The 288358-nt window shown below is 41.3% G+C and overlaps 19 protein-coding genes and 1 long non-coding RNA gene across 29 annotated transcripts in view; 13 read left to right on the forward strand and 7 right to left on the reverse strand.

Moving 5' to 3' along the window:
• cmc1 (C-x(9)-C motif containing 1) overlaps positions 1–4036 on the reverse strand; it is a 7504-nt gene extending 3468 nt beyond the window's left edge. Inside the window, exons 1-2 of the mRNA XM_062538399.1 lie at positions 3926–4036; positions 3103–3195 (exon numbers count right to left, since the gene is read on the reverse strand). Of these exons, the coding sequence (XP_062394383.1) occupies positions 3103–3195; positions 3926–3944 (112 nt within the window). The 5' untranslated portion in view covers positions 3945–4036. The remainder of the gene's footprint in view (positions 1–3102; positions 3196–3925) is intronic.
• A 14929-nt stretch (positions 4037–18965) lies between these two features.
• On the forward strand, positions 18966–24085 carry eomesb (eomesodermin homolog b). The gene is made up of 7 exons (XM_062538400.1): positions 18966–19145; positions 20595–21309; positions 21653–21807; positions 21970–22091; positions 22369–22527; positions 22614–22675; positions 22903–24085. The coding sequence occupies exons 2-7, from the start codon at positions 20615–20617 to the stop codon at positions 23660–23662; spliced, it is 1953 nt and encodes a 650-aa protein (XP_062394384.1). The 5' UTR covers positions 18966–19145; positions 20595–20614; the 3' UTR covers positions 23663–24085.
• A 4372-nt stretch (positions 24086–28457) lies between these two features.
• On the forward strand, positions 28458–33126 carry LOC134082304 (membrane-spanning 4-domains subfamily A member 5-like). Its single transcript, XM_062537953.1, has 7 exons — positions 28458–28682; positions 30191–30301; positions 30505–30564; positions 30667–30774; positions 32148–32261; positions 32369–32452; positions 32543–33126. Exons 1-7 carry the CDS (start codon positions 28458–28460, stop codon positions 32618–32620), a joined length of 780 nt encoding a protein of 259 aa, XP_062393937.1. The 3' UTR covers positions 32621–33126.
• A 5195-nt stretch (positions 33127–38321) lies between these two features.
• On the forward strand, positions 38322–48930 carry LOC134082306 (membrane-spanning 4-domains subfamily A member 4A-like). Its single transcript, XM_062537954.1, has 5 exons — positions 38322–38472; positions 38784–38897; positions 39020–39076; positions 48726–48869; positions 48925–48930. The coding sequence occupies exons 1-5, from the start codon at positions 38335–38337 to the stop codon at positions 48928–48930; spliced, it is 459 nt and encodes a 152-aa protein (XP_062393938.1). The 5' UTR covers positions 38322–38334.
• A 9060-nt stretch (positions 48931–57990) lies between these two features.
• On the forward strand, positions 57991–66017 carry LOC134082307 (membrane-spanning 4-domains subfamily A member 4A-like). Its single transcript, XM_062537955.1, has 7 exons — positions 57991–58149; positions 58477–58587; positions 58718–58774; positions 59813–59971; positions 60079–60198; positions 60286–60354; positions 65275–66017. The coding sequence occupies exons 1-7, from the start codon at positions 57991–57993 to the stop codon at positions 65386–65388; spliced, it is 789 nt and encodes a 262-aa protein (XP_062393939.1). The 3' UTR covers positions 65389–66017.
• A 1978-nt stretch (positions 66018–67995) lies between these two features.
• Positions 67996–76465, forward strand: LOC134082592 (membrane-spanning 4-domains subfamily A member 4A-like). Its single transcript, XM_062538415.1, has 8 exons — positions 67996–68197; positions 72589–72752; positions 72980–73090; positions 73213–73269; positions 75086–75277; positions 75381–75500; positions 75602–75670; positions 75987–76465. The coding sequence occupies exons 2-8, from the start codon at positions 72594–72596 to the stop codon at positions 76095–76097; spliced, it is 819 nt and encodes a 272-aa protein (XP_062394399.1). The 5' UTR covers positions 67996–68197; positions 72589–72593; the 3' UTR covers positions 76098–76465.
• A 4394-nt stretch (positions 76466–80859) lies between these two features.
• On the reverse strand, positions 80860–84423 carry LOC134082585 (membrane-spanning 4-domains subfamily A member 4A-like). Of its 2 annotated transcripts, none has more exons than XM_062538401.1 (8): positions 84310–84423; positions 83607–83758; positions 83293–83412; positions 83118–83174; positions 82141–82290; positions 81916–82035; positions 81748–81813; positions 80860–81412 (listed from the first exon to the last, which is right to left on the reverse strand). In XM_062538401.1, exons 1-8 carry the CDS (start codon positions 84347–84349, stop codon positions 81332–81334), a joined length of 786 nt encoding a protein of 261 aa, XP_062394385.1. In that variant the 5' UTR covers positions 84350–84423; the 3' UTR covers positions 80860–81331. The 2 variants fall into 2 exon arrangements, with proteins under 2 accessions (XP_062394385.1, XP_062394386.1); XM_062538402.1 differs by lacking the exon at positions 84310–84423 and adding an exon at positions 83867–84071 and having other exon boundaries at positions 80861–81412.
• Positions 84424–89448: 5025 nt separating this feature from the next.
• On the forward strand, positions 89449–95373 carry LOC134082594 (membrane-spanning 4-domains subfamily A member 4A-like). 4 transcript variants are annotated; one of them, XM_062538421.1, is made up of 8 exons: positions 89449–89566; positions 91956–92107; positions 92287–92397; positions 92519–92575; positions 93506–93655; positions 93761–93880; positions 93985–94053; positions 94928–95373. In XM_062538421.1, the coding sequence occupies exons 2-8, from the start codon at positions 91961–91963 to the stop codon at positions 95033–95035; spliced, it is 762 nt and encodes a 253-aa protein (XP_062394405.1). In that variant the 5' UTR covers positions 89449–89566; positions 91956–91960; the 3' UTR covers positions 95036–95373. The 4 variants fall into 4 exon arrangements, with proteins under 4 accessions (XP_062394405.1, XP_062394404.1, XP_062394403.1 ...); XM_062538420.1 differs by having other exon boundaries at positions 89500–89570; XM_062538419.1 differs by lacking the exon at positions 89449–89566 and adding an exon at positions 90644–90772.
• Positions 95374–106602: 11229 nt separating this feature from the next.
• Positions 106603–111786, forward strand: LOC134082596 (uncharacterized). The gene is made up of 3 exons (XR_009939638.1): positions 106603–106651; positions 106783–106839; positions 111659–111786. It is a non-coding gene; the product is annotated as an uncharacterized LOC134082596 (long non-coding RNA).
• Positions 111787–111916: 130 nt separating this feature from the next.
• On the forward strand, positions 111917–113139 carry LOC134082308 (uncharacterized). The gene is made up of 4 exons (XM_062537956.1): positions 111917–111921; positions 111966–112065; positions 112171–112215; positions 112460–113139. The coding sequence occupies exons 1-4, from the start codon at positions 111917–111919 to the stop codon at positions 112658–112660; spliced, it is 351 nt and encodes a 116-aa protein (XP_062393940.1). The 3' UTR covers positions 112661–113139.
• Positions 113140–115986: 2847 nt separating this feature from the next.
• On the forward strand, positions 115987–140471 carry LOC134082309 (membrane-spanning 4-domains subfamily A member 4A-like). Its single transcript, XM_062537958.1, has 6 exons — positions 115987–116086; positions 117738–117883; positions 119355–119465; positions 119627–119683; positions 140043–140207; positions 140313–140471. The coding sequence occupies exons 2-6, from the start codon at positions 117743–117745 to the stop codon at positions 140469–140471; spliced, it is 633 nt and encodes a 210-aa protein (XP_062393942.1). The 5' UTR covers positions 115987–116086; positions 117738–117742.
• Positions 140472–157705: 17234 nt separating this feature from the next.
• LOC134082593 (membrane-spanning 4-domains subfamily A member 4D-like) lies at positions 157706–162899 on the forward strand. 2 transcript variants are annotated; one of them, XM_062538417.1, is made up of 8 exons: positions 157706–157809; positions 158222–158385; positions 159956–160066; positions 160233–160289; positions 161534–161689; positions 161787–161900; positions 162003–162080; positions 162182–162899. In XM_062538417.1, the coding sequence occupies exons 2-8, from the start codon at positions 158227–158229 to the stop codon at positions 162293–162295; spliced, it is 789 nt and encodes a 262-aa protein (XP_062394401.1). In that variant the 5' UTR covers positions 157706–157809; positions 158222–158226; the 3' UTR covers positions 162296–162899. The 2 variants fall into 2 exon arrangements, with proteins under 2 accessions (XP_062394401.1, XP_062394400.1); XM_062538416.1 differs by having other exon boundaries at positions 157711–157809; positions 162000–162080.
• A 6179-nt stretch (positions 162900–169078) lies between these two features.
• Positions 169079–186704, forward strand: LOC134082310 (membrane-spanning 4-domains subfamily A member 4A-like). Its single transcript, XM_062537959.1, has 6 exons — positions 169079–169156; positions 173587–173750; positions 175215–175319; positions 176576–176632; positions 186475–186588; positions 186699–186704. Exons 2-6 carry the CDS (start codon positions 173595–173597, stop codon positions 186702–186704), a joined length of 438 nt encoding a protein of 145 aa, XP_062393943.1. The 5' UTR covers positions 169079–169156; positions 173587–173594.
• Positions 186705–188679: 1975 nt separating this feature from the next.
• On the forward strand, positions 188680–200841 carry LOC134082587 (membrane-spanning 4-domains subfamily A member 4A-like). Of its 4 annotated transcripts, none has more exons than XM_062538405.1 (8): positions 188680–188770; positions 189801–189991; positions 190884–190991; positions 191234–191290; positions 197124–197294; positions 199031–199141; positions 199239–199319; positions 199434–200841. In XM_062538405.1, the coding sequence occupies exons 2-8, from the start codon at positions 189818–189820 to the stop codon at positions 199545–199547; spliced, it is 816 nt and encodes a 271-aa protein (XP_062394389.1). In that variant the 5' UTR covers positions 188680–188770; positions 189801–189817; the 3' UTR covers positions 199548–200841. The 4 variants fall into 4 exon arrangements, with proteins under 4 accessions (XP_062394389.1, XP_062394390.1, XP_062394392.1 ...); XM_062538406.1 differs by having other exon boundaries at positions 197124–197279; XM_062538408.1 differs by having other exon boundaries at positions 189801–189896.
• Positions 200842–206302: 5461 nt separating this feature from the next.
• On the reverse strand, positions 206303–214186 carry LOC134082586 (ankyrin repeat domain-containing protein 34A). Its single transcript, XM_062538404.1, has 2 exons — positions 214138–214186; positions 206303–208249 (listed from the first exon to the last, which is right to left on the reverse strand). Exon 2 carries the CDS (start codon positions 208145–208147, stop codon positions 206567–206569), a length of 1581 nt encoding a protein of 526 aa, XP_062394388.1. The 5' UTR covers positions 208148–208249; positions 214138–214186; the 3' UTR covers positions 206303–206566.
• Positions 214187–216595: 2409 nt separating this feature from the next.
• On the forward strand, positions 216596–224495 carry polr3glb (RNA polymerase III subunit GL b). Its single transcript, XM_062538409.1, has 8 exons — positions 216596–216805; positions 217412–217539; positions 217853–217982; positions 221686–221754; positions 222288–222344; positions 223096–223166; positions 223532–223648; positions 223755–224495. Exons 2-8 carry the CDS (start codon positions 217420–217422, stop codon positions 223839–223841), a joined length of 651 nt encoding a protein of 216 aa, XP_062394393.1. The 5' UTR covers positions 216596–216805; positions 217412–217419; the 3' UTR covers positions 223842–224495.
• Positions 224496–235931: 11436 nt separating this feature from the next.
• On the reverse strand, positions 235932–238699 carry txnipb (thioredoxin interacting protein b). The gene is made up of 6 exons (XM_062538410.1): positions 238254–238699; positions 238028–238103; positions 237773–237920; positions 237291–237650; positions 236879–237160; positions 235932–236742 (listed from the first exon to the last, which is right to left on the reverse strand). Exons 1-6 carry the CDS (start codon positions 238507–238509, stop codon positions 236710–236712), a joined length of 1155 nt encoding a protein of 384 aa, XP_062394394.1. The 5' UTR covers positions 238510–238699; the 3' UTR covers positions 235932–236709.
• A 4584-nt stretch (positions 238700–243283) lies between these two features.
• Positions 243284–249316, reverse strand: hjv (hemojuvelin BMP co-receptor). Of its 2 annotated transcripts, XM_062538411.1 has the most exons (5): positions 249110–249316; positions 246904–247016; positions 246281–246435; positions 245543–246036; positions 243284–244887 (listed from the first exon to the last, which is right to left on the reverse strand). In XM_062538411.1, the coding sequence occupies exons 3-5, from the start codon at positions 246372–246374 to the stop codon at positions 244276–244278; spliced, it is 1200 nt and encodes a 399-aa protein (XP_062394395.1). In that variant the 5' UTR covers positions 246375–246435; positions 246904–247016; positions 249110–249316; the 3' UTR covers positions 243284–244275. The 2 variants fall into 2 exon arrangements, with proteins under 2 accessions (XP_062394395.1, XP_062394397.1); XM_062538413.1 differs by lacking the exon at positions 246904–247016.
• Positions 249317–251579: 2263 nt separating this feature from the next.
• Positions 251580–271953, reverse strand: thbs3a (thrombospondin 3a). Its single transcript, XM_062538414.1, has 23 exons — positions 271331–271953; positions 269476–269682; positions 268861–269114; positions 268510–268612; positions 268272–268298; positions 268090–268172; positions 267883–267934; positions 267607–267755; positions 267071–267211; positions 266796–266870; positions 266404–266556; positions 265374–265484; positions 264924–265031; positions 258682–258841; positions 258468–258586; positions 258053–258105; positions 255854–256053; positions 255459–255637; positions 254813–254861; positions 254508–254704; positions 253948–254120; positions 252185–252324; positions 251580–252042 (listed from the first exon to the last, which is right to left on the reverse strand). Exons 1-23 carry the CDS (start codon positions 271419–271421, stop codon positions 251981–251983), a joined length of 2886 nt encoding a protein of 961 aa, XP_062394398.1. The 5' UTR covers positions 271422–271953; the 3' UTR covers positions 251580–251980.
• A 5501-nt stretch (positions 271954–277454) lies between these two features.
• The window catches only part of mtx1a (metaxin 1a), an 18380-nt gene continuing 7476 nt past the window's right edge, over positions 277455–288358 (reverse strand). Inside the window, exons 3-8 of the mRNA XM_062538422.1 lie at positions 288074–288153; positions 285726–285818; positions 283561–283743; positions 280747–280823; positions 280308–280465; positions 277455–279763 (exon numbers count right to left, since the gene is read on the reverse strand). Coding sequence (XP_062394406.1) covers positions 279540–279763; positions 280308–280465; positions 280747–280823; positions 283561–283743; positions 285726–285818; positions 288074–288153 — 815 coding nt within the window. The 3' untranslated portion in view covers positions 277455–279539. The remainder of the gene's footprint in view (positions 279764–280307; positions 280466–280746; positions 280824–283560; positions 283744–285725; positions 285819–288073; positions 288154–288358) is intronic.

The raw sequence follows: 288358 nt of genomic DNA on the forward strand, positions 1-288358 counted from the left end.
AGCTTGCACAACCATAGTCAATTAATTCTCACCTGATTATGCGCATGCAGCTATTCAAACTCAATCATGTCTTCGCTGGAGCAGAAACTCATGTTTCAAATGTGATTCGCAGATTAAGTAAGCCTGACGGCTCACAACAAAGACCAAAAACTAAGAGGAAGACTGACTACAGAGGAGTCATTGTCAGAATAAAAGCTGCAGTAAAGCCGAAAGATGCCTCACATGGGACTATAGGGGTGAAAGGTTTACCGGCACCCACACTTAGCTAAAAGCAACACACATTAGCTGTGGTTGAAATGACAATATAAAAAAAGGCAGGAATGATAAAACAGTGCCATACAGTCCTTTATAAACAAACAAACTTGACCACATACCAGGGCCATACTTCAAAGAAACGATACTATAGGCTAAGCTAGTGAAATGACGGGTGAAACCATTACTTCCTTGACAGAGGCAGTAGGAAATACCTCCAATAAAACAATGCTTGTGGTAACGTTCATACCAAACGGTCTCTGCCTTTACGCAAGTCGATTCTTGTTCCGAGCAATAGGGAACAATCAACCACTGAGCTCAGCATCTGCAGAGGCTGAGGTGTGAAAACGAGGGGGCCGCTTTGCCTGATGAGTGAAGAGGGGGTGGGGGTGTTTCCATCCACAAGCCCCTACCTCCACCACACCACTCCCCCCTGCACAATGTGAGCTCTTGGCTGTCATGTTCAGGTGTGGTGTCTGACAGCACGGACAAGATAAACAGCACTCAAAGATTGTGACCACAACCTTCACACAATGGCAACAGCAGAAAAACAAATGCACGGTGTATCTGCTACACAAAGCAGAACACATACAGCAGGACTTCTGCAACTGCAACAATAGACAGTAGGGCTATGCAATTAATAAAAATATGATGACTTCCAACAATTATGAAAAAATATCATTGAAGAACCGGAACCAATAAGCAGAACCGACTAATACTGTAACTAAATATCCATTCAAAGATTCTAAAATGATTCCGCAATTCATGGACAGAATAGTCTCTTTATTATTGCAAATAAGAGCTGAACCATTTAATCAATTAACTGATTTGTCAACTAAATAATTAATCTTCAACCATTTTGATTTTGACAAAAAATCCTGGATTTACTCCTTTGCTCCTTTAATTTGAGTGTCTAGGGTGTGAACAAAACAAGGGATTTGAGGATGTCATCTTGGGCTTTTGAAAAAACTGACAATGTTTTGACATTTTAGAGATCAACCAATAGATTAATAAAAAAAAATAATTACTAGATTGACTGAAAACAATAGTAAGTTGTAGCCCTACTTGAAACTCATTCTTCTACTTACTCTCCCAGACAGAAGCAAAATAGCATATAGTTTGTCTTCTTAGAATATCATCTATATAATAAAACTGAATGACTCGCATGAATGACTTTCATATGAAACACAATAATCACCACCTCAGTGCACCACCTATTTGGAATCATGTGAAAATCCCAAAAACTATTGATTGAATGAAGAGCATCACTAAGAATCACTAAGTAAAGAGTCTTGACTGTGACCTCTACTGTCGATGGCCGACATTGCAGACACTCATCAGAGCTCAGATAATGCAGCGGTGAATGTCATGGTCCAAATCAAGCAAAACTGGTGACTGTGCAGAGGCTTTAGCTACTGCTTGGGATCTGGTAGGTTGTTCTGAGATAATAAATTGCCTAACCACCACTTTCTAAAGAAACTTTGACAAGAAGGGGAAAAGGGAGACCAGTCTATAGTTCTTCATTAGGGTGGTCCTTATATGGGGTCATTTTTCCGAAATGTTCAACTCTCACCCCCTAAATGTGTTTGGATCAATAAAAATAAAAAAAAACACACAGTGAATTGATTTTTAAATGCTCCTACAATATCTAGAGGAGAGCAAATGAGTTCTGGCGCATCCTACTTCTATCAGTGGTCCTTGAGATGCTTCTACAACTTGATTGGAGTCTACTGGTGCCTAAATTAAATTCACTGGACATTGTTAGGAGGGGCACACATCTCTTTATATAAAGTCTCACAGTTAATGGTGTATGCCAGAGTGGAAACAAAGCCACAAGGTTGAGAGATAAGGTTGAGTGAAGACACAGATCTGGGGAAGGATACAAAAACAAATTCTGCAGCATTGAAAGTGCCCGAGAGCACAGTAGCCTCCATCATTCTCAAATGGAAAAGTTTGGAACAGCAAACAGTCTTCCTAGATCTGGCTGCTCAGCCAAACTGAGTAATCCACGACGAAGGGCCTTGGTCTTGGCCAGAAAGGTTGCACTGTATATTTCTGTATGAATTAACACTGTACTTGTTAAAAGGGTACAATGTTTTCCAAATACTAAATCCTGGGTGACCGACCCCTGAACTGAAAGGATTTCTTAATCAGAGGAAGAGGACTTTTAGATCTGGGGACAAAGACAAGTTGAGGAGATGTGAAGAGGGAAATAGGAAGGGGGAAGGACACCTACAGGAGAAAATTGGAGCAGTGCCTTCAGACTAACAATGCCGGAGAGATCTGGAGGGGTTTAAAAGCTATTTCAGGCCAGAGTAAAGTAGGAGGGAATGGACCTGAATCCGGTGACAAGGAGAGGGCAAATAATTTAAATCTATTTTTTATGTAGCTGTATATAATGAGACCAAAATGAAAGTCTACTGTCATCAGTTTAAGCTAAAACCTGAGCACATGTCTGAGGAGTAGACAGAATGCTCCACTGAGAAACTGACACTTCTCTGGAGCTATGTTTTTATCTGTCATTGTGTAAAGTACAGAGCTGTTTGCGTTTAACAAAGTGCAAAAAAGCAGAAAAGTGCAGGTGGTGCATAAACTTTAGAAGATATATAGTGCAGTGAAGACAATAGTATACAGCTAAGAAGGGAATGGTTTACAGTAATATAAATTAACTTTAAATATGTGCAGTGTATTAGCAGTGACATTATGAGAGTAGCAAAAAATAATGCACATATATGCAGTGCATTGCCAGTGATATTATAAGAAAAACTGAATAAATATGGATATTCAGTATCACCTACAGATATTGACACTGATGTGCAGTGTAGCAACAGTAACAAATGTAGGACATACCAGCAACATTTTCTGCACAACGCTCCTTTGCCTTCTCCCTCATCATCTTGGGTATCAAAACATCTTTCTCCACATGGCGCAACACAGGCTCTTCTGTAATGAGGCAATTATTGATGTAACATGGTAGAAAAACTATATTAAGGCAAATAAACTTCGAAAATAGCATGGCGAAAAGTGAGGATGCAGAGGTTAATGAAGTTAACATTGGAGAATAATGTCTATGGCTCTTATTGTAGGCTATTTCCTTACAATACTGTTCAGATTGCATTTCACTGAGCCATTTAACAGTGGTGTGCCACACTGTTGAACGAGAGTGTAACGTCCACCTGTACACATGTAAAATGTCAACAACACGTAAGTTCCAAACACATCTCAACTCAAAACGTGGGTATTGGGTATTATTTGAACGAGCTGGCACTATTAGGACATGCGAACTATAACGTTATCTGTAGGCCTTTAGAGCTTCATCAACACACATGACAAGGACGTGTTAGCAAGGCTGAATGAATGTTGCAATACCATTAAGTACACCAACAATGCATTCATTAAAGTTATGTTTTTTACACGAGTAATTGGTACAGGAGTTATTGGTTTTCGCTGAGACACATTACATTCAAAGAGCTCCTTGTAGCAAGGTGGATGTTCACTTGACGTTAGCTGTTTGCTAATGATAATACTAGCAAGGTCTGCCAGGCAGCTCACGCTAACGTTAACAACTTCCAAATTTAAGTGGACTGATTATGCATGCACTGTAATTACAACTATACAGCTTCAGATCGCAAAATTGCCGAGCATGTGTCGGTTTTAAGACCTTTGAAAATACCTGATTGGGAAGCTTCCATTGTGAAAGTCGGTTACATGAGTTTCGAAAGCACTACACAGCGTTCGTCCTTCCCTCACACTTGACCTATCAAAATCATGGAAGACCCGCCCTAACATTACGTACTTCCGCCGACAAGCGCAAAGGGCAAAACAGAGAGAAGACACTGGAGAAAAAAACATAGGCATGTGCGCACTGAAGTTCTTTTCGATCAGTGACCACTAGAAAGCTCAGGTTGTCCGGTTTGATATTTGTGATTAGAAAGAGTGGGTGTGATTTGCGCTTGTCCGTTTCATAGGGTTTGGATGAGGTAGCTTTCTGGTCATTTTTCTAATGCAACTTTTTTCCAGCATTTCAACTTCTAGACAAATATTAAAATAGCATCAATGAAAGCTTCTGGGATACAAGCGTCGGGGTTCTGTTCATCCTGTCGGGAATTATTTTCCGATAATGACCGGCGTTCTATACATTATCCCTTACTTAAATCAGGCATGCAGGTTTACAGTAGGTAAATCACTCAATACGCACTGATGATGGTGATGGACCTAAATGAGCTCAGAGCAGACAACTGCATCCAAGGATTAGCATATCCCTCTGTTGTATAACAACAAAAACTGATTTGATAGCTTTCAAATATTGTATTCCTACCCCAGCAATGTATATATGTATTCCACTAAACTTTCAAAACTCATGCACACACACTCATGCATGCGCAGTGTTGGGAAGGTTACTTTAGAAATGTAATGTGTTACAGTTACAAGTTACCCTTTTTAAAATGTAATAGTAGTGTAACTATTTTAATTACTTTATCTGAGTGATGTAACTAATTACTTTTAGATTACTTTTCTGATTACTTTTCTGATTTTTTAATGATATATATAGTCCCCAAATCCATGCGGATTTCGGCCTTGGTCTCCAGACTGTCCAGCAGTTCTGTACAAGCGCACAAGGCAGCATGGGCATTCCCAGGCTATATTGAGCCCCTTTTGATACATGAATTAGCATCACATTTTTTATGAGGATAATATAATGATAATCACCACAAGGTCAGACCTCAAGCCAAATTTTACTGTAAAATCAATCTGAGTTGACACACAGATAGGTCACAGCCTTTTTTCCCTTTATCCTTAACACATTTGCAGGCAGGCATGTAGGCCTACGCTGATGGCGCTGTAGACGTGATAGAGCCTATCAGAAGGTCCCGTATAAAACTATGGCTGTGAAGGGAAACAGTTCTTTTTACATACAATATTCTTTGCACGTTTTTGCTGACAATATTGAGATGAAATTCAAATTGTAATTTTTAAAAATTTCAAAATACCTGTAATTGATTTTTTCACATTTTTCTCCAGTAACTGTAATATATGACTGTTACATTTGTTTTGTAATTAAATTACATAATGCAATTACATGTAATGCGTTACTCCCCAACACTGTGCATGCGCGCACGCACACACAAACTCACACAGAGAGAGCGAGAGTTATGTTAAGTGAGTTAAGGGATGAAGAGAAAACCCAGAGTTATTTTCTGCAGACTTCACAATCACAGCATCTAGATAATAATAATAATAATAATATGATTATTATTATCAACAACAACAACAACAACAATAATAATAATAATAATAATAATGCAAGTTAAAGCCCACTGCAGCATGAAGCCGAATTCAAAGAAACATCTTAACAACGTTTTAAATACCTGCCATTCAAAGCACTTTTGCTGACTCAGTTGCATGTCATAACTGAGCCCAAGGCACAGTTGATCTGTGCATACTGTGACCAACTTTTGAATCTTTTGGAGAGCAAACTATTTTGGGGTGCTATTACATTAGAATGCTGAATGTAACTGCATGTATTGTTATGGCAGTGAGACCACACAGGCCTACCACAGTGGCAACAACTGAACAGCTAAACACAAATGAGCAAGTGGAGCAAATGAAATTTCAAAGAGACCAAGAAGCTGAAGAGCAGTAGCAGTATGTCAGGCCTATAAGGCAAAGTTGCATGAGAGAGAGAAAGAGAGAAAGAGAGAGAGAGGGATAACGACAGAGAAGGAGAAGTGTTATTGTGTCTGTCAGTCGCCTTACCACCTTCATGCCTGCACTTTAACCAGAGTGCAAGACATCACAGCACCATGAACTTTAACTTCAACCACCAAAGCACATAGGATGTGCTTGATGTTGACGTTAATCACCAAGGAACACAAGCACCACGAACTAACATCAATGAGCGAACAGCTGCATGTCACTGTCTACCTGTAGCTCGGCCGTCTGTCACTAGGCCGGGCGTATCTTTGTTTTTCTCACTCTCCCCTGATGAGACAGTAGGCCTAGCTGTCACTTTCGATAGCCGGGGAGTGGCTGTGGTGTGTCAGTTTTCCACTACCAAAGGGTTTAACCACAGGATGATTTATTCTAACTTTACTCTACTTTGTGTCTCGTAGGCTTTCTGTATTGATTGCACTGTGCATTTGGAGTAGAGGAGGTGATACATTCTTTAAAGTAACACTGTAAGAACTCTCCTTTCTGGCCATTTTCAACATATGGACCCGTTTAGCTGTAAGGGACTAAATTCATGTAAAATCGACAAAAAGGCTCTTGCTTACCCACAATAATAACAATGCTGCATAGTGTAATACAGAATGAGGTTGAAGCCATAATTTTAAGATAAAACAGCTGCATTGTGTTGTTGTAAGTGATACATTAATCAGCCCTTTGTCTAGGCAAGCAGTCCAACAACAATGTCAACAATGTCAATGTCAGTGTGTGTGTGTGTGTGTGTGTGTGTGTGTGTGTGTGTGTGTGTGTGTGTGTGTGTGTGTGTGTGTGTGTGTGTGTGTGTGTGTGTGTGTGTGTGAGTGTAGAACGTGTCCTCAACTTGCCTTGTGGGATCCACGATCCTCAGAGGGCACCAGGCAAGTCAAGCGAGCGCCCATCTCTGCGGGTGTCTCCATGGTAGCACCTGCCAGAAGCTGTGCACCTATGCGTTCACTTTCTCCATCTGACACCGTGGCAGGAGGGGGCGACGCACAGGAGAATTTAATAACAGCGCATCACCCTCTTGTCAGGGGTTTTGCCAAAGCCTGGACTCTGACCCAGAGAGTCCAATATACCCTAACAGCAGGCTACCATGAACCTGGCAGAGGGAAGGTTAACAAAGTTAAACCCTCTTATTGCATGCTTCACTGATCAGGCCAACTGTGCTCCCCCCCCTCTCCCTCCACACACACACACACACACACACACACACACACCCCTCCAACTGTCTAGGGGTGAAGGATGGCTTGGCTCCCATGGCCAAATGTTACCAGGAGCAGCACCTTGTGCCGCTTGGGTTAAGTGTTCACAGTGAAGTCACTGATTCCATAATCAGGAAGGTGAGGAAGGCCAGATGGTCTGAGGGGAAGAAACTGCTGTTTCTTTATTTCTCTCTTTTAACGATTATTATTTTTTATCATACATACATTAACATTGACAATGTTATTTTCCATTTGTACAGACAAATGAAATGCAGAAGCTGTATGAGTGAGTCAAATGGAAATTGCACTACAGCACTAGGTAAAGCCTTTTGGCACAATATAGCCCTGTAAGGTGTAAACAGATGGGCCTTTAGATCCAATATTTTATGGTGAAAATGCCCCAGTAGCAGGGCTACCACCCTCAGAGCACAAATCCTGTACAAGGGCAGCTACAGTTTGACGATTTAGAAGGAAAATTAAACATTTTCTTCAGTACATTTACATCAGTGGCAACATTCATGGTGGAGTGGATAACTTCTGGAAAAGCACTAACCACAAATTACAAGGTGACGACTCAAGATACTCGAAAAGAGTATTGCACCTTTCAGCAATTCATTAGATTCCGATGGAATGAGTTGCTATAGCATTCCTCACATTTCCTGTTGAAATTCAAACACATGATGCATGATCAAAAGAAAAGTCATTGCAATTAATCAGAAATCCTGTTAATTGTTTGTCTCCTGAATAAGGATTTAATGTTGAAACATTTCTTGAGATGTGGTGATGCATGTGACAGTTGTATTTGATATCAATTCAAAGGAGTGTAAGGGGTGTGTAAACTAATACGTTTTTATTGACATTGATGTTGAAATCTTTAGATCTACTTTGTGTTTCTTTCGACCACAAAAAAACATATAAAAAAACACTTTTACAAACGAAGTGCAATTAAAACACAAGTTGTTGTTTTAAAAAATAAATAAAAGAATCAGTTGATGCACACCCGGTATAACAGATTCACAGACTCTTCTCACTTTCATACATTTCTCCACCCGCAAAGTGCAAGTGAAGGTACAGTACATGTTTTTTCCCCCTCATATTTGAGTTTAGTGAGCTTGATGAAACCTCTTGTGACAGGAGAGGTGAGACACGTATGACGAGTGCTCTGTCAGAGACGCTCTCCATTATTCCTCTCCAGACGTCTCGCGCACCAGGTACCCCCTCATCTCACCGCATCCTGCTGCCAGTTGATCTCGCTTTAATTAATCCTCTTAGAATGTATTACACAGAAATGCACTGTTGTCCAGCCCAGCAGTCGGACAGCAATCATTATTGCTGCCATAGAACACAAAAACTCACCCAGTTCTACAGTGAGCATCAACATGCAGCCACATGGCCAGTGTATGGTAAAGCTTGTAATGTAAATAAATGAAGCAAGCACTCAACAGTTGAGGCGATTATAAAAAGCAAAAGAGACTGTTGAGTGCTTGCTTCATTTATTTCATTTAAGTCTTTGATTTATCATCAAGAAAGTTTAAGCACCCAGTTGAAGCACTAAGGTGTTGAGCACACTTCTTTACTTTTTCAAAGCTTGTAATGTAATCATGCAATTAGAATGTCCCGTACAATTACAATAAAATATAATTCTGTATAATTCCAGACTCTAACGACCAGCTCTGATGATGTTGTTTCTTTCATGAAATGCAGTATGTAAAATCATAAAGATTCTCAATCTCAATCCCACCCAGATCCACCTGCGGAGGTCTGCAGGTAGCACCCTGAGTCCGATCACAGTGACCCTCTTCTTGACCATCCCCACCACGCGAACATGCCCTCTGAAGAGCGGCAGCTTTTGTTTATCTTGGCTCCTCGCTGGTCCTGGCGCCCCGGCGGTGTCAGGAAGCATTTCCTCTGAACTAAGTGAGGGGCTGCCACAGCGCCGCAATCTGGACCCGCTTCTCAGGCGAGCAGAACCCTTTGACACCGCGGTTTTTAATTAAAATTACATTATGAGTAATCAGCCGGAAGAGCGCAAGGGTGGGGTGGAGCAACAAGGAGGAGGCAACAACGGGTGGATGGTAGAACACTGTTGTCTGTGAGTGTGTGTGTGTGTGTGTGTGTGTGTGTGTGTGTGTGTGTGTTTATTGGTGGGGAGGGGGGGATGAGATGGGGGGGCAAACTTTTTTATTATTATTAACCAAAATGGGTGTAGACAATGCCAGTGTGCTCAGGATGGTAAAAATCTGTGTAGCTGGTTCATGGTTCTTGGATTGCATTTCAGTGGTGTGTACTATAGAATTGCAGAAGTGTGGTCCCTATAAATGATTATGATTTGTGTCCAGTGGTGTAGTCCACTGAAGTGTAGTGGGTATACTGTTATCAACCCCAAATGTTAATACCTAAGTTGGGTGTACTGAGATGGCGATGCTTGGGTATAGTCATGTGTATCATGTAGACTTCACCACTGTTTGTGTCACAGCTTTGTGTCTACAATTATGTGAATAATATTTAAATCTTTAAAGTTATCAAGCTCTCTGTTTGCATTAAGCAAGACAAGACCTAAAGCTCATTTAAAAAAAATAATGAGGACATTATTCATCCCTAGCATGTCAATCATAAAAATCATAATTACAGAGAGAAGTTTCACAGGATGTTCTGCATGTTTTAACAAAGGGTAAACTGCCTCTCTGTGGAGATGAAAAGAGACATAAAATCATGAACAGAAGAACAGAGGAGGTGTGTGCTCCTGGCTGGAGTGTCACTGCCTTTTTGCTTTTGTGCCATTCCTCGGCCACCCTTGGAATATATAATACTGTGAGTAATAATTAATTAATCAATTAATGAAATTGTGTCAAATAATTTAAATGAATGATAACATTTGAAACATTGTGAGCTGAAGCTGAAGAGCTGTGAGTGTGAGAAAAAAAAGTGTTGCACTTGAATGCTCCATATATTATAAGTCTATGGTTTCCACATCACATGAAGATGGCCTTCACTGCACCATAAAGGCATGTTGCACCATACCATAGCATACACCATAACATACTGTAAAAGGAAAGATCAGTTGAAAACAAATAAATACATATATTCTGTATTTTTATATCATAGAAGGTCTATGTGACACTGACATGTGTGTGGATCTTGAGAGAGAGTAAAAAGAGAAGCAGGAACTGACATAAGGTTTGCAGCAAAGTTGAAAACTTGGATGGGCTGTATCTGTGATATTGAGGACAAAATGTTAATATGACTCTTGTCTGGGACAAAAAACCTCCCCAAAAAAGACCATACAAAGACCCCTTGGTTCCTACTCAAGTGCACTCACCAACATAATTATAGGCTTTATAAAGGCTCTTCCTCCCGAAAAAAGTCAGAAGAAGCAACCCAAAAGAATGGCTGGAAGTAAATTACTTCTGTGGCCTGGCTTTATGCTCCTTTAATAGGAGGAAGAGGAGAACGGTCTTCAGGAGACTGCACAGGCCTCGGCTTGCAAAAGGGAGGCAGAACAAGGGCTGTCCATTCAGTGTCCTCGGTGGGTTTTGGGTGTTCATTAAGCCTCCATCCTATATACTGGCCGAGTGGTTGTTCATTACGCAACGCCGCACTGATGTGCTAAAATGGAGGAGAGCCTTAAAAAGATGAAGATGAGGATGAGGAAGAGGGAGATGAAGATGAAGCCTCGAGCGCTCTGAATGGGAGCCCACAAGCTCAAACACCATCACAGAGAGCATCTTATCAATTGTTCGTGTTTTTTCACACTCTCTGTCTTCCCTGCTGTAATATACCTTTTGGGCTCCTGCTTGTTTTTTTGTTTTTTTCCCATCTTTTTTAGACTCTGAATGCTTGAATTGGGCTAATTACCAAAGAGAAAAGTTTGTACCTGTTGAAAAGGTATCTTTTTGGAACTCCAACTTGTTATGAACAACAAATGCATGGAACTGAGGAATAGGCCAGTATGAGAGAGCGAGAGAGAGAGAGATCGAGAGAGATCGAGGAAAATGGATGCTTCTAATGCATCTTTAATGAGAGAGCTTCGATAAGGGGTAGCTTGAAAGCTGGCAAAGAGGAGCAAAACATCTATTAGTATTTTATCCGTCCAGAATTTTATTATATGAGGGTTAGAAAACACTGGGCTTTGGCAGTGTCCCATTGAAAGTAAACCTTATAATGGTCAGACTGGCCATGTATCTCTTTCAAAAGCTCTTTCTTTCTGGTTGGCTTTCAGACCTGTGAGTCTCATTGTATCTCTCTGTGTATAGTGCTTGCCTCTGTATGTGTGTACATTTGTGTTTGTGTGTGTGTGCGTGTATGAGAGAGATAGTCTGCCTCTATTTGTGCGTGTCTATTTTTTTGTGTGTGTGTGTGTGTGTGTGTGTGTGTGTGTGTGTGTGTGTGTGTGTGTGTGCGTGTGTGTGTGCGTGCGTGCGTGCGTGCATGTGTGTTGACTGTTACAGAGACAGAGCAGAAGCACTTTGACATGGACCAACAAGAGACCCAAAAATATGCGCCCAAACCAAACTGCCCATCACCCCTCTCTCAGCATGTTAACGTGTGAAAACATCTACAGCCATTTACAGTTTAGGACAACACATCAGATTTTGTTCCATGTTTTTGCCTTTAAGCAAGTCCGTTGGCAGGCAAGAGGTCACCAAAATCACTGCCCCCACCCCTTCCTCTGCCACTTTGGCCATCTGTTAAATGGATGGACACTGTCAGATACCCTAAAAGGAAAATGGCACTTGGACACAAACTCGCACAGTCAGACACATATAGCCCAGATGACGGTGAGATACATAAAAAGTGAAGCATTCATACCAGTTAAATACCTTATTTAATCTATTTCAATACAACATCGCTCCATTCCACAATGCCTACATAATCAACTCACGATTTACTAATTCAGAACAAAGTTATATAAAAAAAAGAAATAGCTACATTTATAATATAGACACTAAACACAGTTTCAGACTATATTAGTACATTTTAATAAACAACAGCAAATACAGTCCCATCTGATAAGATCTGAACAATAGAGAGTGTCGCTAGCATCTGTACCATATGGGCTTCCATACCCAAAAATTCAAATAAAAAAGATATCAATGTTTTTCTTGAAAAGGTAAGTGTTTCAGTGCAAACTGACTGTAATTTCATCATAATGTCGTTTGATGGTTTCCAACAGTCCAAAATGAAATCCTGTGAATTATTTCAAGCTCTCAGGGAATGTCATATAGAGACTGGCAACTACAGAGCTAATGTAATGGATGGATGAACATGGTCATTCATCTGGACAAATCTATACAGTCCAGCATGCGTTTATCATCAAACAATATAATTGCTTTAAAATGGATGTACAGTTATGAAGAAATGTCATGAAAACATCATGGCTGCTTTTGTGGATGCATAAAACACTAACACCATAAAATCATAACCAGCCACTTTGCTCATTCCCATACAAATCTATCTATCTTCTGATCGATCTTCACCATCTTCCTGCTATCTTGAGGAGATGGACACCTACTCCTGACTCCTTGGTGACCTCTCTCTGCCCATCGTGCACCCCCATGCCTCGCCCGCCTTCACCCCCAGACATCTCCCACCTCTCCCACACTCGTGTCAAAGAAGTGAGAAGTAAGATGGTATCGGATCTATTAACACTTTTGAGGCGAGGGTGTGACAGAGGAGCCACCACAGATGTATCGTGCGTGAACGCGTCCATCGTCACCAGGGACCAGGCTGCTGCCAGAGATGATACATTTGTGTATGGGGGGGGGGGGTAGTAGCTTCATATGTCTGAGGCGCTAGAAGGAGTGGAGGGTTAGATTGGGGCAATTATGTTGCCACTTGCCACAAGCAGCGCCAATAAACTTGCTATAAGTTATATAAACTAGCCATGCCACACTGTTCACTCTGTACAGTATGTAGCATGTATAGTGTCTGTTTCTCTCTCTCTCTCTGTTTGTGTGTCCATTTTAGAAAATCAGTAACATATCAGTGTAAATATAGTACCAGCAAGTAAAAATGATCTAATTTATTTTCTGCCTGTCCACCCATAATGGAAGAAACATTGCCCAAGGTTTCTTTGTAAATACAGTACATTCTTAAAAAGCCTCAATAGCATTTGAGATCCAAAGGAAACGCGTTAAAATATACAGTGAGAATCTTTCTAAAAAAAAAAAAAAGTGACAAAAGAATCAGGAGGTAGATAGAGAGATGCAAGTGGGGGGTTGGACATGTGCTATGTGAGACAATTCCAATCTGTTTCTTGTGGTTGTTAATAATTTAAGTGTTCTAAATAATTTCAAGTGCTTCCCTCTAATTTTTGGCCTGGTTTTGTTATTTAAGATGAATTATTTTCATTTAATTCTGATGAGCATGCATTTTATGGAATTTTCAGCAAAATAAAAAAAACATTCCCATAAGTCATCAATCGCCTCCAGTGACGGGATGGCCATTCACAATAACCACCTCATGCTGCTCCAGCTTTCATCAAGCAATTGCAATGCAGACAATGCAGACAATGGACATGCATAGCAATTTGAAGAGGCTAGTTATATGAGTAACGTTAGACATTTGATTTGCATTATGAGCTAGAACCGCTTCAATCATCTGCCTGTGATATTCACTATGGTAAGGTTGAGTACATTAAATGGTTAAAGTGATTAGTGATATACAGATGATTAGATGTTTCTATAACTAACACCATACGGCGTAACAATTTGCAACACAATATAAAGCTATACGGTACTGCTTAGAAATGTTCAAGGACAAGGCTTTGGTACCGGTAAGCACTTTTGGCCTTTATGATTTACAAACAGAAATTTTCTCTAACCTCATAAACATGCACTTCATAAATAGACCAATATAAAGGAACTCATTAAGATTGAAATAATAACAAAAGATCACACTGAAATGGGAGAGAGACTGTGAAGTAACATGATAAAAACTGAATCATTTTCAGAGTCTGTTTGACTAAACTAAACTAGGTAGACATGATGAATTTCTAACATAGTTCATTAGGAAAGCAAAGTCTCTGTCACACTCAATAACTGATTCATGGAGCATTTCTGCATTAAAACTTCACATAAAGCCGATTAATTACCTCAGGCTTAGGTTTGTTTGCGTACAATGTGCCTCAGTGACAATAAAGAGCTTACGTATTACCTCTGGGATACTGGTAAGCTGAGAAACCAATAAATCAATCAATTTATGAAATGAACCTTGTCTACATTTGCCACAGTGCATGCACCAGGAACTAAGATTTCAATCATCTGCAGAGAATAGTAATGACAGAGAAAGACAGAGGGAGCTCTAGGCAAATTGTTAATCACAATGTGATAGGAGACTCAGCAGATTTTCAAAGGGAAACGTCTAAATACACTTGCGGGACACATTGGCTCTGGCACCATTTGGCTCTCTCACGTTGGCTCTGCCTGATGCAAGTTGTCTATTCCTCCATGAAGCCTTTGATGAATATTGATAAAGAAATGTCTGGGAATGCTTGCTAATCTAAAGTTGAGGAGTAAATACTGATATCCTACATCTATTAATAAGCAGCAGAAAAGACCACATACAGATTGTGAAAAATAAAAAAATGCAATTTCATGAATTTTCAGCGTTTATGGGTTTGGTGTCTACATTCTGAATTTAAATGAAATATCGAAAATGCAGTTACAGCAAAAACTGAGCAGTACACAGTGTTACATATGAACACACACAACCTCAGGAAGGATCTTTTAAGAATCCTGGTGTGCTGGGTCACATATGCTCCAAGTGCCTCCCTCTGAGTCTGGACACTATAGTCACACCATAGATTTACCTCTAATGTAACAATAGCCTACTCCCGTCAAATCCATATCTTTTATCAATCTGATCACTGGTGTTAAACATGTTGGTGGATGATGACGCAGAATGGATTATGCTTCCTTCCCTTAACTCATCATTGACTTTTGAACTAAATATTAAAACAACATGACATGAAGTAACAACCAAGAAATCGACACAAAACCATGTGTATGTGAGGGAAGGAAGCACCACATTACAGTAGGCTATGAGATGCACCCGGCCTCAGTCATACACCCTGGCACAGGACTGTGTAATGGGGCTCAGATGGGGTGATAATGAGAGTGGTGTCAGACTGGCCCTGGCAGTGACCAAAGGAGTCAACATCCTGTTCGAAGAACTTCCTGTTCGAAGAACTGCCAACTCTTGTGAGAGGAATTGCGACCTACCAGTTTCTTTTTAAAGCTTGTGGTTTATCATACAGTACTTCAGTGGGCCCCCAGGAGCTAAACTGTTAAAACAAGGTGCAAGACTAAACTTCTGATTTAGTCTACACACATGCTGATGAAATATATAAATTACCCATCCATTTGAGTTAGGGTAAGCTCTGACTATTTGAAGAAATGTTTGTTTCAGTCCCTATTGGTCAGCCGATTTCCAGTTAGTAAGTGCCTCCACTCATATGTACAGTACATATCGCTGCCTTATTAAATCTCGAGTCGATGACCACTTTAAACTACTGTGTGCTTTGTATCAAGTGGTTGTCACATTGATTCAGTGGCTCTATGAGGGTGTCACATACAAAACGATGCTAACAGCATCTAATTAGCGAATGCAAATGAGGATGGGTATGCTTTGCCTGGAGAGGCAGAAGAGGCACTCCATGGGGTATCTGGAACGTGACCGTTCACCAACCGCCCCCACGCTGGGGACCAAATGTGATGGTTCACTCCTGCTGCTGCACTTTACAGGAGAATGGACTGAACCATAAAAATACTCATAGGGGGTAAGAAGGGGAGGAGGTCACTAAAGGCCTTGACCTTCTGTTGTCCAAATCCGCTCCAACCTGTACCGGTGACATTTTTATCGGCAGGTGTGTATCGCTCGTACGCTTACACACGAACGTAGCTAAATATGGCAAAGATGCGTGAACTAGCGAGCAAACACCTTTCCCCATTCAACCCTCTCTGTTTTACGAGTCAGTGCTTTTTCTAATTACAAAATTGGATGAGTGGAAGATGGGGGGGTGGTGAGGTCTGAGGGGGTCGGGGGGGGGGGGGGGGGGGGGGCATCAACACTTGAAAATTTTGTGAAATCAGGTGCTCCAAAAAAACTCAGAAAAATGGCAGCAGCCCCAGATTTCCCTGCCATGGTGGAGAGGAGACCGTGGCGAGGCTGGCACGACGGCGCAGCCAAGCCTTCTGCCATGGCAGGACCGGAGCGGCCAGAGAGCGGCGGAGGGCGAGGTCACCAGCACTTTCTCCCTGCCTGAGAGCGCCGCGGGACGGGGTGGCAAGGCATCAGATTGGTACTTTAGACGTGTCAAAAAGAAAGCGCAGGGGAACCACAAAAGCGTAAAGCAAACTAACACCCTCCCACTCCGCCACTCTCTGCCTGACTACCTCTTCCAATAATCAAACCCCCTCTGACACATCAGACCCACACAACTTCAGATAAGAGTCAACACTCTACATGGGACTTGGGATGTTTTTTTTTAATATATATATATAAAAAAACTGTGATGGTTGATAAATAATTCTATGCAGAGAGATGTCATGTAAGAACACAACTACAGAGACTTGAAATGTGCAGAATCTGATTTGGCAGGTTTAACCAAATCCTTACTCTCCAACCACCAACTCTCTCACTAACCAAATCTTTACTCTCTGTGTCACAGTTCCCCCATCACCATCACTGCGGTTATCACAAGTCGGTGTGGTTAGGCATTTCTCCAAACAACAACGTGCAACCGACAAGCTGCGTAAAGTCACATTTTCCAAAAGAAACCAGTTGTCTGGTTTCAAAGCAAGTGATCACAGCCAGTGTGTACAATATTAACAATCATCTCCTAAATCTTAAAACTTCAGATAAGTGTAATGAACATGACTTCAGGGCATGTATGTTCTACTTGAAGAGTCCTTGTTATCACTGATAGCAGACAATGGTTACCCTACCAGGCCTAACATACTATTTACATTACACAATACATCCAAGTGTCCAAATGCCATGAACTGATTGAAGATGAGCTGTATCCATATAAGGATACGGATAAAATGAGTAATAACTAGTCTAGTGTGTGCTTCTGTGAACTGTTCCTGAGCGAGGTTCTGTACAGAGATGTGGAATGCTCTCTGTACAATGCATTCACGGATGAGATTAATTTCCAGTTGCATCATCTGGTGCTTCACTAAATGCAAAAGACCATGCAGCGTGAGCCGCAAACCACACATCCTCCTGTTCATCAGTTTCAACATGAGATGTAAAGTCTGGCACATGCATGCTCTCCCTCTGTCTCTCTCTCTCTCAAAAGGGCTTCTCTCTCTGTCTCTCTCTCTCTCTCTCGCACGTCACAGCATGCTTTTTCACACCTTTAAAAAAAAAAAAAAAAAAAAAAAAAGACAGTCAATGCTCTAGCAACTGCAAACATTACCCTCAATCGCTTGGAGCCCAACTAAAGGAAATGGAGAATAAAACAACGCCAGAGCCGAGCCAACACGTTACGCGATGGCGTTGGGTTAAAAGGCTCATCTCACATACAGTAGATTTCCTATTTGCACCCACACACAGCTCAGTAGAGTGGCCTGTGTGGATGGAAACAGCCCATATTGCTTCATTAGTGGTTGCCAGCCTGCCCTCCTGTCACAGAGAAAGCAGAAACGTGTTAAAATTACACATTCGCACTCCTGACTCGCTGATTTAATCACAGCACAGCAGGACACACGTGGGTGGGGTCATGAATTTGAGTGTATTTGTGTGTGTGTGTGTGTGTGTGTGTGTATTGAGGATACCAACAAAATCATGAAGATTATATGTATTTCTGAGGCAAGTGAGGAATGCTAAGGAGGACACAAACACAGACACACACACACACTGTCAGTGGCAGTAGACTAAATAACACTTTGTTGTTCTTCAGCGCGCCATCAGAGTAATCGTCTGTGTACAACTGTACATACATTGACGACGTGCACGCGATGCTACGGTAAGGACCCAACCGTTGGCTGTGCATTTCAGCCCATCACAGACTCATCAAACAGCAGAGAACTGCAGCCATCCTGGCCCATTAAGCGTTGGACCGCTTCCCTTTTATTTGCTTGGTTGATTATCGACTTTGACAACAATATGGTAAGACTTCCCTTCCCCCGTCGGGCAGGCCCTGGCCCGGGGCCATCCAAGGCCACTTCAGGCCCCCTGTAGGCTGCAGGCCCTGGCTGTGTTCCAATTCACATACTCCTATACTAATACTACCTAATATGACTTGTGCAGTCATATTAGGCATTGTAAGTACATGAAGTACGCAAATTGGGACACAGCCTCTCCCAACAGCAATGCTTCCACATTTTCCTATTTATGACCCAGAAGGCTAAGTAGAATGAGCTGATGATGTACATGGATTAATGTGACGTGAAATGGACTTGGCATGGTCCTCTAAACTTAAAAATACAGATTTAAGTGTGCCAAAGAACTATGTTAACCTAACATATTTTGTTGTCTATTTTAGAATCTGCAGTTAGAAAGTGGGCAAGACTGCACACACCTCTTAGTCAAATTGAGCTATTTTGACTGTGGCCTGTGACAGGTGGCACATATAAAGTCTGAGGATTCCTATTGAGCTGCTTTGACTGTGGCGCGTTACAGCTGGTTAGGGACATCTGAATATAAACAGCAGGATATCAGGTTGTGGGTTAAAGAAACACATTTCACATTATGAGAAAAAACATATTTATTTCCAAATAAATGCATTCATATTTATTTCCGTTACTGTTTATTACTGCATTTGCAAGCTTTTATCAATTATATTCTATTTATTCTATCCCACTCTAGACTCTAACAGCCTCAAACTCTTTCGTTTAAAGAATTAATTCGAAAGGGAAAGCACAAGCTCCAACCACTGACTACGCAGGGAGCGCTATGCGCACTCACTTCACAGGTCCCTCAGGGTGGTAATAAGACGGGGGATTGGAGCTGTTCTCACGCCTTCAGCTTGTGGTAGAGGTAAGCGCTCACAGCGATTGATTCACAATCAGACAGATTGCCATACCTACACAGAAACAGGGTAAGTAGGCTAACTACCTAACAGATCACCTGCTTAGAAAATGATTATGTTGCCAAGCCACTTAGAGGCTGTCGATACGCTTGTTACCGAAAGAAAATATGGATTGTTTTTAGAGTTATAATGAATTCTAAAAAAGTGATATGAGGGCATTTACTGTTAGCCTGTGTTATCTTCACGTTTAACCGCATCATGTCATATTTATTTATAATTTGTCTTAATCTATTTGATAGCAGTGTGAAGTGTAACGCAGGCTAAACAAATATAAAGGTTTCTAATTTAGTGTAGCGATTTTGTACGCTCTCTAACGTTATCCTCAACAGAACACCAGGTATCCTCATATGGAAAAAAATAATAGCGCAATCATTACATGCATGCGCATTTGTTTCCCTATATCGCTATTTGCACATATGACTGACTGGTATAGCACGGATAAGGTGCACTTATAGGATATGTGGCATAATGGATATACTCCTACATGTCTAATTATAATAAGCAGCCACTTATTTTTAGAAGGTCATAACATCAGTTTCCCAACTTTAGTGCTGAAGAGAATGATGCTCAAATTATTTTGCTCCAGTGATGATGATAATAATAATAATAATAATAATAATAATGCATTAGCATAATATTACTATTAAATAGCATAATGATAATAACGATGCTAATCAAAAAAACATGTGTTTAAATTAAAATAGATTATTATTCATTAAGAGAGCCGCACAGCGCTCGCACAAGTGTCTAAAATTTACATAGGTCGGATGTGAACACCTCTTATTAACGCACTTCTACAGTAAAAATGTGTCTGGGGACAATGCAAACACACCAATTAATACAATTAGACCATCGATAAATCTAAGGTTCAAAAGCTGCTAGGTAGACTCCGCGCTCATCGCAAACATTTCCTTCACAGAAGTAGGCTACGATTTTATCTTTAAAATCCACTAATACAACCAGCACTTCAATTGTATTATAATGGGTTGACACCTGAATATTTTGTAAGTAAGCTGTCTTAAGTAGCCTACAGGTGGCCTATTGGGTAACCAGAAGTTGACAACGCCATTTGGAAATGGCTATGAAATGATGTTTTGCATCATCACTGATATGAGATTGGTGTGAAATTGTAGGAGAAACCTGCTAAATAACTGGCCTCACGTGTCTACTTCATTGCCACGGTGATGGCAAGTTGGTTAGCTTTTTCTCTGGCCCCGCCTACGGTTATTGGAGCAAATTGGAATTGGGACCAATCCAATTTAAGGTGGTTACCTGGATTTTGTGTTATTAGATGCACGTGGTGATCTGAGCAGAGTTGAGTTGGAGGTGTGGCCGCTGCGTGTCCACAGGATGGAAAATATCCTTGGCTCATGAGACCGTCTTTCTCTTGTTTCCAGGTGCCGTTGTTATTCCTTATATGATGCAGCTAGGAGAAGGAGATCTGGATGACACTTCTAACCTACCGAAATCCTTTTGCCATTCGTTAACCGAGAATAACAAAAACAGTCCTGGCTCAGTACCGATTGATTTTCACGAGGTTAATCCGCCAGCCTCTCAACCTAAACCAGGAGCGAAAAAGCTTTTATCCAAAACTGAACACGACGAAATGCTTGGAGAGGGGCAGAACGATGCTCTCCCTCTGCCGAAGGCCTCTGTCCAAGATCGAAAAAGTTCTCTGACGGAGGAAGACCCATCCAGTGACCGGCTAGACGGAATTAGCCCCGATCGTTATTTTATATCGGCGTCTTCGCACCAAACGCAAGACATGAATCCCTGTTCTCTGTTTCCTTACCCGGGCCAAGCGGGAACAATTTACGCAGGATCCGATGGAGCCAGGTATCCAGCGTCGTTGCACTATAGTTCCGTCCTCCCCTCCACGGGCTTCTCCTCTCCAGTCTGCACTGGACGAGGACAGTGCGGTTCGGGCTACCAATTCGGACAGGGTCACGGCTGTATCTATCCATCTTATCAAGGAAGTGGACCTGGTATTGGTTCCATGCCACTCTCGGGGACAAGTACTGGTCTGAGGGCTCAGGTTTATCTTTGCAATCGCCCTCTCTGGCTGAAGTTTCACCGACATCAGACGGAGATGATAATTACCAAACAGGGCAGGTTTGTTGAAATTATTTTAAGTTGTGAAGGAAGTCTGTCTTGATTGCACCGGTTATTTTCCCATTGAGAGCTAATTTCAACGTAATTGACAATTACATAATTCAACGCAAATAATGTGATTATATATGATAAACATTATTACCTGTGATATCATAATGTACTCCTATGCACGATACCAAATAGTGGAGGAATTATGGCTAAAAATATGGTTGATGTATAGCTCATGTTTTGCTCATCTCCTATTTTCATATCTGAAAACTTTGCGTGGCAATTAATTATTTGCGTGGCAATTTATTATTAAATTAATATGTGTTCATATATCCAATATGTTCATATTTTGCAGGCGGATGTTTCCCTTTCTGAGCTTTAATATGACAGGTTTAAGACTGAACGCACATTACAATGTTTTCGTGGAGGTCGTTTTGGCTGATCCGAACCATTGGAGATTTCAAGGGGGGAAATGGGTGACCTGCGGAAAGGCAGATAACAACATGCAAGGTACAGTAGGCTAGGCAATAGCCACATATTTACAGCAGGCGCCTCAGTTGACAGTTTTCACTCTTATCATTGCAATTTTCTCTATTGAAAACGAACTCCGTTGAATTATACTGGGTGCTCAATTACTGTGTCATTCTAAACCAGTTTTATTTCGATTGTTAGGAAACAAGGTGTATGTTCATCCGGAATCACCTAATACGGGTGCTCATTGGATGAGACAAGAGATCTCATTTGGCAAACTTAAACTGACTAATAACAAAGGAGCGAACAGCAGCAATTCTCAGGTAATGTAAACGATTTTAACAAAAATATATAAATGCAATAAATAACGTTACAAAATTAATAATGATAATAATAATAATAATAATAATAATAACAATAATAATAATAATAAATGATAATAATAAAAATGATAATAATATGACATTGGCAAAGCAGAGCTCATAGTCTGATGGATAATAACACCCCAGGGTGTATGAGTGTAGCTGTTTGATTTTGATACTGATCGTATACTGATTAAAGCTACAGTTTTTGTGTCTTGCATTTATTTCCATCATGCAGATGATTGTACTTCAGTCCCTTCATAAGTATCAGCCAAGACTCCATATTGTAGAAGTTGGTGAGGATGGAGTGGAAGATGTAAATTGTGATTCAAAGACCCAGACCTTCACCTTTGTTGAGAACCAGTTTATTGCTGTTACTGCATATCAAAACACAGATGTAAGTAACTGTTATGTGTGCTGTCTATCTTGGGAGGGTTGGTGGTGTGTTTCTCAATTCATGAAAAATTTGTTGCCACTTTTTAGATTACACAGTTGAAGATTGACCACAATCCTTTTGCAAAAGGGTTTCGAGATAATTATGATTCGTGAGTATTCCTTTTTTTTCTCTTTGACCAAGGAAATATGTTGGCGTCTTACGTAATTTGCATGTATACATTGTCCTAATACATTTCATCTTCTATTTGCAACATTATAATGAGCTGCTGTAGGAGATTGTACAATAACATATATGCTTTACATGCTCATGTCCAGAGAGTACATGTTTGAATGGGAATATCCACAAGCCTTCATTTCCCCCTCCTCTAATTTCCAGGATGTACACGGCACCAGATGGAGAAAGGTTGACTCCATCCCCCACGGACTCCCCTCGCTCCCACCAGATCGTGCCCGGTGCCCGCTACGCCATGCAGCCCTTCCTCCAGGATCAGCTTGTGACCAACCAGGGCCGCTTCTACAACGGCGAACGGGCAGTGCCACAAACCAACGGTCTGCTCTCGCCGCAGACAGAAGATGTGGCCTCTGCCTCTGCGCAGAGGTGGTTTGTCCCCATGCAGCAGGCAACAGCTAACAAACTGGACCTGGCCTCGTACGAGGGCGACTACTCCAGCGGCCTGCTCCCCTACGGCATCAAACCTTTGCCCCTGCCCACGTCGCACTCTTTCGGCTACTACTCGGACTCCGCCTTCACGTCGGTGGCCGCCGGGTGGGGTCCGCGCAGCGCCTACCAAAGAAAGATGACCACGACAGGCCTGCCCTGGTCCCCCAAGCCGAGCCCCACGGGTTTCACGGACGACCAAATGTGCGAGAAGGACAAAGCGAGAGAGGAGGGGTTGTCAAGTGCACAGCTGCAGACGCCAGCCTGGCTGGAGACGCCCTCGTCTCTGAAGCCGCTGGACGCAGCAGACCCGGGGGTGTACGCCGTAGGGTGCAAGCGCAGGCGGCTCTCTCCAGGGGAGTCCAGTGTGGAGGGCTCTCCGGCGGTGAAGGGTGAGGACTTGGCCGTGCCAGAGAACCTGGCCAGAGAGACTTCTTCCAAAGGCATGAGCTATTATGCCTTCTATACCAGTCCCTAAAAAGCTTTAAAAGTTCCTTTAGTCTTGGGTGAGATTTATTTGGTCTCCATTCCCATATTACTCTCGTGCTACCACAGTGTATTCATATACGTTTTGTAATCGGTGCAGCTGTCTTCAGATTCAACATCTCCAAAAGCTTCTGAAGCTTCTTTCAAACTGACACTCCACTATGTCCAATAGTATTATTAGTTATTCGATCATGTTATTATGGCTCCAGCATGTCCTATGCTATATATTTTTACTGATAGGATTTTTATTTATAACTGTACAATATTTGTGAAGTGTGGGATGAGATGTGTTACATGTGTTCTTACATTGTTTGTGTATCAAAGTGTTGTATGACGGGTAATAAAGTCCCACTGTGCTTTTAAAAACTTCCCCCCCCAAATGACACACTGGATAGTGAATTGGGGTTCAATATAATTCTAAGTCTACTTGTGTATTTCTGAAAATGTAATACGGCATAAATATGGTTGTTTATATCTGTATTTATATTTAAAAGAGTAGCGTGTCTGTGGGGGAATCCAGGGGCGTTATTGGGAGACAGTGGGGACTTGTCATCCTCAACTTTTAAAAGGTGATGTGTCCCTCCCGACAGCCATCTAAAAAATGGACAAATGATCGCCACAGACACAAATAAGTTCTAACTGCTGACCAGTGAATTTCGTGGCAGCCTACGCGCACAAGACAACGAGATAGCACAAAGGAATGCAGGTAGACGTAGTGAAACAACTCTACCACACGCGCGCAGTTTTCATGGGCTCTCAGGTCTTGAGCACAGTGAATCTATGTTCTCGAGATAGCACACCATTAATTAAGGCAAACATTTTACCTATTCAAAATAACAATTTTACCGTATAGCCACATTTACCATAACATATGGCCACTGTGTAACTCACCATATAAAATGCTAACACCAAACTCTCACTGAAGCACACCAGTGTTTGTGATTGTGCCAGTTGAAGAACCACAGTCTCAACGCACTGCCCCAATGCACAGCTGGAAATCTGGTCGGCCTAAATCTCCGTTTTTTGACACTGATATCCACACGAAATGATCTCGTGTTATTCTTAGTTATTCTGGAGTCTGGTTCAGTCAATGTAGCAGGGGATTCAAAACTAAACTATTTTTGTGGAGGCAGACGTAAAACATCAAGAGCAGTTCCCATCCATCGTTATCAATGGTTTTAAAATTATATTTACTAGTACACAAATTACGTTTTTAAAAAAAAAAAAAAAAAAAAAAAAAGATCTTGCGTTCACAAATGCAGGATAGGATAATTACCGGTGTAGGCTATCGGAAAGCTTTACATGCCTATGCCCCAGAAGACTGCACTGCGTCGAATGGTCTTTAAATTACTTTTGTCCCGGGATAAAACACACACACACACACACACACACACACACACACACACACACACACACACACACACACACACATTTGAATGGTCTGTAACTGGTTTTAGGCTATAGCTCTCTCCACGGCACCGCGTCGTTTAGGATATGATCACCACTGATCCGCTGATGTAGGCTATCAGAAACACAATTTTTAACATGTAACCTCAAAAAAGCTAGTCTAACCATTTAATCTAGTCACTGACGACGCAGCTGTCTGTGTCGGGTTATTAGGCGTTGGGGGGTCATTAATCAACTGTATCAGTCAACGTTTGGAAAGTGTGAAGTCGACCATGAGCACCACTAGAGGTCAGTAACTACCCTGTAAACAAAGGGGTTTGTAGAATGATGGGCATTAACATTTAGAACAAGAGATAACCAAAATGGCATGTAGGCAAGAATATGTGAAAAAAATATCGTTACACGATAACAACATATCTGTTCATACATTTTAAAATGGAAACTTGTCTGCAAGACACCTTAGATGTGGCTTGAGAGTTTAACATGTTCCATTATTTCAAAGAAGGTATTTGACAATTTAGCCAATATTATCTCATGGTCTTAATTATCATTAACAGCTATTTTATCACAAATAAAACATCGCAAGGGGGAAATCATTTTACGTTAAAAAGGAGAGAAAGTAGAAATGTGAAATATATGGCTCAGCCATTACTCAAGTGAAATCTCTCCAAGTCAAATTAATTAATGAAAATACTACTTTAGCGCCATTGTTTTAATTCGAGTTTGTCCATATCTTTGCATTAAATGAAAATAGTGCAAACCGAAGAGGTTTGGAAATAATCCAGACCAAGAGGGATTGAAATTAATTTATTTTGAATGCATCTGAATTACAGTGTATGTCTGCCTCTATAGTCTTTGTCTGTATGAGTCCCCATCACATTTATGGTATGGTTAGGGTTATGGTTATGGTGTGTTGCTGTTTGACAGACGCTTAAAGCAACTTGCATAAATTAATTGTTTCAAATAAAATAGAAGCTATATGAGTGAACTTTCACTCAGTGTAAGCATCTGATATGAGGCAGAGTAATTATTATCTAGCTACAGTACTTATCTCTCTGTTGAGTGATAACGTGCAGTAATAACCAAATGTGTTACTGTAAACCCCGCTCTGACATGAGGAAGTCAGTGGTCAGAGAGTGTGAGCTGCACATTTGCTTCTGAGCAATAAGGAAGAAGGTGCACAATGCAGACAAGACCTACTTTCTGCTCTCTGCAATAAGGAATCAACTGGCCAAAAACACTTTGAACATGATGTTCACGTAACAGGAAAACAGTTTGTGTAATAGGCTACTTTGAACCATGGAGCACTGGTTCCCATGGCACCCTATGTTTCTGCACCTTAGAGGAAAGGTGTCATACATGTGGAATAGACTCAAGAACCACCAGCAAACTAACAAAACCTATAATAATTATAGAGGGAAACGGGGGCAGAGGGTGGGGGGCAGTGCATTTAGCCATTCTGTGCTCATCAATATTCTTATAGACTGTAAATTGTTGTAGATGAGACTGGTCCTGACTGAACGGTGTGTTTTCTTCTGACTAGTACTTATTTTTACCACTAGGTGGCAATTGTTTAGCTGTTTCAGAACATCATCACACTTACGGAAATTGTTAACTATGGAAACAATGGAAAATTCAGTACAGACAATATGTACAGACACTAATCAAGGTAACACGGTTACAATCAAAGAAACATTGGCTTCCTTTCAATCAGAATGTGGGTGTTTTTTCCGCTTTTCAGTAATGCAGTCATCTCATTTAAATCAAAGGAGCTCAATAAAATAAGACAGTATATATATATATATACATAAGTTACCATAAGTGGAAGGAACACAAATTGTGCAATTCTACTTAGACAACGCAGACTACTTACATGGCTTCACCACTGTTACTGACAGAGATTTTAATATAAGTAAGGTAGTTATGAGTACAAAAATATAGGCCTTTGACAAGAGGATTGGATTGATAGTGTTTTGGGACCCCGCCATTGATTTCAAGGCAGCGCTGCCTTGAAGTCAGCAGTGGGGGGCCTAAAACACATAGAAGAGAGGATTCATGGAGGAAGGAAGGAAGAAGAAGGCTGTATAAAAGGATCAGTTTCCTGAACCGTAGAGGGACTTTGGCCAACAGGGAATCGAATGGGCACTGTGTTGGATACCAATATTTCTGTAAGGGCCTTTTACAAAGGCCTATTGATGATTGCCTATGCTATATTGTCATTCATTTCAATATAGCATAGGCCCCACAGGTTTACGCTGTAGAGTTATCTGAATTTGTTAACATGTGATCTCAACTTTTTTGGTTATCTGCTTGTAACTGGTCAGCTGACAAAAAAACAGTATGACGTAGGGTGTTTTTTCCACCAGAAGTTGGACATTTCTACTTTGAAAACAGCTCTGACAAACAGCAGAAAAAGAAAAAGTATGCGATCGCATTGAAAACACAGTTTACTCCACTTTAAATGTAATGCAGAATGGACGCTGCAGCTGTGAAAAATCCCCCTAATCTGAACATAGCCTAAGGCTGAATAAAGTCAGGTACAGTAAGCAGCTCCTCAGTTAAAATGTTGACAGGTGTGTTGCATGTTTATGGTGTTATACTTTATAATTCCTTGTGCCTCTCCCATTGATACTGCATCTGGGTCAACATTCCAGTAAATCATCCTGTCCAATCATAAATGTTTATGGAGGAAATGAGGTCCTTAGGTCTAAAGTCTAACTGCATGCAGTCTTACAGGTAAGACTTTGAAAATATCAGCACAGAGAGAGAGACACATCTTGGCCTCAACTATTTTTAAATAATCTAGTGAGAAGCAAAAGGCAGAGGTAAAATTTCCTTGTTTTTGTAGTTGCTTATTTTATACAGTATGGTCAGTTGATGTCACAGAGTAAGTGAAGCTAAAATTGTATGCATTCACGGATATGTAATATGTAGGTAATGTATTCCTAAATGCATATCGAGGGCTAAGAAGCAAGATGGCAAGTGACATTTTGGTCAAAATTGAGTTATATATCACCTGAAAGCTCTTGATGAGCTCTTTCTAACTGACAAAATTATAGAAGTGAAATATTTATAAATATAAAGCTATTGAACAAAAACCAAAGGTCTTTAACTGCGAACATATAGAAGCAGTTCGATTTGTTTTGACTCTCCTGTCAAGTTGGTGAAATGTCACTTATACCCTCTTGCTTCCTCAGCCCGCGATGTGTTGTGTTTTGCAGTAATAGAGTGCAATGCAACTATTGAGCTAACTAAAAAAACACAAAACTACACAGTGCCTGTCCAGGATGGCAGGTAAGAATGCACATGACCTAAAAACAGTTGTTTGTTGTTGTTGTTGTTGTTGTTGTTGTTGTTTCATCGGACTTCAGTTGGTGAGGATGTCCACCAGTGTCGCCTCTGGTAATGGCTTAGTGGTCGTCACGCATGTGTACCGAGAAGATGATGTCTCGAAGGGAGATGCGCCACCAAATGTGGTTGTTCCACCCGTTTCCCCATGGCTGGGAAATGGCGCTCCACGGGCAGTTCAACCAAATAATGTTGCTATTGCACCATTCATCAATGTGTTAGAACCACTTGTGAGAAGAGACCAGACAACTGTGGGGGTACGTTTCTTTAAAATGTATTGGGCTATTAATTAAATAAATAAATAAAACCAGGTATAGCTGTTTTGCCTCAGATACAGGTTTGTTTGAGAACACCACAGCTCCTAGATTTACCATTGTCAAATTAAACAAATTTTCATCACTGACAAGCTCATATATTTCTATGGGAGATTCTTTAAGAGCCGTCTCTCCTCACCAGAAATTCTCTGGTTATGGTGACTCAGCATAGCATCAGGACATTCACTTCCAAACTCTTCATGGAGACATACAGTATATCTCAGTGAGATCAAAATGACCTGAGATATTAGTCACAACTCATGCGGAGCCATGGCTAACTGTGAATATGTCTCAATAAATGTGAATGAAAAATGTTTGTGTTTCTATCTAGGCCCAAAAAAAGTCCCAGAGTTCTCTTTCGGTTGAGTTCACTCAACATGAACAAATAGGAAATCATCTTCAGCTGGATGTCATCGATCTGAACAAGTCCTCAACAGTCCATTTTAGAGATTTTATTTTTTGCATGTTGCAAGAAAGTCATCTCTGCTTCACTTCCTTCTTCAACTTTACAAGAGTTTCTAACCAGCTTTCAAGAACGAAGCGTTGAACCTCCCAAGCGAGCTAACAGCCCAAACCACAGCAGAATTGCACCATCTCCTGCCCAGGTCTCGTCAGCTTTTACTTTCAGTTGCTATCAATCCCCAATAAAACTTTTTTTAGAACTGCTATCAATAATGCAAACATAATGACAGCGGATTACTGTAGTCGCCACATGCCAGCTGGATATGGACGGTCATGACTGGTGCATAGCCTGCCTTGGAGTGCCCAAGCTGCTCTGATCTCCTGAAACCCACTACGAAGGGAGTTTAACCAGAAACTTTAATGAGGAGACACAGCACTCAAAGAATCCTCCATACCGTAATTTCCCGACTATTAGCTACGGCTTATACATCAATTTTGAAAAAATTCTTCAGCTATAAGGTTAAAACAGGGGGCCAGTTAATATGGTGCTAATATGGTTTTGTTTCTTTTAACTTGCATAATACACTGTCCTGCCGCTTATACAAAAAGCGGCTTATATGCGGGAAATTACTGTAGAACTGTATGGGAATAGTTTGTAATGCCAATATGGCAGTAGTCTGCACACATCCTGTCCCTCTGTAATGTAACTAACCACATTTTTGCCTTTTTTATCCTTAATTTGTTTGGGTGGAAAATATTAATATCGTTCAATTCAGATTTCAGACCTCCCTTACTTATGCCTCCCCATTCATTTTAATAGGAAAATAAAAACGCTTTACCAAGATAGCTGCTGAGTAGGTTAGTTTAACCTAGTTAGCTCTCAGAGTCTAATCAAATCGATCAGATAGGTTCAGATCGATGACGACAACTGAAGAAGACTTCCCATTTAGCATCTTGTGTTCTCCTTCAGAGAACAGAGGTTACCTTTCACTTTAACAAGTTCATATTGTGAAAAAATAATATCACTGTTTCTGTTTCATTTTCCACAGACGGTTCAGCTGCTGATTGGCGTGATTGCATTTTTGTTCGGTATTGTGACAGTTATTGATCACATTACTGTATCAGCAACAAGTGGCATCATGTTCTGGGGCTCAATTGTTGTAAGATTCATTCACCTATTCATGTGCCTTTTACTTGTATGATAATTAATTTCATATTATGAATACTTGTGAATGTATGGCTCAACAGTATATGGTTTTGTAAAGCATCATTTCATCTCCAATACCATCTCATTTTTTGTGTGTGTGTGTGTGTGTGTGTGTGTGTGTGTGTGTGTGTGTGTGTGTGTGTGTGCTGCCCTCAGCATGTCATTGCAGGCTATCTCACTGTTTTTAATGCCAAAAACAACTCCAGTCAGAGATGGGTGAGTATCACGCTAACAAAGTTAACTTAATTCTGTCATATCCAGTTTCTATGACATACTTTAATGTGTTAATAATGGTCAGTCTATTTCTTTCTGTGACAGGACACAGCCTTGCTGATGATGAATATCCTCAGCTCCATAACTGCAACAATCGCCATAGTTCTGTACTGCGTGGATTTCAACATTCGTTACTACTACTACTACGATAGGGTATTATAATCTCAAAATCTTTTTTTTTTTTTTAAGCATATATTTTTGGGCTTTTTATGCCTTTAATGACAGTGACAGTGTAGAGTGACAGGAAGAAAATGGGAGAGAGAGCATGGGTGGGATCCAGAAAAGACCATGGGGCAGGAATCGAACCCGAGTCGCCGGCGTACGGAGCAGGTGGCCCAGCAAGAAGCGCCCCAGATGGGGCCATAATCTTAAAATCTATAATCTCAATCTGAAAGTATACTTCACAGTCTGTGGGTGTCTGTGCACAGTGTGAATGGACTACATCTCATCATCCAGGCAGTCCGCATGGGCTGTCCTTGCAGGCAGCACCAACATTTTACGTTGTATGGACTGGGCTTCTGTGCATTGATTGCTCTGAGATCAGTCTGAAACATTAGTTAAGCCAAGCCACATTTTCTATTTGAAGTTAGTGAATGAACACAGGCGTGAAGTATAGCGTAGCACTGCAGTCCAAAGGGCCTTATCACCATTCAATAATAGTGTACCATCATTAAGAGATGGAAAGGGTTGGTGAGGGATTGCTCCATGCATTACGCAACTGTGGTATTCCCCTTATCTTAATTTTCAAGGTACTGGGTATCCAGGGCAACCAGGGCTGTAGTGGAGGCTAAGCACAAGTGAACTCAATTTATCGACCTCTGGAATTTCAGAAATAGAGTTAGTCCACCTCTCATGAAGAGTGTATTCATCAATTGCAACTTTTAACATTAAAAAAAACACACTGTATACACATTCACACTACGGTACTCATCAACACTCTAGGAACCATTTGTACCACTACAAATGTTAAATATTTGTTTTAAACATTGGACCGTAACCTCCACCATCGTCAAACATGTTCTGAATGGCTTTTTAAAAAATCTGATAAAACATGGCCCAGTCCACCTTACCGAGATCACAGAACTTATAGTTTACCCACCTCTTATTTTGCCACTACCCCCCTGTGAGTACCCATTTAGCACTAAAGGGGTACTTAATTAATCTAGAACCGTTAAAACGTAGTGCAATACCAGATGTTCTAGGCGCGCATCACCAATGTCAGAGATTGAATTCTCCTTCTTGTGAGTGTGGTTTAAAGATATGTTTGAAGCGTTCATTTTCAGGTAAAAGTACATTGTGTTTCTTTTAAAAACAAGTAGAATTGCATCAAAGTGTTTTACAGATGTGAAATGAGAAAGAAATTTAATTTCTACCCATACATGTATATATAAGTAATATATACTGTATATGTATATAGTATATATACGTATATATATATATATATATATATATATATATATAGTACCATAAGAAATACTAGTAATATAATAACATACTGTAAGTAATGTTCTTTTTCTTGTTTTCAGACCTCTATCCATGGGATTTCTGGGGTGATGTTAGTGCTGTCTCTGTTGGAGTTAGTTCTCTCGGCTGCAGTATCAATTATTACTTACAAAGCCATTTCATCGTCTACCCCAGGGGTGAGGGTTGTCACTTTATTTTTCACTGTGGATTCTTTTCCCTATTCCTGTGGTGTGTACAGTATGTCCATCAATGAATCTCAGTTAATACTACTGATGTTACACAGATGGTGCACAACACTTCAAGTCAACAGGCCCCGTATTTGCCCCCATCATATGAAACCGTTACTGATACTGTGAACACATCTGAGGTAAGGTATCAGCATTTAGTTGTTATGTTTTTTTCTTGTGGATCAACTGTGGATCATGAAGTTTATTTTTTTTCGGTTTTCCTCTTTTAGACAAGGTTTTTCCCATCTACTGTTTCTTCCTCACGTCATGGCAGCAGTGACAAACCTGAAGATCTACCCTCTACTTAATAGCAGGATCACGTACTGTAACTGAAGCATCTGTGGTTTATGAAGCCGACTTTTCAAAACCCATGCATTTCAATTACGTACACTTTCCATCCAATTTGATCACACAAATCTGATGTCATTTTTGAAGTTGAAGTTATGTTTTTCCTGTATGTTCACTGAACGTGAATAAATTGAATAAGTCTTATAAAAGTCTTTCGCAAATATTACAAGTGGCAGCAGTGGCAACTAATCTGCTTCCTCAATATGTTTGTGTGATTATAACAATGTCATTCTGATTTATTTGTATCTTTGTTGGCTTTACATACCAGGTGCATGAGGAATGCAGTAATGCTAACATGTAAACACAACATCTCCATGAGTGCAGGAGATACATCAGTGTGCATATACATTATCACAAAATCGCTATATGAAGAGTATGAATATCACTATTAAATGGATTCTGCATGCAGGTCTCCCTTAAGGCTTTGCTCAAATCTGTATTTATCTACAGTTATTGCTGTAGCCTATACAGCCCCTGTTGTTCTAATGTCAGAATAAAGCAATATGTATGTTTTATAATTTTATAAGTGACTATTTTGTTTTGTCAAGCCAAGTCAAGTCATTTTATTTGTATAGTGCATTTAAAAACTGTTTGAGTTGACCCAAATAGCTTTACAAATTGTGAGGTTAGACATGACAATAATAAAAACAGCAAGACCAAATATTTTTTTATTAACCTTTGTATAATGCTAAGATTTTTTACATCTACTACAGTGGTGAAGTGCGGCAATGCTATGGTTTACTGTATAATTATATCAATAACTAGATATTCCACCAAAATATGACAGTTAAGAAGCAAGCTAGTTTTTACCTGGCAGCTAAGTTTAAACTACACTTAAAGGTGAATATGAAAGTTTTTTAACTTAATTTGCTGATCATCTTCGGAGTCATTGGAATGGTTATTTGACTTATTTCGGGCTAAATTATGGCTATCTCGCTTGAAGATTTCAAGGAACTTTTCTGTGCCCTATTTTAACTTGGAATACAGTGGCCCACTTCCAGCAGCAGAGGCGTTGTATTTAGACAACACAGTTTAAACACCTGGCTCACAATAACATGCTTTTCAGTTGGGATGAACTTTATTGACAATTTTAACCTTTCCTGGAATCGGAGGGAATATTTCAGACCAAATAGCACAGAGCTGAGTTGGACTGGGGCCAAGATCTTAACTGAAAACGATTGCCTCTCTGTTCTGCACCCAACATTTTTTCTGCCAACCTTGAGCTGAACCTCTGATAAGCGTTCAGTAGCCATACTGTATTTAAACGGAATAGCTGATGACATCAACAGCTCGGCCAAACCAAAGCACACTGCACAAGCTGAAACAGAGATATGCCCAACCCTCTGTTCATCCCCCGCTAGTTTCCACACACATAGATACAGTCTTTCCTGAAGAGCTAGGTGAATTGTCATTTGCATATAGAGTTTGACTGTCATATCAGGGGATCTAAACTGTCATGGAATTAATTTCACTAAACGATACTTTTCCCTAACACAGCATGTACAGGCGCCAACACACTCTCTTGGCCATACCCTCGGGTCACAAAGGGTCTCAATGTCTCTACAAAGGGTCTCAATGTCTCTACAGCTTAAAGATCAGAGAAGTGCTCAACTGTCAACAGCAGCACTGCACCATTACTATTCAAGAAAGTTAAAGACAAACAGAAAGCACAATGGAAGCAAAATCCTAAACTCCTAAAAAGACAGGGAAGACCGAAAGAAAATGGTGTAAATACAAACTTCAGATCCACTATGAAATCCATAAAGAAATCCATTTAACTCTGAATATGCAAAGCAAGACAGTCTTTCTTTTCTAACATCATCAATTGAAGTTCAAATAACACTCAAATAACAATTCCCCACAATTAACGCCTGAACTTCTCTCAACTAATAAATGCAATGAGTTTTCATCTTTCAAATTGGTATTTTGATTACTTTCAGTCTGTTATTTGAGCAAATCACAACACTGAAACAGCTCTCATTAAGGTTTTCAATGACATACAGTATAGGTGTTAAAATGTGATGGCCGTTTCTCTCACGCTTTGAGTGATCCACACACTGCGTGAAATGTATTTCTTGTATTACAACTTACCGCCAAGAGGTGGCAGTAGGCTACAGTCCGCGGTAGTGCCCTATAGTCCGCGGTAGCACTTTAGCGTTTTAGGACTCCTAATTTTTTTCACTAAAAGTAATTCACGAGGCATAGCCTAGGACAGCTTAAAATATGAGAAGACTCCTAACTCACTATTTACAAACCGCTTTTAGTGGCATTTCACGTTGCAATGTAGTGAAATGTAGGCCTACGTGCAGTTACAGCTGTCATGCGAGGGAAGTGTCAGGAGCGCCTAACCAAAAATCACAAGCGCCCAACCAAAAATCACTAAGTTGATGTTTTTCTTGTGACTCAATGATTGCGCTTTACTGCAGGCTAATATAAATTAAAAGACCGACTCCCCTGTTGGGCTCATTCTCGCTACTTGTGTTACTTTACGTTAATTTGCGTGTTGGTTTGAGTTTTGGTGAGCTTCTATTATGGAGTGTAATATACCCACATTTCATTCATACCAGTCCTTAGTGCAGTGGCTAAAGCAGATGACTTGTCAGTTGTCATTGTATCATTGCAGGTTCTAATCCTGAAGCAATCAACATGCTTTTGTTTCTGACTAGCCTACAGTGAAACATGGAGATAACCTTGTAATGCCGTGGAGCTATTATTTAAACTGATGTCGTGTTCCTGGCCACTCGATGTAAAACATGATTCAAGCATTTATCTCCAGCAGGGTTGATTACTGCAATGGATAGTAGAGTTTCACAGGCATTTCAGAAAAGACTATCAAACAGCTTCAGGTGATACAAAATGCAGCAGCTGGGGGTTCTCACAAAACAAAAAAGAACTTATCACATTACTCCAATTCTTAAGTCACAGAATTGACTTTAAAGCACTACTGCTTGTTTATAAATCAGAAAATGGAGCTGGACCTAAATACCCATCAGACATGCTTCAGCAGTACACACCTTCTCGTCCTCTCAGGTCTCAGGAGAAAAAAACAGTTAGTAAAAGAGAAAGAATGGTAAGATAAAGTTGGATGTCATCTGCATATGACCAAAGAGATGGTGGTAGATTTCAGGAGGTCTAAGCCTGCTCTGCTGCCAGTCACCATTGAGGAGTTCAATGTGGAGGTGGTGAACACATACAAGTACCTGGGCATACATCTGGACGATAAACTGGACTGGTCAGTCAACACTGAAGCAATATACAAGCAAGGGCAGAGCAGGCTGTACTTCCTGAGGAGGCTGCGGTCCTTCAATGTCTGCAGCAAGCTCCTCTGGATGTTTTACCAGTCTGTTGTTGCCAGCGTCCTCTTCTATGCTGTGGCAATGTGGCATGCTGGGGAGGAAGCACTAGGAAGAGGGATGCTGGGCGACTAGACAGGCTGGTAAGGAAGGCTGTCTCTGTTGTGGGAGCTGATCTGGAGTGCATCACTTCAGTGTCAGACGAAAGGACCCTGAACAAGCTACACAGCATCCTGGACAATGACTGTCATCCACTCTACAGCACTATCATACAGCAGAAGAGCTTGATCAGCTGGAGACTACGCTGGAGACTGCACAACAGACAGACTGAGGAAGTCATTTGTACCCAGGGCCATACAACTGTACAATGCTTCACTGAAGGGAAAAGGAGAGTTGGACTTCTATGCATAGTATATCTGCACCTCCACCCTCTTATACACTTACATGGCATAGCTTATGTCTACCCTCTTTTTGTCCATATATTTGACCAATGACTAATGTCTGCACCCATATCTAACTATCCTTGCACTGCTGCTATAACTCTTATATTACTATGTTAGGTTTATTCTAATTGTCCATATATTTAAACTAGTACTGTTATTATTATTATTACTATGCTTACATTTTGTACTGCACATATTTATTGCTGGTCACTAGAATTTAATCTTGCACTGTTGCACTGTTGGACTTACTATGCTTACTTTTTGTACTGTACATATTTATTAGTCACTAGATTTAATCTTGCACTATTGCACTGTTGGACTTATTTGCACTACCAACTTGACACACACCTCATACTGGTTCACAGTACCAATCCTCAGTACATTCATGCACATATAGTATTTACTGCTCCTTTAGTCATGTTGATTTGTTGATTTGCTTTGTATTTTCCTGTTTACATTGTATTGCATGTTGTGTGTGGTGTCTTAAGCTGCTGGGACCTTGAATTTCCCCTTGGGGATCAATAAAGTATCTATCTATCTATCTATCTAGCAGTGGAAGTTAAAGGGACACTTCACCGATTAGCATTAAGCTTTGTATCTTTAGAAAACCAGTCATGTTTTTGAATGGTCGTGCATCATTCCCTCAATTTGCCTTGAGATGGGAGAAATACAGATTTCAATGTTGGACTTCCTGCTTTCAATGATGTAAAAATCATAATTTTACATCATTGAAAGCAGGAAGTCCTATTCATGGGTTTCATTGAAATCCGTATTTCTCCCATATTAAGGCAAACTGAGGGAATGATGCACGACCATTCAAAAACATGACCCCCGCGCTGAAATTGTTACCTGATATAGCAAGACCACTTATAGCCTAAGCATTATAGGAAGAGTCGGGAGAATTCCCCGTAGTACGGTGTACATTTTAGGACATCCTCAGACTCAGGTGTCAGACTCAGAAAAACAACTGTCATCTTCAGACAAAACTGTCTCAGCTTCAGAAAAAACTTGTCATCCTCAGACAAAACTATGTCAGCGTCAGAAAAACCTTATCATCCTCAGACTCAGGTGTCAGACTCAGAAAAACAACCGTCATCTTCAGACAAAACTGTCTCAGCGTCAGAAAAAACTTGTCATCCTCAGACAAAACTATGTCAGCGTCAGAAAAACCTTATCATCCTCAGACAAAACTGTGTCAGAGTTTCTTTCCGAGACCTGACTCTGAGAACTTTTCACCCGAGACTTTTTTGTCTGACTCTTTTTTTCCGAGACCTGACTCTGAGAACTTTTCACCCGAGACTTTTTTGTCTGACTCTGACAGAGGTTTTCCTGACTCTGACACAGTTTTGTCTGAGGATGATAAGGTTTTTCTGACGCTGACATAGTTTTGTCTGAGGATGACAAGTTTTTTTCTGACGCTGAGACAGTTTTGTCTGAAGATGACGGTTGTTTTTCTGAGTCTGACACCTGAGTCTGAGGATGTCCTAAAATGTACACCGTACTGTGGAGAGGTGGCGTTTTGAGGCCGAGCTGATAAGGCTAGTGTGAGCTTAAAAAAAAAAAAAAAAGACATGAGTAGCCTAGTCCAACATGCTACACAACCAAAAATAATCGGCAAACGTTTAGTTTAGTATGAGCTCGAAATCTCCCGATAACAGCCTATAGTGTCCCACTCCGCCCCTGTAAACTATTTTAAAAAAAAACCCGCTGTAGCGATATTGTAAAAGATAGTGGTCGGACTTCTTTTATTCAGTTCAGTTCAGTGAAGCCAAAAGTGCGTTTGCGCGTAGCCTTTATAGCTCATTAAGCTCAATACCGGTACAGGAATTAAGACAAGAGAGGATCAACTAACAATCTCACTATTCTGCAACCTTTTAGTAGCTTACTTCAAGTGTGTGTAATATCCAACAGGAACCATGGCCAACTCTGTTTCCTCCAATGGCTTTGTGGTGGTCACTCATGTCATGTGTACCCACAACAAGGGCTCAAAGTTCCACTTCACCCCAGAGCGGAGTTGCATCAACTCCACCCTCTATGCTTGGGAAATTCCTTAAGGGAGAACCAGTTGCCCTGGGGGTGAGTTTATAGTGCTTTTCCAAATAACCCACCCATACATAATATAATATATGTGTATTTCAAATTTCAAATAAATGAATAAATTATATATATCGAAATTGGACCACAGGTATATTTTTGACACTTAAAATATATTTCAATAGGCTATTTCTTCTGTATGGGCAGACGACTAATTACCAGGGGTGAAATTGGCCCGATAATCCAAGTTACATATAACCCACTGGCAGCTTATTGACAGACTCAAATTGAAGTTGCACTTTCAACTTCTGGAATAAGAAGTTAACATAATGTAATTGTTTTTTCCCCCAAAGACAGTTCAAATAATGATTGGTGTAATTATATTCTTGTTTGGAATCGCTTCAACAATTTCCGCCTATGCAATGTCCACTATCTCTGGTAGGCCTATGTTATGGGGAGCCATCATGGTGAGATTTTGTATGCATTATTTCTCCGTTAAAAAGGCATACACTAAAATTAGTTTGTTTTAACCTTCAGTGTAACTGTTTTTCATTATTGGTTTTCCTAATGTATGTGTCTGTGCTTTCAGTACATCACTGCTGGTTCCCTCACTGTTAGAGCCAATAAGGACCTCAATTCCTGTTTGGTGAGTATTTGATGATGGACACTGTTGGGTATTTTTGTATGTTTTGCTGCCAATAAAGACAGGAACCAATGATCCCAAATGACAAACAATTGTACTATCTTTGCAAAGAGAAAGAATGATACCACACAAAATGGTTTGCACCAGACTCTAATGAGTTATGCATGAATGCTTCCTGTTCGATCAAGACCTTGATACTTCCATAGGGCTTCACACATATGGTTATGGTTATGGTTATTGTTATTTAGCAGACGCCTTTGTCCAAAGTGACATACAAATAAATAATAACACAAATTCATTTAACAGTGAACAATTACAAAAAATAGGGAGAATAGCAATATCAATACATCATATAATTTCAAGCAATGACCTAATGAAAAAATAAACAATGAATATAGGAGAATAGCAATTAAACAATAAGTCATTCAATTAATCATATAATGACAATAACTATGTCATGGTAAGGCAAAATTTAAGGAGAATAGCAAAAATATAAACAACAATATAAATTCAATTAATGAACTAATTATAGCAAAAACAATATACAAACCATAACACATAAGGAACGCCAATAGACTAAGTGGGGAATTCTCCCATCCAGTTGTAATCCAGTTATAATCACCCACTTTGGAGATTGGAGCTTGCCAACTGTGCATCTTCAGTTTTAATTTGACGTGAAGTCATACTACTTCATTTGAATCTGTCCGTATCTTTCTAAGTCATCCATTTGCACAGACATCTGCACTATTGCCGTGCAGTATAGTTTATATTCTCCTGTCTCTTGATTAGTTTGTAATGGAGATTGATGTTGTTATGCTTGTCTACAAAAGGTGTCAGTCTACAAAATCGTTAGATAAATTGATATTATTAGAAGCAGCTGCCAGCGAAACTTTCTGTCAACAGTGAGTTTTTGAATTATGAATCTACACACTTCAAGCACGTCTTGACTCTATATAAACAAACTTTAAAGCAACACTGGAGAGTTTTTCATACGTTAAAATAATGTTTCCAAAATCATTTCATCAATGATCAATCAGTTCATCAACTCGTAACAGGGTGAACGGCACTTCTGCTTTCACGTTGCGGCCCTCTATTGGCTATAACCGCACTATGTAACTCCACGAGGTGGGGTAGTGTAGCCTATCTGTAGTTCGATGAAATCAGAAATCAGAAACTACAAATTTGACTTGCTTCGATGTCGCAATACATCATACTTTCATAAAATCATGCAACATATTCTACCTTGTCTGTTATTTGCTGGATAAACAAATAGCGTGTGTGCGACAGAGGAAAAGTGCTTTAGTGTTGCTTTAAAGCAAAAGTTACATTTCGTGAAGTCATTTCTTTGTTCAGCTATATGATGACACCATTTTACTGTAGGCCGTTCTTTCTTCAGTTCACCTTGCTTATGTTTTCAAAATCAAAGACTGGTTGGTGTTCTTTCTGGATTCAAATGGCATTCAAGGTCAATGAGAAAGTCCATGTTCCAAGTTTTCATATCAACCTAAATTAAGGAGGTGGTGGATCAGCCTGGTTCTTTTTAAAATAAATCACGCCTCTTTCATAAGGCTGCCTTGATTTTGAACTTGCGCAATGTGGGTGTGTCAGAAGCTGGGACGGCCGAATATGCGAAAAACTGAAATGTGTAACTGAAATTGTAATTGTGTAACTACTGTATGCTTAAGGGGAGAGTCCCCCCCTAAGTTAGTTGTTAGCCTTTTTCATTGCTAGGCTCCTAGCATAGTCCGTGTCTATAGCTAGCCTACACCCAACAGTCTCTTACTCTGTTCCGTACTTCATGTAGGAACAGGAAGGGGCCATCCCCGAGCTGGGCTTAGATAGATACAGTAGATAGATAGATAGATACTTTATTGATCCCCAAGGGGAAATTCAAGAGTCCTAACCTCAACCCAATAGAACACCTTTGGGATGATTAAAGCAGAGACTGAGAGCCAGTCTCTTCGTTCAACATCAGTGTGTGACTTCACAAATGTGCTTCTGAAAGAATGGTCAAAAATGTCCATAAACACACTCCTAAACCTTGTGGAAAGCCTTCCCATAGGAGTTGAAGCTGTTATAGCTGCAAAGGGTGCCAATGTCATACTAAGCCCTATGGATTAAGAATAGGATGTGACTGAAGTTCATGGTTCATGTGGGGGTCAAGGCAGGTGACCCAATACTTTTAGCAATATAGTGTGTGTGTGTGTGTGTGTGTGTGTGTGTGTGTGTGTGTGTGTGTGTGTGTGTGTGTGTGTGTGTGTGTGTGTGTGTGTGTGATAATTAGTTTGCCAGGTAAGCCCAATCAAAGGAAAACTACTTAAAAAGGATGTCCCACATTTTTAAGCATGCCACAGGTTTCAAGCGATATGGGAAACCAGACCCTGGAATCTTTCAGATAAAGGGTGTGGCCACGAATAATGAGAATGGACTAACTCGAGGGGCGGCACCAAGCATGCATTTGAAAATCTCACGGCACGCAATTGGATAACACTACGACCAATGTTTACTCTGACGGATTCTGGACTTTGACGCAATTGGATAACACTACGACCAAAAACGAAAGTTGTAGCACTGTCATCATCAGTTTAGCTCGCCCACTCCTTTTTTGGTCTCCCCCTATGCCTGCGGTAAAGGTAACATGCATCATTGCTCATTGCCAGTGTATCTTGCGGACACAATTAAAATTGTGCTCTCGAGAGAACTCTGGATTTCCAGGGTAGTATTGCCTTGGATAAGGTATAAAATCATTGGATATTTCCTGAAAATGCATGCGTGATCATCGTACTGTGAAGAAATGTGTTGCTGATTCCAGTGGCGTAACTAGGCAAGTGCGGGCCCTGGTGCGAGATAACTCTTCGGGCCCTTGCGCTGAGATACATCAATGTTGTATCCCAGGAAGTATTAACTCTGATACATGCAATACACATTAAGGGTGACTATGCAAAGGACCTGAGGCACCGAAGTAGTTTAGTAGTTAAAGATACAATTTCAAATAAAAATCACACGACTACATGATCCATTCTGAAAACATAAAAAAAATACTTTATTAATAGTCTGCAGGCCAGTGTAATCTAATATTAGCCTAGCCTACTGCATTAACATCAACTCGCATGGAATTATGGGAACACCCAATGCGCTGAAACTTTTTCAACCCTCTGCTGAAACTGTAAGCGTAGATTGCTTGCTTATAAACTCGCACTGCGCAGTAACGAAACTTAATTTAGCCTAACTTATTTAACCGTGCAGAAACCAAATAATAATTAATATGCATACAATCCCCAATATGCATGAATTAGGCCGTGAGACCTTTGGTTGTGCAAAGTCGTCAACGATGTTCCCAATATTTAATGCTCTGGCTCTCGTATTTTCAATGGACAGGATAGCTAACCCACTGAGCCTCTAGCTCCCCATGCTGATCCTCAGGTAAGTCTTAATAAGACGGAGTTTGGAAAAAGATCGCTCAGCTGTTGTCACAGTCACACGCAATGTCAGAAACATGAGAGCAATTAGCTACACACTTCCCCGAATGTGGATGTTACACTGTCGTAAATAATCTACCACCAGCATCTTGGCAAGTTGAAAAATAGATGTTAGTAGTAGTTTGCCCACCCTTCCCCTTGCTCTTTACGCTCCTGCCGCTTCTTGCAGCCGCTCGATGACTGAACGATGACTGAAATGTGCAGCCGCACTATCCATTCAAAAAAACGCAACAAATCGCCAAGCCTACTGTAGCTACCCAGATATCCTTGCTGTATCTCAGTAGAGAGAAAGATAAGCTGGCGAAACAGTATGACGACAAGGAAAGATGGTACATTTGATTTAACCGTTTCTATTTGATAGTTTGATTCTTAATGGCGAAGTTCTAAAAGAAAAAAAAAAGGCAGGGCGACGGGCCCTGGGAGGTCACGGGCCCTGGTGCGACTGCACCGGCTGCACCTACTATAGTTACGCCACTGGCTGATTCATAGCACAGGCAGGTTTGTGCAGACAAAGGCATAGGATTAAGAGCACAATTGCCAAAAAATGTAATTGCAAAGCAGCAAACAGGTATTTGATGCCGCTGGTGCTTCTGGAGTCCCGCGAACCTCAAGGTGTAGGATCCTGAAGAAGTTTGCAAGCGTGCATAAACCTACTACCGGCCACTCCTAAACAATGCTCACAAGCAGAAACAGTTGCAGTGGGCTCAGGAATATACTAGCCTGACTCTCGCCAGACCCTTGTAGTTCCGCCACGCTCCACCAGAGGAGTTTTGCTGAGCTCCACACAAGGGTCTGGGCTCGAGGGCAATCCAAACTCCTTCCAGGGAGCAACAAATTATGAACCAATCAGGAGCGCCAAAGCGAGTGTTTGATTCAAACAACATTGGCGGCACACAGCGAGGAGTCTTGTGCTGACATTGGTTCTGCTATTTCAACCGTTTTGTCTAATCTATCGAGTATTCATTCTTTAAAAGATGAACAGAGAATGGTTTTGAAGACATTCATTGGTGGCAAGGATGTCTTCACTCTTCCTCCGACCGGGTTTGGCAAGAGCTTGAAGTAGCCTAGCATGTCATTCAAGATAACGGACAAGTGCTGAGACGACAGCAACGAGGTGGCGGAGTCATGTTTTTGGCCAGAATCATGGGGAGAGAGCTGGAAGGCCCCTTTAGGGTCCCTGATGGTGTGAAAAGGAGAATAGAGTTTCTGACTAACCACTTTCTTCCGTGGTATAAAAGCTTCCAATTTAAATTTCAATGGAATTTCACTTATAGAGTGCCAAAACATTACACATGTCTCATGGCGCTTTACAGAGTGTTAAAAGAGGGCCCATGAGTAACAGGGGCAAGGAAAAACTCCCTAGAATTGGAGATACATATAGGAAGAAACCTCGGACAGCTCCACAAGGGTCATTTGGTAAAGTCATTTGTGGTATCAGAGAGTTCAATTAGTCCAGTGTAGGGAATAAATTGTCCATTAGGAATTTTGGAAAGCGATGGGTCGCCAGGATGCGTGGGCCAGGAATCCGGGCAGGGAACCACAGCAGGCGATGATAGGGCAGTCATAGGGATGGCGATGGCAATGGTAGGGCAGTCATAGGGATGGCGATGGCGATGGCGATGATAGGGCAGTCATAGGGATGGGACTTCAGGTATGATGAGGGCCAGGCACAAAGATGGCTGATGATTGGTAATGTTTTACCTCACAGGTGAGGTATAGGGGAAAGGGAAGAGAAATAAAGTGGGTTAGTAGTATTACTATACATGTAAGTCATGATAGTTAGTATTAATAAGCATATCAATGGTGATATAAAATATTAAACTATAGAGGGAAAAGGCAGAGGGGGAGAGGGAAGTAGAGGGAGTTGAATGACAGGACAGGGAGAGTTGGGAGAGACAGAGGGAGAGGGGAGTAGAGGAGTTGTACGGCGTGACACATGAAAAGTCCATGACAGCGCTATGCTAAAGCAGCATAGCTAAGGCATGGTGGAGGGTAGTCAGCACCGTCACAGGTGTGGTCAGTAGCCACCATGGGACGCATGACTGGGGCACCAGCCACACAAGCCCACAGCAGAGGTGGTCCGTTCTTATAAGACCCTGAGGTGGTTGAAGTTCCACACTGCACCATCCCTAACTATGGGAAGTACTAAAGAGGTATGTTTTAAGTCTAGACTTAAAAATAGGGAGGGTATCTGCTAATCGAATTGAGGCAGGAAGATTATTCCAGAGTAGCGAGAGAAGTCCAGTATTTTGTGATCGTAAGGGTCTAGGTGGATTATATGGGACTAGAAGATCTTTAATATATTTGGGTGCCCTGCCATTTATGGCTATGTTAGAAGTAGAATTTTGAAGTCAATGCGACTTTTAACAGGTAACCAGTGTAGAGATGCTAGGATGGGAGAAATATGTTCATATTTTTTGGTCCTAGTGAGTGTGCGAGCAGCTGCGTTTTGTATAAGCTGTAAGCTTTTTAGACAGGTATTATTGCAGCCGGCATATAGCGCATTACAATAGTCTAACCTAGAAGTGACAAAAACGTGGATTAATTTGTCAGCGTCTGGTAAGGATAAGGAAGTTTTTGTGATCTGCTGTATGTGATTATTACAGTAAGTAAAAGCTCTTGATCAATTATAAGTCCTAGATTTTTGACACATGTGGATGAGGTCAGTGAGAGATCACTATATGTAACCTCTGATGTGGATAGAATGTCCCTAATCTTTTTACTCCATATTTTACCATAGTCTGAGTGGATGGTTCATTATGGACCTGTACAAATTGTTGGCGGTTAGTAAGGTATGATCTAAACCAAGCGAGTGCAGAGTCTTTGATGCCTATGGAATGTTGAAGCCTGTGAAGTAGTATGTCATGATCTCAAAAGCTTTGCTGCTTTTGTGCTGCAGTGCTGCTTTTGGTGTCAAAAGCAGCACTGAGGTCAAGGAGGACTAGTATTGATGCATATCCGTTATCAGCAGCAATGAGGAGGTCATTAAACACTTTAACTAAGGCTGATTCGGTACTACAGTTCTTGAATTTTGTTCATTTGTAAGGTGCCAATTTGTTTGGATACTACTTTATATGGTTGGTGGATTTGGAGCATTTTATAATCCTTGCTGCAGAATTCTGGATGAGTTGGAGCCGGTGGAGTAGCTTATTTGGGATTCCAGACAAGATTGAATTACAGTAGTCTAGGCAGGAAGTCACATGCGCATTGACTAGGACTTCTGCACTCTGCTGAGTGAGCACTGGGCGGAGCTGTGCAATGTTCCTTAGATGGAAAAAGGCATTTCTTGATAAATTGTTTATGTGTGCTCTGAATGAGATGGTATTGTAGGGTGACCAGATTTGAGTTTGCAAAAAAGAGGACACTTCATCGGCGGGGGGGGGGGGGGATTTGGGTCACAGGCTATGCACCTATGAACACGTGCATTCATACAATTGTGTCAACATACATGGTGATATATGATAAAAAGTTGAAAAGTTGTCCATTGGCTGATAGTTTTCAGTCCTCTGCCTGCTTTGCATTGATCTCGACCGAGACGAAAACGTGGAAATTACGTTTCAATTCGTCAGTGAACTTGCGCTTGCGTTTCGGCATGGCTGAAGATGCCGGATAGTTTTGCGCGTTGCCAGTGGTAAACAAGGAAGTGTGCGCTGATGAGGTGAATAACCAATTAAATGTTTAGGCCGAGAATATCGACCAATGACGGTAGCTCTAAGGTCAGGCTCTACACTTCAACTCAATGCAAAGCGAACTGTAGGGGGAGGGCGTGATTAGCCTACTATGTGAATGAAAGAGAGAGCATGCAAATTCGGTGAAAACACGTTAGGCTAGAATAACAAAATCCCGGACGATTCTGAAATTCCGCCCGGACACATTTTTAGGTTTCAAAAAGAGGACATGTCCGGGCAAAAGAGGACGTCTGGTCACCCTAGGTATTGTCCAGTATGACACCAAGGCTCTTGACCTGTTTGGAGCAAGGGATGGTGCAGCCATCTACACAAATGGTGAAAGGTTCCATCTTAGCTATAGCTGATTTGGAGCCAATAGCAGCTCAGTCTTAATTATTTATAACAGGGTTTTCACTTTTTAACAATGTAGCTTAATGGTAATGTCGCGAAATATGCCACCCAGTAACACTGTAATGCGGAAAACATGAGCCGTATCAGCTTATCAAGCACCACATTTGATACTGTCATGTCATTGTAACGTTCCGTGTTGCCGAACTAGGCCTACTGCCGACATGAGCAATATGCTGTTTCACCTTGTAGTGACGTTCGACCTTAATACAGCCCTCGGACTGCAGACGGTGGTGTTGAGCGAAGGGTTGCCGGTAGAGGATCATGAGGAGAGGAGCTATGAGGCAGGACTGTCTCTCTCTCTCTCTCACACACACACACACACACACACACACACACACACACACTCTCTCTCTCTCACTCACACACAGACACACACGCACACATACTCTAGCCTAGAACGCCCTCCCAGTGACGTAGCCTAACACCTTCGGCGTTGTCGCTGGTCTGCTAATCGGGCAGGATTTCTGAATTCCCCAAAACTGCGGAACTGCCCCCTTTGGTCAAGAACCAATCAACTTTGAGCAGCTCCAACGGCTCTGGGTAGAGGCGTGTTCAAGGCAGAGGAAAGAGTGTTGTGATTGGTTTAAACTCGGCAAACCCCTTTCTGACATCGACCAGTAGCAAATCGAGGCACTTAAAGGAGGCGGGTCAACCAAGCGCTTGGAGAAACCGTTGAGCACAGGCTCTTGGTCAGACCAAAGTCTTGCAGAGCTTTGAAAGTCGATGGCAATCAGGCTACACACACACACATTTACATGCACAGACTGACAAAGAAATTTATATATTTATCATTATGAACTTCACTTGTGTGCGTCAAAGTTATAATCCACACTTTCACATGTGTTCAGAGTTGTTATTCACAGAGTTGTTATTCATAACTTGTTATTCACAGTTTCACTTGGGAGACTCACAGGAAAGCTATGCACCTGGTAAAGATAAGACATTTTAGGGAGTTAGGATGGAGCTCTCACTGAAGGTCATTCTCATGTGTTTGAACTGCTTGTTAAATAAAAGCACTGTCTTGTGTCCAAGAGCCCCAGAGACTGTTTTGGAGAGGGGAGACTTCTCCTCTCTGGTCACTCTCTCCTCTTGGCGCCAGAGTAGTTAATGAAAATTATGCTACTTGTCTGTGGTTCTTGTGTCTTTAATATTGGGAAGATTTTCCTGACACAGACAGACACGCATGCACAGGTGCACACACACACACACAACACATCCACAAGACAAGTACATCCACTGGCCTATAAAAGCTCTCCAAAGCTAAAATATTTCAGACACATGTCTCAGAACCAGAAGAAACGTATATATTTAGTGATTAAGACATAAAGAATCATAACTTCCTCATGGTTGATGTAGGTTATTAGGATTGTTTTTAATTTGCTCATTATTATGATTATTATTATTATCAAATGTAATGACTTGTGTACAACCAAAGTATGTTTAGCTTATGAGTGCGTTACAGGAGATACTGCAGACACCAATTCCTGTCTGAGCATGTGTCTGTGCTAGAAATTATAGTACGCAAATGTTAGACATGTCATGTTAGATGTCAGCTTCTTAGATTCTTAGATTTTAAAAGCAAACTTTACGTAAAACTGGAGACAAGTGACAGATCAAAACCAGGGGTTTAAATACAAAGGACAAATGAGATATAAGTCCGACACTTATTATTTGCTGTATAGCTTCAGTGAAAACAATGTCTCATGCCTGTTTCTACCGTAATTTCCCAACTATTAGCCGCAGCTCATTGATTTTGCAAAATGTCTTCAACTATGAGGTTAATACAGGGGGGTGGGGCAGTTAATATGGTTTTAATGTGGTTTTATTTCTTTTAACTTGATAATACACTGTCCTGCGGCTTATATGCGGGAAATTACTGTATATGATTTTTGTGACACTGAGTAGTTATTATAAATGAAAAATAATTGCATTACCTTGATGATGATGATGATGATGATGATGATGATGATGATGATGATGATGATGATGATGCAATGTGAAGCATGTTCTAATGGGCGTCCTTCAAATGAAATAGCTGTCATGGTTATAGAATTGTGATTTTTTTTATTTTTTTTATCTCTTTCCATTTTTTAGGTCAAGGCCTCTATGGTGATGAACCTCTTCAGCTCAATAACTGCAGTGATTGGCATAATTATGGAAATTCTTTATATAGCTTCGACAGAATATCCTTACAGCTGTTACTATCTCCCTTGCAATATGGAGGAAGAAATGTTATGGGTAGGTATCCTAATTATACATTTTACACAGCACATTCTGCTGTCCATGGAAATAGCCTTGATCTATCGTACAGTCACGATGTCGATGTGTAATATTGGCTTCCCTACAATAGAGCAGGTCAATGGGGATTGCTGGAGTGATGATAGTGTTGTCAGTGCTGGAGTTCATTGTATCCATCTGTGTATTTGCATTTGCCGGGAAAGCCACCTGCTCCACTACGACTAATGCTCTGGTGAGTTTATATGTGATAAGTCTTCATAGTCCAGTAATACTTTTTTTTGTACAGTTACTGGATATTAATACCTTTTTACATGCTTTGTATTTGATTTTGTTGCAGGTGATAGGCCTATATGAGGTGCCACCCTCTGTCTCCATCTCCCATTTGTCTGCACCTCCAGTGAACACCTCTCTGGTACAGAGTCCTGATCATTTAAATGGGAAAGATAATTATGACTAGTCCGAAAGACTAGACCTTTACCTGCCCACAACATTTTGGTCTGGAGTCACTCCATAGAGCGTGGTAGACAGGATCTTTGCATGTTTCGGTTTGGGGAATCATAACAAATTATGCCCTCGCAAGTCCCTGCGTTCGCTTCCTTTTAATAAAATCAGCGTGTATGTTGTCTTAATGAGGACTTTAATTCTGCTACAGTCCACGAGCCAGGGCCTCAAATTTGGGCCAGCGGTATCAACAGGGGGGACAAATGCTTTCATTGTTTTTTGGCAAGGTATACGATTTTCGCCTAAAACGGTATGCTTTCTTTTATCCCTCTGGCATGAAAAACACCAGGGACACAAAATTCAACAACCTCAATACTCAAGGCACTCTGTTGCTTCAGAAAATGTACAATATGCCCATACAATCTATTTGTGAGAGCCTTAAAATTAGACAGTAAACTCGTGAACTTGATCAAAATCAATTCAATGCAGAACTATAGCCTATGCATGCACACACCTTTTGTTATAATATGCACACAGGCATACTCTGCTATTTATATTTGCTGGTTATTAGCACAAAATGTTAAGCCAATTCACTAACTCAAGACTCATCATGGATATAACACATTTTTTAAAACAACAAAAACAGAAACTATAGGAAGGCAGCAAAGCTAGGGGTTATTTCAGATGCATGGGCAAGCACAAGGTAGGTGTTGGGGTCAGATGATGTCTGTGTTGTGCACCTGTAAATGGGTGACGTGGTGTTGGTGGCGGTAATAATCGTAATATCACCTGCGCACTTGTTTTGTGAATGAACGGAGAGGGGGTGATGGGGGAAACCTTACCTTTTGCTGTTTGCGTTCAATATGGAATTATTGCTGTTGTGGAATACATGAAACTTGTGGATTTTATCATTGGATTTATTGCTGTTTATGAATTGATACAAGAGACTTTGAACTGCCTTGAATATCCTGAAAGATGACTGTTTTAACCCAATAAAAAACTTCATGAGTTATTGGAATTATTGAGCAGCGCATTGAGCAAGTTAGTCTCCTCTACTCAGCTTCTTGGCGACTTGAGGACTTGAACTGAGGACAATCGCTTACAGTATAGTAAGTAGACAACGTTAAGCTTAAGTTTAGCTTAACTTTAGCCTTTATGCTGTATAAAGTTGTCCAAATGAATATGTCATTGTCAGGCATTAGTACTATGGTTACTTTTTAGAAGATCAATGCACAGGGCAACAGTGAAGCAGTTATCCATGTTAACAACAAAATTGCTGCCACTGGAGACGCTAGATGTTTACACACACACGCACACACACACACTCACACGTACGCACACACGCACTCACAAATACAGACAAGCACAGACAAATGCACACACACACACAGACAAGCACAGACACACGCACACACACACAGGCATATGCACACACACACACACATAAAACATACATAAACGCATGCACAAACACGCCCACACGCATGCACACACACATCCTCCCACACACAAACATGTGCACACACACCCTCACACACACAAACATGCCCACACACACACACACACACACACCATCACCCCCACCACACAAGCGAAAACTCAGACAGAGAGGCACACATACACAAAAGCAATCGCACATTCACAGACTCATTTACATACATAAAAGTTGCAGTAGGGGGTGGAAACAAATTAACAAGCGTGATTTATGTTTGCGGAGAGAATGTGCTGGACTGAGCGCCGGTCATATTTTGCACCGCTTTGCGGTACATCTAGTTTTCCTGATATTTTTCTGATAATGACGTTCCACGGCGTTCCACATGTTATCATTATGATAGGCTGCTTGCTATTTTCTTTCCAGCGATAGAAGGTGTTGTAGTTAACTTTACTAGCCCATAAACTGCTTTACACTCTTCCATACAATATCCCTCATGTATACAGTACATATTGACAGCACCATAGCCTTAAAAGGTGGACAGAAAACAGTGATTAAGGCTTTTGACATCCTCAAATTTTGTGGGCAGGGTACATGTGGACTGGTCTCCAGGCAAGGTTGAAACACGCCTCACAATCAAAACCAAATGCCGTGTTCCCAAACTTCAAATCCGGTTATCCATTAGAACTTATCTCATGATACAGTAATAGATTCCTCAGCTAATATATCACATATTGCTTTTCCAGATGCCTCCCTTCCAAACCAGTGTGATGCCTCCTGCTCATCACAGTGGTGTTGATGGCCCGAAGCTTGACACACCTGAAGATCTGCCTCCAATGTACATCACTGTCCTATAATGAGACAAGGAACATCTACAGGGAGGCATTATGTTTCAAGCAAATTGTAATCTTGCAAATCTCTTTAGTGTCTTCATTATGTTCACAGTTATTATGTTCACAGTTTAAGTGTGTGTATGTAGACACTATATCTGTATACTCACTATCATCTATTACATTTCAACTGCATGGTCCAAGTGACTTTGCAATCAATCAACATTTTTCAAAGCACCCTGTCCAGTCCATGGAATAAACTTAAAATCATGAATGGGTGTTGGAGCAAATGAACACAAAAGCATAGCGTATATGTGAAAGTCTTGCTCAATTACATATTGTCAATTGTATACTTAATAAGTTAGATATTTGATTAAATATCTGATTCAAATATAAGGTGTCTTTTCTGTTCTTTTAATCATTTTATTCAGATTGACAAACTACGCAGTTTCATCCAGTTGTCTAACCATCATCTTTACATTACAAGTCAAAAGATGTCCTGATTTGGTATAGTAGAATACCTTGAGGTTCATATTTGGGGAATTGGTGCTGTTACATTCCTGTGTAGATGTATGTTGTTCTGTACTAGCCTACGATCTGCTTGCTGTTCTTGTGACAAAAATATTTGGATCATTGTGGTAATTCAGCAGCAGCATTTCTTTTACCAGTTCATCTGGTAACTGTGTGCACTGCTAGAAACACTGTAGGCTACAAAATGCAAATTTCATGTGCAGATACCTGTATCAGTGACATATAGGCCAGGGCTCAAAATTAGCACCAGCCACCAGCCAAATGCTGGTTAATTTTGAAGTTGGCTGATAGATTTCAGACAGAAAATACGTACAGTATTTCCTATTGAATGGCTGGTGGATTTCACCAGTTCATCCGTCTCTGGCTCAGGCATATTGGTCAATACCAGAACTGGTGAACCATTAAAGTTTATGGAGGATATGAGAGCAGTCAAAGGCCAAGCTGACGTATTTGCACTTGTATCGATAAGACTAGAAATCCGGACACTTGATAACACCTATTCATCATGCAAGTATGTCACATGACATGATTCTTATGTTTTAATAGATATTTTCCATCTGGGCAGTGAAAAACATGAAGTGCATAACAAGCTTTTGTCATCACATCTCAACTCAAGCACATATTTTTATTTTCAAGCTTCACTCAGTTTAAGAGTGATCCGTGTTACCTTTTTGTTGTGCTCTTTGATTTAGTCTACAATATCCACATCTGACAGTCCTAATGGCTACACCACACACATTATGCATGTTTTCAACACCACGGTGATGGTAATTTCAGTAGAGCTCACATTTGCATTTGGGAAGAAAAAAATATATACAACAGAAATGCACTACCTAGTAGGCCTTCTTGATCATGCTGAATACAAGCACTGTACTGTATGATACAAGTAAACAAAGATGACCATATATGGGCTGTTAACTCAGAGATCCTGCGTAGGCCTATTACCATCACCATTGGTAGCCTAGGTGAAGTGCATCACTCATGCACTCTTACATAATTTATCTTGTTTGTGTGTGTGTGTGTTGTTGTTGTTGGTTTTTTTTAATTACTATTATTATTATTATTATTATTACTTTTATTACTGTATTATTATTATTACTGTCTGATTTTCTGCAATGTATTGTGTTGAATTGTTCAATAAAGCATAACAAACATAAATATAGCTGCAAGCAGCAATGTGGGGGCCAAGCAGGCAGGTCAAAAGGCCAGAGTTCCCATCAGGTATGTAAAGGCCTGAAGGCCAAAACAGGCCTACAGGCCAAAAGGCATGTTTCTGAATTACAGGTAGGTTCAAGCATAGCAGAGATATTTGCATTAATATTGTTGCTTGGCCCCCAATAAACTCTTTGAGTGTGATTTACCCACAATGCTCAGCTCTCAATCGTCCACACACCGTCGCAGAGACAACTCTGGTAAGAGTGGGCTATATATAGAGAATGAACTAGCAGGATGTTTAACAGTGAGTAAGTCCACTTCATCCTTTCAAAGGGTTGTGGCATTGCTAAGATTAACATGGCCTCGGGCTGAGGCACAGCAGCGGACAATCCCAGGTGTCTCACCACCCGGTAGGTGGACAGACGTAGTGGTCATCCAGGAAGTCCATGGGAAAATGTGGGAAAGTCACCCCCCAGCCCCCCCAACCCCCCTCCCCCCCCCCCCCAAAACAGGCCAAAAGGCATGTTTCTGAATTACAGCGCCCCCTAGAGGTCAAAGGTCACCCAATTTCTTGAGTGTCCTTCTGATGGAGTCACAAGTCCACGTACCAAGTTTGGTGTTGATGCGAGAAAGTTTTGCTAATTATAGCGCCCCTAGTGGTCAAACGTCACCAAATTTAGTGCAGGTCCTCAGGATGTGCTCACAAGTCCACGTACCAAGTTTGGTGTTGATGCGAGAAAGTTTTGCTAATTATAGCGCCCCTAGTGGTCAAACGTCACCAAATTTAGTGTAGGTCCTCAGGATGTGCTCACAAGTCCACGTACCAAGTTTGGTGTCGATACGAGAAAGTTCTGCCAATTATAGCGCCCCTAGTGGTCAGAGTACATCAAATGTATTGTGCGTCCTCAGGGTGGGGTCCCAAGTCCATATACCAAGTTTGGTTTCGATACGTGAAAGCATTGCTGAGATATGAGCCTACTTCCTGTTACTCTAGCGCCCCCACAGTTGTCAAAGGGCACCAAAGTTTTTGAGGCTTCTCTTAATTGGGTTCTGAGCCCAGGTTCTAAGTTTGGTCTTGATATGTGAAAGCCTTGCAGAGATATAGGTTCACTTCCTGTGTGGCGGCTTCGCCTCCAATTTGGATTGGCTGTTACAGGCGAGCACTTCCGTTAATTGTTCCATAAAGCAAGGCAATAATAAATCATGGTCTAAAGATGGTGTGTGCAAATTTTGGTGAGAATCGGATGAAATTTGTGACCTGTGAAACTTTTTAACCGTTTTTGACCTTGTCCTGCTGGTGGCGCTACAGCGTTTGTGAAAAAGTCTTGTTAATTGGTGGGTGGGGCTATACCTTTTGCGTTAATACACTGAGCAAGTTTCAGCTTGATAGGTCTAAGCATTTTAGAGTTATTTGCATTAATGTTGTTGAGAAATTGATGAATTTTGACCTGTTGGTGGCGCTAGAGGTTTAAGGTTAAGAGTCTGTAAATTGGGGAAAGTGGTCATTGGCCATAGAGGAATATGTGTATTAAATTTCAGAAGTTTTTACTGTATGGTTCTAAGGCTTCCATAGAGATATGGGTTTAATGTCTGTGTGGCGGCTTCGCCGCCAATTTTGATTGGCTGTTACGCGCAAATTGTTTTGTCAATTCTTCCAAAAAGCAATTCGGTAAGAAGGCATGGTCTGAAGATGGGGTGTACAAATTTTGGTGAGAATCGGATGAAATTTGTGACCTGTGAAACTTTTTGAAAGTTCTGATCTTGGTCTGTTGGTGGCGCTACAGCGTTAATGGAAAAGTCTTGTTAATTGGTGGGTGGGGCCATACCTTTTGCCTTAATACACTGAGCAAGTTTCAGCTTGATAGGTCAAAACATTTCAGAGATATTTGCATTAATGATGTTGACAAATTGATGCATTTTGACCTGTTGGTGGCGCTAGAGATTTGAGGTCTGGAGTCTGTAAATTGGTGAAAGTGCTTAGAGTTGTGACCCGAATAGGTGTGCCAAATTTCACAACTTTTGACCAGTCGGTTCTATGGGCTGCCATTGACTTCAATGGCAGAAGAATTATAGTCATTTATAATAATAATAATAAGAAAACAGAGCATCACTATGGGTTGCCTCGCAGCTTCGCTGCTTGGCCCCCAATAATAATTCATGTCTGCATAGGGAAAAAATGCATCACTCAAGCATTTCTGAGCATATTGTTAAACTAATTTACGTTCATATCTAGTAGCCGGTGTGAAAGCACAAGACAAATGCCATTGTGTTGGGGAATTAAAGCGATTTTCACCATTCACCGTTTCACCGTTGGACAACAGCCAGTGGGCAGTGCTAATTCCGATCAGTGACGCTCAGACGTTGTGAAGAACTATCAATCACTGACAGTTATTGCCGTTGATCATCATAGCCACACGGGAATTTTTGTTTCCATTCTACTTTCAATAGAAATAATCAAAAGTAAGTCAGTGATACTGTTTGTTTTCTTGTTCAACTAGTGAACGCTGAATTGCACTACCGTGTGAGTTTTTCCTGTATAACAGAATCAAGTGATTACTAACATCTTTGTATACTTTGTAGGAGTAGGCTACAGTGTCTAGATACTTTTGAACATTGTCCCTTGTTACAAGAAACGACTTTTAGTCAGGCATTGTCTGCTGATAAGGGTCCCTGTGGCGTTTTGAGGCCGAGCTATGTGAGCTTTAAAAAATCATGACAGCCCGACTGTTTTAATATTGTTTTTGCTGTGCCCTCTGACATCTGCTTTAACCTACCAAATTACACGAATGAGCCAATTTCACAGTGTCCAGGTGCCTGGCCTAGTTGATGTTAATGATGCCTTAATTGGCAGGGTAAAACATCGTCCTGTTTCTGTCTTTCCTATAGACTGAGCTGTTCCAGAGGAAGTTAGTTTACACAGTGGCGACATCTTGTGAAATAGGCTCATAGTATAAAATGCCACACAACCGAAACAAACTTTATAAGCAAACGTTTATGGAAATAGGCTAGCCAATTTGAGCCTGAATCACCAGTTATGTCCCACTCCGCTCAGGTCACTATTTTACACAAAGACGCTAGCACCCATTCATCAACCGAGCGTAGAAACCTTTAGGCTATGGTAGCCTAGAAACCATACTGTGGAGGAGCTCAAAAACCAACTTATGACGGGGATCACGTGTGATTCATGAAATTTTCATATCACTCCAATTGCAGCTTTAGAATAAACGTGTGTTGATAAATGTGGCAATTAAGCGTAATTCAAATATCACACCCATAGCCTATAGCCTACCTATGTTCATTTTATTGTCCTCGCCCCTAGAATTTACGACAGGGAGGGTCATTATACGACCAAAATAGAAACGTTTGTGACTTCGAGATAGCCACACTAGCACTAACACATGAACGTTGCAAGCCCAGCTGAACTTTGTTAATTTTGACAGTCAAAGAGGGGTCCAAGCAGTCGCGCGCTTCCCGTCTTTTGCTTCTTTAGCCTCTGTGAGCCTGCCCTTCCACTTTTGCCTTCTACTCGCCTAAGGTGGGCCTGCGAAGGGGGGAGCCGGAAACTATAGCGATTTAAGTGTAAAAGATTATATTTTCGCAAAGAGAAATTATAAATCGCCGACATGAATTACAAAACCATACGCCACTGCTGTCTGCCCTTTGAAAATACCAAAACAATAATGTACGACTGTTGCGCTTTCCAAAGAGAAAGTATTCTCTCCAAGATATCTTAAGCCATAAAACGCGTAGGCCTAGTCTACGTATAGCCTAAATGTGCAGGAAAAGTCTTGTCCAAGATATTCCAATAAGAGAGAGAGAGTGTGTGTCTGTGTGTGTGTGCGTGCGTCCGTGTGTGCGTGCGTGCGTGCGTGTGTGTGTGCGTGCGTGTGTGTGTGTATTATTTACTTTTTATTTCATTTATTTTATTATTTATTACCCTCTTCCTCCTCACTTACACACACACACACACACACACACACACACACACACACACACTGCCCCCCCCCCACAACATAGCATCTTATTAAGCCACATACACAACACACTGCCCCCTCCTCTGAATCACCAGTATGCCACTGCTCCCACACACACACAGCACACTGCCCCCCCCACCCGTCACCCCCCCAACACACACATACACACACACACACACACACACACACACTGCCCCTTACCAGCATCTTTATGCCACATACATACAACACACTGCCCCCCCCCCCCCCCCCACACACACACACACAAATGCACACTTCCCCTACACATATACACTGCCCCTTAACCCTCCAACCCCTACATACTGTACATACAGTACACCACTATTACCACCCCCCTCCCTTTACCCACCACTCCACCCAAGACATCACACATGCCTGCCCTTAGGATTCCCTTGCCCTCACACACACACACACACACACACACACACACACACGCACACACGTACTGTACATGCTCCCTCTACTAGCACGACCCCAGGCAGTTGGGTTGGCCCCTTGAGCCGTGGATCTGCCCAAGGTTTCTTCCTGAACAAGGGAGTTTTTCCATGCCCCTGTTGCACCTAGGTGTCCCTTGGTGCTCCCCAACCCCTCTCTTGTATAGCACAATGCCGGTAGCTATATTTGAGAATGAAGACATAAAAAAGAGAATCAGAGTTTTTCCAGAACGTATTATTATCCCACTGTTCTGCAGCCGTTCAGTAGCTTATTTCAAGTGTGTGCAACTTCCAACAGGAGCCATGGCCAACTCTGTTCCCTCCACCAATGGCTTTGTGGTGGTCACTCATTTGTACCCACAACAAGGAGCCCAAAGTTCCACTTCACCCCAGAGTGGAGCTGTTTCAACTCCACCCTCTTTGCTTGGGCAATTCCTTAAGGGAGAACCAGTTGCTTTGGGGGTGAGTTTATGATTACTACATTTCCAAATAACCCACCCATACACAAAATAAATTGATATATAATTGAAATATATGTAATTATTCGAAATTGGCCCACAAATATATTTTTCACACTTAAAATATATTTCAATAGGCCTATATATATATTTCTTCTGTGGGCAGACGACTAATAACCAGGGGTGAATGGCTCAATAAGTTAGTTACATATAATCCACTGGCAGCCTTATTATTAGACAGACTGAAGTTGAAGTTGCACTTTCACTTCTGGAATAAGAAGTTAACATATGTGATTGTTTTTTTGTTCCCCCCCCCCCCCCCCCCCCACAGACGGTTCAAATAATGATTGGCGTAGTTATATTCATGTTCGGAATCGTGACAACAATTTCCACCTCTGCATTATCCGTTTACTCTGGTTACATGTTCTGGGGAGTCATCTTTGTGAGATTTTTTTTATACATTATTTCTCCTTTTAAAAGGCATACACACTTAGTTTGTTTTAAACCTTCAGTCTTACTGTTTTTCATTAGCATTGGCTTTCCTAATGTATTATATGTGTCTGTGCTTTCAGTACATCACTGCTGGTTCCCTCACTGTTAGAGCCAATAAGGACCTCAATTCCTGTTTGGTGAGTATTTGATGATAGACACTGACAGCAGTCCTTTACCTTATGCAACGTCAGTAATCTCATTCACATAAAGTGTTTTGTCATTGAGGTGTACAAGTAACAAACCAGACCTTCCTTCTCCCAACACCTTAAGAGACATGTAAGCGATAAATGCAAAAAACGCTAGGTTGAATTCAAGACTCTTCTCCTCAGTGGTTCCTGGAATGAGTTGCCCAGTGTTCTCCATTCCTGTAATAGTTTTGGGTCTTTCAAAAATGGTTAATCATTAACACATAATAAAGAATCATAACTTTCTCACGGTGATTTATGTTGTTATTGTTTTTCACTTTTAATTTGCTCATTATTATTCATGTATAATCAAATGCAATGACATGTGTATTCATCCTAAGTATGTTTAGCCTCATTAGTGCCTTATAGGAAACAGTGCAGGCCCAAAGTCCGCAGAGCCTAGACGTTTTCTCAGTCTATATTTCCTCTCTGCTCATGTGTCAGTGCTAGCAGTGGTGGGACCCAAATGTAGGACAAATGCCAGCTACTTAGATTTAAAAGCAAACTTTACTAACAACTCGAGACAAGGGACAGAACAAAACCAGGGGTTTAAATACACCGGATGTAACAAAACTAACAAGGGTTAGTTAGATTGAGAGATGACCGCAGGATTAGAACCTAGGTCCCCATGGGCACTCAGGCCCTTGTATGGTATGAGCACAAGCCTGTTGCGCCACAGCATGCCCCATAGAATGTGAGACTATTTACCTGCTGTAGCATCAGTGAAAATAGTCTCCGATCTCGCGCCCATTTCTATGATTCTTGTGATACTGAGTATTTATTATAAATGAAAACAAAAACTGATTGCTCCAGCCTTTGATTGTGATTAACTGAAGCATGCGCATAGCCACGGTAAAACTGTAAACATACCCCTGCGATTGCATTGCATCAGTGCGATGATGCTGCAATATGAAGCATGTTCTAATGGGCGACCATCAAATGAAGTAGCTGTCATGGTTATAGTAATGTGGTTTTATTTTTATTTTTTAGGTCAAAGCCTCAATGGTGATGAACATCTTCAGTACAATAACTGCAACGCTTGCTATAATTTTGCATTCTCTTGATATTGGTCTGCCAATGCATCCTTATTACGGCAACGGCTGTAACCACGGCGATTACCAATGTCATCAGATCGAAAACCTGCTTTGGGTAGGTATCTTAAACTTAAAACATTTTACACAGCACATTCTACTGTCCATGGAAATAACCTTGTTCAGTCTTACAGTCATAATGTGTGATATTGCTCCCTACAATAGAGCAAGTCAATGGGGACTAGTGGAGTGATGCTAGTGCTGTCAGTGCTGGAGTTCATTGTTTCCATCTGTGTATCTGCGTTTGCCTGCAAAGCCACCTGCTCCACTACGACTAATGCTCAGGTAAGTCTTTATAGTCCAGTAATATTTTTTCTGTAAAGTTACTGGGTATTAATACATTGTCACATGTTCTATTTGATTTTGTTGCAGGTGATATACCAGGTGCCACCCTCTTTTCCCACCTCCCATCTGTCTGCACCTCCAGTGAACACCTATTCGGTACAAAGTCCTGATCATTTGAATGGAAAAGATTATTACAACTAATCTGAAAGACAGCCCGAATTCATACCTGCCTACAAACATTTTGGTCTGGAGTTACTCCATAAAGTGTGGTAGACACCACCGTCATTATTTCTTTATGTTACATTTTTGCATGTTCCAGTTCGTACGAAAAAATCTGTATGAGCGAATGAATGGGGTTTCGGGAATCATATAACATAAGATCCCCCGATAGCTAATCAGCTTTGTCTCTGTGAGGACTTTACAGTAAGTCTGCCATATACTTCAAATAGTTGTCTGACTGCTATCAGCGAAAAATATTAAACAAAAAATGATTTACCAAGTGAGGATAACACATTTTCTCATAATGATCACACAGCTAAACTAGAAAGGTAGAGAGCACAGACCTCCGCCTGTATTGTTCTTCCTAGGTTGTCATAGCCTGGCTAACGCCTCCCACTTCTCAAATGAGACGTGGTCTGGCAACCAGACGTTCATTTTCTCGTATTTGAAAAAATGCCCAGATCCGTTCATTGGGCGCCACGGATGTCAATCAAATGCGTCTCTGCATAGCTCATCATGGTCTTGCTTTCTCCCCTGTTCTGTGATTGGCCACCAACATCAGGCGAAAATGGGGGCATTAGTTTCCAGACTGCCTTGGCAGCGTGAAAGAAATCACCGTGCAAGGCAGTATGGGAAACCCAGGCTAAGGTTGTCATACATTTGAACCTAAACTATCAGATCGTCACCACGTGACCATACCATGCCATTACACCGCTAAGCGAAAAACATTAATGGCTCCGGAATCCGACGGTGATATGGATCACTCCCAAAATGTAATCGTTTCCTTCCCTGAACATTTCATCAAAATCCATCCATTAGTTTTTTTTGCAACCAATTGCAACCAATTAATGAAAAGTTTGACACAAAAATGAAAAGTTTTAGTGGCCTCTAGAACAAACAATCCAGGAAAAACACTATCCAATCATACTGAACGGACTGTTACAGTTACAATGATTGGATTCTGATGCATCTATCAAACTACAATCTGCTCCTCCCTCCCGCTCATGAACAAGCATTGCGCGTTCCTGTACTCTGGAGGCGTGGCTTCGGAAGAAGTCTGAAGAAAGGGGTTGGGACTTTTGACCTATGTATTTTCAAAATGCAGCTTTGCTGGAATCGTTTTCCAGGATCTTATACCTTACTGTACCTTTAATGTAAGTTTACATGAGAAGTCGAGGGGAGTGAGTAAAGAGTTATCGCAACTGTCCTACGTGCTGCTGCAGGCAGGCAACGTGCTGCAGTTAGCTTATTTTATTGCTGTAGCATTTTGGTAGCAACATCTTGATTTTTACGAGCAAAAGACTACAGTTTTAGCCTAGAAATCTAGACGCACCCTAGCGGCAACAAATATTTTTTGCCTAGTGGGATGGTCTAGGGTCGCACCGTTAAGGCCAAGCCTGCGTTCGGCACCAAGTCAGCCTGTCCAATCAGAACGCTCTATCTGTGTACGGAGTCCTTGAGCCCGCCTTAGCTTACCTTCAGCTTCCGATATTGATGCCAGGGGGCTTGACCATGCGTCCTCGTTCGACGATTTGGGTGTGAGACCGTGTTGCAACAACCATAGAAAACAACGAAAGATGGATGAGGATAACGAAGCGCGCTCGTTTGAATCGGCTTTGGAAGAGTTAGACTTGGGCTTTTTTATTTGAAGGTTGAGCAGAAAGAAGCATTCGTTTTAAAGAAGGATGTATTTGCCGTTTTGCCGACCGGCTATGATTGGTCACAAGTGCTGGCCTATTACGTGCAGAGTAGTTTGAAAGACACCGGTTCATCCCACCCACAGGCTTCAGCTCTGTGAATGGTCCGACCCCAGACTATACATTTCCGTATAGTTTGGCTTGCCAGGCTACTACAGTTTGTCATAAAATACTGAATAGTCATTACATTTTAACTCACCAGACTGAAGGTTTTCAACAACCATTGTTTGGCTCAGACCTTATAATGAGCGTCGCTAAGGATTGTCGGTTTGTTAAGTTTTTAAGATTCTAAGTGTTTTTTTTTCTGTCAGCAATTTCCTTAATTTTTGTTCAGTGATTCCCAGTAAACACCCTGGCACATAAAACTTGGTGGCCATGTAGCCCCACTAGACTTGGAAATAAAACACTCCTCGCAATCAAATCCAAATGCCGTGCTGCCAAATTCAAGAATTCAAGTCTGGCTACACTAAATTACATTATAACTGATCTCATGATGAGTATTGTAGGAGGGCAAGAATGAACCAAAGGCATAAATGCAGTGAAAACCCAACAAAGCGGGTGCATTTCTTTTTCTACAATGGGTGCCTCTCAACCTCTCTTCTCAATCCTCGATGCTCGGTCCTCCAGGCTCGTTCCCACTGATCTATATCTAACACTGCATAGACTATCTCATTGTTGCCGCCCCATCATTCTTTATCTAGATCGGTGGGAATGAGGACTGAGGAAGGAAGGGAGGATGTATAAAAAGACGAATGAGAGGCACCCAATGTGTATCAGATTGGTGTGTGCAAGTGAAGGCCCCCCGTCATGTTCCAGTGCGTAGAGAGAAGGTTCTTAGGGAATCAGCCAGGCAAGGTGAGGATGAGGGGCTCACCACTGTGATAAGGAAGGGAGACTGGAGGTCAATACTGTAGGCAGGCTTTGGCTGGTCAGGGCTCCAGTCGTCCGTGGGGTCGTCGTGGTGGGGCCTTCAGTGAAAAACAGATATTGGAGTCGTGGGTTAGAAAATCCAAAACTCACTTGCCCTCCTTTTGTGTCTGGACAAGCGATGGCGAATGCGGGGCAGGTTTGGGTGGTGATGATGGACTGCCAACTATGCCTAGTTGAAACTGTTTTAGTTGGCCATGTGCTTTTGTTTTAGCTGTGCACGCCTAGCCCAGAAATCTAGACGCACCCTAGCGGCAAAAAATATTGTTGCCTAGCGGGATGGTCTAGGGCAGGGGTCGGCAATTAAGTTTGGCCTCGGGCCAGATATTTTCCGAGCCATTACATAGCGGGCCACAAGTTCACAACCAAAACAATGGCTAATTTAATTAATTAATATCGGAGGAGGTAAAAATGATAGGCGCTCTTGAAATGACAGAGCAGAGGACATTCAAGCAGGCTGATGTAGGTTAAATTTGTCGACTGGTCATTGGGGGCGCTATTATACAGTATGTCTGTGTCTTTAAAAAAAATAATGATAAAAAACACCAGAAAAACATTTCCACGCGTTGCTGTTAGCTGTCAAAAAATGGCACTATGAAAAAATCTGAAGAGAAAAGTTAACAGCGAAAACAGGATCTTTAATGATGAATGGACAGAGAACTATGCCTTCATCCTCCCTAATTGTATTAATGCAAAGCCCACATGCCTGATCTGTAACAACTAGGCCTACTAACGAGGGTTTCTCTGCATGCAAAGAGTACAAGACGGCACCACAAAAGTATGCTAATTTAAAGGTTGCGTTCCTAAATAACACGCACGCTATTAATGTTTGAAACTCGTGTTTTACTTTTCACAGTTCTATGTGCGTAAATTGCCTGTTTGATGTCAGGCCTGTTTAAAAGAAGTCGTGTTTCAATTATCACCATAAGCCTATGTCCGTTGTTTGAATGACAACATGTGTTTTAGGGACTAGCTTGGAATTTGAGAACCAGCGCTGTCCACTGACTTCATTTGATTTTGCATGTTGTGCGTTCACACTGCACCTCGCTGCATGCTTCACTCGTATTCAGATGAAACAAATATCTAAGCATTTACATTGATTGATATTCTTCTGTTCTGGAAAGTTACGTTTCAAAATAAAGAGCATGTTTGAGACTGGCAGTCCGATTTTTAATTTTTTTTTTTATTCTCTGGTTCAAAAGATCTCACGGGCCAGATGTTTTTTGCTTGCGGGCCGCATCTGGCCCGCGGGCCGCCTATTGCCGACCACTGGTCTAGGGTCACACCGTTAAGGCCAAGCCTGCGTTCGACACCAGGCCAGCCTCCTTGAGCCCGCCTTAGCACGGTGATGACAGAGCTGCGAGGCACCTTCGGCTTCCGTTATTGACGCCAAGGGGCTTGACCATGCGTCCTTGTTCGATGAGTTGGGTGCAGGGGGTCAGGATTTGACTGATTAGCTTTGCCGATTAGCAAGGCACTTCCTCGTCGCCATTTCCAGAAATACATCATGTCCGGTGCCATTTCTCCCGATTTCTCCTCATGCTGATTGGTGACTGTTCCACTCTCAGCTCATGCACGAGCTTAGTGTGGGCACGAGCTCTCCTTCTGTACCTTACGTCAGTCAGTAACCTGGCACTTAATTGGCTAAGTAAAACGGCACCGGAAACAAGCCCCTTGAAACGCCATGTTGAAGCCTGAAAAAATCGTTCAATTTTGGCACTTTTCACTAGCCTAGCATTCCCATTGAAATGAATGGGGGCGGGACTTGTTCACTTTCTCCAGTTCTTATAATACCTCCATGGTTGGGTGTGAGACCGTGTTGCAACAACCATAGAGAACAACAAAAGATGGATGAGGCTAACGAAGCAAGCTTGTTTGAATCGGCTTTGGAAGAGTTAGACTTGGGCTTTTCTTTGAAGGTTGACCTGAAAGAAGCACTCAAGTCATTAGTTTTAAAGAAGGATGTATTTGCCGTTTTGCCGACCGGCTACGATTGGTCACAAGTGCTGGCCTATTACGTGCAGAGTAGTTTGAAAGACACCGGTTCATCCCACCCACAGGCTTCAGCTCTGTGAATGGTCCGACTCCAGACTATACATTTCTGTATAGTTTGGCTTGCCAGGCTAGTGCACGCCCTCCAGGGGGTGCTGAAGAGACTTTTGGCGGTGTGAGGGCTGTCTGGCCACAATGTGTATAGATCCTTCAGCTAACATCTCATGTGTTGCTTTTCCAGATGCCTCCCTTCCAAACCAGTGTGATGCCTCCTGCTCATCACAGTGGTGTTGATGGCCTGATGTTTGACACACCTGAAAATCTGCCCCCAGTATACACTGCTGTCGAAAAATGAGTCAACGAACATCAGGGAGGCATTATGAAGCAAGTTGTAATTATGTAAATCTCTTTAGTGTCTTCATTATGTTGTCACAGTTTAAGCGTGTACACCTGTATCAGTGATATATTGGCAAATTAGTCAATACCATAAGAAATCTGGTGAACCATTAATTTTCATGGAGGAAATAACAGTAGTTAAAGTCCAAGCTGACGTATTTGCACTTGTATCTGTAAGATTTAGAAGGTCACATTACATGATTTGTATGCTTTAATAGACCTTTTCCATCTCAACTCAAAGCACAGTTTTATTCTCAAGCATTTGAGTGGTCCTTTCTGTTTTGGTCTTTGATTTGGCCCATGAAATCCACATCTGACATACTGTACCCTACACAAGTTATGTACGTTTTCAAACAATCGTGATGGTAATTTCAGTACATTAAGCTGAAGATTTGCATTTGGGGATAAAAGAGACAACAGAAATGCACTACCTAGTCCTACTGACATTGGAGAAAATCTGGTAAGCATTTTTGAGGAAAAGTACTGCATGTGTTTTGTGCAACCCATTTCTGCTGTATAACAAGCTATGACATTTACTGTAATAATAAAAAATGTACTGTAAATAATAAAAAGAAAATTGCTGCCCTAGACTATCTTTTGTCAATTGATGAATTCAAAGTCAAGAAAGAAGCAAGCAAAAAGGTACAGTTAAAATTCAACTTGAGTTGATTAAAAACAATATTCTAATTTACAGGTTCTTCAAACATGGACACGATGGAAAGTATTTATGAATATATCCTCTGTTTTTCAAAGGAGAACATGAGCAGTTATCAGGTCATGTGATGAACTGGACCAATAAAAACATAACCGTTAGAGTATTTTCTCTTTCATGTGAATTCACAAATCTAGCGGCAGCAGTTCTATTTTGCTGCCTGGGTAGTCTAGCAACTCTCCGTTGACTTGAGAGCTTGCCAGTTTCAACGAGGGCCGGGCCAGTCGTGTATAGAGTCACTATAGGCAGACTTAACATAATGACAGCTGACCTGCGACCAGAAGTTGCAACTGTTAAGCATCTGTAACTTGAAAACAAGAGGATGATTCGTTTAGTGCTCTCCTTTTGCGTGCAGGGAATTTGAAGGACAACCGTTTATATCCCCCCCCCCCCCCCCCCCCCCCCCCCCCCCCCCCCGCCGATTGAGCCCTGCCACGATGAGTTTCTAGACCCTACATCTTGATGTGGGTGGCTCGTTAGGCCGATTGAGCCCTGCCACGATGAGTTTCTAGACCCTACATCTTGATGTGGGTGGCTCGATAGGCTAAATGGTAACATGCATAGCCTACATGTTTCTAGAGTCTAGCTGTGGTGGTGGGTGTTCTTGCCGAGAGCCAACAACACAGAGCAGGTAGGGTCCTGTTGAGACTGAGACCAGACTTAACACATCTGCTGGGCACCAGTCATGCACGTTAAGCTGAAAGCACCGAGAGCAGGCTACCAATGCAGGTTATATGTGGGCAATGGTATCGCACAAAGCTCAGCCACTGGCTAAGGGAAAAAATCAATGAAAGGATTATTTGGAAAACCAAGCTTTGTGGCATGCGTGGGGGACCAGTTTGTATGATCCTTAAAAGGTTTGGGGTCATTAGGTCATTTGCCCAAGGAGCATAATAGATTAGTAGCCTTATTTGTGTCATAAAACAATGTGTCATAAAATCTACAGGGCAGGGGCACATGGGACATGCAAAAACACCCCATATATTTGGAGTCTACCACATGAGGGAATTTCACTGGTATGCTCCACAGCCATTTTCGATCATTTTTAATTTTGAATGTTGAAAAATGTTGAATATTAAACTAACTTTACCGCGCCATGTACAATAGCTCTTCCAGGATAAAGCCATTAGGTGGCTCCTTTTTAATATCAGAAAAGGATATCATGAAGGCAACAGTAGTTAAGTTCCAATGTATTAACTATGAGAGGGCACTGCACAGACCATATCATTTATTATAATATGGGCTATATTTGAAAGGACCTGGCAAAAGATCATTATGAGAATGTGTGGACACAATGCTCTTAAAGTGACAATGCACCATTTATAAATCAGTTAAATAGCATCAAATTAGCAGTGTTTCCAATGAAACTAGACAAAATTACACAAGGGGATGCAGTCTGCCGGCTATGGTGTTGGTGGGGCTATTGAGCTGAGTGATAGCAGTTTGAATCCATACAAACACTCATACCAAATGTGAAGCATGTGCGTCAAGCCGCCTGGAGATATAATGCGCACCCTGGCACAGAGAGTGTAGCCACAGCTCCTCTTGTGGGACTCTTGGGTTTGGGCCGTGAGGTTAGCCCTTTCAGTAAGTAAAGATAAGTACCAGTGTGTTGGTAATACAACATCTTTAACCATTATCTTTCTCATTCGTATTGACATGTCAGAGGTAGTCTAAAACTATCTGCAACTACGAGACACATGTCAGTGCGCTGAGGCAAGGTTATGGTTTGGAAAATCAAGTCCCTGGTAATCTTTTAGATAAAATTGTGTTCTCGCGAGAACTGTGGATTTTCAGGGTAGGTCTCGTCGTCAGAATTTTCCACTTGATAAATGAAACGAAAGTTAAAATAGAATGTCGAGAGCGCAGGCGGGGATTGCGGAGGCAGTGACGCTCGTTCCCAGAATCTGGGGGGCAACGCCAACCCCGATCAGTGACGCAGTTTCAGACTATTTTGTGAAGATAATACCATCTCAGACAGTTGGTTATTGCCGTTGATCATCATCATAGCCACACGGAGATCTGTTACCATTCTACTTTCAACCATCAGAATTAAGTCAGTGGTATTTTCATTATTTGTTTGCTTGTTTAATGAGCGATGGACTTTTTCTTTGAAGTTTTAAAGTTGAAAGGTGTTGTGTGGATTCTGCGTTGTTTGTTTTAAACTGAAATGAAAATGCAAAGCAACAGGGCGATTACCACAAACTTCAAGCCTACTGTACCTCTGCTTGCCTGATCTGAATGCACCTATTCTCGGTCGGAAGATTACTTTCGCTTTTGGCCAAACAATCACTTGCTCGATTCGCAAGGACTTGGAGTTTGATTTTTTGGATAATAGGAATACACACAATTAGGCTATACGTGCTTTTTAAACGTAGACGTAAACGTATCACGCAGTTTACAACTACCAATTGAAATCAAAGTAACTTACATCGATTCGATTCCCCTCTCAAAGAAGCACACGCACTTCAAACAACCATGCGTTTCACAGGCAGGCTAAACCGAGTGCGTAATTTAGGCGCTCCGTTCGCTAAAATAGTTTAGAATACTCTATTTTGTTTTCACACGTAGCCTACGCGTTGCTATCACATCTGATGTAGCCAGTTGCACTGATCATGGAAGGTGGTTGATTTGGCCTCCCTGTCAGTCTCACACGCGTGCATTATTGCCGTGTATTATTTCAGTGATGCCAGTAACGCGCTACTTAGTAACCACTAGTGACCACTTTTTTCGGTAACGAGTATCTAACGCGCTACTATTTCCAAACCAGTAATCGGATCAAAGTTACTCATCCAAGTCTCTGTGCGTTACTTTTTTGTTGCTTTTTTCAGCATGAGGACAACTCATGTGTAGGCTCCACGCAGCGACACAAACGTAAAACAACAATGCAGGGAGGAGAGAGGTGCGTTTCCTATATGAAAATACAGTCAGTAGGCATATTTTGAGTTTGAGTCATCTACACATGACAACATTAAGGTACGTTGTACACCCTGTGTTGGCGACAAAGTGATAGGCCTGTAAACATCCCGAGTTCGCTTATAGCGGCTGCCTGACGCACGCAACGGAGAGGGAGAGAGAGGTAGAGAGGGTGCTGTGTGTGCCCCACGCGCATCCAAAACAGAGAGCACCCTGACTGGGCTGTTTCGCTATATCAACCGATACGTTTTCAGTGTAGGCGGGCTTTTATCTCTTTTCTCCCGAACTAGATGAATTAGTTCAATATGGTACAGTAGCGTCAGTCAGTGCCCCCCAAAAAGTAACATTTAAGACCGCATCTAACACCAGACTACACGAAAGTGTACCCTTGTCTCATAAGAGTAAAAAATAATGATAATCTTGCACACTGCAGTGTCAGTAGGCTAATATTGATTTTAGCATCGCCCATGGTGGATTAAATGATTGCAAAAGACTTGTCGAGGTGAGTTTAAGTGTAATTTAATTGGCATATTCTAAATGGCTAAAGTAGAAGGATACACGAAAAGCCCAACATCTTCATATTTTATTAGCCTACCACAGTTTCTATCTATAGGCCTTCCTTATTTAATATACTGACAAAACATTATTGAACAAACATATTCATCTGTAGCCTAAGCTATTTCAGTATCTCAGTACCTCCCTGAAATTACTTTGTGCAGGTTGTGATGTCTATATTGATGGGGGGGGGGGGCTTAGTTTAAAGAGTAACTAAGTAATCTAACTTAGTTACTTTTAAAATCAAGTAATCAGTAAAGTAACTAAGTTACTTTTTAAAGAAGTAGTCAGTAATCGGATTACTTGTTCAAAGTAACTGTGGCAACACTGATTATTATACGCAAAAACTGTATCAGACCTTTTAAACTCTCGCGGGCCACATACTGTATCAAATCCTTTAAGCTCTCGTGGGCCATATGAAATGAGGTGGCGGGCCGCATTTGGCCCGCGGGCCTTGAGTTTGACACCTATGCCATAGACTGTATGGAATGCACGGCACAGAAAATTTATCGAAATTTATCGAAAATCAAGTAGCCTAATCTTTGCGGTACGTCCATCGCAAGCGTTGATATTACTGATACTACTGACACATTGTGCTTTATGTTACAAGCAAAGATTCTAGAACAGAGCTCTGTTCTAGAATCTTTGGTTACAAGACAATATAACTTTTGTAAGCCATTGTCTCTTGCCAGCTATCCACGATATTCCGCAGCCAACAATGGGGGTCGCCATGACACCGAGACGGTTTTCTATTTCCGGCGAAGCTGCATTGTATCTGTTTTAACGTGACGGTTTACGGTGCTTAACATATCATAACGCATATAAAAGTCAAGTTTTCTATTTTATATCGGTTATATGTGATGCAGTATATACATGCTGAGGGCAGAATTGTCAACATTTCGAACGAAATCTAAGTTGAGGCATAATCTAGTTTGCTATGGAGAACGCACATGTTAACAGAATGAACGGAAGTTGAAAACAGTATCGTAACCATCGCAACGATACATATTTCCGGGTTAAGGAAAGAGGTGGATAGCAAGACCAGTTTGTCAGCATTAGGCCTATAGTCCACACCAGGGACAGTCTGGGACTAGCCAGACAGACAGGCCATGGACTTTCTTCCAAATACTGTACATGTAGGTCCACGACTACGCAGTACACACACACACACACACACACACACACACACACACACACACACACACACACACACACACACACACACACACACACCCTTACTCATAGGCTATATGCCAGCCAAGGTATTAAAAAATACAGGTAAACTCGAAAATTTGAATATCGAAAAAGCTCATTTATCTCAGTTATTAAGGTGAAACTAATATATTACACTCATTACTTGCGAGATATTTCAAGCCTTTATTTGTTATAATTTGGATGATTATGGCTTACAGTTTATGAAAACCCCAAACTCAAAATATCAGAAATATTTTATTTGATTTTAATTGACCTTTATTTTACCAGGTGAGTCCCATTGAGACCTTTAGTCTCTTTTGCAAGGGAGCCCTGACATACAGACAGATCATCATCATCATCATCATCAACCATTTTTTTATTCAGGGAAAATTGACTGAGCATCAAGCTCTTTTACAGCAATGCCCTGAGTCACAAAACATATAACAACAATAATCAAAATAATAAAACAAGAATAAGAAAAAAAAATACAAAAAGTAAATAATTAAAATAATACATAAACAATTAATAAAACATACAGAGCACAGGAAGACTGGTCCAACAGAAGATAAAACACAGACAATTAACATACAGAAAACCATACAGACAACACTGACAGATAGGTCAGTTGAGAATTTTGTGAAAAGGTTCAATATTGTAGGCTCAAAGTGTCACACTCTAATCAGCTAATTAATCCAAACCGCCAGCAAAGGGTTCCTAAGCCTTCAGATGGTCTCAGTCTGGTTCAGTATTAGTTATTGTGACTTTTTCACAATATTTTGTTTTTTCGATTTTCACCTGTAGGTGGTCACATTTTACAAAAATACTAATAATGGGTGCTGCTGGAGAATATGGGCCCCATGTAATAAAATAATTGTGGCTTCCCAAATGCTAGGGGGGTTCGGGGGTATGCTCCCGTGATGGACATTTTGAAAAATAACCCCTTAAATGATGACTTCTGGTGAATTTTGTTGAAACTAATTGATACATTGACTTAAAATATATTATTTTATAATCTATTGATAGCATGCTACAATACAGTTTATAAAAACCTACACAGGTTGCAAGTCTATTGGGAGTTTGATCTCATCACATCAGTAAGTCTATCTCCTGAGAACTTTGAGTAATATAAAGGTCACATCTGTTCAACTTACCTTAACATTTACTGAGAGTATAAAAAATGAACCATAGGCCTATCTTATAGCCTAAAACAACATTGTCAGGCCTATGTTTTGTCTCTAGTCTATTGGAAAGGCAAGGGTAGCTCATTGCAAATAACCCTTTATAACATAACAAAATAATCAGAGGACAAACCTTTAAAATTAGGTTTAGGAAAAAATTGAACTGAAGCCAAACACCGGAAGTTGGCATCCCCTACAAATAACCATCATAGCATATCGTGACAGATAGTGGCTACACTTCTAGAATAGAATAGAATATATACTTTTTTGATCCCGTGAGGGAAATTCAGTTCTCTGCATTTAACCCAATTTAACCAAATTAGTGAACACACAGCACACAGTGAACACACAGTGAGGTGAATCACACAACCCAGAGCAGTGAGCTGCCTGCCCAACCAGCGGCGCTCGGGGAGCAGTGAGGGGTTAGGTGCCTTGATCAAGGGCACTTCAGCCGTGGACTGGTCGGAGATCGAATCAGCAACCCTCAGGTTACAAGCCCGAAGCCCTAACCAGTAGGCCACGGCTGCCGCTTGAATGTACTGATGTCTCACTGTTCTGCAATTCCTCAGTTGCTTATATTTGAAGTTTGCGGATCTTCCAACAGCAACCATGGCCAACTCTGTTCCCTCCACCAATGGCATTGTGGTGGTCACTCATGTGTTCCCACAACAAGGAACCGAAAGTTTCACTTCACCCCAGAGCGGAGTTGTTTCAACTCCATCCTCTCTGCTTGGGAAATTCCTTAAAGGAGAACCAGCCATCACTGGGGTGAGTTTGAACAAACCGTCAGCAAAAAAATAAAACATACAGATAAATGGATAAAAGATTAGTCAATTTCCAAATAACCCAGATGACTAATGTGAAATTGCGCCAATAATCCAAGTTGCATACTGTGTATAACCCACTGGTAGCCTAATTCACAAACAGAATCAATTTGTAGTTCTACTTTCAACTTCTGGAGCATGATGTTAACATAATGTTGTTTTTCTCCACAGACGGTTCAAATAATGATTGGTGTGGTTGTATTGTTGTTTGGTATTGTGACTGCATTTTATGGAGCAGCAGTATCCACATACACTGGTATCATGGTCTGGGGAGCCATCATTGTGAGATTTTTTTAGATGTATTATTTTAAAACATACATGCATTACTTTTTTTAAACCTTCATAAACTTATAACTTTTTTTACATTGCTATCTTTCTTATTTTTTATGTGTCTGTGATTTCAGTACATCACTGCTGGTTCTCTCACTGTTAGAGCCAATAAGAAGCTCAATCCTTGTTTGGTGAGTATATCATGTGATGTAATGTAATATATGCATCTAAACAGGGACAGTGGACACAAAAATAATAGATATTGTGTCAGATTGTAGCAAATATAGGGACGGGATAGCGACAACTAAATGTTTAGCTTCATTAGCGACAGGTTTTTTTTGGAAATCAACCAAAGCAAGCTAGGCACCGGTACTTACAATTCTATGGTTTTGGTTTCTCATCAATCCATTAACGTATAAATGCCTGCCAAGCATTGGCGATATAAGATATTTTTAACAAGGGTGGTCCTAGTGGGGCACTGATTTATTCAAGGGTGGCATCTAGATAATCAGAAACAGGCTCACACAAGTTAGCCTACAACGCTTCCTAGAAACGCACCCCAGATCGGTTCTGCGGCCTACCAGTTAAGAAACACTGGCCAACTTCCCACAATGTCAATATTACATTAGGGCAGTAGCCTACTGTATGTACAAAAGCAGTTAACACTTACAGACCTAGCAAATGTTGTGTGAGTAGTTAGAATAGGCAGGTAGAAAAATTAGCCTACATGAAGTGATTCCACTGACTCAATACAGGGTTGTGTGTGTGATTAGATAAATAAGCACTGCCAGATGCGATAGGTAAATAGATATACAGTATTTGTGTTAGCACAAGCAGTAGCCTGTATTGGCCTACTGTATAATGACTGTTAATGGTGAATCGTAGACTAGGATTTTGGGGTGACACCTGGGGTGGCCAATCAAATCTCAAGGGTGGCATGTGCCACCCAGAGTCACCCCTCTGGCTCCGCCCCTGCTGCCTAGATGATTTCCAGCCATTTTTTTGACAGATCTCTCGTTTCCATACTGACAGTACTTGATGACCTCGAGAAGCAGATCTATGTGAAAAATGCCAGGAGTTCTCCTTTAAGAGACATGTTAGCGACAAATACTGGTATTAGCATGTGTGAGTTTTAGCTTCCTGGCGAGCATGCCAATCAGTGGTGCTGCATCTGTACCTTTACATAATGTAAACTAGAAAAGCAAAACAGTCAGAGAGCGCAGACCTCCGCCTGTATTGTTCTTCCTAGGTGGTCATACATTTGAACCTTAACTATTCAGATCGCCACCACGTGGTCATACCATGCCATTACACCGCTAAGCGTAAAACATGAACGACTCCGGAATCCCAGCGGTGATACGGATCACTCCCAAAATCCATCAATTATTTTTTTAGTTATCTTGCTAGCAAACAGACAGACAGACAAACAGACGGACAGATAAACAAACAAACCCACAGGAAAACATAACCTCCTTGGCGGAGGTAATTACATTCACTATGAAATGAGAATTTTACAACTCAAGACAAGGGACAGAACAAAATCAGGGGTTTAAATTCACAGGACTTAAAGGACACAGAGCTCAGTTGATCATTTTCACAGAATACTATAGGTCAGAAAAAACGTGGAAAAAAAATGGTGCTGTCTGACACGAATTAGCCTTCTAGCGGCTAAAGCATCCAAAGTGCCTACAGGCTGTGTTATGAAGGCATGTAGTAAACGTTGTCTTTGTGCTTCGTAACAGACTCAAAATGTCATGACAAGTGTTGTGCAACATGAACAGGGTATTTACATGACACCACAGTGCATGTTGAACCCAAGCTTTTCTCATTTCCACAAACACCAAACGTGAAGTTCATATCCAAAATAATGATGATTCAGCATTGTAATGTTTTTATATTAATATTAATGACTGTAACAAAATGGAAGCTCCAAATGAGAGCTGCACGTCCCTGAATGGAATATGGTGAATGGAAGATTACCTTTTTTTTGTTTTTGTTTTTTTTTAGGTCAAAGCATCACTGGGAATGAACATCTTCAGCACAATAACTGCAGGGATTGGCATAATTATGCATAGCCTTGATTTAGTCATACCAATGCACCCTTATTACTGTGGCTATCGTGGCTATCGTGGTGGGCATGATGGCTATGGTGACTATGGTGGCTATGATGATTGTCAGGCGTACATGAATTTATTCAGGGTAGGAATTACATTGAATATTGTACACAGTATTATACTGTCCATGGGAATAACCTTGATCTGTCTTACAGTCATGATGTGTGATGTTGGCTTTCCTACAATAGAGCAGGTCAATGGGGATTGCTGGAGTGATGCTAGTGTTGTCAGTGCTGGAGTTCATTGTTTCCATCTGTGTATCTGCATTTGCCTGCAAAGCCACCTGCTCCACTACTACTAATGCTCAAGTGAGTGATACGTTTTCATAGTCCAGTAATACTCTTTCTGTCCAGTTATTTGACTGGATATTGATACCTTTTTACACGTTTTATATTTGTATTTGTTGCAGGTGATATACCAGGTGCAACCCTCTTTTCCCACCTCCCAACTGTCTGCACCTCTACTGAACACCTCTCAGGTACGACGGAGTCCTGATCAGAACAGAAAAGATCATTATGACTTATCTTGAAGCCAGCCCAAATTTACCTGCCCACAAAATTTCAGGGCAGGAAATTCGGTCTGGCGTCTAACGCTAGATGTATACCCGACGCGCCCCGACCTGTCGCGCACAGAACATTTTTTATCAACGGCGCGCAACAACCAAAAGGCTTTTGACACCTCTAATTTTGGGGGCGGGGGTACCGGTAATTCTGATCAGAATTTCGTTATGACTGACCCTGATGAACAGATGGATATAGATCCCTCAGCTAACATCTCATGTGTTACTTTTCCAGATGCCTCCCTTCCAAACCTGTGTGATGCCTCCTGCTCATCACAGTGGTGTTGATGGCCTGAAGCTTGACACACCTGAAGATCTGCCCCCAGAATACACTGCTGCCCCATAATGAGACAAGGAACATCTACAGGGAGGCATTATGTTTCAAGCTAATTATAATCTTGCAAATCTCTTTAGTGTCTTCATTATATTGTCAAAGTTTAAGTGTGTGTGTGTATGCACTATATCTGTATACTCACTAGAATCTATTACATTTGAACAGTTTGGTGACTAAGGGTCTTTGCATTCAATTGAAGTATTTCAAAGCATCCTGGCCAGCATGTCACAAAAGGGTGTTGGATCAACGTACAGGAAATAGTCTATCTGTGAAAGTCTCGCTCAATTACAGATCACTTAATTGCCAAGCCAGTTAATTCCAAATGAATACTTATTTTAATCAGAGTAATACATTTGATTAAATATTTGATTGAAATATAAGGTGTCTTTTCTGTTCTTTTAATCCATGAAATGTTTAATTCAGACTGATCAATCATCTTTAGATGACAAAAGTCAAAAGATGTCCTGATTTGGAACAGTTAAACTTCAAAGAGAGAATCCCGCACACTGTCCATTACGCATGCAAACATTTATTCACTTATCCACGACACTGGGCACACGAGCAGCCGCAGCCGCTGGCGCAGGTTACGCACAAACATGGCCACCGTCTCCTTCTCTGCCGCCGCAGTCAACTTAGACCTGCCAGACAGAGAGAGAGAGGGGGGAGAGAGAGAGAAAGAGAGAAGTTGATCTCGCCGCAGTCTCTGTATTAGAATTCAGTGAAGAATTAATATTGCATTGCCAATATTATAAACAAAACTACATTGTGTTCCTTAAACACTGATCAAATCTGGCCAGGTCATTGGACCTGCATTCTTATGATCAACTATGTTTTACAGCATAGTCTACCCACAGTTAGGGAAACATGCTGTATAAAGGACTGACATCCTGTGTTCTTGTGTCTTGTTCATGAGGTGAAGTAGAGTTTTTTAAAATGCTCAAAACGCCATTTTGTGCCCTCAAACAAGGTCTCGCTGATTGTGTAGTTTTGTAAAGAGCTGTTGCCTGACAACCTAGATGGTGTCCGACTCTCGGGCTGGGTGGAAGTCCTAAGCTCCACAGAAGGCACCGATCTAGGGGGCTCAGCTGGCTTAGTTCGCCACCTTCGTACAGTCTTCGCCACCATAGCGTGCCAGAGGAGCTTTCAAGTGATAGTGGACCAGAGTTCACGGAGGACTTCTTCCGCTTGTGACACGTCAGTCATCGTGTGTCCTCTGTCGGTTTCTCTCAGTCGAATGGGAGGACATAATTTGTAGTGAACGCGCAGGTAGGAGACGAAGTATCTGCAAAATATTCACACAAAATTAAGCAGGTTACTAAGCACATGTATTCTAAATTGATGCGAAATTTTTGCATTTGAAAAGGAGCTCCTAACCAATCAAATAATTATTTCACAGGGTTCTGTTGATGTCACAAGCACTTTGAGATCATTTATTTGATGTAAAGCACAATATAAACGTATTATTATTATTATTATTATTATTATTATTATTACAAGTATAGAACGGACAGCGCTGTGTGTGGTGCCGTGCCCCAAGGACTGTGTGCTGAGCACCTGGGGTAGGGTGACCAGAGACGTCCCTGGTTTCAGGGGACAGTCCCCATTTTTGGTTGCCTGTCCCCGGGAAAATACAGAAAAACTACATACAGTATGTCCCTGTTTTTAGAAAGATAAAACGTGTAGGCTATGTATTTCAATCAGATTGATAGTCAAACTGAAAATGTCCCTGTTTTTTGCAAAACTTTTGGGATTATATCCCCGGTTTTGGTCTTGGACATTGGAGCCTCTGCTCACACACCTGCTCCGGCAAGACCACCGAGGGGCGCCAGACCAGAGCACGCTCCATACTGGCCTACAACACAGGAGAGGGTGAGGACACACACACACACACACACACACACACACACACACACACACACACACAGCATATGCCGGGTGGAAGAGAAGGGAACTAATAGAGCAGCGATGGCAGCAATGCACAGCAGTCCAGCAGAAACCTCTTACAAAGCAGCAACAAAGACGAACAGCCAACTATTAAGGTCTTGCTTGTGACGTTTTGGTCACTTGATTCTTTGTTCCATCGCCGACTGGTAGTCTGACTCCTGACTAACCTGACTCACTAAGCCCACAGAAGTACCTAGTAATACTTAATTAATTAGTCATTACCACATATCCCATCTCTCTTAAGGATGATGGCATTGATTAAATTGTATTAAATGGAGTCTAAAATAGCAGTGGGGTTGTGAAGACTGTTCCAGCGGTAGGCAAGAGTCGGGAGAGAGGCCCACTACCAGCCAGTAGTGATGTAGTCAAGACTGCTTAATCCGAGACCAAGTCATTGCCACGACTGGTCCACCAATTCATCAGAACAAGTCAAATTCACAGGAAGTAGGGGAACTAAAAAAGCAGTGCAGATACTTTGATGAAATGGTCAATTTAGAGTAGACATGATTCATTTAGGCTACAACTGAGAATGTTGTCATTTAGCTATTCCATTGCTAAAATCAGGTTTGCAAAAGTAATACGGTTTGATCACTTAACAGTCTCACAAAATCAAAGTGATGAGGACTATTTTTCAGAAGGGGGGGGATGATATTTGGGGGGCTTCAGCACCCCTAAAAATGGCCTAGTGCCGCCTATGAATACATTTCCCCCAATAAACCTGAAAGGGTCTCAGTAAAATTATGTGCAGTGCCAAATGTGTAGTGTAATTTGTCGCATGGACAGAGCTGCTTATGTTTTGGTTGCACCCTGACCAGAAAATCTCCACCCAAAAGCTCCCAAACTAAAGCTGAAAAGTATGTTTATGTAAACATAGGGCAAAGAGTTTTGCCACACATACTCTTTAGGTGTCTATGGAGGGATGCAATTGAACTATGTGATCTTTGTTCAGCGTTCTCATAGCATGAGTGAACATGATGACGGTCACAATTGTGACCGCTGGGAAACAACATAGCCCGATTTTAGGGATTGTGTGGTGTTATTTCCAGTTGGCCTATTAGCCTGTTTGATTTGCTTTGAGCTTAATGAGCATCAAAGGCCAACTGGAAAAAAACACTGTGCCAATCTCTAGCTATGGTGAAGGGTATGTGATGATGTGGTGCTATGATAATGCCAAAGGCCAAGGGAACTTTATCAGGATGCATAATATCCTGAATCCATGAAATAGCTGGCCTTTAAAAATAAAAACATATTAAAAAATCCTCCTGATCCTATGGGATTTTAACATCGGGGTCAATTGATTATGCCCCCTAGCATTTAAGGAAGAACATTTATTTATTTACGATACATTCTTCGATCACAAAGAAAATTGGTGTCCTTAGCAGTTTGATTTTTACTATTTTCTTTCATTAAGACATCAAGATCAATTGTAAAATGATGATTTCATATTCCTCTTTTTAGGCAACTTTAGCATGGTATCAAATATATGTGCCCCACACTGTATGTAGGCCTAGGCTATAGAAGTTTATGTCTGACACATCTTTAGTGCAATAAGCATAGGACAAGAGCTGCGCTCCTCCACTCACATCTGTCATTTCATCCGGCTGCAAAACGAACTGATTGGCTGTTCATTTTGTTGTTATATTATATCGTTTATTCGACAGGACATGGTGTTATTTGACAGGAGAACTTTCTTGAGTGCGTCGGCTGGCTGCGGTGGGTCCACAGAAATTAACGCAAAAAAAGATTTTTCACGGTAGGCTACTGCAGCTAGGGGCATTTAGATTTCTAGGCTTGCCATTGGTCAACACCAAGTAGATTCACATGACAGAGAAAATACTCTAACGGTTATGTACTGTATATATTGGTCCAGTTCATCACATGACCTGATAACTGCTCATGTTCTCCTTTGAAAAACAGAGGATATATTCATAAATACTTTCCATCATTTCCATGTTTGAAGAACTTGTAAATTAAGAATATTGTTTTTAATCAACTTAAGTTGAACATTTAACTGTACCTTTTTGCTTGCTTCTTTTTTTACTTTGAATACATCAATTGATTAAAGATAGGGCAGCCATTTTCTTTTTATAATTTACTGTACACTTTTTTTAATTATTATTAGGCCCTACAGTAACCATCAGCTTGTTGGTTATGGGCCAGAAATGGGTTGCACAAAATGTAGTAGTCTACTTTTCTTCAAAATTGCCTACCACATTTTTTTCCAATGTCAGTCTTTAGAACTAGGTAGTGCATTTCTGTTGTCTCTTTTTTTATCCTCAAATGCAAATCTTAGCTTAATGTGCTGACATTACCATCACAATTGTTTGAAAATGTACATGATTTGTGTAGGGTAGCCATTGTCAGATGTGGATTTCATGGACCAAATCAAAGATCAAAACAGAAAGGACCACTCAAACTTAGTTAAATGCTTGAGAATAAAACTGTGCTTTGAGATGAGATACAGTATGATGAAGTCGGAACAATAGCTTACGCTCTTCATGATTTTCACTGCCCAAATGGAAAAGGTCTATTAAAGCGTAAGAATCATGAAATGTGACCTATTAGATCTTACCAATACAAGTGTAAATATGTCAGCTTGGACTTTAACTGCTGTTATTTCCTCCATGATCATAAATGGTTCACCAAATTGTTCTGGTATTTACCAATTTGCCAATATATCACTGATACAGGCGTCTGCACATGAAATTTGCAATCTCCTCGCCTACAGTGTTTCTAGCAGTGATAGAAAATATGAAACAATTTAATTTCTGCCACAGTGATCCAAATAGGTTTGTCACAAGAACAGCAAGCGGAACATATAAGTACAGAACACTGCTACACAGGAAGTACCATTTCCCCAAATGTAGAAACCTCTACATAAGGTATTCGACCTACAGTATTCTACCAAATCATTCATGGATTAAAAGAACAGAAAAGACACCTTATATTTCAATCAAATATTTAATTAAATGTATTACTCTGATTAAAATAAGTATTCATTTGGAACTAACTGACTTGGCAATAAAGTGATTGAGCGAGACTTTCACAGATAGACTACACTACGCTTTCCTGCACATTTGTTCCAACACCCTTTTGTGACTTGGAAATATTTAAATTGAATGCAGTCCTTTGGACCATAATAGTCACCAAACTGTTGAAATGTAAAATATTCTAGTGAGTATACAGATATAGTGCATACACACACACTTAAGTTTTGACAACATAAGGAATACACTAAAGAGATTTGCAAGATTATAATTTGTTTGAAACATAATGCCTCCCTATAGATGTCCCTTGTCTCATTATGGGGCAGCAGTGTATTCTGGGGGCAGATCAACAGCAGGATGGGCAGGTGGCACCTCACTGCTTTGGAAGGGAGGCATCTGGAAAAGTAACACACAAGGTATTAACTGAGGAATACTGTATCCATCTGTATATCCGCCAGTGGCAGCGATGTTGTTGTAAACAAAAACAACACTCAAGTACACTCAAATAATGTGGATGACTGCTTCACTGTCTCTCATTTGTCAATCATCATATAAAACCCACCCAAATAAATTTGATTGGCCTAAAGCATCCTAACCGTATATAGACTTCTTAATGGAATGACGCCAGATCGAATTTCCTGCCCTAAAACTTTGTGGCCAGCTAAAATTTGGACTGGCTTCCGAATAAGTCAAAATGATCTTTTCCATTTATGATCAGGACTCCGTCGTACCTGAGAGGTGTTCAGTGGAGGGGCAGACACGTGGGAGGGACACGTGGGTTGCACCTGGTGTATCACCTGCAACAAATACAAATATAAAATGTGTAAAAAGGTATCAATATCCTGTCAAATAACTGGACAGAAAAAGTAATACTGGACTACGCAGACTTATAAACTCACCTGAGCATTAGTAGTAGTGGAGCAGGTGGCTTTGCAGGCAAATGCAGATACACAGATGGAAACAATGAACTCCAGCACTGACAACACTAGCATCACTCCAGCAATCCCCATTGACCTGCTCTATTGTAGGGAACAATATCACACATCATGACTGTAAGAAAGGTCAAGGTTATTTCCATGGACAGTAGACAGTTGTGTACAATTTATAATGTTCAGAATACCTACCCAAAACACTTTTTCGAACATATAGCAATTGGAATAGCCATAACAGCTGTAATAAGGGTACAGTCTTGTGATTAAATCAAGGCTATGCATAATTATGCCAATCCCTGCAGTTATTGTGCTGCAGATGTTCATTCCCAGTGAAGCATTGACCTAAAAAAAGAAAAACAAAAAGTAACACGCAACTCTCATTTGGAGCTTCCATCATGTTGTTACAGTCATTAGTATTAATGTATAAACATTGCAGTGCTGAATAATCATTATTTTGGACATGAACTTCACGTTTGGTCTTCGTGGAAATGGGAAAAGCTTGAGTTCAACATGCACTCTGTGGTGTCATGCAAATGTTCATGTTGCACAGCACTTGACACGACATTTTGAATCTGTTACCTAAAAGGCACAAAGGTACCATTTACTACATGCCGGCATAACAGAGCCTAGGCACTTTGGGGTTTTTTCCGACTGATAGTATTCCGTGAACATGATCAACTGAACTCTGTGTTAAAATTAGCAGGAGTACCTCTTTTAAGTCCTGTGAATTTAAACCCCTGATTTTGTTCTGTCCCTTGTCTTGAGTTGTAAAATTCACATTTCATAGTGAATGTACAGTACAGATGCAGCACCACTAGCCAGGAGGCTAAAACCCATGGATGCTGTGCTAATGCAATGTCACAGAGTACTGTCAGTATGAAAACTACAGAGATCTCTGTCAAAAATGGCTCGAATTCTCCCTTTTTTATTCCCTTACTCTGCGTAGGGTAGAATCGAATTGCTTTTTGAGCGTCCTTTGTTTAGGCCTCCTGGAAATGGGAATGAATCTTGTCCACACCCCAAATTGTCTCAAGTTCAACTGAGATAATGTCTGGCCTGTCTGAAAATGTGAGAACTGTGTGAACCAATCAAATCTTCTAGGCAGGTTTTATACGATGATGGATGTCCTTGTGCACTGTCCCAAAAATGCATACATTACATATACTCACCAAACAAGGATTGAGGTTCTTATTGGCTCTCACAGTGAGGGAACCAGCAGTGATGTACTGAAAGCACAGACACATATAATACATTAGGAAACCCAATGCTAATGTAAAAAGTTAGACTGAAGGTTTAAACAAAGTAATGCATGCATGTTTTGGAATAATACATAAAAAATCTCACTATGATGGCTCCCCAGAACATGATACCAGAGTAAGTGGATATTGTTGTTGCATAAAATGCATAAAATGCGGTCACAATACCAAACAACAATACAACCACACCAATCATTATTTGGACCGTCTGTGGAAAAAAACAACATAATGTTAACCTCTTGTTCCAGAAGTTGAAAGTACAAATACAAATCGATTCTGTTTGTGAATTAGGCTACCAGTGGGCTATATGTAACTTGGATTATTGGCCCAATTTCACATTAGTCATCTGTCTAATTTGGAAATTGACTAATCATTTATTTATTGCTGACACTTCAAACTCACCCCAGTGGCAGCTGGTTCACCTTTAAGGAATTTTCCAAGCATAGAGGATGGGGTTGAAACAACTTCGCTCTGGGGTGAGGTGAAACGTTGGGCACCTTGTTGTGGGTATACATGAGTGACCACCACGAAGGGAGCAGAGTTGGCCATGGTTCCTGTTGGAAGATCCACAAACTTCAAATAAGCAACTGAGGGGTTGCATAACACTGAGACATCAGTACATTCTGAAAAACTGTGATTCTCATTGGTTACGTTTTTATTACCAAATGCATGTGGTGCGCAACGCGCAAATACACGTTTGTCTCGACTAAGCTGAATTTGCGTGTCACATCAGTCGAAGTTTTCCAGCCACTAACTGTCGCATATGGCTACGACGGTTATTTGTATAAAATAATGTTCAGGGAGAGAGGAACACTTATTGCCGAGATATGTCAACCTCAAGCTAGGCTCCAGATTTTACGCCAATAAGCATAGATTACTTAGGTTGAGTGGCATTAGGCTACTCTTTATCATTAGTAGGCTAAATCAGCTGATAAACTAAACACTGCTATTTTGTTGACATCAACTCTGAGGAGGAACACCCGAGTTTACCCCTCTGCTGTTCCGCAATTCAGTTTCGCAGTTTTTTCTTTTCTTTTCTTTTCTCATACCCGGATAGTTCTGCTCCATCTTCTAAAAAACAATAGTAAAAGACTCACAAACTTACCAGTAGTGGTATGATGCGTACGATCAAAATAACAGCCCATATGCAGTCATAGGGTAGACTGAGAGGTCGGTCATACGTACAGTTAAAATCTTGCACGTGCAGCAAGTCCTCTTTAATCCTGGAAAACTTGTACGACAGTTTTGCATAATGCACAATTTGCATACTTTTCTATAAACTGAAAACTGAACATTCAATGAAGACAACTTCATCATGTTTAATGTTTATTAAGAATTTTACTTAGACTATCTATTTTTACCCTTCAATAAATCAGAAATTGCTGTCAGTAGTCTTTAAATATTGGTTTTCACCATGTTTAGGGACAGGCCTGTCTGACATGATATTATTCAAATCTCTCTGTGAAAGCCTTCAGAATAGGCTATAAATAAATAAATAAATAAATACAGTTTACCTACATCTAGAGTATTTGATGTGAGTGCTAATGAAGTTTCAGAGTGTGAGAAAAAAAATATTTTAAGGAAGCTGACTTTTAGCTGATCAACAATGTAGGCTACTGTGTGGAGTGGATGATGGCAGAACATTCCAATGGTTATTTGAAGGACCACAAAGGCTTACAGTAGATCCGTTGAGCTTAGATAAAGATGATGAGCTATTCTGGGATTGATTACTTTTCTTTGACAGATGTGGCTACTTGCAGATTTGTCACTTTCTGCCCTGTGGGGCACACCACCATTGAAACCTCACCTCACAGTATAAAGAGAGCGGGTTGATGAATTGTATTGTCCACTGCGTCTGACAACCCCGATGCTAGTAACCTGCCCCATTCAGGTGCCAGGCTCTGAGCTGCTACAGCTGCCCGTTCGCCTGTGACAGGAGTCTCTCCTGAAAGGCAGCTCCCAGGCTTGCTGGGCCAGAAGGGAGCTATCAGCAACAGTTCTCTCCTCTCCTTCACAACCTTGTTCAGCATGTGGAATGAGAGACACTGGTGGGAAGGCATACAGTCCATTTCCTCGATCTGAAAGTGGTTAGCAAATAAACAAGAATTTCTGCTTTGTCTGCGGATTTATTTTTGCATTATTTTGAATGACTGCACGTCTACTTCCTCCATACGCATCTCAGTTCTAAACTTCTCTCACTTTCTTTATCCATCCCTGTGTGTGGGGCTCTCTTAAAGGAGCTGCACCATTTTACAGTAGGTTATAGGCTACCCCAAACATCTACATTTTCATATTTGCAAGTGTAGCCTATGCTTGTAATTAAACAAAGCCTAACTATAGACCATACTTCAGTCATTTTTGGCATATTCGGCTTTAGTTCAGTTGTTGTAACCCCAGTGTCTATTAATTGCATGTCTTAAACTACTGCGATGAATTTAAATTCCTGCAACAGTGATCAATTTGGAAGAATGTAATGTGAATTGGTGTCTGCCGCGGGGTATGGTATAGCGGAGTCAACAGACAGCATCTTTTGAACTGTGCTTTAGGCCAATCAAATTTATTTGGGTGGGCTTTGCATGATGATTGACAAATGAGAAACAGTGATGCACTCATCCACACGATGAGTGCATCACTGCGCTTCCACTGCCCCGAATATACACTGCTGCCCAGTAATGAGACAAGGAACGTATATTATCATGATTAAGTTCACTTGTGTGCATCAAAGTTATACATTAATTCACAGTTTCACATGTGTGCTCAACGTTGTTATTCACAGGAACACATAGGGGCCTCACAGGAAAGCTATGCACCTTCAGAGATAAGAAACTGGGGATGAGTGAGAGGATGAATTTAGGGAGGAATGATGAAGTTCCGACCGAAGGTCCTGCTGACGTGTTTTGCTTTGCTTTGTGCTCTGCTTTGCTTTAATGAAATGGCCTCTTTGTGTTGCGTTGATATACAGTAGGCTTAGATTTGTTTTAACTTTACTAAAATGAATTGGAATGTTACAATGACAGATGGCTTTATTTCCTGTAGCAGCATATGACTGCCAGTGAATTCCAAATGTATACTTATTTTAATCAAAATTATACGTTTTGATTAAATATTTGATTCAAATACAAGGTTTCATTTCTTCTAAGACGAGTTGTTTTTCTAATGCATGAAATGTTTAACTTAGTCTGACAAACCATACTGTTTTTCATCCAGGAGTCTAATCATGTATAATGGTTGGACACCTAAAGCAATAAATGCAACACCTATGACAAAGAAATGCATATAACATATATTATCATGATTACTGTAAATAGGCCAAATATACGACAATATATTTCCCACTTTTATACGTGTTCTGTCTACGTCCGGCGCTTCGATGAGGTTGAATTGGACTGTAAAAATATCTAAGAAGTTAGATGGCAATTGTATTAGGAATTCACCACGATTAAATCTGACTCCATAGATTGTATTGTACCTCTAATAAATTACCAAATAACTAATGATGTTAACTATGGTAGAGAATGGAATGGCACACTAAACTTTTAGAGATAAGCAAACTGAGCGAGGAGAATTAACCATTTACTAGGCCTTGAGCCTTAGGTAAGAGTAAACGTATCAGTAATTATCCTTAAACAAAGGAACAAAGGATAAAGTAATCTTAACCTCAAAACAAACAATAAACTTGGACTTAAACCTTAACAAGTTACCAAGTTAAAATGCTACATACACCAGATAAAACAATATATCAAATAATGAAAATAACAAACCCCATAAAGAAATCAAAAGATAGATAGATAGAGAGAGAGAGAGAGAAAAGGCAGGGAGAGAGAGAGAGAGAGAGATGGGCAGAGAGGTCAGTGTGACCTCTTGCCTAGACCAGAACAGAGCAGGAAGAGAAGAGAGAAGGGAAGAAGCCAAAGGTGAGAAACATCTCAACTTTAACTGTCATGCAGGTCACCCCAAACTCTGGGTGTGGTGTGGGTGGTGGGTGTGTCCACCACCTGAAGTTCTCCCGTGCAGTTCTTACGCTACAATTATGTATACATACATTAGATTGCAATGAAGGCGTGATCAGGCTGTTGCCCACATTACAAGTATTAATTCAAGACCAAACATGGATGTATTATCATTTGTCATGAAACAGATACATTTCAGTTTTCAACATTGGTCCTGAGATATGTGGAGAGGGGAAATGTAGGTGTGTCCGAGGGCCTTTAAACAAATGGCCGGCCACACACACAATAGGGACAGTTCAAATGCAAATAGATCACCTGGACACAAAGGAGTCTAGCTGTGAGGTCGTCTCCCCCGTTCTGAACTTTAGAGGATGGAAAATTACCAGCTTTACAGTGATTAACTTCACTTGTGTGTGTCGAAGTTATGATTCACAGTTTCATATATGTGTGCTCAAAGTTTTTATTCACAGGAACACATAGGTGCCTCACAGGAAAGCTATGCACCTGCAAAGATAAGAAACTGGGAATGAGCGAGAGGATGAATTTAGGGAGTGTCAGGACCACTTGGCTCATAGCAGAGCTGACCCCTGATAGGGGAGACCACAAACTAAGGTTTAAAGTCAAATTAAACTTAATTAATTAGTGAATGAGCATAACAAAGTCAGTAATTGGGAAGTTAACCAAAAGTGTTGTGCATATCAGAATATGTAAGTGTAAAGTGAAAGGCAAAAGGAATAGCAGCGACGACCGCAGTCAGCCTCGCGTCGTCAGGCCAGAGCAGCAATGAGAGAGAGAGAGAGCGGACTAGAAGGCCATGGTTTTAAGCACCCTCCCATCAGCGCACCAATTAGTCCGGCACGGCCCACCAGAACAGCTCCATCTAGAGGCGACAGATAGGAATAGCAGCAGACAATGAAGGCCAGGGAGAGACACACCCAGCACAGCATCGCCGGGATGTGCAATATTTAGTAGGAATATGCAATAGGTTAATTGGGCAATTGTGTAATGGGCTTGTGTTTTTTTATTTATTTATTTATTAAGGGGATGTGCAATATCTAGGAATGTGCAATGAGTTGATGGGGCAGGTGTGCAATAACAGACCAACTGGAAGGTGGGCTGTGTTCATACTGTGTAAGGTCTTGATGGCATGTATGTGGGGGCATCATGTAGTCTTATTTATTGTCTTTCATTAGCTGGATGTGTAGGGAGGGATGTGCAATATGACATGGAGGAATGGGCAATATGGGGGGGGCTGTGGGGATATATGGGAGATACTTTGTTATGTTGTTGGATGTTTATATGTGCTGCCAATGCCCTGTAAGCCCAAGACAAATGTCTCTGCACAGAGACAATAAAGATCAAACAATCAATCATCATCTTTACAGGGAGAATAGACAGAGCACATAGCTGAAGCGATCTGTTCGGTTGCATTTGCTGCAACAATTAGCTTCAATTTGTTCAGGATTTTGCACCCAATAAATAGACATAGAAATAGAACAAATAGAAGAACAACATTTAGAGATAGAAGATTAATAAATCGAAGAACAACTTTTTTGAACAAAACAGCTGACAGTTGATAGCAAAACTACTCCGAATGTGAACTGAACACACCCTTAAATGTATCTATGCTTTTCGCCACTGAGCATGCATTTTAGATTTTGAAATATACGGCCTTTACTCACCATAAAAAGGGCGCCCTGAATAATAGGCGCGTTCAAGATGGCTGCGCAGCACAAAAACTGCGCAGCACAAGATGCACGTGGTTAAAAATCTGTCCACGATGGTCTAGATGGGTGTGTTTTCGACAGTCGGTATCACATGGCCTCAACTTATCGCGGGAGCAAGGCGTGGCCAGGCAGCTGCGGAGCAGCAGAGCAGCCGGTCTGGAGGTACTGCGGAGCGCAGCGGAGCCTAGACCCTGCCTTCATGACGTCAGGTCTTTGCCCTAATTGGCTTTTACATCCCTGACGTATGTGCAGGTGTTTAGATGCCTCCTCATATCCACAAGGGTCCGTGCAGGTCCGTGCCTCGTGATTCGTCACATGGTCAAGTCTAGCCAAGTCTACACTACGGGAAGTGTACAACTTCATAGCAGCGTTTGTATCCACTCCCCTGCTGCCACCGGCAGCTCTCGTTGCTGCAAGAGGTCATTTGGAGTTGAACTTGAACACGCCTAAAGTCCACCAATATAAGAGTGAGTGATCAGCTGACCAATCAGCTGGGTAGTCAGCTGAGCAGTTGGCAAAGTTGCTGGGCATGACTCAGTAGTGTGCCTGACTGTAACGCTGTGCTTCATTTTTCATTTAACTGCAGATTCAAACTAAACTCCAACATATTTTTCTAAGTCAGCTTCCTTTAATTTTTTTTCCTTCACACTCTGAAACTTCATTAGCACTTACCTGCATCAAAGACGTAGGTAAACTGTATTTACTTGTTCATCTACAGTATAGCCTATTCTGAAGGCTTTTACAGAGAGGTCTGTATAATTAGTTTGAATGATATATCAACATTTTATCCCAAAAAAATAGATAGCCTATAAGTAAAATTCTTGTAAAAAGTTGTCTTCATCGAATGCAGTTTTCAATTTATGAGGACTTGCTGCGCGTGCAAGATAAGGTATTTCAACTGTACTCAGTCTCCCCTATGACTGCATATGGGCTGTTATTTTGATCGTACACATCATACCACTACTGGTAAATATAGCTGCCAGCAGCAATGAGGAGGCCAAGCTGTTAGGCCGGTAACCACGCCAACTAAATACTGTTTGCTCAATACTGCAATCAGATACAGTATATGGCTGTAAGCCGTCAGAACAAGTTTCATGTTTAGCACGTCAAAAGTTACAAGCAAACTTGCATTTTTGCTAATTGCAACTATCCTAGAGGTCGAAGGTCACCAATTATTTGGGGGGCGTCCTCCCAATCGGATCACGAGTCCATGTACTAAGTTTGGTTTTGATAGATGCAAAGGTTGCTGAGATATGAGCTCACTTCTTGTTTGCCGGCTTTGCTGCCTATTTCGATTGTCTGCGAGGGGCGAATGCTTCCGTCAATTGTTACAGAAATCAATGCACTGACAAGGCATGGTCTGAAGATAGTCTGTGCCAACATTGGTGAGGATCAGATGAAATCTGTGACCCCTGTGTTTTTTTGAGTAAATCTTATAGTGTCGGCCAATTAAATTACGTTGATGTCACAAGTTGACATCTGTCGACATAAGGGTCTTCCACAGTATTACCAGACACAGTAAACACAACAGCAGCTACATGCCAAAAGGCATGTTTCTTCATCGCAGCTCCCCCTAGAGGTCAAGGTCAGCAAAATTATTGAGCGTCCTCCTGATGGGGTCATGAGTCCATGTACCATTTTTTGTTTTGATACATGCAAGGGTTGCTGAGACATGAGCTCACTTTCTGTTTGCTGTTAAGGGTGAATGGTTATAGCTCCGAAGACATAAAGCAATGCGTTGGTGAGGCATGTTCTGCGGATGCTCTGTGTCAAGTGTGGTGTCGGTCGGACAAAATGTATGAGAGGAGTAGCCTAGGCCTAGGCTTTTAAGTGTTTTTGATGACATCTTAAATAGCAGAAAATCCACCATGGCAGAAAATTACGTCATAGGGTGGGTTGAACTCTGTTTTCTCTCTCTGGTCCAAGGATTACAGCAATATCTGATTTTTGAAAATCAGAGCGACAGGTCAAAAGTTACATGAGTGAACGCAGGCACACACACACACACACACACACACACACACCAAAGGGGCAGCGCCAATTCTGATCAGTGAGGCAGATTCAGAAGACGTGAAAAACTCAATCACAGACAGTTGGTTACTGCCGTTGAACTTGACCATCATAGCCACAGGGGGATCTTTGTTTCCATCCTACTTTCAATTAGAAGTCATCAGAAGTAAGTCACTGTTATTTTATTTATTTATTTGCTTGTTAGTGAGCGTTGAACTAGCTTTGTCTCCACTATGGAGCTTGTCTTGAATAACAGAATAGGCTACAGTGATTAACATATTTGTAGGTGTAGTGTCTATTGATTGACACATTTGCACTCTATGTTACAAGAATATTCTACTTTGTGTTAATCACTGTTACCTGATTTAGCAAGATCAGTTTATGAGCATTATCCTACGGGGGAACTCCTAGTGACAACAGGTGCCGTTTTGGGGATTGGGCTGATTATGCTACTGTAAGCTTAAAGGCACGTTGCACCTGCAAATTAATTAAAGCCCCTCGCCTCTCCCTTGCTATTCGTCAAGTTAGCGAGGCTTTTATTATTTTTTAGAAGATGGAGCAGAACTATCCGGGTATAAAAAAATAAAAATAAAAAACCCTGCGAGACTGAATTGCGGAACAGCAGAGGGGTAAACTCGGGTGTTCCTCCGCAGAGTTGATGTCAACAAAATAGCCTACAGTGTTAAGTTTGCTGATTTAGTCTACTAAATTATATGAGTAGCCTAATGCCACACACACAACCTAGCCTAAGCTTATTGGATTAAAGTTTACATCTGGAGCCTAGTTTGAGGTTGACATATCTCGGCAATAAGTGTTCCTCTCTCCCTGATTTTATACAAATAACCGTCGTAGCCATATGCGACAGTTAGTGGCTGGAAAACTTCGACTTATGTGACACGCAAATTCAGCTTAGTCGAGACAAACGTGTATTTGCGCGTTGCGCACCACATGCATATGGTAATAAAAACGTAACCAATGAGGATCACAGTTTTTTTTAAAATGTACTGTTTCAGTGTTCTGCAACCCTTCAGTTGCTTATTTGAAGTTTGTGGATCTTCCAACAGGAACCATGGCCACCTCTGCTCCCTTCGTGGTGGTCACTCATGTGTACCCACAACAAGGTGCCCAAAGTTTCACTTCACCCCAGAGCGAAGTTGTTTCAACTCCATCCTCTATGCTGGGAAAATTCCTTAAAGGGGAACCAGTTGCCACTGGGGTGAGTTTAAAGTGTCAGCAATAAATAAATGATTAGTCCATTTCCAAATAACACAGATGACTAATGTGAAATTGGGCCAATAATGCAAATTACATAACCCACTGGTAGCCTAATTCACAAACAGAGTCAATTTGTAGTCGTACTTTCTTAAGAGGTTAACATAATGTTTTTCTCCACAGACGGTCCAAATAATGATTGGTGTGGTTGTATTGTTGTTTGGTATCGTGACCGCATTTTATGCAACAACCATATCCACTTACTCTGGTATCATGTTCTGGGGAGCCATCATTGTGAGATCTTTTATGTATTATTCTAAAACATGCATGCGTTTGTTTAAACCTTCAGTCTAACTTTTAACATTAGCATTGGCTTTCCTAATTATATGCGTATTATATGTGTCTGTGCTTTCAGTACATCACTGCTGGTTCCCTCACTGTTAGAGCCGATAAGAACCTCAATCCTTGTTTGGTGAGTATATGCAATGCAATGTAATGTAATGCTATGAAATGTATGCATTTAAATAGGGACAGTGCACAAAAAATCCATCATCGTATAAAGCCTGCCCAGACAATTTGATTGGTTCACACAGTTCTCACAGTTTCAAAGAAGCCAGACCTTACCCGAGTTGAACTTGAGACAATTTGGGGTGTGGACAAGATTCATTCCCATTTCCAAGAGGCCTAACCAACGGACGCTCAAAAAGCAATTAGATAGACCTAAAACCAATCAGAGCAACGAAGAAGATGACCTACGCAGAGCAACAGAATAAAAAAGGGAGAATTCCAGCCACAGAGATCTCTGTTGTTTTCATACTGACAGTAGGCCTACTCGATGACATTGCATTAGCATAGCATCCATGGGTTTTAGCCTCCTGGCTAGTGGTGCTGCATCTGTACTTTACATTCACTATGAAATGTGAATTTTACAACTCAAGACAAGGGACAGAACAAAATCAGGGGTTTAAATTCACAGGACTTAAAGAGGTACTCCTGCTAATTTTAACACAGAGCTCAGTTGATCATGTTCACGGAATACTATCAGTCGGGAAAAAACCCGCTAAACCGTCCAAAATGCCTACAGGCTCTGTTATGAGGGGATATAGTAAATTGTACCTTTGTGCCTTGTACTGTATGTAACAGATCCAAAATGTTGTGTCAAGTGCTGTGCAACATGAACAGGTTATTTGCATGACACCATAGTGTGTGTTGAACTCAAGCTTTTCCCATTTCCACGAAGACCAAACGTGAAGTTCATGTCCAAAATAATGATGATTCAGCATTGCAATGTTTATACATTAATATTAATGACTGTAACAACATGAAACTCCCAATGAGGGCTGCACATTACTGAATGGATTATGGAGGACCAAAGATTACTTTGCTTTTTTCTTTTTTATAGGTCAAAGCTTCACTGGGAATGAACATCTTCAGCACAATAACTGCAGGGATTGGCATAATTTTGCATAGCCTTGATTTTTTCATAAGAGTGTACCCTTATTACAGCTGTTATGGCGATTCAAATTGCTATATGCTCGAAGAACTGTTTTTGGTAGGTAACCTGAACATTATAAATTGTACACAACTGTCTGCTGTCCATGGAAATAACCTTGTTCTGTCTTACAGTCATGATGTGTGATATTGTTCCCTACAATAGAGCAGGTCAATGGGGATTGCTGGAGTGATGCTAGTGTTGTCAGTGCTGGAGTTCATTGTGTCCATATTTGTATCTGCATTTGCCTGCAAAGCCACCTGCTGCACTGAGACTAATGCTCAAGTGAGTTTATAGAAGTCTGCATCGTCCAGTAATACTTTTTCTGTCCAGTTATTTGACTGGATATTGATACCTTTTTACATGTTTTATATTTGTATTTGTTGCAGGTGATACACCAGGTGCAACCATCTTTTCCCACCTCCCACGTGTCTGCACCTCCACTGAACACCCCTCAGGTATGACGGAGTCCTGATTGTAAACGGAAACGATGACTTATCTGGAAGCCAGCCCAAATATTACCGGCCCACACAATTTCAGGGCAGGATATTCTAGCGTCATTCTATTGAGAAGTCTGTGCATGGTTAGGATGCTTTAGGCCAATCAAATTTATTTGGGTGGGCTTTATATGATGATTGACAAATGAGAAACAGTGATGCAGTCATCCACACTACTTGAGTGTACTTGAGTTGATTTCGTTTACAACTGGAGAAGCTAAATCTTTAGATTTTGTTATTATGTTATACAAGATATTGACAGCACCACACAGCTTTAAAAGGCGACCAGAAAACAGTGATCAAAGTTTTTGACACCTCAAATTTGGTGGGCGGGGTACATTCTGATCAGAATTTGAGTCTGGCCATGCCAAGCTACATTATGACTGACCATTATATATGTAAGGGATAATGTATAGAACGCTGGTCATTATTCGAAAATAAGTACCGACAGGGCAGGTACTTATTTTCCGATAATGACCAGCGTTCTATACATTATCGCCCTTATTATACGCCTAATTGCCAATAAGAGAAAAGGGAGACAAAAGTTTATTGTATAAAATCTTAAATCAGCCGTTACTGATCTACTTGCGGTAGCGTGAATCTGAAGCAAAAAACCCGTTGCCATAAGCAGTGGTCATTATACTTTCAGAGCGGTCATTATACAAAAATAGCTGACCTCAGAACATTGGGGAGGCCCATTCAAAGTGAATGGGAGCTCCCTCAGCATTCCAGAGAGCTGTATAATAAATATACTGTAGGCTATATAAAAAACAGACGGATATAGATGGGTATTGGTAGTATCCCTCAGTTATCACCTCGTGTGTTACTTTTCCAGATGCCTCCCTTCCAAAGCAGTGTGATGCCACCTGCTCATCCTGCTGTTGATGGCCTGAAGGTTGGCAGACCTGAAGATCTGCCCCCAATATACACTGCTGCCCAATAATGAGACAAGGAACATCTACAAGGAGGCATTATATTTCAAGCAAATTATAATCTCACAAATCTCTTTAGTGTCTTCATTATATTGTCACAGTTTAAGTGTGTGTGTGTATGCACTATATATATATCTGTATACTCACTAGAATCTATTACATTTCAACAGTTTGATAACTTGCATGGTTCAAGTGACTTGGAATAAATGGAATAAATCCACTAATGTGTTTGGAAACAAATATATAGTGACGAGGTATATAGTCTGTCCATGTTTTTTAGAGAAACCCCTCGAATGAGATGTGGCATCTCAAGGGGATATCCTTGAAATAAAAATCAAAATTTTGATTATATAGGCTTAGATTTGTTTTAATTTTACTAAAATGAATTGGAATGTTACAATGACAGATGGCTTTATTTCCTGTATTAGCATATGACTGCCAGTGAATTCCAAATTGTAGGCCTATACCTAAAATAATACATTTGATTAAATATTCGGAGTGTCTATTTGCACCCCGGGGGCAAATAGCCTAGGCCCCATAGCTGAGCTATTTACACCCTGTGACGTAACAACAAAAGAAACGGACCATCTTGGCAGGAGATGTCCTATCTAAGTCCTAAATCTAACAATTTAGGATTATTAAAACAATATTTTAGATGGGGAAAGTGGTGCTAAATTTCCACAAAGTTTGCTCAGTGAACGGGTAAAACCGTCCGTTTGTCAGCGAAATCAAGAAATGCGATCTATCAGTTTGTTTACCGTTACCTAGCAATCACAATTTAAATGCAATATCTCCCTTATTCACAGGACGGGCTATAGTGTAGTGGGTATGTGATCGGACTTCGGTCCAGGGGTTCATGGTTCGAATCTCTGCATAGGCGGTGCCTTTTTTTCATGGTAGCCTACGAACGACTCTCTCTTTTCTTAGATGACGTTACCTCGCGGCAAATAAGAGCTTGTGCTTTTTGAACCTGTCAAAGATAAACTAGTTTTATTTCAGTTTTGTACAGTTGAGTAGAAGTTTAAGTCAACAGTGGCAGCGCTGCCTTGAAGACAACTCAGAAAATAACTCTCTGAACTAGCTTGCCTTTGATCAAGCTACCACATGACCACTCATCAGCCTAATATTTATATAATCACTTCCATATATTGTAAGTTACCCAGACATGGCGAAACAGCTAAAAACTGTAGAGCTGGTAAATAGCCTACAGGCAGGGCCGTAACCAGGATTTTTAAAATACCGAGGTCAGGGCCATTGCTTAAAATGTTGGGCACCCCAAAATGCTAAGGGGGTTCTTCCGAGCCCACTGGTTTCACACAGAGAAACAAACCTCTGCAGTAGCTGATTGATGATTATGTCGATATATTATTACATGTCATGTCTGTGCGATGCCTGGTCCCGGAGTAATTCAAGCGAGAGCAGTGGCTGCGTGGGTGAACGCAGAGCAATATAGATTATTTTATTTTATTTTCATACTTATCGTACAGACATGTGTCTAGTCTCGTTGGAAAGCCCCGGTTCTGCTCTTTCATGCAATATAGGTCTCATCTAGCTATGACTAATAATCGCGTAGCGATGTAAGAGAGAAGAATGGGCGTGTTTTTTGACGCACTTTGCGTCCATCGGGCTCATAGGGTCCAGTAAATTGACTTGGAAAAAAATAGGATTGGTAAACTGTCGGAATGGGGGTACTAAAATGTGTCGGATTGGCAGCATGTCGAAATAGCAGCATGTCGAAATAGAGGCATGTCTAAATGGAAGCATGTCGTAGTGGTGGCATGTCTGAGTGGCAGCATGTAACCGCAGCAGCCTATGATCAGAGATGACGTAAAAATGTTATGACTGGACAAACAGATTTCCCAGCAGGCCATGTTGCAACATCTTGTAAGTTGACGATAAAATAATCAAAAATGTTCTTCGTTTTATTGATTAAAATTGATTCTAACATTGAAATGTCATTAGTAAAATCAAAATGATAAGAAAAGTAGGAGAAAATACAAGGATTGGGGAATGGGTAGGTGCCACCATGAGACCAAGTTGTAGGAGATAGTGAACCACTTAAATAGCAATCAGTTTCAATGTATTGTTATGTTAGAAGAGAAGGCGTCAACAATGACAGCAAGTGACTTTGTGTTGCACAGCTGGGGAGCGCGGGGCAAATTCCGATCCGCAGAGGGCCCCCGTGCGTTGCACTGGCTGCACCGTCAAATGCTACGCCCCTGGGTCCGCCTCTTGTGTGTGGTACGGGCTCGCTTCTTGTGTGTGGTATGGTTCTGCAATAAGGGTCCGTTTATTGTGTGTGGCACGGGTCCGCTTATTCTGTGTTGTACGGATCTGCAATATGGGTCCGCTTATTGTGTGTGGGCCACATCTGGCCCACAGTCAGATACCGTAGGTCCGCTACATGCAGATCTAAAGGCTTTTATGCTGATCCGGCCCAAAGGAAATTGTTATCTGGGTAGCCGCGAATGCACTAGCGTTTTATTAGGGTGTTTTGTGTGTGTTTTAGATTGTAGTGTGTGCGTGCATTTTTATGACTTTGATAACATTTATAAAAGTCTTGTTCCGTATTTAACTGATGTCTTCTCAATGCATTGAGCAGTATCAGTTAAATACGGAACAAGACTTTTATAAGCGTTATAAATGTCATAAAAATGCACAAACAAAACATACCGAGGACATGACCTCGGTGTCCTCAATGGTAGTTACGGCCATGCCTACAGGCCTATTGACAGTGTACAAGTACATGGATGTTAGACATCGGGTGTAAATAGCATTGTTGATTAGACACACCCGGGTGTAAACAGTAATGTTGATTATTTGCACCCGGGTGTAAATAGTATTGTGGATTATTTGCACCCGGGTGTAAATAGTATTGTTGATTATTTGCACCCGGGTGTAAATAGTACGTGAGTGTCTATTTGCACCCCTGGTTTTTGCACCCCTGGTGCAAATAGCCTTGACCACATAGCTGAGCTATTTACACCCTGTGACGTAACAACAAAATAGTATTATTGACTATGGACATCTGGGTGTCAATAGTATTACTGACTATGGACACCTGGGTGTAAATAGTATTATTGACTATGGACACCTGGGTGTAAATAGCAACAATGGCTATTTGCCCTATGCATGAATAACAGTGTAACAGTGATCGCTATTTACAAATACCGGGTGCAAATAGCATCTGCCATTATAGACACCCCGGGTGTAAATAGTAATGTTCATAATTTGCACCCTGGGTGCAAATAGCATCTGCCTTAAATATTTGATTCAAATTCAAGGTTTCATTTCTTCTTCAAGACGAGTTGTCTGTTCTTCTAATGTATGAAATGTTTAACTTAGTCTGACAAACCATACTGTTTTTCATCCAGGAGTCGAATCATCATCTTTACAGGGAGGCTACACAGGGCACATAGCTAAAGCGATCCGTTCAGTTTGCTGCAACAATTAGCTTCCACTTATCAATGGGACTGGCTACACCAGACATGATAGCAGTGCATGCATTCGAAAAAATATATACCAGTCTTCTAAAACTATTTTCAGACTCCGCAAACAGAGTTTTTCAGTTGTGGATCCAAAGTAGCCTGGGTCTAAGATGACAAGTCAAAAGATGTCCTGATTTGGTCCAGTAGAATAGGTAGAATACCTTAAGTAAAGGTTTATGGAAATACGATTGGGAAATGGTGCTATTACCTCCCAGTGTAACGGATGTAAGTTCTGTGCTTCGGTGTTCCGATTTCTTTCCTTTTACTGTAAATGGGGCTATGAGTGTCTTTAGAGTTTATTCATTATATAAGGTCAATGTCCTTGTTTACAGCAGCAAGTGGAACTCCCCCACGACTGCAATTAAAGGAAGTACATGCAGGAAAAAGTCTTTATGAGGAACACACATACAATGGTGCATAGATCACTCACACGCAGTAGACAGCAGCATGACTTCCCAATAATCAAAGAGGAACAACAATAAAACGACGACAGAAACAGGACAGATCAACTATGCAGTGATGATCAAACTTTTCCTAATTAGTACCACCTCAGAAAACAATTGGGTGGCCCCAGTCGTGGCGCGACTGGCTGGGGCACCTGCACCGCACGCCGGCGACCCGGGTTTCGATTCCCGCCCCGTGGTCCTTTCCGGATCCCACCCTACTCTCTCTCCCACTAGTTTCCTGTCACCCTACACTGTCCTGTCTGAATAAAAGCATAACAGTCCCAAAAAATATCTTTAAAAAAAAAGAAAACAATTGGGTCACCAGACTACCATTGTGCTGGGCATTAAAATACAGCAGCTCAATAAAGGCTAAAGCTAGTTTAAAATTACCTTCAGTGATTGTGTGATTAGGGACTTTTATTGTACATATTTTGATATCACTTGAGGTTATTGTAAGGAGGGGAGAAAATTTTCCCAATGCGACAATGAAAACACGTTGGGCTTCTCATGAGATGTGTGTTTAATGAACAATGGACAGATAGGCTGAGACGCTAGATGGTAATGTTATCACGAGAAAAAACACGATTAACTGACTCCATAAGATCAATAACTTATCTCTAATAAATTACCAAATAGCTATGTCGGTTATGGCAGAGCATGGCATGGTACACTAGTGGGTAAATTATCAATTTATTAGGGCATTAAGCCTTGACGGTAAATGTAAAGAAATATCACTTCACGTTAAATGTGATGTACCCCTGGAAAGGTATTTAAGAAAGGAAGATATTAACAAAGTAAACTTAATCTCAAACAAACTACAAACTTACACTTAACAAGTTAACAAGTTAATGCTAAATACACCAGATAAAACAATGTATAAAATAACAAACTATGAACAGAGAGAGAGAGAGAGGTAGAAAAAAGGAAAAGGAAAGAGGCTGAGAGGTCAGTCAAAAAGCAGAAGTCGAGAAAGAGCCAAGAGAATAGAGAAAGAGTCATACTACTATACAACACCCTTGAATATTCACAACTCCCCCACAGTTTATTGGTCCTTTGGTGTGACAATACAGGTGTGAGGTCAAGTAGACTATATAGTGTTTCGTCTACAAGTATGCACAGATAGATACATTTGATTGTAATGAAATCATGATCAGACTGTTGCCCACATTAAAAGTATTCATTCAAGACCAAACATGAATGTGTTATTCACAAGATATGTACAAAGAATTCATAGGTGACCATCAGGTCTCCACTGTATGGAGGAAGGAGAGGAGACGCTGGGGGTTACTTGTAGGGTGCCAGCTAGCCTGCTCAGACAAAAGCAATGGCAATGGCACACAGCTAGCTCACACAGATGTAGATTGACAACAAAAGGCATTCGGCCTTATCTGCTTCAGGAATGCAAAAGGCTGGCCTTACATTGGTACACATGCCACAGTTTAACCACTAGAGAACGAGAACTATGTTAATTTCATTCTCCTTTTCATTCACCATGTACTATTACAATCTTGCCATCATCAGAAGTAATTATTGTGATGTGCTTGCTGGTTGCTGCATGGTCTGAGGTGGGCAAAAGCACCTGTTCAAATCTGGGTGGGCTGTGTGGACATTATAGTCACTTTATCGTTGCCTTGTTTTGTAATGCAAAAAATTATAGTACAAATTGCACTTTGTAATGCAATTTGCACTTCATACATAGAAAAAAAAACATTGATTGATTATGGGAATATAATGTAAGTATCAAGGAGGGTAAGAGTTAATACTGTAAGTTGCTTTTCGTTTTCATTGCAAAGTTAGGTTAAAGTAAAGATGATTTTATACATTTTAGTCATCTTTACCAGGGATGGCAATTCATGTGAAGGGCACTGTATATCAGGGTTCCCTCACACAATGTTGATAGTGGCTTTATGTACAGTAGGTATCAGCTAAACTGATGGACCGTAAGCTAAATTCCAGAATAGCATGCCCTGACAAACGTCTTGTAGTCAATGAGTTGATCCTTGTCTGGTTGTCTCACAGTTGCTAAAATCTAAAATCTTGGCATCATTACTCATCTCAACTCCCTCCTTTATGCCTCTATTACCATGTCATGTGCTCCACAGGACAAAGGTATTTGTTATATCCCCCAGTTCCAAAAGAGATACAGTACAGTAAAGTGCATAGGCTATGCTTGAACCTGGAAGACAGCTTGATGCAAATACTTATAGAGCCTACAATTGACAACAGTGAGAATGTTAACTTTGCAATCACAGACCAAAATAAAATACACTTTCTTGAATGACATTGTTACAGGAAATGTAGGCCTACCACTTCAGTCAGCGCTGAGGAACCATTACTGCTCCTCTTACTCTTCCCTCCATTGGTATGAGCATATATTTGGTGCAAAACTCCTGAGAACCTTCCTGAGACGATATAAAATTGGCTGTTGTGCACAAAAGGCACAAACTGTATATCAGCGCATTTGAGCTGACATTTGATCATTATCTCTTCTCTCCTGCACTGTTACAACTCAAATTCTTTAGAACATGTGCATAAATGCTATACTACACATGACACTAAAAAATGTTATAGACGCTACAGTTAAAAAAAACACACTCTTAATAGCCACACAACACACCTTCTCCATTTGTTTTCCATTTAGATCATTATATCAGAATGTAGGTGTTGTGCCCCTTTTACTGTGAGGTTAAGTTGGTATTGCAGTGAGCTTTATCAAGAAGATTTTTACACCTTGAGTATATTTCAGACTTTGTTGCTTTCACTTCAGTGGAGAAGTTGAATCTATACTTTTAGTCTCGTCATAGTACAAATATCTGTAGTAATCTTGAGTATAAAAAGTGGGTACTTTTGCCATATCTCCCTGCTGCTGATGAATTTTGCGCTTCCCTCTGAGTTCGCTCTGGACCACACTGTGAGGACTGCACTAGAATGAAGGGCTTGCAATGTTCCTCCATGGGTGTTGACTTCACGGCATAATGATTAGAAAGTGACTACACATCGGCCTCTACTGGTAAACAAAAATACTGCTCTACAGGCCGGGTTAACCAGAGGTACCGATTGCTCCACAGTCGTAAAGTTGCCGCATTTACAAAAAAAAAAAAAGATAGATAAAGTGATCAGCACCTGACTACTGACTGTCATCATCTTTTGTTTACATGTGTGTATATTCAAAATTTATAATATAGGCTATTTCTAACATTTCTTAACATGTCTGATCTTCTCGATCATTGGTCATTCTCACCAGCACCCGTACTTGTACATTGATGAAGTATTCAACCAATCGACAGGCTGCAAAACTGGCTGTATGATAAAACTCAATTAGCCTACTGATGATCTGGCTGTTCTCTCTCCAAGCATTGCTGGCTTTCAGGAGCTATTCTGAATATGGGGTTAAATATGATGTGCTGTAGGCTATATGTGCTGTCTTGATATGTAGGAAAAAGGGGATAAAAATCCTTGTTCTCCAGACTTCTATCTATCAAGGCAATTGATGAGTGCATTAGTGTAAAACAAAAATATCTGGGTCACTACAGATCAGTTATCAGCTACCAGTTGTCAGCTAGGCTATATTGGTTGTGTTTTGGATAGTTGTTTGGAGGTGATCTAGCTCAAAAGGTCATTTCTAAAGTAAATCAAAGAACATGTTTTTTGGCAAGAATTGCTAAGTTTCTTGATACAAAAGCCTAGGTGACTCTTGCAGGAGCCATAATTCAGCCCCACTTTGACTAATTTCAATTTAATTTTAATTTTAGCCTGTATAATGGGCTTACTAAGTACTTCAAGCATAGGCTGCAAACATCTCCGAATAAAATGATAATAATTATATTGAATCTACATCCAAGAACACATCTGGACTCCCCACACTTTAGATATGTTGGATGGCTAAAGGTAGATCATATAGCCTATATAGAGTCTCAGATTGAGCTGAGTGTGGTCCATAGGATTGTCTTTGGAGATGTCCCTAGATATTTAATTAACTATTTTAACAGAGTGAGAGATGTGCATCACTACTCCACTAGGGGCAGGTCCACAGACTTTGCCCTTCCTAGAGTAAAAAGTAACATAGGGAAAACTTCTTTTTTGTGTGTACGTAGCTTCTAGTCTGTGGAATAGATTGCCAAGTCATATTAAGTCAATAAGAAATCTGGAGAGTTTTAAATGTACAATAAGAAAATGGTTGAGGGATAAATCAGGACCTGCTATTGGCCGGGTTTCCCAAACACGTTAAGAAGCTCTTAAGTGCTAAGAACTTCTTAGGAGCTTTCTTAGAACATTCTTACAACGCTCCTAAGAAGTTCTTAGCACTTAAGAGCTTCTTAACGTGTTTGGGAAACCCGGCCATTGACAGTATTTGTCTGCTATTTGTAAGTATATGTCTGTATTTTTCTTCTTATTTAACCTATTTATTGTTATTATTTATTTTGTTGGGGGGGGGGGGGGGGGGGGGGTCTGTTGCCATCTGTCTCTCTTGCTTTTTTGTGGGACCACAATGGAAATAAGCCATTTGTGTAATCCTGACTTTCTTTTTGAAAGAGATGGTGCGGTCTATGATCTGTATCATGTACTTTTATTTTAAATCTGAGTTGGTCAAATAAATCAAATCAAATGAAAAAATGATGATGATAAAGGCAGAGTTATTTATTATGTCCAAACTAACATGTTGGTAAAAAAAATCCACAAGCACATAGGATGTAAAAATTAGCATGTTGGTGCACCGTGCGTTCGGAGCGCACAGAGCGCACCAACGTGTGGGCACTGGGCAGAAAATTACAAAGGCGTTTGCCTTTTAGATGAGCAGTTCACCGAATACCTTCTAAAGCGGTTAAACCCCACAGAAGTAACCACTTCACTTCAATCTTCAGTGTGTTCTGAACAACGAACCTTAACGGACCGCCACTGTTGTTTCCAATTTCGTCAAAAGTAAGTCTGTGGTATATTTTTTAGACTATAGGCTACTTGAGAGCCTTTAATTGGTTCGCATAGGCCTACTGTGTAAGGACATAAGTGAAAATACGTTGCTTATGTGAATTTAAAAAGGACGTTCTATTTTGGATCAAGCGAGCGGGCTAGTTTTCTCTTTGAAATCAAAATGTAGGTAAATTCACGATTGGGATATACCACTTGACATTTTGTATCTGTGTTTGTGCTTAAAAATATGAGTAGCTATTTGTTGGATAGTTGGTATTATTAACAACTAGCCTACAGACAAACAAGTGCAACAATCCTAAAATAGACATTTCATTAGGTCTATAGAACTACACCTCTTTACACATTAGATTATTGTGGGCAGAAAATTATCATAATGTTAGAGGAGATGGCACCCTACTAGCCATTTTTGGTTCCCATAACGTTCTAGTTGCGAAAGCCTTTGGTTCCAGTAGCCTAACGTTCCCTGCAAGTTACTTTTGGTTAGGTTTTGGTTGTCACTTGATTTGGCAGGGAAGTTGTCGTTATGTTTTCTCAACGTTAGCAGTTGGTTACATGTTTAGTTCCCTCAATGTTCCTTAACGTTCCCTTCCCTTGAGAATAGTTAGACGTAGGCCTTACCTAAAGCAAATAATTGTTGTGACATTTATCTGTAATGATCTGGACATTTCACTTCAGTTCAAGGTTAATATTGTAGGCCTACTCACGATATGGAACTGTGGGAGAAAATTAACCATTAACCAATTATATTAGTAATTGCATCATATTGTTGCCGATCCTTATCTTCATATTGGATAACGACAATTAAATTTACACAGAATCATTCTCTTTACACTAGCTGGGGATGGCATTAGGTTTAATACATTGCACGTCTATGGTGTCTTTTTTCCCTAGTAAACTAAAGGCTAAGCAATGTCCCAACCAAAATTCAAAAGTGATATTTAAATGGGCTATTACAAGACAAAGTTTTGCAATGCATTCTGGGAAGCAAACGAGGCTAGTGACTTGCAATGCATGCTGGGAAGCAAACCTCATGAAATACAGTGAAAGTTATCAGAGAATGTCTTGGTTATATTTTACATTTAAACCATAAACTTTATAAAGTCACAACATTTTACTAGGCAGTAGCCTATTCTTAATTCTTCTGCAAAGTTTTTGCTTAACAAATTATAAGCAAAGTCACTTCTGCTAAGCAACCCTAAACAAATGCCATGGATCTATTCTAACATTTCTCTGGTTATATATCGTATTTCGTACCCTGAGTTATTAATACAGTTAAAGTAGTTGGTTCAGGCCTGATTCGGCCAAGTGCACTAAAATTTGTAGGCTACATGGCCTATCAGATCAGCAATAAGCCTACTGTAGGCTCCCATCACATGTATCTGAAGACTAAAGTAGCGCTCTATCCTTGCTCGACTCTTGTACGTGTGCTAAACAATTAAACTCTGCTTGATATCCCCGTATAAGATTATTGTCGTCGGGGTGTAGCCTACGGTCGGACTTTTACGCCACTTAATGAAGTGGCACTTGCATTTAATTACAAAAATCGTTATTATTACGATTACAAAACTGATCGATTTACGATTACAAACACAAAAGTATCGTCTTTAGCAAAATTGATATCAGCCTATTTTCTTTTGCTGTTCATCTGAGTTGTATAAGGCCAATCATCTTTGAGTGAACCTAAATCAAGACTGCAAACCTTTTATAGCACTACAAAAACGTAAAGCATTCACACAGAACAACCAAAAACAACATTTGTGTGGAGGTACAGTGCAACCACAGGAGAATGTTGTCGTTCTGTGATTCCCAAAACGTTAGGGGAATGTTAGGCTTTGTTAGGTTTCTGCATAAAGGGAATGTTAGGTTTCTGCATAGAGGGAACGTTCACTTAACGTTAGTTCTTGGTTTGGTTCTAACCTAACCTTTAGAGAACCAAATCTAACGTTCTCTACACGTTTGGTGTTAGTAGGGCAGGTATTTAAGCAATGTTCCAATTTTCCGTTCAGAGATAAGTCAATCAATATCACATAAGTTCATACATCTGTTTTCTGCCACATAAGTTCAGGAATGTGATCTGGCTCAACTTGAGTCCCTAGTCTACACTGATCTTAGAACAGCTAAGGGGGGTTGTGTGTTCATGTGTGATGTGTGTTACTTCAACAGGATCCATGGCCTACTCTGTCCCTTCAACTAATGGCTTTGTGGCGGTCACTCATGGGTTCCCACAACGAGGTGCCCAAAAGGCCACTTCACCCCAGAACCGAGTTGTTTCAACTCCACCCTCTTTGCTCGGAAAATTCGGTGCACCAACTGCCATGGGGGTGAGTTTAGGATTGCTTCTAAAAACTAGACTACTAAATAATCAGGGGTGAAATTGTGTTGGAGTCCACCGGAGCTGAGCTCTGCCTCCTAACATCCAAAACATGTTTTTCCTGAAAGATTCAAAGAGAGGATGAGAGCAACCTAAGAAAACATCTTCATCAATTTGACAACATATGCACATTTAAAAGACATGCTGCAAATTCAGATGACACTACGCATTATAGATTACAGATTTAATCCCTGATAATCACCCACAAACAATAAAGAATTTTGTACTTTTGAAATTAACGTCTGTGCAACAATGACAAGTTAACATACAGTATGTTCTTTGCTTTATTTTCCACAGGTGGTTCAAATAATTACTGGTTTGATTGTATTCTTGTTTGGTATCATCACTACATTTCATGCATCCACTGGTATCATGGTCTCGGGAGTCATCATCGTGAGTTTTTTCATAGATCATTATTTTTCCTTTAAAATGTATACACTAAATTAACTTATTTAGTCTACGTAAAGGCCATTCATAACATTCTTTGTTAGTATGACAGATTTTTCATGTTCTCTGTCTTTCAGTACATCACTGCTGGTTCTCTCACGGTTAGTGCCAAAAAGAAGCTCAGTCCCTGTTTGGTAAGTAAATAATGATAACTAGAAAATCACTCAGAGAGCGCAGAACTCTAACGCCTCCGGAATCCCAAAATTGAATCGTTTCTTCCTTGGGTCATTTCTGACCTTCCCTGAAAATGTCAGCGAAATCCATCCATTACTTTTTGAGTTATCTTGCTAACAAACAGACAAACAAACAGACAGACAGACACCGGTTCCTGATGAAAACATAACCTCCTTGGCGGAGGTAATAACACAAACACATATGGGGTGCTTCTCAAAGTCAAGGATTGCTCCTTCCAAGCCACTTTTTCAAGGACGTTACGTCATCAAATCTCGTCAAGCACTGTTCCAAAGTCAAGGATGCTTTCAAATTCTAGCAAGTACTGAGTCCTTCGTTCTGAGAATTTCGGAGAATTTTGGAGGATGCATCGATGGATCCTCGGAGTGAAGAAATAACCCACAATCCTTTGCGTATGAACAATTAGAAATTTTCTGACGGTGCGGTTTTAAAAAAAAGAGAGAGAGGGAGATGGAAAGTAGATGCAAAGAAGCAGTGTGTGTTAACGTAGGCTAAATATGATTTAGAATAGAATAGAATAGAATATATACTTTTTTGATCCCGTGAGGGAAATTCAGTTCTCTGCATTTAACCGAATTAGTGAACACACAGCACACAGTGAACACACAGTGAGGTGAATCACACAACCCAGAGCAGTGAGCTGCCTGCCCAACCAGCGGCGCTCGGGGAGCAGTGAGGGGTTAGGTGCCTTGCTCAAGGGCACTTCAGCCGTGGTGGACTGGTCGGGGATCGAACCGGCAACCCTCTGGTTACGAGCCCGATGCGCTAACCAGTACACCACGGCTGCCCAAATTTATCAAGTGTTTTGTTAATGCCATCGTCTATTTGCTCAGGCATTTATATCAAGTTATTGTGCATATTCATCATAAATGTATATGTCAATGTGCATGAACAAGTTGTGATAGACTTGTTATTAATTTATATCAGAACTTCGCCCAATACGAACTTTGTAGGCTAGAAGTTTAACATTACAGTTGCTGTTGCCAATTACCGGTATAACTTTCCATTGACACTAACATAATTATAAACTACGGATTGTGATATGTGAAGACCAAGTTGAATGTGGAAATACTGTAGGCCACTCCAAAAAGTTTATTTAGAGGAAAGTGCAGCCGCAGTTGTCGGAACTCCTGTAAAAGCAGCACAATTTCCACGGTTCTAATTAAGCGCGCAGCCGGAACCGTGCACAATTGACGTGCACTTCCACACTCGCTAGGCTGTTCCATTGCATGTGATCTTGACGGCTGGAGAGGGTACTGGGAAGGTGTGTAGCCTTGTCTCTCTAGCACTCGACTTGAAAGAAAGCATTCTATCAAGGACGAGCTCTTGACTTTGAGAAACACCCATGGACCTAGCACATTGGGTTTGATCTTGACCTTTGACCTCCGATATCAACTCACTTCATCTTTGAGTCCATACAAACACTCGTATCAAGCATGTATTTGAAGCATGTGCGTCAAGCCGTTCTAGAGATATAATGCGCAAAGCATGAGATATGGCTGTTACTTTTTTTTTGACACACAGGAAACACTTCAACAGGATGTGTAGTTCAGGGAGAGCCAGATTGTATGCTTAGAAGCTGAGACCGTTGGGAACTACTCTGGGGGCTTAACGAGCGCAGATGGCCTAGGCCATTATGACATCACAGCCTCCGTTCAAGTTTATGGGGAGAGAAATAACAGCCACATCGCACAATGTTGATAAAGAATCCTTTAATTAAAAAGAATACTGCATTCAGACCCAAAATGTAATGGTGTCTTCCTTGGGTCATTTCAGACCTTTCCTGAAAATTTCATTGAAATGCTTAATTAATACATCTGTGTAATTACTCAATATGAAGGATGTATTAAAGTGTAACTTCACCCTAAAATATGTTTTTTGACCTGTTGATTGATTGAAATTACTCATAAGTGGTGAACTACACTATTACCAGGGTCAATATTGACAAAAAATCGAGTTTCCCGAGGAAAGTAACATTTCGTATGATTTTGTATTGGAGATATAGCTCTCTGCGTCCTCTACAGGTTGAAACATGCCATGGCATTTTGGTCCTAAATGCTATTGGAATGCTGACGTAGTCCTGCACTTCTCTGGCGAGTCTACGTCACCGGGTCGTTACAAATTAGGAATGAAACGCCCCAACACATCAACACCTGCTGCCCTGATTAGCCTACCTGTGATTAGCCATGTCTGCAGCACCAGATAATGTCTAGTAAGGGGAGAACGACCACTCTCTAAATACTTCCGCACGGTACTGCAACTAGAGGGCGATCGCGGGCAAGTGGAGAATGAATGGAGGTGAATGGAGTTTCTCCTAAAATTCACTTTTCTCTGGATATCATTTTTTGTGTAGAAATCGGAATGTTGCATGTGAAAGGGGGGTCAAGGAAAATACACACGGCTGAGTATTAGATTTTTTAAGTCCCTTAATTGCTCTAAAAAGCCTTTCGAACATGTCAATGACGTCATTCATTAGCAGGGTGCTAGTGTGTTATGGGCAACAACGACCAAGCCTGTGAGAAATCAAAGGGCCATAAGTAATTGTTCATTCAGCTTTCGACCTATAACCCATATTGAGCTTGCAGAAACTAAAATCCAATCTTCGATTTTTTATTGACAATCAGGTGAAACAGACCAATTTAGCCGTCTAGCCCCATAGACCCCCATTGTTTGATCACTTGCTCGTGATCGCCCCTAGTGGAACTGCAACAGGAACTGCAGGTACAATGCAGGTACAATGGAGTTAATAGCGAGTGGACCGACTCTCCATAAATGGGCTCTGGCAGCACTCATTCCCAGATTGACACGAAATCACCATGGTTGACTGGCTGCAATAGGGCTGCACTTCCTTCCAAATTTCAGAACGTCCTGCCCATTTTGAGAGCCTTTTTCAGAAATGTGAAGTGGGTGGAGTTATGGGGTGAAGTTTCACTTTAAAGAGTCACTTCACCCCATAACTCCACCCACTTCACATTTCTGAAAAAGGCTTTCAAAATGGGCAAGACGTTCTGAAATTTGGAGAGGGAGTGCAGCACTGCTGCAACCAATCAACCATGGTGATTTCGATTTCGTGAGTGCTGCAGACATGGCTTATCACAGGTAGGCTATGGCTTATCACAGGTAGGCTAATCAGGGCAGCAGGTGTTGGGCCGTTTCATTCCTAATTTGTAACGACCCGGTGACGTAGTGTTGGACGAGAAGTACAGGACTTCGTCAGCATCCCAATAGCATTTTGGACCAACATGCCATGGCGTGTTTCAACCTGTAGTATGCGCGGAGAGCAATATCTCCAATACAAAATCAGACGAAATGTTACTTTTGTCGAGAAACACGATTTTTGTCAATATTAACCCTGGTAGTAGTACAGTTCACCACTTATGAGTATTTTCAATCAATCAACAGCTCAAAAAACATATTTTAGGATGCAGTGACTCTTTAATTGGCTACATTCCAATATATTGCTTGAAGTAAGCTACTGTCACGTCCAATAATAGGCCTATACCTTTGATATGGGGTGAGGGCAGCCTTTTTGTAGAGCTTTTTAAAGTTTGCAGTGAAGAAATGGTCATTTAGAAATATTGCTTGTGCTGTTACCTTCAGTGATGTTTATTTTTGTGCAGTTCTTTGGTTGGTGTTGCTTTGTTTTGGATTTAAAATACACCAGCATCTCCATGTTGGCAGTGAAGGGCAACAAAACATACAAACATCTCCATGTTTGTCATGTTCACAGTGAAGATTCTGTGTGTGATGTCATCAGAAATGGCACTGCTAGACCAGAGCCTACGATGCATGGGGAAAACGATTTTTTAAAAGAAATTCAGTTAAAACATCATCATTCATGTCACTTGATGTGGGAACTAGATGTACTGCAAAGCGGTACAAAATATGACCACCACTCAGTCCTGCACATTCTCTCTGCAAAAATGAATCATGCTTGTCAATTTGTTTCCATCTCCTACTCCATCCCCTGCTGCAACGTTTGTGCATGTAAATGAGTGTGTACATGTGTGCGCTTGCTTTTGTGTATGTGTGCTTCTCTGTCTGTGAGTTTTCGCTTTTGAGTGTGTGTAGTGGGGGTAATAGAATGTGTGCTGTACATCTAGTTTTAAAGGTGTTAGGTGTTCATCACTTTTAAGTGTCCCCCTTGAAACACTTCCGTTGTGTTGTGCTTCTAAATTGCATGTGTTATGAGTTTTGTAGGACGTTTCTGAATTGCATGTGTTGTCTGAATTTGCAGCACGTTTTCTAAATGATGTGCACGGGTTGTCAAATGAAGATGAGATGTTTTTTTTAAGCTGTTTGTGTTTTGTCTACTTGCACATGTTTTGTTGATTTGTATGTGTTGTTATAAGTTGCATGTCGTTTGCATGTGAGTAGGCCTGCATAATCAGTACTGTACATACTGCATGTGAGTAGGTCTGCATATTATTCAGTATAGGTAAGTACATACTGCATGTGAGTAGGCCTGCATATTATTCAGTATGGGTAAGTACATACTGCATGTGAGTAGGCCTGCATATTATTCAGTATGGGTAAGTACATACTGCATGTGAGTAGGCCTGCATATTATTAAGTATGGGTAAGTATACTGCATGTGAGTAGGCCTGCATATTATTCAGTATGGGTAAGTACATACTGCACGAGTAGGCCTGCATGATCAGTATGGGTTAGTATACTGCACGAGTAGGCCTGCATAATCAGCACATACTGCATGTGAGTAATAATTTTATTGTGATGTGATTTTGCTTTTTTATATTTTAGGTGAAAGCATCCCTGGGGATGAACATCATCAGCACAGTAACTGCAGGGATTGCCATATTTATGCATAGCAATGATTTAGGCATAATACGGTATGGCGATTCCAGCTATTCCAGCTTTTCCAGTTATTCCAGCTATTCCAGCTATTCCAGCTATTACGGCTATTCCAACTCTTCCAGCTATTCCATGGTAGGTACACAATTATAAATTGTACACAACATTCTACTGTCCCTGGAAATAACCTTGATCTGTCTTACAGTCATGATGTGTGATATTTCTCCCTACAATAGAGCTGGTCAAAGGTGATTAGTGGAGTGATGCTACTGTTGTCAGTGCTGGAGTTCATTGTATCCATCTGTGTATCTGCATTTGCCTGCAAAGCCACCTGCTCCACTACGACTAATGCTCAGGTGAGTATATGCGATAAGTCTTCATAGTCCAGTAATACTTCTTCTGTCCAGTTAGTATACTGAACATTGATTGTACTTTTTTACATGTTTCGTGTTTTGTTGCAGGTGATGTACCAGGTGACACCCTCTGCTCCCCCCTTCCACACTGGGGTAAGTCTAACTGAGATACATCTTCATAGCCTATAGTAGCACTTTTGCTGTGCAGTTAGTAAATTCTACAGTGAATCTACCTCTACATGTTTTGTATGTAATTTTGCAGCAGGTGTCATACCCTACCTCCTCTGAACACCTCTCAGTCCTGAACATTGAAATGGAAATATCATTATGATTGGCCCTTATGATAAACAGTTGCATATAGACTCCTCAGCCAACTTGTCATGTGTTGCTTTTCCAGATGCCATCCTTCCAAAGCAGTGTGATGCCTCCTGCTTATAACAGCAGTGAAGTGCCTCCTGCTTATAACAGCAGTGTGATGCCTCCTGCTTATAACAGCAGTGTGATGCCTCCTGCTTATAACAGCAGTGTGATGCCTCCTGCTTATAACAGCAGTGTGGTGCCTCCTGCTTATAACAGCACTGAACTTTGGCAGACCTAAAAATCTGCCCCCAGAATGCACCGCTACTGAAAGAATGAAATTTGTGGCAATAATTATAACCATGCAGATTGCATTTGTGTCTTCATCATATTCTTTAAGTGTAAGTCTGCATGTAAAGCCATTTCTGTATATTTACTATCGAATATTCAATTTACACATTATAGCTAACTAGTGTATACTCCAAGTGACTGCATCCCGTGTTCTCTAAGGATAAGTAAGAAGAATGATATGTATGGAAGTCTCTGTGAAATGTCTATTTCTATTAAATATGCAATTGTTAATAATTTACTTTGAAAAGATTATGTGTCTTAGATTTCTTAGACTTTGCTGAGATAAATTAATGTTAGGCCTATAGCTAATTACAGATTATCTTGGGTGTTTGAGAGTTGAGAGAGAGACCAAACAAGATCTCAGTATGACTTGACCATCAAAAGTTTGTTCTGTATGCCTATAGATTTGATATAAGGTTCAGAAAAAAGGAAGGGGAGTGATATTGATTGTGTTATTGTAGTCGTCTTGTGCACTCATGTGGTATCATTCAGTATTTGGAAAATAATTATGTCAAAACATGCAAACATGAAATTATTAAGGATTAAACAAGGTGTGACTGTGGTTTTTTTGTGTATTTTTTTGTGTATGTATGGGGTAGCTAGTATAAACTTGAAAATCTGTGTGGGAATAGCTCAATGTGTGATCATTTACAGTAGTGTGCAAAGTACCAATGCTCATGGGATGTTCTCTAAAAAGGAGCTAGAATCACAGTATGTTCAAATGCAGTTTTCCTGAAAACAGCCAAGTGCGCTCTTCCACTGACTTGTATTTTATTTCATGCAGCGGCAGCACCACACATGGTGCAAAGTGGTATTACAAGAGAGCTAGGCCCATGTGATAGATCAGATTAGATTAGATTACAGTTTATTGTGCAGAGTACAAATGCAGACAATGAAATGCAGGTGATCGTAACGTTTTTTTATTTTATTTTTTATTTTTTAAGATCCTACCTGACTCAGTCTGGAATATAGGTATCAATGTGTATCCTCTTTGTATCCTTTCTGAGAACACAGGATTTCCTGGTAAAAACTTACACTGGTTGGAAACCCAGCTACACAGTTGCTGACTACAAAGATTTCCCATACAAATGTCGAGGTCATCATCATAATGATTCATAGTTCAAAAACATTCAAAAGGGGCGACTTGATTGTAAGGAAAAGGCAAAACAGCAGCACTGCACATTATATTGATATAGTGCTTTTCACAGCACTCAAAGCCCTCCATAGTGGAAGGGTGAACCTCACTAATGTACTGTATATAGCACCCACCTGGGTGATGCTTGGCAGCCATTGTGCTCCGGAACGCTCACCACACACCAGCTTGAGGTGGAGAATGAGTGCGTGAATGAGACAATTACACTGGGGGATGATTAGGGGGCCAGATTGAATACTCCAGGTTGGGAATTTAACTAGGACACCAGGGAACCCCCTACTCTTTGCAATAGTATACCATATCCTTAATGACCACAGTGAGTATATATATATATATATATATATGCTATCTCTAACATTTCTTAACATGTCTTGATCATTGGTCATTCTCACCAGCACCCGTCTACTTGTACATTGATGAAGTATCCACTGACAGGCTGCAAAACTGGCTGTATGATAAAACTCAATTAGTGTAGGCCCACTGATGATCTGGCTGTTCTCTCTCCAAGCAGTGCTGGCTTTCAGGAGCTATTCTGAATATGGGGTTAAATATGATGTGCTGTATATTGCTAAAAACGAGTGCTGTCTTGATATGTAGGAAAAAGGGGATAAAAATCCTTGTTCTCCAGACTTCTATTTATCAAGGCAATTGATGAGTGTATTAGTGTAAAACATCTGGGTCACCACAGATCAGTTATCAGATGATGATGATACAGGCAGAGTTATTTATTATGTCCAAACTAACATGTTGGTAAAAAAAAATCCACAAGCACGTAAAAATGAGACTATTTAAAACATGCATTCCTTTGAATAGCTACTGCTCCCCTATGGACTATGTTTTAAAAGGCAAACATACAGAAGCTTATCATGACTGTATGAGGATACTCCAGTGCAAGTGACCTGTTCTGTAACGCAGGGGTCAGCAGCACCTTCAACAAGGCATTATTGAGGAGTCTGATCTACAAATTCATTTGTCATCTGAACGTCTCCCAAAACAACATTGTCATGCTGCTGGAAAATCCTAGGATTAGTGCAATACAGTGCCATCACTGTGTCCTCACTGTGGAAACACTGGTATAAATGTACAGTACGTTGTATGTCATGTCTGAGTTGTCTGTGTTTAGACACTTTCACTGCAATAGGGGCAAATTAATGCAATTAATCGCCCCTACTTTCAGATGAAATGTAATGAACTGCACCAAATGTAATGTGTAGGATTAACCTGACATCATCTGGGAGTATTCCAAGTTTTGTTGAATTTCATCCATGGGGGGATATCAAATACATTAATTTATGTGTACATTTTGTGACTGTATGTACACCCATCGGCCTGCAGATGGTACTATTGAGCGAAGGGTTGCTGGTTAAGACACACACACACACACACACACACACACACACACACACACACAGACACACACACACACACACACAAAGACACACAGACACTCTTATGCACAAAAACAAAATCACACATGCAGACAATCATTTATACATGAGCTGCAAGAGTAGGAGATATATATATTTTGCACAAACAGGAAAGTTGACAAGCGTTGTTTATTTTTGTGGAGAAAATGTGCATGCGGTACATCTAATTATTGCTATTCTCCTTAATGTTGTCTTACCAACATTTAAGATTTCTGTTAAACTATTGTATTGTTGACTTTTGTCTGTCACTTTGAACAAAAGCATCTGCCAAATCCCAAGCCCATAGTATGGACAATGAACAGTCCTTTGAGGGTCAGCGAGAAAAAAGAAAAGGGAAAAACATAAATATATGGGGGGCTATGTTAAGGGATGGACTACTGAGCTGAATGTCAAATTACGGCCTTGTGCCCTATGCATACCAGTGTACTTGCTCAAGATTTACAAGTCTTGTGATCTTACAGTACATCAATAGAACTGTTTATCAAGGAGTACAATTTGAGCTCCCTCTTCATCTGGAAAATAAATTAATTTGCCAAGAACATTGTACATTGCAGCCAGGTATGCATGTATTCACTTTGTTTGCTGAAACACCTTGGCAAATGGAGTATGTCTAGGTTGCACGCCAAGTGTATGTAAGTGTGTGTAGAGCACACACTACTTGCCACTTCTGCTACCACAAAACCAACAGGGGGATATAACAAACACTTCATACTTCAATCGACAGTGTGCAGTGGGTGTTCATACCTTGAACAACAAACCCAGTGAGTGCTGTCGCTGTTGTCCAAATCCATCAGAAGTAAGTCTGTGATTGTTTTTTAGGCTTTACTTGAGTGCTGCTAATATTGTCGCAAATAAGTGCACTTGTGAAAATGTGTTTATTTTTCTGCAAATCAAAAAAGGATATTCTATCTTTGGATATTTCTATTCTTCTATCCCTTCAAGGGAGAGGGCTTTTCACTGTGAGATCAAAACGTGGGTGCACTCTTAAAACAAATATGTTGCGTTGAAACACAACTTGTACAACTTTTTTCACATCTCTGTGTCCAGATAAGAGTGTAGTTTCGCAATCAGAGTAAGCAATTTTTCCCGCGTATGCTAATATTTGTGAATTAATGTAAAAGATTTAATGACTAATGACGAGCACCTTGAAATAAGAAGTTCAAATAGCCTATGCTATTTGTGATCCTTCAAATTTGCTAAGAGGTTCATCTGGGTTTACCCATGGCTACCAAGACACTGAAAGTGGGTCATGATTGGATCATTCAGCAGGTCAATGAACTGATGAAAATAAATTTTTTTTTATTAAACACAAAATCAAGTTTCTTCTATAGCCATCCCATTTGCCTGATCTAAACTCCATAGGACAGTGGTTCTCAAACTGTGGTACGCGGACTCTCTGTTGTGGTACTTTGGGGGTCTCCAAGATGTTTTATTTCATGACAAAATAATCACTTCAAATGCTATAAAAATATATATCATGAAAAATCGTTAAACTTAAGTTAATTTATTGTTTCTATCTTTCTTGGGAAAAAACAATGCAAAACAGTATGTAAAATGTGAAATATATTTAAACGGAACTACGCTACAGTATTTTAATGCCAGTCATAATGGTGGTACCAGGAGAGTAAATTGTTCTCTGAGGTGGTACTCATTGTAAAAAGATTGAGAACCACTGCCTTAGGAAAACTAGAAATAGACTATATGGAGACATTTTATGAAGAGAAATGATCTCAAATCCTTAGCTTAAAATGTTATTGGCAAAGGGATGCTGCAGGGGTGTCATTAATTGTGCCGAATCTTTTTGCTAAAAAAAATAATTTCTTTATATTTCTATTTTTGTTATCCTTGGTTAGGATTTTTGGAAGTTTGGATTTTTTTTCCTCATTGTTTTCATTGTGAGATAAAGATATACAGTGCTCTGCGTAAGTAAATACACCCTTGCTAAAGCTGACTTAAAAGAGGAAGAATATATATATATATATATATATATAAAAATTTGAATTTGATCTTAATGCCATCCCTTAAGGACTTGATTTGCATTGAGCTCAATGAGCATGAAACCAGCTAACTGATCTCTAGGTATGGTGAAGGAATTTCATTCCAAAGGCAATGCATATTATCCTGATAATGTCCTATTCATTTACTGCTGCACTATGTTATGCCTCCTCAAACACTAGTGTACACAAATTGACAATTGATTTGAGCATAGTCGCTGCTCATGTTCAAATTGATAAATGCCATGCTTGCATGGAGATGACCATATATGCCTGTCCTACGTCTGTATTAGCTTGTACATTCATTTCATATCATAAATGAGGGCCAATGAGTGTAGATGTTGAGGGAGGTAGTTTTTTCCTCTGACTGTAGGCTTATAGCCTACTCTGAACTGTTCTCTCACTGATCTGCAACTGTGCCATATATCATTTTGAATGTGCAACTTTCAACAGGAACCATGGCCTCTGCCCCTTCAGCCAGTGGCTATGTGCTAGTCACTCCCCAATTCCAACAAGGTGCCCAAATTGTCACTTCACCTCAAAGTGGTATTGTTTCACCGCTGTCCTCATTTTTTAAAGGACAACCGACTGCCATGGGGGTGAGTTCACGATAATTCCATTTCCAAAAAACCCAGATGACTACATAACCCAGGGTGAAATTTGAATAGAACCCACTGTCACTGAGCTCCGTTTTTTTGACATCCAAGCCATGTTCTGCCGTTGCTCTGTCCAGTCTCCATATTTGCAAGTTTATAGACATTGGTAACACTTGACATGAATCCTGCTTCACTAAAACCTGTTTGGGGCCTACAGTACATGCATCTGCATTCCCCTATTATTTGAACTCATAGGGAAAGTGAAACTAACTTCTCCAACTGTGCTTTATATACGCCTTTCACTATAGATTTCGACAGATTTTTCTTAGTCAGTGGCGTAATGATTGTTAGAGGGTGTAAGATAGCGATTTTTGGACAATGCGCCAGACCACAGCTTATTTTAATTGAATATGACGTTGGTCCATCCTTTGCAGCTACTGTATAACAGCTTCAACTCTCCTGGGAAAGCATTCCACAAAGTTTAGGACTGTGTTTATGGGATTTTTTAACCATTCTTTCAGAGGCTCATTTGTAAGGTCACAAGGCGACTGCCACTTCCTGCTGACTTCCAATAGTCCACAATGAGCTCTTTGGTCTTCTTGGTGTTGAGAGCCAGATTGTTGTCGTGCACCACGATGTTAGGTGCTGGACTTCCTCCCTGTAGGCCGCCTCATCGTTGTTGCTGATGGGACCTGTCACCATTGTGTCATCGGCAAACTTGATAATAGTGTTTGAGCCATGTACAGGTGTGCAGTCGTGGGTGAAGAGGGAGTAAAGCAGAGGGCTCAGCACACAGCCGTGTGATACAGTGTTAATGGAAAGGGTTGAGGAGGTGTGGTTATCTAACCTAACAGACTGCGGTAACTGAATAAAACTCCTACGGATAGCTTATTCATCCTGAAAATTAGTCGTTGTCTGGGACTCATTGTTAGGACAGCTTACTTCTTGTGACAGTGCATCTTCACAGCTGTGCTCATCCACTTTTCCCTACTGACCCCTTCACTGTCCACTTCACAGAAAAATATGCACACATATTGGGGTCGGAGAGCTTTCCAACCCATTTAATTGTGTGTGTGACTGTGAACTGACTGAAATGTCAGGAAAAAATGCCTACTTGCACTACTTTTTTCACGTGTACACACACAGGGCTTGTCAACCACATAGCTAGTGGATATAAGATAGCAATTTTTAGATCAAGCGCCAGACCATGCCTATGTCCGTTCATTGATACATCCATATAGACGCAATATTTGATGGAAGTGGGGCGCATATGCATTCAAATACCAAAGTAGCCTACAGAAAGTTTTGATAGCACTCAAACAAAACAAAAATGAAATGCCCTGCCTTTTGGGATCTGGGGGATATGTGGGCCTAGTCAGAGCCTGTGTTTAATATGAGCTGACTCTAAAATTTCAAGTAAATTACGATGGATCATTTTTAGTTCAACAATGTTCTTTGCTTCTGTTTTCCACAGACGGTTCAAATAATGATTGGAGTGGTTGTATTCTTGTTTGGTATCGTCACAGCATTTTATGCAGATGTATTATCCACTTTCAGTGGTATCAAGTTCTGGGGAGCCATCATTGTGAGTTTTTTCATTGATCATTATTTCTCATTTAAAATATATAAACTAAATTTGTTTATTTTGTCTAAAATGTTTGGAATCCATAATCCATTTATTTTTGTGCTAGTAAATTTTGCCTTCACTTCCTAATGTGTATTTTTTTCATGTTGTCTGTCTTTCAGTACATCACTGCTGGTGCTCTCACTGTTAGTGCCAGAAAGCAGCTCAGTCCCTGTTTGGTAAGTAAATAATGATAATTATACACTGACCAGAGATGGGAGTAAGTCACACATATGCAAGTCTCAAGCAAGTCTCAAGTCTTAACCTTCAAGTCTCAAGCAAGTCCCAAGTCGTTTTTGTGAGGGTCGAGTCAAGTCAAGTCAAGTCATAGCTTAGGTCGAGTCAAGTCAAGTCAAGTCATAGCTTAGGTCAAGCAAGTCACAAGTCAAGTCATATAATAAGCTGGAAGACAACCGTCTTAAAACTTGAAGAGACGGCAGTTTTATGTAGCCCTCCTTTGCACAAAAGGGCTAACACATAAGAAGGGGATATAAGGCTAAAGAATAATTTAAAATGCTCACTAGGACCAGCAGGATCAGAATTACTAGGAACGACTACAGGGCCTGGTGTACCAAATTACCAGACAGAGTCTGTGTATGTGTGTTTAGCTCATGTTTTCATTGCATAATATTCCATTAATAAATACCATATGGAAATGAGATGGAGACACTTCTATGTTAGGCTACTATTTACTCTTGAAAGTGGCCCATTTCTCATTTATGTCATACATCTCTCATATACTTATACATACATTTACAGTAATAGGGTTTGTGCATGTTGTTTGGCTGTTATACTTTATGATTTAACAAAAATTAAAGCAGCTAGCGCTAACAAACTAACAGCTACATTGATGTGGTAGACCAGGGATGGGCAACTTTCATGACTAAGAGGGCCACAATTTTTATCATCACCATCAGAGGGCCAAATGTGGCTGCGCACTTTTGCACATCTGACATGAGAGAAGCTACAAAATAATTCTGAATAAGAATTAAATGTAGCCTATAACATACAGTATATACATTTCATGCTCAAATGCATTTTTAATAGGCCTATACATTCCCTAACGACAAATACAAGTAGCCTATTTTACAGCCACATGAGTGAAAAGTATTAATTTCAGTGCAAAGGGCTCACATAGCTAACTGAAAACCAGTTAGTGCAACATACAGTAGCCTCATATTCAATGCATTTACTGTATGCTCCCACTCCATTTTTAAGAATGTATAGACATTTTCTAACGCCCATGGTGAGAGTACAGATGTGATGTAACATCCATCACATAGCCTACTCTCATCCAAACGCAAAGAAGTCGCCTACTTGCAGTCATGCATGATTTGTCTCAGCTTCCCCTCGACATTATCGAGAATGTCGACAATTATGTGCGTCGGGACAAAGACCGTTTAGAAGTTTTTATCTCCACCAATGTTTTTATCGGGGTTTGTTGGGTTGTCTGTATATGTTTGTCTGTTCGCAAGATAACTCAAAAAGTTATGGATGGATGCAAGAGGAGGTGATCTGTTCGCTTGGAGGTTTGCGCAGTGATTTTCAGATACCGTATTTCAGTCAAATTGTCTGTTATTTGATAGGCGGGATCAATGTGAAACTAAGTCAACATGATAAAACTTAATGTGATGTGTGGGATAAATTTTATATGTTTCCCATTGTATTAACCATTTACTATAGCTTACATATATAATTAACTCTAGTTGCCATCCTGGCCTAGGAATGTGGAGGTGACCCCATGGTGAACCCATGGCACACAAACACAAACATGGTTGAGGAGTTATTGTAAACATTCTTATCTCTGATAATTACCAGGTGGTTAAAGACTCACTAAAGTGTGTCTAGTGATTTTCCGTGTGTGTGTGTTAAGGGTATAAGAACAGGCTTCGCCCACAGATGTGTGGGCTTGTTACTTTGACTTCGTGTGGGTAACATGCTCCCGGTATCGTGAATAAAGCTGCAGTCTCACACCAGTTGTCTTGGAATAATTTTGACCACATATTTGGCGACGAGGATGGGATACCTATCTCTGAGACATAGCGAGGAGGACCAAAGGCGCAGGACCCTAACCAAGTCGACTGGAGGGAGATCTCTTTGTGATCTTGGGAGAAGGCCGTCATCAGCAACCAACACTGCTCAGCGGCACCCAGCCTGGCCAGAGGGAATCCTCCTGTGACTCGGATACGGTAACACCCGTGTTTGGTGGTCACAGACAACTTGGTGGTGAGTCCCTGATTTTACATTTGTTTAAGCTTGTAAAATAGGGTGGTTGTATATACATGGTTTCCTACCTACTGTAAACAGAGGTAGAAGGTTTTCCTACCTACATAGGGGTAGAGGGTTTTCCTACCTAGAGAGAGGTAGAAGGTTTTCCTACCTAGAGAGAGGTAGAGGGTTGTCCGGTTTTCCTACCTAGAGAGAGGTAGAAGGTTTTCCTGCCTGTGATGGAGGTGGAGGGTTATCCTGCCTAAGGTTGAGGCGGATGATACGTATTTTCCTGCCAGATATAGTGGTAGTGGCCGTGCTGTCTATGCGTAGACAGTGCAACCGGTTCTGCGCATTGTGTGTTTTGTGTGTTTGTGTGTTTTGCGCATTGTGTGTTTTGGGTGTTTGTGTGTTTTGTACTTTGGGTGTTTTGAACTTTGGGTATCTGAAAAGATTGTCATCACATTTTGTTTGATTTGCTCTGATTTTAGGCGTAAGGCAATTGGCAAAATAAAAATATTAAGGAGACACTGATATGGGGAGTTAAATATACATGTAGAGAAAATATGGATCTGAATGTATAGATGGGAGATTAGTGGGTAAAGGGAATAGGTGAAGTGAAGGGAAATTTCCTTTATCTATAGTGTGGAGCATAGAAAAGCTAAATGAATGTAGGGCTATGGAAGAAAAGGGAAATGAATGTAGGGCTATGGTAGAGAAGGGAAAAGAAAGTAGGATAAAGAACAGAAAGAAAGATAGACCTGTGCAGAAGAGAGAGAGAGGCAAAGGCTCTACAGAGGATATTACGGACTATGTAAAGAGTTCTTGTTGCGCTTGAAGGAAGAACATGGATGTGGCTATGAGGCTAACCAGAGGAGTAGACCACTTTGTATGCCACTGTGACAAAGACAATCAGAAAGAGTATTGGGATCACCCATCACAACAGCACTCTCCAAATCCTGTCTGGTCTCAGCATGACAAAGCTGAATGGGATAGAGGGGTCCGAACAGGGGACCCACTTCTGATTTACAACTTGAACTGTTTCCTCAACTCGCTCTGACAACAACATCACAGCCTACTCAGCCAATTCTCTCTTTCTGTTAACGGGGATATTTTTTCTTGTTGAATAATAAAGAAGCAGAGATTAGATATGAGAGGGAAGAATGATAATAGCAAGTTTGTGATAATGAAGAGTACAAGAGAAGTGCAGGGTATAGGAGTTTCAGATCAGTTAACATCAGACAGAGTTTTAACCCATGGGGAGTTAAATATAAGCAACATGTAGTTAAACAACATTCCTCCTCAGCAGTGTTTGCTCCGAAGATTTACTGGACTGGGATTTAATGTGTAAATGAGATCTTACAATTTCACTCACACATAATGGGGTGGGTTTAGAGGTCTGTTTACTCAAATAACTTTGATAGGGGACAAATGCACACAGCCTAGTGTAGTATTAACTTGACCCGTCTGAGTCCAAGGAGATAGGAAAACTCCAGAGTGCTTGCATTTTGTGATGAAATCTTTTCATGAGACCTTGGATCCAAAATACTTAGAACAATGGTACCACTTAGGACATACAGTTAAGACTGTTGAAACAGCTGGCTAATTAGCAATTACATGTAAAGCTACTCTGCAGATGTAGTAGACCCGTCACCTGGTCTGACATATTTGTTTGCAAACTCAATATTCTTATACACATGTGTATTTTAATTTATTTAAGGTGTGTGTTAATGCCAAAGGTTGGACACATGTCCAACACACCTTGGTTTATTTCCTATTATCATGAGAGGCATATTTCTGTAGAAATGGTGATTGGTAAAAGTCATCCCTGTGCAGACAGAGACAGATCTTTGTTTTCTGCAGAGAACAGCTTCTGCACAACAGGAGGAGTTTGTGACTCCTTCTACCTAACAAAAAGCAGATCTTCTCTACTTGTCTATTGCTCAGCCACTAACTGTAATATCAAATAATCCGTCGAAGGCGCAATATCCACTATTGAAAAAGGCTGAGCAGGGGATAGAGCAAACATGTAGAGTAATACATGAGAGAGGAGTTATTGTGATGAACTCTAGCACTAGTCTCTCTAAATGCAACATGTTTCTCTGTAATCGTTCTAGAATTGCATAAATTACAATTAGAGCGGATCCTTATTGTTAGTTTCGATTTGCGTTTATTTTCAAAGGACATATTTGCCACAAAGATACAGAGTCAGCGCCCGTTTCAAACAAAGCTCTGGTATCTTGCCTCTCTATATTAATTCTGCTGTCATGAAGCGCTATTATCACCTATGTCAATAATGTGTAACCAGCAAATCCGTCGACTGAGGTGTGCCAAATTGACACTGTGGCAATATTACATTCCTGGCCAGTGTGAGACTGGAAGTCTCCAAACAAAAGTTGCAACTCTGTCAGGAGAGGGTTAAGTAATTTGGGTGATATACTAACTCCTGGCTGTTGGGCCCTAGATGCATTTTGCATCTCATCAATAACTGCTTGTCCAGACCCAAGACAAAGCAGCAAATGTTGTGCTTCCTAGGAATAATTGGCTAATCCCTTGCTTGGATTTTAAATTAAACAGAGAGTATAGCCACTCCAAGCATATGCAAATACCTGTTAAAAATTGACTGACGAACTGACTTGGACTGACAATTGTGACAAAACTTTTTAGATCATTAGTGTCAACTCTAGCTCTGAGGTTGCCTAATCATGACCTACCATTCTGTGTGGAAACACCTCACTATGTCCCCAGTGGTATGTCAACAGCATGAGGGTCAGACTCAGCACAGACCAGTGGCTTTACTTATCTAAACAATTAGATCCTGAATGATTCCTTATCTGAAGTTTGTAACAGCAGCTGCCAGTGGGATGTTAGCTTGTGCTGACATTGTGTTGTTGCATCCACTCACAGCAAATGTCCCACATGAAGTATATTCATTGCTTCTACAAGAAAATCTACACATCTTACACCTGCTAGTGTCCTGACATATCAGCATGTGTTGTCAACCCTTACTAATATAACCCTGGCATGTTGTACAACGCTTAACCCAACTACTGTATACCAACAAGATGATGGTGATTTGCATAATTACTGTGAAGTTGTTTCTATGTGCACTAATTCTAGCCTTGACATTTCTGAAACACTTTTGTTAAATCCCAACCTAATCTTGTTTGTTAATGAATCATCTAAGTGTTTGGAGTCCGGAGAGGTAGGGACTGGTTACTCTGTAGTGAATCAATTTGATAAGAGTGAATCTCACTCCCTCCCATATTTCTCTGCCCAATCAGCTGAACTGGTGGAATTGACAAAAGGCAAATCTGTTTGCATTTATATTGATAGTCATTTTAACTAGAAAATTGTTCATGATGTGCCTGTAGCAAATTGTCAACCCACACTGCAAATAAAGATGTTATCAGCTTGGTCATTAGGAGGGCTGACGCGGCAGCTAAGAGAGCTGCGCAGGGGGGAGTGTAGAATAACACCTGAATTAACAACTGAAAACAACTGAATTTTGAAATTTGAGACAACAAAGCACAATGCATTTCTTTTTGAATTTACAAATACCAGATGTAGTTACATCTGAAGACGCTTTAAAGGAAGCACAGAAAGCATCAGATAATAAGGAAAAACAGAAATGGAAGAATTGTATGGAAAATACACAGGGTCTGTGGGTACATACATACCCTGACAGGCAGGCCAGTTCTTCTGAGGTCTTGTGTTCACATTGTTGCTAAACTATCTCATGGCTTAGACAATGCAAATTCTAACGCTATGATAAAGACAATAGAGAAAATCTATTTTGCACCAGGATTCACTACAGTAGCAACCATGTATTGTGCAAGGTGCATTAATGTGTCTAAAAGATAATGTTGTACCTACAATGAGAGTCAAGGAAGGACATCACCCACCACCTGAATGGCTGTTGAGCATATTATAATGTATTTCATTCAATTGAACAAATAGAGGATATGAATACTGTGTGGTGATAGTTTATATGTTCTCAAAATGGCCTGGAAGTTACCCAGGAAATGCCTTATCACTAGCTAAGGCTTTAATGAGACATATGGTGCCTAGTTGGGGAGACCCCAAGAAACTAAACTCAGATTTTGTGAATAAAACTTTTAAAATTCTATCAGAGAAATTGTAAATTGGCTTTAGAACCCATTGTGCGTACCAACCACAAAGTGCGGTTGCTAATTCAATGTTGAAAGCAAAATTGACTAAAATTATAGTGTCAACAGAGATGGGCTGGGTGACAGCTTTTCCTTTGGCTTTTTTCTACCTTAGAGGTCGTTCATCAAAATCTACAAGGTTTAGCACTTTTGAGATTTTGACCGGACGTCCCTTGCCGGCTCCAGTTTACCTAACCTAAGAGATATAGATAGGACAATGGTTACATGCGAGAACTGATTGCTGCTCTGTCTTTTGTTTCTCATCAGGTGGCGTTGGCACTTCCACAAAGTTTGCAAAGGACAAACCCAGCCAAGCCAGGCTCCTAGGAACTCATCAAAGGATTGCAAAGGAAGAAAACGCTGGAACCAGGACAAGTGGAAAGGACTTTTCGAAGAATTCACATCTACACCTACATGTAGCCATAAGGATTTCAGAGTGGTGAAGAATCCAGAACATACATGAACTGAACTGAACATAACCAACAAGTGGTTGCAAGAGAAGGTTGACAAACACATTTTGCAATAGACTGAAGAATAGTCTTTTGGGGAGAATGAATAAAATATCACTAGCATCACATTAAAATATTCTTTCTCAGTTTAGCTAGATAAACGTTACAAGTTTGTTGTTTTGGTTTAATTTTATTTGGACAGTTACCTGAGGAGGGTCTAAACACCCAAGTCATCTCTGCTGTTGAAGACTAGGATTAGGTTTTATTTTTGGTTTTGAATAACTGAGATAACAGAAGATGTTGATGTTTGTTTTGCTTATTATTCACCTAATCATCCCTTAAGAAAGAAGTTTGTGATAATAATAAAGTCTGTGAGTGAGCCCTCCATGATAAATTAACATTAACAGGAAATAATGAAATATGTTGGATATTCCAAGAAAAATCTTTTCAAGTGCGAATGTTTATGTATTAAGTGTTTCCCTATAGAACTTTTCAGGATTCTCTATGCGTTCTATTGACTATGTACCAGCCCTCAATGTTTATCAACAATGACATGGTCCCATGCCAGGTGGAACTTCTAAAGATTCAGAGAAATACTAGATATTAAGAAAGAGGAAATGATAGAACTATAAAATAAGTCTAACCTTCTGTTTATTGTATCATGAATATACATATTATATATTAATGCGGTAGGAATGGAGCTTCATAGCTCCACAGGGGGGAATATGTGGGATAAATTTTATATGTTTCCCATTGTATTAACCATTTACTATAGCTTACATATATAACTAGAAATGCAATTCCAAGGAATTACCAGTGCATGAAAATGCTAAAAAAGATAGATAATGTAGATATGGTTACTAAGGTGTAGCTAGGGTAAACATGGTGGTTGCATAGTTTACAGAGAGTTGATAGTGTGAAGGTAGACAGTTTAAAGATGAAACATTCCAGTTCTAACTTAACTAATGATTTCTATTCATGTTAAAATGTTGATTAGCTAACTTAGCTAATGATTTCTAGCAGTTAAGCTAAAAATGCTAATTATGCTAGCAATGCTAACTTTACTAACAATGCTAACCAGGTTGATTAGCTAACTTATCGATGATTTCTAGCAGTAATGTTAAAAATGCTAACTATGCTAACAATGCTAAATTTGCTGACAATGCTAACCAGGTTGATTAGCTAACTTAGTTGATGATTTTTTGCAGTTATGCTAAAAATGCTAACTATGTTAACAATGTTAACTATGCTAACTAGCTAACTTGCTAGTGAGGACTTTTATTTTGAAACATTTGTTGCTAGGGTATCCATGGTGGCCACTATCAGGAAACAAGAAGTTACTGCAGTATAATCATGTTGGTTGCTATGGAAACGGTCATAAACACTTAATTTTAATGGTTGCTATGTTGGTTGCTAGGTACATGGAGGTTTCATGTAGTTGACTGGAGGCATAGTGGATGATAACTGACAGTTGGAATGGTTGAACAGTTCAATAGTTGAATAGTTTCAATGGTTAAATGATTTAATAGTGTATTATTGCAGTGAGGACCTTTATTTTGAAACAGTTGTGGACAGAGGAAGTAGTGAAACAGGATCTGTAGTCTTAATGAGATTGTATGCTTAAAGCCTGAGACAGAAGGTGCCTCTCATATAGCGTTTACGCGTCCTCTCTCGCTCCTCACTGATCTACATAAAGAATGATGGAGCGGCAACAATGGGATAGTCTAGCCCTTCTTCTATCTTTCTTTATGTAGATCATTGAGGATCGAGGAGCGAGGGAGGACATATAAACGCTGCTTGAGAGGGACCCACAGTAAATACTTTAAAAGTTGTATGTAGATAGTCTAATTAATGTTGATAGACAGAATGTCAATGTCAATGTCAATTTATTTATATAGCACTTTAAAAAACAACCACAGTTGACCAAAGTGCTGTAAAACAAACAGTCAGACAAACAAGAAACATAGGGTACATAAGACAACAGAGGCTAGACGGAGCGGCGTAGTCGCCAGCGTGCCCACCAAGCGTGACACCAAGACAAACAAACAAATTTAAAAAATAACAAATCGCTACATAAAGAAATGCCGTACGGAGCGGCGTACTAGCCAGCGTACCCGTGGCACAAGACATACAAACACAGACATCAGACAAAAAATCAACAAATAATAAAAACAACACAGACAAACACTCAAAAGACAAAGTTGGCACAAGACAAAAGATGCCGGACGGAGCGGCGTAATCGCCAGCGTACCCGTGACTCCAAGACACCAAGACATTACAAGACGGACAAAAACAAACACAGATCAAATAAATAATAAAAGCAAACTAAATCAGAAAAGTCCACGCCAACTTATTAGTCCAAATGACTGCATCAGTAGACGGCCGATAAAAGTCCCAGGGCAATAGATGATGCACATCCCGTAGCTGATCAGACCAACCCGGCGGAATTCAGTCGCTAGGCAGGCCGTCTGGAGAGCACCAGAAGCAGAGGCACAAGCAGCAGATGCACCGAGCAGCTTGAAGTCGAGAGCGACCCTGCAGGTCAGCATCATTTTGTTCCTGGCCTCCAACGTTACGCGCTGCTCGATTCAGACAGACTCAGTCCAGGCAGCAGCTCGGCAGTCGGCAGCATCGCCCACAGTTGGTAGGCTATCGCCCGCCCGCCCGCGTTTGGTAGCCATGGTCCTCAGCTCAGATGTTCTGATCAGACGATGAAGTGCAGCGCACGGATGGAGGATGTGAGAGGCCCAGGGCAAAAATCGTCAGCGGTCTTTAAGGACTTGTTTAATGGATGTTGATAGGCAGATTGTTTAATAGATATTGATTGACAGTTTAATGGGTGGATGAGTGAATGGTCTGAAGAAGATGAATGGATAGAAGGTTGGATGGAATGTGCCTTCTATTCTTGTTAAGAGAGACACTGATACAGCTCTCTGAGAGTAGTTGACACAGGTGTAATCAATTTAACTGGCTAGTCTTAAGAGAGCCAGTGTACTCTTAAAGCCTGAGACAGAGTAAATAATTTAAAAGTTGAATGCAGATAGTCTAATTAATGTTGATAGACAGAGAGTTTAATGGATGTTGATAGACAGATTGTTTAATAGATGTTGATAGACAGTTTAATGGGTGGATGAGTGAATGGTCTGAAGAAGATGAATGGATAGAATGTTGGATGGAATGTGCCTTATATTCTTGTAGAATGGAGAGACACAGCTTTCTACTGAGAGTAGTGGATACAGATACAGGTGTAATCAATTTAACTGGCTAGTCTTAAGAGAGCCAGCCTGAGACAGAGTAGATTGTTTAAAAGTTGAATGTACTGTAGAGCGTCTAATTGATGTTGATAGGCAGACTGTTTAGAATGGGTGGATGAGTGAATGGTTTGAAGAAGATGAATGGATATAAAGTTGGATGGAATTAGGAGGACTTATTTTGATACTGTTGTGCGCAGAGGATACAGGGGAACAGAATATGTAGTCTTCAGAGAGATTGTAAGCTTGAAGCCTGAGAGAAACTGACAGTAGGTGCCCAGGTGGCTGACCAGCTGGGATAACATTCTAATTGCTGCCGTGATGTCATAATGAGCAATGTTAAGTCTATGGGGAAATTGTTAATAGTTTTTATTTAATAGTTCAAAAAGTATAAAAGTTACAAAGTTGAGAAATACAAAGCACACATGGCATAAGCAAGACCTACGCAACAACGTTTGAATGAAGTTTCTACGTTAAACGGTTGAAGCTGAATTGCGAGCGTTAGAAGAAGAAGTTTAATAAAAAGCCTAGGAAGAACAGTACAGTGCATTTTCATGCACTGTAATTAACTCTAGTTGCCATCCTGGCCTAGGAATGTGGAGGTGACCCCATGGTGAACCCATGGCACACAAACACAAACATGGTTGAGGAGTTATTGTAAACATTCTTATCTCTGATAATTACCAGGTGGTTAAAGACTCACCAGAGTACCAGAGTCGCATCTGTAGCCTACACAATCTTCCCCGCCTAGGAAGTTGCGGTAAGTGATTGCGTCACATCCTGTTTGTACTGCCACTGTTTAGCGTTGTAGCTTGCGGTGCTTCCCCGCTGTTTCCACGTAATCTGTTCATTTTGAACACATTGGGGTTTTATCTACGTATAACTCTACTCTAACCACCTGTGTAGCCAACTCACTTGCTTTTCTTAAAGACGATGCCTCGTCTCGATCCTGTCCCTACCTCTCCTCCTCCTAACGCTCTATGTTGCCCGGCGTGTCACATGCTAGCTTACTCCCCAGCCTCCTTTAGTGGACAAGATACTTGTAATAAATGCAGACGAATAGCTAGCTTGGAGGCGAGGTTAGATGAACTCGAGGGCCGCATCCACACGCTGAATCTGACTAGCAAACAGTTAGCGACAGAACCCCCGGTAAGCTGTGTGGATGCACCAGCCATTAGATCTACAGATAGGCCTACAGATAGCGTAACCATGACAGCCCCCTCGCAGCAGGGGACTAGTCCCTGGGTGACTATTCGGGGACATAAATCCAAACAGAGGCCCACTGCTAACCACCAACCCCTTCACGTTTCTAATCGATTCTCCCCTTTAGCTAGCCAAGATAAACCTGCCTCTCTGGTAATTGGCGCCTCTACTATACGATACGTGAAGCTAACGACTCCATCGGTTATAGTTAATTCAATATCTGGGGCCAGAGCTAACGACATCGAGTCAAATTTGAAAGTGCTGGCTAATGCTAAGCGTAAATATTCGAAAATAGTCATCCACACCGGCACCAACGATGTCCGATTGCGTCAATCGGAGATCACCAAGCAAAACTTTATTTCCGTGTGCAGGTTCGCACAACAGATGTCTGATTCTGTAACTTTCTCTGGACCCATACCCATTAGAAGAGGTGACGAAATGTTCAGCAGAATTTCGGACCTCAACCGCTGGCTGTCAGAGTGGTGTGCCAATAACAATGTGGGCTTCATTGATAATTTTAGCTCCTTCTTGGGGAAGCCTAGACTGTTGAAAAGAGACGGTATCCACCCCACTCCGGAGGGTGCTGTTCTCCTTTCAAGGAACATAGACCATCACCTAACCGAGGCTAGTTCCTGACAAACCAGAGGTTAGTCCAGGCAGCAGAGATATTGTCTTACACAGATCTCTGTCGTCCCAGAGTCACCCAGATAGGCCAACACAGGGCCAAATAGAAAGGGTGTCTGTACCAAAGTTGTCTCGTGCTCGATCCATTAGGGGAATTGATTTTAGCAATCTTATTCAAATAAAAACATCCTCGATTACACAATCCCCCCAAAAAACGCAACTTAGGCTTGCTTTACTTAACATTCGATCATTATCAAGTAAGACCCCCTTGGTTAATGAAATTATTACTGACAACCACATAGATGTAATGTGCCTCACTGAAACCTGGCTTAAACCAGATGAATACCTTCCATTGAATGAGTCCACACCTCCTTCCTATCTAAACCACCATGTACCACGCCATACTGGCAGGGGTGGTGGAGTAGCTACAATTTATCACTCTAGCCTTCTCACATCTCCCAAACCCGCACATAAGCTTACATCTTTTGAAGTCCTAATTCTTAATTTTATACATCCAGACTGGAAAACTAATCTGCCTGTAACCGTGGTCACACTTTATAGACCCCCAGGCCCCTACACTAATTTCCTAGAAGAACTCTCTGATTTTCTTTCCACTTTAGTTGTCCAAACAGAAAAAATACTTATATTGGGTGATTTTAATATTCATATGGATAATGTGAACGATAGTCTCACAATTGCATTCCAATCTCTAATTGACCATCTCGGCTTCTCCCAAAATGTTAATTCACCCACACATCGTCATAACCATACTATTGACCTAGTCTTGTCATATGGCATAAACATAGAAAAGTTAACAATCATACCACAACATCCCACCCTAACTGATCACCATCTAATTACTTTTGAAATGACACTACATTATTTAGTACCTAACTCCACTTACTACTATAGTCGCAGCCTATCTGAAAAAACGACTGCAGACTTTCTAGAACAAATTCCACTAACCCTTTCCACATCTGTGACTCAGGATATATTAGAGGGCCCTTCTCCTAAAACAGAAGGTCCTTCCCTTAACTCAACAGAGGTCGATTTACTAACTGATAATGTAATGAATGCACTACACTCAACCCTAGACTCTGTAGCACCACTCAAAAAGAAAACAAGGAAACAAACAAGACACGCTCCATGGTATACATCAGAGACTAAAACCCTTAAGCAAAAAACACGCAAACTAGAGCAAAAGTGGCGCACCACTAAAATGGAAGTGTTTCGCCAAGCATGGAGAGATAGCCTCATCGCTTACAAACAAGCACTTAACAAGGCCAAGTCAGCTTACTATTCCTCACTGATTGAAGAAAATAAAAACAATACAAAATTTCTTTTTAGCACAATCTCACGCTTAACGAAGAGCCATAATGAAGTAAGCCAATCTATTCCTTTAAGCTTAGATAGTAATGATTTTATGAACTTTTTTAATGATAAAATTGAAACAATTAGAGTTAAGATCAACAACCAGTCAGTTTCACCAAATACACATACTCCATTGCCAAATAATAGTGAAAACATAACAGAATCACAGATGCAACCTAGCACAACATTTAATTCATTTACACCTATTGACACATTAGAGCTCACCTCCACAATTTCCTCATCAAAATCTGCAACTAGTCTGCTAGACCCTATTCCCACTCACCTTCTTAAGACCGCCCTCCCCCTCCTCGATAATACGTTACTTCAGATTCTAAATAATTCAATGTTATTAGGACATGTTCCACAGCAGTTTAAGATGTCTGTTATCAAGCCATCACTCAAAAAACCTAGCCTTGACCCTAACATCCTAGCTAACTATAGGCCTATATCTAATCTCCCTTTTATATCAAAAATACTTGAAAAAATAGTATCCAAACAAATTAGCGCCTTCTTACAAACTAACAAAATTCAAGAACTGTACCAATCTGGCTTTAGAGCCCACCACAGTACCGAATCAGCCTTAGTTAAAGTGTTTAATGACCTCCTTATTGCTGCTGATAACGGCTATGCATCAATACTAGTCCTCCTTGACCTCAGTGCTGCTTTTGACACCATAGATCATGACATACTACTCCACAGGCTTGAACATTCCATAGGTATCAAAGACTCTGCACTTGCTTGGTTTAGATCATACCTTACTAACCGCCAACAATTTGTACAGGTCCATAATGAACCATCCTCCCAGACTATGGTTAAATATGGAGTGCCTCAAGGCTCAGTACTAGGGCCCCTATTATTTTCTCTTTATATGCTTCCTCTAGGTTCTATAATTAGAAAACATGGCATTGATTTCCATTCTTATGCAGATGATACACAATTATATATTTCCATAAAGCCCGATGAACCAACCCCGTTAGCCAAACTCAACACATGTCTGAGAGACATAAAAATTTGGATGACTAATAACTTCCTGCTATTGAACTCAGATAAAACAGAAGTTATGGTTTTAGGTCCTAAGAAGACTAGGGATATCCTATCCACATCACAGGTTACATATAGTGATCTCTCACTGACCTCATCCACAAGTGTTAAAAATCTAGGAGTTACAATTGATCAAGAACTTCTACTCAATAGTCACATAAAGCAGATCACAAAAACCTCATTTTTCCATTTAAGGAACATTTCAAAGATAAGGAAGTCCTTATCCTTACCAGACGCTGAAAAATTAATCCACGCTTTTGTCACTTCCAGGCTAGACTATTGTAATGCGCTATACGCCGGCTACAATAATACCTGTCTAAAAAGCCTACAGCTTATACAAAACGCAGCTGCTCGCACACTCACTAGGACCAAAAAATATGAACATATTTCCCCCATCCTAGCATCTCTACATTGGTTACCTGTTAAAAGTCGCATTGACTTCAAAATTCTACTTCTCACATACAAAGCCATAAATGGAAGAGCACCCGAATATATTAAAGATCTTCTAGTCCCATATAATCCACCTAGACCCTTACGATCACAAAATACTGGACTTCTTGTAATTCCAAGAATTTCAAAAACTACAGTAGGAGGCAGAGCCTTTTGTTACCGCGCACCCCTCCTCTGGAATAATCTTCCTCCCTCAATTCGATTAGCAGACACCCTCCCTATTTTTAAGTCTAGACTTAAAACATATCTCTTTAGTGCTTCCTATAGTTAGGTATGGTGCAGTGTGGAACTTCAACCACCTCAGGGTCTTACTGGAACGGACCACCTCTGCTGTGGGCTTGTGTGACTGGTGCCCCAGTCATGCATCCCATGGTGGCTACTGACCACACCTGATCTGGTGCTGACCACCCTCCACCATGCCTTAGTTATGCTGCTTTAGCATTGCGCTGTCATGGACTTCTTATGTGGCATGCCGTACAACTCCTCTTCTCCCCTCTCCCTCTGTCTCTCTCAACTCTCCCTCTTTCCTTCTCTCCCTGTCCTGTCCTCTATAGTATAGCTTGGGGGGGAGGGTCCCGCGTGCTGTCTGTTGCGCGTGCGGGCATTTGTTCATTCACTGCGCATGCGGGCTTTTGTCCATTTGCGCCGTTTCGGTCATGGGCCTTCCCCGGGTGGGCTTGCGCATCATGTCTGGGCTGCGCGCCTGGGTGGTGTGGCTGGGTGCTCTGGGCCGGTCGGGGTCCGTTCGCGGGTGGCGTTGCTCGTCCGCGGGGGGCCTCCCGTCGCCGTCTGTAGATGGGGGGGGGGGGGGGTTCGTGTCGGCTCCATTCGCCAGTGGCTCTGCGTGGGCGTATATTGGCGGTCTGGCTGGGGCATGCAGTCTGATCAGATGTGCACGGCTGTGCATTTAGTGGGATGGGGGGGACGGGGGAGGTGGGAATGCTGGGAGTGGATGGCGGAGGGGAGGGCTGTTGCGGCATTGTATTTGGATTGGGCTCGCGGTCCGGGCCTTCTTGGGGTGGTGTTTCTAGAGTGGAAGTCCAATGGTTTTAACGATTTTAATTACATTACACCAATGTCCAATGATTTTAACGTTTTTAATTACACTACATCGCCTCCCTACGCCTCCCGACCCTGTCAACAGGATGACAGGATGACACGTCCAAAGACATGAAGCATTCTGGACTTTTGCTCTGGGGGCGCTGCTTCCGGGGGGCCTGGGCGGCGGGGCGGATCAGACTGTGTGTCCTGGTCGGGCCGTGGTGTGTGTTCGCGTGGTGTTGTGGTTGGGGTGGGGCTGGCGCGGGCCCCGTTCTCTCTGCTCGCGGATGGTGGTGGGGGGTGTCTGCGGATGGGTGGCGCCGCCTGTGGGCGGACTCTGGCTGGCCATGCTCAGCCATGCTGCTCCGACGCGCGGTTCAGGGGTGGTGTGTGGGTTCGCCTGGGGGGGGGGGGGCATTGGGGGGGGCATTGTGGGTGGGTGGATGTTGCGTGCGTGGTGGGTGGGTGGATGTTTGCATGCGTGGTGGACGATGTGCGGGATGCCTCTTCGGGTTTAACTGGGTAACCTATTCCTACGCACCTGTCCCCACAAAAGAGGTGTGTAAAAGCGTTTTGTAAACCCTCTATAGTATAACCATTTATATCACCATTGATATACTTATTAATACTTAATATGACTTACAGTAATACTAACACACTCTATTTCTCTTCCCTTTCCCCTATACCTCACCTGTGAGGTAAACCATTACCAGCCATCAACCATCTCTGTGCCTGTCCCTCATCACACCTGAAGTCACATCCCTCTGACTGCCCTACCATCGCCATTGCCTTCGCCATCCCTATGACTGCCCTAACATCGCCTGCTGTGGTTCCCTGCCCGAATCTTTGGCCCTCGGATCCCAGCGACCCATCACCTTCAGAAATAACTAATGGATTACTAATGGACAATTTATTCCCTACACTGGACTATTTGAACTTTCATTGTCATTGTAACTTTCAAACTACAAATGACTGTACTGTAACTGACCCAAGGCAGATGGGTTGGGCCCTTGAGTCGTGGGTCTGTCTGAGGTTTCTTCCTATATGTATCTCCAATTCTAGGGAGTTTTTCCTTGCCCCTGTTACTCATGGGCTCTCTTTGAATGTCTAACACTCTGTAAAGCGCCTTGAGACATGTGTAATGTATTGGCGCTCTATAAGCGACATTAAATTGAAAATTGAAAAAAAACTAAAGTGTGTCTAGTGATTTTCCGTGTGTGTGTGTTAAGGGTATAAGAACAGGCTTCGCCCACAGATGTGTGGGCTTGTTACTTTGACTTCGTGTGGGTAACATGCTCCCGGTATCGTGAATAAAGCTGCAGTCTCACACCAGTTGTCTTGGAATAATTTTGACCACAGATGCAAACAGCAAGATCTTGTCACGTTTGACTGATGGAGATGGGATGTTAGCTGCTAGCTAACGTTAGATTAAAAAAATAATGTGAAATTAGCTATAGACATTTCTTACTTTTCTTTGTGTAGTCGGAAATGGCGGATACAATTTGACGTGGTGCTGGATGTGTCGGATATTTTTGCGCTGCACACTTTGCGTTTCTTTTCGTTTCTTTTGTTGAGTTGAATAGTCTTTAAATCCAAATGTTATGATTTTGGAAACTGGTAACAGCTTCCATCTTCTTAACCCCGACCGCTCTACTGTAGATGGCGGGCGCGTCACCTAGCACCTATTAGAGAGGTTGCCAGGTTCGCCCACATGCAACAGGAAATATCCAATCGAAAATAGTTTTTATTCTTATTATTCACCAATTAACTAAGACAGCAATGACTTGTCGAGTCATTGCATGCAAGTCTAAGTCAAGTCTCAAGTCATGAGTAGCAAGTCCAAGTCAAGTCAAGTCTTTTCTCACAGTTGATTAAGCAAGTCACAAGTCCTCAATCTGGCGACTTAAGTCTGACTCGAGTCAAGTCACTAGACTCGAGTCCCCCATCTCTGACACTGACCACAATCAAACCAGGGCCCATATTCACAAAGAATTCTAAGGCTAAAAGTAGCTCCTACTGGCGAATTTAGGAGAAACTAAAAATAATCACTTTTTTATTTTGCAAAGTCAGTAAAAGCCGCTACTAACTGCACGGGCCTGATTCTACATCATCACCAATCTAACATGATCTGTACCTGCATCAACGTCATTGGGCAACACGTTTCTTGGAAAACATTATTTGTACGGGCACTGCACTACTAGTAAATACAATAAACTGGTTGCCCATAGTTCTAGAAGAGCAACTGTCCATCAGCTGACTGTATCCATTATCATAGCCTACAGTGAGTTCATTTGCCAGCAAAGTAGGCTATGTTAGCTTACAAAGGTTTAAAAAAAAAAACTTCCAAAATAAGATGGCCAACAAGAAACAAGCCCACAACATGTGACTACTAATAATTTCAAGCGTCTTCTATAAAAAGCCCAAAGCCGCTGTGGGCTGTGGGTCCAACATTGCTCCGTTAGTTAAGTAAAACATTTGTAGGCCTACTTTCCAGGCTAGGCCCCCTCCCTACACACACACACACACACACACACACACACACGCACACACACACATACATCTCTGCAGCAAAGATGAGCATGGGCAGATGGGCAGCTAACAACACCACAACCTGCCCACCCCGACACAGGATAGAGAAGCGCGGCTGGCTCAAAACCATGAACTGCGTGAGATGAACTCTCCAACACCAACACCACACCACACTGCATCTTTACACCAACCCTGCCTTGGCATGCAATGCATGTGAGTCGTGTTAGGAGACCCGTGACATGAGATCATGTCAGGCTCACCACGGAAAGGAGGAGGGCACAATCCGCTCCTCACAGATGAGAATTGCGTTGGCCTCTCAGGTTCGAACGCGTCGACAATAGTCGAGTCAAAGAGAGAAAAGAAGAATAAAGAGATGTCAGAAGAATATGTGCTATCCCCTTTTATTTAAAACAACATCTCTTCTGGTCCAAGAGAGGCCCAGAACTGAGTTTAGGTCTCAGCAGTCTCAGCAGGGGAGACTTTTTTAGTTCACTGTAGGTATAAACTGTTGATTACAACAGCTTTTGTCAACATGAGAAATTTGCTGTCTTAGGTATCCACATTTCTGGCCTTACAGTAGGCCTGATAATTATACTGCAGTTACATACGGTAATTACATACTGCATGTGAGTAGGACTACATGATCAATATGGTTATAGTCGGCAGGCCAACACCAGGAAATGTGGTGTTGACATGTATTCTTGTTATTCATTAGCAATATATAAATGTTTTGTGTTATTCATACCATAAAGTAGTAGGCGGGTCGGTCTGTACTTTTTCGTTCATTCGTTATTCTATTTTGGAATGAAATGTGAAAATGTGAAAAGGGTGCAACTTGGTGTTTTATTCAAAAGAATAAAAGCAGAAATGTCTGTATTTTGTTTTCAAAATGTGTAATCATCTTCAAATAATAGTATTAGAAAAAAACGACATTTCCGATCATTTTTAAATTTGTGATATTCATTTATTCCTTTATTTTAGCCTATTCCATTTTACTGATCCTATCTTTTCCCTGGAAGTAGGCCTACACCGTTTCGCACGCCGCGCACTCATGCATCTCCACGACCACAATATTCCTCCCGTGGGGTATAGCCTATGAACCTCGATTAGTGAGTTATAGGTATGTTGCGCTCAGAGCTAGGGTATGCTGTCATACGAAAGTGAATCTTTTCTAGTGTCACTGTATCACCATGGTATCTTAAGCTGCCAACCAAACCTGGGAGCAGTGGCTTTCACGAAACTCACTCAGGGGTGAATTTATCAAACTAGGCGGTAGCCTACTTTGGGGTTAACTGGCCGTTTAAATGCACCAAATCAACAGGCCACCTGTTCACCATTCACCATTCAAATCAACAGGCCAACAGCCTCCGAAAATGGTTACAGTTTACTCCAAAGTACCAACTAGGCTTTCAGCTCAGAGCGCGTTCTCTGGGTTTGGGTGAATTTGGCCAATCGTGAAACGTGGAGATGCACAAGACCGCCTATATTAAAACAAGATTACTACGCTAAAACAGTGCCACTTTCGTGTCACAGCATACCCTGGCTTTGAGCGCAACATACCTCGCTAACGCACTAATCGAGGTTTGTACACCCCACTGGTCACCCAAAACCTGGGTCCAAAATAGACCCAAATGCAATCCAGAATGGCCTTTTTTAAAATTCGGTTTTTGTTTTATCCAAAAGTTCAGTGTTTCATTTTCAATACGTAAAATATATCAAAACGTGGCACTGGATTCAATTTCACATGTCCTACATCAGTGTAAAAATTCACATACAACTCCTTTTTCATTTCCCATGCAACTTTCAAAATAGAATAATGAATGAACGAAAAAGTACACAGACCTAGGAGTAATGGCCATATCAATTCTAAATGTCCAAATTATTTATAAATAATATATATTTGAAAATTCTATCCCTCAGTTACTGAATATCCAATATCTATTTTTGATATCTTATATTTTATGAAAGTACATCACAAAATTGACAAAACTTTTTGTTGACCTTGATTGACTTTTTGACCTCAATATTTGACCAAGTACTGTACCATGGTGGCAACCGGGTAATTCTGAAACCTTAATCCATGCTGATGGCATACTGTAGTTGCCAACTTTTAACAAAAAAATGCCATCAAAAGTTTCTTTTAGGGTCTTGGCCTGCCGACTAATAGTGATGTGCTTTTTTTTTTGCTTTTTTATATTTTAGGTGAAAGGATCATTGGGGATGAACATCGTCAGCACAATAACTGCAGGGATTTCCATGATTATGCATAGCATTGATTTAGTATTATTTAGTATCTCATTTCACTACTGTTATAGTCCCTATGACTATGGCCAGTATGGCAGTTGCACAATCCTCAATTCATACGTGGTAGGTATACTAAACATTATGAATTGTGCACAACATTCCACTGTCCATGGAAATAACCTTGTTCAGTCTTACAGTCATGATGTGTGATTTTGCTCCCTACAATAGAGCAGGTCAATGGGGATTAGTGGAGTGATGATAGTGTTGTCAGTGCTGGAGTTCATTGTATCCATCTATGTATCTGCGTTTGCCTGCAAAGCCACCTGCTCCACTATTGTGATGTATGTCGCCTACGGGCACCCGTACAATGTCTTTATAATCACGTGACAAGCTTTCATTAAAGATCTCAGTACGTCTCAACACATGTGTTATGTTTGGTCCTTGATCTCTGGCGTTCATACATTACATGGTGTCAGAAGTTAACCGGTGTAAGAAAAATGGCACAGTTACAGCCGCCATCTGCGCTTAGTTTTGAAGGCAACATAGCCGAAAACTGGAAGCTGTGGGAGCAGAAGTTCGACTTGTTTCTGATCGCTAGTGGAATAGCAGAAAAATCCAGCAAAGTCCAGTGTGCTACCTTCCTGCATGTCGCTGGGGAGGAAGCAGTTAAAATCTACAACACTTTCTCGTTCGAGGAGGCTGAAAAGGACAAACTGGATGTGCTGAAGAAAAAATTCAAAGACTACTGTGAACCAAGAAAAAACGTAACGTACATTCGTCACTTGTTTTTCACGAGAGCACAAGGCCCCAACGAAAGTATTGATGCATATGTTACTGACTTAAAAAACAAAGCAAAAGACTGTGAATTCCTGGATCTACATGACTCGTTGATACGAGACCGAATTGTTTGTGGCGTGCGCGAAGATCATGTGCGTGCAAGACTGCTTAGAGAAACGGGCTTAACCTTGGTAAAAGCCATTGATATCTGCCGCGCTAATGAAATGACTGTGACCCAAGTAAAAGCGCTCAATGAAGAAGTTGAGGTGAGCAAAATAAGGAGTGTCAGTCATTCCAAGACCGCAGACAGACGCAAGACGTTCGGGAATGATTACAGGGCCAGAACGAATGTGACTGGAAATGAGCAAAAAGTGAGACAATGTTTCAAGTGCGGATATGAACACAGTCCAAGCAAATGCCCGGCGTACGGTCAAACGTGCAGGGTATGCAATAAGCAGAATCATTTCGCTAAAATGTGCAGGCAAGCAAAGCAGCAAGCCAGCGGCTATAATGCAAGGAAGCTGCACGTAGTCGAAGTGGATGATGATGATGATGATGATTTCTTTGTTGGTTCTGTGGAATTGAAACGAGAAGAAAATCCGGTCAAAATAGAAACAATTGCAACTGAGACGAAAAGTGACAAAGCCAGATGGACTGAAAGGCTGAACATAAATGGCCAAAATGTTAGTTTTAAACTTGATACGGGAGCCGAGTGTAATGTTCTAGCTGAGAGAACTTTCAGATCACTCGGATGCAACACGACATTGATGAAAAAATCAGGATGCAAGTTGGTGACGTATTCTGGCCACCAGATGTCGCCACTGGGTAAAGTAACACTTACCTGCAAATACAAAGAAATTAAGCATGAGATTGATTTCCAAATTATTGATCGTGATGCACCAGCAATACTGGGCAGAGAGACATGTGAAGCATTAGGCATGATCAAAAGAGTGCATGAAATTAAATCAGAAGATGAGTTGTTGAACAAATTTGATGATCTGTTCACTGGTCTTGGCTGTCTACCAGGCCAACACCACATCCAGATAAACAAAGACATACCACCAGTCGTGCATGCACCAAGGAGAGTTCCAGTGGCCTTGAAGAGCAAAATAGTGGAGGAACTACAGCGAATGGAGAAGCTAGGTGTGATCACCAGACAGCATGAACCAACCGACTGGGTGAACAGTATGGTAACAGTGGTGAAGCCAAATAAAATAAGAATCTGCATAGACCCAAAAGACCTTAACCAAGCCATTAAGCGCGAACACTACCCACTGCTCACAGTGGAAGAGGTGGTGTCAAGCATGCCGAAAGCAAAAGTTTTTTCAGTGGTAGATGCAAACCATGGGTTTTGGCAGATACAATTAGATGAAGAGAGTTCCAAATTATGCACGTTCAACACGCCTATTGGCAGGTACAGATTTTTGCGCTTACCTTTTGGCGTATCATCAGCTTCTGAAGTGTTCCAGCGTGCTGTCGCACAAATGATTGAAGGCTTGGATGGTGTGGTCAACGTGATCGACGATCTTCTGGTCTGGGGAGAGAACGACGAGGAGCATGACAGACGGCTTGTGCAGCTGCTGAACAGAGCAAGAGAGTGGAATCTCAAGCTTAACAAAAGCAAGTGCAAGATCAGAACACCAGAAATACGGTACATAGGCCACATCCTATCAGCAGAGGGTCTCAAGCCTGATCCTGAAAAAGTGAGAGCTGTGGCGCAAATCCCTACCCCAGAGAACAAACAGGCTCTCATGAGATTCATGGGGATGATCCAGTACCTTGCCAAGTTCATTCCCAACATGGCTGAGGTCAGCGCGCCACTCCGAAAACTGCTGGAAAGTGATGTAGACTGGCACTGGGAAGATGGTCAGGTGAGAAGTTTTGAAAAACTCAAGTCATTACTGACACATGCACCAACATTGAAATTTTATGATGTACAAAAACCTGTGACACTCTCTGTAGACGCCAGTTCTGAAGGCATTGGAGCAGTTTTAATACAGGAAGGAAAACCTGTTGCCTATGGATCGCGTGCACTGTCCGATGCACAGCGCCGTTATGCACAGATAGAAAAAGAGCTGTTAGCCATTGTCTATGGATGTGAAAAATTCCATCAGTATGTATATGGCAAAGACATTCTGGTTGAGAGTGATCACAAGCCCCTGGAGGCTATTTTCAAAAAGGCTCTGTACCAAGCTCCATCAAGGCTGCAGAGGATGCTGCTTAGACTGCAGAGATACAGCCTTAACATAGTGTACAAGCCAGGCAAAGAAATGCACATCGCCGACGCCCTGAGCCGTGCATTCCTGAATGAGCAGACTGAGGACTTGCTTGGAGAGGAACTGGAAGTCAACTGGGTCACTCAACAGCTACCAGTGTCTGAGGAGAAGCTGAACATGTTCCGAGAGGCAACTGCTGCTGATCCCGAAATGCAACTGCTGCACAAAGTAGCAATGAATGGCTGGCCCAAAGACATAAATGCAGTTCCCAAAGACATTCAAGCGTACTGGACATACAGAGAAGAGATCAGCTGTTCATCAGGACTGCTGTTTAAAGCTGCAAAGCTCATCGTGCCGAACCAGCTGCGTGGAGAGATGCTGAGCAAGATCCATGAATCACATCTTGGAGTGGTCAAGTGCAAGGAGAGAGCGAGGGATGTGCTATACTGGCCAGGAATGAAGTCCATATTTTCCAGGCATGGAATCCCAGACCGTCTGGTCTCTGACAACGGCCCGCAGTATTCCTGTGCAGAGTTCAGACGTTTCGCTGGAGACTGGGACTTCAGACACCTTACTTCAAGTCCTGGGCATGCACAGTCCAACGGGCAGGCTGAGCGAACGGTGCAAACCGTCAAAAACCTCCTCAGGAAAGCACAAGATGGGAATGGAGATCCCTACATCGCGCTGCTGGAATACCGCAACACTCCACTAGAGGGCGTCGGGTACTCTCCAGCACAACTCCTAATGGGCCGGCGCTTGAAGTCAAAACTGCCTACAACAACAGCTCTGCTGACTCCTGAAAGTAGCATCCAGGTCAGTGACAAGCTGAAAGAAAAACAACTGAAACAGAAAAGCTACTACGACAGACAGACAAGGTGTCTTCCTGATCTACACAAAGGAGAAAGCGTGAGAGTCCAGCGAAAGGATGGATGGCAGCCTGCTGTTGTCCTTCACAAACATGAGCAACCAAGGTCATTCGTTGTTCAGACTCCAGATGGCAGCACCTATAGGAGAAACAGAAAACATCTACGAAAGACCAGAGAAACAGTGTGCAACGCCGATGGCCGATGCAGACATTGACATCAAGCCTGAGGTGAGTCACTCCAACACACAGGTGAAAACTGAAGATGAGGAAACAGCTGACTCCAAACCGCAGCTGGAAGGTGACTACTTCACACGGTCTGGCAGACAAGTAAAGGTACCAGACAGATACAAACCTTAACTGACCTCATTTGCACACATGCACACACAAACAATGTCTCAGAATGCACATATTCTTGCACACAGCACTTATTCCAAGGCTCCTGTGGATTACTAAAAGAAGAGAAGGAAAGAAAGACTTTTAATGGGACTCAAAAAAATAAAAAAAAAAAATAAAAAAAAAAATAAAAAAAAATATTTTAATGAACTTTTCTTTACATTCTGAAGAGAAAAAAAATGCAATGCAATTTGACTACTATTTGTAATGAAATGGGTTTACTGTTTATTGTTTTATATACAGATAATGTGCGGTTTACAGTCATATTTTCATGTGTTTTTTAAACTTAAAGAAGGGGGATGTGATGTATGTCGCCTACGGGCACCCGTACAATGTCTTTATAATCACGTGACAAGCTTTCATTAAAGATCTCAGTACGTCTCAACACATGTGTTATGTTTGGTCCTTGATCTCTGGCGTTCATACATTACACTAATGCTCAGGTGAGTATACTGTATATGCGACAAGTCTTCATAGTCCAGTAATACTTCCTCTGTCCAGTTAGTATACTGAACATTGATTGTACTTTTTTTTTTTTACATGTTTTGTGTTTTGTTGCAGGTTATGTACCAGGTGCCACCCTCTGCTCCCACCTCCCACATTGGAGTGAGTATAACTGAGATAAGTGTTCATAGCTTAGTAGCACTTTTGCTGTGCAGTTAGTACATTCTACAGTGAATCTACCACTACATGTTTTGTATGTTATTTTGCAACAGGTGTCGCACCTCCTCTGAGCACATCTGAGTCCTGAATAATTAAATGGAAAGATAATTTTGACTGACCCTTATGATAAACAGAAGCATATAGATCCCTCAGATAACTTGTCATGTGTTGCTTTCCCAGATGCCTCCCTTCCAAAGCAGTGTGGTGCCTCCTGCTTATAACAGCAGTGTGTTGATGGCCTGAGGGTTGGTAGACCTGAATATCTGCCCCCAGAATACACCACTACCCAAGATTGAGACACATGACGACATTTTCAGATACATGTACATGGGGGGCATTATGTTTGAAAGAAATTATAACCTTTCAGATTGCTTTTATGTCTTCATCATATTCTTTAACTGAAAGTGTGCATGTAAAGCCATTTTTAAAGAGGAACTACTGTATGCAGGATTGGCGATTTCATCTCTGGTTTCGGTTTCGTTTTTCGTTTTCGCTCGTTTTATGCTTGAATATTTCTCTGCAGAGCTTCCCCGACAGCTTTAGCGTGTATATTTATACATATAGGCTATATATAAATATATAAATTGCAAGCGTGGTTCTTTTTGTTCCTTACGCGTCTCAGACTTCCAGATGTAAACAAGGAACGATCGTCTCCTGCAGAAACTGCAAGGTTGCAATAGCGGATAGGGACACTGGGGGCGGGAGGAAATATTACTGTTTTCGATGAAACTGGTCAGTCAAGCAAAACAAAGATTTCTGAGCGATTTTATGACTATGGAAAAGTTGCATAGGGTCTCTTTAATATCAAATGTATCTATTCAATTACAGTAATTGCAACTGGTCTCTAGCATTCTCCTAGTGACTCCTAGTGAAAGATAAAGAAGAATAGCCTATGTATGAAAGTCTGTGGACTTTTTGCATTATACATGCAATTGTTGTTACTTTTAATCAACTATAAATCTGCTTTTAATAGATTATGTACAGTAGGCTTAGATAGTTTAGACTGAGATGAATATGAGTGTAACAGCTAATTACAGATTGCTTTATCATGTGCAGCGATATAATCTTGCCTTTGTATTCCAAATGGAACAATTACTATAATCTCCAGAAATGTGTCAATAAAGGACAGCTTATCAGGATAAATCTCCTTGGTCATTGCCCAGCATCAGACAGAGGGGCAGAGAGAAATGCATACAGTATATGCACATTTAACACTGTTACGGCCCCCTAAGTTTCTTGCTGTTGCCTTGCCATTATGGTTTTTGTTAGCACGCCCTATTGGTTGTGCATGGTATGGATTTTTGGTTGCCAGTCTCTTTGTTCTGTCCAGGTGTCCAATTAGCGGGGATTTTATGCACCTGGCCAGCCCCGTTGAAAAGTCCTGTTCCAGCCCTGATCTGGAGAACATTTTAAGTTTTTTCCTATTTTGCCGGATGCATCATGTCGCTGATCTCCAGCTTTTCCACACACTTCCCTGCGTTTTTGCCAGCCTTTGGGCCTGCTTCTTACACTTTTTGACGCTTTTTGAGCCTAAAACTCTTTTGTTCTCCAATTTATGTTGTGGTTCTCCCTTGGGAAGCCGTAACATAGGCCTACACCTTTTAGATCAAAGGTGCCTTTTAGGTGCTAGATTAAAACTTAAAACTCAAGGTAAAAATCACAAGAAGGATCTCCAAACTATTAGAAATTCCCAGAAACGTTAATTTATAAGTACTGTACACAGGTGGCTGTGTTAGCATGATTGAGAGCCAACCTGCTTGATGTAGCCTACACCAGAAGCATACATACACGCCTCGACATGGTAGTGACTTTTACCGCTTAAAATTAATTTATTTTCATTTTGAAATAAACAACACGAAAATGCCACTTTCTGGTCGTTTGTTTAGAACAGCAAATCGCGTTACCGGGACAACGTAACACTTTAACTTACGCAGTGAGGTTCTGGAACCAGCTGCCGGTAAAGCATGTTTATGACACGTTTTCAATGTTGAATCAACCAAATTTCAATAATGGTACCATTGAATGAGGACTGAATCAGTGTTGAATCAACGTTTGATTATCATTGAAATTTCAATGTAATTTCAACGGCAATCACAACTGGTTGAATCAACGTTGAATCCACGTTTTAGTTGATTGAAATGGTGATGTTGTTTCAACGGCAATCTCATCGAGCGCTTTCAATGTCGAAACAACTTCGGAGTTCAATGCAGATTCAACGAATCCTTTCAACGTTGATTCAATGCCATTTTGCTATCTGGGACACCTTCGGTTCGGCATCATTAGTTGATTTAGCAATCCGCTTCGTCGCCAATGTTAAGTCGGTTGTGGAAAAGGAAGAAGACGACACCAGGCTTAATGTTCAGGAACATTTAAGCCGCCTTCACATTGGCACAGTAGATACGACTGCGAAACGGCCGGAAGTCATTCATTTCCTATGGAGATTCGCAGACCGTATGCGAATGGGTCCGAACAGTGCGGTGCGAAAAAAATCGGGTCCGTTGGTCATCCGCATGCGTTAAAATAATTGAACTCGTACGACAGCAACGGACGGTTCCTATCCGAAGGAAGTTAGCGTTGCTATGGTACTGATAAACAAATTGAATATCTATCTTTTATAATGTCATATTACATGCTTTTAAACGATAAAGTTTAAAACAAAAGTCATCGAAAAGGAACGTGTATGATCCATAGTGGTGCATAAGCCCATCTTGTGAAAAATAAAATGAACGGTTGATGTAAAATAAATAATTATTTCCAAACGAAGTTTTTTGTCATGTCACTGTTTTACATGGTCTTTTAACACTATTAGGGCAGTTAGACAATTAATTTAGAAATAAAATAGCACTATTGTACATTTTACTCCCAAACTCGAAAAGCCTCCGACACTTCCAACGGACAAGTCCGACGTCGTACGGGGGAGCACTGCGAATCACGGAGTGCCAATGTGAAGGCGGCTTTACTGAAGTTATCGTGCATCATTACAGTCAGGACAACGCAAGCACTAGAACTTCCTAACTACGGTGGCCGTCATATATCAAAACTAGAATAGTGCAATTCCTAAATACTACGGTGGCCAGCAGATGAAAACGACTTCAATACATAACATGTTTGAAGTCTAACGTTAACAGTTAGCATCCAAATGTGTTCAAGTTGTATAGCAGATAGCATCCAGATTCGTATGTTAACGTGATTGCTGTTATCTCCGTGAAGCATTCTTTGTGCACGTGATTGCTGCCCATTAGCACCTTAAGTGAACGCCTAGCAATGTGCATTCATCCTGTATACGTGTTTGGTAATATATTGATCCAAGAACTTGAAATATTTAATACATTACACAGAGACGTTTCATATGTTTCAAATGTATGTTTATTTGTGTAAAGTAAGTGATTGGTGTAATTTATGCCAACCAAGTTATTATTTCTGTCTTTCCTTTTAGACCACAATTTCTATTTCACAATTCATTTAAATAATTAAGAAGATAAAACCACAATGTGTGTGAAGTTCCTCAGCTTTATACCAGTGGTGCATCATCTGACCCCTGTGTATTACTGTGCTGCCTGAATATTTGCATTAAAACAGCTAACTGCATTCCAGTCTTAAGAAGTGTTCTTACCGACACGCCAAAGCGACACTGCTACACACGGACCTCACCTAGATACAGTCCACTAAAGCCACTAGTTTCAATATTGGTCCATCGAGCCGGAGTAGTAGTGCTACTTTGGATTCCTTTCCTTTACCTTCAGAATGCATCATCATCCACCTAGTAACCTTCTATTACCCCCCGTGCGCCCTAAGCGCCAGTCTCGTCAGCCTGCCTTTCTAGGAGATTATGATGTCCAGCTTGCTGGCCGGCGGCGAATAGTGCAATCAGAAGGAAGTAATGCAGCACAGTATGCACAGGGGCGAGAAGATAGACAACAGAGGACAGTGGATGAAGCCAGGAGGATAACACCATATTCATCTCGCTCTACCAGCCCTATTAGTCAGAGTGATGACGTGGTGATTGATGAGTGGAATGCCATTGAGGACCAACAGGCAGCTGGAGCACCAGAGAGGGATCATAGGCCTTCTTGGCCTCTTCTTAGACATCGAGACGGCTATGAGACTCAAGGGCCAGAAGCACCGCAGCATAATAGACCTTATGGGATGTCATCTTATGAGCAGTCAGCACCAAGTCCTTATCCTGATGCCATACCATCCTTTCGCCATCTGCCCTTCACCTCTGCCAACGCTTTAACATCAAAGCCTAACCTGCCTCATCCTTCTCAGCCCAGGTCTAAACCAGCTCCTCAGGCAGAAAGCACACCTGCGTCCAGGCCTCACTCAGAGCACCACTCACAGCATTATCAGCAACGGGATGTAAGTCCAGATGCTGCACAAAGAGACCACCACGATCCTGTTGACCCGACTCCAGTGAATAAGAGAGAGCAGTTCATTATGGACTCCATCAACAGGATGATGAGTGAGCTACAAGTGATCAAAGATCAAACAAGGTCAGCATTACCTAAGAACACACAGGCACCTCCTCCACTATCAAGTCGACAGCTCTATGATGATCACTTACCTTCATCACATGATTATAGGCAACGGTACCATATGCCTGCCTCCAACAGCCATCTTTATGCCGATGGGTTTCCATACCAGTCTGCATCCAACATGAACCCACCAAGACCTTCAGACCCACGGCGATCAACCAACCGCACTTCAACACGCACGCCACTGAATCCTTATTCGCACTATGGGCCAACCACATCTGTTCAAGATGGCTATGTCCAGCAGCCACTAGCATTCCTAAGAGAGAGAACCTACCGAGGACCTATTCCAACCATTCCTGACTTCTCAAAAAGAGATCCTAGTGAGTTTACCCGCCTTAAGATTGCATTGGACAACCTCCTACCTCCTGATGCCACAGACCTGTTCCGATATCAGGTTCTTCTGGATCATCTCAAGTTAGAGGAGGCTCGTCTAATTGCAGATGCCTATCTGAACTCACCTACACCCTATGCAGATACCATGGCTACTTTGACAGATAAGTTTGGACGACCTCAGAAGCTGGCCCTAAAGAAAATTGCCACTGTGATGAGTGCTCCAGATATCCGACAGGGAGACTCACAGGCCTTCCAGAAGTTTTCCTTACAAGTGCGTGCCTTAGTGGGGATGTTGCAGACGCTGGGTCATGAAGGCGCAGTGGAGCTTGAGTGTGGGTCCCACGTGGAACGTCTGTTAAGTAAACTCCCCTCAGATCTACGCTCAGAATTCCGCAGATGTATGTGCCGCCTACCTGGTACCGGGTACAACCTCACAGACTTTTCAGAATGGCTAGAATATGAGGCATGGTGTCAAGACAGTGAAGGTCAAGCTATCTTGAAAGAGCCAGCCAAAACAGATGGTAAGCGGAAGGCAGATCCCAAGCGTGACTCCAAACTCTCCCGTCCGGCCACAGTACTCCACGGCGCTGAGGAGGCAGTGCCAGTAGTGAAGAAACCTGACCGCACAGGGAACAAGAAACCGCAAGCCTACTGCCCATATTGTGACAGCAAGGAGCACTTCTTAAGCCAGTGTGAGACATTCAAGTCATTTGATAAAAATCAGATCATAGAGTGGATTAAGACCAATCGACGCTGCTGGCGATGTGGAAGAGGGCACACTGCAGCAGAGTGTACCCTTAAGAAACCCTGTAGTAAGTGTCAAGGTAAACATCTCCAGATACTGCATGATGTCAATGTCAAACCTGCAAAGGAAGAATCATGTCTTGTTAGCTCTGCCACAGAGATCCTTTACCTGGACCGACCAGTGGAGTTTAGTCGTGTCCTCCTGAAAGTAGTTAGAGTCCTTCTCCGTCATGAGAACAAGACACTTGAAACCTACGCAGTGCTTGATGATGGTTCAGAACGTACTATGCTCCTGCCTGCCGCAGCACAGCAGCTAGGGCTACAAGGACCTCCAGAAACGTTGACCCTGCGGACCATTCGCCAGGATGTGCAGACACTGGACGGCATGTCTGTTACCTTCCGAGTCTCACCCATTACTCAGCCGAACAAGGCCTTTGTGATTGGTGATGCCTTCACATCAAAGCGCCTCAGCCTTGCTGATCAGACCTACCCTGTGACCAGCCTCAGGTCAAAGTTCAAGCACCTCCGTGACATCCCTCTCCAGCCATTTGACCGAGTGAATCCTTTGCTGCTGATAGGAGCCGACAATCCTCACCTGATCAATCCCATCGAGCCTGTTTGTCTTGGACCTCCAGGTGGCCCTGCAGCAATCAAGACCAGGCTCGGTTGGACGCTTCAAGGTCCAGCTAGGCTCACAGAGCTAAAATTGTCATCCCAGCAGTGCTTGTTTACCTCGCTCAGCCCACTGGAAGTAGAGTTGCGGAGGAATGTGGAAAAGCTTTGGCAGCTCGATGTTTTGCCGGCTAGAGGTGAGAAGCAGGTGACACGCTCTCGAGAAGACCAACAGGCCATTGATCTCCTCGATTCCAAGACCACCAGAGTAGAGGTTAATGACGTGCTAAGATATGCTACCCCTCTGCTTCGGCGAAAGAATTCTCCTACCCTTCAAGCTCCAATGGAGGCTGTGATGCCAAGGCTCAGAGGCCTAGAGAAACGCCTATTGAGAGACATGGATAGTGCAGCCACCTATGAAGGAGAAATAAAGAAATTGGAAACAGCCGGCACTGTAGCGAGGTTACCTGGACATGATGCTCCATCCGGTGGTGAGAAATGGTACATCCCGCACCACATGGTGCAGCATAACGGGAAAAATCGCATTGTGTTTGACTGTTCCTTTCAATACAGAGGCGTGAGTCTGAATGATTCTCTGCTGCCTGGCCCTACTTTGAGCCCTTCCCTACTCGGAGTCCTTCTGCGGTTCCGAGAGCACAGTGTTGGCATAAGTGGCGATATCAAAGGTATGTTTCACCAAGTGCTGTTACTGCCTGAGGATAAGCCCCTTCTGCGTTTCATCTGGCGCCACATGCAGAGAGAAGAGACACCTGATGTCTACGAGTGGCAAGTGCTGCCATTCGGGACCACCTGTAGCCCGTGTTGTGCTACCTATGCGCTACAGCAGCATGTCTTCAACCACAGCGGTCCCAACAGCATGGAGCGGTTCTCCATAGAGAGGTGCTTTTATGTCGACAACTGTTTGCAGAGCCTGCCGTCTGCCAGAGAAGCAAAGCAACTGATTGACAATCTCAGAAGCCTCCTTGCCTCTGGAGGATTCGAAGTCCGACAGTGGGCCAGCAACCAGCCTGAGGTCATAAACCACCTACCTGCTGAGGCCAGGTCCGACAAGCTGGAACTGTGGCTGGCACATGACAAGGGCGAAGCACCTGAGTCAACGCTAGGCCTAATCTGGCATTGTGGTGCCGATACCTTCAGCTACAAGCACAGAACAGTAACCTACGATCAGACCACCATGCGCAACATCTACCGTGTGTTAGCCAGCCAGTATGACCCACTTGGGTTCATACTTCCCTATACTACACGGGCGAAGATACTGGTTCAGCGGCTATGGGACCAGCAAAGGGATTGGGATGATCCAAATCTCCCTGAAGACCTGCTGACAGCTTGGCAAAGTTGGGAATGCGAGCTTGAACACCTACCTCATGTGCAGCTACCGAGATGTTACACACCAGCAGACATGGATCATCCAGACACCCAGAGAGACATTCACATATTTTGTGATGCGTCCGAGAAGGCCTACGGGGCCGTCACCTACCTTAGGTCTGAAGATTCCAGAGGCACGATTCATGTTGCCTTTCTCCTTGCTCGCTCACGAGTGGCACCTAGGAAACAGACTTCAATTCCCAGGCTGGAGCTGTGTGCCGCAGTGACCGGGGCACAGTTGGCAAAGCTGTTGAAAGGTGAGCTCACCTTTGACATCCGCCACCTTGTCCTTTGGAGCGACTCAACAACAGTCCTGACATGGCTCCACTCGGAGTCATGCCGCTTCAAAGTTTTCGTCGGCACCAGAGTGGCGGAAATACAAGAGCTTACTGACCTCAAAGCCTGGCGATACATTGAGTCATCCCTGAATCCGGCCGATGACCTCACTAGGGGCAAAACCCTGCAAGAGTTAGTTCAACCCCACAGATGGAGTGAAGGACCAGACTTCCTGAAGTTACCACCTGACAAGTGGCCGATTCTTTCTCCATCTAATGACTCAGTGGTAGAGGATGCCACAGAGTTCAAGCGTTCTACCTTCTGTGGGCTGCACACTTCTGACGCAACAGGAACAGACGGGCCTACATTTAAGACCTGGAAAGACCTTGTGGAATCGCTAGCGCAAGAGCTTCACGGGGCGGCCGGCCTGTCTGGACCAATTGCGGCCAGTATGTATCAAGCCGCAGAAATGCTGGCATTCCAGAAGGCACAGCAACACAGTTTTGCCAGTGACTACGAGCTTCTCAAGGCAGGTAAACCTGTAGCATCCAGTAGCCGTCTTCTTTGCCTGTCACCTGAGTTTGACTCAACCCATTTGGTCATCAGAGTAGGAGGGCGACTCCGCAGAGTGGAGGGACTGGATCCAGAAACAGTTCACCCCATTGTGCTTGATCCAGGCCACCCTTCTACTAAGTTGCTCATTCAGGAGTATGACTCAAAACTTTGCCATCCTGGACCTGAGCGAGTATTCGCTGAATTGAGGCGCAGAGTGTGGATCTTGAGAGGCCGTGAGGCAGTGAAGAGCCACCAACGAAAGTGTCTGGAGTGTTGTCGATGGATATCGAAGCCAGCTGTCCAGAAGATGGCCGACCTGCCACCAGCTCGGCTCAGGTTGTTTAAGCCTGCTTTCTACTCCTGTGGCATCGACTGCTTTGGTCCGCTCGTGGTAAAACTTGGACGAAGAACAGAGAAAAGATGGGGGATACTTTTTAAGTGCCTTACCACCAGAGCGGTACATATAGATGTGTTAACCTCAATTGACCTTGACTCCTTCCTGATGGCTCTACGGAGGTTCATAGCCCGGCGGGGCAAGCTTCCAACAAGGAACCAACTTCCGAGGAGGAGAGAAAGAGTTGAAGGAAGCCTTCTCCAACATAAGCCCTGATGTCCAGCAACATCTTGCCGTGCAACAAATTTCATTCCACTATAATCTACCTGCTGCTCCCCACTTTGGTGGTGCATGGGAGCGCGAAATTCGCTCGGTCAAGACTGCCTTATACACCACCATTGGCTCCCAGACTGTGAGTGAAGAGGTGCTCCGAACCGTCCTCATTGAGATTGAGTCAATACTCAACTCCAAACCACTAGGCTATGTTTCTGCAAACATAGCTGACTTGGATCCGGTGACACCCAATTGCTTGCTACTGGGGCGGCCTGACAGCGCACTGCCTCAGGTGGTTTATCCACAATCAGAGCTCCTTGGACGTCGGAGGTGGAGGCACTCTCAAGTCCTAGCAGATAGATTCTGGACTGCTTTCGTGAAGAACTACTTACCTGGCCTGCAGAGGAGAGGGAAATGGACGTCTCCAGCTCCTGACCTCACAGTGGGCTCTGTAGTCATGATGGTGGACCCACAGATACCACGTTCCCTCTGGCAAATTGGGAAGGTGGTAGAGGTGTATCCAGGCCCTGACAACCATGTTAGGTCAGCGAAGATACAGATCAAGGATAAAGTGTACACCAGACCCATTGTCCGTCTCATCGTTCTACCTGAGATCCCGGACGACGATGGCGGCGGACAGTGACTAAGGACTGAGGATTCGTGGCCTTTCTAGAAGATCACATTTGTTACCAAATGTGGGGGCGGCTATGTTAAGAAGGCCACTGATAGAGACTGAAAGCCCTGCACTTGCGCACGCGCATGACATGCAAGTTGTAGGCTACAGACAGTTCGCGGGTGATTCAGCAAGTAGAAGATCTCCGACGTTGTTCCTGATTGTTACATCCGTGTAGTAACTAGCTTAACAGTTTCTAACATTATAATTTACTTACCGTTTAGTCTAAGTAGAGATTGTGCGTCCATGACAAACTGTAAGTTGATTACTTTGTTCATTAGAAAGCATTCCTTACTATATAGAAAGTTCGTTTGTCATACAATCCTTTTGGTTAGCTCATAGCCATATGCAAATGTAAATGATGCCTAGGTCTAGGTTAATGCAATTGTGTTTGAAGTCTAACGTTAACAGTTAGCATCCAAATGTGTTCAAGTTGTATAGCAGATAGCATCCAGATTCGTATGTTAACGTGATTGCTGTTATCTCCGTGAAGCATTCTTTGTGCACGTGATAGCTGCCCATTAGCACCTTAAGTGAACGCCTAGCAATGTGCATTCATCCTGTATACGTGTTTGGTAATATATTGATCCAAGAACTTGAAATATTTAATACATTACACAGAGACGTTTCATATGTTTCAAATGTATGTTTATTTGTGTAAAGTAAGTGATTGGTGTAATTTATGCCGACCAAGTTATTATTTCTGTCTTTCCTTTTAGACCACAATTTCTATTTCACAATTCATTTAAATAATTAAGAAGATAAAACCACAATGTGTGTGAAGTTCCTCAGCTTTATACCAGTGGTGCATCATCTGACCCCTGTGTATTACTGTGCTGCCTGAATATTTGCATTAAAACAGCTAACTGCATTCCAGTCTCAAGAAGTGTTCTTACCGACACGCCAAAGCGACACTGCTACACACGGACCTCACCTAGATACAGTCCACTAAAGCCACTAGTTTCAATACATATTCTTTAAGTGTAAGTCTGCATGTAAAGCCATTTCTGTATATTTACTATCGAATAGGCCTATATATTCAATTTAAACAGTATAGTTAACTAGTGTATACTCAAGTGATTGCATCCCGTGTTCTCTAGAAGAATGACGTGTGGAAGTCTCGGTGAAATGTCTATTTCTATTACATATGCAAATGTTAATAATTTACTTTTAAAAGATTATGTGTCTTAGATTTCTTAGACTTTGCTGAGATAAATTAATGTTATAGCTAATGACAGATTATATTGGGCGTTGAGAGCTAATATCTTGACCAAACAAGATCTCAGTATGACTTGACCAAAAGTTTGTTCTGTATAGATTTGATATAAGGTTCAGAAAAAAGGAAGGGGAGTGATATTGATTGTGTTATGTAGTCTTCTTTTGCACTCATGTGGTATCATTCAGTATTTTGAAAATGTGTCAAAACATATGAACATGAAATTATGAAGGATTAAACAAGGTGTAATTGGTTTTTGTCATTTTCATGGGATTGAAATGGTATGGTATGCATGGGGTAGCTGTATGAGCTTGAAATCTGTGTGGGAATAGCTCAATGTGTGATCATTTACAGTAGTGTGCAGAGTGCCAATGCTCATGGGATGTTTAAAGGAGCTAGAATTCTGTTCAAATCCAGTTTTCCTGCAAACAGCCAATTGCGCTCTTCCACTGACTTGTATTTAATTTCATAGAGTGGCAGCACCACACATGGTGCAAAGTGGTATTACAAGAGAGGTCCATGTGATAGGTCAGATTAGATTAGATTCAATTTTATTGTGCAGCGTACAAATGCAGACAATGAAATGCAGGTGATTGTAAAGTTTTATTTATTTATTTGTTTTAAAGGTCTTACCTGACTCAGTTTGGAATTGTGGTATCAATGTGTATCCTCTCTGAGAACACAGGATTTCCTGGTAAAAACTTACACTGGTTGGAAACCCAGCTACACAGCTGCTGACTACAAAGATTTCCCATACAAATGTTGAGGTCATCATAATGATTCATAATTCAAAAAACATTCAAAAAGGGCGACATGACTGTAAGGAGAAGGCAAAACAGCAGCACTGCACATTATATTGATATAGTGCTTTTCACAGCACTCAAAGCCCTCCATAGTGGAGGGTGAACCTCACTAATGTACTGTATATAGCACCCACCTGGGTGGTGCTTGGCAGCCATTGTGCTCCGGAACGCTCACCACACACCAGCTTGAGGTGGAGAATGAGTGCGTGAATGAGACAATTACACTGGGGGATGATTAGGGGGCCAGATTGAATACTCCAGGTTGGGAATTTAACTAGGACACCATGGAACCCCCTACTCTTTGCAATAAGTACCATGGGATCCTTAATGACCACAGTGAGTCAGGACCTCAGTTCAACGTCTCACCTGAGGACAGCATCTCCTGCAATATAGTGTCCCCGTCACTGCACCGGGGCATTGGATCGATATTTTAAGGCCATAGGGTAGAGTGCCACCTATTGGCCACTCACCAGCACCACTTCCAGCAGCAAACTAGTTTTCCAAGGAGCTCTCCAATCCAAGGACTAAGCCCACAGCTGCCTAACTTCAGTAATTCAGCAAAGACAGGGTTTTGTTGGTCCAGCTGATGGCTACAAAAATAAAGGATAGAGTTTTATCTATCCAGTTTGTCTTACATTTCAAGACTACGAAAAATGCAAAAGCAGAAGGACAAACTACTCAGGGGTGTACTCTCTCTGGAACCATCACTAGCCCACTCTTACGCGTTATTTATTTGTGTGTGTGTGTGTGTGTGTGTGTGTGTGTGTGTGTGTGTGTGTGTGTGTGTGTGTGTGTGTGCGTGCGTGCGTGCGTGCGTGCGTGCGTGCGTGCGTGTGTGTATGTGTCTGTCTGTCTATCTCATGGTCCACTGAATATTCATCTTCGAATCACACACTTCTACGCCCCTAGTTGGTAGCGTCAATTTCCATCAGTGACGCAGATTCCGATTTACAGAAGTAGGGAAGCACAAACAATCTGGGATAGGCCTACTGCCGACCAGGCGACCACTGATCATCATAGCCACTCGGGAATTTGTTTTCATTCAACTTTCAATTACCAATCATCTTTCTGGTTTGTTTCTTTAGTCATTTATTTGTTTAAACGCCTACCTAACTTGACTTACTAGTGAGCGAACTCGAATGATTAGCTACACCCCTCCTGAATAACGGAATAATGTGACGCCTGTTGATAGAGAGGCGCCATGCACTTCATGTGATAATTACTATTGATGATATACTTTCTCCACACGTAGCCGGTTGTTAAAAATCGGGTAGTTATTATTTATTTTTTTATCAATTTCTTTTGTTGTTTAGTTAGGTGGAGAAATGGCAAGGTAGGCTACAGAATCATAGGATCTATTGTCAGCGCAGTCGAGTTGAAAACGCGTGTGGAAGCCACAAGACACACATCTACAGTAGGAATAAATTCATTGACAAGAGATGCTGACAGGTTTATTTTATTTTTTTTGTCTCACTTCCAGCAGGAACCATGGCCAACTCTGCTCCTTCCACCAACGCCGTTGTGGTGGTCACTCATGTGCTCCCACAACAAGGAGCTCAAAGTTTCACTTCACCCCAGAACGGAATTGTTTTAACTCCACCCTCTTCGCTCGGGACATTCCTTAAAGGAGAACCAACTGCCATGGGGGTAAGTTTAAGATTACTCAATTTCCACATAACCCAGATAACCAACCACCGCAACTGAGCTCTTCCTTCGCCTTCATTACGCTCAAAGCATGTCTTCTCACTCAGACCTCTGTTCCGTCTCCTGCAGGCCTATTATATCAATAGCCTACTTTGAGATAGAGATTACTGTTCTTTTTAGTCATGTTGATTTGTTGATTTGTTGATTTGCTTTTTATCATGCATGTTTACATGTAGTGTATGTTGTGCAGGCCAGGGTGTCTTACTGTAGGCTGCTGAGACCTTGAATTTCCCCTTGGGGATCAGCAAATCTATCTATCTATCAGTTTACAGCAGTTACACCCAGAGAAGGGGAAATGGTGGGGTAAAGTTAAGCCCTCTCCCTACTAAAGGCAGGAAGGAGTATCAATGGTAAATACAGGGACATTGGAAGTGCTTTTTAAAAGGGGGTGCATATCATATAGTGAGGGTCTGGAGGTTTCTCCCCCGGAAAGAAATTGAGAAAATTACCCGAGTTGATATGAAAGGCATCCATGTGCTATTGGTCCTGAGGATGACATGCTGACCCCTCAGCCTTGGCAAGAAGTGATGAAGGCTGAGTAGAGCAGTGCTCAACCAGGATGTTGATGTCCTGGGACACCAAGACACCAGAAAAGGATTTAGCATCCTATAGCTGAACCCCTAAAACCACTCCAATATTGCACAAATTGGCATAACAGATTATGAAATGGTGTCATATAGGGGATAATGCTATTTTTTGCTAAGTAGGCTATGCAAATTATGCAAATTGCCCAAACGCAAGTCAGCAAATGGCAGTTTCTGTACTGGGGATCAATACTATTAGCCTGGCAAGCCAATCTATACAGAAATGTATAGTCTGGGGTCGGACCATTCACAGAGCTGAAGCCTGTGGGTGGAATGAACAGTTGTCTTTCAAACTGCCTCTGCACGTAATAGGCCAGCATTTGTGAGAAATTGTGGCCAATCGTAGCCGGTCGGCAAAACAGCAAATACATCCTTCTTTACGGTAAAACGAATGACTTGAGTGCTTCTTTCTGCTCAACCTTCAAAGAAAAGCCCAAGTCTAACTCTTCCAAAGCCGATTCAAACGAGCGCGCTTCGTTAGCCTCATCCATCTTTTGTTTTTCTCTATGGTTGTGCAACACGTCTCACACCCAACTCGTTGGACGAGGACGCATGGTCCAGCCCCCTGGCGTCAATATCGGAAGCCGAAGGTGAGCTAAGGTTGGCTCAAGGACTCCGTACACAGATAGAGTGTTCTGATTGGCTAGGCTGGCCTGGAGCCTAGCGCAGGTTTGGCCTCAACGGTGCGACCCTAGACCATCCCACTAGGCAAAAATATTGTTCGCCGCTAGAATTCTAGGCTACAATACTATGCTTTTCTGACAGAAAACTTTGGTGTATTGAAAATTGTCCACAATGGGGCCCTATGGGCTGGCAAACAGACTGAACTGAACTGCAGTCCTCGCAGATCAAAATGTAAACTTTTGCAATTAACGTGATGAATTAACAATGAGAAGTTAACATATGTTCTTTGCTTTTATTTTCCACAGACGGTTCAAATAATGATTGGTGTGGTTGTATTCTTGTTTGGAATCGTGACGGCATTTTTTGTAACAACAATATCCAATTACTTTCGCATCATGTTCTGGGGATCCATCATTGTGAGTTTTTTTTTTTCCTGTAGTTAAGTAATTATTTATGTTTGAACAAATCCTTCAATAACTTTTTATTGTAAAAACCTCCAGTCTATTTCTGAGTTAGTTCATTTTGCATTTGCTTTCCTAATACCAGATGTATTTTTATGTTTTTTTTGTGTATGTCTGCCAGTATATCACTGCTGGTTCTCTCACTGTTGGAGCTTCAAAGAAGCTCAATCCTTGTTTGGTGAGTAGGCCTACACAACGACCATTCAACACTAAATCAAACCTTAATGCAACATATACTACATTACATTTCACCACTTTCAAAGCTTTCAGATATTTCAGACGGGAGTTTCATTTCTGTTTGCAGAGATAACTTTCAGTTATTGGCACAAGTAAAGAAGCCTGGCTTGAAGGAACACTTCACCGTTTGTTCATGTTAAACTACGTTATTCCCTTAACTAAGACGAGTTGATACATACCTCTCACGTTTCAATGTGTGCACTCACTGGCTCTGGCGCACAGCGCAACTTTGATAGCACTTAGCTAGCCCAGTTCATTCATTAGGATCCAAACAGAGATGAAGTTAGAAGCGACCAAACACCTCTATGTTTTCCCTATTAATATACAGTTACACGAGTAGTCACACAACCAAGTATGGTGAGACCAAATAAAACGTGGTGCATTTCTAAGCAGAGAACAACTTTATTTATATAGAACATTTTGACCAGCAGGGCACCATTTTTTACAACAAAAATGGAAGACATTGCAGAGAGAGGAAGAGGAAGAGGGAGGGTGAGAATGACAGGGGAAGGGAGAGTCAAATGTAAATAGATCTGCTGTGCATATATGTTGCACTGACTTGTTTTGGTGAATAAATGCTTCAACAGCGTGTGTGTATCTGCAAATATGCATGTGCATGTGAAGACGTTTCTACAATTTGAACTATTTTACTATTATGGCAAAGCATAGACTACTAACGATGAGAGTGCTTTTCATTATGCCCAACAGTTGGTTGGACAAAAATCTGGTGAATGAATAAAGTGTGTGCCATTTGGTGCAAAATTTAGATTTTGATAATACTATAGTTTTGGTTATCTATAGTTTGCAGGATATCTTGAGGTATTTTGCAGTTTGGGTGTGTGGTTTTGTGAATTGTGTGTGAATTTTGAGAAAACCACCAGTTTTCAAAATTGTGTTTTAGCAATTGGAAAAAGAACTGTAAGGTACTGTATCACATTGTAGTTCTGCTATGTGTGTAAAAAGCTCAGCTCAATTGTATCTCATTTACAGTAAATAGTACAACATAAAATATTATTGTGTGGCAGCCAGTGTTGATTACGTTTAGTCAACGTATGGGAAACAAATGATACTGAACTATGCTTTTGTGAAATGCACCTCAGTTTGACGGAACATAATTCAATATTAGACTGAAGAAGACAATGGTTATTGTGATGTGATTTTGATTTTTTTTAATATATATTTTAGGTGAAAGCATCACTGGGGATGAACATCTTCAGCACAATAACAGCAGGACTTGCTATAATTGTCCATAGCATTGATTTTGTTATCCCAGTATACCCTCGCGTAGGCAGTTGTGATGATGATCATGCTTACAGTTGCCTTATGGGGAAAATATATGTGGTAGGTATAGCATTATAAACTATATATTATATTTAGATTACTATACAATAACCTTGATCTGTCTTAAGATTGTTGTGTATGTTGGTTTCCCTAATAGAGCAGGGTACTGGGGATTCGTGGAGTGATGCTAGTGCTGTCAGTGCTGGAGTTCATTGTTTCCATCTGTGTATCTGCGTTTGCCTGCAAAGCCACCTGCTGCACTAGCACTGAGGTGAGAAGTGTTCATAGTCCAATAGCACTCATGCTGTCAAGTTATGAACTGTTCATTGAATGTACTGCAACTCTGCATGTTTTGTATGCCATTTTGCAGCAGGTGATGTACATTTCAAACCAGGTGCCACCCTCTGTGTCCACCTCCCACCTTTCTGCACCTCCCCTGAATACTTCAGAGGTACAGAGTCCTGAACATTATGTTAGGCTTATTATAAATTAGCCTTATAATAAACAAATGTATAGATCCCTCAGCTAACTTGTCATATGTTGCGTTTCCAGGCGCCTCGCTTCCAAAGCAGTGTGGTGCCTCCTGCTCATCACAGCTGTGTTGATGGCCTGAAGGTTGGTAGACCTGAAGATCTGCCCCCAGAATACACCGCTACCCAAGAATGAGACATATGACCACAGATACAGGGGGATCTTTATTTTTAAAACAAAATATAGGCCCTAGCCGTGGCGCCACTGGCTGGGGCCCCTGCACCGCACACCGGGCGACCCAGGTTCGATTCCCGCTCCGTAGTCATCAACTGTATCTATTCAATTTAAACTGTAGCTATTAGTATACTCCAAGTGACTCCATCCTGGGTTCTCTGAGAATAAGGAAGAAGAATAACATGTACAGTATGAAGTCTTAGTGAAATTTGTAATTCTATTAAATATGCAACTGTTAATAATTGACATTTAATATACTATGTGTCTTTGGTTTCTTAGACTTTGGCAAGCTGAATGAATGTTATAGCTAGTTAGCCTACAGATTATCTTGGATGTTTGAGAGTTAATATCTTATACTATGACCAAACAAGATCTCAGTATGACTTACCATGACAAGCTTGTTCTGTGTGCCTATAGATTTGATATAAGGTCCTAGATTCAGAAGTGTAAGAGGAGTGATATTGATTGTGTCACAAATTCATCTTTTGTACCCAAATGGTATTCACTATTTTGTTATGTTATGTCAAAACATGAAGTTGTTAAGGATTAAAAAAGTGTAGTTGTAGTTTTTGTCATTTTCATGGGACTGAAATGGTATATGGGGTAGCTGATAGGATTTTGAAAATCTGTGTGGGAATAGCTTGTGTGATGATTTAGTGTACTGTACAAAGCACCAATAGTCCAGGCAGGCATAGACCAGTGTCTGACCCTTCAGAAAATACTGACAAAACTGTTATTAGAATGTTTATAGCAGTAAAAAATATATATCGAAAATATAAAAAGGGGGTACACACATAAAGATAATCGGCTGATCAAAGACAACGGCCGATTATTTTAAACTCTTAAGATTATTTTATGAGATTCTCTTGTAGTGTGTGTGGTGTGTTAGTCAAAATTTCTCCCGACAATAGCCTGTATGATGTTCATTAACAGAACTAAATAATATTAGTAAGGACAACCACATGATTGTAGTTGTGGGGTAAAGTACTGTCCCTTATCAGAACTAAATAATAGTAAAGACAACCACTTTATTGTAATTGGGGTAATCACATTGCTTATCGTTGGGATTACATCAATCTGAATGCAATGTGTTGCCTTGAATCTGTCATATTAGCAATTTTTTTTTTTAACAGTGATATAGGTCAGACTGGGGCAGAAGCATAAAACTCACACTTATATTCATACTGTCTATCACTGATCTCTCTCTCTCTCTCTCTCTCTCTAACACACACACAAACACACATTCTAAATCTTTCTCTCTCTCCCTCTCACACACATTCTCTCTCTCAATCTCATTCTCTCTCTTTCTCTCTCTCTCTCTCTCTCTCTCTCTCTCTCACACACACACACACACACATTATTTCCCTCTCCCAATCTTTCTCTCTCTAAATACACATTTTTTTACAACAGGTATAGGAGGTCCATTGTAAAATTAGTCAAATTAGTCAAATTCAATAAAATCAGGGGCATTAATGAAGTGTATTTGTCTCTATCATTATTACAGTTTTTCTTGATTGTTTACACACATTCTTCTCTATTACTGTCTGGTATGGAAACACAACTGTCCAGAACAGGCTACATTTAAACAGAATAGTTCACACAGCCGAGAAGATCATAGGTTGCAAACTAACTCACCCCCTTACCAGAAATCTACAAGGCCCACATGCAATGAGGGCATGGAAATCCTGCTGGATGTACTGTAACTTATCCTGCCACCCATCTTCTTAGGATCCTCATCGGGTAGAAGGCTGAGGGCTGTTAATACAAAGACCTCCCGCTTTTTAAATAGCACTTGTAGTGCAATTAGATTTTTAAATAGTCCTCCATCCTTGCACCAATAGCCTACCTCATGAAGGTACTGTAGATCAATCCAGCACAGGTGGCAGCAATGACATCTTGGTGTCAGGATAACAGTCTGCTGCTCAATGTAACAAAGACCAAGGAGCTGATAGTGGATTACAGGCGACTACAGGGAGAATAACACGCACCCATTCACATCGGGAGTGCAGCAGTGGAGAGAGTCAAAAGCTTCAGATTCCTGGGCATTAACATCAGTGAGGATCTGAGCTGGACACACCATATAGTGATCACAAAGACAGCAAGACAGCGGCTCTTCTGTCTGAGACGTCTGCGGAAATTTGGCATGGACCACAAGATACTGACCAACTTTTACCACTGTACAATAGAGAGCATTCTGACTGGTGGCATAACAACATGGTATGGTAACAGCACTGCCCAGGATCGAAAAGCGCTACAAAGAGTCATCAGATCAGCACAGCGTATTACAAGGACTGAGTTACCATCCATTCAGGACATCTACAGTCAGCGATGCAGAAGAAAGGCCAAGCGTATAGTTTCTGACCCCAGTCATCCCAGCCACCATCTCTTCACCCTCCTGCCTTCAGGCCGATGATACAAGAGCCTAAGGACCCGTACCAGCAGATACAAGGACAGTTTCTACCCTGAAGCCATCAGGATGCTGAACCGTCCTGGGAAACCCCCTTAAGATGGCACTTTTCTTCTTATTTTTTTTTTTTGTTCTTTCTAATTTATTTCTGGACACTTGAGCACAATGAATCTCATTACTTATAGTATATGACAATAAACTTGAATTGAATTGAATTGAGAAGTTTTTATGAACTGAACGAATACAACACAAATAATTGTCGATGCAATTAGTTTTGGGTTGGGTGATTTTTTTCTCACAGATTGTAGACTACAATGGTCTAGGCTAACCTACATGGAATGTTCTTTAAAGGAGCCAGAGAAGAATTACTGTATGTTCAAATCCAGTTTTCTTGGGCCATGTGCACTCTTCCTGACTTGTATTTAATTTCATTTAATTTACACATAAGTATTGCAAGACAGCCAGGCCCAATAGATTAGATTATATTTAGATTCAACTTCATTGTCACTGTGCAGAGCTACAAATACAAAGACAATAAAATGCAGTGGATGATGGGAAAGTTTATTTTTTAAAAGGACTGACCTGACTCCGCTTGTAATTGTGATACTGTAATATTGAATTGTGTGATACAATGTGTAGGCCTACTGTTGTTTCACCACTGTCCTCTCTGAGAAATTGGAGAACCAATACAATCTTAATCAAACTTTTTACAGAAGATCTAATGGTCTAATGGTCCACTGAAAATTCATCTTCGAATCACACACACTTCTCACAGTAAAAAATGGCTGTCCAATTTATCAAACCATATTACATTAATTACTGAACCAGCAGGGCAAATGAACACATGGGATGCTTGGTGTCACCATTTCTTGTGTTCCCATAAACATTTGCAAAAACACTGAGATACTGTAGCCTAATCATGCAGCTAACAGTGTTGCCAAAAGTTTTCACATGTTTCTTATAGAGGACTTTGCTTAGAGACCAGTAGAATTTGGAGTCGAGTTGTATTGACATAAATCACGCTTTGTTCCCTCCATGAATGCGTTAGACTTGAGCAATAACTAGGCCTATAAATGATTCCAAAATAGATTCAATGCCTCTTCTCTTCTTCCTGCTTTGTTTGTGTATTCGTTTGGTTGACTATAGCCTAAGCGTTTTAAATAGCCTACTAATGCGTTTTTTCCCTAGCCTGGGTTTTCCCATACTGCCTTGCGCGGTGATTTCAATCCCGCTGCTAAGCCAGTCTGGAAACTAACGCCCTAATTTTCGCCTGATGTTGGCGAACCAATCACAGAACATCCGAGAAGTTTCCGTTGCCCTCTTGCGTCTACATTCGACGCCAAAGGATTTACGGCAGCCCTTAGCGTTGCATACGAACGAGTTGGGTGCATAGACAGTAAAAGATATGGACAGAGCTATCACGTAGACGGCAGCAGAGACCGAGGAAGCAAATTTCAACGTTTTTTTTAGGTCTTCTTATTCCGTCATAGGTCTCCTGCGCAGGCTCAGATGTCGTACATGTGACGTAGGCACGTAGTCTGACCGAGTCTGACCTATGGCGACGCTTTACTCTCGCTGGACGCATGCGCCTTTAACACTTTAGCATTGACTTTCGAAAAACGTTAATTACTCAGCCGATAAGACAGTTACGAGATTATTATGTCAATTTCACAATGTAGTATGTACCCCGACAATAGAAAATGTTCATATAAAGGCTTAAAACGCTTCAGCTCTAACGTAATTTGATGTCAAAGTGGCGCTTACGCCCCATAGGATTCAATGGAATGGCCAGCTAGCCACGGTCTTCTCGTTAGCATGGCGGCCGCCATACTGTCTACACTCTCAGAACGTTCGCTGCCCCCTTGGTTGGGTGAGCTATGCGCATTTGATAGACATCCGTGGCGCCCAATGAACGGATCTGGGGCCGGTTTCCCAAAGCCTTCTTAACGCTACGTAGTTCGTAACCTCTATCTTAAGCTCTACCTTAAGTACCTCACGCATTTCCCGAAACCTTCTTTGCTACGAATGTCTTTCGCACGTCGTTCGTTGGTAAGAGTGGTCTGGAGCACTCTCAGACCTCTCTTAGCTGCACCTTAGCAATGTTTCGACTCGCGACGCTAGTCGCCGCCACTGTACCCTACAGCAATTTCCGTTATGCATGCAACTCATATGATACAAAATCACTATTTTGGTTCGCCAATGATTTTATGTAAGTATGCTAATTTAGAAAATAGTTTCTGGAAATGTTTTCATGCAAATATGAAACGTGCACGCATTTGAAAATAGTTAAAGCGCTTTATTCTTTGCTTCCCCCCACCGTCCTACAATGTTTAGGCCTAATGTGCGGGCTTGCTGTCATGTTTAATGTTAACCAAAGGCACACAATACTGAATGAGGATGTTGGTCACTCAGCTGTGATTAAAAAAAAGTCTACATAGCCTATTTCAACTAGAAAAGCACAAACCTCCCCCAAGCAAACACATGTAGCCTACGCCTCCTGCATCCAGACGGTGATACGAATCACTCACAAAATTAAATAGTTTCTTCCTTGGGTCATTTCAGATCTTCCCTGGAAATTTAATCGAAATCCATCTTTAACTTTTAGAGTCAGCCTATCTTGCAAACAACGGACAAACAAACTAGAAAAGCACTCAGAGAACGCAGACGTCTGCTTTCAAACATGAAGCGTTCGAATCTTTTTATCCATGCGGGAAACAAACTAACACACCAACAAACAAACCCAGATGAAAACATAACCTACTTACCTACGTAGATCATTTCAATTCTATTCATCAATTTCTAGACTACGTTTTTTATCATTGTGTGCTAATAAGTTCATCCACGTTGAAGTGGCGTGAATGTTGTGGGGGCGATAGGCTATTATAAGCAATGGTTTTGGTGCAAAGAACGCTTTCATAAGTCTGTCAAGCCTCCGCGTGAAATAAAAAATCGATTTCTGAGCAATCGATGTCACATAATTCAGCACCTTCATGGTGGACAGTGCCTTATACGTCGGACGTAAGGAGCTTTTCGTAAGAAGACTCCTAAGTGATAGTTCGGGAACCACGACTAGAAAGGTAAACAACTTTGGTAAGTTATACCTTTGGAGTCTTCGTAGCTCGCTAAGAGTGAACGTTATCGGGAAACCGGCCCCTGGGCATTTTTTCAAATACGAGAAAATGAACGTCTGGTTGCCAGACCACGTCTCATTTGTAGGGTTGCCAACCGTTCCGTATAATACGGAATCGTCCCGTATTTGACACCTAAAAGTCTTGTTCCGTATTGAACTAATACAGAACGCTCTTTGTTCCGTATTTTTGAGAAACTGCTCAATGCACACACACTACAATTAAAAACACACACAAAAAAACCTAAAAACTCCCTGACACAACGTGGAGCCTGCTGGTCCGCAAGGCATGGTGTGAGGTCCGGTGCTTCACCTGATAATTGACAATAATCTGCAAGCAACCGCGGCCCGACAGAAAAGAAAACAATTTTTTCTGCAATCAGGAGGAAATGCTTGCTAGTCTGATGTGATTAAACATAGTCATCATACAAATACGTAGGTGGTATGAGCGTTCATTGAATGCATGCGTGTGTGCGTTTGCGCGACAGAAACTGAAACTACACAATAACGTTGTTGGCAAAGCTCCGCTTCAACCTGTTGGAAGACTATTTAATTACGTAACGACATTTAACAACGTGGATTCTTGCAACTTCCATGGAAACAGAGCAGAGACTGTACAATACATTGTTTAGCATTGAGTATTGTTAAGTAAAATTTGAATAGGCTGACATGGTCAAAAGAAAGATCTCCAGATAAGTGATTACGCCTGCTTGGCCGTTTACCATAGACAAAAGTTGGTATTATGTTTCCTGGATCTTTACATTCAGGCATTCAAATAAAAAAATCATTATAAAGCATTTTTTTTCCCTCCATTTGCCTACCAGAGTATGATGCTTGCATGAGGGAAACATCCCAAAACAATAGCACCCATATAATTGCTGTTGTTTTCAGAAGTATTTCTCATGCAACCATGAAGCAATGAACTTTGTATCTTACATTATTAAAGCAGGCCTCTGATGTGCATAGGAACTTCAAATATTGATGTGCATATGCACTTAAAATATTGACTGCTTTGAAGTGAAAGTGCATGTCTAACAATATAGCATAATAATAATTGTGATAATGATAATCATAATGATAATTTGATGTGGGGTGGAGGTACGTGTAGGTGGGCCCAATGCCCCCCCCCCCCCCCCCCCCCCCCCCCGGTATTTTTGTTCCGTATTTTATTTTCTCAGAGTTGGCAACCCTACTCATTTGAGAAGTGGGAGGCGTTAGCCAGGCTATTTTTTCCCTGAATAACAGAATCAAGTTAAGCTTATCGTTGAAGCAGGGGCGTCTGTTGATAGTAAGTCACATATTGCGTTTCATGTTACAACGATGTTTAGAAGCTTACGTTATGCGTCCTCCACACGTAGGCTAGTCGATTATGTTTAAAATATGGTAGGGTATTTAATCAATTTCCTTTGTAGTTTAGGTAGGTGGGGAAATGTCACGACAGGCTACAGCCATATCCGTAATTACTTCGCTTTAACCCTCTCTGCTACAGCATTACTAAAGATCATAGAGCGCTACGCTCTAGAATCTTTGGCATTACATAAATCAGAGAGGGTTAAAGCGGAGCATAGATTTGCATAGATTTGACCAGAGCCATATATTTCACAATCAGTCAGAGTAGCCCTTTATATGGCTCTGGATTTGACTTGTCAGCGCAGTTGAAGTGCACGTGAACGAAGCATGCGTATGGAAGCATAATGTGTTCCAAAATTCAAATGAGAATGCATTTAGTCCAGGACACTATGTTCAGACCAATTCATTCAAAACCTTAATCCTTCATAAAGGATAGCTACTATTATATGTACATGTCAGGTTTGGAAGTTTGTGCAAATGAACGCCTATTTCAGTATATTAAGCCTCATTTGCATATTCATTTGCATATTTAAACATTACATTTCAGAAAACTTGTAATACAAAAAAAATCTTGTCTTAATGTAAGTGAATAACTGGGGAAGTTTTGTGGTGATACATAAAAGTTTAAAATGTAACCCTATCTACCAGTATAGCATTATATATGGCGTTTTTAATGCAATAGTACACCATTTTCAAGACCCAAAATGACTGCTTTAATGACTTCTGATTGTCAAATTGTCAAACAAAGATTTCCTGATTCTTCAGGTTCTAAGGATTCCAAAAATATATAGTTTTCATAATCCCAAAAAAAATTGAACGAAATTACACAAGCAAACTGACTAATTCTGCAATATGCAATTCTAAAATACATTACATTAAGCACCAATTCATTATGCAATTTAATATCGTAATTTGCAATACTTTATTTCAAAATGCATTTTAATATGGCAGAGACTATTTGCACCCGGGTGGAAATAATCAACAATACTATTTACACCCGGGTGTAAATAATCAACATTACTATTTACACCAGGGTGCAAATAATCAACATTACTATTTACACCCGGGTGTAAATAGTGTAATAATCAACATTATTATTTACACCCGGGTGTAAATAGTGTAATAATCAACAATACTATTTACCCCCGATGTCTAACGTCCATGTACCCTGTCAATAGGCCTGTGTATTTACCAGCTCTACAGTAGGCTAGGCCTAGTTTAGTTTTTAACAGTTTTTAGCTGTTTTGCCATGTCTGCGTTACTTGGAAGTGACTTGGAAGGCTAATGAGTGGTCATGTGGTAGCTTGATCAAAGGCAAGCTATAGTTCAAAGAGTTGTTTTCTGAGTTGTCTTCCAGGCAGCGCTGCCACTGTTGACTTAACCTCCAAGGCACTTAATCCTACTCCTAACCTTAACCCATGCCTAACCCCAGCGCCTTCCAGGCAGCGCTGCCTTGAAGACAACGTTGGGGGCTCAAAACACCATGAAACCTTTCTACTCACAACTACTGAAGCCTACTTCTACTTAACTGTACTCATAACTGAAATAAAACTAGTCAATCTTTGACAGGTTCAAAAAGCACAAACTCTTATTTGCCGCGAGGTAACGTCATCTAAGAAAAAACAAGTCGTTCGTACTTTGGCATGCAAAAAAAAAAAAGGCGTTATTTCAACTGAGAATCGAACCTGGGTCCTCTCATCTGGCGTAATAATCAAGGCAACTTGCAACTACTGGCACTACTACTGCTTGTTGTCTATGGGGACTATTTTCAGATGCTGCGTACGATATCACTGCGCCTATGGTACGTTTGCAAGTTGCCTTGATTATTACGCCAGATGAGAGTGTAGTTCCATGTCAAATCAGCCTAGAAAAACGCCAGGTTTAATTTTCAGTTGGTCTTATTGCACTTTCTAACTTGAGAGGAGACATGTTTTAAATGGAAAAATTACCAGAAATCTTAGTCACTTTTAAACATGAAGCTAGCAGGCGAGAAGCTAATGGTCTAATCCGATTCAATGATCTATGCTAGGCTGAAGCTAAAAGTTGTATCGCCAGACTCACAGAATGGCTGGATGAACGGGAACAAGGTAAATATCGATTGTTTTGCTCGAGGGGAGGTGGAATATGAGCGTATTTCCAAAAATGGCGGAATATCCCTTTAAGTAAACAACTTTATTTGCTTAAAAATATGGTGTATTTGTGAAAAGAACGATGCACAATCCTCGTTTGGGGCAAAGCCATCGATATCTCAGGACGTGACTATGCTTCCTTTCCGGTTCTGACAGTGCAGGGGGTCTGACAGTGCAGGCTGCAGCTGGACGGTTGTGGTCAGACCAGGAGTGCCTGTGAGTGTGAATGAAACGATGTAGCCCTGTCATTAACAGCCCTGCCCTGTTAGTAGCCCTGTGTTAGCCCTGTCAGTAGCCTATCTTACTGTCTATGGTCGTTAATCTGGAGCAGTCCTCCGGCTGAGAGGGGCAAACGCTCCACCTAGATATGAGCTCCAAGGCCCTGGGCTGCCAGCTCCCTCAGCTCCCCTGGCTACCTGCGTGCTGTTTTTCACGCTTCACCCTGATACACGCTCCTGGAGGGGGTGGCGTACGGTCGGATCAAGGTTTCCTCACGCACACATAAACACACACACACACACACACACACACACACACACACACACACACACACACGCCTGCCTCCCTCAGTAGCTGAGCGACTGTTTTTGTCCATCACCTCCAACAGTAGGCTACTGTCAGCGCCAATTTCTCTTTTGCCTTCTCTTCTCTACCTGGAGACCGTCACCCGCCCTGCCCAAGACCCGCCTTAAAGAGAAGACTGACCAATGCGAGATAAACACGGACGTGACGTAGTTCCTGCCATGGGTGATGGGAGACTGACAGATTGCAATGGCCCTCATGTATCAAACGAGCGTACGACCAAAAACAGGCGTAAAACAGGCGTACGCTTGTTTCCACGCAAAGTATGGCATTTATCAATGTGAACGTGATCGGTGGCTACGCTCAAATCTCACGTCTAGTCTCAACTCGTGTACGCAAGTTTTTCAGGCGGCATAGCATCGCGCAGCAGTAAATCGGCGGTGCATTAGAAAGTTGAATTGATGGACTATCTTGGACATAAAACCTTTCCTGAACATGTGCAGCCTATTTGCTAATGTAGCATATTGTATTGACACATTTCATGGCTTAGAATAGCCATAGGCGATGATTACTTTCTCTTTGACTTTGGCAAACGCAACATTCATGAATTAGGCCTAGGCATATACATTTTAAATTATTTTCAAAGGGCAAATTTCAGTGTCGTACGGTTTTGTAATTAATGTATTTATAGTATGATGCGTTCTCTCTGCGAAAATAAAGTCTGTTGCGCTCAAATCGCTCTAGTTTCCCGCCTTCCTTGACGACAGCTTCTAGCTGTCAAAATTAACAAGATTCAGCTGGACGTCACTGTGGCTCGAGATCACTAATGATCTTTTTTGGACGTATAATGCACCTTCATGTTGTAAATTCTAGGGGCGAGGCCATTAAAACGAGCATAATATAGGGGCGTGATATTTAAATCACGCTTGTTTCCAGCCGCCACATTTATCAACAAACGTTCATTCTTACGCTGGAATTGGAGTGATACGAAAGTTTGATGAATCACACGTGAGCCCCGTCGTAAGATGATTTCTGCGCTCAGATATACGCTGGTTTCTACGCTCTGTTGATAAATGAGGGCCAATGTGTTTTGGAATCGCGTTTGCCATTGCCATTTGAATTTTGAGACACAAAGAGCGTGACAAAGTGCTATGCAATAACGGGGGCGCTATTTCTGCAAACCGGGCAAAACTTTTTGCCAAAAAATATTCAAAATGTTTTCAATATTTTTTAAAAAACATTTTCAACACAACATTTTTTAAAATTTAAAAATAATTCAATTCTACATTGAATTTTGAACATTAAATTGCAAAAGTAATTGACAATTAAATGATGAAACTGAATATTGAAAATTGAAATGCAAAATGAATTGCCATTTGAATTTTGAGACTAAAGTACCATGGCAAAATGGAATGCAATTCAATCCATGTCTTTTCAAATTTTTTACCAAAATAAATCAAATTGATTTGATGATTGCATTGTCACTTTGTATATTAAAATGCATTTTGAAAGAAAGTATTGCAAATTGTAATATTAAATTGCATAATGAATTATCATTTGCATAATGTAATGTCTTTTAGAATTGCATATTGCAGAATGCATTCTCATTTGAATTTTGGAACTCATATGCTTCCATACATGCGTTTAGAAATAGGCTACAAGAGATGTTGACAGGTTTTTCATAATGTAGACTATTGATATTCTATCTAACTTCCAGCAGGAACCATGGCCAACTCTGTTCCCTCCACCAATGGCTTTGTGGTGGTCACTCATATGCTCCCTCAAGGAGCCCAAAGTTTCACTTCACCCAAGAACGGAGTTGTTTCAACACCACACTCTTTGCTCAGGAAATCCCTTAAAGGAGAACCAACCGCCATGGGAGTGAGTTTACTATTAGGCTACTCAATTTCCAAATAACCCAGATGACCAACCACTGAGCTTCGTCTTCATCTTCTGACGTCTTTAATACTCAGATCCATCTCCTGAATTACAAGACTGTATGCCAACTCTTAAAATTAAAGTAAAGTGCGTGGGGGCACTGTCATTTGAGGAATCTTAACACAGTGGCAATGTAGGTTATGACATGGTCCAACATGTTAACAAAACATTAAAAAAGAGAACATGAATTTTCATGCAGTGTACAGCAGTCATACCCAGAGAAGGGGAAAGGGTGGGGTAAAGTTAGGCCCTCTCCCTACCCAGGACAAAGGATCAATCAAATAACACAGGGACATAGGAAGTGCTTTTTAAAAAGGCAGTGCGGGTCATATAGGCTAAGTGAGGGTCTGGGGGTTTCAAATTGAGAAATTCTGGCTATTGCCGTTTTTGCCTACATACTTCTTGCAGAACTTGACTCATCATGTCAAAACTCTGCACATGCTAAATAAGACATAGCACTTGGAGATAAACAACTCACATCCATGTCAAAGTGAAACACTGCAATCAAAACTCTTTCTAAAATGTAATTATTGCAACAAAACTATACACACACACCATTTGAATTATTCTTTCAAATCAACACGAAGATACTGATGTGTTTAAAAGTCTTTGTGTTTTCTCAGACTCTTTTGTGAAACTCAAAAATGGAATGTCTGTAATCAACTATATATATATATATATATATATATATATATATATATTATATATATATATATATATATAAAAATAGAATTACACTTATCAGTGCAGTACTGTAAATGAACGTACTCTAAACAGAAAAACAATTAACAACAAAACAAAAGTAAACTCTCTGTTCAGTCCTGTTCATTAGTACGTTTGTACATTTGTAAGTTTATAGCAGAGAGGGTTAAAGCGGAGGATCTTTGTTTATAGTTTATCTCAATAAAGTGTGTTTTCCTGCCTTGAAGAGTCTTGTGTTAGGGTCATCCGGCCTAAAACCCTGACACTGCGTGCCCCTTCCAAGAGGCATGCGGGTATGTGGTTGGTGGTCATACTTTTCATTTGCCGACACCAACATTTTATTTAAGAAATAAATAGTATAGGTCCCCAGCATGTTGAATTTAGATCCATATTCTACAGACTGAAGGAGAGGGGGTTTGGGGTGTGTGGTAGACGTATCTAGGTTGTGGCCTATACATGAAAATAGCTCACTATATCAATCCCAAAATGTTCAATGTTAACATTCAGATTCATATTCTACACATCCAGTCAAAAAAATATGGTTTTGTTGGGAGGTGGGGGTGCACGGTAGGCCTTAGCTTGCCACCTATTACAGATCAATGTAACTCCTGCTAATAACCAACAATGAATTTTGAAACTTTTTGCAAATAACGTCTATTCAACAATGACAACTTAACATCTGTTCTTTGATTTTATTTTCCACAGACGGTTGAAATAATGATTGGTGTGGTTGTATTGTTGTTTGGTTTCCTGACGGGATCAACAATGTCCACTTACTTTTTTAGGATCACGATCTGGGGACCCATCATTGTGAGATTTTTTTCATAGATTATTTTTCCTGTATTTAATTATTTCTAGTTGAATCCTTACAGTTTTTCTCAAATGCCAAAACACATTTCACAAACGTTTCCTCCATGTTCCCCAATGTCTAAACACAATAACCTTTTCTAAAGCTACATAAGCACAACCACACCTTCTCACTTCAAAACTCAAACTTTCACACCAAAAGAGCAGCTCGAAGCTTATACACATATACTTATACACTATACACATCATTACACACTACAGCAAAACAATTGAAAACACAATGCTCAATTTGTGAGAAGGTTCTTTGTTTCATAACTGCCAACGCATATTTTTAAAAAAGTTTAGAGTAACTGATCTTCTTAGATCTCGGCAGAGTATTAGGCATTTGAAGAGTTATTTTCCAAAACGCTATATCCACCATTTTACTATGTAATGAATTTTCATAAATATATTTTTAAAATTTAGTTTTTCAAGTAATCTCAGTGAAACTGTATTGGGTTATGTTTAGTTACAGTAATTTATCTTTACTCAGTAAAAACAAAAAAACTGCATTCTTATTACCTGAAACACACAATTACTGTAGGTAAATACAGTAACATGATTAAATTGTTACAGTACAGTAATGTCTATAAAATGGATTTATAGCGTTTTGGAGAAGAGCTCTTCATTTAGAGTTGTGAGTTTCATATGAAGAGTACAGAAAATTCTCCAAGTACACTACTGTAACACAACTCAATGCAAAAAACAGAATCTATTGCACACAACAGAAAACGTGATCAGGGTGTGAAGTTCTTTTATTTTCTTCATTCACACCACACACACACACACACACACCACAGTCACTGTGCGCATTAGCAACAAGTGTCTTCATATTTGAGTCGTTGTGTGTAATGAATGACGCCAGGTGTGTTCATTGTGTTCAGTTATTGCTGACTGTGGCAAGCATTTTGCATCACCTGAGCTTTCATTTGAGAATATGTTTTGCAACATGTGTTTTAGCAAGGAAAAATGTGCTTAGTGATTTATGAGAACGGAGGATTGTGTTTTGTGAATTGTGTCTTCATGTGAAATGTGTTATGAAAAATTGAGGCTAGATTTAGTAAATGTTTTTAGACAACTGGTCATTTGGTTAAGAGGGTTGGCTTTTGTGTTTTAGCATTTGAGAAAAACTGTAAGTTAACTTTGTATTGTAAAAACCTCTGTTTGTATTGTTTGTTTTTTTTGGTTTTTTTCATGTGTAAAAACATCCTGTCTTTCAGTATATCACTGCTGGTTCTCTCACTGTTATAGCTGCAAAGAAGCTCAATCCTTGTTTGGTGAGTACACAATGACCATTCAACACTGACTGCAATCAAACCTTAATGCAACATTTAAACTTCATTACATTTTACCACTACTCTCAAAGCTTTCAGGTATTTCAGACAGGCATTTTATTTATGTTTACAAAGAGAAATTTCCAAACTTCAGTAGTCTGGACTAAGGAGGTTAATGATAGTAACACATGGACTGTCTACACCTACAAAAAACAGACTGAATGATGGACTACCTTAGTTTAATCTGTGTATCATTTGATTTTTTATAATTATAATTAATTGGTTCATATAGGCTGACCTTAGAGGGACATTCCACCATTTTTTGAATTAAGCTAATTTGCCTGGCATCGATTGATTCAGTTTCAGCACCACCGTGGTGAACAGCTCTCGTTAAGAGCTTCTTAAGAAGCTTCTTTGGCTTGATCTTAAGGTTCTCCTAGTTAAGAACGCAGTCAAGAACGCGGCAGTTAAGAATGCGGCTGAGAAACACCCGTATCTTAGCGCTCCTTCTTAGCGATTCCTTCTTTGGAGCCTTCTTAAGTCCTTAAGAAAGATCGAATCTGGGAAACGCAGCCAATGTCAGTGTAAACTTTTGTGTTTAATATGAATATTTAACAGACTAACATGACATCAACATCAGTTTACATTTACACAAATTTTGGTAGCACTTCCTTTTACAGTCCCCTAATTACTAGGTATTTACCAAGCTTTAACAACATGGTAATATTGTGTAATTATGTGGTAACTAATATAGGTAAAATGAGGGTAACTACAGAGTAAATATAAAGCAATTACATAGAAATGTCTTGACTATTACAAAGAAACTATTCTGAATTAATGTTTAATTACTTCTGAGAATGTACAGGTAACTACAGAATAATTATGACACAATTACTACATAAAAAGAAAGAAATTATGACCATGTTCCCTAGTAATATCATTCAATATTTCAACCATTCAGTTACCTACCATGTAATTATGTGGTGACTAACTGGTAAAAATGAGGGTAACTACAGAGTAAATATAAAACCATTACGTAGAAATGTCTTAACTATTACAAAGAAACTATTCTGAATTAAGGGTCAATTACTTCTGTAAAATAAAGGTAACTACAGAATAATTATTACACAATTACCACATAAAAAATGAGAAATCATGGCCATGTTACCTAGTAGTACCACTCAATATTTCAACCATTCAATTACTTACCATGTAATTCACCTTTGGCTAAGTCCCGCCTATCGAACGCGGATGAGCCAATGGCAGTGCAGTAGCTCCGCACATGAAGATAGGGTCCGACAGTTTCACGTTATGGCTTCATAGAAATGCATTGGGAGCCGTGATTTTTCCCCGGTTTTATAAGATTATATAGTGATGTAAATTAAAAAAAGACAGCCAAACGAAATGTGTGGGGTTAACGCAACACCGATACACAGAATGATGGCTTTCAATCTTGATTATACTTTTTTTGTAATTATATTAAAGCAACACCATGTAAGTTTTGCTCTCAGGGTCCCCCTACAGTTGGGAAACGGTAATTTCTTATATATGTCGTAAAATCTGTCACGGTTACACCAGAAGCAAGTTAGACATAGCGTACAGTAGGCTAGACTTGAGGCTGCACATTAAATATTAAATTATGTGGTAGCCTACTACGATACCAGTTATGTGATACATTTGTAAAACTAGGCTTTCAGCTCAGGTCTGTGCACGTTCTCGGTATTGGGATGATGTTGGTCATTGTTGGTCAATTACTTATTTTAAAAAAAAATTATTACGATATTTATGAGCAATAGCGTAGCCTAATCTAGGGTGTTCATTTTTAGTAGAGACCCAGTCAGCACAAATAGAGACAAATACGTCTCCGAGACGCCTGGAAAAGATCTGAACAGCTTAATTACATCGCGTTCCATTTAGAACGTCTTATTTTGATCTTACAAACAGCGTCGGCATCTCACTGAGAATGTGTGTCATAGTTCTAGAACTTTATCATATTTAATACCTTTATAAGATCTTTGTAAGACATTAGGAAGATGGACGTCCTATTATGACGTATTGATGAGCATCTGGGATACGGCTGCTAAACGCTGTTTGAAGAACTTAGCAAGACGTATCAGATACGTCTGCCAGATGAGCAAACGCTCTCTAGAATACATCTGCAAGACGCCTTCCAGACCTTTTGAACACATCTGCAAGACGCCTTGCAGACGTTCTTGTGCTTACTGGGGATGCACCGATCGACCGGCCGCCGATTGGAATCGGCCGATTTTCACGTGATCGGCCACGACCGGCGACCGGCCGGTCAGTCTGAGACATGCCGATTTTATGCCGGTCAAATGCACTCGCACGTACTTGTAACAACATCACACTCACACAGCTGAGTTTGCAAAGTTTGATGAAGCTAGGCCAACAGTCAGGGCTGGATAAAGCACTAATACTGAGTTTTTCTATGCAGCGAACGCTGTGCTTTGCCATATTGCGTGGAATTTACTATACTAAGCTGTCACTTCAGGTTACAGCGCTCATCAAAGCCCGTCCTTGCCGCTAATTGCGTGCCCACAGCTGAACCACAAGCGCTATCAATGAGCAGCGACATAGCCTTTACTCAACTTAAGGCGAGACACGGCAGGAATAAACATAGTTTTGCTTCGGTTTGCCAACTTATCATGTATTCTTTCACACTACTACAACAACTAAGTCCGATTTACACATTTAGAGGTTTATTTCATTACCTTTTGTCTGATCACGCCTGTATATTTCTTCTAAATTCGCCAAAAGTTAGCATTCTAACGTGTCATAAACTAGCCTACCGCGACCGTGATACAAAACATATCATGCGTGGTGTCGTTGGAAAGCTGTGTTTCGATCTCCTGCATGACGTTATGCCATCCAAATATGGACACTTCCTTAGTATCCGCAAGCAATCGCGAAAGTTCAAAGAAGAGTGTGGACTGAGAATGTATGTCATTTGCTGTGTTAATTTCAAGGCTTCTCAAAATTAGTTTTTTTTTGTTGTCATTTTCCAACATCTCAGCCTATGTAGCACTAACTTCAGTTATTAGTAGGCTATTCTGAAGATATTTACAGTTGGATATTGCATATGGATGTGAGAAGAAAGAAAGTGTTCCTAGTGCATTTCTACATGTGTGAAATGAATGTCCCACACTGGGATTACTGCAGCTGAAGAAGACTTGAAGAAGAATCTGTCTATTCACATTTTTCTACCAGCCATTGATAAGTTGATTACATTTCTAACATGTTGTATTAAAGAAAATATAGGCTAGAAAATAACTCTTTGTTTGTGCTGTAAAGTGGTTAGAAGAAATTAAATCGGAATCGGCTAAAATCGGTATCGGCCGGTCAAACTCGATGAAAAATCGGAAATCGGAATCGGCCAAAAAATTGCAATCGGTGCATCTCTAATTTTTAGTGTCTTTATAACATAAAAAAAAAAATCGATGGTCACCAGATATTGTATTCTATGGTATTCACGTCCATAGTGGCATATATTTGCACGCCCAAAATGTTTTGAGAGGCAGAGCTCTTATAATATGATGACAGAATCTTACACGTGATAACTTTGTTTTTCAAGATAATTGTTTGGTCAGTAGCCTATAGGCGGTAGATTTACACGTTGAGCTATAACTAGCACACATAACCAGCTCCCGTGCAGTTTGGTTGGCAGCATGATGACACTAGAATCTAGTGACTAGATGACAGAGCTAGGATACACGTGCTTTTGTTGATAAGCCGATTTCTGCAGGAGGAGTTCTCACGTCTTGGGCAAACTCGGACTGCCTGCGTTGCGTGTGAAATGTAGGCTATAGCTATTCCAGGTAGCCTAGCCCATAGCATGCATTTCAGCATATCATCATATGAATATAATTTCACGCCAAAAGATCACGTAGCTCATGTTTATAAGGCGTCTATTCAACGCTCGCACAGAATTTGAGGAAGTGGTGGGGGAAGTGTGCCCTATAGCCTATGCCGTAAAGCAGTCGAATTTTGTAGTTCTTTGGTTCGTACCGGTTCGTACCCGAACCCCAAAAGGTTGAAAAACTCCATGGTGTTGCTTTAAATTAGATTAAAGTCTCTCCTCCCAGCTATCCCCTATTTTAAAGCTTTACTCCGTAGCAAACCGTAATGAAACCGCTCCACCCCATCTGTGGATTAAGCCACACAGTCAACTTAGAGACCCTATGCAACTTTTTCATAGTCATAAAATCGCTTAGAAATCGTTGTTTTGCTTGACTGACCAGTTTTATCGAAAACAGTAATATTTCCTCCCGCCCCAGGGTCCCTATCGGCTATTGCAACCTTGCAGTTTATTCAGGAGACGATCGTTCCCTGTTTACATCTGGAAGGCTGAGACGCATAAAGAACAAGAAGAACCACGCTCGCAATTTAAATATTTATATATAGCCTATATATGTATAAATATACACGCTATAGCTGTCGGGGAAGCTCTGCAGAGAAATATGCAAGCATAAAACGAGCGAAAATGAAAAACGAAACCGAAACTTAAGATGAAATCGCCAATCCTGCATAGTTTCTCTTTAATGTAAGTAAGATAAACAAGGATATAAGTAAGATAAACAAGGATGTTCTCAGCACTGTCAGCATCGTGTATAATATGATTGTCATTTAGAGGAGACTCGTAGATAACTAACGTTAGCATAGTTAGCAAACCGCTGCTAACATGCTCGCCTCAGAAAAGCTTGGGTCTGTGCACACTGCACAGTAGTGTAACATTTATTCACCATACATTAATAAAGTTGAAGTCATTTTGCAATGTAGACTATGTTTCCGTTTATTTGCAGAACCAGTTCCTTACATGACATAACCCGGTGTCCTTGTAATATGCAGGCAAGTCTATCTAGCACAGCTAGGTAGGCCTATTAAAGGTTGGGTACGGAATTCGCAAAACGGCCGGCAGATTTTGAACATCCTCAAGTCCTGCCCTCCATGGACGCACATTCATGCACGAACGAGAATTCAGATGCCCAGGCTAAATGAAATGCCAGCCTGCGTCTACAGCACTATGAGCTCTAGTCTCCATACAATCGCTCACATCAACTTCCCCAATTACATTCTTTATTCACCTCCAAAGGGTTGTAGGTAATAGTTCCACAAATCAGACAAGGAAGATGATTTTATAGCCTACATTATGGTAAAAGCACCTTAGTCTACCAGCCCTTTCGTTTGGAAATTCTAAAACAACGATGCATTTTAAAACACCAAAATAACATTTGATATACCTTACATTTTTCAGAAGCCATAGGTGTGTATATTTGAACAGAATCTGGTTTGGTTCTTACCAGGGTGTTTATCTTCTGAAAATATCCGAGTTTAGTGCTGGCCCATTGGTTCGCCTATTCCACTGTAGCTCCAAGCGGTTAATTTTCAGTTTCAAGTCACATAAAATGTAATTTTTGCTACATAGCTTATTTATTGTGTGGGTGATTGAGTTTCCGTAGGTATCCGCTGCCTTGGTTTGTATAGAAATGAAGTGACACATACAACTAGAGGGGAACATTATGGGACGTGCAGCAGGCCTAGTTAGTTTCGTTTCAGCACTGACTCGCGGTCAACAGCTTTTGTGCTATGTGCACGAAAGGGTCGCGCACGCGGGGGGGGGGGGGGGGGGGGGGAGAGGAAGACCGTTAGATTGACGAATGAGCTGTGAAATGATGGTATAGGGTTTAGGATACTATTGGCTGGAGTTTTTCGAGCCCTGCCCGTTCCGCAGATGATTGACGTGTTTAATATCCATTTCAGTGCTTCCAACTCAGTGGCTGTAAGTGGGTTAGGAATAGGATTTCAAGTGATTTTGCAAAAATGGCCAAAATATGCAAGCATAAAACGAGCGAAAATGAAAAACTTAAGATGAAATCGCCAATCCTGCATAGTTTCTCTTTAACAGCTTCTTTTTAACTAATTACACAAAGATTGATTTTTTAAATTCCAACCAGTCTAGTTGTCATCATGTATTTTTTTCGGTGTTACCAGGCAGCCGCGTGCTTTAAAAGAGTGGCTGCTCTGTCCAGTGGCAGTGAATGACAGCGGTCTGATCTGGCCGCTCGAAAACTGCAGCGTTAGTTGAGCTTGTAACTTGAAGAACTACAAGCGAGCATCACAGATTTGTCAGCTAATCCTGTCCACCCCTGCCATTTTCCGTTCTGTAGCCTATTAAATTATTGACGCCTTGACTGGCGTGATATATGACGCAAAATGAAAGTAAATAAAACAGACAGCGATAGCGCAACTTCTGTGTCAGTGATAGGCTGAGTGATAGAGCCAGAATTAAACATTGTATCCATAAGTGAGGCGGAAAACTATATCATGCTGAGAGTCACGTGAAAGGGTGTTCGAAAGAAAAGGCCAGACTTTATGGAGGGCATAGTGGATGAACATGACATGACACATGAATTTATTTTATTTTATTACTTTGCCTCATATGTTCAGTTCTTTCATCCTTATGATTGAACAAGTATGAATGAGATACACGTAAATGAAATTTAAGGTATTAAAAAATACTGCAGGTATAAAAATGGTTAGTGTAATAATGACTGGAAAATTAAAAAAAATGGTCTTTGTTAAATCTTTTCCAAATATAGTGTATAATGACATGAAAACAAGCAATAGTTAAAGGTACTATATCATTAGTACTTAACAATAGCTTTAAAATTTGTTTTTTAATTTTGGCTGGTAAAAAATCTGTTTGGCCGGTAACTTTTTCCAGTTACCAGCCACATTGGCTGGTAAGCCAAAAAGTTAATTTTGACCCCTGCTGTCGTCACAGGATGCAGGATGATGACAGGATGTCAATTGACCGCAATCTGGCTTGTTATTTCTTTTTTTAATACTTCGTGATGGTCTTAAATTTAACCCATGATGGTCTAAAAAAAGTCTAAAATTGCACTTGTTAAAACCTGCAGACACCCTGATATATATATACAGTATATATATATATATATATATATATATATATATATATATATATAGGCTATGTATGTATATGTAGATATATATAGGCTATATAGGCTATTAAAGTTTATATGAAAGTTACTCAAAAGTAATGCAGTAGTAGTGTAATGCTTTACAATTCAGAGACATATTGTAGTGTAACACATTACTTTGAAATGAAAGTAACAAGTAATACATAATGTATTACGATTTTGAAGTAACTTGCCACAGTCATTAATACACGTCTTAATACCTTATGTTGTTAATAAATTACCTTCATCGGTAGCCTAAGTTTTGGCACAGTCTGACATCATTGATCCAATTTTCCCTTACACCTGACATTTTCTTTCATGAGCGGGATCTCTTGTTAGACATTCTCTGACAGGATGCTTTCATTGAAAAGCACAGGCAAGTGTCACACTCGCAGGCACGCAGTAATGGCGATATTCAAGATGGCAGCGCCCATAAAGTTCGCGCTGGATTAGTGTATATCACACAAAGTCATTGACAAGCCGCATCGTGCTAACAGCTAGGTCTTGCTGACTAGCTGAAGAAGGCTTTATACTCGCGGGAAACTCTCGGTCGCAGTTCTCGAAATTTTCACTTCCAACACAACTTCACCGTCTAGCAGTAATGTTTAAGTGAGTCTTTTACCCACTAAACACAAAGGCTATACATGTGTTAGGCTGCAGTAAACTTCTCCCTCTAAACAGTCGTCCTCCCTTCTTCTCCCCATGCTTCTCCGTGGTGTCCGGTGGTGTCGTGTCTTTCTCCCACTTTTATTTCCTGATAACCCTTAACCTCTAGCTCAATTTTCATTGGCTCAAATAATACAAATGTAACATAAAATCCACATTTCCATTATTTTTACTTTAGAATCAAAACATAATATCTTGACAACATTTCAGCTATGAAATTATAAACAAAATATTTCCATTCTAAACCAATGCATAGCCATGATATTCAATAAACATGACGTGCCTACAAGAGTCAACGTTTTCAGTATGGGTAGGCTGAAAATATTTTGTTTATAATTTCATTATCAATCAAAACATAATATCTTGACAACACTTCAGTAACTATGAAATTATAAACAAAATATTTTCATCTAAACCAATGCATACCCATGAAATTCAACAAACATGACTGCCAGCCTACAAGAGTCAACGTTTTCAGGGTAGGCTGAAAATATTTTGTTTATCATTTCATAGTTACTGAAATGTTGTCAAGATATTATGTTTTGATTCTAAAAGTAAAAAGAATGGAAATGTGTAGTTTGTGTTACATTTGTATTATTTGAGCTAATGAAAATTGAGCTAGAGGTTAAGGGTTTCATCTCATTTACTCAGAAAAATAGTTGTGAGTAACCTGGTAACACTGAAGAAAATGCATGGTCATAACTTGAATGGTTTGAATGAAAAGAGACGGGTCATTGTGTAATTACTTAGAAAGCAGCTATTGACAATGGTGGAATAATCCAGACTTTCTTTTCCAGTCCAGTTTCATCTTATTTACTCAGAAAATAGTTCAGTTTAACCTGGTAATATTGCAGAATATATGCATAACCTACACCCTAGGTTGGAGTTGAAAAGAAATGTCTTTGTATAATTACTTGGTAAGTGGTTGTTAGTAACATGGTAAAAATTCAGGCTTTCTTTTCCAGTCCAGTTTCATCTTATTTACCTGGAAATTAGTTCAGTTTAATCAGGTAATATTGCAGAAAATGCATGGCGGAAAATGCAAGGTGACAATTGGGTGCGGACATCAGTATAATGGAAACAACCATGTATTTAAGTACATTTTAATCAGTATGTACAATGACCCAGTAATATGGAAGATGGACCCTGATGGATTTGTTGTTATGAGATAAGTACTGAATAAACCCATGCATGATAAATGGGTATAGGCCTATGTGCTGGTGATGACAGCAAAATAAAAGGGAAATAAAGAATGTAGTTTCTTAGAAACGAATTTGTTCTTTCCCAGTAAATCCAGTTTCAAGCAAAGTTATTACCAGCCAAAGTAGCACAATTACATGGTAAGTAATTGAATGGTTGAAATATTGAATGGTACTACTAGGTAACATGGCCATGATTTCTCATTCTTTATGTGGTAATTGTGTAATAGTTATTCTGTAGTTACCTTTATTTTACAGAAGTAATTGACCCTTAATTCAGAATAGTTTCTTTGTAATAGTTAAGACATTTCTACGTAATGGTTTTATATTTACTCTGTAGTTACCCTCATTTTTACCAGTTAGTTACCACATAATTACATGGTAGGTAACTGAATGGTTGAAATATTGAATGATATTACTAGGGAACATGGCCATAATTTATTTCTTTTTATGTAGTAATTGTGTCATAATTATTATGTAGTTACCTGTACATTCTCAGAAGTAATTAAATATTAATTCAGAATAGTTTCTTTGTAATAGTCAAGAAATTTCTATGTAATTGTTTTATATTTACTCTGTAGTTACCCTCATTTTACCTATATTAGTTACCACATAATAACACAATATTACCATGTTGTTACCTGGTAAATACCTATTAATTAGGGGATTGTAAAAGGAAGTGCTACCCAAATTTTACTTGAATAATGCACTTACCAATAATCACAAAGAAGCATGCAGTCTTCGACTCTGCATAAGTCAGGTATAGTTGGGTTTATGCGGGGGGGAAACGCTTTCCGCTGGTTTAGACGCGTCTGGTCTGCGTAGCTCCTGCGGATCCGGTCCACGTCCACTGGACAGACTCAATTCAGTTGTGGAAACAGTGAACTATGCTTTTCCCCAGTTTCACGGAACACAATCCAATATATTGAACTGAAATAGACAATGGTTATTGTGATATGATTTTGATTTATTTATATTTTAGGTGAAAGCATCACTGGGGATGAACATCTTCAGCACAATAACAGCAGTACTTGCTATAATTACGCATAGCATGGATTTATTTATCCTAATATTTCCTGCTGATGTCAATTGCCGGGTAGGTGGCATTATAAATTGTATATTATATTTATACTACACAATAACATTGATCTGTCTTACGATCGTTGTGTATGATATTGGTTTCCCTACAACAGAGTGGGGGGATAGCTTTAGTGATGCTAGTGTTGTCAGTGCTGGAGTTCATGGTTTCCACCTGTGTATCTACGTTTGCCTGCAAAGCCACCTGCTCCACTAGCACTGAGGTGAGAAGTGTTCGTAGTCCAATAGCACTCATGCTGTCAAGTTAGTAAACTGTTCATTGAATGTACCTCTGCATGTTTTGTATGTCATTTTGCAGCAAGTGATGTACATTTCAAACCAGGTGCCACCCTCTGTGCCCACCTCCCACCTTTCTGCACCTCCCCTGAATACTTCAGAGGTACAGAGTCCTGAACATTCAAATGGAAAGATCATTATGACTGACCCTTATGATAGATACAAATATATCCCTCAGCTAACTTGCCATATGTTGCGTTTCCAGACGCCTCTCTTCCGAAGCAGTGTGGTGCCTCCTCCTGATTACAGCAGTGTTGATGGCCTGATGGTTGGTAGACCTGAAGATCTGCCCCCAGAATACGCCGCTACCCAAGAAAAAGACATATGACCACATACAGATACAGGGGGATCTTTATGTTTAAAACTAATTATAACCTTGCAGATTGCCTTTGTGTCTTCATCATATTCTTGAAGTGTGCATGTGTATGTACAGCCATTTCTGTATATTCACTATCAAATGTATCTTATAAACACTGGCCGCCACACAATAATGTTATGTTGTACTATTTAGATTGGATAAAATCCTTTCATTGAGCTTTGCTTTTTACACACAGAGCACCTGTTTCTCCATGAGCCTATTTCACAAGATGTCGCCACTGTGTAAACTAACTTCCTCTGGAACAGCTCAGTCTACAGGAAAGACAGAAACAGGAAGATGTTTTACCCTGCCAATTAAGGCATCATTAACATCAACTCGGCCAGACACCTGGACACTGTGAATTTGGCTCCAATGATCGTTTGACCACCATGATGGCGGCACTATTTACGTACATTCTGGAGCCCAATGCGGTATCAATGTGATAACAAAAGTGACGACTAGCCCACAACTGCGGTCTCATTTGTGTATTTGCAACCAGTGGAGGTTAGAACGGAGAGAGGTGGAAGGGCCAATACGCATGCGGAAGCGTTTCCAGTTGGAACTGTGCCATCACTGGTCCAAGCTGCCAAGGTGAAAAGTCCCCCCTCCAGTCTGTCACCTTTCAGTTTCAAACAAGTTTGTAGCGATTGATTAACCTCAATAAATGAGTGGATAGACCAAGAAAATACCTTACATATGCAGGAATCATCATTCATTACCATGCATTTTTTGTTTAGGCTATGTGTTGTATTTAGGCAAGTTTTAATTTATCTCTAGAACCATCAAACATTACCACATTATCAGGCTCAATAAGTGGGAATAGTCCATATTCATATGATATTTTTAAGCTTTGGTATAGTTCATATTCTCTGCCATTTGTGTGTAACCTGTTGATTCGCCTTATTCACAAGGTAGCCATTGCAAACCAAAAGCAAGGCTAAAGGGTACACAAACCATAGTGTTGTGTTTTCTCCATTCGTCAGTAGGTGGGGAAAATGCTTTAATGATTTAGGGTGCCTCTCATTCAGTGTTTATGCGTCCTCCCTCGCTCCTCAGGCCTCAATCCTCACTGATCTACACAAAGATAGAAGAAGTGATAGACTATCCCATTGTTACTGCCCCATCATTCTTTATGTAGATCAGTGAGGATCGAGGAGCGAGGGAGGACGTATAAACGTATCCTTTGTTCGTCCACCCCCCTATCATTCCTTCACAAAATGAATTAGAAGTAGGAGTTAGGACAGGAGGAGGGAAGGAAGGGAGGGAGGAAGGGAGAATGGACAAAAAGAGCAATGATCTGCACCTGAGAAACATGTAAGGTGCATGGAATGTCTCTTCACCAGTAGAGGGCGATGTTTAATCAATATTTTGCAACATCACACAACCTGACAGCAGGGAAACCTGATAAGCCCCACAGCCACCAAAAGTGGCACAAGAAGATTGTTCGGTTGTGCGATCTTGTGAAGAGCATGCCACTGCAGAAAGCAGGCCTAACACTGTTGCTCTGAAGGCTATCCTATGTCCATTCAGCGGGAGTTCCTCAAATGTAAGTTTGTGAGCATGTATTGTCTTAACTTGGACTTAAATAGAAAACATGGATGATTTAGAACTCAATAATTAATAACTACTTAATAGGGTCATTAACCCTCATGTTGTCCTCAAATTTTACCGACGTTCGTTATCCTTGGGGTCAATTTGACCCCAGCTAACAAAACTCTCAAAAAATGATTGAAATTATTTTTTTTACCCAGTTTTTTTTGTGGTAGGTACTTAACAAGAGTGTAATAACCACCATCAAAAGCCCTACAAAACAATCCCACCCCCCCACACCCCTTTATGAACCCTGGAACCCTGGCTGGCAATATGGCCAATCCAGTGTCAACAGCCCAAAGGCTGAGTTTTTGGACTTTTTCAGACCAGCCAAAATAACTTATATGTAATACTTGTTTATGTAATAATGATAATAAGTACATGTTCTCATACTATTACAATAATAATATTCATATTGTGTCAAATTTTCATTTACCTCATGTTTCATAAAAATGGGGTCAAATTGACCCCAATACCACAAACGTAACTATTTTTTTTACAGGACATTGGAAACATATTTTTGTGCAAATTTTATGTTTACTCTGTTGTTCCCTTCAAATGAGGAAAAGTCATGAAACTTGAAGCAAAACAAAAAGTGAACCATATATTTTAGGATGTTAAACACTGCTTGGGGTCAAATTGACCCCAAGGACAAGATGAGGGTTAAGCAATGAGTGTGAATTATATGTTAACATAGTTGTAAAACTGAAACTGGAGTAGTTGGGGGGGGGGGGGGGGGGGGTCTTCATAAGATTACTTCTAGGAAGGAAGAAGAATAGGAAAGGGTTAATAAGTCGATACAAAAGGTTTTAACAAGTAAGTACTTTCAGTATTTAGGAGAAAGCTCTATTTAAATATTCACATATGTTTTTATTATTATTATTATTTCTGAAGGGGAACCCAGACACATAGGATGTGCATTGCATTGCAAAATACGGCACATGGTTAAGCTTCACAACTTACTCTGAAGAACATTTTGCTTACAGTTGGTTGATTTAGGCTCATGCACTATCCATCATCAACAATGGCCAGCTCTCCTACCAATGACATGATAGTGCTCAGCCATCTGTACCCACAACAAGGTATTCAAAGTGACATTTCACACCAGACTGGAGTTGTTCAACCAGCTTCCTCTCCACTCAGAGGATTCCTAAAGAGAGAGCCAGCTGTCCTGGGTGTAAGTGTCTGTGATCTCAGTGTTCCAGAAGTGAAATAATTTAGAAATATTTCCTTTCACAATAAGCTTCCTGTCTGCAAGATCATAACATGCTTTGCACTTTACAACATATCTAATTCAGGCCTTGACTCAATATGCTATCAAACTCCCCGTTGGTGGACTACCAGATCATACCACAACAGGGCTGTCCCTCTACCTTCCAAAAACTCCTAAAGACCCATCTCTTCAGAGAGTACCTCCTCCCTAGCACTACACCAACAACTAGACATGCCAAATCTAGCACTTACCACCTGACAAGAACTGACTCTTGACTCTCTAGAAGAAGTGCTTATTGCTAGGCTGGATGTTGGCTACCCTGCCTGATTTTCCGGCGATTTGGATTTCGCCCTGCAGCTCAGGCTGGAAACCTGTACGTCTATCTCTCCTGCTTCCTGTTCATTTCTTCTGGGTCCGATCACAAACTAGCTTATCCAAAAGGCGCACCCCGATGGTTGGTCAGATTGGTTGAGGGACTATCCAAAAGTGTACAGTCATTTGAACTATGCTCATTGATCATGCCTCTTGTGCAGTAGAAATAAACCTCCAACTCCCCAGATAATGTTCAATCTTAAAAGAGAGAATCCCGCACACTGTCCATTACGCATGCAAACATTTATTCACGACGTTTCGGTCATAGACCTTTCTCAGGTGAATTAATGTTCAATCTTAAAAGACTGAGCTTAGTATGGTGATAGCCAGACTAACTTATTGCTGCACTAACTTGTCCTTGTTGCACTGTACCTTTGATTGTTTCCCTTTTTGTAAGTCACTTTGGTTAAAATGTAAAGTAATGTTATGCAAACTGTAATGTAATGTAATGTTGTTTTGTTTCGTCTTGTTTGTCCCCGCACAGACAGTTCAAATAATGACAGGCATGGTCATATTCATGCTCGGCATTGTATCGGCATTCGTTGGGATGGTGTCCTCATACTTTGGTATCATGATCTGGGGAGCCATTATTGTGAGATTCAGTCTTTGTGTTATTTTCTTCATTTAAAAGTGTGTTCTTTAACATTTAACTTGGTTTAGTGATTGACAGCTATAATATTAAATGTTTGACTTATTATGATGTTTCTTAACAGAAACCTCTGGTGTAAAACCTTTTTTTTTTTGCATTTTGTCAAGGTTAGCCACCTCTACAAGAATATATATGTATGTATGTTTATGTACACTCTGTAGTAAACAGAATATTCGTTCTTTCAGTACATCACAGCTGGTTCACTCACTGTGAAAGCTTCTAAGCAGCTTAATCGGTGTTTGGTAAGTATATTTAATTATGAATCCCTTCCCACTGACTCAGATATGGTAATATTATGACTATAATCACCATAGACTATCGTCATCTACTTCCTGAATTTTTGATCAACGATCCCCAGGACACCGAAACCTGGTGGGCATGTAGCTCCAGTAGACTTTTACGGAAAACTTTTGTTTGGTCCCCGGGGACCACTCCACCCCCGTGCTAGCCCCCCCAAAACCCCAAAAATGCAGTTGTTCCTAAATAACTACTGTACCTGAACCGTGGCACCGAGAATGACTAAATAGTTATGGTATGTTGGTCAAGACCCCGCATCAATTTAGCTTATAACCAGCCATTTGTGATTTGCACCCTTATGGTAAAAAATGAAAATTCAATATTATATTGCTTTAATCGCCCCTGAAATGTTATGAGCTGCACCAAATTTCATGTGTATGATTAACCTGGCATCCTCTGGGAGTATGCCAAGTTTCGTGGAATTTCATTCATGGGGGGCTATAAAATAAATGTATTTATGTGTACATTTAGTGACACCCATCGGCCTGCAGATGATGCTATAGAGCAGAGGGTTGCTGGTTAAGAATGTTACTGTCACACACACACACACGTACACGTACACACACACACGCATGCACATACTGTACACACACGCACAGACACACACATGCACCTACACACACACACACACACACACACATACACATACACATATACACAGACACACACGCACAGACACACACATGCACCCACACACAGGCACACACACAAAAAGCAAACAAACACACACACACACACACTCATTTATATACACATGAGCTGCAAGAGTAGGATATATATATATATATATGCATAAATTGCACAAATAGGAGTTACAAGACAGGTTGACAAGCATCAATGTATTTATGTGGAGAGAATGTGCAGAACTGTGCGGCGGTCATATTGTGTACCACTATGCGGTGCATCTAGTTTTGGCTATGGCTATGGCTATGGTTATTTAGCAGACGCCTTTGTCCAAAGCGACATACAAATAAATAACAATACAAATTAAATTAACAGTGAACAATTACAAACTAGGGAGAATAGTAATATTATCAGTAAAACAATAATTTTAAGCACTAACCTAATGAGAAATAAAACAGTGAAATGAGAATAGCAATCAAATAAGTCACTCAGTTAATTATATATAATAATAATAATAACTAAAGCATGGTAAGGCTAAATTTAAGGACAATAGCAAAATAAATTTCAAATTCTATCAATAGACAAATTATAACAAAACAATACTATTATACAAACCATAACACATCACAAACTCAAAGGACTAAGTGCATATTAAATAAATATGCCTTAAGTAGGGGGGGGGGATAAATGGCCTAAAAATTAAAAAATTGGAAAATGATTACGCCCACTTCAGGGATGGTGCATTGGGTCATTTGGGAGATATTTTGTATTGGAAGTTGGTACCTATCATGAAATAAACCCCCCACCCCACCCAAAAAACTAAATCGGACATGGGTTTTTCCTCCTTTTCCCACCCTTTGATCATTAAAAATAAAATAAAATGCTCTCATGGCCTACTTAGGCAAGAGGAGTGACCGAACCACACTGGAGTATGCCAAATTCCAAGAAAGTCTTGAAAGACTAAGAAAAATATGAAGTGCTACTTAAGACCAACAAGTTCAAGTTCTTTCCAGGCCAATGTCACTGAATAAAAATTAATTAACTGTTTTGTATTTGAAATAAAAAGCAAATTTCCTAATGAGTTTCCTAATGAGTCTTTTAGTATTGAATAGTGACTGTAAGAATAGTGAATGCATACAAAGGGTGGAACAGCCCCCCAAAAATGCTCTTTTTGTGTTCTTTTTTCAATTTTAAAGAGGAATGGGGGATTATTTTCAAGATAGAGTCACTTTGAGGTGTAACAGTTCTTCTTTTGATAGTGTTTATTACAGTAAATATCAAATGGGTTTGAAAGCATTTATTTAACAGTATATAAGCAAACAGTAAGAATAGCTCATACATACCAGGCGGAATGTGCAGAAAATGCCAATTTTTGGGTTCTTATTTTCATTTTCATGGGGTGGGGGGTCATTTTCAAGATAAAGAGTTACTTTTGGTGTCAAAGTTCTTGTATTGATAGTGTTAATCAAGTCCCAAATGGGTGTGTTGAAATTTTGAACTTGATGATTATCCCCTCCCCCTACTTAAGACCCCTCTTAAAAGATCCAAAGCTGTTGCTGGAACGGAGAGCACTGGGCAACTCATTCCACCAACACGGAACCACTGAAGAATAGGATCTACAATTTGACCTAGCATGTATGGTTGGTCGACATAACAGACGCTCCTCAGAAGATCGCAATGGGCGGTTGGGAATGTACATCGTGATTAAAGAACTGAAGTAGCTGGGAGCAGATCCAGTCAGTGTCCTATAGGCCAGAGTGAGAGATTTAAATTTAATTCTGGCTACTATAGGGAGCCAGTGGAGAGTAACTAGGAGAGGGGTTACATGTGTCCTCTTTGGCTGATTGAAGACCAGTCATGCTGCAGCATTCTGAATCAACTGTAGTGGTCTTAATACACAAGCAGGTAGGCCAGCTAACAGAGAATTACAGTAGTCCAGCTTGGAGATAACCATTGCCTGTACAAGAAGCTGAGTGGAATCTTGTGTCAGATAAGGTCTGATCTTCCTAATGTTGTACAGGGTATACCGACATGACTTTGCAATTGAGGCAACATGCTCAGAGAAAGTAAGTTGGTCATCAATTATGACACCCAAGTTACGTGCCGATCTGGTTGGAGTCAGTGAGGATGAATCAAGCTGGATATTGATCTGTTGGGAAATAGCTGTTTTTGCTGGAAACACCAAGAGCTCAGTTTTGGAAAGATTAAGCTGAAGGTGCTGATCCTTCATCCAGATTGAAATGTCCTTCAGGCATGCAGAGATCCGATGGGAAACACTAGAGTCCTCAGGTGGGAAGGATAGGAAAAGTTGAGTGTCGTCCGCATAGCAATGATATTCAAATCCATGAGAGCGAATAATCCCACCTAAAGAAGTGGTGTAAATAGAGAAAAGGAGGGGCCCTAATACTGATCCTTGGGGGACTCCTGTAGTGAGGTCATGAGACTTTGATATCTGTCCCTGCCAAGACACGCTAAAAGAACGCCCTTTAAGGTAAGACTTGAACCAGTCAAGAGCTTTCCCAGAAATTCCCAGTTCATATAGTGTAGAAAGGAGAATGTCATGGTTAACCGTATCAAAGGCTGCAGATAAATCTAACAGAATTAACACTGATGACTGAGCAGAGGACTTAGCTACTCTCAATGCTTCAGTCACAGATAGAAGAGCAGTTTCAGTAGAATGACCACTCTTGAAACCAGACTGCATAGGGTCTAGTAGGTTATTCTGATAGAGGAAGTCACACATTTGCTTGAAGACCACTTTCTCCAAAACCTTTGACAAGAAAGGAAGAAGGGAGACAGGTCTGTAGTTCTTCACATCAGTTGAATTAAGTGTACTTTTCTTCAGTAAAGGCGTAATTCTTGCCTGTTTAAAAGAAGAAGGAACTATTCCAGAACTGAGTGAAGTATTAAATACATGTGTGACTGCCGGTATAATAGCGGGTGCTATAGACTGCAGGAGCGTAGACGGGACAGGATCCAAAGGGCATGTTGTTGGACGGCTTCGCTGAAGCAGTTGAGAGACCGCTTCCTCATCAAGAGGAGAGAAAAAGTCCAATGATGGCATCATGCTAACACCAGGCAGAGTCCTTCTTATAGGGTCATCAAACTGAGCACTTATCTTAGCAACTTTCTCAGTGAAAAATGTTGCAAAGTCATCTGCTGACAGTGAAGTAGCTGATGGCGGTGGTGGAGGATTGAGAAGAGACTTGAACGTAGCAAAAAGTTTTCTGCTGTCAGTGGCGTTCTCAATCTTACTCTGATAATATGTTCTTTTTGCAAGTGTGACAGTGGATGAAAAAGATGATAGCATAGACTGGTATTTACTAAGATCATTTCTATCTCCAGATTTACGCCATTTCCTTTCAGCAGCTCTAAGTTCCTTGCGAACTGAGCGTATACTGTTTGTCAGCCATGGATGGCGAGGTTTAGAACGAGTGGGTCTTGTGGAAAGAGGACATGCTGCATTCAGACAGGATGCCAGTGTAGAGCAAAGAGTGTCTGTAGCATCATTAACCTCAAGTGATGAGAATGAGCTTGGAATAGGTAGAGCAGAAGTTACTAATGTTGCAAAATGTTCACTTGAGAGGCTTCTGAGGTTCCGTCGGAATGACATCGTCGGAGCAGGAACTGTAGGGTTATCAAGGAGACGCACAGAGAATCTAATGAAGTAATGATCTGATACATGTAGAGGATTAACCCAAACGTTGTCTGCAGTACAGTTACGTAGCAGAATCATATCAAGATCCTTACCAGCCTTGTGAGTAGGAGGACTGTGAACACGTGTTATACTAAAGGAGGAGAGTAAGGACAGGAAGTCAACTGAAGAGGAGTTGTCCAGATGAATGTTAAAATCACCAAGGATCAACAGAGGGCACGTATCCATTGGAATAGCAGACAGTAGAATGTCCAACTCATTCACAAAGTTGCCAAGCTGTCCTGGAGGGCGATAAATAACCACCAAGTATAATTTGTATGGTTCAGTTATCATGATGGCATGATATTCAAATGAGCTGTGGTTTTGAGTCGGTAGCAACTGAGTAAACCTCCAGTCATCAGAGATCAGAAAGCCTGCCCCGCCTCCTCTACCAGAGGAGCGACAGGTATGCGAAAAAGCATAATTGGTCGACAACGCTGCAGGTGTAGCAGTATTTTCTGGCCTAATCCATGTCTCTGTAAGCGCAACCAACTGAAGTGATAGCTGTGAGGCCAGAGCAGGAATGAAATTAGCTTTGTTCACTGCAGATTGGCAATTCCACAGCCCCATAGAAAAAGTAGGATATGAAGCTTGTTGCCTTTCGGCATTAGAGCGCATATAAACTTGTTTATGTTGAATGCACATTATTACCAGTAGGATGGCAGATAACAAGACAAGGTGTAGTTATGTATGTTATCATGAATACGTGCCACTTGCATAACTTCCAACTTGGCAATACATGTTAAATATTTGGTAAAAACTCAAATAAATGTGTTTTGCAAGACAATGTGTTTTAATTTGAATTACATATTTGACTTGTGAGACATTTATGGGATATTGTAGATTTGTGAAACAGGATATTCAGGATATTGTAAGTATTTAGTAATTTAATTTAGGCTAATTTAATTTAATGCAAATCAATCAAAAGAAGGTTACACATTTGGTGGATCAAATCATATACTGTGATGTTGGTCGAGTTCTGTTAGGTGGCATACTGTACGTCAACATGGCCACCATATTGGTGGGGGCAACACAATACTGTCTATGGGCAACACTTGCCAGCAATCAGAGACACCTGTTGGCCCCAGCCGTGGCGCGGCTGGCTGGGGCACCTGCGCTGCACGCCGGCGACCGGGTTCGATTCCCGCCCCGACGTCCTTTCCGGATTCCACCCCGACTCTCTCACCCATTCGCTTCCTGTCTCTCTCTACTGTCCTGTCAAAATTAAAGGCACAAAAGCCTAAAAAAATATACTTAAAAAAAAAAAAGAAGAGAGACACCCGTTTCTCCATTGGCCTCCATTGATCTACCGCTCGATTGTTGGCACACCAAGATGGAGGCACTATTGACGTATTTTCTGGAGCCTGATGCAGTATCTAATATCTACGACTCAAATAGTCTGAAATGCAATGCCTATGATGGTGTGGTGTGGCCTGATCCACTTTTATTGTTTTGTGCAGGTCAACGCATCACTGGGGATGAATATTGTCAGCACAACAACTGCAGGACTGGCCATAATTCTACACACCTTTGATTTCATTGTCCCAATGTACCCACATTTCAGCTGCCGTGATCATGATCATTATACTTGCCAAGCAAACAAAAAAATGTGTTTGGTCAGTATACAAAATGTAAACAGCATACAATGCACAGGGTTGGGTCAAATTACTTTGTAATCCGTCACTGACAACAGATTGCATGGCAATTTTTCTAAATCAGTAATATAATCAATAAGATTACCCAAAACATTTAACGTAATCTGATTACTTTAGAATTACTGTTTTACACAACTTGCACATGACATTTACATTTTTATTTTCCACAGTCTTTAATTCAAAGTTATGGCAATATTGCCAAGTAGGCTACTGGATCTATCAGTCGATGTCGATGGTTCATCTTGGGTTTTGATTTGAACCTTTTTTCTTGTCAAGAAACTGCACAGGCAGGCTATCATAAAAAGGTTGCATTAGCCCTATTCACACGGGATTAGTATTACCTGTGGACCTTTGGTGATTTGTGATAATTGCGGAGAATGCCTGAGATCTTAGTCCCGTGCGAATGTGCCATGTCTGTAATTTGTAAAGTAAAAATTCCGCCGCAAATTACCTATATTTCGCCAAACACAGACGTCCGGTGATAATACTAATCCCGTGCGAATCTGCATCTCAGTGATTGCTACTGCAATTGCATATCTTTTCTACTTTCTGTGTTGTTTTCGGACGTTAGCATACGACATATCCGGGTGTAATGTCAGTGAAAATAGAGTAATTTACAGACTTTGCTTATCCCGTGCGAATGCGCTGCAAGTAACACAGAGGTGGGGCGATAATTTGAAAATGACCAGAGGTCCACAGGTAATACTAATCCCGTGCGAATAGGGCTATTGTTTGCATTATAAACTGTACTCAAGTAATCCCTAACAATGCAACTATGATCTGATTACACATTTATTTTTACTGTAATCTGGGCTGATTTTGAACGAGACCATTTATTTGCATTATAACTGAATACAGTGATGCTAACAGGGCAAGGTGCCACGTCGCTTTTACACCACTAACATGGCTCAAAATATAATTAGGCTACACTTCTGTGCTAGTGTGGTGAGGGTTTCTACAGACAAACCAAAGTATTGAAAACTTTGAAAGTGTACAGTAAGGTTATTACAAGACCTGTATCTTTATGGAAAAAATTCCATGATTTCCTGGTCCAGTATTGTCAAGGTGCATTCGATCTTGCAGCGCTGCGCAGAGCTGGCTGAATCTTTCAATACAAACATGCCTCACATATAGTTAGATCTCTCCAGTGCTGATTTGATCGAACATGCCTGTTGTTTTGACAATTTCAGACCAGGAAGCCATGGAATTTTCTTCAGTGGTATAAAATAGCGACATGACACCTTGCCTTGTTAGCATCACTGTAAGCCCATTCAGTGATATTGCAAATAAACGCCTTGCTCAAAACACGACCAATTAACATAATTTTACTCTCAATCAAACGTTTGAAGTTGTTAACTACTGTAAATAGACCTTGGTTGTTGTTACTCCAGAGTTACACTTTAAGACATATACATTATGATGATAACACTGTTTAAGGATTGCACTGTTTAAGGAGGTGGGAAACTTTAGCTACAGAGAGTAAAAGTCCGATCATGTAGGCTATTGGTTCTTCCTATGCACTTAGCGCAGGTGATCTCATCAATTAGCTGCTCTACCTAGCTGAAGAGTTGTGCTAATTAATCGGCTGGTTTAAATGAATGGTTGGCACAGATATGTGGTAGGACTTTTACTTTCTGAAACTGGATTTTTCCACCTCTGAAGGATTGCCATGTGTTGTTTCAGTTCTGACTGTATTGTTCTCCCCACATCAGAGCAGCGTATGGGGCATGACTGGTGTGCTGCTAGTGTTGTCTGTTCTGCAGTTCAGTGTCTCCTTATCTGTATCAGCATTTGCCTGTGAAGCTACCTGTTCTAACACTGAGGTGAGTACAACTGCAGACATTTCATCGCCCTGCTCAGTCAGATGTAAACCAGGCTTACACATCTCACTTGGCTATTTTTGTGTGTTTCATTCTGCAGCAGGTGATATATATTTCAAGCCAAGTGCCACCCTCTATTCCCTCTTCCCACCGGCCAACACTGCCAGTAAACACCTCTGAGGTACGGAACCCTGAAAAGTCAAATGGGGGGGGAAAGAGAAATAGAAAATGTTCTTACTGAAATTGGTTGTGGATCCCTCAGCTATTTTGTGTTGTGTTGTGTTTTTTTTTCTAGACACCTTTCTACCCAACCAGTGTGGGGCCTCCAGCTCACCTCAGCCGTGCTGATGACTGGAGGAATGGCAAACCTGAAGATCCACCCCCAGAATACACAGCTACTCGAAACTAGAGTCAGACAGCATGTAACGTGTCTCGTGCAAATGTTAACCTTTCAACTAAATCTATCGACTATTTTGTCGCATGATTCAGCAGCCATCTCCTCAGAGTGGAGTTTATCTGGGAACAGTGAAGGGATGGGTGAGCGACTTCTCTGTATGTTTCATTTTGGTCTTTATTTACTGTAACATAATGTGCCTTATTTCAGACAAAAGCATCTGCTACGAGATTCAATTACAAACATAAACAAACTCAACATATGCAATTGCTGACTGCTTAAAGTGTAAACTGAAGCTGTAGCTAACTATGCTAACTAGCATGCGCCCTGAGATTAATGCAAGTAGATAGCACTGAAGAAAGCATAAAAATACAACTTAGAAATGTATTAGCAATTGGCATCAATACAAATAAGACAGCACAACACAACACTTTCCTTCTTTTTAAAGGCTTAAAAACTCATTTGATATCTTCTAGAATCTACCGCCTCATTTTGGAGTTGCCGATTCTTGTTATTAGCTTCAAATTCAATTGCATTTACATTCGTTCATATAGCAGACTCTTGTATTCAAAGCAATCTAGAGCATATATTATATGCATTTTCATCTGTAGTCTGTTTGCACTTCTATTCAACTGTCTTAGGGTGACCAGACGTCCACGTTTTCAGGGGACAGTCCCCAATTTTGGTTGTCTGTCCCTGTTGAAAATACAGAAAAACTACATATGTTTTTTGAAGATGAAACTTGTATGTATTTCGATCAGATTGATAGTCAAACTGAAAATGTCCCTGTTTTTTCTGCATTTTTGGGATTATGTCCCCGGTTTTGGTCTCAGACATCTGGTCACTTTAAACAATCTTGCTCCTGTTGTTAGCACCCTCACCTTCACCAGTCCTAGGCAAGTGGATGTAGGTAATATTGGTTTATTTGTTGTCCTTTTTTTTTTAAACAAAACTTTCTATCGATTACTTGTTTTAGTACAAATAGTGATCCAGTATAACACCTGTTGCGTGATCATTACATGTAGGCCTAACACAAATAGTAATTCCCATGTAGAGTATCTCCTCAGGATAATATTATGGATGATATATATTTTATTTCTAAGGCTGATGTCACAGAATGTGTCTGTAGGTGTATGTTTCAATAGTGTAGTGTTTACCTGAAAACATCTGAATTACATGACTTGAAACTGTTAAAGTCAGCATTAGGAATGATGTTTATTTATTTTGCATTTTGCATTTTGCAAGTTGAGAGACTTTGAAAGAAATATGCCGTTATCTAATGTATAAAGAAGGTTGGGATACAAATTGACCCAGTCAGGCCTTACTATCTGTCTCCTTTTTATCAATGGACTGCAGCTGCTGAGGGAGGGAGGTCTTAACCATGGCTTTCTTGATAAGCACGCTTCCGATTCAAAGTGGTTGCTTATTGTGGAGAGCACAAATTCACATCAGGTTGAAGGATAAGCTTTGAACCAAAACATGAAAGCCCCAAACAGGCACAAGGACAATTTATGTGTTTTAGGCATTGGGGAAACTGGACAGGAAATAACAGCAACTGAAAATAGGTCTCAAAGCAGCTTTTATTGACTTCAAATGCCAGTCATGAAGACTTTATGTCCCTTGGTTTTCTAGCACAGTGTTGAAACCCTCCCAGCTAGCAACACACAGTTTGGGCAGTTTGTTTCTGTCAGTCAAAGCAAAGCAAAACAATTAAATTGTATCGATAATTGACCCACCATAGTCATACCAGTTGTGCCATCAGTTCCGATGGGATGTGAGAGGGAGACTATAGTACAGCAGTGCCATGATGGGTCTTTCTCAGCATTATCCACATCTTGCACCACCAAAGGAGAGTATCCATGGTGCGCTTGCGTAGTAAATCAATGTGAAGAGGTCACCGCTAGTTAACGTCCATGCCTTCCCCTCACAAAATTGATTTTCAATCTTCTGAAAACCCCAGCCACCAAATCAATACGCATCTCTGGGGATATTTTTTAGAAACATTTTCCCAATTTACAGAGCATACATAGAAATGTATTTAATCCAATGTTTGATGATCCCCTCAAAATATTGTTTAAATTACATTTCAATATCAGGAAAATATTTTAATTAACTAACAATACATCTTTGATTTGATATCAATTTGTTTATAAGTTCAGTACATAACAAATTACACTATTCTCTTTGTCATAGACAAATACACTGATCTTAAAAAACAAGGAATTGAGCAACTGATGTTTATCAGCAATGAGGACAGAGATATAACAAAATATACAGTATCTCCGCAAAATTTTGCCTTGATTGCCGGTGGCGAGTAGCCTGGGTGTTCCCATACTGCCTTGCGCGGTGATTTCTTTCACGCTGCTAAGGCAGTCTGGAAACTAACGCCCACATTTTCGCCGGATGTTGGCGACCAATCACAGAACAGAGGAGAAAGCAAGACCATGATGAGCAATGCACAGACGCATTTGATAGACATCCGTGGCGCCCAATGAACGGATCTGGGGCCGGTTTCCCGATAACGTTCACTCTTAGCGAGCTACGAAGACTCCAAAGGTATAACTTACCAAAGTTGTTTACCTTTCTAGTCGTGGTTCCCGAACTATCACTTAGGAGTCTTCTTACGAAAAGCTCCTTACGTCCGACGTATAAGGCACTGTCCACCATGAAGGTGCTGAATTAGGTGACATCGATTGCTCAGAAATCGATTTTATATTTCACGCGGAGGCTTGACAGACTTATGAAAGCGTTCTTTGCACCAAAACCATTGCTTATAATAGCCTATCGCCCCCACAACATTCACGCAACTTCAACGTGGATGAACTTATTAGCACACAATGATAAAAAACGTAGTCTAGAAATTAAATGATCTACGTAGGTAAGTAGGTTATGTTTTCATCTGGGTTTGTTTGTTGGTGTGTTAGTTTGTTTCCCGCATGGATAAAGAGATTCGAACGCTTCATGTTTGAAAGCAGAGGTCTGCGCTCTCTGAGTGCTTTTCTAGTTTGTTTGTTTGTTTGTCCGTTTGTTTGCAAGATAGGCTAACTCTAAAAGTTAAAGATGGATTTCGATTACATTTCCATGGGAAGATCTGAAATGACCCAAGGAAGAAACTATTTAATTTTGTGAGTGATTCGTATCACCGTCTGGATGCAGGAGGCGTAGGCTACATGTGTTTGCTTGAGGGAGGTTTGTGCTTTTCTAGTTGAAATAGGCTATGTAGACTTTTTTTTAATCACAGCTGATTGACCAACATCCTCATTCAGTATTGTGTGCCTTTGGTTAACATTAAACATGACAGCAAGCCCGCACATTAGGCCTAAACATTGTAGGACGGTACGGGAAGCAAAGAATAAAGCGCTTTTAACTATTTTCAAATGCGTGCACATTTCATATTTGCATGAAAACATTTCCAGAAACTATTTTCTAAATTAGCATACTTACATAAAATCATTGGCGAACCAAAATAGTGATTTTGTATCATATGAGTTGCATGCGTAACGGAAATTGCTGTAGGGTACAGTGGCGGCGACTAGCGTCGCGAGTCGAAACATTGCTAAGGTGCAGCTAAGAGAGGTCTGAGAGTGCTCCAGACTACTCTTACCAACGAACGACGTGCGAAAGACATTCGTAGCAAAGAAGGTTTCGGGAAATGCGTGAGGTACTTAAGGTAGAGCTTAAGATAGAGGTTACGAACTACGTAGCGTTAAGAAGGCTTCGGGAAACCGGCCCCTGGGCATTTTTTCAAATACGAGAAAAGGAACGTCTGGTTGCCAGACCACGTCTCATTTGAGAAGTGGTAGGCGCTAGCCAGGCTAGGTGGCGAGGTTAAAGTAGCCCAATGTTTGCTGTGATAGTACTACATAGCGTAACTCTAAAAACAAATGGGTTTGACTTTCTTATGATCTATGTCAGTCAGTGATACAAATCACAAGAAATAGCCAAGTAACAAGTCTATTAAAACATTTTTTCTTTGTTAATAAATTAAACAAATATCCAGCACCCAGTAAAGATGTTTTCTTCACCATGTTCAATATCTTGAATTTTAGATCTGAAGATTATCTTTGTAATTTGGAGCCACATTTGCTCTTAAATGGGAAGGCCATCATGAACAGGCAAGGCCTAAACAGAACTGAAATAAGTTAAGTTTTTAATTAATAATAAAGAAATATAACAACTTAATAATTGTATGTTTTCCATACGGTGCTAAATCTATTATTACATAAGTGTGTATATAATCTGTTTAATTGTTTGAATGGCTATGTGCCTACAGGACATACAAAAATGAAGCAGCAGTTAGGTCTTCTTCCTATAAGAGAGAAAGCTTACAAAAATGACTGATGTTTACAAATGAGAGTTGTTATTAATCCAGATGTACACAACTATTATTCATTGTGTTCATGTACAAGCAAAATTGACTTCTGTACTGTGGATGGTTACTGTTGATACTCAATTGGACACTGGTCTGAAAAGTTTGTGATTTAAAGCTGGGTTTATGATTCATTTAGAAGACGCTTCCCTGTCTTTTCTTTGTAATCCTCCAGGGGGCAGTCTCTTACCAGTGTCATGTGCAGGAGTGGATTGTGTTTGTGGTGTTTGGTCAAATCCCACATTAATCATCCTTTTTACTGACGCATGACATACTGACAACTTAAAAGGCATACTCTCACATCACAGTCATCCTTTTCCACATTCTTGTTTACCTGCTTGATTGATCATTGAATTATGCAATATCTAGACCTCCCTGAAATGTCTTTCCATGTCTTTTCCACTTGGAAAAAAAGACTTCTGTCTCTATTGTGACTATCCTGGTTAAGATAAGGAGAAAAACAAATGGAAATAAATTAAATTTTCACTAGTCATGAACCCGTCTACAAGGTCACCTCCCAAATTTAGACAGAGGAGTTTTATCAGACACTTATTTCACATTGAATGCTGTAAATACCAAGTTGAGCAATACAAACTAAAGTTTTTTATTAGTCTAAATAATGGACTACAGGAATATCTTTGGTATGGTCTCTGTGAACTTCAATTGTTCAACTGTTTTCATGTCCAAAAATGTGTGTAAAGATATTTAAATTTTATTCTTCAATTTTTATACTTGATTGTTTACTTAGAGTCAGTCAGTTTTCTGGTTCTAAGTACAGGAAAACACAACTCATTTTAGGGCATTGAGTAATTAATAGCTCACTAAATACAGTAGACAGAGATTATGTTGAAAATATTAATATTCTTTAATTACTCATAGACGTGTTTTAACAGTAAGTAACAACAGCAATATGATCAACCACACTGTGAAAGAGTTTACATGTTTGTTTTAAATAGGCTCCAAATGTTCCTGTGTAGGACAAATATTTTAAGCGATCCGGTGACATTTCATTATGATTGTTACAAGATTCAAAAAAGTCATCAAATTCATACCAAGTAAAAGATGGAAAACTTGGTTGCGCTTTATTTCCCACAAATTGTTGACATTTTGATGATGCTATACAGTCGGATAGAGTTACAGTTCTAGTTATAAAAGATAAAGGATAGCTATGGTTTGTTCCAGATGGGGGCTAGGCTTGGCTTAGCTAGGCTTGGATGGCGTATTTCGTTTTTTGGCCATAATTTAAACATTGAACAAAGTATGAAGTCTGTCAAAAAGCAACGTTCTTGTGTATGAATTATGGCTGTCCTGTGGCATGTGGGAGAATTGAGTTGACTCATCAATGTTTGCATTTAAAGTCTTGCCCATCATGTTAAATTATCAAAATGATCTGCTTAGTTAGTATATTAGGTTTAAGACTTTGCACTTTGTAAAATTCAAATTAGGGCCCATGCAATACTGTATGTAATTTGACAAACAATATTCAGAAGATTGGTGTATTCTCTAAAATGACAATCCAAATAAAGGTAGCCCCATTGCTTAGGATATTTTTTTACTCATCATGAATTGAGTTCTGTTGACCAAAATGAAAGTATAGCTCAGGTATAATAACATTTTTTTTTTTTTTTTTGGCTGATGTATGTAATCCACACATACTGTGCACATGTGCACACACATGCCTGCACAGACAGACATTCATACACATGGGTTATCCATCCACCCATGTGTGCAGACATACACACAGTGTACAATTCAATATCAGCCACTCTCTTGATTATTACCCAATCATTCACATTCAGTGTTTAATAAAACCTGGGGTTTTGAGACTTCTATCATTTCGATTTATTTTCCTATGTTTACACAGAGGTTTGCATTTGTTTGGCCATATCAAAACCTCAGATTGCATTTTCACTGGAAGATTGAAATGACCACTGCACATCTACTGTACTAGTTAAGAAATAATTGACTCTGCAGTACAGCGTATTGCACAAACATGTTGATTTTTAAAACACAAAACAATGTGTTATTCTGTACAATATTTACAGTATTTCTGTGCTATATGCTCTTTTGTTGAAAGGTACTGCATCATTGTGCATTTATTGGGCAGAGGTACTCTCCGAGATTTTGTCCTTTCTTGTAAACAGAGGTGACAGGCTTTCTTTGGAATTTTATTTTTCATAGTTTTACTTTTAAAATTGCACTTCAATTTTCTATTTGACACTATAAATCCACAGAATTTATGGGTCTAACTGCTCTGGCTTGTAGTGTATGATTAGCAGATTATAAACTGACTAGTACTAAAACTGACAGGTAGTTTTAAAGATTGATTTGCTCCTCGTATTGACCACATTTAGTTATTAATATTGTAACATCAAGTGAACAGAAGAAGCGCATCCCCAGCTTCCCTCTCTGGTGCCAGTGAGGGGAGAGGAAATCTGGGGCTGAAGAGAGCTGGAGACTCTCAGTAAACATGCTTTTCCTTGACTAAGCTTCAAAGACTTACTAACAAAGTATTTCTACTTTGGATTGCACATACATCTTTTGTAAACATTCAACTCTTTAAAAATGCTTACACAGCGCGTTTGTTTTCAAAGTACTAAATAATAGGCGACAGGATCTTATCTTCACTCTCCTTCCCCAAAACAAAGTGCACACGGAACATGTGTTAGTCCCCACTAAACTCAATCACCTTCTCTGACAGAATTTCTTGGAAAGTTGAGAGCTGTTTCATTTGCTCAGTCTGCATGGAGTGCCTTCTCATCAGCTTTTTCTTCACCTTAAACTCATGGCCTCGTTTGGGTGAAGCCGGCGCCACGGGCAGCAGGATCTTGCTCCCCGAGTGGACGGGGGAGGTGGCTTTGCCGTTTGTGCGGATGTCGGGAATGGGGCGCTGGGGGTTCACGTTGAGAGGGGGCAGGAAGCCCGGCCGGGTCTGGGAGATGTGGTCCAGGAGGAGCGTGCCTGACCCCCTGCGCTCCAGGAGCCCCGGCTGCCGACGCCGCATGGTGATCGGGGACACGGAGTTGGGAATGCTCTCCAGAGACTCCCTGGACGAGCTGGCCAACAGGGAGAGCGGCGAGGCGTTGTACTTGCGCCGTTCCACGGACATCCGCCCGGAGTCCGGCGAACCCGGGATGGACTCCGGACACAAATGCGTGTCCGATTCGTAGTGCTCCATGCGTATGAGTTTGGGGTGGGCCAGCCCGCGCAGGGCCGCCGGGAGCGGAGGGGCGGCCTCCTGGGACTCGGGAGCAGTGTTCCTCCGGTACAGTATCTGGTGCTGCTGGACCTTGTCCGCCCAGGACGAGCCGCAGAGGCCGGCGCAGTCCTCCGAGCACGAGCGGTCGATGAGCTTCGCCAAGCACGGGTCGTGCGTCTCAATGCTGTGCCGTCGAGACAGCAGGGGTCGCCCCGGACCCGAGATGGACATGCCGTTCAGCGCCGCGGTCACCTTCTCTTCTTCCCCCTCGGCTTTCTCCTGCGGGGTGCCGCCGAGGGCCGAGGGCGCCACCAGCCCCCAGGGCTCGGAGTTGAGCCTCTTCAGGAGTTTGCGCGGCGGGGGTCTCTTCTCGCCCGGCGGCCGGTTGGAAGGCAACGGTAGAGCGGCAGACAGCGCGAAGCTGAAGATGCCGCCGTCCTCCTCCTCCGCCGCCGTCGAGGGTGAGTTCACCGTGCGGATCTCGACCTCCGACGGAGACATGCAGGACACGGGCGAGAGCTTGTCCACGACGCCCGGCGAGGGCGGCGAGTTGAGGTACTGTTTCGTCTTCTTGGTGCCTGAGGGGGACGTGTCGGTGGTGATGATGATGACCTCTTTGCCCTTGGCCTTGCAAGCGTCCAGCAGGATCTGCAGGGTGTCCCGGTCACCCTTGTTGATGGCGTGGACCAACGCGGATGAACCCGAGTAGTCCTTCAGGCTCGGGTCTGCCCCGTTTTCCAAGAGCAAAGCAACCACCTCCTTCCCCGCCAGGCCTGCGCAGGCGTGCATGAGAGCGGTTCGACCAGATTTGTCGGGGATGTTCGGGTCGGCCCCTTTCTCCAGGAGGTAGCGGATCATCTTTTGCCGAGTCTGGGCGTCCTCGTAGCTGGCCAAGCAGGCGGCGGCGATCGGCGTCTCTCCTCGCTCGTTGCCCTCGTTGATGTAGGCTCCGCCCTCCAGCAGCAAGCGAGTCAGCCGCATCTTGCCTTGGAACACGGCCTTGAGCAAGGCGTTGCCCTCAATGTGCAGAGGCCCTCCGTCCCCCATGATGATGCCTCTTCCGTCTCTCTCGTTGTCCTTTGCGACTCTTCAGAACCTGGAAGGGTCTTCAACGCTCATTTGGCATTCTGAGCGAGAGGACTAGATGACCTGAACAGGGGAGATAAAACGACACTGCTGATAACACAGCCACACAACGCATGTTTATATGGACATTGTTTTGTGTGCTGCAAGGTGTAATCATAAATGGAGTCTATGTTATCAATCCACTTTGTGCCTTCTTAAACAGTATCGGTTTTGTTATGTGCTGCCACTGCCAAACCAAGGAGAGGATCAGAGGTCCCTGAGACGCCTTCCTGAATAACAATAAGCTCTTGTGTCATAAAGAACAGGGTGGGAGTTGACAGGGCTAGGGGTGGGGGAGACCTGCACATGTAGCGATAATGACATGTTTTACCATTGTGTGGAAGGACAGGAAAGTAGGGGCTTATTTAATAACAATGGCATGGATAAAAACAATGATGACAAACAAAAAAAATAATAATGCATATACTGTTGTGCATATTGTATCATGTCATGTGTGTACTTCATATATCTACCTCAGATCCATAACAGAAGACTGATTATACATGGTGAGACTGGTTTATGGTGACCTGTTAAATGGGACATACTGTATGATTTAGTCCAGTGCAGAAAGTATAGAAAAGAGTATTGTCATGAGAAACCTTCATCGCAGATATTGATGGATGCACAACTGCAAATGCTGCAAATGGCTATTCCTGCTATCTCTTATTCTACCAGTGCACATAAAATAACCTTTATAAGCTATTCAATGATTTTTTATGTACTAAGCAGGCTTAACTGTTGTGTCTAGCAAAACATCTGGGAGTCCAACAAAGGACTCCGTCTCCAATACATCAGTGTGAGTAGTTGGATGGAGGGAGGGAGGGATGGGTCACTGATGAGAATATAACATTTTCCAAATGGCCTCAAATACCGTACATAACGATCCAGATCAAAAGGGCGGATCAATTTAAATTGTGAAATCATGACATTATGTGCTCTCCAAGAACACAGACAGCAGCGCCCACACCCTCCTTGACCTGTCCAGCAGTCCTTGCCTCTTGTCTAGTAGGCATACATGGCAACACTTCACACAGTGGACTTATTTCGCTTGCATAAGTATGCTGTTGACTTTGGGCATCTCGAATCTGCACTGACCGCCAAACAGTCTGGCACTGTCCTCAGCAGAATGCTGTTTATGTTGTCCGTCAGTGTGAAGGGCTTTGCTGTCCACTAAGGCAGGGCAACCTCACGTGTAGCTACTGTGTGGGGATCAACAGGACAGCTGTGGTAATTCTTCTCTCTAATTAGGCAATCAGATCTGTCAGGATGAGCCTCTTGTTTTTGCTTTCTCCTCGGTAAACTAAGACTGATGGGAGGTCATTAAACCTTCTTGCAAAATCATGCATCTCCACACAGAGATGTTATGCGATGCTCACCATTCTGTTGTCATGTGCAATGTCTTATACGTTATGGCAATGGGGCAGCAGTACAAATGAACACAAAGCAAAGCAAAATGTATTTTTAATGAATATTATGAAAGTCCCAGAGAATATTTTTGTATTCAACAACATTAATTTCAGACATAGCTTGTTTTTGTACTCATGCTATTAATTGCAATGTAAAGAACAATCATATTTAACAAAAAATCCCTGCTGAGATGTTGATATTTTGGCATGGAGTCTGCTGGAATAGACACTTATAGCCACACATAAAAGGAGCAGTCAGTCACAGCCTCCTTAAGCATATAAAAGGAGAATCAACATGGTGTTTATACCAGGTAGCTGAGCGCTGTTTTAATATTTAATGCTTCTTTTGCATGTCGACTGACTCAGACTGCCAGGAACTCTGTGATATCATTTATACATGGCATGTATTATTTATCTAAGTTCTCAACAGGGCAAAATGCAGACTGGCGCACGTCCACTGAAGGCATCCGCCAATCACCCACATGCTGGCACTCTCTCGTCTCCAAAATCCTATCACACAGAGCCCAGTGGTTTGAAACCTGCAGTGACGAGACATGCGCAGCTTTCCCCCACACAAACACGACCCCGCAATGAAGCAAAGCGTGAGTCAGTGTGCAGAAGCTCTGTTTGTTCCCAAACCCAAACAGGGCTGATGATAGCATGTATGCCATGATGTCCATATTAGGCTTTTTATTTCGAAATGTTGCCATGATCTATCTACATCTCTTGAAAAAAAAAACAACATATTTTCGAATGTTCACGAGGATAAGAGATTGCTGATACGTTACTTCTAAATTTAGCATTTTCTGCTGAGAGGTGTCATAGATAGTAGTAGTATTTTTTTCCATGTGGCATTTGTATGATCTGTCCCCTTGCACAATAGATTGTATGCCTGGCACTTTCCACCCACTGACTAATGCAGGACAAGACTTGGGGGCTGTCTCTTTACAGGGCTGCCTGGTTAACAATTTACTATGATTCTGCATTTTGGCATGCTCAGTTCCAACCCCGGTGTGTGCGGGGTACATACAAAGAACTCTTTTTTTTTCAGGTAAATGTCAACAAAAGTGCAGTTGTGTTGTTTGAGTAAAGACAAATCAAATAGCAATAAACCAATTACAGTTCCGAAACACAACATACTGATGTCTGCAAATGCCGAAGAGATAAAGCTCGATGGGAGTTTAGCATGGCGGTGGGAGTTTAGCATGGCGGTGGGAGTTTAGCATGGCGATGGGAGTTTAGCATGATGGTGGGGGGTTGACTGCTGCACACCCCATCAGAAGGTGGCAGTCAGTATGCATCACCCCCCCCCCCACACACACACACACACGCTCTCTCTGCACCATAACTTCCTCTAAGTCTGTGAATGGAGACATCTGCTGAAGCGCATGAGTCATCACCAAAGCAGAAGATAACTGTGAAAGCAAAGTGCTTTACTCAGACGAGAACATGGCATGATCCACAGGGATGCATTTTTTGTCAGTTGAATTACAATGCATGGCTGCATTTTTTGTCAATTTCAGCAAAATGGTTGGTTGCATTTTTTGTCAGTTCCATTAACATGAATGGCTGCATTTCTGTCGATTACAAAATGCATGTAGAGACATTATGCACACACACTCTTCTAATGTAATGTGTATATATATATATATATATATATATAGAGAGAGAGAGAGAGAGAGAGAGAGAGAGAGAGAGAGAAATGACATATATATGTATTGTGCTAGTGATACAGTCCTGTTTAACCTCAGTGGCTCAGTGATGCTGAACTAATGGCTGTGTCTGTGGATTTCACTTGAGTGCTCTGATGATGGCAGTCTCCTGTGGTGTGGTGTCTGTTCACTCTGCATCCCTGCTTGACCTCTCGTGCTCTGCACATCAGGCGAGGACAGCAGGCCAGTTGACATCAATCAGGGGAGTTTAAGGCCACAGTGGCCAGATCTTTGTCGAGGAACGTTCACATTCACAATCTTACATACGTAGCATTGATAGCATTGTAAGAGCACGCAAGCTTTGAAGAAGGTGTTTTGCTCCAGAATGTGGTTGATTTCATGGCAACTATAGATCACCTCCGTCCTCCTCCCCGCAACCCCTTTCATTAAATCTTCCATCAGGCTGAAGAAGTCAAATCAATGTGCCCCAATCCCGGTCATTACTGCGAACCCTGAAGCCAATGATTTAGCATTTGCACACATGCAGCCCCAGCCGCATCATCACCATCATCACCTGTAAATATCTCAGCCTGGTGCGTTCAGCTGTTACGCAACAGGGGACACGTGTGACTCCCGAAACTGATGTAATTTGTCAATGCTGCCAGAGGGGGTGGCAGGTTAAGGTGGGCGTACGGACGCACACGTTACAAATTAGCAGTTGCCCTGGAGAGGCTGGAGGAGCTGGAGGAGGCTGGAGAAGATGGAGAAGCTGCGGCCTGCAGGCTAGCTGCCACTCCAGAGTCCACCAACTGTGACACGCGTGGATGGAGCCTCAATGGAGTGCTGGAAGTGTCAGTGTTGAGCTGCATGCGTTGCTTCTCTCGGGGCACAAGTGAGCCACTTCAAAGTCTCATAACCACCACCATTTTATCACTGACTTGCAATCCCTTCTTATAGCTATAGCTGAATGGATGGTGACACATTATATTCTACCAACTGGGGTTTTGGCCCCCCTTGTCGCAGAGAGAGAGAGAGAGAGAGAGAGAGAGAGAGAGAGAGAGAGGGGGAGAGAGAGAGAGAGAGAGAGAGAGATGGAGAGAGAGAGACAGACAGACATGGTGGCTGTTTCCATAATGACATTAGCCTTTTCAGCGGTTGGCCTGCAGAGAGGGCTGGGACTTGATAAGCATTTGCTTTCTTGTCTCTGTCAAACACTTGTCACTGTTCAAAGCAGTCTATTATCATGTGGATATGTCATCCAGTTCTAATTTGGAGGTAGCCCTGCACTCTCACACGCCATCATTAAACTTGTCGCAAAAATATCAAGAATGATCTGCTGCTATCAAAATATTAAATTCTTTCCTGCCTCTATGCAATAATATTTTTTTTTTTTAAAAAGCCACTGTCTGTGGTCTACTGGTATTAAAGTGTGTTTACTTATTTACCTCTCTGTGTCTTTATTTCTCTTGTATTATGTTTTATTATTGACAAATTTACAAACATTTACCATATCTCTTCCACTTACAACCTAGTCAAAACATGGTTGTATAAATCCTGACTGATATTGCCAGAAACGTTATAGACGGCTGGGCATTGTCATTGTCATTGACCTGTAGATATTAAGTAGACTGTTTGTCTAAGACGTAAATCAGCCTTTTGTACAAGGCTACGGGTGTGTTGAATGACCCCAACGGAATCGTCCACAAAATTCAGTGCTGTGATGTTCACGGGTAGTGCCGAGTGTAGTTTCGCCGGTTGCTGTCCGTGGTGCTGATACTGTTTCTACACGCACTTACGTATAGTACAGTGTTTGGCTGAATGGTTGCTTTATGGTATTACAAAAGACGTAGATATGTTAAAGATACAACTGAAATGTTGCATGCCATAGCAGAAGTGACTAAAAGGAGTAAGTAAATCCCTGACGTAATCATTCCTAGTTTATTTCTAATAATAAACCATTAGTCAATCGCATAGCTCTTCTTTTATTGTCAGATCTATTTGACCATAAGCCTACTGCTTACATTTTTACAAAGATGTATTGATGATGTTGTAAAATGTACCACATCGCTGTTATAGCCTAGTATTAGGTTATTTTCCGGCTACTTTTCTCTGTGTGGTTAACAACATCTCAGCCATCTGATTCTCTTTTTACGAAAACGATCCACGTCCACAAAACATTCCTTTGCTATCCACGCATCCTCGAGACTGCAATGATTCCCTAGACCTCAAGACCGCAATGAAGGAGCGAGGTTCTGTTTTATACCCCTTTCACTTTCTCAGCTCCTGTGAGGATTTGACCAGAGAATTAAACATTTTGAGGGGTGCCTAAATATAGTCTCTGAAAACCAGGGGATTACACTGCAGTATTTTATATATATATATATATATATATATAAAAAGTCTATAGAATGTCGGCATACCATAACAGTGATACTCCGAATTCCACAGCAGAAACGAGCCATGGCATTCAGACTGCAATTGATTCCGAATCTGCCTTCGTAAGACTATAGGCTATCATCCATTTCAAAGTAGGCTACATGTATTTGACCACTATTTTGCACTTACATGTTGATCGAGGCACAAATGCAAAGAAAATGGATATGTTAGCAATATATTAGTTGTGACCATGAATAGCAGAGCGAAAGCAAAGTTCACCTACAATAAATAGCTTACTTGTAGCCAATTTGTATACTGAATAAACCGAGATACAACTTGCTTCATTACAAGAGCCAATTATATTACATTAAGCTGTGCAAGAAGGATAGTCCAAAAATACACAACTGGTGCAATTCAGTTGAAACAACGCAGGCTTCTCCGTTCGGTGTTCAGTGGCAAGCGATTAAAATGTTCTTACCGTGCCTGATGTGTGCTTTTCTATATTCCATTGGCCAACCGTTTTGATCTGTCTGTACAGATTTATTTCGTTTAGATACCACGCAGGTATTCCTAGCTGGAACTGCTCTGTTAATCTTGAATCCCCTCCCCCCAAGTCTATCGCGACTACGAGTTTAGGAGACGGGCGTCTTGGCGGGGGTGGGAGTGGGCAGCATCATCGTGGGTGTGAGAGGTGATGCGATCCCTTCTTTGCTCCAAGAATAAGCATCGAGACGGACACTGTCCGGTGGCGCATTGATATCGCATGCGTTAGAGCTCGGTGACGGAAAAGCAACTGGCAGTACAGGTTTTAAGAGACATGCCTGGTTCATCATCCACTGAGGAAGCCCAGGTAATGGCAAGAATATTAGGCTACCAATCCACAGTTAGTAAAGCTGTTCATATGTGATAACAATTTCATAAAATGTGGTTCATAACAGCCTGACCAGTGGCCACCAATCTATAATATTTTGCCTAATTGGTAGGCTACTTGAGTTAACTTAAGTCCACTTATAAGGCGTTGAGTCCAACTTAAAAGTTGCAGCGCATGGCTACAAGAAGCTCTCTTCACAGGAATCTTATAGGAATAAATTGGGACATACTACAGAAGTACTACAAGATTACTTGTAGTATTACAGGTATTACAGAACATCACAGAATGATGATGTGATGACGTGATGTTCTGTAATACCTTTATAATATCCTCTATCCGCTATAGTATTTCTATAGCAATCTTGTAGTACTTCTGTCCCAATTTACTATAGTATTCCTATAAGATTCCTATAAGATTCCTTCAATATTTAGTCCCAAAATACTAAATGTAGGCTATAAGATTCCTATAGTACTTTTTCATAACCTTCAGCAATGCTTATTGTAAAAACAGAATTTGAAATGCAAGATGACAAAAGTTGACTATGTTTGTCTTTAAAAAGAAAAAAACTTTGGAGGGACATTTTGAGTAGGATCTGCCTATTCTAAGCCATTCTTGAGTGCAGTGGTGAGCTTGTTATGGTCAAGACCATCACAGGTAAGTCTTACTCAAAAAAGGTCCAATGCACATCCATTTTCCCCTTGACTAGGCTATATAGTGTTGCCCATCTTTACAACTCTCATCATTAAATAATAATAGCCTAATAATTATTATATGAATAATAATAATAATAATAATAATAAAAGAAACTCTGAGTTGCTCTGAATAAGAAACTCTGAGCCTGCAAAGTAGTGAAACATCACATCTTTGAGAAATTCTTCAGAACGAATAAAAAGTAGCATATGGCTACTTTGAAGAGTGTAGGTAAGCTCATATCAGACGCTAAAGAGTGTGGGCAGGTGGGGGGCAGTCCATAAATACTAATTCGGTGACTGTTGCTATTATGGAGCACAGTTTCTATGGCAACTGATTCACTAGATTCCTGCAGAAGCGTTCCCACGGTGACATGCACATTCGTCTGATTTCCCGTGGAGGGATCCAAATCATAGCATGGCGTCTTTGAGGGCAGACGGCAGAGTGAGGTGGTTACTGCTCTTTTAGAGTTAGGACTACATTAGATTAAGCACCTCTGTGCAAGTGTTCATCTGAGCCTAATGAAGACCTTTATGATAATGCCTTGTCTAACTCATGCACATTTCAAAGCAGTAGCCTTTGCACCCTCAAATGTTTCAGGAAATATGTAGGCCTACAAAGTGATTCAAGATAGTTTGATATAAGGATGATGAATCATTCTAAATATCAGAATTTGAAATTCAAAAGTTATTCTATCATGAGTGCCATAATTTACAGAGTGAAAATCAGGTCTTCTGTAACCAAAATCATTGAACTCATCCATTCCTCTACAAAAAAATGCCATTTAGCCTGGGTGAAACCAGACGAACTTGTGGGCAAATCCGAATGTGCTCTCCAGGTCTGTCTGGAAAGGAGCCCATTGATGGCCGTTTCCAAATCAGCAAAAACCCAGAAGCTCAGGGCGGGATTTATATAATGACAGACAGAGCAGTGCTTTCAACACGACCAATGGCTGCATTACATGCCTTGTTCTTTGTTGGCTATAGGTGTTCAGCTTTTATGGAAATATGACTTTTGACCTTCTCTAATGTTAGGGAGACACTAGTAATCAACTTCCAAGTTGGACAGTAGTGTAGGCGTTCTATATAAATGGCTAAAAGAAAAGGCTAGCCTATTATGGCATGCAGTAGGCCTATTGCATTTCACATTGCATTTTGCATTTTTCACAGCCAAAAATCCTAAATTGTGACTTAACATTAGTAGGCTACAAAACTAGACTAGTGGTCAGGAAATGCATGATGCTCTGGTCTCGGCTACAATATTTTATTTTAAAATGTGAAATTTTGTCATCCGTTGCAGCTGCAGTCAGGAGCAGACCAACTCCAGCAACTACTATCGGAACTAATGTTTCAGCACCTTTTTAGCAAGGGGGAATTATTTTTGTAAAGGAACAGAAACTTTTCCCTCCGAAGGCAGCTATGAGATCCTGTGTACCTACATGTTAATAAGGGATGTATTTCGGCACTGTTTACCAAAACTTATGGCAGGATTCTAAAATAAAGTGTGGCAATATATCATTTAGTCATGGCATGGTGACACATTCGACACGTTTACACATACCTCGTTAGCGATCCAGGAACTGCAAGTAAGCTACTGTGCTAGATGATGTTAGCTAGCATAACACAGAAGTTAGCTTAACGTAGCGTAACCTTTAATATTAACCTATCTGGCTATCAAAATGTATAAGCTCAATTTGCAACTTACAGTCAGGTGTCTTTATATAACGGTTGCACGAAATATGGTTTAGCAGCAAGTAATGGAGTGCAAGGTACCTCATGTTTGTAGCAGACGTTTTCGCTGCTTTTCTGTCATGTACTCGTCTAGTTCTGGCCATAAATTGCCTGCTTGCAGCCAGACAACCTGTGATTTTAAATCGGTGCTTGCTAAATAGAAAATGCTTCGACTGTCCCGTGCATGCTGTTTTTTTACTCGATAGAATTGCTTCAGTATCTTTGGTAAGCCTAGTATCGAGAGCACTCCAGCTAAGCTGAAGTTAATGTTAATTGTGCAAGCACTGCCAAGTAATCTGTTTGGGCACATTGACTGGTATGCTGAATTGATAGAATCATTAGTCAGAGAGAAACTGATATGTTATTATTATTCTTTTTTTATCGTTATATATCACGTTTCCCATGGAGTCCAGAGACAGAACTGTGGGTGTCTTAACTATTGTTTTGTTGCTGGCTGCCAGGCGTCACCATGACCGGACGAGGGCGCGGCAGAGGGCGGGGTCAAATGAGTTTCAACATGGAAGTGGTCGGTATCGGGAAAGGAGAGAATCTACCCCCGGCCACCCTCCAGCCGACTCCACTGTTTCCTGTGGGTTGATGTCCTTAATCTGTGGTCATTGCATAATACAATTATTGTGGTGTCTTTCTATACATTAACATAACACAGAGAATATAAATAGCTTGGATTTGGTGACCTGACCTCTAAATCCCGGTGAAAGATGAGATATGAAAGTGTAGCCTACATCTCTACATTTCACCTGATGTCCTCCAGATCTAGTTTAGCATTTTTCACGGACGTCTTTGAAATGTAAATGCGCACTAATTATACTTTGTCATCGCCCCTTGCCGCATGTGTCACTGAACAGAAATGATGGCTTTTCTACTCTCTGCACCTCTTGCAGCCTATGGAGCACAAACCGGTGCCCTTAGTGGTGAGTGAGGAGGCAGAGTACATGCTGGCCCTGAAGCAGGAGTTTAGGGGGGCCATGAAGACCTTGCCCTTCTACATCAAACCAGCCGCACCAAAGAAAGGTGAGTTTGCTGTAGGAACAATTTGACACACTGCCACAGATCATAACTTCCCTAGTCTTACACCTCGGCACATACTGTATCTGCTCGTTTCTTCATTCAGTTTACTGGGATCCCCTCAACAGATTTATACCACTATATTGATGTATGCATGGCCTTCACTGCCTTCTAACGCATTTCATACTGGATCATGTTTTCCTCCCCGTTATAAGAAACATTGGCAATTCTTTGAATTCCTATTAATTAATTAAATTAAATTGATTATGGACTAGGACCTCTAATTATGACATAGCTGGCATAATTTCACAATGTTTGAATAAGGAAATTTCACAATGTTTGAATAAGGAAAAATAGGCACACTGATATAAGTACATTATTGACTCAAACTGTAGTCGCAATCTTCTCTACACTATACTACTATTTGACTCAACTTGTAATCAACTGATCATCAAATCAGTCACATATAGGCACTCTTTTCAGAAACACTGCTGTTTTTGTACCCATGCGATGATGTATGCAGTCCAAAAACCAAGATTTTATTTTTTTAAGTGTGTTTTATTTGATAAAAACAATTTTATATATATACATATATATATATATATATATATATATATATATATACAGTATATACATTTTGGATCATTTTAAACATATATTTTGTTTTGATGTCATGCCCAATATACTCACCTTACATCTTCTGTCAAATCCATCCATGTTGACAATAATTGTTGCCCAAGACTTGGATCCAGGCTGTTAAAATATAGAGGACATGGGAAGGTACACTGTATTGCCAAAAATATTTGTAGTATAAAAGTAGTCCTGACCTCAACCCAATAGAACGCCTTTGGGATGAATTAGAGTGGAGACTGAGAGCCAGTCTCCTCGAACCACATCGAGGACAACCTCACAAATGCTTTTCTGAAAGAATGGTAAAAAATTCCTGTGAACACACTCCCAAACCTTGTGGAAAGCCTTCCCAGAAGAGTTGAAGCTGTTATAGCTGCAAAGTATGGACTGGTGGTGTCATGTTAAACCCTATGAATTAAGAATGGGATGTGACAAGTTCATAATATGAACATATTATGTGAGTCAAGGTAGGTGAGCAAATACTTTTGGCAATATGGTGTATTTCTCCTTAAGGAACTCTTAAAGGAATAATTCAGGAATTTTGGACATAGGACCACATTTCCAACTTAGTCGGGGTGATATAGGTCGATGGAGACCGTTTTCAGTGAATTTCTGCCCTTCTTTAACTTGCAGCGTTCATCTGATGCTAATCTGGTGCCGAGATAACGCAAGTCAACGGTAACATCCAGCCTGCCACTGAAAACAGTCTTTAATCCACTCCCGAACACCCGAAACAAATAAATTATAACGTCAGACTATCGATGGACATGACTGTCTTGATAGAACAATGTTAGAAATAAGACTAACCTTGCATCACATTGCAATAGCCTATACTTTGTTCCCTGTATGGCAGTACCGGATTGATATTGAGAAACTAGTCCCTCAAAATGTAATAAATCATTGAGTTGCAAGGTTAGTTTTATTTCTAAAATTATTCTATCAACACGGACATGTACATCGATAGTCTGACATTTTAATTTACTTGTCTCGGGTGTGCTGTGGAGTGAGTGAAACTGTTTTGGATGTTACTGTTGAAATGCGTTAGCTCAGAACCAGCTTAGTAAAGGGGAACACTGCAACTTAAAGGGATATTCCGCCATTTTTGGAAATACGCTCATTTTCCACCTCCCCTCGAGCAAAACAATCGATATTTACCTTGTTCCCGTTCATCCAGCCATTCTGTGAGTCTGGCGATACAACTTTTAGCTTCAGCCTAGCATAGATCACTGAATCGGATTAGACCATTAGCTTCTCGCCTGCTAGCTTCATGTTTAAAAGTGACTAAGATTTCTGATAATTTTCCCATTTAAAACGTGTCTCCTCTCAAGTTAGAAAGTGCAATAAGACCAACTGAAAATGAAACCTGGCGTTTTTCTAGGCTGATTTGACATGGAACTACACTCTCATCTGGCGTAATAATCAAGGCAACTTGCAAACATACCATAGGCGCAGTGATATCGTACGCAGCATCTGAAAATAGTCCCCATAGACATCAAGCAGTAGTAGTGCCAGTAGCTGCAAGTTGCCTTGATTATTACGCCAGATGAGAATGTAGTTCCATGTCAAATCAGCCTAGAAAAACGGCAGGGTTCATTTTCAGTTGGTCTTATTGCACTTTCTAACTTGAGAGGACACACGTTTTAAATGGGAAAATTACCAGAAATATTAGTCACTTTTAAACATGAAGCTAGCAGGCGAGAAGCTAATGGTCTAATCCGATTCAATGATCTATGCTAGGCTGAAGCTAAAAGTTGTATCGCCAGACTCACAGAATGGCTGGATGAACGGGAACAAGGTAAATATCGATTGTTTTGCTCGAGGGAAGGTGGAAAATGAGCGTAATTCCACAAATGGCGGAATATCCCTTTAAGGAAGGGGTTAAACACGATAAAAACTGTATATCGTCCTATATCACCTCGGCTAAGTTGGAAATGAGGTCCTATGTCCAAAATTCCGAACTATTCCTTTCAGAGATGTTTTGAGAAACTCAAGTAGAAAAGTAAACTTCAGTAAGATATATCTTTCAAGTCTTTGTAAAATGCTAAGAGGTATTGGGAAACCCAGCCTAATTCTTTTGGTGTCTAAAGCATGCCAGGCACATGTTTTGAAGACCACTGCGTGGTTATGCTTTCTCTCTGGTTGATTAGCTGTCTGCATGGATTCCACTCTTTCTGGTGCATTGTTGAAAAATATTTTTTCTGAGAACAGAGATTGTTGAGGTTGTTCACAAGTCAAACCCAAAAAATCTACTTTTTATAGAAGTGAAGGAATTATAGCTGTGTAACAGCTGTGTTGGGAAGGTTAGGGAAGGGAACTTCCACTACAGATTACAGAATACTGTACGTGCCCTAAAATATATTTTGCACATAGTATGCTATATCATTTTAACTGAGTAATGCAATCTGAATACTTTGAATTGCATCATTGTTGCCTTACATTTTATTAACTATAGATAAAACCGTTATGTGAGACATTGAGACGGTAATAGCCAACAACTACCCAGGATAGATTGACATATAGGCCGAACAAGAATTCCAGCGATTTTTTCTCATAGATCTCTATTTCTTGAGGTGACTGAGTACTGTCGGTACGAGGAAAACCCTGAAAACAATCGGTTCTACCTAGCTTGAGTTGCTGCCAGGCAGCTACAGTGCTACACTCTGGTCTAACCGACAGTACTTGACCTCGGAAAACGGAGATCTAAGTGAAAAATCGCATAGCCTACAACAGCTATGTGTTGTCTAAAATCACTACAAATATCACTACCAACACTAACATTGCAACCTAAACATTGTTTTCTTTAAAAACAGACTGCAACAGTGGAGCCTAAGATAAACAAAAGTAGAACTGTGAAGTAAGGAGATAAGAAGGTGCTGACCCAAAATCAATGCAGATAATTGGGGCCTTTCTGAGGTCTTATACTCCTTATGTTCGCATATTTTTAATGTGAATAGGTAGGTTTAAAGTTATGTAGTAGTGTAATGACCAAACTTATTAGGAAAGGGACTTGATCAATGTTTAAAATCTTCTCTCGGGCCTGCTGAAGCCTGCTGATGTATATTCTTTCTCTGACTTGTAGACGTGGAGCGCTACTCTGACAAGTACCAGTGCAGCGAGGCGACTGATAACCCCTCTGAATGGGATCCAGGTGGGACATGCATTCACCCATTTCTCCCCAGAGTAATTTGGGAAACGATCGGTGCAGTAAATAAAAACAAAGTGCATAATTACACATTCCACGCAGGAAGTCTGAGCGGAATCAATTTCAAAAGACTGTCGAGATTGCGCGGCAAGCATGAAATGACTGCATTAATTAAATAACAAATTGCTGTGAAGTGGTTATTGATATGGTAATAAGCACCTCCGAAAAAAAAAGTTTCGGGAAACTAATTAAAAATGTCATGTGTTTTAAACCATGTCAAATGCTCACAATTACGCTGCCTGTCATGTCTGCTTATGCCAGATGACTGTGGGCTGAGAGGGAGAGGGGCTCTGGAGCAGCTCAACACTGAACTTCCCCCGGCTTTGTGCTGTGAAGTCAGCCGCAGCGATGCAGCAGCGGCAGGCTGAGAAGGTGTATTAAGAGGCAGCTGTTTCCTGGGAGATTTTTGTTTGTTTGCCTTATTTTTGCCTTCTCTCTCTCTCTCTCTCTCTCTCTCTCTCTCTCTCTCTGTCTTGCAGACTGGAGGCGGCTGCCGAAAGAGCTACGCACCCGAACAAAAAGACTCCAGAAAGAGAGTAAATTGTTTGACCTTTTTATGTTTTGCCAAAGCTCTCACCAGAGCCCAGTAGCATTTTACACATTTGATGTCATGCAAGAACCCCTTGATTAGGAATGTGAAACAAGCATCAATCTCCAGTACTTCTGGTTACAGATGGAGTGTCTTGTAGAGATTGCAACCCCCCCTGTGGTGGCTGAACAGCCAGCTCTCAGTAGCAGGGTTAGGTAGCATTCTCAGCTGTAGGTGATGCACAGTCTCTCTGACTCATCCTCCTCCCTTGGGAAATCAAGAAGAAAGCACTTTGCTGCTTGTCTGACTCTCTAGCCTTTCTGCTCTGTCTCTCATCTCTCTCTCTCTCTCTCTCTCTCTCTCTCTCTCTCTCTCTCTCTCTGTCTTTCTCTCTCTCTGTCTTTCTCTCTCTCTTTCTGTCTCTCTCTCTTGCTCATACGTTATTGCTCACTTATCATTTCTTGTTATGTTCTGACATGCTTTCCCTCCTTGATCTCTGTTCTTCTGTCTCTCATGCCTGTATTCCTTCATTTCTATATATTTGTGTCTTTGTGATAAATCTGGGAATGTTTTATCAAAATGCTAGGAGGAAAACTTTATATGAGAGTGAAGCTGATGTTCTTCTGGTATTTAATCTCCCCTGTGATTGATTTGGCAGTTCATAAAAGGAAGACCTTTCCGTGTTGTCATGTGGGTAGTACCCAAAATGGATGCCCTCCTACCACCCCTCCTTAACTCATGAATCTGTTTCATTCCAGAAAATAACGCCACATCCAAACAAACCGTCCACCCTCGAATAAGCAAAGAGGAGATTATCCAGAAATTAGAGGTAGGACTGTGTCATATGTTCGCCAGTTTTCCATTCCATGTATTATATAAGCTTCTTTTATTTCAGAAGGGTTTTTGTCACAAGGCTCCATGCAAATGATAGATTGTGACAAGGATGACAGAATATGACCTATGCTGCTTATGTTCCATTTCATATTTGTACAGATTCAGTTTGCTTCTGTTTTTGTTTACTTTGCTTCATTCCTCAATTCTACACACACACACAAGTTTTGATTTCACTGGAGTGACGTAACAGCCGGCTTGCGCATCAGAAACTCGGGTGATCTGAGTTAAGCTCTCTGGATTTTACGGTCTTAACTTTTGCTTGCTTTCGTTATTTTTTTGGGGGGGGGGTGATCCTCACAGACTCTGGAAAAAACAGAGGAGGTGCACAGCTCAGACGAGGAAGAGGGAGAGAAGAAGAAACAAGAGGAAGAGGAGCAGGACGGTGAAGAGGAATACAACGAGGAAGAATTTGAGGAGGCAAGTCATCTACTCCTGTACACTCCTTTGACCTTTGACCTCTCTCCTTATGTTTTTTTCCCTCTTGACTAATTTGTCTGCACATTTCTTTGTCTCATACCAACAGGAGACAGACTACATCATGTCCTACTTCGACAACGGAGAGGAGTTTGCGGGAGACAGCGATGACAACATGGACGAGGCCATTTACTGATTGACATGACTGATGAAGGACAATAGATGGAGATCACATGAGAATGAACAGATCACTGTGTCCTTCTCGTAGACGGCCTGCCTATGCATTGGCCAGCGTGCAGAATTTTAGCTGCATTCAGTGGAAGTGTCATTCCATTCGGACAACAGGTATAACAAGCACATGAAGACAATGAGGTGAAGGAGGGGCTGAGACTGCACTCTCTTCTCGTCTCAGCCATCACCGGCACTCCAGCTTTTATCGGAAAGTCTTTTTTTCTGCTCCTTTTGTATTTTGGACTGAATTACTGTACTGTCATTAGTGCTGGTTGTGAACATCTTGGTAGATGTTTCAAATGTTACTGATGGTAATTGATGTGACCTGTTTTTTCCTCAATATTCTGTGTTTTATAAATTGAATAGTTTTATGGTTTTGTAAGATATTTTTATACACAAAATTGAGACTTTTTAGTGTTTGACCTTTTTGCCAATTTCTCTGAATGTTTTTTTTTGTGTGTGTAATGGCTCAGAAAATGTTAGAATGTTAGGAAAATATATGTTTGTGAAATAAGAATTTAGATATCCCACAGTGTATATGATGTCTATCCTTGATGTGGCATGATAACAATTGCAATAATAAGGATATTAAAAGAAGACTTAATATGCACTGAAATAATCATTGGTATTTTGTACCATCAAGATACAACATGCTGCCCTCCCTCCCTCTAAACATTTTTTGTACCTTAGAAAAATGAATTAATTCCAAATGTTTTAAAGAGCAAATTATGTTAGACGCCATGCAAAGGTCTTGCTGTGTCAAACCTTCCTGAATGATGGCATTATCTGGTAGAAAAGCTACTGGACACGCTTCCTTTGTAAGTGCAATATTTCAAATCAAAGGTAGGGGGCGTGTTACCAATAGGGGAAAACAACACAGTTATTGACCTCTTTTAATACAGTGCCCTTACATCACAGGGTAGTGCTCTGCAATTAAGCATTTTAATACACTGAATGAAAGGTGTGATTTTGTTAATTGTGTCCCCAGATTGACAAGTACCATTATCTCACTTGCTATTAGGCTTACACAACGGAGTGTCGGTTGAAATACAACAGGTGCAACAAGCTCATGAAGACGAGTGAGTTCTTCTTCCTCTGTTTGCGTTGAACATCCATTTGAAGCAGGCCGGGGCTGAGACAGCACACCTCTCTTAGCCATCATGAGCACTCCAGCTTTTACTGTAATAGCTTTCTTTTGTATATTGGACTAAACTGCTGCACTGTTAGCGTGCATTAGCGGCCTTTGTGAACATCTTGGTAGATGTTTCAAATGTTACTGATGATAATTGATGTGCCCTGTTTTTTCCTCAATATTCTGTGTTTTATTCATTGAATAGTTTTATGGTTTTGTAAGTTATTGTTCTTCATACAGTATACAAATAGTTTGGATTTGGAGTTTTAATATGTTTGACCTTTTTAACAATTTCCCTCAATGTTTTTTGTCTAATGGCAGATAACATTTGAATTTTAGGAAAATGTATGTATGTGTATGTGAAAAAATAATTTAGATGTCCCACTATGTATACATGATATCTTCCCTTGGTTTGGCATAATAACAATGGCAATAATAAGGATATTAAAAGAAGAATATGCACTGAAATAATAATTGGTATTTTGTACCACCATTTTTAACCATCACCATGTAGCCCTCCCTCTCAACATATTTTGTACCTTTTTTAAGGAGTTGATGATGTTAGAAGCCATGCAAAGGTCTTGCTGTGTTAAACCCTCCTGAATGAGGCCATTATCTGGGAGAAGACGTACTGGACGTGCCTCCTTTGGAAGTGCAATACTTCTAACCAAAGGTAGGAGGCGTGTTACCAATAGGGGATAACAACACAGTTGTCGACCTCTTTGAAAATAGTGCCTTTGCACCACAGGATAGTGCTTGGCAATTTAACACACTAGACAATAAGAGATGTTATTTTGTAGACTGTGTCTCCAGATTGGAAAGTACCGTTCTCCTACTTGCTATATATGCTTATACAATGGAGTGTCTGTTGAAATGTAAATGTTCACATGAGAGGAAAATGAAGCATGTTACAGCTCAGAGCTTATTTAATAAAGTTGGTCTGTTTTAGGCTGAATTTATCTGTTTTATACCATTTATTTATTTAATATATCATTTACATGTGATAGTAGTACTATCTTGTTGTAGTGATATGTATGCACTTACTGTATAGTTTTGTCAAAGCTAGATATCCTACTCATAATACAGTAATAACTGCAGTTATACTGTAGTGTTTTGATGTACAGTGCAGTACAATAACATTGTATTGCCCAAAATATTGCATTTCTGTTGTTAAGCACTGTACTATGCTGTGCAATGCAGTTTTTACACGGCCAAACTATTGCATTTTCCGCAGACCTCAAAATAATCTTGACACTCAGAAAATTGCAGTTTTGACACTTGAAGTAGTGCAGTTATTTTTTGTAAGGGCGATATTGTACGGTATCCTAGGTGAATATGTAAAATATGGAAGATATGTTTGATTGATGTTCACTCAAGCAGGTTTAGTCCATTTCTGTAACTGCCAAGGAGAACCATGTGTTGATCATCCAGTTTCATACTGACAACAAATATGGGAAATGTGCCATGAATTGTGATTGGACTAAATTGAACTCAAGTGCATGGGCTGTGTCACTGCACAGTAGTCCATGTGGCTGGCACTGTAGTATGTTTATGTGTACATGTGTGTTGCTGCTTCTTGTGTGGGTTTTGAGAGTGGGGGATGTTAGTGTGTGTGTCTGTGTGTGTGTGTGTGTGTGTGTTGCTGCTTCTTGTGTGGGTTTGGTTTTGAGAGTGGGGGATGTTAGTGTGTGTGTGTGTGCGTGCGTGCGTGCGTGCGTGCGTGTGTGCGTGCGTGTGTGTGTTGCCGCTTCTTGTGTGGGTTTTGAGAGTGGGGGCTGTTTGTGTGTGTGTGTGTGTGTGTGTGTGTGTTGATGCTTCTTGTGTGGGGGTGGGGGATGCTTGTGTGTGACTGAATGAGTGAGAGGTGGGTATGGGGAGTTCTATTCCACTGTTGCTATGGCTTGTGCTTACATAGCTGTTGCTAAGGTTGCATTTAGCTCTGTGTTAGGTATACCATGCTGCGCTGTGCACCAGAAAGTATAGGCCTGTTTCAGAGTGTCTGTCAAGGAAAATCACCTCTGACAAAATGCAATGGGGATTTTTCATTCATTGTCAGAAATGGAGGTGACTTTTTGTATTCATTAAATGAAGGTCATCATGTTGGAGTAAAGTCCCTCTGATTACTGTAAATGCATTGAAATGTTTTCATTGCATGCATGTCAGAAATGGAGCTAACATTGTGTGCCAAGTCATTGAAGGTAACCATCATAATGAGAAATGAACAACATGTATTAACTTTTAATTTAATTCTCAAGCATAGTTTGTCTGTCTTAGTACAACACAAATTCTATATTCAAGAGCAGATAATCATCATTGAAGAATGACAATTTATTCTTTCTCTTTTTTTCAGGTTCCTCCAGTTGTTCAGCCATGTTCTTGGAATTGGTGGTGTCAGGAAGTTGGTAGCTCTCCCTCGGGTGTCCCCGAGCACGTTGCCAGTGCCCAGCTGTCCACCTTTGATATTTCTCCTCAGCCAATGCCCGGGCCCATGAGTTCACTCTCGCAGTATGTCACTGCCCACTCTGCCAAAGGCCACACTGACAAAACCCGTACAGAAGATCTGGAAGGGCAAGGTGAAACTCTGCCAACTATACAGCCATGTTAATCATGACGTAAGAATGTTCTTGGAAGAGTGAGTGACGTCCCTTTGTTCGCGCTCGCTGTGTCTTAAAATAAATCCTCAGTGTGTACTTCTCTGAACCTCGTAGCCTACTGGGAAAGGTGAAAATACAGAAGCGAAAGCAAGACAGAGAAAATAGCTCAAGGCAGTTTTCCTAGCAGGGAAACAATCTCTGTCTGCTAGCAGAGCAGACAGTTCCCAATAATGTCAGGCAAAAAAAAGGCACAGAGGTTGGGATGTGTGATGTGTTGATGGTAAGGTTCCTTCCAGAATTGTTTACAGTATACAAAGAAGATGCTTCTCAATGATCTGATTCTTGATGAGACACTTACTGTAGGAGGTGGTTTCAAAACCCTGAAAAAAAAGCCTGCATGACAGGGTTTCATTGATCTCCAATTGGAAAGAAAATAGAACGCCAATTATTGTTAGGCAGTGCCTGAGTTGCTTTTGCTCGCCCAAAAAATAATTTTCACATCACACATCGGAACATATAGGTCAGCTGATCTGGAGATAAAGAAACAGGGGGAAATGGGATGCATCGGTCATTCGTTGCTCTGGCATCCTAGTAGCCTCACTCAGCAGCTTCTTGAGCAGGGCTCACTCCAAGAAGTCTGCTAGGAATAGCGTTCGGTCGTTATTCAAGGAAGGGTGGCCCTTTAGGCAGTGGAAGATTACCACAATCCCACAGCTCCGAAATCGGCTCAGTATAGAAAGTGAAATTTAGTGCACTACATGTATGTCTGGATGAATTTCAATATCAAAGAACTTAATTGTTTTGTTAAGACTTTGACATGTGAAACACATCGGTGCGTGTCAGGTTCACCTGTGCACACCCACGCAGACACACACACACACACACACACACACACACACACATACACACCCTCTGATACAACTCTGTACAACATACAGCATGCTCATGCAAAATACCACACAAATAAGATCCAATAATGTATATCATGCTTAGAAAATCACTGTCTCATTTTACACTGTCAACATTTACAAGTTACAACTTGCCTCTTTTGCGTGCTATAGGCTGGATGGTTCTGACCACCTGACCTTGATGAATTATGCTAAGCTAGGCTAACGATGGGTGCATCCAACTGTGTCACTATACACGCACAGAGATGAGAACGGTATGTATCATCTTATCCAACACTGGGGAGATGGATAATAAGATCATTTCATTTGCACATAACGTGGGCTCCGGTATAATTCAGACAAATACAGGGTATAGGCTGGGTTGATGATTCAAATAAATCCCTTCTGCCCCTCAAACATAAGACAAATGCATTGCAGCCTGAAGGCTCAAGGGCTAAACCATTGTAAGTAGACATCGACACACTTTTTCAGAAAGAGGATGCTTTCAAATGCATGGTCACAGCATAAATGGATTCCAATGTCTTTGATCACAAGATGCAGAGCAGTCTGGCACCCTGGGTATTATTTGGTTGTGGGCAAGAGAAAAAAAAAAAAAGATGCTTCCGAACTTCAGTGACCCCTCAAAGTCCAAAGGATCCACTTGAGGTAAAAGACATACACACAAACACACACACACACACACACACACACCAAACATAAATAAAGACCACTTTAATTATGGTAGAAGGCAAATAAATCCCCGGCCTCCAACTTTCATCCCATTTAATTAGCCTGCCACACTTGATCATTTGAGTGAAGGAAAGTGCCTGTGTTCACAGGAAAAACAACAAACCACTAAAGAACACCTTAAGGTGTCTCTAGGCAGGCGCCTACCCATTCTCCACACTCTTGAGTGGGGCTGTTATGCTGTAGCCCACTGCACTTAGCGACAGAACATTCTGTCCACAGGACTAATTCATCATCAATGCACCTGGGCAGTAACTGTAATGTAGGACTTGGAGCAGAGAGTACAGTATATGCCAATGCTTGCAGGCAATTATCACAGCTGCTTAGGGGAAGGCTTTTACATGTTCCAAACCCCTTCAGTGCAATTCTGTGTCTTTTCATTCCTGCAGGGATATCTAAAAAAAGACCAGTTACAAGGTGATGTAAAGTCTCTCTTCCATATTCTGACAGCTTTACCTTTGAACTGAACTGATTGAGGCTGAAATATGACACCTGTCCTATAAGGTTAAAAGGTTGGTGAAGCAGTTTCCCACCATTCATCTTAAGCCCTCAATTGACTCAAGCTGAACCACATTCAAACATACGGGTGTTATGTCACACGCATTCTGGCTATTATAACAATCCTCAAAAAGCAGCCTATTCTTCTGTCTGCAAATGAGCTTTGAAACATTCTTTGATTCTTTGTTCTGTTATAAAGGTCACCTTCATGCTTAAACTGAACTTCTGCACTCCTGGTCAGCGAGGATGCATGACCCTCTCTTAGAGAGAGAGAGAGAGAGAGATGTAATCTGTCTTGCTTTCCTTCCTCCGTGTTACCAGGAGTGTAGCCCCCCCCAATAACCAGAGAGCCTTTCAGGTAGTCTGTTGAAGCAGCCCTGCAGCAAGGAAGCAGATCGCAAAGTTCACACAAATGGATTCTGACGTCAAAGGGCTCCCTGCTATTTCTCTCTCCTGATATCCTGGACCTTAACACTCAAAGGGCAGGATTTGCCCCCTGGCAACATGTACAACAATAGAGATCAGACTATTCACCATCTGCAGAAAGGACAACACAATGAGAGCCACAATTAAATAAATGGAGAGACATCAAAAGGGTGTGGAAAGCTCAGACAGGTATAATAAGGCCAGACAAAAGCAATACATTTCAGACAGTCAAGGTAGAATAAGGCCAGACAGAAGCAATACCTTTCTCACAAATGCTTCTTTAATTTGCTAAATAATAACATTATGATGTATACTGTACATTTTAATTACTAATCATGCTTCAATCATTAATACCAGTATCAATGTGTGATAGATTTCACTTTATTTTCCCCATGTGACTATGAGCTACTGACAGACCAACTGATATTAAGGTTGACTGCTCCAGTTTATGGTTCATTTTGGTCCAGCTGAAGGTTCTGCTGCTTCTACAGCTGAGAGTTGAGAGCTGTTCTACTCCTGACCTAGAACAAGGCTGCTCCATATTTGGATTAAGCATAGGTCATAGAGCCGTGGGGCTATGTAGGTCTAGACAGACTTTGAGAGACAGAAATGGGTTATGGCATCTAGTGGTGCCAACGAGACAGGTCAAACACATTAAGGTGGGAAATTTGCTTTGGAAAGCCATTCCTAATTGAGTTGGTTGGAGGTTAGAATGTAATGATATCAAATTCGATTTTGAAGAGGGCATTCCTTCCATAAATGAAATGTTCTCAATAGATATGCAATAGAAACATTCTTGTAAACTCGCACGTGGGTGGTTTTGCACATCCTGTTTGTAACCACATATACCGGTACTGGTTTTGTGATTCCCAGAACAACACAGAGAACAAACCCCGCCTCGTGCACTTATCATTAACACACCAGGGTAATACCTCTCGTCTCAAGTCCAGTGATTCTGAGGCTTGCCTTCAGAGACACTTCCTATTTCATCATCCCTTCAGTAAATTGATCTGGAAATGCCAGACATCCAAGAAAAGGAACTGGACATGGATGCAAGCTGTGGAAGGCTGCCCATGACCTACTAAAGACAGGGACAGGACGTCACCACATCAGGACATCAAATCACACATACTCAATGTGGGTATCAGGGAGAGGTGTCTAAAGACCCAGAATGAATCACAGGTATGAGACACAAGCAGTGAGTCAGCATAAGTGTAATTTCTCACTCCCCCCCAACCCACTCCACTTCACACACACACACACACACACACACACACACACACACACACACACACACACACACACAACCCCCAACCCTGCACCTAACCCATTAAGAAATGAAGACGTGTTACATGTAGTAATATGTAATGTTCATACCACAAAAACGCATACTCACAGACAGGTAATTAGAAATATCCTCAGTCCTTCACACAATGGTGTGTGCTAGACTGATGGGGTTGTATTGCAGTGGTGTGCCAGTATGTATAGGAGATGAGTATATCACATACCAGCTGTCATGCTCACCTCGACTCTAAGCAGGGTGAGTAAGCAAGGTCAGACATTCACAGTGTCAGGTTACATCCATGCCAGGCAAGTGTTCCACTATTCACCAAAGTCTGACAGAACTGCCAAGATCGTGAACAGTAATGTCAAGATATCAAGGTAGGTAGCAAAGTCTGGCTAACCACTGATTACATATGGAATTGGGTTAAATGCAACATGTATGTGTTGGTGACAGCTTGGTAATGTGAATCTTTGACCCCTTTAAAATGATTCTCATGTTGCACCATGCATTTCTATACCATAGAGGGAACCACGTGTGTGACATAATGTAATGCTGTGTGATATGCTGTTCATATAAGGTTTTGAGAAGGAAAAAAAGGTAAAACAATAACCTAAGGAAATGGTCCAAGATGTTATGTAAATGGTTACCTGGCTTGATTCTGGCCTAGAACATTCATTGGCCCTTCAGCTCAGGAGTACGTGCTCTTGGTCATTCAGAACAGATCACGCTGCCGGCAAGTGCAAACAGGACACTTCTGATTGGTCAATCTGTGGCTTGTGCAGCCAATCAGAAAAAAGTACTTGTCCATGCCAATGAAAAAGGATATCAGGCAATTACTCTGCAAAGGCCAAAAAGAAAGAACATGTTCGGTTTATCAAGAGTAACTAAATTTGAACAAATGAATAAAAATACATGTTTAGAAAGCGCAGTCATTTGCAATAAATTAAGTATGCCTGTTACGTAATTATTGTAGCTAATAACAGAAATTGTTGGCGATATTATTAATCTGAATGTCATTTCAGATTGTATTTTAGGATATGGTAAAGATCAAATAAAACAGAAATATGATCTACCACACGAGTGAAATCATGATCTGATCAGTGTCTTCGCGTGCAGGTCTTGGGAGAGTCTGACATTTTGATTTGGAAAGGCTCAGTGGCTCAGGCTTCAATGAGAGTCTTGGCCTGCAATCACACACATGCATACAACTCATGCAGTGGCTTGCACCACAACTCATCCAGTCCAGATACATACACTTTTACCCTATTGGGAAAGATTGAAAGAGTCAAGATCACATGATTTGTCCCCATTTCCGAAGATTAATAAATAAATACATTTATTTACAGTGTGACATCCATGCAGGCTGGAGCAGTATTGTCATTCATCACTTTAGCCCCTCCCCTAAGATCAGGAGACACAAAACAGTCTTTTATGATTGGCTATCCATTTTTATACTGATTTGGATTGGTTGATACTCTAGAAGCATGTCTGTTGTAAGGCTAGGTATGTCCCCTCTGGGTTACAGTAGGCCCTGGCCATGTTAGGAGTACAGAGTAGACTATAAACTCATCACTCAATTGGCTTATTCTAAGTCTTCTGTAACAGAACCACCATACTTTTGCTGTAACTCTTCGTCCTTCTAAGTGGGTATTGGTCCCCTCATACCTTGGGAGCAAAGACCACTTTGAGTGGGAATCATATTTCTACCAATTGTTTTGTTCATTTGTGATTACAAGACATGCACTGCTTAGGCGAAAGTTCTACCAGGAAGACCCATAGTGTAACAACTTGATTAATCTAGCCAATCATTGTCCTACACTCAAGTCTCTCTAGGAATCCTTGTGTTCTGTCATCCAATCATACTATTTTAACTTACGAATAGGAAATAATGGGTGCTTTTACATTATTCCATCAAACACCCCTCTCTGTTACCTAGAGTATGCTGACTTCAACATCTCCTCCTCCTCCCTTCCAGCCATTGCCACCGGTTGGTCCCTGTCTTGATATTTTGGGGGTAGGTTCCACACCCCTGCCTTCTACCGATGACAGGAATTGATATCTGCTCGCCACTAGACAGATCGAAGATGGGGGCCTGTGCAAAATACTGTTTCTATCCACAGAAGATTAATCATATTCTGTACTGTATCTATGCTTGTTAAATGTGTTGTTAACTCATCTAGTCTGTTATCTTGTCTACTGAGTCTCTCTGATAGAACTGTGGTGAATGTATGAAGTAGGTGACTCAGACCTACTTGGAAGTTCCTGTCCGTCTAAAGTTGGAATCAATAGGCAGGCAACGTTATCACACCATCTGGAAAAGGAAAGCAATGGACGAGCAGAGGCAGGGGGGCAGAAGCACAGATGCCGCTACCTTTTTGAGAGAAGGTCTCTCCTCTGAGACAGCTGCGAGTCCAGTAAACAACAGCATCAGGTTTCTAATGAGATGGTTGCCCGCTAGTGGGACACGTCCTTGCCGCGAACACTCCCTAACCAAAGTTGGGTGCACGGTTCACAGCATGTGGATCTTCTGGACTCTTGATTTAATGGAACTGTATAGTTTAACATTGGTTGGTTCCTTACATAATGCTGTCACACGTTCATGTGTGTCCTCTGATACCCTCACTGAGAGAGATACACAGATACACCACGTAATACAGTGACACAATAGGTTCCCACCGATAACTGGTCTTGTCTTTAATAAGCATATATTCAGTAATTCAGGCCTTATACGTTATAATATGAATCATGTATTTCTGTTGAAGAACTGTTTTTGGCATTGGGGATTTGCTTCGTAACTTTACTAATGTGTGGTCTCAATAACATTCGATTCAGTTTACTATGAAAACAAAATCAGGGAGATAGCCCAATCTGACGTAGACATTTTAATTATCACTAATCCCACAATAGCTTATTGTTGAAAATAGAGGCAATTGCTCTGTCGCTATAATTTGGAGTTTAACACGGTTTTAAACTGGAGTTGGAGTTGAGAGTTGGAGTTTAAAACCGTATTAAACTCCAAACTAGCAACAGAGCAACTGTTTACACAGTTAGCTGAACTAGGACTGTTGATGTTATACAACACAATGTTCAGAGTAACAATTGTGCTGCCAAATTGTTTCCCATGCCATGGAACATCGTAAACAGATCACCTGTCAGTATGACATCATCTACCTTTTCTTTTTTCCATCCCTTTTTATTCTCCCCCACCTCTCTGCCCCAACCCCTGTTTTGTTTTGTTTTGACTTTTGTAAAGCGACCTTGAGTTTGAGTAACACACTATATATAACTTATTACTTTAATTACCTCCACCAAGGAGGTTATGTTTCCAACGGGGTTTGTTTGTTTGTCTGTCTGTCTGTTTGTTTGCAAGATTACTCAAAAAGTTGTGGATGGAATTCGTTTAAATTTTCAGGGAAGGTCTGAAATGACCCAAGGAAGAAATGACTAAATTTTGGGAGTGATCTGTCTCACCGGCGGTTATTTGTTCGCTTGGCAGAGGTTTGCGCTCTTTAAGTCCTTTTCTAGTTATTATTATTATTATTATTATTATTATTATTATTTTCATTATTATTATTATGTACTGACCAAGCATGTTTACTGTCAAAGAAAGGTCAATAGAAACATGGCTGATGAGTTTGGTGTGGACAAACTAGACCTGCATGGTGTACTGACCTCACTCAACCCCATGTTACGATGAACTGAGATTGCAAGCTATAGGCCTTTGCTGCCAGCATCACTTACAAACTCACAAATGCTACACTGACGCTTATTTTCATGTATTCATTTAGCTGACAGATTTAGCCAAAGCGACTTACATAACATGTCAATTATAGTACCAGGGCTTTTGTCCTCAGAGCAACTCAGAGCTGAGTGCCTTGCTCAAGGGCAATGGTGGAACGGTGGAACGGTGGAAACCAGGTTTTGAACTCACAGCTTTTCAGGCTACTTAATGCTAACCCAGCTCCTTAGCCACTACGCTACCACCGCCTCTTCAGAATGAACGAGTAAAAAATCCCGCACACTTCTTGTGGAAAGCCTTCCCAGAAGAGGAAGCTGTTGGCCACCTTGTCCTAGCTTTACAACAGGGCATCATAAAACACACAGCAGGCGTAATAGCCAACTGAACTTGTTTTGTCCTTTCCCTTGAGAAAAAAATATTTTTTTTTTTTTTTTTTTTTTCTCATAAATTCTTGGCTGCTTTTAATCTAGAACAGTTTGTGTGTGCCCTGCAAATCCAGAGAGCAATTTCTTAATTTGAGTCACTCTGGCTGAGCTGTACCATTCACATCAGTGTATCTGTTTATCTGCAGGGTCCAATTGTGTGAAGTGATATTTTCAAAAGCATGCTTGGTGCAGCCCCTCAAGTTGGGCCATTTTCATTACTTATCTACATTACATGGGCCTTTACCTAAATAATTCTATATCTGAGTCTGGATTTCCAGGCTAGTTTGTATGGAGGATAAACAAGGAAAAAGAAGCATATTAATGTGCATTAATGTACTATTTTATTATTGTCAAAATAGTGTCCAGCCCACAGGGCATATGGAAATAAATAAAACACATCAATATAATAATAAAAAAAAACTCAACACATGGTTGCATGTTTAGATGTGTATAAAAAATATTTCCAATTTTCTTGGTTACAAAAGATTTTGCTGACGCTGAATATTATTAATCATAATCCACATTCTCAAATAAAGAATTATTTTAAAATAAATAGCACATTCAGTTATAATTTTACACAACAGAAAGTGTATAAGTTTGATACAAAGAACTGAAAATATTGCATGGCAATTTCATTAAATAAGGAGAACATATGCATTTTGTCTGGTGGACTTCTCAAATAAAAGTAGTAGTGCAACTATTTGAGCAAAACCATTGAGCAAACACCTGCATCTGCGCTTGTTATGGAATGGTACATGGTTCTACATAAGATGGCTTAGAAACCCAAGAGGATAGGTTTTTGATTGAGATGGAACAAGGTACAGTAGCATCTACCTAAGGATATCCATTGCTGTTACACCAGACAGAGTACCACAAAATGCTGAATGCCTTATTCCTGCATAGCCTAATTTTCCTGCATTTCATTAGCCTTCTCTATGTAGTTCTTCTTTGTTCTGATCTCTTTCCAACCCTGCTGCTGATCCACTCTTCGGTCCTTCAGGAGTCGTCTGACTTCACTCTGCGTTCAGCAGGCTTTCTTCTCAATGCCATTTCTGGAGTTTTGCACAAATGTCCATAAGCCACTTCACTGATCCAACCATTCAATAGAGCTGAACCTGAATGCCACCATCAACCTAAAAAGAGCACAAAATCAAAAAAGAGAGAAATTGTTGAGCGTGAGTAACCTGAAGATAAAGACTGACAGTCCATTTCTCCTTCATCAATCCAACTCTATATAACCCGTGCATTTGATGACCCTTGACCCCTTACCTCAGTATACGCAGGAGGAGGCCGTATGAAGATGGGGGCGTCGTCTTCGTCATAGTCTTCCAGGAGCGGGGTGAGGGGGCTGTCCACCCTCAGATCCTGAGGGATCTCACTGTAGCTGGGCGGGGATGAGGGTATGCCCATCATAGACGGCCAGCTGCTGGACATGCCGCTCTGCTGGCTGGACATGCTGCTGGTTCGGCTGCCAACGCCAAAGGGGAGGGTCCCAATGACCATGGGCAGCTCGAGCGTCAGTTTCTCACTGCCAGGGATGTGGACATAGAGCTGAAAGACGGAAAAAAAGAAAAACAAAGCAAAACTTAATCCTATATTCTACTCCACTATATACTATGCAGTTCTGTGAAAATTAAAGTGAATTCCATGCCCTCTGGTAGGTTCTTAGGGCATCACTCACCATCAGGGTGTAGTCCACATGGATGATGTTGCAGCCCAAGATGGTGGGCTTGATTTTGGGGACACGAAGCCGCTTCCCCTGCCACATGTCACACATGCCGGATATGATATGGTTGCCTCGGACAGAGCACAGTTTCTCCCTGATGACTTTGGTTCTGCCATTCGCCAGGTAGATGTGTCTGGCAATGATGGCCGCTTTAGGGACGACGATGCGCGAGCAGGTGTTCTCAAACTTAGCATTGATGCAGATGTCTTCTCCCTCTAAGTAACCTTTATGGTCAATCTTGCCCTGGATGGAGACATTGCCGTCTGGAATGAACATGCATGTCACCTTCTTCTCCTTCATCCCAGTAACAGGAGCCTGCAAAGCAAGGCCACAAGAGTTCAACTGATGCTGTCGTGGATTTGATTGCAATGCCTGCCAGTTGAATATTATAATTATCTGCAGAATTTTCTTGATGTTGACTTGTTTTCATGACTTACCTTCAAATCTGGGGTGTTTATATCAAGGGGCTCCACAACTTCAAAATACTTCTTGCACTCTGCATTAGGTTGGGAAGGCCTCTCCATCACGGCCTTCACATAGTAGTGAACATGGCCAAACTTCCCATCATAGGATGACACCAGCTGCCTGAAATAAGCAATTGAAACTATTACTGAAACTGCCATGACTTGATCATTGTGATTAAAGCCAAAGCAATTTTGTTCATTCAATGGGGGGAGCTTTTGGCTACCTACCCTTGCTGGGGGAGTTCAAATCCAAACATGTACTCGTATCTGTTTCCAGGCCTGAGAGTCACACAACCATCTGTATCTGGAAGAGGAAAATAAATAATAAATATCAGACTGCGTTTATGTTGCATATTTATTTTCTTTGCAAACTAGGCTACTTTGTTCTATGTAACCCGCGCAATCAAGTTTCGTCGGCAAGCGTTTGAAGTAGTAGTGTTTTGGTTAACCTTACCTGTCTGTTCATGATCCAGGTGAACGACGTCCTCATATTTCAAGTAGTCAATCTCATCGTGACACCTCCGTTTTCCTTTCAGATATTCCACTTTTGCGTTGCCAATTCCAAAAACTCTCATTGCTGCCACTTTCATCACCTCGGACACCTCCACTATGATCCGCCCGGCCACTTTGTCTCCGCTATAATAAACAGCCTTGTTCGGGTCACTGAACAGGACCTCGAAGGTCTTCGGCTTCTTTGACAAGACAACCATGTCTGTGATGAAAAGCGTGGGCTACAATGTGAGTATGTAATTAAATATGAATAAATTAGGCTAAACACTGTAAGCCTAAAGTAATCTATTATATTGCAAATAGTATGAAATTTGGTTTAGAAGCTAGAGTATTTCAGTTCGCCTCCTTTCAACTCTCTAACTGTGGATGTAGTAGCCTAGTGATAGCCTACTGGGCAGTGGCGAGTTGAATATATACCCATCCATGGTACCATTTTGGCGTGTTGTGAAGGCGTAGTCCAGCATCATGTCAACATGTGGAAACCTCATGCACAAAATTAACTACCTCGTGGGCAGTTATCCGATTGGTCGAACACAGCGTTGACTATGCCAATATCCAATGAAAGTGTGGGTACAACGCGTGCACAACGCATGGATGACAGTGAGTACTGGGGGCATGCCTGAGCTGAGGAGCGAGCCCCCGTACATGGCTAACCTATCAGCGCTCAGATGACGCTGTTGACTTCGAGACCAGCAATGCAGCCATGTGTCTAGCCCTCAACTTCCCCCTGGATAGTAAAGTCAGAAGTTAAAATTATATTTGTTTTTATGCACCACCTGATTGTTGCCATATTCTTTCTTTGCTGAAGGCCTCGCACTGGCTAATGCCGTGATTTTAGATCATTAATTTGATCTGAAGATAGCATGTTCAGAAGATAATTTTATATTCTAAAGAGTGAAGTTGCCCCTGACATAGTTCAGTTAATTTTCATTCAATTTTCATTTAAATTTTCAAATTTCATTATGTTAGACGCTATCCCAGACTTTGAAAGTGTCACCCTGTGCAAAAAAGCAAGGGAGAAATGTATGCACATATATTGCAGCTGCATCCAACTTATATTTTAATAGATGGTTACAATATATTTAATAAAAATATATATATAGTACAAGAATGTATATGTAAGTGTATGTGGAACCCAAAATGGATATTTTGCATAGAAGTCCATGTTAAACATGTTTAATATTATGCAGAAAATATAAGAAAGTGGCGAATATTTGAATATGTACTCATATTTGTTATTATTTATTGATACATTTAAATATATATTTTTAACATAGTAGCCTATATTTAACATATATTTAAATTAGATGTGCTTATACTGGAGTATGTTCAAGCTGCATATATGTGGATATGCTGTTTTGCTGTATGGGACATCATGATGTAGTAGGCTGGCCATCTACTAGATCGGCTTGCTTAAAGTGGACTGTGTTGTTTGCAGCCTGTGATTCATCATACCTGAACCTGGACATGGTAGAAATTTCCATAGAGTTGATCCAGACATGCTTGCACCTGTGCTGAATCAATGCTGTAGCCTATAGGATAAAACCGAATCAGTCACTCAATAAAATATAAATTAAACTGGGCATTTGATCCATCAATAACATGAAAGGTAGCTAACTGTAGTCAACCATACATTTTTATTTAAATCTAAAGTGTGGGAATAAAAACATCAAAATGATATCAAAACAACATTACCTTACATTATTGTGCCTAAATAACCTTGCTGTCAGTCCATGATTGTGCGAGACGGCTTAGTCTAATGCCATCTACTGGGAGATTGGGTGTCAGGCAAATAGCCCCATACATGTCTGATCTCATTGCACTGGATCATACAATTTATTGTTAAAATTATTTTGCATCATAACATTACAGATTGCAATGATTTCTGTGAGAAGTCACAGAAATCATATAGGATTTATCATGAACCAGTCAATCAACTAAGACATAAAAAGACTAAACAAGTAAGTTGTTCAAATTCCATCATCATCAATTATTGTTTGACTCACCCAATATGATTTGGTGTAGGCTAAACAGGAGGATGAGGAAGCTTCTTATTCCTCGAGCCACATCTGGGTGTACAGTATGATCAGGCTAGACACATTGTGATGCAACAATGAAGTCAATGAAAAAGCTCTTCAGACTGTTTAAATTCAGATGTACAGATCTGCTGTCAGCAAACTGCAATCAAATGTGAAATTAAACTCACTCTTAAAATGACCCATTCCTTTGATGAAGCTCACTCCTCAGTAGAGCTTCACAATTAATTGATTTTAAACAAACAAAAAACAATATTCACTAATGCAATTAGCAAATTGCAAAGGCTGTAATTAATCATGCAGCTTGGAACTCTGCCCTAATGGTTAATCTTGTCAGATCTGTGATTTTATATTTACTGTATGTCATCCTCAATAATTGAGAGACAGCTCATCTATCACTTACAGTAATGTCCCTCGAATCATGCAGACCTAATACTCAATAGGCTAGAACACACCACCCTCTGCCCAGAATAGGTATTGCCTCAAAGCAGTGTCCGAGACTACCCATCTACCGTTTAGTTGAGTAAGCACATTTTATTTGAGTAAACACAAATCATCACTAACATAGTTTGGTTTAATAGCCTAACTATGTTCGTGAGATGGTGGCCTACATTTTTGACGGTGGCACATCTGTACACTGGGTTTCACAAACTTTGCTGTTTCAGTTTGTGTGGTAGCAATAAACAGTATAGTTAGATAGTTATGATTATTAGTAGAGTGATCAAATGTACAGTACAGACCAAAAGTTTTTAGTCTTTTCATGACTATTGACATTGTAGAATCACAATGGAGGCATCAAAACTATTAATTAAATTATGTGGAAATATGTACTTAACAAAAAAGTGTAAAACAACTGAAAATATGCCTTATATTCTAGTTTCTTCAAAGTAGCCACCTTTTGCTCTGATTACTGCTTTGCACACACTCTGCCTTCTCTTGATGAGCTTCAAGAGGTAGTCACCTGAAATGGTTTTCACTTCACATGTGTGCCCTGTCAGGTTTAATAAGTGGGATTTCTTGCCTTATAAATGGCGTTGGGAATCAGTTGTGTTGTGCAGAAGTTAGGGGTGATACACAGCTGATAGTCCTACAGAATAGACTGTTAGAATTTGTATCATGGCAAGAAAAAAGCAGCTAAGTAAAGAAAAACAAGTGGCCATCATTACTTTAAGAAATTAAGGTCAGTCAGTCCGAAAAATTGGGAAAACTTTGAAAGTGTCCCCAAGTGCAGTCGCAAAAACCATCAAGCGCTACAAAGAAACTGGCCGTCCCAGGAAAGGAAGACCAAGAGTCACCTCTGCTGCGGAGGATAAGTTCATCCGAGTCACCAGCCTCAGAAATCGCACGTTAACAGCAGCTCAGATTAGAGACCGGTCAATGCCACACAGTTCTAGCAGCAGACACATCTCTAGAACAACTGTTAAGACGAGACTGCCTGAATCAGGCATTCATGGTAGTATAGCTGCTAGGAAACCACCGCTAAGGACAGGCAACAAGCAGAAGAGACTTGTTTGGGCTAAAGAACGCAAGGAATGGACATTAGACCAGTGGAAATCTGTGCTTTGATCTGATGAGTCCAAATCTGAGATCTTTGGTTCCAACCACCGTGTGGACCGCAGAGTGAAGGCAAAAGGGCCAACAAGTGCCAAGCATCTCTGGGAACTCCTTCAAGACTGTTGGAAGACCATTTCAGGTGACCTCTTGAAGCTCATCAAGAGAATGCCAAGAGTGTGCGAAGCAGTAATCAAAGCAAAAGGTGGCTACTTTGAAGAACCTAAAATATAAGACATATTTTCAGTTGTTTCACACTTTTTTGTTTTTAGTATATAATTCTACATGTGTTAATTCATAATTTTGATGCCTTCGGTATGAAAGTACAATTTTCATAGTCATAGTCATGAAAATAAAGAAAACTCATTGAATGAGAAGGTGTGTCCAAACTTTTGGTCTGTACTGTATATGAATAGTAATTCATTAAAAAAAAGATTCTTCAGCATAAAAAGTTCACGTTATCACAAAAACCTAATGGTATCATCAGCACTGGGGAAATGAATGAATATCAGTCAGTTAGGATCATGCTATAATTCAGACTCAATTATATATGCAGACTGATGGCTATAAATGGAGGGAATATAAGTGCTCAAAATAATGTGTTCGCTTGTGTTAGCCATTAGTTACCACCCAAAGACACACATGCAGCTGAAATGTTAATTCTTCGTCATTATACAGTACATGTGAAAGACGAAAATAATAATCCATAAATGCCGATGATAATAGTGATGCCATCGTTAAAACCTTTGGCCACAACTGTACAGATGAGGCTGATCATATACAACCACCAGTCCACCCAGCACCAATAGATGTGGGTCTGATCTCTTTGGAGACTCCACATGGGTGGGCCCTGGCGAGACCTCGACAACAGCTGCCACTCAGTCCAGTGACAATTCAACAACAGATGGCTCTATTATTGACAGAGGAAAGGACATGCAACAGTCATTCATACAAAGTAGGTGCGCTGGCTCAACAGAGCTGTATGTCAATGGGTTTTAAATACTCTGAATTGATTTTGGAAATGAATCTCTGATGTGATTTAGGTTGATACATAATGTGGCATAATTATCCACATTGCTTTGACCATTCACAATTAACAGACAATAAATAAGCAATATTTTTGCAATTATTTTTGAGAAGTTGATTATAGATGCAATTCGGTGTCTTACTTTTTGCAATATATCACTGTTTTGAGTGTGAATTCATCAAATGCACTTAGACTGCATTTTATTTTTGATTACTTTAGCATTAGCATTTGAAGATATTACACAGATTTACTCTACTCACACAGGTATCAGCAACTGCCAGCGCCATTTAAGTATCCCAATACAGTAGTCCAATATAAGATAATTCAGTAACACAATACACTTAACATGTATGTCTGGGATAGATTTGTTTATCTTTATTAGCTTACAACACAAAACAACACACTACATGTACAGACGTTGTATAAATAGCCAATAACATTTTATGTAACCATGTTACAGTAATCCTGTGTGAATATATTACAAAGTGTCTTTTAGTCCAAAGAATTCTGCCCAATAAATATAAAGCTATTTTCATTTCACCTGCATTATACTGTAATTGTCATCTCTCCCACTGTCATGGGAGGTGGTTAATCAGTATACCTTAAACACAAATACAACATATATTACACAAGCAACACATAAACTTTCAGAGGTACAGTTCCAGACTGTGTCCTATTCTTTTACATCATTACACGCATGTAAAAATTTCATAGTGACAGTGACACACTTTCCCACTGACTTTGTACAGACGTTAAAAATAGCAATAACTTATGGTTTTGTAAAATGTGCCTCTCTCAGTGACACACTATCTTCATATTCTTTAGTCAATATATTCACATACTGTATACGAGTAGTTTAAATTAATGGCATACATGTTAACTAAAATAAATCTATAAATACTAAAGCTTTTTTATATAGGTGCAAAATGTAGCCTGTAGAAGCTATGTAGAACCTATGTAGTGGATGTAAGAAGCAGCCCAGGGGAAATATTCAGTTACTTGCCTAATAAGTTCAACAAATCACTACCTGTCCCCACACACACTGGGCGATAATATAATCTATGGCTGCAATGGCTTGTAATACTCTTTCCCTTACATTAATCTTCACTAGGGAGTACTAGAAATGTGCTACACCACAAACTACAAGAAAATGTAACCTACAAATTAATAATAGCAATTAACAGCAACAGCAATTGAATATACAATAGCGCAGTGTTCCCTAATAAATTAACAATTTTGAGAGAAAGAACTAATAAGTTATAGATTATTTCATAATAAGTTAAAAGGGTTCTTTGGCTTTTTAAGTCCTCCATGTCAACAGGTCCAAACGCCACCATCATACACTTCTGCTCTCAAAGAAATGAGAGAGTGACATCGGCGAGAGCCACCACCAGAAGTGTGAGTAGAGCACCTGACAGGTGACTGCTCGTTGCCGCAGCAGCCGTCAACAGGTGCACTCTGCCCGCGTCCGCAATCATGCCGCGCGCGTCCTGCAGCGCGGCGACTGCCGAGGAGCTGAAGTTGACGTCGCCCGTGGTCAGCAGGTCGAACAGGCACGCCTGGAAGTACATGTCCTTGGCGGGCAGCAGGGCGGCGCAGTGCGCGTAGGCGTCCGTGCCGGGCTGCGGCGGCGGGTGCTTCAGCCGCTCGGAGGCCGGGCAGCCCCACTTGCACAGCTGCAGGTCCTGCTCGGGCCTGAAGGCGTCCACGATGGCGCTGGGCGCGCGCACCGAGAGGCTCAGGGAGCGCCCGCTCTGCCGCACCACCAGCGTGGTGCCGATGTGCGTGGCGTTGATCTGCGCGTGCCGCCCGGGCGCCTCGGTGCTCACCTGCAGGCTGTGGTGCCCGCGCCGCTCGCCGCTGGTGATGGAGCCGTCGACGAAGGCCGGGGGCACGTTGTCCAGCTCCGCGTGATAGATCTGCTGCTCGATGCACTCCCGCCAGTTCTTAAAGATGATCGTTATCTGTGCAATGGGATAAAGAGGGACAGGAGGGGGAAAAAAACAAACATAGTTCAGTTTGAACATGAAACCTGTATGCTCTGATGAACACGCAAGCGGTCGCAGCGCGTAAGCCCACCTAAATTAAAAGCTTTTTGATTATAAAAAGCAGTGGGATTTTTTGATGAGACATAGCCTACACCCCTCAAACAAGCTTCACAAGTCAAACCAACCTCTCTAACAAGTCATATATCCCCTTGAGACCAAAGAGCACCTGCTTTCGAGACACATACCAGTGACATACCAGCACTTCAGACCACCAACCTTTTTAGGTATTTGAGAATATAGTTCAGTTTCGTTTTTTCTGGAGCCATTAAATACATGAAATAATATTGAAGTAATACACATTTAAGAAATCATTTTCTTTAAAAAAAAAAAAAAAGAGTACAAGAATGCAAGGTCTGAACGAGGGATTATTACACAGAGATGTGAAAAGTCAGAGCACAGACAGAAGGAAGGCCTGGAGGTGTGCCAGTAACTGCACTACAGAATTAGAGACACTTGAGATCTACTGTATACAAACAGGCCAGGTGTCAAAGATCAAAGCCTCCTCTTTTTAACACAACAGCTGGACCAATTAGTCAATTACATCCAAAAACATCACGCTTGTCCCCCTTACCTTAGTGAGAGCTGAGGCAGACACCTCTCCCGGCATAACCGCACTGGTCGCCTGCACGTACAGATACTCGTTATCGATGAGAGGCCAGGCTCCCTTCACCGCACACGTTTGGAACTCGTCGTGGAAGGTGCGCACGTGCGGGTCCCCGAACACGGCGCAGTGGAGGTACTCCGGGGCCTTGCCCTCGCGCTGCAGGTATCTTTTCTCGTAGAAACAGGCGTCCCTGGAGATGGGCACCTGAGTTGGCGGCCGGGCCGTCGGCCCCGTTTTGGGGCAGCTGTGCTGCATGAGAAGGTCCTCGATGCCCTGGACGGCCGAGTGGTACGCCAGGTCCCCCCTGCAGGCGCGAGCCGTCCGGCGGGTGCAGTGGGCATAGGAGCGCAAGGCACTGCAGTAGCCAGCGTTGCCACCCTCCCTGCCAACTCCGCCACCAAGGTCCAAGGTGGCAGCCACAAACTCCGAGTTACACTTCAGTATTTTGCACTGTGCCCATACTGTAGTCAAGGGAGACAAGGAGAATGAAAACACAGAGAGCATGCTTTGATTAATCTATTTCTGTGTTGAAAACACAAAAAGCACACATAAGACCACATGTATTTCATATGTACAGATTAGGCTTCATTTTAACTGAAATGTAATAACAGTTGAGCTAAATTGGAGATTATACTGTATAATAACAGCTAAGATAACTGTGTTAATAACAGTCATGTAGCCTACGACACACATCGCTTACAGTACCTTGTATGCAGCACAGATGAGACAGCAGCAAGGCTACATAAATGATGTGCTTCCATGGGAGCCCAGTGTAGCTACTGCAGTCCTGTGTGCCCATTCCCGTCCATACAGAGACAGCCTCACTGGGCTGCCAGTGATAACCACACAGGATCCAAACACTGGCAATACAAGAAGAGACATCTTAGAGATTAGCTTTTTATGGAGACAAACATCCAGTATAACATGCAAGCTTTATAGCAGCTTTGATTGATCATAATAGTTTATAGTGACTAAGGTGATGTTGCCATGTAATGCAGTATAGGAGGCATTTAAAAATAGAGTTTTGTGTGTAGAGTGACTATATCTATTGATATTGATAGATAAAAGACTAATGCTACATAAAGAGCAGGCACATATTCATTGAAAGATGCAGTTGGCCTGGTCCTTTCTGGGCAATCAGTATGACATAAGGAACGACCACCACCACACAATAATCCATACTTCTACTGTAAACCTCTACTGTATATCACCATCCACTGTTACATGGCTGCTTGTAGTTAATAATTTTATAATTTCAGATTATGTCACTGCTATTGTTCCTAGGGCACATTCTAAAATAAAAACATTTTGAAGGATGCCCTGCCTACCTTCAGCACCAGATACAGTATTTCCACTGTCTTTGACATCCACAGTTATATATATATTATGTGGATTCTAACATAGTTCCAGCCTCCTTCTTTACTTCACAATCTTGTTAAACCTGGAGATCAAAAAGAGTGACGCTGAACTGAAGTGTTTTTGTGATTATAGTCACAATAATACAATCAGCATTTGACATAATAATGAAAGTACAGTTCATACAGTGACATTTCTCTGGTATGGTGATTGGACATGCAGTGTGACGCTATGTTTACTCCACATCTGAAGACTCGTAGACTTCTCAAGGGATGCTGGATCTGCACCAACTGTGTGTGTGTGGGTATGTGTGTGTGTGCGACGTGTGTGTGTGTTGCAATTTGGACTCTCTCCCTTTGTTGACAGAGCACAGAGCAAACAACGAAAAGTGAACCAGAAGTGACCAAACTAACATAGTTGTTTAAAAAAAGTTCCCATGTTTTTTTGGGGTCGCTGAATGGCAATCCATTTCAAGTCACTCAACAATGCACGTAATTTTGGATCATCATAGCAGAACGCAGGGTCCAAATCAGACTAAAGATGATCATCTAAAAAAGCAGTATGCTGATGAGCGACTATGTCCATAATGTGTACAAGCACCGCAATGACTGTCATAACTCGTGTTGTTTACAACAGATGGCAGTGCCATCACTTCTCTCATGTGGGGTCATTGAAAAAAAAATGAAATGTATAAAGCCGAAGAAGGGCCATTACACAGTGTGGTCCACTCAGCCAAAACACCAACGTCTGACCTTTCTTCCAGTTTATGGGACCTGTGTGCTCCACTAAACGGGGCAAGTTACTGGAGTTGCAGGGCAGAAATAGAGGGGTCTAAATATACCCTCCATGCCCATCTCCACCCAACCCCTTCCCCAACCATGTGTCCCCAGCTGAAATAGCCTCCACCAAAGGGCTGGGGCAGGAAGGCAGGTGTCGGAAATACAGTGGAAGTTCTAGCATTCACAGATATACACTATCGTTGACTTGACACCTCAGGTTTCATTGAAGCATTTCCATCATGGTGCCGTAGCGGTTTGATGCTGTTGCTGGGAGTAGCCCCTGCTGAAAAAGTGTGTGTGTGTGTGTGTGTGTCTGTGTGTGTGTGTGTGTGTGTGTGTGTGTGTGTGTGTGTGTGTGTGTGTGTGTGTGTCTGTGTGTCTCTGTGTCTGTGTGTGTGTGTGTGTGTGTGTGTGTGTGTGTGTGTGTATGTGCGTGCTGGTGTTTCTTCTGCTCTCTGTATACCCAGGATTTGGCTCCTTTTGTGGTGCAACCACCATTGTGCTCACCAGTGTGTGTAGTGATTTGGAATGCGGTGCTGATTCTGATTCTGATGCAGCTGCACTTTTTGTGTGGGTGCATATAGGCAAAGACCGCCCCTCAGGTCTCGCAACTCAGCAGGACTCATGCACAGGCAATACAACTCACATAGAATATACAAACTTGTGTCTAACTCACAGTAATAGAAGTAAGCCTTCTCGGTGACACACATTTACAGTTGTGAGGTCCACCACAATGTTACATCCCAAAATGTGATGGGATACTTCCAAACATAAGCATGATGACAAACACACGTGAGGTGGGGGTGGGGTGGGGGGGTGAGGAGAGTGCTTGTAATTGACCACACCATACTTATAGCTTATGTTATGTTGGACCACTGATGTACTCTGTGGACTGACACCACTTAGCAGTTCATTCCTCAAATTCAAATTTGTGATGATTCAATTTAGACATACAGTATGGTACAAGAACATGGAATGGCTGTTAAAGATGACCAAAAGGAATCTGTTTGATAAGCATACTGATTTTCTTAAAGACTGCCAACTGAAAATGACACCGTAGTAGTTTGTAACTTGGCTCTAGCCTATACCACAGATCCAGTAAACTATGCGCTATACTGTGACACCCCTGGCACTGACCACCTATGACAGAGTTTTCCAATCCGACCACAAACTGATAAGGCAATGAAACATACCAATCATTAACAAACTATATAATAACGACAGAATAAAATAGGTTTGGCAGTTTCTAAACACTAACGGACTAGGCTACCGCTGAATAGGCTACTGTAGGCTATACAATGATCAGTGTATTTTAACCACGTAGTCTGAAATGATCAAGTCATGACAGCACGTATGAAAACAGATTACGACCATTAAAATCACACTGTCAAATGCTTACCTCTTTTAACGTCGGCTTCCAAAAAGTCCTGGCTGCTCTCAACATGCATGCTCATACACTCACACACGGGATGGGTCAATCCGGCACTGGTGACTGAGTCAACTGCTCGTTGCCACCCGCTTTTCCTCCCCCCATACCAACTTTAGGATGAGTGAGATTTCTGACAGAGTTCCTCTACGAGAAGCATAAATCACCCGCTGCGAGCACCTGCTGTCTGCAACAACTGTCCTCAGAGGTGGCAATTCTCTAAAGAGCGGGAGTGCTATTTTAGAACGTCACACGCCTTTCAGTGTGGAATCTGTTGTTGTTTTTCCTAATAGCATGTGTGAATGCATTGATAACACGATAAATCAGTTATTAGCCCACGGATCATTAAAACATAAATAAATGTAGCCTATATATAGGTCCAAGTATGAATGTCATTGAAAGCATGAAAAAGGATGCTATTTAACAACAAAAAAAAGTTTTGGTGTTTTGTGTGTCTAATCGACTGCGCAAACGAGACATTTCACTTGGGCATATACCCACTCCATCTGTGAACGGAGTCATCAGTTTGGTGTTACTTTTGGTTGTTTACCGATTAAAGGCCTTATCTTTAGCCTACATCTTTTGGGCCACAACAAAGACAAAAAGTTCCAGCCTGGTTTTCTAACTCTTTGGTAAGACCTGACGCAGGTTTGAGCTGCTCAGGTTTGAGCATTTATTGCTGGGTAGAGGCCAGCCTACCAACGGGTATTCCTCCACCTGCATTCATTCTTTGATGTTTTAAGTTACATATAGCCTAGATCAAAGTCAATAGTAGGCTATATTCAAATAGGCAAAAGATGACAAAAGAACCTTATCAATGTCTTTTTTCTTTCTTTCTTTTTTTGTCGTAGGCCTATGGTCACTTTTGTACCCCAACAGCTGTACAAAGTCGAGGGGTAGGTAACCATCTGATTGTCCTTTAAGCTGGCACATGCTTCAGTGAGCTTTGCACAGTGGCTTTTGTTGACTCTGGCAGTGGGGGCGGGGCACGCAACCAAGCACAAACCTCAACTGAGTTGTGAGAGAAAAAATTTAGGAAAGACCACTGTGCACGTTATGGTACTTCGTGATACAGATCACACCTGGCATCATATGGATTCATTTCTATTGTATTTATTTATTTATTTATTTAATGTCCGAATTTAGTCTGTGCAATTCTATAGGTAGCCGTTTTGGCATGGCTATATTTTAATTTCGACGAATGGTATTTCTTCTCCTGTGAGTCGGGCTTAGAACATAAAGGGAACAAAGTAACAGATGTCACTTCAGATCGTGAACTGAAAGATGTTGGGTAAGTGTGATACATTTCAGAATTCTCGGTCCTGTTCTTTTCGTCAGGGGATCTGTAGCCTACCACTTTTCACAACACTATAACTTTGCTCGTCCCCTTCATTGACCACGCGCGCGGCAACGCAAAAGAACCTAGTGAAATATGCGTTTCATAGGCTAGCCTAAGTTGCGGACTATTTTTACGTGTTTTATCTCTAATTGCTGTAAAGCCTCCACATATAAAGTATTCAGACGTGAAAGCATATGCTGCGTTATTGAGTCTTTTTACCTGTTAAACGTAGGTTAAGTGTGTAACTTGGCGATTTGGTCAAGGAAACAAAGTTAGTACCTTTTCTTGGTGTTTATGACTTGCAAACACGTAAAACAACTGTGACTAAGTGATCTATTATATAGGGCTAGGCTACATTAGAAACCAATACATTTTTTTTTTTCATGGCATAGCCCAAGAAACGTGACATGAGCACGTTTCCTGCAAGTTAAGCGGAGTGTGTGCGAGATCACCATCAAGTTCAATCCGCCAAAAGAATACAACAGCCTAGGTTTCTAACACTATTTTGGTGTTTACATAAAGACAGGATCTCTTTTGATTTCTAGTTAGTCTAAGTCATGTGGACCGTGTGGGAGGGTGATTCATTCATTTCATCATGATCTCGTCCAGTCTCCCAGGGTCTGGCAGGTGTGGGATGCGGTGCACTGTTGTACAATCTCCTCCCAATATTGCACTCGTCCCGGCCTCCCAGACTTTGTGGAAGTAGCGTCACCTTTGTTATTAGGGAAATTGCCTCTAGGTGATGCTGATCATTGGGGGGGCAGGTGTAAAAAAAAAAAAAAAAAAAAAAAAAAAAACCCTGCAATGCTACGGAGAGGGAGAGTGTTATAAGGCATTGTGTCGGTATAGGCTATGTTGATTTCTAGTAGTAGTTCGTTTGAAGACAGGCATACTTCATCGTAGTGTGTCAACTTTTTCATGAGTTCACTTTGAAAGCACTCTAGCTTTGCGAGACAGCACTAAATTCCTATTAAATACAGTACAGTATGAATAGCTAATGTTACATAGGCCTTCATGCTTAATGGCAATTTGTCTTACTCTTTTCTGTGCTTCTTTCTTCTGAAGAAGGGTTTAAAAACATTTCCAAAACAGCACATACCCATCTGTAATCCCTTTATTCCTGTAATGACTGTACACAGAACTCTCAAAAATGTTACTGACTGGTATTCATGATCATCACCCAATGAGCAAGGACAGTGACATTTTCACCTCAGCACAAGACCTTATCCTCATCTTATAATGTCAATTCATCGCTGCTCAAGATTGTCTTTATTTATCCTCACCACTGCCCTATGATGATGCCATTTTGTTTTTTCAGTCCAGTGTGATGGGGAGTATGTTGGTAGTGGCTAATCTCTGAAAGTCCAGCCCCTCTTAAAGAAAGCAGGCCCTTACAATCGCAGTAGTTGGTATATAGGCCCTGTTGATGGTGTGCTGTTGTCAGTGCTGGACCTGGGGCCCATCGTACTGCCTCAAACGCGGGCAGACCATCACTAGCCCTATCCTCACACATGAATGTGCATCATGGAGCTTTCACGGTGCCGGCTGAAGTCTTCTGGAATAGTGTCTGGTGAAACACATAGAGAGAGATGTATTATTTCTTTGTAAATATTGAAACCTTTAAAACATATTATATTTCCTTATAGGGGAGCATATTTTATAATGTACAGAATTAGGTTTGTGAATGTGTTATTTTAAGTTGGCCATACCGTTACAGCGATAACGCAGGTTCGACCAAATTATGTTCTCTTGGGAGAAGCAGAAGACTCCCAGTCTACCACCTCGCATACTGGTGTCAACGATCACATTTGAATCGGCCACCATCTCTGTCCCCTCATAGAGTCTCACTCTAGAAAACAGCAATACAGAGTCTCACTTTAGAACACAGCAATAAAAAGTCTCCATCTAGAATGCAGCAATAATAACAGCAGTCAAAAAGCCACATCCACCTGCAGTGAGGAAGAGGAAGGCATGCAATGTGTCACATTCTAGAGCCTTTTACACTTGACTGTAAGCTCAGTCATTTCACGTCCCTCAGTGAATGTGTTTCTCTTACTTCGATTTTCATCTTAAAACAATTATATGCTACTCATTTCCCCATGGCAAATCAAGTAAATAAATGTTTTTAACACAGATTCATGTTTTTATTATTATGTTTAACTATTTTAACTCATGTTTAGAATTATTATTATTATGATTATTATTATGATTATTATTATTATTACTATTATTATTATTTCCGGGGACTAAAAGGGGAAAGCTGAGGACTATAGAAGTAAACGGGCATGCCTACTGTATTCACTAGGCGATGACGCAATGGGAGAAAGTAGCCGGAGCTCAAGTGCAGTGAGTCGTCTATTCACCAGTCTGCCCAGAATACAAAGCAGGTGTCTCTCTGTTGGTGTTTGAATGGGCCTCCAAGACAAACAAAGACCTGGCTCTCCCCATGGAGAGAGGCTCCCTTACCCTATTCCAACACAGAAACTGTAATTTGTGTCAAAGCTAATAAAGTGTTTCATGAAGTATTCCGTTGTAATGGTTTAATTCCTATTACTGTAAGTCTGATATGTGGTCAGTTGTCTGAATACAGGACAGACAGACACGTTATTGATGCTGTTTGCAGATGTGTGGTATCCCATGTATTTTGAAAGTTTTCAAATATTATATAAATGTTTTTAGCAACAATTCTCTGTTTCCTCGTCAGTCTCACTGTCTTCCTTTCAATCGCACTCTATCCCTCAGTTTCCTCTGCCAGACTCTCTATACTTTCTTCTGGATCTGCATATCAACAGGCATCCAGCAAATTCTTGCCAAGGATTTCATTGGCATGGCAACCAGAACAATGAAAGGCTAGGGGGGCCCACTCTCTGTAAAGTCACTGAGATTCAGAGATGTTTTTTTTTTTTTTGCTTTTACAGAAACGATAATGATAACGAACTTTGCCCCCCCCTACACACACACACACCAACCACACACACACTCACACACACAGTCCTTTCCTTTTCCCCTTTTCCATCACAAAACCTTGAATGTAGAGGAGCTCTTGTAGCATTCCAAGCTCAAACCCCAGGAACACTCAGCACACAGAGATTCTTTCGGAGCCTTTTTGTTCTCTATGCTTGCACATACTCTCTGCTAGACCATACAGGCCCGGCTGAATTCGGAGAGGTACTGGTCTCCAAAGTAGTACTACTGGTGATACACAGGGAGGGCTGACAAAGGCAGGAGCACAACCAAAGCAGATGGTGTATGCAGGACGCAAAAAAATAGAATGGAGGACTGATCGCATGTCTACCATAACCAGTTCCATTGACTGTAATGGCAGCGCATTGTTGCAGCATAATATGCTCAGTATTATTTCCACTTCAAGGTGGCTTTCAGCGTCACCTGGTTACAGGCCATAAGCTCCGACAACCTCCAGTAGAGCGGTCTGGCCACAGTGCATGATGGGAGTGCCGCGGCGAGGGCTCACCTGATGTAGCCCACCTGGGGCCTGTGGCTGAGGTGCCAGCGGTAGGAGGTCTTGTCGCTCCAGCCCACGTTTCGCGGGTCCTTCCACAACAAGTTCACTTCCCCGTCAGTGTCACCTGTGTGCCACAGAGCATTTCTTAGGTATTCGCCGGGGCCGGTGCGAGATTTCACTGCCTGACAAAAAAAAACAAGTCCAAACAACTTAAATCACTAATGATACAGCAGATAGCCCATCCAGTAGGTTTGAATTGTAGTAGAATAACTTTATAGGAAGGAAGGAAAGAATGACTTGACTCGCATTTCATCCCATACTGTCAGGCTTCTTATTATGCTCCAATGCTACTTTGTGTGTAAAATAATACAGCATGGAATGTAAGCTCTTGCACCTTTTTTGATTATTGACCACTATAGCTTTTGGTGTACATTAATATGAGTATTTTCATTCTTCTTATGTATTCTTATTTTCTACATAGCATCATACAAACATACGTACATACAGTACATAAGGGATGGCACTATCATGACTAATGGGGCATACACTGTATCTGGCAGTCCACCTACTTTGAGCTGCAGTCCAGGCTCTGCCATGGCCCTGAATGGAACAGACTGCCAGTACGTCTGCTCAGTCTGTTTCCACATCACCACATAGAAGCTAGATGAGTCCTGGTATCCAAAGATGAAGCCTGCGTAGTCGTCATCAGTCACTGTGTTGACGTGGAAAGTGCCTTCAAAATCCACCCCATTGAAAGCAGTGTATCCTGCGAGTGGAAATAGACGAGGAGATATGTTCAGTGAGTTCAAGACAAAATGCACATCTTTATCTTTTCAGCCTTTTTTTTTTTCTCAAAATGTAAACGTCAACTTACCCACTGCCAATCCAGGGTCACTATTCATTGTCTGGACAATCTCCATACCCTAGTTAAATTGTGATAAAAGCACACATCGTTGGGTGCAGCACCTACATCTACGGTACATGTATTCATTTAGCAGACACTTTTTATCCGAAGCAACTTTAATGTCAATTATATTTCAAGAGCCACTGTCCTCGGGGCAACTCGGGGTTATGTGCCTTGCTCAAGGGCTGAACGATGGAAGTTGGGTATTGAATGCCCAGCTTTTCAGGCTATTAAATGCTAGCCTAGTACATACAGTATATCTGACATAAAGCATTTTAACATTTTAAGACAAAAAAATATATAATACACTGGACCCTAATCTGAGTGACAGACAAAGTTTTAAGTTCAACATGTCATATGCACAGATCAGACATAATTCTCATTGTTGGGCAAATATATATGATTATACAGTATAAATACAGAGGTGACCTTAGACTTACGACTTTTCCCATTTCATAATTTGAGTTAAAGCACATGCAATGTGTGACAAGTACAAATGCCAGAATTGATTTCATTGATGTGTTTAAGATATTTGATACATTTGAAAATAAAGCAAAACCATTATCATCAACAACAACTGAAAAGCTCCAAGTTTCACTGCCAGCAGAATACGTACCTGGTTGAGCACAACCCAGTTGGGGTCAATTTGGGCGTCACCTTCTGGGTCGAGAATGACTGTCTGATAAGCTCTGAAGTCCGTCAGTGTGACCTCAGCACTTTCTGGGCACACGTCCACCAGATCCAACACAGAATCGTTGTCAAAGTCATTTTCACACACATCACCAACACCATTACCTGTGAAGACATAACAGAGAAATGAACCCCTGTGTTTAAGAGTAATGTTGCACAATTTGTAGAACTTACACAATTTGCTAGTCAGAAAGAATTTATAAGAGACAGATCCATGCTTTTTACCCCTAGGACACCACCCAGAACTACAGTGGATAATACATTGTACATGTACTGTATCTCTATATGCACTCTTTTATCCTAAAATAAAATACCGGTCACCATCAGAGTCTTTCTGGTTGGGGTTAGGTATTAGACGACAGTTATCTGGGCCGTAACCGCGACCGCCTTCATCAGGAATGCCATCGTTATCATCATCGTCATCACAGTCATCTCCGAGGCCGTCGTTGTCCGAGTCTAACTGAGAGCTGTTCGGGATGTCTGGACAGTTGTCCCGTGAGTCCTGATGGCCATCTCCATCACTATAATTGAAAACAGGATGGTTGAAACAGGATTAGGGCTTCTGCATTGATTAGGGCTGTTCTGTATCAGTGGGATTGTATTTGTTATTTTCCTATCGTTTTGTATTTTTTACTTGGTATAGTAATTCTAGTCTTGCACTGCTACTGTTTTGTACTGTTCACTTTTACTCTTCTACCATAGACACATACTCCTACCAGAACATCTCATAAACATGCCTCATGTGTAGATATCTCTCTCATATGCAGTGTTATAGAAAATGTAGTCACATAGTTCTCAGTTTTGAAAGCATTTCCCTGATGTATATTATGACAAATGTGAACTGGGTGAAAAAAAGAATCAACAGGCTCGACCTTTCTGTTCATCCTACACAGGCCATTACCAATTTCACTTGATGATAATGCACTTCAAACACTGCAATCACACCACTATCTGCCAATAGGGGGCACCAGATTATTCAAAATGGAACCACAGTACAGTGTTTCCATACTTCCATACTTTGAGGCTGAAATTGTTGGTACACTTCCTCAATATATCTCTGAAATAAGTTATCAACATTCATTCTTGTTTATATCATGTTTGATTCTAATTGAAATTAAACTAATCTTCCATTCAACAGAATATTCTAAACATTATATTATATTATTTATATTATATTATATTATATCATATATTATTATTATCATTATTATTATTATTATTATTATTATTATTGTTATTATAAGACATTAAAATGGCATTGACAAAACCTAAGGCAATTACTTCCAACAAACACTTTCTGTAGCTCTGAATGAGATTTCTGCATCTGTCAACAGGTAGTTTTGGGCCTCTCTTTCTGAACAAACTGCTCCAGCCATCTCAAGTTTGGCTGCATGTTTTAAGTCTTTCCAGAGGTGTTCAATAGATTTTGACCCATAGAAGGCCATTACAGAATGTTTCTAACCATTATTGGGTGCTTTTAGCTGAGTGTTTTTGGGTCATCATCCTGTTGAGGGACCTATGATCTGTGACTGAGACTGAGCTTTCTGACACTGGACTATGTTTCTCTCCAGTCTTGAGATTTCACTGTGCCCTGCACAGATACAAGGCTCTCTGGGTCAGACACAACAAAGCAGCACATAAATATATCAGAGCCTCCCCCATTTTCTCAAAATAGGAATGGTGTTCTTTTCTTCCAAAATGTCAGGAGGGTTTTTTTTCGTTCTTTTTTTAACACAGAGCTGCTGATGTCACTTTTCTAAAAAGCTCCAGTTTCACCTCATCAGCAGCAGGGACATCTCTCCAGAAGGGTTGGGACTTGACAATACTCATCGCAGCCAATTCTAGTTTGGCTTTTTATGCTTTTCTTTCAACAGTGGAGTCCTCCAAGTCCACTGCCGTCCAAAAAAGTGACAGATGGTGTGATCAAACACCGATGTACTTCAACCTTGGTGTTAACCTTGGAAGTTTCCTTTGGCACTTCGTCTTCCAATTTGCACTGTCCTCCTATTTGGTCTGGGGTCAATTATCCCCGTGCAGGCACAACCAGTGAGGTTGACTACAGTTCCAATTTGCACTATCCATCTATTTGATCTGGTGTCAATTATCATCTTGCAGGCACAACCAGTGAGGTTGGCTACTGTCCCATGAACCTTAAACTTGTTACAGTAATAACACGTGCAGCTGTAGTCACCGGAGCACCATGCTGCTTTGAGATGTTCTGATAGCCTTTACCTTTAAAGGGGTTCAGACCAAAGATTCCCGACGAGACAAGCTGCGACGTTCTAAAACCTTGCAACTGCGACTAAACATGTTGAATGCTCTGTGACGGTGACTGTGTGTTTGTGGGCCTGTATGTGTGTGTGTGTGTGTGTGTGTGAGTGCTTGTGGGCGTGCGTGTGTGTGTGTGTGTGTGTGTGTGTGTGTGTGTGTGTGTGTGTGCTTGTGCGTGCGTGCGTGTGTGGCACTAGACAGCTGCATGAGTGTGGGATCTGGAGTGTGTGAGGTCCAGTAAATACTGACCTGTCCTGATTGGTGTCACACACATCTCCCACCAGGTCATTGTCAATGTCAGTCTGCAATGAGAGAGAATTGAGATATTGTCACAGGAGGTCCATCCTTTAATTTGACTGGCAAGCAGGAATACTATGGAAGTAGAACAGAAATACACACCCAGGGTGGTTCTCTGTGCTTTTAAAGCAGAGCGGACAAACAGAATTACACAGTGCCATTGGTCATTTACATCTTGGCATTCAAAGAACCGTCCATGATTCCATCGATAATAAAACAATTTCCCAACACCACTAATCAACTAAAATTTGATTATTGAAAATTAAAGTTGCAGTGTCATGAAAAATCCAAAGGCCTGAGGCAGAGAAGGGCTATAAAAATGTGATTCCACAGAAAAAAAATGACTTTAGAAATGCATTGTTCTTACCTGCATCGGGTTACTGACTTCAGGACAGCTGTCACAAGCATCACCCACCCCATCACGATCTCGATCCGTTTGCATGGGATTGGGCACTTTTGGACAGTTGTCTAGTACATTAGGGATGCCTGTAACAAGAAAGGAATATAATGATTTGGTCTTATGCAGATATAAAGGCCATGAAACCAATACAAAGCATTGATTTGTTCAGAAGTGACAGTACCATCGCCATCAATGTCATTGTCACATGCATCTCCTTCTCCGTTGCCGTCTGTGTCCTTCTGTTCGATGTTGGGCACGTTGGGGCAGTTGTCACAAGCATCACCGAAGGAATCTGTGTCTGAGTTTTGTTGGTCTTTGTTGGCCACCAGCCGACAGTTGTCCTAAACAAATGAGGAGGTGGAAATAATAGCAGTTACAGAAAAATAAATGTTGAGAAAATGTGTTAATACATGACAACCACCAGGCTGTGTGTGATTGGTGTAGGCCTACTTTGTTATGCTGGGAAATAGAATGATTTAGCTTTAACTTGACCGCTGCATAGCGTTGTCAACTATTAAAGAAAAATAAATTAAAAAAACAACACCCTATTAAGTTCCCTCAGCCCTTATTCCTGCAACTCATCGCAAACCTTTATGATTATGATTATCAAATGATAATTATAACATCTTTATTATGAAATTACTGCCTAATAGGTATCATGTTTAGTATAGCCCAATGGAATGTTTCAATTAAACATGAATTTTTAAGTAATTTTGAAAAGGGTTGCTGACAATTCATGAATTAATTTGTATAGTACTGTATCTATCATTTATTGCAAAAAGAACATATTATCAGAGTAAGATTGAGAACGCCACTGACAGCAGAAAACTTTTTGCTACGTTCAAGTCTCTTCTCAATCCTCCACCACCGCCATCAGCTACTTCACTGTCAGCAGATGACTTTGCAACATTTTTCACTGAGAAAGATACAGTTAAGCCCAAAATTATTAGCCCCCCTTATGAATTCAGACATAATCCTTTGTTTATACATGAAAATGACCATTTCCAAAAATGTGCCTAGTTTATATGATTACAGAAGCGCAAAGACAGTATGCCCACAAAGTTTGATGATCATTGTTTACTCATGCTCTGATTTGTGACAAGAAAAGCAAAAATTGACATGTTCAAAATTATTAACCCCCAGACCATTAATAGTCAATAGTGTAGCCTTTCTTTGCTTCAACTGACAACAACTTCTTTGAATAGTCTTTTACTAGGTTGGCACATATCTCCTAAGCACTCTTTAGCTCCAGCTCCTTCAAACTGCATGGTTTTCTTGTATGGACTCTTGCTTTAAGCACGTGCCACAGATTCTCAATGGGGTTGAGGTCTGGTCTCTGTGTAGGCTATTCCAGCACCTTGATTAGGGTATCCTTTAGGGCGTTTTAGACCACTCTTCACTATGCTTTGGGTTATTATCATGCTGAAGGACCTGGTGGTAACCTAAGCCTAGACTAAGAGCAGGCGTCTTGATGTTATCCCTCAAAAGGTCAACATAATCTTTCTTTTTCATGATCCCATGCACCCAAACAAGGCTCCCTGTGCCTGAGACAGCAAAACAGTCCCATTACATGATGCTCCTGCCACCATGCTTCACTGTGGGAACTGTATTTTTATGGTTGTAGGCCTTCCCTTTTTTTGCCAAACATAGGCAACATCCATGTGCCCAAACAGCTCCAGTTTGATGTCATCAGACCAAAGGACAGTTTTCCAAAACTCATTTTTAGCTTTTAAATGTGCATGGGCAAAGTTCAGTCTGACTTTGAAGCGCCCCTTTTGGAGTAAGGGGTTTTTCTCAGCCGATGACCTTGGAGGCCTCCACAATAAAAAATCCCTCGCTACTGTCTTCCTCAAGACTTTAACCCCAGAGGTCTCAAGGTCAGCAACTATCATTTTGGCGGATATGCAGGGTTGCTTGCTAACATCCCTGATGATTTTTCTCTCTAGATTGAGATATTTAGCATTTTCATCCACACTTAGGTTTGTTATGCACAAACTTGGAACTCTTTGTACTTTGTAATGATGCCTTGCACGGCTGTTCTACAGACTGTGAAGCATCTAGAAATTTCAGTATAGCCTTTCTCCATATTATAGGCCTCAATGATGTTCTTTCTGAGGTCCAGACAGATTTCCTTTATCTTCAGTATGCCTGTAAAGGCAGTCCCCTCTCAGACAGGTGTTCAAGTGCCTGTAGGCCTGTTCCTTGAAGTCTTTAGGGAAACAATCAATGCTGGTTGGGTGTTCAGGTGTTGTCTGGACATTAACTAACTGCAAAGGTGTGGCTTGAAAGGTGACAGGTTGGTCGTGTGCGTTTAAAAGCAAAAAAATCACATGGGGGCTATTAATTTTGAACACTCCACTTTTCACACAATTTGAGATTAAGCATTCCTAATAATATATCAACACTCCAAAATGCACCAGATTCTACATAATACCACTGGCGAATGTTTGATTTTTAAAATTTGATCAGGGATGAAAAATTTAGGGAGAATTTTAGAGTAATGTTCCAAAATTTCAGGGGGGCTAATAATTTTGGGCTTAACTGTAAGTGCTCAGTTTGATGACCCTATAAGAAGGACTCTGCCTGGTGTTAGCATGATGCCATCATTGGACTTTTTCTCTCCTCTTGATGAGGAAGCGGTCTCTCAACTGCTTCAGCGAAGCCGTCCAACAACATGCCCTTTGGATCCTGTCCCGTCTACGCTCCTGCAGTCTATAGCACCCGCTATTATACCGGCAGTCACACATGTATTTAATACTTCACTCAGTTCTGGAATAGTTCCTTCTTCTTTTAAACAGGCAAGAATTACGCCTTTGCTGAAGAAAAGTACACTTAATTCAACTGATGTGAAGAACTACAGACCTGTCTCCCTTCTTCCTTTCTTGTCAAAGGTTTTGGAGAAAGTGGTCTTCAAGCAAATGTGTGACTTCCTCTATCAGAATAACCTACTAGACCCTATGCAGTCTGGTTTCAAGAGTGGTCATTCTACTGAAACTGCTCTTCTATCTGTGACTGAAGCATTGAGAGTAGCTAAGTCCTCTGCTCAGTCATCAGTGTTAATTCTGTTAGATTTATCTGCAGCCTTTGATACGGTTAACCATGACATTCTCCTTTCTACACTATATGAACTGGGAATTTCTGGGAAAGCTCTTGACTGGTTCAAGTCTTACCTTAAAGGGCGTTCTTTTAGCGTGTCTTGGCAGGGACAGATATCAAAGTCTCATGACCTCACTACAGGAGTCCCCCAAGGATCAGTATTAGGGCCCCTCCTTTTCTCTATTTACACCACTTCTTTAGGTGGGATTATTCGCTCTCATGGATTTGAATATCATTGCTATGCGGACGACACTCAACTTTTCCTATCCTTCCCACCTGAGGACTCTAGTGTTTCCCATCGGATCTCTGCATGCCTGAAGGACATTTCAATCTGGATGAAGGATCAGCACCTTCAGCTTAATCTTTCCAAAACTGAGCTCTTGGTGTTTCCAGCAAAAACAGCTATTCCCCAACAGATCAATATCCAGCTTGATTCATCCTCACTGACTCCAACCAGATCGGCACGTAACTTGGGTGTCATAATTGATGACCAACTTACTTTCTCTGAGCATGTTGCCTCAATTGCAAAGTCATGTCGGTATACCCTGTACAACATTAGGAAGATCAGACCTTATCTGACACAAGATTCCACTCAGCTTCTTGTACAGGCAATGGTTATCTCCAAGCTGGACTACTGTAATTCTCTGTTAGCTGGCCTACCTGCTTGTGTATTAAGACCACTACAGTTGATTCAGAATGCTGCAGCACGACTGGTCTTCAATCAGCCAAAGAGGACACATGTAACCCCTCTCCTAGTTACTCTCCACTGGCTCCCTATAGTAGCCAGAATTAAATTTAAATCTCTCACTCTGGCCTATAGGACACTGACTGGATCTGCTCCCAGCTACTTCAGTTCTTTAATCACGATGTACATTCCCAACCGCCCATTGCGATCTTCTGAGGAGCGTCTGTTATGTCGACCAACCATACATGCTAGGTCAAATTGTAGATCCTATTCTTCAGTGGTTCCATGTTGGTGGAATGAGTTGCCCAGTGCTCTCCGTTCCAGCAACAGCTTTGGATCTTTTAAGAGGGGTCTTAAGGCATATTTATTTAATATGCACTTAGTCCTTTGAGTTTGTGATGTATTATGGTTTGTATAATAGTATTGTTTTGTTATAATTTGTCTATTGATAGAATTTGAAATTTATTTTGCTATTGTCCTTAAATTTAGCCATACCATGCTTTAGTTATTATTATTATATATAATTAACTGAGTGACTTATTTGATTGCTATTCTCATTTCACTGTTTTATTTCTCATTAGGTTAGTGCTTAAAATTATTGTTTTACTGATAATATTACTATTCTCCCTAGTTTGTAATTGTTCACTGTTAATTTAATTTGTATTGTTATTTATTTGTATGTCGCTTTGGACAAAGGCGTCTGCTAAATAACCATAGCCATAACCATAGCCATCTAAAAGTTGTGACTGAAATAACACCCATGTCCTAACCTGCAACTGCATTATCTTATTGAATATTATCACAAAAAATGGATGGCATAACGGTCTAATGCCTGCCATATACAGAATGTTGTGAAATCTGAAGCTCAGAAATAAAGAAAATCCCTGCATTCTGTGCAGGAGTTTGTGCAAGATCTGTTACCTGATATGTATTTTCCCAAAACACCTATAACTAGGGTAAATAAGCAAGCCCATAACCTGGACAACAGCTTATTTTTAGTTTCACTAAATTACACCGGGTCCCTAGACTTTATTTCACCCCAAAGATATGCGATATCTGATCGGAAGCCTCAGCCATTAAAAGAGGGTGACTGGGGACTAAGGTCATAACCTCCACACACTAGCGGAGACAGAGACACACAGACTAATTTTAAATATGAGGACTGACATCACACTGCTGGGGCTGCTGGGCCTCATTTGTGGGCTGCAGACTCGGAACACCCAGAATCAGGTACAGACAGGAAGCCAGAGCCTCAGGGCTGCTACTGCTGAAGTCTCTAGCAGTTGGACGTCTAAGAGTGGCGTTAAGCATCATAAACACTGAACTCACTGAGTTCAGCAAGAGCCAGATGGTCGAAGTAGAGGCAGAGGTTGAAGATCTTCAACTATAGAGCTGATACCCATGAAGACTGCGGTGGTGGCAGTGAAGATAATGAAGAGAGGAGGAAGAGAGAGAATGCAGGAAGAGGAGGAAGATAGAGAATGCAGAACTGCAGGCACACATGGCCACCGTGAAGGGGAAATGCTGAACCTGATCAAGGTAAGTGCAGCACAACAGACAGAGCTCTCAGTACTGAAGGACCAGACTCAGCATTAGTGAGGCAGAGATGGTCTTTGGTATTATTTGCCCTCAATGGTGCCTTCCAGGCAGCGCTGCCTTCATGGCACTACTCCCCTCAGTTTAGGGGTAGGATGAGGGTTGAGGGGGTTAAGGTTAGGAATAGGGTAAAGGTAGTGCCTTTTAGGCTGTGCTGCCTGGAAGGTGCCGTTGGGGGCAAAAAACACCATTAAGCGGCAGAGATGGACGATCTGAAAGAAGAGAGCGGCGTTCAAGGGGTTGAGCGAAAGACAGTCTGGTGGCTACTGAGACGGAGATAAAGAGTCTAAAGAAAGAGAGTGTAGAACAGCCGAAGGTGGTACAATGTTTACTGTGTAAAAGAAATCAATGAGTTACATGATTTGAACTCCTTGAAGTACTTCAAGTGAACCAAAACCATAATATACTACGGATTTGTGATACTGATTAATTTGACATAAACAAGTTAACAACACTATACAATGAAATAATGGTGTGTAGCCTATTGTACTAACAATAGTGGCAAAATGTGATACGATATAGCTATACAATCAAATGATGAGTATAACATCTTTGTAACTAAATCAACAATTTATTATGGTGGTTAGTATAGTACTGTACAGTCAAACCATTTCAATATACATAACATTCCTATGGATTGTAATATTGTGATTCCTTTGTCTGTGTGGAGTCTATCTAGTTTCTATCTTTCTTGGAGAAAAAAGCAATGCAAAACAGTAGGCTATGTATAATGTGAAATTTATTTAAATTGGCCTACGCTACTGTATTTTAATGCCAGTCATACATGTAATGGTGGTACTTGGAGAGTAAATTGTTCTCTGAGGTGGTACTCATTGTAAAAAGTTTGAGAACCACAGGTCTAAAAGAATATTGAAATACTGAATAGTTATTTTTTTCTGGACAAAGCAGGTCACATACATACTGTATGTACACATATGTGCTGTGCTTAGCTCCGCTACTAAGTAGAGCAACATATTTTACTTTCAACTCAACAATATTTAGCTCATCACAACAAACATCTTCATCAGCAATGGTCACAAGCTTACCTCCACATTCTTGATTCCATCTCCATCCGCATCCTCATCACACTGGTCCCCAATTCCGTCATTGTCTGCATCCTCCTGGCCTGAGTTTGGTGTATATATACAGTTGTCCTGCACCAGAAACAAACAGCATATGTCTGCACAGCTTTCCCAATTCATTTCAAAGTTTTCTATCATCAAAATCATTCATCTGAATGCATTTAAAACCGGGTAAATTGGACATATTTCATACAGTATATATAAAAGTTGTATTTTTGTGGTGCATAGCATAAACATGTGTATACACAAGAGTGTGACCGTGGTGCTGTGTGGCAGCAAAAGTGCACTTTCATGTCCTCCAGGTCAGTAGATGATTTAGCTGATTGCCTCCCTGTTCTCCAATACATACGTCTACATAATCAACTGTGTCTGAGTTTGACATTCGTTTCTTAATAAAAGTAAATCTCAGCTGACCTGTTTACAGTGCTTGTCGTTGTCCATGCAGGGCAGAGAGCGATCAGGGTACCCATCAATGTCAGTGTCCTTTCCACACGTGTTTCCATTGCCTGCCCAGCCAACATTACACTATAACCAAAGAGAAAAAAACATATTGCACCAGCTCATATTTCATCACAAACAGCAGTGACTAGTTGTGGTAAATGCTGCAATAATTAAAGGTCCACAGTTCTAGCCCAAAAAAAAAGTTTCATACAAATTCAACAATTGTCCATAGGGCTCGGGGACAAGCCTTGCATTCTAGGAATATAGCCGCCATATTGGTAGCGCACCGAACGTAATATCCATTCATTCAGATGCAGAAGACAAGAAGCAGAAATGTAGTATTAGTGATTCTTTTCCTCTTGCGATCATGGGTGGCGCTGTTACACCCCACTACACAGCATTAGCAACATACGACCAAGAAGGCAAAAACTATAACAGGAACACACTAATAGGCGGGAGTAAATCCATAGTAATCCATAGTAAACTAAGGAGTGAGGCTGCCAATATGGCTGTGCCCGCGAAGTTTTCACGTCATGATCCCGAGCCCTATTGTGGAGGAGTGCTAAGGGGAAAAAATGGAAAGGACTCTGGTTTGGAGTGAACCACATTAATGCCAGCCAATCAACACAGGTGGAAGTCCAGCTTCAGAAAGTAAAAGTCCTACCACATATCTGTGCCAACCATTCATTTAAACCAGCTGATCCTAATTAGCACAACTCTTCAGCTAGGTACAGTAGAGCAGCTAATTAGTGAGATCACCTGTGTTAAGTGCACAGGTAGAGCCAATACATGGTGGGATTTTTACTTTCTGAAGCTGGACTTTACCACCTCTGCCAATCAACACATTGAAAAAGAAGATCCTGCTGCACTCTCTGGCAAGAGTTGTGGAATTCCAGTGAGGAACTTGACTCTTTCAGTATAATGGGTATATGGAGTATAATATGCCCATATAAATCTGTTGTGTGTCATTTTATAGAACTCAATTTTTAGAACTTGATCTCACCGCACAGGACACCTCTCCGTTCCTCTCCATGACACAGTGGGCGTTGACGTCGCAGGGGTTGAAGCTGAGGGCAGCACACGACCTCCGTGGGTGGCAGCCTGCAGTCTGGTTACCCATATAGCCAACTTTACAGCCTCCACACATGTAGGAGCCCTGGCACCCCGCAACAGGGGGGGGAGAGAGAGAGGAGAGGGGAGGAGAGAGAGAGGAGAAGGGAGGAGAGAGAGAGGAGAGGGGAGGTGGGACAGGAAGAGAGATAGAAAGGGGAGGATAGAGAGAGAGAAAGAGAGAGTGCAAACATACATTTATCCAACCATCCAATCAAATGTTGAAACCTGCATGACAGTATGTATGTATATAGGAACACCAGACTTATTAGAGGAAATACTTACAATAGTATTTGTGCAAACAGAGTTGGGGGTACAGGCATTGCTGATCTCAACACACTCATCGATATCGACACATTCCTGGAGATGAGGAATGATAAGAATATTATTCAGAACATATCATATAATAATTATTCATTTAATTGAATAAATATCTTTATATAACTTTTTTGTCACAACTTACGTAGTAACCGTTTTAAACTACTTACAACAAAAGCGATTCAGTGTTTGATAGAAAAGTGCTGACAAAGTGAACATTTAATATAGAAGAGGTACAGAACCTGTCTGTGACTTTTAGCGAACTCCACGCCAACCCCCATGACGGGGGGGCCCCAGAGGCCCGGGGGGCAGGGCTCACAGGTGAAGCCTTTGGCCGTGTTCACGCACGCGCCCCTGGAGTAGCACGGCTGAACTAGGAAACACTGAGAGCATCGAAGAGAGGACAGAGAGAGAGAGAGAGAGTGAGGGATGTGTAAATGGAGAAAAAGGAAAAGACGGGGTCATTTGTTAATCAGTAAAGCAGATAAGACTCTATCAAGTCAGGCGGCATGACTGCAGGTGCAAATCTGCAAAAGAACTACGAGACCTGGCCCCAGCAGTGGTGCGACTGGCTGGGGCACCTGCACCCGGGTTCGATTCCCGCCCCGTGGTCCTTTCCGGATCCCACCCCAACGCTCTCTCCCAATCACTTCCTGTCTCTCTTCACTATGCTATCATTAAAAGGCATAAAAGCCCAAAAATATATACTTTAAAAAAAAAAGAACTACGAGACCATGATTGAAAAGAGACAGATGAAAGTGATGTGCAGTTTGCCCACCTCGTCAACGTCTTGGCAGTGGGTTCCGTTTCCGTGCATTCCCTCTGGGCAGGGCCCGCAGCGGAACCCGGGGTACTCCCCAGTCTCCATGCAGCCCACCCCTTTGAAGCAGGGGTTCGGGGAGCATCGCGAGCGGGGTTCATGGAAACCTTGCGATGAGGAAGAACAGACAGGCTAATGAGCACAGCATACAGTAACACCCAAAACTGGACTATCAACTGGCCTGCATGGCCACTGATAGCTGACCGGCCAAAAGAGGAGGGGAGCAGCACTTACCACATACTTGGCATTCCAAAATAGTGTTTCTGATCAGAGACATTTCTTTCACCTACAAAATAAATGAAAGAGTTTTTCAGAGTCTCTTCTTGCCCATTTTTATTTACCCTACATGCCATCTCACAGATAGCCGGATGACCCTCGCTTTCTCTAACACACACACACACACACACACAGAGAGAGAGAGAGAGCGAGAACAACACACACCTGTTCCCTGATGTCCTCTCTCAGTTCTCCCAGGATCTGATTAAAAATGATCAGCTGCCCAATCAGAGCTTTTGTGTGGTCACCTTAAAAATCACCAGAGAAGACAAACAATTCAGTCAGACCGAGGTGACTGTAATGTTCACGGAAAAGTGTGTGACAAGACAAAAAAAAAGTTCACTTACCGAGTATAGAGCCCATCTCTCCATTTACTGCACAAAGATAAAAACAAATATCATTATCATGATGAAAAGATTGGTTTTATTTTGTATTAAATTAGATTAGATTTATTTGTCCTCTAACAAACTTGAGCAGTAATTGAAAGACAATTATGGCTCCTAATGTCAGCCACAAGGCCACATGTCGGTCTGTTTTGCATTTCTAGCCATATACTGTACACATGCAGGAGGAGAGCTGGGCTACCTATGTTGTAGGATGAGGAGTCCCCTTGGAAGGGACAGTCTGTGAGAGCTCCCGCTTTGGCCACACTGCCCCCTAGTGCCACTTTCAAAGACTCCACTGCACCCTGAAACAAATTCAGATTCAGCAGATCAGATTACCAAATCCAATGACCTCGACTGCAGGGTCATGACTGGTAGTATTTCATGGGAAACCGAAATGCCGGCCATGTTGCTAAAGAGCAACGTCTTTACCTGAATCAAGATGTCATTCGAATGACCTAAACAAGTTAATGCACTCTTGATGACGCGCTCTTTCAAAAATCCCAAGATATAATCTATAAAAATACAGCATCTAAATCTGTAGGCAGCTCACCTGTAGTCTTGCATAGGCCTTGTGGCCATTGCGGATATCCACCAATTCTGGATTAGCAGGCAGGGACACCAGCTGGGGAAGACGTTGGCCCGAGTCAGCCAGTCGGCAGTCTACGTAGAGCTCCAGATGCAGGTTTTCTCGGCGAAGGCCCCCGACCCTTAAGATAATGGAGTGGGTCCTTCCATCGGCCAGGTTAGCGTTCTGGAGGTTGACGGTGTGAAGCTTGCCGTCCTGCCTCACATAGCGCACTAAGACTGGGAAGAGCATTACACATGGCACTTAAGATGGATGCCAACATGGATGTTGAGATAGATGGCCAAAATAAGGGAGAAATATGATTACAAAATAACGATATCATATTTGCAGATATGTCGAACTGCCAGTGGCATGTCGCTGGTGGCGTGATAGTTCTAGTTTTCTTGTTTCTAGTTTGATGGATCACCATCACCTTTCATTTAACTTGTGCATATATCCAAACAAATATTTAAACTTAAGGAATAAGTATAACTAAATCAATAGATTTTATTTAGTTAATTATAAATAGTTTATTTATAAATTTGTCTAGGTAAGCATTAGAGCTAGAATCAAAAAATATGACAATACTTTTGTAACAACCTTTGTTGATCTTGCCCATGATGGCAATCTCCAAGAACTTCTTGTTGTCCTGCTTGTTGTAGAAACCCAGCAGCACCCCACCCAGCTTGGGTGGCAGACGGAGGGTAGAGGCCACATAGATATCACTGAGGGTCCTCATGGCTCCGGACACCTTCTCCACCGCCGCCACTGTCTGCTTCTGGTCCTGGAGTGCCAGCAGGTCGATCACTGTGGCCAGACAGTCAGACAAATGAAAAGAGGAGAGGAAGGGAGAGGAGCGTATCGGGGCTCGGCAGAGTGGACAATCTGTCAGACTGTTTTATCTCTGTGCTTTCTTATGACATCCAGCATCACAGCAAAGCGTTGGTGTTTTCCTCAATACAGAAATGTACTGTAGCATATTGCTGATAAACACATATTCTTGATATGCATTGCCTGCTGTTTGAGGAAATATCTCTGCATTGTGTCATTAGCGATCCATTAGGTGGACTCGACTTCATACACTTTCAGATCTCTGGTTATTGGCTGCACTATGTCTGTCTTAATCATGTGAATACCTACCTGCTGTATACCTTGAGCTCTTGGTTAGAACAAACACTTAGTCTGATAAGGCTTTCCAAGATATCATATATGCCCATATCACAAGTGTAAAGCAAACATATTGGGAGCAGTCAACCGTTCAATTTACAGCTGTTTAACAAGTCTTTCCTGTATTGTTTTTGTCATCCAGGGCTTATAAATGTTCTTAACTGGGCTACAGCAAGGCTATGTTTACTTGTGCAAATCAGCACTCCATTGGCAGAGAAGAGGATGTCCTTCATCCAGCAGACACATGTGGTCCTGCTCTTACATTCCTTGGCATAGTAGGTCAATTTAACAACATGCACGTCTAAATCATTGTGTCAAATATACACTTCATTAAAACCTTTCTTGTCTGGTGTTTTTATTCTTTCTATGTGTTATCTATTAAAATATTTAGATTATTATGCCTTAAAGATGGAGGATTAAGGGGATCTGTGGAGCAAGTGGCTGCAGCATCCATTTGGGGTCAAGTGCTCACGGGGACCTGGGATTGAATACAACCTGCAGTCCATTCCCATACCATTCCCACACCTCTCCCACTCTGTACTATCCTATCTGAATAAAGGCAAAAGAGCCTTAAGAATTGAAAACTCTGAACTGTGATTCAAATACACTTATAATATACTTACTTTCCCCCTCAATCTGACAGTGTGCCATGCACTACACTACCTCTGTGCTTAGATGAGGTCGGAACACAGCAGTCTTTAGGAAACAAGTCCATGATAACAACAGGAAGAGTCTGGGTCTGGTCTCAGACTTGCTCTCTCTCTGACCCTCTCTCTGGCTCTGTCTCTCTCTCTCTCTCTGCAAAGCAACCCTCTTCCTCAAAGCCTCAACTGAATACAGACATTTCCACCACTCACATTTTCACAGCCTTTGAACAAAAAGGGCTAACTACACAAGGGCCACAGGCGACAAACCTGTTATAGAAACCAGGGAGAGAAAAAGGACAAACTTTCCTTGGAAAAGAAAAAAAGCTGTTTCCCAAGCAACCACACTGTAAATAGAGGGACACCAGGAAAGGGTTTAGGACAGACTCACCTCATTCCCCACTAAAGAAATAAGACAATTACGAATGCCATACAGACAAGAGCTGAATAGAACACGGATGCAAAGAACACTATCCAGAATATTAATATAAATATAATAATTTCATCATATTTCATGCAACAACTGTGGGATCAACAAGCAACTTGGCAAAGTTGTATGTTTGACATAAAAACAGCCTTAGCCTATCACTCGTGATGGATATTTGCGCATGATATTAAACGTAAATGAATATTAAAACAGTTACCTTGCATGTCCTGTTTCTCAAGTGGCTCGCAAATACAATTCATTTGCCAGACAGAGAATAATGTCCAAAATGTAAAGTACTTAACCTCCATATTTCCTAAAAAAACGAAGCGTTGTATGTCCACCAAGCAAATGTTTCTAAAAGTGTATTTGTCCCACCGAAAATCGGTATATTCCAAGACTTCACAGATGTTTTCCCTGTGGTGATGATATTGCTGCAGGGACTGGAACGTCGACTGCGATGATGGCCCCTTCCGTGCGGTGTCCCGTCAGTTACTCACCTCGCGCTATTGAGTTATGACACCATCAGAGGCGGCTCAACCGATTCCACCCTCAAAATCAGTATAGCGCAGCGTCGATGTTGCCCTCTCCTCTCTAAACACACACAATACGAATTAGCCCATTAGAATTAACGACTAAATAAGATGTAGTGAATATCTTACAAAATTGTCTCCATTTTCTGAACGGCTAATTCAATTCTTTTTTTTTTTTTTTTTGCTGGTGGGTTTGTTTGCCTAAAACCTCCACAGTGTTGCAGTCCAAACAGATGACCACTGACCCATAGGTGACCTTGTCATTTCCTCTAGTATAGAGAGCAGTTGAGAGTAGTAGCCTAGACTAAACTCTTGGCTGCAGCCTCAAGAATGTTTTACAGAATGTTCTGTTTTTCATAGGGAAAAAAATGGATGCTTATGTGAAAGAAAAAAAAACAGCTTGCCATGGTATGATGTCATACTTGGACACAGGGGTGGATTCCTTTTTGTCAAATCCACCACAAGTAAGCTTCATGAAGTTTTTTTTGTTTAATCAGGTACTTTAGCCTATATCCAGTAGCGTCACCCTGTAGCGTCACCCACTCAACATCCAGAATTTTAAGCATCCTTGGTTTTGACCTGACAGAACCTTTTGGCAAGAAACCCATCCAAACTACACAGCAAAGTACAAACCTTATCTAATTTGACTGCTAAAGAAAAGCACTGTTCCAACACGAGCTGGCATTCCTTGTTTTCATAAGCCATGAACAAATGTCTCCCCTCTCCAAAAAACCATTCCAGCCAGAGCAGCCAGACCCCCACCCTCCTCCAGGCTACTCTTCGGCACCATGCGAAATGTTTATTTTTGATTACTCCTGGGTTGCCACAGCAACGTCTTTTAACAGCAGGTGATGAGGGAATATTTTTCTCATACTTCAATCTTTATTGGACCCCAAGAGCACCATATAAAATATACGGGTTGTCATCTTTCACAAACCTCTGCCCTCTAAAAGAATATGTAGCCTGAGATGTTGTAAGCCTGCATGCCTGGTTTTAGTGAGTGTGTAGCTTGTTAGAGAATATTTCTTTTTTTCCCTTTGGGGGGGGGGGGGGGCATTTTGAAAGATTGAGTCAACATTTCTGGACCTGGGTGGCCATGAGTCACTGCTTTAGCCCTTTTGACCAAATGAGAACCATTCAAAAACCTGACGATCCTATGAATGAGCACTTGAGTAGTTATCCTCTCCATCTATTTTCCCTACCTAATTTGTTGTATGGAAAAGTGGGGGCAATGTCAATGTTCTGCTATTTCTTTTTATTATTATTATTTCCCCAACTTGAAAAAGAACTCTTTCCCCCAATATTATTTTTCTATGTCATGCAACCCAAGTCCTTTTGGGTTGCATTGACAGAAGAGGGGTTTCTTGAATCAGGGGGTTGTGGATGGAGACTTGGGATGTGGTGGTTGATAAATCCAAGGGGGTTTCACAAAAGTTTCCAATGGCGCACACACACACACACACACACACACACACACAGACACACAGACACACATACACACACACACAAAACAAAAAACACAAAAACCTGAGTGAACAGGAGCCAAAGTGAAATTCCACACGGATGGAGTAATGCACAGCTGTGTGTCTCCGGGGTCTAGGATCTGAGCGGAACATGTTATCAGTGCACAGAGATGCGCAGGAAAACCACGGGGCCAGGGTTCCAGTTCCCATCTTTCCCCTATGACTGAGAAGGGAGGGGGGGGAGAGAAAGTGTGACAGAGTGAGAGAGAAAGACAGAGAGCCTCCATTAACCCTCCTGAGCCAGACGTTCAGTGACTGCCCTCCCGAGATGTTCAGATTCTTTACACGCACAATTGTACAAAACAATGGCAGTAAAATGTTTTAAGTGGAAAAACAGTTCTGCACAACTGTGCATGAATAAAAATGGAAAGATAAAAACAACTGATTTATTTACAAAGAAAGACATGAATGTCTGGAATACCTTGTCAGTATGTCTGGAATACCTTGATCCACTTTCGTTTACTCCAGCAAGTGCACCTCCGGCCAATCAGTGAACAGAGGGCGTTCCCAAGAGCAATAACATTACATTTCAAGCCTATCGTTATCGTTGTGTCCCCCATGGCTAACATACGTCATTATCAAATGTTAGTGATTGAACTCCAATGATTTAAAACTTCAGACAAGCGTCCATAAACCAGTTTGCCAAAGGGTCTAGGCCAGACTCTCTGCGAAGAGAGTCATGGTCTCCAGGCTATGACTTTCCCCCAGAAATGATCAAATCCCCTGACTATCCATGTCTGGAACAGACTTAACTAGAAATGCAATTCCAAGGAATTACCAGTGCATGAAAATGCAAAAAAATGTAGATATGGCTACTAAGGTGTAGCTAGGGTAAACATGGTGGTTGCATAGTTTAAAGAGAGTTGATGGTGTTAAGGTAGACATTTTAAAGCTTAAACATTCCTGTTCTAACTTAACTAATGATTTCTAACAGGTATTCTAAAATGTTGACTATGCTAACAATGCTAACCAGGTTGATAAGTTAACTTAGCTGATGATTTCTAGCAGTAATGTTAAAAATGCTAACTATGCTAACATTGCTAACTATGTTAACAATGCTAACCATGTTGATTAGCTAACTTAGCTAATCATTTTAGCAGTTGTGCTAAAAATGCTAACTATGTTAATAATGCTAACAATGCTAACAATGTTAACCAGGTTGATTAGCTAACTTAGCTAATCATTTTTAGCAGTTATGCTAAAAATGTTAACAATGCTAACCATGCTAACAATGCTAACTTGCTAGTGAGGACTTTTATTTTGAAACAGTAGTTGCTAGGGTATCCATGGTGCCCACTATCAGGAATAAAGAAGTTACTGTAGTATAATCATGTTGGTTGCTATGGAAACTGTCAAAAACGCTTAGTTTTAATGGTTGCTATATTGGTTGCTAGGTACATGGAGGTTTCATTTAGTTGACTGGAGGCATAGTTGATGATAACTGACAGTTGGAATGGTTGAACAGTTAAATAGTTGAGTAGTTTCAGTGGTTAAATGATTTAATAGTGTATTATTGCCATGGATTAAAGTGAAAAAAACTCATCTGACTGAAATTGTTTTGTCCAAAAAAAAAATTAAAAATTGACACACGCAAGTGAGGCAAATCAAAGGGCCTTGGCGCAGACCTACATAAAATAGGGCCATACAGACTAATTGTACCCTCCGTTTACAAGTAACACATTTTAAAGTAGGCCTAGCTATTCAATACTGCACACTGTTGCTTATTAAGAGTGCTCCGAGGGCCGGCCATAGCCCGTTGCCCCCCCCCCCCCCCCCCCCCCCCCCAAAAAAAAATAGGGGGTTGGGGGAGTCACTGTCACCCCTGAGAAAATGTATTAAATACTGTTATGTAAATGCATAAATTCTGTGCATTTTCAATCAGAGATTAGGGCCAGCATTATGCCTAAAATGCACGTATGTCTCCAAAACATTCCTCAATCCTCACCAGACATGCATGAAAACAATTAAAACTCACAGCCATAGGTTAACCGTCAGATAGGCCTCTGTTATTGAAGATTTGGAATAATTGATTTGAAATGTAATATGCTAAAGAATTCTGATGTTTGCTGATGTCAGGATATAATTTGGTGTAACTTTACTTAGTGTGATTAGGTGACATGTTGTTTAATTAAAGGTGCATGTCGCTTTAAGACGTTTTAGTTGTTGGAGAACGTGATGCACGGCAGAAATGTTAGGAGTTCCACGGTATTTCTGACCGTGTTGGTCGTGTCAATTGTATGAGAACTGTGCTGTTTGTTACAATAAACATCCAAGAATATTAACTGGAAGACAATACGTTTTTATAAGAACACGCGTCAGTCATAGGACTCCTAATATAAAAGTTTCGTTTATTGGAAACGGACCTACGACTTTCTCTTTGAAGAAGACAAATTAGGCAAACTGTATAGACATAGCCTAAGCTACTGGATCCTTTTGAATTGTATAAATTAACCTTGTTGGCTTATTATAATTATTTTTAGAGAAATTAGCAGTTAAACTAAACAGTAGGATAGCCTGATAGTGGCGTGGCGCAGACACACACTTTTCCGTTGTCTGTCTCTGCGTTTCGGGCGCACCCGACTCTATTAATATTAATAATGACCGAAAGTAGGCTATAGCCATGTTCTTTTTGACTATTCATCTTTAAGCTCCCCAACACTGCCGACCTCTAAGTAGTCTAATTTGATGAGATCGGGGAACTAGCAAGTGCGGACAAGAAGTCATCGCAAACAACGCAGAACTTCGCGCAGCTAGTGCGTGGATGTCTGTCCTGAAGCTATACTATAGCTTACTATTACAACTGGCGAAACTACTGTTTATTTTCATTTTACTTTTATGAAGAATAATTAGCCCAAATCATAGACTAATTAAACCGAAAAAACGACAGCTTTCCTGAACTTCTGCAACGCTTGTTTAACCTACAAAAGCCTAATAGGCTATGTTAAGCATGCGGCTCCAAAGTAGGCTATAAATCAAGACTGTTCTTTCATCTGTTTCAATTGGCCTTTCTCTCGTTTATTATTGTATCATGATGATGATGATGATTATTATTAGTAGTAGCAGCAGCAGCCTAATAGTAGTAGCCTAGTAGTATATAGCCTAATGTTCATCAACGCAGTTGCACGACCGCATTTATTTATTTATTTATTTTGCGCACAACGAAGATTTTAACATAGGCTAAAACACAGGCCTATCACAAAACAGGGTTCAACAAGAGGTGTAACCATCACTGCAGCTTGCAAGGGAGGTCGCGCCGCATACCCCCCCCCCCCCCCCCCCCCCCAAATATTTTCTCCCCGGATCTGCATCAATCTCATGATTGACCTCTAGCGCCTCCGGTTGACGGAAATCCGTCATATGACGGAAAACTTTAATCCATGATTATTGCATTGAGGACTTTTATTTTGAAACAGTTGTGGACAGAGGAAACAGTTTAACAGGATATGTGTAGTCTTCTGAGAGACTGTATGCTTAAAGCCAGAGAAACTGACAGTTGGTGCCCAGGAGGCCGGACACCTGGCGTAAGATTCTAATTGCTGCCGTGATGTCATAATGAGCAAATGTTAAGTCTATGGGGGAAATTGTAATAGTTTTTAACTAATAGTTTAAAAAGTATAAAAGTTACAAAGTTGAAAAATACAAAGCCCACATCGCGTAAGTAAGACCTACACGACAAAATTTGAATGGAGTTTCTACGTTAAGCGGTTGAAGCTGATTTGCGTGCGTTAGAAGAAGAATAAGAAGAAGAAGAAGAAGAAGAAGAAGAAGACCGAGGAAGAACAGTACAGTGCATTTTCATGCACTGTAATAATAAGAAGTCTAGGAAGAACAGTACAGTGCATTTTCATGCACTGTAATAATAATAATAATAATAATAATAATAATACATTTGATTTATATTGCGCTTTACATCAAATAAATTATCTCAAAGTGCTACAATGCATACACACACACACACACACACAAAGGATAAAAGTAACACCATAGAGGAAGTTTAAAGTAGCATAAAATTAAGCTAAAACCAGCATATAAAAACAGATAAGGCCTTTCTTAAAAGAATCCACAGTCTGTGGTGCTTTATGGTACTTTATCAAAGTTCCATGATGTTCCAGAAATTACCTATGTGAGCCCCATCTTACAATCTGTGAATGAGGCAGGAGACAGCAATTCAGTCTGAAGACGACCTGTGACACTAGAACATGGACAATACCATGTCTCAGTTTCATTCCAAATTCTGGAAAAATGGGTGTAAAGTGTTTATCACAAAAGCTACAGCATATCAGCAATCTTGTGTTCAAGGCCCATTTATTCATTCATTCATAAATTAAGAAAATATAATATTCATTTGCAACATATTTACATTTTTCTCGTCATTAGGGTAAGTGACAATGCACACATTATTGGTCTTGTAATAAGGGCATGTAAGAGATTAAGTGTTAATTGTGATCACGGTCAAATCATAAATGTGGTCCTTCCTAAGTCTGGCAAGTTAGTAGTGAGGAAGCAATCATAATCAAAATACAACTATTAATGTATGTACTCCGTCATGCTTGATTACATATGTAAACCTAAGCAGTTGATACATTTTTCAGCACACACTGGAATTGAGGACTGAAACACACTCAACCACAAAGAGAAGGAAGATGGTCTCATAACAAGCACAAGTAAACATCTTTAAAAGATTTACGGTTTTGGACACTGAATCAATCACTTTTATTGAGTAATATTTTGAAAAAGCAACAAAAGGCTTACTCTTTGGTATGTTGCTAATATACTTTTGTGATGTTCCATTCAAATCAGTACTTCAGACTGTGAATTAAGACATCAAATTACAACGAGCTGCAGACAGCACAAACATTGGTCTGTTAGAAATATGGACAGGATTTTTAGATATTTTACAGCTTCGGCCAGATCACATAAAGAGGAATTGCCCTCTGGTTGAATTCTGGTCATATTCTGGTTCAGCACAAATATGTTGGTAATAGTCCTGAAGTATCCATCCAGCCACTAAGCTGCCATTTGAACACTTAGGTAGCAGTATATGGATACTCATGCACATACTGTAAAATAAAAACAATGGGGTGTATGAGGAAACATGCTGAGCTTAAAGCCAGAGGTGCGTTCAATTCAGGCAAACAGGCAAACGTTCGTGGCAATTGCCTTGCTGTTAGCCATTTTGCTTACATAAATAACATAAACAATTGACATACAAATGTAAAAGTTGAAAGAAAAAGAAGTCCACCAACATTCACCTCTCGCTTTAGGCTCAACATACCACCAATATCACTCCTTGAAATAACTCTCAGGTCTCTCTACTGTCATTTGCTGCATACATTAAAATGTTTTCTAAATGTGTGTGAACATCCAAAAACTTCCAACTGTACATAAAAACACCTGATCTTAGGTTTGAACATAAAAACTAACAAAGAGAGGGGGGAAGACATTTCAATAAGAAATCAAAATAAAGACGACGACAACAACAACAATAACAACACCACGGCAAAAAAGACATAAAAGCCTAAATCAACTCACACAAGGCAACAATGGAGTTCCTCTGTATCAAGTGCAAATTTGATCCACCTATAAGGAATTACAGTCCCAAATCTGGGTAAAGGTTTGATTAAAGGTTTCCTGGGTCATTTTGGTCCCCATAGTTAATTTCATTGATACCTGCATCATTAGTTTGGCTTGACAAGTCATGGCTGGACATGGTGTGTTTATCCAAAATGAGCCGTTTTTGTACCAGCCAATGAGACAAAGGCTGCAGAGAGAATTGGATAGCGCAGAAAAAAGGCCTGCAATTTCAGCAATGCAGTCATAATATCTCTAACAGGGGAGTTACACCAGACGCGTAACTGAAGCGTTCCGTTCGCAACACGTAAAATCCATTTTAGAAGATGGGTCTCGGAACGCTTCAGTTACGCGTCTGGTGTAGCTCCCCTGTAAGAATCAGCAAATGTGCCCTAGTACATTTTCATAGTAAAGAGTACATGCTTCTGAAGAAAATAAACACTAGTGAAATGAAAAAAAAAAACATTTGGTCATCATCATACTTATTCCTTGATCAACTGATAAGTTGACTAATTGAATTGGCCACCATGATTATCATGCAATAATAATAAAAAAAGATCTTTATCTATCTGTAAAATAAAACCTAATGGTTCTTGCTCACGTCACCTGAACAAAATCAGGGAGCGGTTCGTCTTAGTCTTTAGAGAAATGCTTTGCACCATACAGAACTAACTGTGTCCTCTAAAAACGGCTAATCGCAAAAAAACACTCCCAACACCTGTCCCTGCTGCTCTATCCCATTCCATCACCCTTTTACTCTCGACATCACTTCTCGTCCACACACACACACACACACACACAATCACTCCTCGTCCTCGCCTGGGGAGGCCTCTGCGATGCCCTGCAGCTCCCGGAGGTCCTCCTCGGTGGGCACGTGCTCGATGGAGACGATGCCCGTCAGCAGGGCGTAGCTCAGCATGGCCCCCAGGGCGAAGACCAGAGACAGCAGCTGCTTCCTCCTCTTGTTGGGCTCGTTGTCAAAGTCGCTGGCCTCGGGCTGAGTGGACACTTTGGGAGCCGCGCCCTCTGCATGTACAGAAATACAAGGTTCCAAAAGTCGATTTTTAGTCGTGATTACTACGACTAAATTAGAAATGAATCCTTATCCAACGTGTGGTACTCTGGGTTTGTTCATTTGGTTACCACCCCTCTAAAGTTGTCCCATCATGGAAGATCAAATCAAATCACTTGATAGATTTGATGTTAGTAATATCAGTATCAAACTCTTAAAACATTAATATACAGTATGTATAGTGAAGGACTGAGTTGAAGCTAAAACACAATCATCCATCAACACATCCCATCCCATTCAAATGACCAATTCTGTCAGGCAAATAAAATCAAATAAAACACACTGGGCCCATTTCTCGTACATGGTTTAAGCCTTGCCCTAGACTAAAATATCTCCACTGAAGTTATCTTTCAGTGCAGGACAAGGCTTAATCCATTTACAGGAAACTGACCCACAAAGTCCAGCGTTTTCAGCTTCAATTTGAAAACGTAAAACATAGGAGCATGTGTCGAAGAGCCACAGGAATTTGACCTCAATAAGCAGTGGGCCTCCACTCACCATTAGGCTCGCTGGGGAAGTAGAGAGTTAGGATGTTGGAGCAGAATCGCGTCAGGTTGTCCAGAGACTTCAGATGCTGCTGGAGGCGCCCACATGGCAACTTGATCTTCAGCAATGGCGCCAGGTGGCCAAATATATGCGCATCCAGAGAGGAGGGCCTGAGAGGATATGATAAATACAGAATTATTGGCACAATGTATTTATACAAATGACATCTTGAATAACTACCTATACAAATTATGTAGAGAGCCTTAAATTGGTAATTAACTCAAATGGAAGTGAAAATTCCTTGCACAGGTTTAATCTAAAAGTCCCTTACAAACATTTGTGGATCCATTTAAAATACACACAAATGTATGGAGTCAATCTCTAATTATTATTCCATTCAACAAATAGTCCTTACATTACAAACAACTGCAATATAAGAAGTCAGACTCACGAATCCCCAAAGAAGAATTTGCTGGAACCAAGACGTTGAGAGAGGAGATCCATGCACTCCTGGGCATCGTGGTAAAGCTGGAGAGAGAGACGTGAAGACAGTGGAATGGGGTGTGGGGAGGGGGGGGGGACATAAATGAGAGAAATGACTACCCGCATGGCAGGCAGTCAGGCAGGCAGCAGACCTCAGGTCAGACCAGCCTCTCGCTCACAGACACTACTTTATTTGCCTGCCATAATAGCGGTGGTGCGTGTCTTCCTGAGAAGCATAAATCAAGTGGATCGCCACTCAGGCAGCCATCCACATGGCTACCACATTTGCCTCCATGACGTCAGCCTGCTGTGGGAGCGTGAGGATGAATAATGTGCAGAGGTCCCCAAGGCGCGCTTCGCCGCAGAGACATTCCCGGGACATACAGAGGCCCCCCAGCCTCCAGTGGTGCTGGAAACTACATGGCTGGAGACTACGGTGTCACACACCCCCACCACCACCACAGACAGACACACACACACACAAACACACACACCTCGTCAGCCCCATGTCTGCACAAAAATTACAGCCTTCGCACCTCAACTGGTTGACCATGGAGGGGACTAGGCCACAGCCACGAGGGATCAAAAGTGCATGTCTTGAATGCCACCCAGATCAGTAGAGAGAATGCCCGCACGTCATGAGCTTTACTCTAGGCTATGCGAGCAGTCTGCCTGACTAGATGTAAAAGTACAAATAAAAAATAAAAGTTGCAGATGACTAAATTTAAAAATGCACAACCAAATCTGAAAACCGGCGTACATCTCCAAGGGGCTGAAGAGAACAGAACAAACTGTTTACACTTTCCAACCAAACAATCCCTTTCATCTCCAGTGACATCAAAGTAAATGAGAGGTTGAAAAAAATACAAATACGTAGCTAGGGTTATATTCCAACCAGCTGGGCAACCTTTACTTGTACGGTTGGGAAGACAAGTTAAATGTTAAATGTCAGAAGTACAATTGAGGTCAAAGGTCAAAGGTTATGTCCTCAATAAAACGCTTCATTCCTCACGTCCTTCCCCCTTTTACCACCTCCTTACTAGAGTTCGCACACTTGTCTCCCTTGAAAGGCCAGACACGGTTTAAAAAAAGGAACAGCTACAGCTCCCTGACTCAGCGTTGTGGTACCTGACTCAGATTTACTCCTTATTCCCAGCACTATTTAGGTCGTAATCTTGTGTATCCAGATGTTGATTAACATTTCCATCTGGAGGACACCATGTTGAAAGGTGGATTACAGTACATGTGGGTTGCGATGGCTGAATTATTAATGGCATTTGAATTTTCTGAACCAACCCAAGGGGCCCTTGAAGGTGGACCTTGAAGGAGAAATTAAAGTCTTTGCCAGAGAGCACCGGGAAATGTACTGTAGAAGTTAGGGGTGGAATTTATTAGTGTTTTTCTTTTTCCTGAGTGTCTTTTTGTGTATCGCCTGTTAGTGTTCTTTTTCCATGTGTGTCTGAATAACACTGTCAACTGGTGTTTGGGGGTGTCAGTTAGACTGGTCGCCTCAGAGTTATGTGTGAGACTGCCTAGGTCCTCTGGACTACTTGTGGTGCCACCCTCACTCACCACCACCTTCACTACCTCCACCACCACTCACCCCCTATTCACTGCCAACGCTACCACCCCCATCCCTCCATCACCCCCATCCAACACCATCACCCTCACCATCCCACCCTTTTCTCACCCCAACCATCACTCACCCCCCCATTCACTGCCAACACCACCACTGCCAACACCACCACCGCCATTTCCTCCACCCCTCATCACCTCGACCACCACCGCTACCCCTACCCCTCATTCACCGACAACGGCATCACCCCCACCCCTCATTCACCACCAACCCCACCCCTCTCTCACCCCGACCACCACCCACCCCTCTCTCACCCCGACCACCACGCACTCCTCATTCCCCACCAACTCCACCCCTCTCTCACCCCGACCACCACCCACCCCTCATTCACCCCCAACACCACCCCTCTCTCACCCCGACCATCACCCACCCCTCATTCACCGCCAACCCCACCCCTCGCTCACCCCGACCACCACGCACTCCTCATTCCCCACCAACTCCACCCCTCTCTCACCCCGACCACCACCCACCCCTCATTCACCGCCAACCCCACCCCTCTCTCACCCCGACCACCACGCACTCCTCATTCCCCACCAACTCCACCCCTCTCTCACCCCGACCACCATCCACCCCTCATTCACCCCCAACACCACCCCTCTCTCACCCCGACCATCACCCACCCCTCATTCACCGCCAACCCCACCCCTCGCTCACCCCGACCACCACGCACTCCTCATTCCCCACCAACTCCACCCCTCTCTCACCCCGACCACCACCCACCCCTCATTCACCGCCAACCCCACCCCTCTCTCACCCCGACCACCACGCACTCCTCATTCCTCACCAACTCCACCCCTCTCTCACCCCGAGCACCACGCACTCCTCATTCCCCATCAACTCCACCCCTCTCTCACCCCGAGCACCACGCACTCCTCATTCACCACCAACCCCACCCCTCTCTCACCCCGACCACCCCCACCCCTCATTCACCCCCAACACCACCCCTCTCTCACCCTGACCACCACCCACCCCTCTCTCACCCCGACCACCACGCACTCCTCATTCCCCACCAACTCCACCCCTCTCTCACCCCGAGCACCACGCACTCCTCATTCACCGCCAACCCCACCCCTCTCTCACCGCCAACACCACCCACCCCTCATTCACCGCCAACCCCACCCCTCTCTCACCGCCAACACCACCCACCTCCTTCTCCATGTCCTCGCCGGCCTCCAGGGTCTCGTCCCCCTTGATGAGGCGCAGGCGGGCCAGCTGCTGCCGCTGCATGCGGCTCGGCAGGAAGAAGTTCAGCGGGAAGGGAATGTTGTCGCCATGCCAACGGCGGGTCACCTCCACGTAGTTCTTGGGGTCCACCCACAGAGCGTAGACCTGAAATGGGAAGGCAAGGGGTTGAGGCGAGTGTTCAGTTCAGTTCAGAAAGCTTTATTTGTCCCAACACTGGGCAATTCAGTTTCACAGTACCTGGTCTCAATAAATAGAGCAAACAAAGGGGAAAAAGGGGAAAAAGACTAAAATATCATAAATAAAGGAGGAAGACAGAAACAAATTACAGCAGCCATACAAACACCCACATTCAAGTGTATTTGTGTGTGGTGGGTTTAACACTTTATGCTTCTGTTCCGTTTGCAGCTTTCTGTTTTTTGGGGGTTGTCGGGGGTGAACCCCAGTATTTGCTACTGAGACCTTATCCTGGTATGGAGCTCATCCATAGCAGTGATTGATTAAGAGGAACACAATGATGTCAGGTGAAATACTGTGATACACACCACAATAATGAGTGCAGGGTGATCATGACCGAGTGTTTCTTACACTTGAGAGGCAGTTAAAGTAAATATGTCAATATAACATAGGAAGATGCAGGCATTTTCCTGGGTATTAGTGGCACTGCATTCTACAGTCCAGAAGCTGTACTTCAGCTCTGCCTGGGCAGTTAGCCCTTCACTGTTCCAGGGCTGCTGTGCTGTGCTGTCTAGCTGCGGTAGCCCGACAGGAAACGTTGAGGCATTTCCTTTAACAAGAGTGGCAAAAGGTCAGGAATAATGACTGTGAAAAATCGGATACACTTACATAATAAGGAAGGACTGAGGGTTTGAGCAAAACACAGCAGGTTTTCTTTAAATCGGGTTCAAGGTTTGAGAGGGAAAACGAAGGGAAATGATGCAAATGAGGATTTCAGATGGGTCCGATGGCTGGAACAATGAAAAGTCTGAAAAACACTGAAAGCCCTTCATGATTTCCATGATACTTTAAGTTCCTATGACGACGCGGTGAAAGAGTGGGGAACAAGGAATGGAGTCATTCCCTTGGAGACTCATGTCTGTGGAGGTTTGCTCTGACAGCTACGTATGGTGGTGGTGATGGAGGTACTGTATGTATGGAACCAGGTCTGAGAGGAGCAGTGTTGTGCACGTTCACACTCTTCAGTAACTAGTTCAAAGTTCAGTTCACACACGTGCAAAGTGAACTGTTCACGTTCATAGTTCACCATTTTTAATTTTGAACTAGTTCAAATTCAGTTCATTTGAATGAAAATCTGTTTCTGACGGAATATAGGCTACAGCCACCTGTTGTTCTCATCTAATTGAGAATGTCCGTAAATTGGGATTTATTTCGCTGGGCAGATACATTTCTTTTAGGTCTATGGCAGATACCGACGCCTAATAAATGCGGCCGCGCATTTATTAATAATTAATAATAAATGCGTCAGCTGTGCATGCCTGACAGCAGAAGAGTGTAGTTTTTACACCGGGAGTATGGAGGAGGCTGCATTGCTGCACCTGCTGCGATGGAACTGTTCAGTGACATACTGTAGGGCTCTTTGAACACGTTATGCATCCCTCTTTCATCACTGACAAGTGCAGAATCTTTCCGCGATTGCATTTAGCAGCGGTTCTGTGTACAATGCATCATGCGTAACGTGATCATGGGTAATGTAGTAATGTAGTGCAAAGCTGTAGTTTAGGAGTGGCGCCCGTGGGCAGTGAGTGTGACAACGACATACTGTTTCTAAATTGCCAGCAGATAGTGTCACTCGACTTCTCAGGACAAAATAAATTCCGTGACGTTCGTCGTTCATTTCCCAAAATCTGAGCGAATTCACGTTCAAATTCATTATTTACAAATGTGTTGCGTTCAGTTCAGCGTTCACAGAAAAATTAGCGTGTTCAATGAACACGTTCTTTTGAACTCGTTCATGCACAACACTGGAGAGGAGGTGGTCCTCTATCCAAATATCTGTGATAGTGATATGCCTGAGCAACATGTTTTATCATGTCAGATGAACAATATAGAAAGAGAGAGAGTGAGAGAGAGAGAGAGAGAGAGAGAGAGAGAGAGAGAGAGAGACTGACCAGTGCCGGCATCAGCTTCTCCTCCACCAGAGATGTGAAAGCCAGTGTGTCCGCTCCCTCTGTTGCTGAGAGGTCGAAGTCTGCATTGTACTTCTACAGAAACAAGAGAAGACAATGCTATCATTTACCAAGGGCACACTGGTAGACAGTTGAAAGAAATTGCATTTACAGCTGGTTTACCAGCCTTTTCATTCAAAACTGTGACTTTGGTCAATTAAGGGGGTACTACCAACCTATCAAGCAATGCACATAATTTAATCTTACACTCTTAACTGTTCATACACTAACAGCACAAATCACCTTGGCTAAAACACACCATTAGAATTCCTCAACAATGCCCAAAACATAACAGTGAATGAAACGGGAAAATAAAGAGATAAAAAAAAAAAAAAACAATATTATGGTTCCAGGCTGCTTTTATTGCATTTTTCCTCCTAATCCCTAACCAGTGGGATAGCACAATTACACAACAGTCTAACAAGGTCGGTGAACTTAACAACACTTTTTCGGTTGCCAGGCCTGTGTCTGCAGCATGAAATGTATCATAAAAACAAGGACTTGGAAAAACCACACACAACCTAATTCTGCTGCTGATGAGCACAGAGGGAAGTCCACTCGATCTCTCTTGGGAAAAGATACTGCCAAAACTGCAATATCATGTGGCAACGAGCCTAAATATTAGTTGTAGATGCAAAAGGCAAAATGGTGTAAAAGTAGTTTAGCATGACAATTCAAGGTCAGCCAACGTTTTTCCACATCAAAACATCCTGTGGATGATGACATGATGTTGGAAAGAAGGATCCCTGCAGTTGTAAACTGAAGGGCTCAGAAGGTGGTCATTATGTGGTGTCTTCGACGGTTTGAGTTTGTTTAACGACATGGAAGAACTGACAGTGAAATGAAAAATGTATGATGCCTGCCAGACAGTCCAAGTCGGAGTGTCTGTGTCTGTCTGTGTATGTATGAATTATGTGGACCATGTCACTTTTGCCCCAGACACAGGGATTTCTGAACACTAGTCTGAACTCCTCCCCATCTCCACCCACGCCTTAGAGACAAAGATGATTTCATCTGAGCCATTCTTTCCACATCACATCAAAAGTATTTATCAATCCTTAGGTTGACTTAACACACTAAAACACCCACGACCCAAGCACAAGGACAGTGTCTATGCATGCCCAGACTTCCAACTGGATGAGGGCTAGGACAGGAGCTGATGGCAGCGATTGGTGCTGTGGGGTGGGGGGTGGGGGGGGAGGGTGTCGGTTGGCTGGTGGGTGGGAGTACGTCTCCCAACTGGACTAACGGTTCCGACCACTTGGTCTGGTTCTAAACCAAACCCTGGGATCTTTCAGATTAAGGGTCTGGCCACGAATAATGTAATGGCCCAACTCGAGGGGCGGCACCAAGCATGCATTTGAAAATCTCACTACTGCACGCAATTGGATAACAGTACGACCAATGTTTACTCTGACTGATTCCGGACTTCGACGCAATTGGATAACACTACAACCAATGTGTACCGAGTTTGAACGATGCAGCGTTGTCGCCATCAGTTTAGCTCGCCTTTGGCCCGCCTATTTCAGATACACCGATTTGATTGTTAGCCCCGATGGTTGGGGTTAACGTACCATGCATCATTGCTCATGGCCAGAGTGTCTTGCAGATAAAATTCAAATTGTGTTCTCGCGAGAATTCTGGATTTCCAGGGTACCGACCACTCTCAGGGAGAAGAGAAATTTGGATGATGATGTACAGTAGGAGTCGTTTGAAACCGTTGAGCCCACGTCACTTTTATCGACACTGCATGGATGGTTATAGGGAAAATTGTGGGATCAATCGAGATTAGTTTTACAACGCTCTTGGTTAATCCAAAAAGCGAGTTACTCCTTTCTTAGGGGAATGTATAAGAGTTCACAAATAAGCCACTGGTCTCTTCTACCATGCAACAAACTAAGTGGGCTAATACTAGCTTTGACATCATCCCACTTCTGACACCAATTACTGCAAAGAGCTGTCATCTCCGCTGGACTCTAACCAAGTTTTCTGGGGCAGTAACCCTGTAGTTTGACTTTGACAACACAGAGCCAGGCATTTTGACATGACCACATACTTGACTGTAGTGATGGTACCCTCTAAGTAATACATAATAAGCAATGTAATTATGCAAGATACTTTGAAAAATATATGATATGCAGATCTAACTAACTTTCTAACCGATGAGCAGCATTATGTTATCATTTGTGTTGTGTTTTTATGAATTGATTTACCAATTGCTGGCTACGTTTTGATTTCTTACTCTGGGGTACGACAGGGTTTGTAGTGACTATCAGAGAGAGGTAGCTCACCCGTTTCCTGAATTCAATGATGATCTTACTGGGCTGAGAAAAGCTTCCATTCTCTTGAGTCTTCAGCGCCGGAAGGGACCCTGGAGGACGAGATCAGGCGAGATACTGAATGCTAACATTTCTTCATATTTTTTCTAGGGTTCAATGGCCTTAATTCTTAGTCCAACATCTGTGAACTCACAACAGAGTGAATTAAACCAAATGTTTTCAGAAAGATTTGACCAAAAACACATGTCCTAGCCAAATTGCGGGGGAGAGAGAGAGACATATTTTAAGGGCTTTTGA

Source organism: Sardina pilchardus, chromosome 6 (genome assembly GCF_963854185.1).
Source record: "Sardina pilchardus chromosome 6, fSarPil1.1, whole genome shotgun sequence".
Taxonomy (NCBI): Eukaryota; Metazoa; Chordata; class Actinopteri; order Clupeiformes; family Clupeidae; genus Sardina; species Sardina pilchardus.

Excerpts from the sequence above, each read along its gene's own strand:
- eomesb (XM_062538400.1), top strand. The coding sequence starts at position 20,615 with ATGATGCAGCTAGGAGAAGGAGATCTGGATGACACTTCTAACCTACCG. Across the intron at positions 21,310-21,652 it reads ATAATTACCAAACAGGGCAG|GCGGATGTTTCCCTTTCTGA; the intron begins GTTTGTTGAAAT and ends CATATTTTGCAG. Across the intron at positions 22,528-22,613 it reads CTGCATATCAAAACACAGAT|ATTACACAGTTGAAGATTGA; the intron begins GTAAGTAACTGT and ends GCCACTTTTTAG.
- LOC134082306 (XM_062537954.1), top strand. The coding sequence starts at position 38,335 with ATGGCTTTGTGGTGGTCACTCATGTCATGTGTACCCACAACAAGGGCT. Across the intron at positions 38,473-38,783 it reads GAGAACCAGTTGCCCTGGGG|ACAGTTCAAATAATGATTGG; the intron begins GTGAGTTTATAG and ends TTTCCCCCAAAG. Across the intron at positions 39,077-48,725 it reads AGGACCTCAATTCCTGTTTG|GTCAAGGCCTCTATGGTGAT; the intron begins GTGAGTATTTGA and ends TCCATTTTTTAG.
- LOC134082585 (XM_062538401.1), bottom strand. The coding sequence starts at position 84,349 with ATGGGCTGTTATTTTGATCGTACGCATCATACCACTACTG. Across the intron at positions 83,759-84,309 it reads TACGCATCATACCACTACTG|GAACCATGGCCAACTCTGCT; the intron begins GTAAGTTTGTGA and ends ATCTTCCAACAG. Across the intron at positions 82,036-82,140 it reads TGTTCGAAAAAGTGTTTTGG|AGCAGGTCAATGGGGATTGC; the intron begins GTAGGTATTCTG and ends TCCCTACAATAG.
- LOC134082586 (XM_062538404.1), bottom strand. The coding sequence starts at position 208,147 with ATGGGGGACGGAGGGCCTCTGCACATTGAGGGCAACGCCTTGCTCAAG.
- LOC134082587 (XM_062538405.1), top strand. The coding sequence starts at position 189,818 with ATGCACTATCCATCATCAACAATGGCCAGCTCTCCTACCAATGACATG. Across the intron at positions 189,992-190,883 it reads GAGAGCCAGCTGTCCTGGGT|ACAGTTCAAATAATGACAGG; the intron begins GTAAGTGTCTGT and ends GTCCCCGCACAG. Across the intron at positions 190,992-191,233 it reads TGATCTGGGGAGCCATTATT|TACATCACAGCTGGTTCACT; the intron begins GTGAGATTCAGT and ends TCGTTCTTTCAG.
- polr3glb (XM_062538409.1), top strand. The coding sequence starts at position 217,420 with ATGACCGGACGAGGGCGCGGCAGAGGGCGGGGTCAAATGAGTTTCAAC. Across the intron at positions 217,983-221,685 it reads ACCAGCCGCACCAAAGAAAG|ACGTGGAGCGCTACTCTGAC; the intron begins GTGAGTTTGCTG and ends TCTGACTTGTAG. Across the intron at positions 223,649-223,754 it reads ACGAGGAAGAATTTGAGGAG|GAGACAGACTACATCATGTC; the intron begins GCAAGTCATCTA and ends TCATACCAACAG.
- thbs3a (XM_062538414.1), bottom strand. The coding sequence starts at position 271,421 with ATGGAGGTTAAGTACTTTACATTTTGGACATTATTCTCTGTCTGGCAA. Across the intron at positions 265,032-265,373 it reads ACGACAAGCACTGTAAACAG|GACAACTGTATATATACACC; the intron begins GTCAGCTGAGAT and ends TTTCTGGTGCAG. Across the intron at positions 254,705-254,812 it reads TGACCCTGGATTGGCAGTGG|GATACACTGCTTTCAATGGG; the intron begins GTAAGTTGACGT and ends TTCCACTCGCAG.
- hjv (XM_062538413.1), bottom strand. The coding sequence starts at position 246,374 with ATGGGCACACAGGACTGCAGTAGCTACACTGGGCTCCCATGGAAGCAC. Across the intron at positions 246,037-246,280 it reads TCATCTGTGCTGCATACAAG|TATGGGCACAGTGCAAAATA; the intron begins GTACTGTAAGCG and ends CCTTGACTACAG. Across the intron at positions 244,888-245,542 it reads CTGCCTCAGCTCTCACTAAG|ATAACGATCATCTTTAAGAA; the intron begins GTAAGGGGGACA and ends CCCATTGCACAG.
- LOC134082309 (XM_062537958.1), top strand. The coding sequence starts at position 117,743 with ATGGCCTCTGCCCCTTCAGCCAGTGGCTATGTGCTAGTCACTCCCCAA. Across the intron at positions 119,466-119,626 it reads AGTTCTGGGGAGCCATCATT|TACATCACTGCTGGTGCTCT; the intron begins GTGAGTTTTTTC and ends TCTGTCTTTCAG. Across the intron at positions 119,684-140,042 it reads AGCAGCTCAGTCCCTGTTTG|GTGAAAGGATCATTGGGGAT; the intron begins GTAAGTAAATAA and ends TTTATATTTTAG.
- LOC134082592 (XM_062538415.1), top strand. The coding sequence starts at position 72,594 with ATGGCCAACTCTGTTCCCTCCACCAATGGCATTGTGGTGGTCACTCAT. Across the intron at positions 72,753-72,979 it reads GAGAACCAGCCATCACTGGG|ACGGTTCAAATAATGATTGG; the intron begins GTGAGTTTGAAC and ends TTTTCTCCACAG. Across the intron at positions 73,270-75,085 it reads AGAAGCTCAATCCTTGTTTG|GTCAAAGCATCACTGGGAAT; the intron begins GTGAGTATATCA and ends GTTTTTTTTTAG.
- LOC134082308 (XM_062537956.1), top strand. Across the intron at positions 112,066-112,170 it reads CCACTACGACTAATGCTCAG|GTGATGTACCAGGTGACACC; the intron begins GTGAGTATATGC and ends GTTTTGTTGCAG. Across the intron at positions 112,216-112,459 it reads CTCCCCCCTTCCACACTGGG|ATGCCATCCTTCCAAAGCAG; the intron begins GTAAGTCTAACT and ends TTGCTTTTCCAG.
- txnipb (XM_062538410.1), bottom strand. The coding sequence starts at position 238,509 with ATGGTTGTCTTGTCAAAGAAGCCGAAGACCTTCGAGGTCCTGTTCAGT. Across the intron at positions 237,651-237,772 it reads TAAACACCCCAGATTTGAAG|GCTCCTGTTACTGGGATGAA; the intron begins GTAAGTCATGAA and ends CTTGCTTTGCAG. Across the intron at positions 236,743-236,878 it reads CTCCTCCTGCGTATACTGAG|GTTGATGGTGGCATTCAGGT; the intron begins GTAAGGGGTCAA and ends TGCTCTTTTTAG.
- LOC134082593 (XM_062538416.1), top strand. The coding sequence starts at position 158,227 with ATGGCCAACTCTGCTCCTTCCACCAACGCCGTTGTGGTGGTCACTCAT. Across the intron at positions 158,386-159,955 it reads GAGAACCAACTGCCATGGGG|ACGGTTCAAATAATGATTGG; the intron begins GTAAGTTTAAGA and ends TATTTTCCACAG. Across the intron at positions 161,690-161,786 it reads TTATGGGGAAAATATATGTG|AGCAGGGTACTGGGGATTCG; the intron begins GTAGGTATAGCA and ends TTTCCCTAATAG.
- LOC134082307 (XM_062537955.1), top strand. The coding sequence starts at position 57,991 with ATGGCCAACTCTGTTCCCTCCACCAATGGCTTTGTGGTGGTCACTCAT. Across the intron at positions 58,150-58,476 it reads GAGAACCAGTTGCTTTGGGG|ACGGTTCAAATAATGATTGG; the intron begins GTGAGTTTATGA and ends CCCCCCCCACAG. Across the intron at positions 58,775-59,812 it reads AGGACCTCAATTCCTGTTTG|GTCAAAGCCTCAATGGTGAT; the intron begins GTGAGTATTTGA and ends TTTATTTTTTAG.
- LOC134082310 (XM_062537959.1), top strand. The coding sequence starts at position 173,595 with ATGGCCAACTCTGTTCCCTCCACCAATGGCTTTGTGGTGGTCACTCAT. Across the intron at positions 175,320-176,575 it reads CGATCTGGGGACCCATCATT|TATATCACTGCTGGTTCTCT; the intron begins GTGAGATTTTTT and ends CCTGTCTTTCAG. Across the intron at positions 176,633-186,474 it reads AGAAGCTCAATCCTTGTTTG|GTGAAAGCATCACTGGGGAT; the intron begins GTGAGTACACAA and ends TTTATATTTTAG.
- LOC134082594 (XM_062538421.1), top strand. The coding sequence starts at position 91,961 with ATGGCCACCTCTGCTCCCTTCGTGGTGGTCACTCATGTGTACCCACAA. Across the intron at positions 92,108-92,286 it reads GGGAACCAGTTGCCACTGGG|ACGGTCCAAATAATGATTGG; the intron begins GTGAGTTTAAAG and ends TTTTCTCCACAG. Across the intron at positions 93,656-93,760 it reads TGCTCGAAGAACTGTTTTTG|AGCAGGTCAATGGGGATTGC; the intron begins GTAGGTAACCTG and ends TCCCTACAATAG.
- LOC134082304 (XM_062537953.1), top strand. The coding sequence starts at position 28,458 with ATGTCCACCAGTGTCGCCTCTGGTAATGGCTTAGTGGTCGTCACGCAT. Across the intron at positions 28,683-30,190 it reads GAGACCAGACAACTGTGGGG|ACGGTTCAGCTGCTGATTGG; the intron begins GTACGTTTCTTT and ends CATTTTCCACAG. Across the intron at positions 32,453-32,542 it reads ATACTGTGAACACATCTGAG|ACAAGGTTTTTCCCATCTAC; the intron begins GTAAGGTATCAG and ends TTCCTCTTTTAG.